This window comes from Cyanistes caeruleus, chromosome 9, assembly GCF_971803275.1.
Source record: "Cyanistes caeruleus chromosome 9, bCyaCae1.hap1.1, whole genome shotgun sequence".
Classification (NCBI taxonomy): Eukaryota; Metazoa; Chordata; class Aves; order Passeriformes; family Paridae; genus Cyanistes; species Cyanistes caeruleus.
This window is the reverse complement of record NC_141709.1, coordinates 9700084-9943876: the sequence shown is the minus strand read 5'-3', so window position 1 is coordinate 9943876 and position 243793 is coordinate 9700084. Positions and strand designations below refer to the sequence as shown.

General features: G+C 41.0%; 4 protein-coding genes, 3 long non-coding RNA genes and 2 pseudogenes across 12 annotated transcripts; 3 read left to right on the top strand and 6 right to left on the bottom strand.

The window, feature by feature from the left end:
* Positions 1-421: 421 nt before the first annotated feature.
* LOC147651548 (coiled-coil domain-containing protein 180-like) lies at positions 422-116985 on the bottom strand (annotated as a pseudogene). Its single transcript, XR_015273812.1, has 35 exons — positions 116798-116985; positions 115888-115970; positions 114526-114635; positions 114307-114435; positions 114030-114140; positions 112855-112950; positions 112447-112610; positions 112173-112292; positions 111399-111481; positions 110628-110722; positions 110082-110195; positions 109251-109424; positions 108618-108733; positions 107694-107820; positions 107154-107217; positions 106288-106517; positions 105518-105735; positions 104827-105002; positions 103544-103724; positions 102884-103031; positions 102470-102614; positions 102142-102258; positions 98230-98352; positions 97203-97322; positions 94501-94734; positions 93235-93559; positions 92053-92215; positions 91436-91491; positions 90583-90664; positions 89508-89579; positions 88555-88621; positions 88207-88358; positions 87693-87853; positions 86780-86917; positions 422-938 (listed from the first exon to the last, which is right to left on the bottom strand). The product of XR_015273812.1 is annotated as a coiled-coil domain-containing protein 180-like (transcript).
* Positions 9469-31590, bottom strand: LOC147651551 (coiled-coil domain-containing protein 180-like; annotated as a pseudogene). Its single transcript, XR_015274122.1, has 25 exons — positions 30187-31590; positions 29277-29359; positions 27918-28027; positions 27699-27827; positions 27422-27532; positions 25855-26018; positions 25581-25700; positions 24807-24889; positions 24038-24126; positions 22655-22828; positions 22022-22137; positions 21103-21247; positions 20620-20683; positions 19751-19983; positions 18909-19126; positions 18218-18393; positions 16934-17114; positions 16275-16421; positions 15861-16005; positions 15533-15649; positions 14960-15082; positions 12999-13270; positions 12383-12438; positions 11530-11626; positions 9469-10526 (listed from the first exon to the last, which is right to left on the bottom strand). The product of XR_015274122.1 is annotated as a coiled-coil domain-containing protein 180-like (transcript).
* On the bottom strand, positions 30832-32498 carry LOC147651550 (uncharacterized). The gene is made up of 3 exons (XM_086841927.1): positions 32394-32498; positions 31505-31786; positions 30832-31031 (listed from the first exon to the last, which is right to left on the bottom strand). Exons 1-3 carry the CDS (start codon positions 32496-32498, stop codon positions 30954-30956), a joined length of 465 nt encoding a protein of 154 aa, XP_086698053.1. The 3' UTR covers positions 30832-30953.
* LOC147651549 (uncharacterized) lies at positions 32612-37723 on the top strand. Its single transcript, XR_015274150.1, has 3 exons — positions 32612-33038; positions 34826-35788; positions 36394-37723. It is a non-coding gene; the product is annotated as an uncharacterized LOC147651549 (long non-coding RNA).
* LOC147651547 (uncharacterized) lies at positions 47258-128141 on the bottom strand. Its single transcript, XM_086842865.1, has 3 exons — positions 127605-128141; positions 47501-50513; positions 47258-47407 (listed from the first exon to the last, which is right to left on the bottom strand). Exon 2 carries the CDS (start codon positions 48713-48715, stop codon positions 47606-47608), a length of 1110 nt encoding a protein of 369 aa, XP_086698991.1. The 5' UTR covers positions 48716-50513; positions 127605-128141; the 3' UTR covers positions 47258-47407; positions 47501-47605.
* Positions 128142-131512: 3371 nt separating this feature from the next.
* LOC147651546 (uncharacterized) lies at positions 131513-136771 on the bottom strand. Its single transcript, XM_086842873.1, has 2 exons — positions 131690-136771; positions 131513-131632 (listed from the first exon to the last, which is right to left on the bottom strand). Exon 1 carries the CDS (start codon positions 135401-135403, stop codon positions 134321-134323), a length of 1083 nt encoding a protein of 360 aa, XP_086698999.1. The 5' UTR covers positions 135404-136771; the 3' UTR covers positions 131513-131632; positions 131690-134320.
* A 14768-nt stretch (positions 136772-151539) lies between these two features.
* Positions 151540-166973, top strand: LOC147651545 (uncharacterized). 2 transcript variants are annotated; one of them, XR_015274152.1, is made up of 2 exons: positions 151540-151923; positions 160651-163225. It is a non-coding gene; the product is annotated as an uncharacterized LOC147651545 (long non-coding RNA). The 2 variants fall into 2 exon arrangements; XR_015274153.1 differs by lacking the exon at positions 151540-151923 and adding an exon at positions 157541-157852 and having other exon boundaries at positions 160651-166973.
* Positions 166974-173658: 6685 nt separating this feature from the next.
* On the bottom strand, positions 173659-203863 carry LOC147651543 (uncharacterized). 3 transcript variants are annotated; one of them, XM_086842898.1, is made up of 6 exons: positions 203754-203863; positions 195632-195783; positions 194903-195061; positions 189281-189365; positions 175700-175759; positions 173659-175525 (listed from the first exon to the last, which is right to left on the bottom strand). In XM_086842898.1, the coding sequence occupies exons 2-6, from the start codon at positions 195658-195660 to the stop codon at positions 175520-175522; spliced, it is 339 nt and encodes a 112-aa protein (XP_086699024.1). In that variant the 5' UTR covers positions 195661-195783; positions 203754-203863; the 3' UTR covers positions 173659-175519. The 3 variants fall into 3 exon arrangements, 2 of the variants coding, with proteins under 2 accessions (XP_086699024.1, XP_086699023.1); XM_086842897.1 differs by having other exon boundaries at positions 174931-175049; XR_015274134.1 differs by having other exon boundaries at positions 175121-175525; positions 175700-175777.
* LOC147651544 (uncharacterized) lies at positions 199071-203069 on the top strand. The gene is made up of 3 exons (XR_015273855.1): positions 199071-199209; positions 202607-202727; positions 202839-203069. It is a non-coding gene; the product is annotated as an uncharacterized LOC147651544 (long non-coding RNA).
* Positions 203864-243793: the final 39930 nt, after the last annotated feature.

Genomic DNA, 243793 nt, shown 5'->3' with positions numbered 1-243793 from the left:
CCATGGTAGAGGGTGGATGAGTTTTAAGGTCCATTCCAACTCAAACCATTCTGTAAGTCTATGAATCTGGTACTGTATTGTGATGAATCTTGTGTGTTGAGTGTAAGAGGCAGATGTGGAACATGTTCCATGCAGATAATATACTATAGTAAGAGTCTCCCACTGTCTCTGAAGTGCCAGGTAGCCAGAATTACTTAGATGAAATAAATGTGCTACATTACTCTCTTCTCCTTCATTACTGCATTTTTTTTTTTTTTAGTATGGGTTAGTGACTCGATCTCCTCGAGTGTGGCCCGGCTAGCTCAGTGATGAGGTTTCTCTTCACTCGAGTTTCGAGCCAGCATATGTTTGTGGGGTTCACTGATTTTCTTCAAGAATCCAAGTCTACAGAGCGAGTAAAGGAATCAGGGGGGGAACTCTCTCTGGTTTGCATGCCACAGTTTATTTCTGTGAAGGGGAATCCAAAGGATGAGAGACAAAGGATTTGGGGTCTGGGAGGTCTCTTTTAACAGGGTTTCTCGGAGGGAGGGAACATCAGAGAAAGAACCAATTATTTTTCTCAGTTAGTACATCTTCCAAACTTTCTACAAATCAAGGTTACACACACCAAGAGAAGAAATAACAGACACCAACTTCTTCAAATGCCCACAAAGGTGTAGGAGTATTCTCCACAGAGGGGCAGAGGGGGGGAGAGGGGGCGGGCTTGGTTTCCTGGCAACACAGGGGGGAAAGAAAGGGAAGGCAAGGTAAGCATGGCCTCTCAGCTTCCATAGCTCAGAGGCATTCTGGGACAGGAACAACAAAGTTACAAACTTGCGTGTTGGAAAGAAGGGTCTCTCTTCTCCCAAGCCCGTGCTTTCCTGGGCTAAAGAAACTTCAAGCAGCTGGAAATGCCAGCAGGGTCTTCTCTTTTCTCTGTCCGGCCTCTCGCCGTGGGGCTGAGGAGAGAAACTTCAGTAACCGTGGTAACCTGACACCAGGTAAACAGGAGAAAGAGAAGTGGGGGGTGGGGTGGGGCGGGAGACGGACTAAAAGAAGGGAAAAGATATATTTCAAGTTATCAACTACAACATCTCCCCCTAATTTTTTCCAAAAGAAGGAAGGGAACTCGGTTTTACTTCTTAAAACCAAGGGGAAGGGGTTTGGGGTGTATTGGGATTTGGGAATTCCACAGCATTTATCTGAGGTGCAGGAGAAATTAACTTGGTGGTGGTGGTAACACACCAACGTTGCAAAACAGAAAACATAATCAAAACAACAACAATTGCAAAAAACCCTAAAACAGTTTGGAATACAGAAGACAGCCATCCCGAAAATCCCCATGCTGAGAAAATGTCCACAAAACTGTCATGCTCGGGATGGTTTCTTCCTAAAATACAGGTAAACAAGGAACAAAAACTATTAACTGAATTCATCAATAAACAGATTCAACAGAGGAAAGTCAGGGTAGAATGGAGAATCTGGATTTCCTTCTCCACCCAAATACCTGTTTGATCTTTGAACTTCTGCCACTGAAATATCGGGGGGTCTGGTGGGATGTTTTTCAGTGTACGGTTTTACCCACCTCTGTGGGACCCACCGTAAACCCAGGGGTGTTGATACACAAGCGTATCCTCTTCCCCGTGTCACTAATTTGTAAGGACCTTCAATTTTTCCACTCTCAGGGTCTCTCATCAACACTGGTGGATGTTCCTTGAGCTTGTGTTTGCCATGAGGGGAGAAATGCTTAACCACTGTGGGGTTTTGATCTTCCACAGAGCAGTTTAAAAAATTGAGAGTGAACAGGGCTTTGCATAATCTTTCTTGTGGTGTTAACTTTACTTTGTCTTTCCATTGATTTTTCAAAACTCGTTTGAGTGACTGGTGTGCTCTCTCTACTATTGCTTGACCTGTTGGAGAGTGAGGGATTCCTGTCTTGTGTCTCACTCCCCATTGTTGCAAAAATTCCTTAAACACTTTGGAAATACATGCTGGTCCATTTTCTGTTTTCATTTCTTTAGGGATTCCTAGCACAGAAAAAGCTTGCAACAGGTGCTTTGTGGCATGCACATCTTTTTCTCCTGCATGGGCTGAGGCAAAAATTGCTCCCGAGAAGGTATCAATGGATACATGTACATATTTTACCTGTCCAAATTCAGGGATGTGTGTTACATCAGTTTGCCATACTTGACAGCTTTCAAGTCCCCTTGGATTAACTCCAGCACTCAGGGATGGCAGAGCTGTGCACTGACAGTGGGGACACGTGGCCACAATGGCTTTGGCTTGATCTCGTTTCAGATTAAACTGTCGAATCAAACCTGGTACATTCTGATGCAACATTTCATGGCTTAATTTTGTCTGTTGAAACAGGTCAGGAAGTCTGGCCAGCCCAAGAGGGGCAGCAGCCAGGGAATCAGCTCTGTCATTCCCTTCTGCTATGAAACCACGTGTGAAAGCGTGTGTGACCGGGTATGCATAACAAAATAAGGATGTTCTCGATGGGAAACTGCATAAATCAATTTTGAAAGCAATTCAAACAAAGTTCTGTTTGAGATCTCATTGAGGACTGCATTCTCTGCTCTGGAAACCACTCCTGCTGTGTGGTGGTGCATATTTCTGGGAGTTACTTTGTTTCTCTGTGACGTGTCTTTCCCCTCCCCTTCCTGTCCCTGAAACGTTATCCCAGTGCTTGGTGTTATATGTCCCCCTGCCCCTCTCCCGAGGTTTGAAAAAGTCCGGGAAAGAGGCACCCAGGCTCTTCTCTCTTCTGGAAGCGAGCCAGAATAAACATCCTCCGATCCCCGGAGGGAGAAGCAGCACCTTTTTGGTCTTTTCTTGGTCTCCAAGAGCCTCCCTGACCCCTCCATTCGACAGAGCTAGCGTGGATTTCCTTCGGGGGGCAAAGGGAAGGTCTCTTCACAAGAATACACCTATGAAAGCAGAACTGACTAAAGAACATGACATTTCCTTCCCTCACCAAGGCAGAGCAAGGTGTTGTTACCCTTCCAGAGAATATTCGTAATAATCCCCTTCAAAGTACTGAAAACCAAAAAAAATTTAAAAATTTAAATTGATGATCAAACTGTTAAATAATCACACTGGCAATATTCACTGTTTTTCCAAATATTTTGTTCAGATTAATTTCCGTATGCTTTTCAGAGCATACACAAACCAATATTCAGAATGCCTAAGAACTTTTCCCCACATTAGCACAGATTCTCTTCAGATGCAGCCAGGACAAGGAGCTATTGTAATTGCTCACTGGAGAGCACTGCCATGCCACTGTCCAAAAAAAGTGATCTTAGCCAAATTCCTGTGCCCAAAGAACTAAGTATGCATTTTAGATAAAGAAAAAATATTTGAAGGTGGGTTGAGCTGTTTACTGGAATTATACTGAAAAAGAATATGGAATAAAATTCTCAAATGCTTAAATATCTTAAGCACTAATCTTAATAGTTTTGTATGGCATGTTGTCCTAGTTTAGGGTTTGCCCCTAGGAAGGAAAACTCCAAATGGGGATTTCTACAGGGAAATGCCCCTCTCCACTAACGGGTCCGGGAAAAGGGAAAAAAAAAAATTCCGTGGAGAGAAGTGGAAAAAGCTGTTTATTTAACAGAAATTGAGTAATATTAAATAATAAAACCTCTTGCTGTTTGATGGGATGGTAAGTCTAGGAAGAAAAGTCTTTTTTCATGTGGTGCAGCTCGGCTCGCTCAGGTTCTTATCAGTCCCTCCGGCGCTGGAAAAGTGCCGAGGCCCAGGCCCCGGTGGGCCACAGGCCTGAGCTCCCGGGGTTTGGCTGGGTGTTCAGGCCAGAGCAGGCTTGCACAGATCCAAGAAAATTGAAAAAAACAAAGGTCCAGGGAACTCTTCTGCCTCAGCTAGCTAAAACTAACTAAAAGTCAGAGAGAAGCTCTGTTCCGCTGTCTGTCCGTGCTGCAGACACCACAGTCCAGGAGCGGGGTGTGTGGGAGTGATGTTTTCCTTAACACACTGCGCGCTTCTTCTTCCCCCTCTCTTGCTCTCAAAGCCAGTCTTAAAGGTGCAGAACTTAATATATAACATAAACCAGACGATTGGGGATACCAGTATCATAAAGTCACCCCAGGACATTCCACCCCTTATCCCCATATCGTCAACTTATTATCAAAATTAATATATATATATATTTTAACCCTACAACACATACATTATATACAGACAAGGGCATTTATTCATAATCTTCACTTAACTATCAGATCTCTCTGAGGTACACATTGTGTTGTTCCATCTTTCTTCATTATCTACTATGTGCAACCCGGTCTTTGAGCAAAAACAACTCTATGAATGGGTTTGTCTGTACTCGAAGTAGAATTGATCTAAACTGTCTTTCCTAACAAACCTCTGAGATGTACTGCTGGGACCTTGTCTCCGTTTACTTTATGCAGGGGCTCGGATTGGGCTGGGCCTGCTCGATTGGTGGAACCTCGGGTGTTAACTATCCAGGTGGCTTTTGCTAGATGCTGCTCTCAATTTTTGAAAGATCCTCCACTCAACGCTTTTAAGGTAGTCTTTAACAGTCTATTGTACCTCTCTACTTTTCTCACAGCAGGTGCATGGTAAGGGATATGGTACACCCACTCAATGTCATGTTCTCTAGCCCAGCTGTTTATAAGGTTATTCTTGAAATGAGTCTCATTGTCTGACTCAATCTTCTCAGGGGTACCATGCCTCCAGAGGACTTGCTTTTCAAGTCTCAGGATGGTGTTACGGGCTGTAGCATGAGGCACAGGGGAGGTTTCTAACTATCCAGTGGTGGCTTCTACCATTGTGAGCACGTAGCGCTTGCCTTGGCGGGTTTGGGGCAGTGTGATGTAGTCAATCTGCCAGGCTTCCCCATATCTATATTTGGACCAATGCCCACCGTACCATAGCGGCTTCAACCGCTTGGCTTGCTTGATCGTGGCACACGTCTCATAGTCATGGATAACTTGGGAAATACTGTCCATGGTTAGGTCCACTTCTCGGTCTTGTGCCCACTTATAGGTGGCATCTCTACCTTGATGGCCTGAGGCGTCATGGGCTCATCGAGCTAGGAACAACTCTCCCTTGTGTTGCTAATCTAAGTTTATCTTTGACACCTCTATCTTTGTAGCTTGATTTACCTGCTCATTGTTTCAGTGCTCTTCATTAGCCCTGCTCTTGGGGACATGGGCATCTACATGACAGACCCTCACAGACAGTTTCTCTACTCTGGTGGCGATGTCTTTTTCCTCATCAGCAGCCCAGATTGGCTTTCTTCTGCGTTGCCAGTCGGCCTTTTTCCACCTTTCCAGCCATCCCCACAGAGCATTGGCTACCATTCATGAATTTGTGTAGAGGTAGAGCTTTGGCCACTTCTCTCTTTCAGCAATGTCCAGGGCCAGTTGAACAGCTTTGAGTTCAGCAAGTTGGCTTGATCTACTTTCTCTTTCAGTGGCCTCTGCGACCTGTCGTGTGGGGCTCCATACGGCTGTTTTCCACTTCTGGTTCATCCCTACGACGCGACAGGAACCATCAGTGAACAGAGCGTAGCGCGTTTCTTCTGCTGGCAGTTGGTTGTACGGTGGAGCTTCTTCAGCCCGTGTCACTTGTTCTTGCTCTTCTTCATCAGTGAGACTAAAGTTTTCACCTTCTGGCCAGTTTGTAATTATCTCTAAAATCCCAGGGCGATTTGGGTTTCTAATACGGGCGCGCTGCGTGATGAGGGCGATCCACTTGCTCCATGTAGCGTCGGTGGCGTGGTGGATAGCAGGAACCTTTCCTTTAAACATCCACCCCAGCACTGGCAGTCGGGGTGCCAGGAGGAGTTGTGCTTCTGTGCCAATCACTTCTGAGGCGGCTTGAACTCCTTCATAGGCAGCTAAAATTTCCTTCTCTGTGGGAGGGTAGTTGGCTTCGGACCCTCTGTAACTTTGGCTCCAGAATCTCAGTGGTCGGCCTCGAGTCTCCCCAGGCACTTTCTGCCAAAGGCTCCAGGACAGACTGTGGCTCCCGGCTGCAGAGTAGAGCACGTTCTTCACATCTGGTTCTGTTCTGACTGGGCCAAGGGCTACTGCATGAGCGATCTCCTGTTTGATCTGAGTAAAGGCTTGTTGTTGTTCAGGGCCTCACTGGAAAGTGTTCTTTTTGCGGGTGACCAGGTAAAGAGGGCTCACAATCTGGCTGTACTCAGGAATGTGCATCCTCCAAAAACCTATGGCACCTAGGAAAGCTTGCGTTTCCTTCTTGCTGGTGGGTGGAGACATTGCTGTGATCTTATTGACAACCTCAGTGGGAATCTGACGCCGTCTATCTTGCCACTTTACTCCCAGGAACTGAATTTCACGAGCTGGTCTCTTAACTTTGCTCTTCTTGATGGCAAAACCAGCTTTCAGGAGAACCTGGATGATTTTCTCTCTTTTCTCAAAGACCTCTTCAGCCGTCTTTCCCCAAACAATGATGTCATCAATGTACTGCAGATGTTCTGGAGCCTCACCCTTTTCTAGGGCAGCCTGGATCAGTCCATGGCAGATGGTGGGGCTGTGCTTCCACCCCTGGGGCAGTCGGTTCCAGGTGTACTGCACTCCCCTCCACATGAAGGCAAACTGAGGCCTGCATTCTGATGCCAGGGGAATGGAGAAAAATGCATTGGCAATGTCAATAGTGGCGTACCACTTCGCTGCTTTGGACTCCAGCTCGTACTGGAGCTCCAACATATCCGGCACGGCAGCGCTCAGAGGTGGAGTCACTTCATTCAATGCACGATAGTCCACAGTCAATCTCCATTCTCCTGCAGATTTACGCACAGGCCAGATGGGGCTGTTGAAGGGTGAGTGAGTTTTGCTGACCACCCCTTGGCTCTCCAGTTCTCGGATCATCTTGTGGATGGGGATCACAGCATCTCGATTTGTCCTATACTGCCGGCGGTGCACCGTCGAGGTGGTAATTGGTACTCGCTGTTCTTCTACTTTCAGGAGTCTTACTACAGATGGGTTCTCTGACAGTCCAGGCAAAGTGTTCAATTGCTTGATGCTCTCTGTCTCTATAGCTGCTATCTCAAATGCCTACTTAAGCCCCTTTGGGTCCTTAAAATACCCACTTCGGAGGTAGTTTATGCTTAAAATGCATGGGGCCTCTGGGCCAGTCACAATGGGGTGCTTCTTCCACTCATTTCCAGTCAGGCTCACATCAGCTTCCACTAAAGTAAAGTCCTGTGATCCCCCTGTCACACCAGCAATAGAAACAGATTCTGCCCTTACATATCTTGATGGGATTAGGGTACACTGTGCACCAGTGTCAACCAAGGCCTCATATTTTCGTGGTTCTGATGTGCCAGGCCAACGAATCCACACAGTCCAAAAGACACGGTTTTCCCTAGCCTCTACCTGGCTAGAGGCAGGGCCCCTCTAAACTTGGTTATCATCATACTTGTCAGTTTGACTACAGGCTACTGGAGTGGCTTTCTTTTTGGTGGAGTATTCTCCCTGAGTCTTGCTGTCTTTCAGTTCAAGCATCCGTTTTGCCAGAGCAGCAGTAGATTTTCTATGTCATTTTTTCATGTTTTCTCCACAGTCACGTAGGAAAAACCACAGCTCAGCTCTTAGCTTTTTCTCTCTATCTGGGGAACTTCTGCGTTGAGTACCAGGGCTCCTGGTCTGTACTGCTGAGACTGGAAGAAGGTCTTCTCTGAGTTTCTTGAAATTCTCCTTCATTTTGTTGTGGAAGTTTTGCATACGTGTTTCCATAGCTGCAATTTTTGTTTGTATGGGGCCATGCACGGTATCTGCATATGCTCGAAGCTTCTTCGCCATATCCAGCACAGTCTCTTCCCGGTCATCCTGCTTCATTGTTGCTAAAGCAGAAGCGTATTCTTGTGGCCCAAGTCGAACAAGTTTTCGCCACATCACAGATGTGCATGGCACCAAGTCTGGATTTCTAGTACTTAAGTCACTCACAAAGACAATCTCTACTATTGCCATTTCTCTCAAGCGCTGAATCCTTTGTTCTATGGTTTTCTAACGAGTTTGCTGTATATAGAGATCGTCTGCACACAGATATCTTTGTGCCACACTTCTTAGGACCCGTTCCCAGAGACTATAAGGGTCAGCCCCCCTCATCATCTCCTGGTCAATAACCGGATCGTGTGACAGGGACCCCAGATGCCTCGCTTCAGTGCCATCCAGAACTGTAGCCTCACCTGCAGCATCCCACAGATGGACTAACCAACTAATTATAGATTCATCAGGTCGTCGAGTGTAATCTTTTCTCAGGCCACGAAGGTCCTTCAGGGAGAAAGGTTCACCAGTGCCTTCTGATTTTGTGTCAGTTGCTGGTCTTGAGGGTCCTTCCCCCGCATCACCATTATCATCATCTACTGGCCGATCGGTTTTGGTTTTGAATTTCATGCCTCTCGTGGCAGGAGCAACAGACACTGGCTTAGGCTCACTGTCTGGTTTGGCTGCTGGCTTAGGCTCACTGTCTGGTTTAGCCTGAGTCACTGGGGTAGCTGCTGATTTATCTGCTTGCTCTACAGTATCTAGCACCGTGCGATAAGCATACGCTAGGGCCTAGCTTATTGCAATGAGATTTTTCTTTTTAGAATCATCACAGCAATTCTCTTCCAGATATTTCCTTACTTCATCTGGGTTCTGAATTTGTTCACGTGAAAATTCCCAGGCTGGGGGATCAGAAAATTCCTCCAGAGTTCGGCCAATTCTCTCCTATTCTCTACACCACTCAGGATTTCCCACACCTGAGTCTACTTCTGGGGCAGGGGTCTCGTTGGCTCTTCTGGATATCTCAGCCCTCATCTTAGAGAAGCTGCAGACTATATAGAGGAAGCTTAACAGCTGAGCCAGCTGTACTACCAGGAAAGTGGTATCCTTAACACTCAGGGGAAACTGGGTATTCTCAAAGAGGGACATAACAGATTCAAAGGAGAAGAAGGAAAGAAAAGGCTGAAACACCTCATCCCCTGGTCTTCCTCTAACAAACTGGGTGCAATTACCAATAAACTCCCAAAATGTGCTACTAGGACTGGGAGGCAGGGTCGGGCGAAGAAACCATGAGCCAAACATACCTGACAGAAACTTCAGTAGTTCTATAAACTTCCTATAAATCATTATCACTGAGCCCAGCACAATAACCATTCTAATCCGTGCCCCTCTACTGTGAAAGAGGGCAAAGACAGGTATTAAAACCTCAAAAACTTTTAGGGACCAGGTCCACATGAAGGCTTCTACCCCAAGAGACATTATGTATCTAAACAACATGACTACTGACTGCTTTATCCCAATACAGAGTAAATACAACCAACAATCAGTACAGGTTTTTCCACTTTCTCTCGCCCCACGTTCGGGCGCCAAGAACTGTATTTGTCCTAGTTTAGGGCAAATCAGGAAGGAAAACTCCAAATGGGGATCTCCACAGGGAAATGCCCCTCCCCACCAACGGGTCTGGGAAAAGGAAAAAAAAAAAATTCCGTGGAGAGAAGTGGAAAAAGCTGTTTATTTAACAGAAATTGAGTAATATTAAATAATAAAACCTCTTGCTGTTTGATGGGATGGTAAGTCTAGGAAGAAAAGTCTTTTTTCATGTGGTGCAGCTCGGCTCGCTCAGGTTCTTATCAGTCCCTCCGGCGCTGGAAAAGTGCCGAGGCCCAGGCCCCGGTGGGCCACAGGCCTGAGCTCCCGGGGTTTGGCTGGGTGTTCAGTCCAGGGCAGGCTTGCACAGATCCAAGAAAATTGAAAAAAACAAAGGTCCAGGGAACTCCTCTGCCTCAGCTAGCTAAAACTAACTAAAAGTCAGAGAGAAGCTCTGTTCCGCTGTCTGTCCGTGCTGCAGACACCACAGTCCAGGAGCGGGGTGTGTGGGAGTGATGTTTTCCTTAACACACTGCGCGCTTCTTCTTCCCCCTCTCTTGCTTTCAAAGCCAGTCTTAAAGGTGCAGAACTTAATATATAACATAAACCAGACGATTGGGGATACCAGTATCATAAAGTCACCCCAGGACACATGTACAAAATATCTCAGTTCTATGGAGTACAGCTGCACAGATCCAGAAACAATATGATAATTTTCTTAGAGAAAGGGAATGGAACCTGTTTGCTCATTGTTTATCCTGCTAATGGAACACTGAGCACAAGAATGAAGACATAAAATGTATTGGTCTTCTTAGGTGTGAAAAGAATTGAAGCAGAGGCTATTTTACATTCCCCACCCACTTCTTATAAATGTACAAAATGGGCTCCAGTAAGACCCCCCACTTCAGACATTAGACAGAATGAACTAGGTGGCTTAGATCTTCACTCTTACAATGCTGCAAAAAGGAAGTGCTCTGGAAGTACTTTGACCTATAAATATCAAGGCTAAATACCTTCAGTAGTGAATTCTATAGGTCACAATGATACATACATACATACATACCTCAAGGTTTTTTATAGATTAATTTCTTGTTCTGGAAATATTCGACTCACTCAGACTTTGGAGGTTTCTTTCCAAGTATCTGTGCTCTCTCGTCCCTGGTAAGAGATTTCCTGCCTTTTTCACTGGAAAGGAAAAACATTAATTTTAAACTATCCACAAGTGTTTTCCTCTCTGACTGATGATTTGAGCTAGTCAATCATACAACAGACATGAAACTAAAGAAAAATTAGAAAAAAAGGTAACTCCTAAACTAGTATTCTATGGTTCTGGCCAGGACAGGGTTAATTTCTACAGCAGCCAGGAGGGGATATGAGCAGGACCTGGAAGTTATTCCCTACCACCTCTCACCATTGTGGGGGTGGGTGGAAGGGTCCCTGCTGTTGGGGAATGTGGTGGCAGTCGGGTACTGTCACGGGTTTCCTTGTGGTGAGCATTCACATGTGAATCGCTTGCCTCTCTTGTACACTTTGCTATTAACATCACTGCTGTTACTGTTCTTCTTTTAATCTCATTGCTCTTTCTAGTAAATTGTTCTTATCTCAACCTTATCTTCACCTTTTGTTCCTCCAATTTTCCTCTCCAGCTGCTGTAGGGAAAGGGGAGTGAGAAAGTGGCCCACGGTTTGGAGTGTTTTGGTAGGAGTGCAAAATTGGGGAATACCATTCTCAAACCATGACAATCTAAATAGAGTATTTTGATGGAAAATGATTCTCAGAATTCTCCTCTAAACTCTCACTTGTTTAAAAATTTATTGTTGTTTTCACTATTACAGTAGCTCATTTCCTCAATCTGTGGACTAAGCTGAAGACAACCTATTTAGACACACCTGAAAATTCAGCCCCACTGATTTAAGGGTTAGTCTATATTTCAACAACTGCAAAATACAAAATTGCAGCAGATTGAAGGAGAAAAAGAAAAATGTTTTTCCAGTCAAAATGTGGGGAAAAAGCCCCACAAAGCTGATCATGTGGACATAAAGAGGTAAGAGATTCCAAGTGATAAGCAGTAGATGGAAAGAAGGGCAATACAAATAAGCAGTATGAATCTTTCAGTGTATAGACCAAGTCTAGGTAAATTCTTGCATAGGAATACTTTAAATGGAATTCCTCACTTTATGGGTCTCACCTTTTTTTTCGCTTTGTTTCACCCCGAGATGAACTCTTGCTAGAAGACTTCTGAGAATGTGCATCAGATACCCTCTTCCTTACTGGGGGAAGAATTGCTGATAGTTAACAAGGGAAGAAGAAGGATATTGCATAAATGCCAACCAACTGAAGTTTTTGATGTGTATATGTATACTGTATTCTTATTTCTATAATGTTTCCTTATAATATGTAGGGGACAACAACAGGAACAATCATTTCTGTCAGACAGGCCTGAAGTAACTCAGAAGTGGCAACAGCAATAAAGGTTATGAGCTGGGGCATGAGTCCCAGGAATGTCACAGAAAATACATGGTAAATGGAAGAGATGTAAAGCAAATTTGAGGCAGGTTAATAAGGAGAATGAATGGGCTACATTCATAGTATTAGTGGTCATGGGGACTTGTAAATGTGAAAGCTTTGGAAATGGCTGGAGGAGTCAAGGTCTGCAGAAGAGACATGAGGAAATGGGAACACTAGGCAGGGAGCATCTAGGGTTACCTCTGTGCTCACTTTGGAGTAGATGATAATACACTGTGAGAATACACTGATTCCCTATATATTTCATGATTTTTGCACCACTTCTTTTCTCAACCCTGCTTCCCTGTTGCTATCACAGGTACTCTTTATAACATTATTATCTCATTCTGCAGCTTTCATTGTTTTAGGAATTCAAAATCATCTTAATCTAAGTAAAAATGTCCAGGAAAAGAGTTGAGAAGCACAACTATCTCAGAGTTCCTAGCATAGAAGCCATTGGCCTGGACCGTGTGCAGTAAAATGCCAGGAACTGCAATTTAGATGAAAAGAAAATATTAAAAGAAATACAGGCACACCTGGATCATTTGTCCTCCCGTGGTTTAGGTTTGGGGATTTTTTTGATAGGTCAAATCTAAAAAAAAACCAAATTAAGTACTACTGAATAACAAATAGCAAACAAGGCATGCTCTCTATCCCTGTCACGTGCTGAGCTAAATTTCTGAGCTCATATGTAACAGATAGGATTACTTTCACAACTGACAGTGTACATAGAAGTAATTTCATGGGACTGATTTGTTTAACTGGTATTTTGGAATTTCTACAAGCAAAACTACATTAAAATACTATTTGCAAATCAAACATTTGTCATAGTCTTCATTTTACACTTTTTATATTCAGTCAACTATGCAGCAGATAATCACCTTTTAACTAAAATAAATCTCTAGAAGACAAAACTTAAATACCTGAAATTTATCATTGTATACTAGATGTCACTTATTACTCAAAAATATATTTGGCTATGAGAAATATTGGTTTTAAAAAGAAAGCAGTCTCAGCTAGACTAATTTTTAAAGTTAGATCAGAAAATACATAGTAGTATTACCTATGACCAGTCTATTCACTAGTTCTGGGCAAAGAAAATATAAATAAAGACAAGGAAAGAAAAATACCTTTAGGCAAACAAGTACTTACCCAGATAAATTTTTGATAACATTTATTGCCAAATCATTAAACATAGATGTATCCATTCTGCTTGGATTTAACAAAGGGAATTTATCAGGATCCAGTCCCATCACCATCCTTTTGCTCTCATCTCTGAGACTGTCTTCTCTGCAATGAGAGCTCTTTTTTGCTCTCATCTCTGGGACAGCAGGAGCAATGGAATCTTGTAACCTCCCATTCATGTCAAGAGTTGTTAAGTCCCCTTGCAATGTCCCATCTGTGTCAGGAGTGGTGAAGTCCTCCTGAAATGGGAAGAAAGATAAAGGAAGCCCTGTAGACTGTAGCAGGCAGTTAGTGAAAGCATTCCATGTAATGACCGGCTACTAAAGCAGATTTTCTAAATGGACAGTATCTTGCTTCACAGGCTAAAGTAAATTTTTTGTCAGCAATGTTGTTACAGCTATACAGCTCTAAAACACTTCTAAGCAGTTAAGAGTAGGTTCTCATAATCATCATAAACAGTATTTAAGGATATACTCTTAAAACAATGATCCACTGAGATTACAAAATAAAGACAGAATTTCCAGAAAAGGGAGGAAAGAAAACAAACCCCATTTGATAAAAACAAAATCCCTTCAGGACACATCTGGGATTTAAAAAAAAAAAAAAGAAACCTGTGAAATATGTACCTCTGAATAGTGTTACACCTTGAAAACAAACTCTTGTGAAGAACTGAGCAACTCACTGCAATGCCATGCATCTCTTTCAGCGTTCTGTAGACTTGGTGATTTACTCAGCCTCTTAAAAAGGCTGTCCTAATGTTACAGTGTCTCTGACATCTTGGCATAATGCAGATTCTTTTTTCATTTGAAAATTCAAAGCACAGATTCTGAAAAGCCATTAAAGTATGTACACAAGAAAATTCTCTTCATATTAAAGGAAATAGAGAATGTGAAAGTTATCTTAGAGTGGCATGTGGAATCTTTGCTTTTACTAAGAAGCAGTCAAGGTACTTGCTCCTCTTTTTCAGCTGTTCCAACACCTCTCTGGCAAAATCATACAACTTTTCAGAAGTTAAAGCCTGAAAAAGATGGTAAGACAGATGGTATTTACTAAACTAACTGTTCTAACCTTTTCAAACATGCTGACTCTTGCAAACAACATATTTGCCTCTGTTCTGCCACCAGTTTATGTACACATACATGGAAGAAATGAGATTGTATACGAGGCTGAGGTTTTGGTTTGGTAAACAGGAAAACAGGGTGTCCAAAAAGGACTATGGTGCTTTTAAACCCAGCTAGAAATTAAGCACTGCACAACTCAACCCTCCTTCTCTCCCTCCTTGCCCTGGTGAAATGAGGAGCAGAATCAAAGGCCAACATGTATATTGAGATAAGAACAGTTTAATAATTGAAAGTAAAGTGAAATACAGTGATAATGGTAAATAAATATATAGTAATAATAATAATAATAGTAACAACAGCAATAATAACAATAATAGTAAGTGAAAAACAAGTGATGCACAACACCATCACCACCTGCTGACCGATGCCAGAGCCCCTTCCTGAACCCAGACTGCCCCTCCCAGATAACTCTCCCAGTTTACAGACTGGATGTGACATCCCATGGGCTGCAGTATCCCTTTGGCCAGTTTGGGTCACCTGTCTCAGCTATGCTCCCTGCCAGTTTCCTTTGTGAACCCCCTGAGTGGCAGAGCAGGAGACAAGGAAAAAAAGTCCTTGACTTAGGATAAGTACAACTTAGCAAAAACTGATTTATCAACACCATTCTCATTCCGAACCCAAAACACAACACTGCAACAGCTACTGAGAAGAAATTAACTCCATCCCAGCTGAATCCAGGACAAGGATCTTTCTGAGCAAAAATTCTGTGTTCCTGCCCAGCCCCAAATATGAGGAAATGTAAGTCTTCCTCAAAAATACTACTTTTTACCAAATTAATAACAATTAATAACAAATCAAATTAAGTACCATTTTATGCTGATGAGAAGTTACTTCTTTATCTGCAGTAGAACAAACATAAGCATCTCTCTTCTGCTGGAGCTTTTCCAGGTAAGACTTGCATGTGGCTGACTGCAAATTGGAATTCGCTACCTAAAGCAGAAGCAAACACCAGAGAAGTAAAGTCCCCATCCACAGGAGTTTCAGAGGCTCCACTTTCATTACCATTAGACCATTAGAACCACTGATAAAAACTGGTTAAAAATCCCTGGTACTCAGAGGAGAAGCTGAAAACAGTAATTCACAAAAGCAATGCTTCACGTTGTTTGCTGCACCACACAAAAATGCTGGTGAATTCAGATGTATACACTCAATGTGCTGCAAGGCCATAGCGTGCCAGCACAGTGTCAGCACTATTAAAAATAAGCTTTTCAGCAGATAGTGACTGCTGAAAATAGCAGATAGATAGAAAACAGGTTTTAAATCAACATAAAAATAATGTAATATTTGTCCACTATGAATTCAGCCAAAATCTCCTCAAAGGTAGAAAAAAGAAAATTATTATAACGAATTTAAGCAAAGTTCTGATGTTTCTGTTTGTACCTCTGATTTGATTTGCTGTCGTAACCTCCTCAAAGATTGATGGACCTTCCTCATAAAGTCTCGACTCAGAGAGAGAGAAGCAAACCTTTTTTGAGACTGCTTGAACAGTTCTGTAGCCTTTAAGAGTGTCAGAAACAAAAGACAGAACAAGATAATTTTTCACTTTTTAAAACTGAAGTGATAGACCTTGCCATTTTTACTAATTTTTTCCATCATGTAATTGCCAAACAGAACAGATTTACAGTTCTAATCTGAAAGCAGGCTGACTGCAAATCCCATCAAATATGTCAACAGAAAACATAATTTGAAATAATGTAATTCTGCATACCTGCTCCAAGCAGCTCGATTTTATTTGCTCCACATCTGTTTTGATTGAACTTTCAAAGGAGTCAATTTCTTTACTTTCTTTCTGAAGACACTTGCTGAAAAACTATACCTCCTCAGAAGAAAAGTTACCGACCTCTGAAAATAATCTGAAAGCAAACATAAAAACAATTGGCTGTGAGTCATCTTTTTCCCCAAGACTGTTTCAGCTCAACAGCCCTGAAACATATATATCAACACAAATGTGATGAAAACAGCATAATAATTGTGGTTTAACAAGATGCATTTATTTTTTTAAATGGGAAACTAGATGAATAACAAAATAAAATTTACTTTGACTCTTCTGCCTATGCAACAAACGCTGATTCCCAGAACTCAGTCACCATTTATAAACAACACTTCTATGAAATCTATATACCTGCAACTTTTGAGAAAATCCACATTTGAATCCCTTAATTTTCCTAATGCTTCCTCCAAGTGCTGCTGGTAACTTCTCACAGTAACCCTGATGGACTCCAGGTGGTTCTGGAGCTCTGATTCCAGATTGTTGCTGGAAGAAGCTGACCTAACAGCAAATAATAAAAGATAAGGAAAGATGTCTGAAAAGGAACACAACACAATGATTCAACAACTGCTGGCTGTAAAGACATGAGCAAATCTGGGGACTCAGAAGTGATTTATGACTCTCAAAGCAGCTCCCCAAGTTGGGATGGTTTGGATGAACCCATGGAAGGTATCAGCAACAGCTGATACTATTGCATCTTTTTCTTCAAAAACAATTAGTCAGCTGCTCTTACAGTGCATGTTCAGTAAACTGGATAAAATCTAAACCAATGAAACATCTTTTCTACTTAAAGACTGTCAGATGAAAATTTCCAGGTGTTCAGTCCTGATTTTAATTTCTTCAGGGCAAGAGAATGAAATTCTTTACATGTTTTCAAGTTTTATCAAGTAGTCTTCATTGAAGAGCAATAACATATGAAAGAACAGGTTCAGAATGCAAACCATAAACACCTCAGACAGAAATCAGGAGTATTTAACTAGGGAGATTCACAGCAACAGCAGTGGCACACTTACTGCTCAGTCACAGGAGCGTGGAGCAACTCAAACTCCAAGTGACTGACTCGGGAATTGAAGTGTGTGTTGAGGTTATTTAGCTGGTCTGAGAATCTGAGGAATTCAGCTCTCTCCTTTTCCAGGCCTTCTGCCAGTACTGCACAGTGGCGCTCAAGATGCTCTTTGTGAAGTGACAGTTCCTCTGAGAAGAAAGGAAGTTTACAACAGGAACATTATTCCCTGTTTACTGTGAACTATCACTATGCCCAGTCAACCTGTGACCAGCAGCAGCAGCAGCAAAATAAAACAAAGCCATACCTCATAGTAGCTGAAATATACAAATTAAATACATTCCATTTGGTTTCTTTGACTTTTCTCCTGTGTAAGACACAGATCCTTAACAGCTCCTAATCCATTCAAACCACATGTGTCTCTTGTCTGCTCCAAGCATTCTTTTTCCTTTATTTTTGGTCATTGCTGACATCTCCATTTATCTCTCTGTTCTCAGTCTCGTAACAAAACCAATGGCCATATTTTTTAATGGAAAATCATCCACTTTTCCTAGTTTTGTGAGGGAAGGAAAAAAATCAGTTTTAGTCTCTCTTCCAGAATGATAGCTGGATAAATCAAGAGCCAGGCAACCACCTGAAGAAAGCTGCCAGAAGAAGCACCTGTCCTCTTTGCAGAAAAAGGGAAATTGAAAAATTATTTGCCTGCTCTCCAAAAGCAGAATTTTTTTGCTTATGTGTTAAAGACCAAGAAACCTGTCTAAAATCCCTTTTTCTCACCACAAAAACTTGACACTTCCTATGCAAAAAGAGTTTTAGTTAGACGATGCTCTGTAGCTGCTCAATGATATTTCACAGAGTTAAATCCTCCCTCTCATATTTTCAGAAGCTTGGCCCTGACATTTTGGCTCTCCCAACTTGCTAATTTCTTTTCCTGCAATACTTTTAAAATATTTTTTGTACAGCACAGACTCTTGTTAAATAATTTCAGGGTGGATGAGAATTCACAAACATTGACAATAGAATGTTCAGTATCTTCTGCAATCCAGTTGTTAATCAAGGCACTACTGTCTATTTTTCCAAAAATAACACAGCACAAACCAGGAAGAGCTATAGAAAAGAAATATCATTTTAAAAATATGTAAGTAACATAATATACTGGGAATTCTTGACAGCCAACTGCTTTCTATTGTCTTCTACTACTAAGTCAACTAGTGCTGAAACAGATTTTGGCCCACTTAGGACCATCATGTTAGGAACACATGTGATGCTCAGAATACAAAAAAAAAGTCAATACCAGCTCAAACATTGTAGATTTTTGTCTGTATATCCTCCTGCTTTCCTTGATGCAACTTAAGATGCAGCAGAAGTTTTGAATTCAGCTCCTCTTTCTTGGCAGCTACAAAGACATAGGAGTTTGACAAGGATTCTGCAAACCATTTCTCCAAGTGCTCAAAAAAGCAGAGGCGAATCCTATGGTTGAAAAAGAAATATTATGGTGAGGAACAGCAAATAATAAGTAAGAATTTATTAAATACATAATTTCTAAGAATTTAACTTCTGGCTATAGGAAGGTATGGTTTCAGTACCATTTGCATAATACTGGTAGAATTTTTGAGCTAGCTGCATGCTACTGAGTACCAGGCATTTTACCTTCAAGGCTTTGCAGGGAATTTGGGCAAATTACTTGTCTCACTAGATAATTTTCCTTAAATGATGAATATTCTGTAAAGGTAAATGTTTTTATGGTACTTTGACAGCCATGGATACAAAGCAATATAAACATTTTCTCGTATTTGTATGAATTTCAAAAGTGGAATAATGTAATAATTGTACAATCAATTTTATAATTAAATAGCTAACAATATAAATATCTAATTATACAACACTAATTAGATAACTTTTCCTCTGTAGTCTAATGTTTCTTCTAAGCAGCTGAAATTTGTGTGTTACATAAAGGGAAAGAACAGAATTTGTTTTCTACTTACCTTTCCTTCAGCTTGACAAACATGGCTTCTGTGAGAAGTACATATTTCAGATACATAGGAAGGGATTCTTCTTTTTCAAAACTCGTAAGGTAACTCTCTGTGATGTCAGTCTTTCCTGCCTCTTCAACTCCAAGAACAGTAAAAGTGTTTCCACTAGCAGTGGAGAAAATCTCCGTGGCAATTTCAGCACTTTCTGCCTCGCTGCTCTTGGATGCTGACTGGGAAACAGTGGGAAATTATCACGTTACTTTTAAAGGTATCAGCATAGAATTAACAGCGCACCAGCTAGTCTAGGAATCCTAAGGATATTTAGAATAATGTCCTCATTCTTAATTTGGACATTTACACAGTGCTTGCAATATTTATATATTTATATATTTATATATTTATATATTTATATAAAAATATATAAATATATTTATATATAAATAAAAATATATATTTATATATTTGTATATTTATATATTTATTTATATATATGCCAGCAAGACATAGGCAGAGTCAACAATGTTTGAAAACGTTTTCGTTATGGTATTAATTCATGGAAACTGAAAAACTAATACGTAGGTACAAATACTTAGCTTAAATCATTCACTACAGGCTGAGAACACTGTGATGAAAGACAGATTAGAAAAAAAATTATGAAAAATTATCAAAAAGAATGGTTGTGAACTGTTTTATACACTCCATTTTCCCATAAAAGGATCTAGAGCTCTGGGTGCTTTGTATACAAACTAACCAAAAAAGGACTTTCTATTCATTCTCAGCAAAAAGACTTCCTATTCCTCCTTATTTTGGTCAAGACTGCCTTCACTTTCAAATGTATTCTCTTGCTCACTTACCTGCATAATGCTTAGTCCCTGTTCTGCATGCTCATTTTCTTCACTTTTATGAGGAACATTCTCCTCATCTTCTTCTTCCTCTGTTTCTGCAATTTCCTGTGCCAAGATCACCTGTTTCTCCGTTAAGTTTGTTTCTCCAGCTGATTTTTGACAACTGTCCCTATCTTCTGGCACCAGTTGAGAGAGGCCATTGTCCTGCTCTGCTCTGGGCTGGGATGTCCTTGCTTCGAGCCCTGGGGGTAATTTTGGATGCCACAATGTTAGAAAGACCTAAAGCTGCTAGAGAAGTCCAAAGGAGGAACACAGAGATAGTGAAGGCTCTGGAGTGGAAACCATACAAGTGGCTGAGGGCATTTGGCTCAGCTGGAGAGAGGAGACTGAGGTCACACCTCACTGGGGGCTGCAGCTCCTCTCAAAGGCAATAGAGGGGCAACTTTAATTCCTGCTCTGTGTGACCAGGGACAGAACCCAAGGGAATGCCTGGAGCTGTGCCAGGGGAGGATTAGACTAGGTACTAGGAAAAGGTTCTTCCCTCAGTGGGTGGTAGGCACTGAACAGGCTGCCCAGGGAATGGGCACAGCCCCAAGGCTGCCAGAGCTCCAGAAACATTTGGACAATGCTCTCAGGGATGCACACGTTGGGATTGTTGGGATGTCTGTGCAAAGCCAAGAGCTGGACTTTCATGATCCCTGTAATTCCCTTCCAACTCAGGATACTCTGATTTTCCTCTCCTTGCACAATGCTCTCAGCTTGCTGCTCCACTGTTTGTTCAGCTTCTGAAGCCTCAGCTAGTTACTTACAATTAAAGCAGACTTCTACTGGTTACAGTCCAAAGAAATAGAAATTGAAAAACAAGTAAGCAGAAATACCTGTTTGGACTGTTGAGGTATTATTTTGATCTTGAACTGTGGAGTCTATCGTGCCTTGCAAGTTCTAAAACCAAAACAACAACAAAAAATACCTGCCACACTGTTTTAAAATATGGATTTGCTTCTAAGAAACCCATATTCCTTCTCAAAATGTTTCTATTTCAGTAAGATATGATAGTCTTGAATAGATCACTTACTATCTAAAGAACCTGTAACACTCAAATAGATTATTTTAAGTCTATTACCTTGTAGTTCTTTGTTCAAAAGGCAAATGGATTTGCTAAAATGCCGTTCGTAACAAGGACAGAGTTAAAAGCGGGACTGAGAAATGTTTTGTTTTCCCTCTGCTATCTCTACCAAAAGCACTTTATTCAATGGCTGAAACAATACTTTATATAATCTGGATTTTAAAGGTAAATTTTCTCTAAAGTGAAAAATGAATACACTAATAAGGTTCTAAACCAGTAGATATTTTCTTTTTACCTGTTTGGAGATTTCCTTCACACTAAAATGCTGGCTGATGGATATACTATAAGAAATCAATTCCCACAAAATAGCTTTTGGGTAAGCCATTACTTCATCCATTACAATTTGCTTGAGTGTCTGATTCCTGTCCAATTTAAGGTCACTGTTTGAGAGACTCAAGTATGTATAGAAATAAAATTCAGTATGATTACAGTGCCTCTAAATCTAAATCTGACCTTCTGATCAGTCTCATAAAACCTTTAGGCTAAATGTTGCGATTGTTTACACTGAATACAATCACATTCTGGCTTGTTAGAGATTAGTTCATTACAAATAAATAAATGCACAAAAGTTAAGAAATATTTATAGTAAAGCCTTTTACATCCTTCCTTTTGGATGGGGAACCATACAAACACTGCTTACATAAAAGATGTTAAAATATTGTCTTCCATGTTAGTTCTGCACTGTGCTCAGCTGCGACTGAGCCTTTCTGGTTCATCTTCCTTTTACTTGAAAATAAAGCTACATCTTGATTCAAGAAAAATCAATGTTCACACTTGTTTTCATTTACATTTACATTTGCTTTGTCTCCTAAGCAAAGATAATTATGGGGAATTTACGTATATGTTCAGATAGGTTACATTCCATTTCTGCAATCTGGACTTGTATTTTCACTTGGTCTGTTACCTCTGACTTTCTTTTAACTGCTCAAATGAGTGTGGTTTTTGAATGATAGCAGTCTCCCTTTGTCCCATTCCTAAACGGTGGGTATTATTTGCCTTAACCTTGTTCAATATGTACATTATTTTATATTCTTACATGAAGTAAAAAGCAGTCTTTTCCCATACCTTCACACAATAGCATAAACAAGACCTAAGTAGTACAACCAGCGTTAAAATATGCTTTACTTTTTAAGTTTACAATACAAAACTCATACCTAGTTCTAATTTGATCTAAAGAGGAAAGGGCTTTCTCCAAATATTGCTTCAGCTCTTCTTCACAGCTTGCCATCTTCATTTTTTCCAAACTTGTATCCACATTATCTTTCATCATCTAAGGCCACATGAAAAAGCTAGTAATAATGGTTTAGTAGATACTAAAATCTCCATTACTATTTAGGATTCAAGTAAGTTAATTATGTACATATATTCTACACCAATAAGGGAAGCTACCTTAGCAAAACTCATCACCCATGAAGATCTGCCTAGATAATGAACACCTCTGACATTGCTATCCCAAGCTGGCTGTTGTAACTATGAGAACTTTGCATCCAACCAGACTCTATACCTGCACAACATCCCATAATAGCAACTTGCAGCCACTTTATACAGAAAGCAGCAGTGATCCTTAACACTGTTGCCCTATCAAGAATAAGACAGGACTGTCCATTCAGTGTGAATCAAGGAGTTAGCAAAAATGCACTTGACTGAATGAAACTGAAAAGTAGAAATTCCAATACAAAAGTCAGATATTATGTTCTTAATTTTATAGCAGCTATTTTGAATTCCAGAGGGTTCTTTGCATTAAGAAGTCCTTTCTTTACAGCACACCCTTGTTTTTATGTTTATACCTGAATTATGTTATCCTCTTCCCATCTGCATTCATCTACTTTCTTCTGAAGTACATCTTCCTGCTGGGACAGTTGGAGCTGATGGACATCCCAGAGAGCCATGGCATCCTGAACATAGTTGTACAAGCCTTCACAATGCTGCTCATGCCATTTAGCCATCTCCTTAAAATCACTCTAAAGAAAAACATTCAAGTGAACAAGTTCTTTTTAAACTGCTGGAAGGTGAAATGAATGAGTAAGAGGATATGTAACATGATAAAAGGCTGCCTGAAATTACATGACTGGTATTCAACTTGGTGTCTTCTATTTGGAGAGTTAAAAAAAATGAAAAATCCAAGTAAACTGGGTAAGAATGTGGATTTTTGTAGTACAAGTTGAGAGTATCAAAACTTCTGTTTATTCTGGCATCATAAAGCACCAAATCACATTCTACAATTTATCACATTAGGAACAACTGCCCAGTCATTTTTATATATAGAATCACAAAAGATCAGATTGGAAGACATTTGGGAGATCATTTAAATATATTCCTCTGTCATAAGGCAGACTGGGTGGGCCATACGTCATTCATCTCTATCATATGCATTTCAGATATAAATTATAATAAAAACACAATATATTTATATTATAAATAATAAACACAATAATTATGAATTCTTCCACTGGAAGCTTTTCCACACCAAACTTTGCTTCTTTGTAGTGCTTAGTCACACTGTGGACCTCTTTCTAATGTGACATCAATAGCCTACAATGCAGAAGGCATTGCAGGTGGGAGCACAGGAAGAAAGGACTAATCCCAAGGAGTGATAAAAATAAATGTAATAGACGCACATTCATGTGCTCCAGTTGTTCTTCAAACCTATGTTTTAGTTTCTCAGTCATCTGGAGCATGTTGGAATGCACAATTTCAACATCTTCTACTGTGCAAATATCCAACAGGGTCATCTAAGTGAAAAGAATAGCAAATTATTCACATGCATATAAGAAATACTGCATGGCTTTCAGAGAAGATGGCTAAACTTAGTGTTTATTTGCTTGTAATGGACAGAGGGAAGATTCAACCTCCTAGAGCCCACGTTCCATTAGTAAACAAAACAATTCAGTTGGATATAAAGGGAGAAACTGAGGCAGAGAGGTGGAATTTCTTTGCCAAGATAAGATGGATTTAGCACAAAGGCTGAGGGTCCTTGCATCCTCCAGGTAAATGCAGGACAGCACCCCCTTCATTACTGGCATTTGTTACAGCTTTTACACATTTCAAGTACCTTTTGAACAGAGTAAGAGGTTAAAAACTTGTTATCTCAATGTTTGGTGGATCCTCAAACATATTTTACTGTAATGACATATCGTACCATCACTTCCACACCCAAAGCTGACACTCACCTTGCAGACCTGCACTTTTTCCTGACATTTGTCCTGGACCAGCTCATACTGGATGCGCATTTTCTCCATGCACTCCACATTAGGTGTGTCTGAATGATATGGAACAGACCACGGTCAACATTCCTGTACTTCACAGTGCAGTGTGAAAAGGAAACATGACAGCAGCCCTGTGCTGAATCTCAGCACAGGGACAGATCCCAGCAGTGTCTGCACACCACTGTGACACCACCAACCAATCAAAAGAGACACCTTAATACACAGCTGTTTATAATTATGCTTCAAAGTAGCAAGTTATTTACAATTGCTACCAACCTCCATGCTACCATACAGGCTACAAAGCTCACTGTGCTCTGCAGCAAGAGAAGGCAGACACAGAGGGAAGGCATACTACAGGACTTGGAGAAAGGAATTATCTGCAATATTTCCCCTCTTCTTCTCTGAGAGTTAAAAAGGAGGATTTTTTTAGGATTGAGAACTGATCCATGTCAAAATTAACCTTCTATTTCCCCCAGATTAATTCTAACAAGCCAGTTTCTGCTAGATCTCACCATGAGGAAGTGTTTGCACTGGCCAAAGGAAAGTGATGTCACAGGCAGCTTCTTTGGGTCTTACTAGTAGCCAGCTCAAAGCAACAGAGAACGTAAGTGGGAACATATAGAATAAAGAATTGAGCAAACATGCACTTTCACAGCAACTGTCTGCCTCGTTGCCTGGGGAAAAAGAAAGGATTGCTTGAATTCCAAACTGGTTTTATCATTTCTCAACTTACCAATACTCCTGTTTAAATTCTCCAGAGTTCTGTACCATTCATTTATTATGTCAGATTGTGTATGTTTTGGAGGCAACAAGGTGCTATCAAAGTAGGAAACAAGAGTCAGGTATCTTAAAATACAAATCAGTCCGTACTTAAAATATAAAATTATGAATCAGAGTATCCATACTACTGTGCATTATTTTATTTAAAGCCATTTTGGCAATGAAAATAAACCAAAGAGATTGTTGTTGTTTGAGGCCAACTATTTACTGCCTGACAAGGAACTAAGTGTAATTCCTGCATGTAGGAATGTAATTGTTCCTACATACACTGTAAAAAAACTCCCTGTAAATATCGCAATACATTACACCCAAAAATGCTTCTTGTGTTCAGGATGGATATTCAAACACAGCAGTGTTGGATTTCTATGCAGACTCCTCTCTTAATTTATTACACAAATAAAATCCCACAGAGAAAAAATGTCTTGACATACCAACTTCTAGTTCTCCACCCATTCCTACCCCATTTCAAATGTCAGTAAGATTTACTTTTGCATTCCTGCATTTTTAGCCCTTGATCACCCCCCATTTAGTGTAGCTGGTGCAGTGAAAATCAAGAGTGCATTTTTTTCCATTAAAAAGAGCTGTACAAAAATAGGTTTAGACCCTGCCTTATTGCTGAATTTAACAATCACACACTGACAGGAAGCAAAGTGCATTGTGTAGCCAAGTCCCTCATTAACTCCAGAAAGAATTGTTTCCCTTTATGCTATACCTTCTTCTGCCATACCCAATGTGCTGCAAAACTCTCAGTCTCTGTTCACTAAGTACAATCTGCTCCTTTATCATATTTTCCATTTCTGTTTTCACAGTTGGGGGATTCTGTATTTCTTCACTTGCCATAAATTCTCTGCAGGAAGGAAAAAAGATATGTATAATGGAAACATGATATATGTGATATCATATGTGATATGTATAAAGAAAAAATTATAAAGTATTACTTTTATAGAAACCAGTCACTTTGTGTTATTCATTGTCCAAAATAAGACTGCAAAATTTCTGACCTGAAACTCTGAACTATGCAGTTCTTTTGGATGAGCTTCCAGACCTTGACTCTCTCTTGCCATTTCAGTTGATGCAATTTGTCTTTCTCAAGCTCTGATTTCATTAGATTAAAGAGCAGCTTGGCAGTTGCCCTCTCATTACCCAGCAGTACTCTGTTTATATTCTGTGTATTAAAAAATAAAACCAGGAGTAGAAGCATTATACAACATGCAAAAACCAAAAAAATTGTGTCTTCTACAGAAAATGAGGGGAAAAAAAGGACACAAATGATAATGGATACCCTGCCAAGTAGAAATCTCTTCTATATTTCAGTGATTGATAGGCAGAAAAAATGCATTTCAGTTGGGGAAAAAAAAAGACATTCTAGGAATATTCAGACTGATATCTTTCCCCAGGTAAAACATTTACCATGGCCTTATTGTTAATGAGCTGGTGAACATCAGCTGCCAAGAAGAAAGAAATTTCTTCCAGTTTCAAGGTCTACTTGGTCAGTACATCTGCTATCTGTGCAATAAAATAATAAAGAAAATCAACAACAAAAAGTGTAACTCAAATATCAATTTTCAAAGTCAAAAAACTACAGGAATGAGACAATTTTTCCATTAAAATGAATTTAATTAATTAATCAATTAAATAAATTAAAATTAATTTAAGTTAATTGGATGACACAGACTGAGAAGTAAATTTAAAAATATTACTCTTAGCTATCTTAATGACTGATTCTTTCATTAATTCATAAAAATAGTAATGAAAACATTCCACTTTGCTACTACTCAGCTGATTTCTCTTTAATTGTGATAATTGAGTGCTCTGCAGACAGGCTGCAATATGAATTTAAAAATCAAACCAGCTTCCCTTCAACCAGCGTCTGTTTTAAGTGAACACAGAATTAAAGCAAATGTGTTCATCTCTGCCATTTGTTGTAACTAATCCAACAGAAAGGTTACTGGTGATACTCTCAGACTTATTCACCATACCTGAATTACAAAGAGAGGAGGAACAGGCACTGATGGAACAGTTTTTCTTTGCCTACAAGGACAGTGCAGCAAGCTCTTCCAGAGTCTATCAATTTTTTTTTATCCAAACGTTTCCTATGATGTCCAATGACTTTGACAGGTTAGGCTGGATACTACAAAACTGCAACACATTTGCTACTGACACCCAGCCAACACAAACTAAAATCAAGCTAGCTCATGTCTATGCTCCTTCCAGCTGCAGAATAGCTATGTTCCCCAAAAAAATAACAGACCAGATGAAAGTTTGACCTACACAAGTCTCCAGGAAAATAAAAGCAGCTCACATATTCCTTGCACCTGTAGTATCCGTAATCGTGAAAGAAAGAAACACCTTAAAACTAGGAAAAAAGTAGCTTTTCCTGATTATGTGGGTGTAAAATGAGTGAAAATAAATGAGTTTATTAGTGAAAAGAAAGCAATCACCACATAACAGAACTACTGGCAGGCCTCTGACTCCTGTGGAAACAAGCTACTCCTGCTCTCCATCCAGCATGGTATCAGCAAATAACAATCTTATGCTTAAGCAACAGTTATTGAGACTGCAGCTCACTTTAACAGCTCGACTCCTTTCAATCTCCTTCAGGGATTCGTCCACTGCCCTAATCCACTTTTTTCTGTTTGAGGATTCTTCATGGATCATATTCCACAGTTCTTCCAAACCCTGCAATAAAAATCTACTCTCAATCTCATTGAAAAGTGAATATATATAAGAAAAAAATATAAACGGAAAAAACCCAATAATTTAGGACTTCAGTGAACCATAAGAAGACATTACGTAGAGCAGGTACAAGTAACTGAAGTTGAGCCAATGCTCTGAGCTGCCTTACTTCAAATGAGAAACCTTCCAAAGCCATGTCAGATGCAATCTTTTCAAACAGAAGTTTACTCTTTTCATCTGATTTCATCACTTTAAGCTGAAGGAATTCCTGAATCTTCAAAACAGAGGCTTCCATCTCCTAAAACGGTAGGTCAGTGTAATCATTTCAATATTGGGCCTTGACCTTAGAAGAGCACTCAAGACTCTGCATTAAAAGATCCTGCTTTACCCTGCCAATGCCGTCCAGCTCCTGCTGCATTTCGGTCACTGCTCGATCGTGACGCTTTTGCCGCCGTTCTGCCAGGTACTTCCATGTACCACTGCCTGCTTCCTCAGGAACTGCAGAGAAAGAAATGAGCATTCTATAGCCTGGAACTGTTGCTGCAGAATATGGGATGCGTGAACAATAAATCCCTCAATCTACACTGTAACTGCTGTAGTCTGTGCAGTTCTCACAGTGTGCAACATCTTTCCTTGGGAAGTGCAGTCTTAGCAAATGGAGGTAAAAATACAAAATACTAGAGTGTATTTTAAAATTTCCTTTATTAACTTCTGTTTTTCAGAAGGATAATAACATGGAACTATTAGCTCAGCTATGATGTAAAAAAATTGCAACATTTCAGGAATGAGATTTGATTACATCAAAACTGGAATTTATACTGCTAAACATGACCTGTGATTGACAATTTCACAACTGCTTTTTTTTCCTATTAGAAGACTCTTCATCTTCAAAATCATCAAATCATCAAAACATTGAAACAAAAATTTGAAGATGAGGCCTCTTAAGCTTCAAATCATCAAAATTTTGTCAGGCCATTTCTGAGCCTGATTTTTGTTGCCTTGCAAGAGAAAAGAGTTCCAATGTGGATGTAACCAAACTGTATTTTACTCCCCTCTACCTCATTTTGTGATGAGCTGTTAATGATAGATCATTTTCAGTGCATACCTGACCCCCAGGATACAAGCTGGATGTTAAAATGAGAAGAGGCAGACCCTGCAGGGTGAGATAGTGTTTCTTTATCCTTCCTTCAGCTGGGGAAGCAGCAGCACCACCCATCCAGTGAGGGTCATGCCTGCCAATGGGCCATAATGAACTGAATATGTACTAGCAGAATGGGCAGCTGATCAAGGACTCCAAAAATATTCTAGATTCAAGGGATTCCATCATTCCATTGTGAACCTCCCTGCCCTGGGGGATGTACCACCTGAACCCCATGGATATAATCTGGCAGTTGGGCACTTGGGACACCACCACCACCACTGGACATCCAGAGGAGGACCCAAACTTTCACAAGACCACTGCTTCTGGCAGGACTGCAACCACTGCAACCCTGACCACAAGGGTGCCAGGCTCTACTCTGACTTTGTGTTTTAAATGTTTTTCTGTATCATTGCATTTACTGTAATCTTTCTATTCAATTGTAACTCCAAAATCTCTCACAAGGTATTTGTGTGGGGTTAATTTCTCCTGCTGATTTTCTTTCAAACCAGCACAATTTCATACCTTGTTCAGCTAAAACTGTTACATGTACCATGTCTCCTGTGAATGCAAATTAAAATAGATGACATTAAGAGAAACCAGTTTTACCAACTACATCAGGCAGGCCTCTGACTTTCTCAGCTGAACTTGCATCTACATTTCCCAATGCTTCTGAAAAAGGTGTAGGTTGTCTGAAACAGAAAGTGAATAAAGCTTCAATTTGTACCATTAATGCACCAGAAGAGGGACTAACATAATAGTATAATTCACTTTAATTGGCAAAATGTAACATTAAAGTGATCCTAAGTATCATCCCAACTTTAAAGAATATAATTTAAAGAATCAATGTTGCTTCTTCTGAGACAAATTGAAGCCTGGATGGTAGATCCCAGCTTAAAATCTATTAAGATGGCATTAAAGCAATACATGTTAGATTTAGAATGTGTAAACTACAGAGACATACAGAACAGTTCTAACAGGTAAAAAACTGTGAACTCTTTAGGAAATACCAGCAAGAAACGTGGAAATAGCCTTTATCTGCCCAAGTGCTTTTCCCAGCAGCTTGGGCACTGGGTTTTTCCTTGGGCTCAGTGAGAATCCCTGTATCATTAGTCAGCAGCTGGCTTAGGATAAAAAAGAATGGTTGTATTATCTGCATTCTTGTTCGTCTCATTATCTTACAGCATCATCATGTAAGCCATTTACTTGGAAATATAGCCTAAAAAATATGTTTCTGACTGGGTATATATCTAGATTGCTATGAGCAAAGACAACTTCTTTTTAAAAGGAAAGCCATACAATATGCCTTCTATTGCAAATATTGGTCTGTTAGCCTGCACTTCAATGGGCAGCAAGCAGTTCATTATACTAAATTTACACTTGGCAAGGAGACAGTCTATTACAAGTCGTTAGTTCTATGACCAAGAATTCAGTAGTTCCTAATTCCCACTGAAAATCTGTCCATTTCATCCCTCTAGTTATGAACATATCATTGGGGTTTTATGCTTCTGTTCTTTACCTGTCTGACTGTGGCTTTTTTTGTGAAGTCACTGATGGGTGTTTCACCAACACATTTCTGCTGATTACATGGTAATGGCATGGCATCAGCAGACATTTCTGAATGCCTATTTAAAGTGTACTTTTTACTCTTCTTAGAGAATCTTGTCTTTTTTCCTTCATCCAAAAGGTGGGCTAAGTGAGCCTTTAAAGAAACATAATCTCAACAATTAGAATTCCTTCAAACCTACTGAATGGAGAACAGCGACAAAATAATTAATAAAAACAGCAGGGGAAAGACAGCAGAAGAGAAAAGTAAAATAATGAACCCTACACACCACATGCATAACCACTTTCATCTAAGGCTATCTTCAAAATGAGAAAAAAAAAAGGATAATCTTTTGCTTAGAGAGGAAAAGTGGAGTAACTGGATTGTGCTGCCTTGCTTACAGTTACCAAAGTCAACAGCAGAGTTAAAAATGCCTGTATTTGGCTAATTATGCCTCTAAACGTTTTACTACTCTGTTATGATTCTGCCTTTAGTTAATATAACCTGATAGACAACAAAGAGATGGGAACACATGTAGATTCACTGGAGAGCATATGCTGGAGATAACACATCCATTTTTTCCTAAAACAAACCAAAACCAGAAATGTTGAAAATGACCTGGGATCATTTCAACAGCCAGCAAACTGAGTAACACAACAAACTCCTTTGGCTTTTACTCAATCCTCTGCTTTTTTTACCTGGGCCTTGAAGATCTGTTTACAGATCTCTCTGTGAACATGTCACACTCGTCCTATTGAGAACACATGGCTCATCGCAGCTGACTGGCCGCGCCTGCTTCCAGAACTGGCAACTACAAGCTGGGAGCCAAGAGGAGATACAACACTTCACTTGGAAAAGGGCCTTCCTTGAATCCCAGAATCCCAGAATGGTTTGGGCTGGAAAGGACCCTAAAGATAGATCATCTTACAACTGCCTGGCATGGGCAGGACACCTTGCACTATCCCCCGTTGCTCCAAGCCCTATCCAGCCTGGCCTTGGACACTCCCAGGGATGGGGCTGCCACAGCCTTTCTGAACAATCTGTGCCAGGGCCTCAGCACCCACACAGGGAAGAATTCCTTTCCAAGCTCCCATCTATCCCCACCCTTTGGCAGTTTGAAGCCATTCCCACTTGTCCTGCCACTCCGGGCCCGTTTCCAAAGACCCTCTCCAGCTCTCTTGGAGCCTCTGTAGGCACTGCAAGGGACTCTAAGGTCTCCCTGGAGCCTTCTCTTCTCCAGACTGAACACCCCCAGCTCTCTCAGCTTGTCCTAAAGCAAAGGAGCACCAGCCTTCACAGCAGCTTCGTAGCCTCCCGGAGACTCCGAACGGTGAAACTCCACGCCTACCGCTCCCCTGCCAGGCCCCACGGGTGTCGCTCCCGGGTGTCGCTCCGGGTGTCGCTCCGGGTGTCGCTCCCGGGGGTCGCTCCCGGGTGTCGCCCCCGGCTGTCGCTCCCGGGTGTCGCTCCCGGGTGTCGCTCCCGGGTGTCGCTCCCGGGTGTCGCTCCCGGCTGTCGCTCCCGGGTCTCTCTCCGCCCCCCAGGGGCCCTCAGGCGGTCCCGCTCGGACGCGCTCGCGCCGAGCCCGCGCGTGCCGTTGTCAGACCAACGGGGGCGGGGCCCGCCTCATCCACAGCGCCCCCCGGCGGCCGCTGCCGGCAGTACCCGGCCGGCCATCCCGGCCCGCTCACCCGGGACCTGAGCTCCGGAACCGGGGAACGCAGCCCCCGGTTTGTGTTCGTCTCTGCACAAGGCACACCAGACTTCCCACGACCGGACCTTTCAGCTCAGCACGGCAATGAGAACACACCTCCGCTTAGGGGAAGGAACTTCTAAGGTCTTCCCCATACATTTTCTCTGAATACCCAAGTCGTTGCCATTCCTGAGGCTAGACTAACGCCTTTTTTTGCCTTACGGCTAAGAAATACCATTGCTCTGATCTACAGGTAAAGGCGCAGAAACTGGAAAACATATTTTTGTCTGGATTTCAGCCCATTTCTTAAAATACTTGGAAGACAAGATAATGGCGCTCTGTGCTATGTCCCACCACGCCACGTCCCTGTTCCCCGTCTGCAGCTGAGCCAGTCTGCAGCGCCCCAGGGAGGCACCCAGGGTCCCGCGGTGCGAGCTCTGTGCTGCTCAGCAGCGGAGTGTGGCTCTGAGGAGAAACATCATCACACGCTGTGCTGTCCCGTCCTGTCCCGTCCTCGCATCAAGAGTTCTGGGGGCCCCTCCACCGACGTCCCCATGGAGGCAGCTGTGGCTGGCCAGAAGACCCCCAGCATGTCCACGGGACGGCTTTCCTCATGGATACCGCAGAGGCTGCTCCCCGTTCCAGGCGTTTGCGCCCGCCCACGTCCCAGGACACACGGCCAGGAGTCGGTCGCCCTCCGGCTTCCGAGCACGCCCCCAAACCAGCGGCAGCGTTGTGCACCCTGGAAGGGTGCGAGCACCCAGGGCTGCAACCCCAACGCCGGGCAGCACCACCCTGCTCGCCGGCCTCTGGCCATCACCTGTCCCGAGCACTGCCCGCGCCCTCCCGGACCCGCCCGGAGAGGCGGCGCCGCGACCGCCACACACCGCTCGGAGCAGCTCGGCGTCACTCGATTAGTCTCGGCGTCACTCGGCATCACTCGATTAGTCTCGGCGTCACTCGGCTGGACTCGGCGTCATTCGGCTGGACTCGGCGCCACTCGGACCGCCGCCCCGGCCCGGGGCTCTCCCACGGCCGGCACGGCCTCGGCCCCCCCCCATCCCCCCGCCGTGTGCGAGTTGTTTGCATCGGTGGAAAAGGATCCGTTTTAATGACAGCATCTTGAAGTTCTGTAAGTGTGAAGCTGGGAAGCTCTGGAGCCTTTGTGGTGGTTTAGCCGAAGTGGCGGCTCTGCCGCAGGGGTGTTCCTGTCCGTGGTACCGCTGGCGGGCGGGACAGGGGAAGGAGCGGCCTGAGGGGGCTGCGAGCAGGGCTGTGGGAGGGAGCAGTAGTGGGGAAGGCTCGGAGCCGGCAAGGTCGCCAAAGCACAGGGAGCAGTAGATTGTGCTCTGATGAGGACGATGTTTGACAAGTAAAGAGGGTGATCTAGAGGTGAAAAAAGGCTTTCCCGGATGGTGTTGCTGGAGCAATCAGCTCATCACGTCTGCTGCTCATACATAGAGGTCACAGGCAAGTGCTTTTGCGAGTGGGCAAAGTCCTGACCAGGTGACTCAAGGAACTCTGGAGCACTTCGTTTCAAGAGAGCTGTGGAGAAAGTGGGCTGCCTGTATTTCAGAGTAGTGTTTCAAGCCAGGTGCTTATAGACTGTGTCTTGCTAAAGGATTGTTCTGCAGAGCGCAAACTCGGTCTGAAAGTTTATGATTTATTGCTGTCTTAGCCTCTGACAAATAATCAATAATGATAGTGTTAATAGGCATTAATCAAGAGCCCCAAAGCAGTGGTTCAGCATAATCTGGCTCCCTGAGCTAAGTCAGGGGAGGTTTAGGCTAGATATCAGGAAAAGCTTTTTTCCCTGCAGGGTGGTTGAGCGCTGGAACAGACTTCCCCAGGGAATTGGTCACAGCACCAAGCCTATCTGAGTTCAAGAAATATTTGGACAATGCTGAGCCCATGTGATGGTATTATTGGGCTATCACGTACCAGGCCACGAGCTGGACTGGATGATCCTGGTGGGTTCCTTCCAACTCAGCCTATTCAGTAGTTCCATAATAAACCTCCACAGGTGCAACTTGAGGCAATTTCCTCTTGTCTGTTACTTGTTACCTGAGAGAAGAGTCCAGTCATCACCTGGCCACACCCTCCTGTTGTGCAGAGCCAGAAGTCCTCCCTGGGCTTCCTTTTCTCCAGACTGAGCATCTCCAGCTCCCTCAGCTGCTCCTTCTCCAGCTCCTTCCCTAGATCTGTTGCCTTTTGTGGACACACTCCAGTCCCTCAATGTCTTTTTTTGTCATCAGGATCCCACAAATAAGCGGAGGATTCGAGGTTTGGCCTAAGCAGTGCCCAGAACAGGGGGACAGTCGGTGCCCTGATCCTACTGGCCACACCATGTCTGGTAGAGGCCAGGCTGCCCTTGACCTTCTCGCATACCTGGGCACCGTGCTGGCTCATGTTCAGCTGCAGTAGTGATTTCTCTCTCCACTCCAAAGCAGCAGTTCAGTAATTCTTTTGTTACCAGCCAAGGTGTAGCAGAAGATGAACACAAAGCAAAGGGGAATCAGGTCTTTTCCAGGATGCAGAACAATCTTAAGTGGAGAATAAGGCTTAGAGGAAGCTGTCACAAAGAATGATTTCATTTCAATACCACAGCCCTTTCACTAGTCCAATATGCAAGAAAGAAGAGAAACCAGGGAGCCTGATAATCATTCCTAGTCTCTAGCTCTCTGCTGATTCCTCTGAGGCAGGACTCATCAGCAGACAGCGATTGCACCCTCTGGTGCCTCCTCTGCACTGTGTGAGCAGTGCACAGCAGCTCTGGGAGGGAAGCTTCACTGCAGAGAGCTTGTGCTTTTTGGCTTTTCACCTTTACGAAATGGTGCTTTGGGTCCTTGAACTGAAACACGCAGGACACTCCTCAGCTGAGGAAGAAGCAGCTGCTAAATCTCTTTTTGTGCCCAGCAGGTGAGGAATTACCACGGAATAATTGACGCCACAGATCTTTCAGCTGTAGCTTGCTGTTCCTCTGCAGACTTCTCCCGTGGTAAGATGACTACGGTGACGTTCTGGCAGGCGGTGATCGCTCAGGTGTGAATTCCCAGGCAAGTGATCCCTCAGGTGTGAATTCCCAGCGGGCGATGCCGGGGGGCCAATTCCAGCGGCGATCCCTCGGGCTCACGGTGAAGTCCCACGAGCAGCAGCAGCAGCAGCAGCAGCAGGGCCGGAGGCGCTCCAAGCGCTCTGCGGTACAAGGGGGACACCGGGCGGTCGCTGCCGGTACACACCGGGTCCTGCCCGCTCCTTGCATTTCCTGTCCTGTGATGAAAGGATGGGAAAAATCTCTGATCTTCCTCGGACAATGGAAGGCACCGCTCCTTTGGAGAAGGGAAAGTACTTAATGTAGAATTACTATTTAAGCCTTGTAGCACACTTGCTCGGAAGTTTTAGAAACAGTTCCATTTTACAGCCACATAAACAGAGCAGGTATTTAGAAGGTGTGTTCAAAGTCCTGCAAACAAAGAACCATCTCCTGATCACACTGCCTTTGCAGTCTACAAATGGGAATGCACAACATGAGAAGCAAGAAGGTCTGTGCTGAAATCCATGTGTAGGGAAGGACAGCAGCAGTGTGCCAGTGCTTGCTTTTTCAGGAGAGTGCAAAGGGTGCAATGGCAAAGGCAGTTTCCTGTGCCTTGGGACTCAGTATTGCTGCAGCACTGGGGAGTGAGTGCCAGCTGTGAATTCTGAGTGCTGGGCTTTCATCCTTGGCATGAGAACTGCTCTTTATTTTTTTTTTCCCTGTATGTATTCAAAATGGCTTCTGTAAACATTTGTCTATATATTGACTTTTATTTGCAGGGGCACTTGAGAGTGGCTGTGATGAGGACCCTAAATTTTAGGAGAGCAAACTTTCAGTTCTTTAAGGAAGTGTGATAAACGGGCCAGGAGACCAGCTCCTTTTAAAAAGGCCTTTATTAAGCTGCACAGCTCTGGGGTGGGGGCCCGAGGGGTCACGCACACCGCCACTGCTCCCACTGGACGCTGCAGAAGAGGAGGATCCATGCAGCTCTGTCACTAGGGCAGAGCTGGGCCTTCCTTCCTCACGGGAGTCCCCGGGAAGACTCGTTCTTTAGGGCTCGTAGGGCTGTCATCGCAGTCGAGTCTCCTCGAGGTTATGTCGGCCTCTGGAAAGAAGTCAGGGGACTCCTCTGGGTCTTCCTTGTTCGATGGTGCTGGTTTTATTCCTTTCCTTTTGCGTGGCTCGTTGTTTTGGGGTTTTTTCCAGTCTGGGTGCATCCCATAAGTCTCTGGTATCTCTCGTTTGCATAAAAGTCAGTATGTCATCTTCCTCCTCAGGATGGTACAGCAACTCGGGGCAGGGGTACAATGTTGCCATGTGGGTGTCTAGGAGCAGTGGGGGCAGTGCCTGGCTGAACACGGAACAAGAAATATGGGGTACAGCAATTTACAACAGGGGTACAAGGTAAGTAAGGAGTTTACAAACAGCAACTGTAACATATTATTCTTAACAGAAGTAGTGGATAGGATGCCTTGGAAACTGTCCTCAGGGATAATGGAGCTGAACAGAGCTGGCACCTATTTGAAGACATTCTTCTTAGAGAACAAGGGCTCACAATTGCCACTTATAAGAAGTCAAACAAGGAATGCAGGAGACCAGCTTGGCAGTGTAAGGATCTCCTTGTTTAAAATGCAAGAAAATAATATGCATACAACATATGTAATGCAAAGTGGTTTTTGAAAGAAAGTTAAAGCAAGAGGGTTATTGAAAGTTAATATATGTGATGCAAGAAGGTCATATGCAGGCAATATGTAGTGGCACACATCATGGGAAAGATAGAGAGATAACACATTGGTGTGTGAGGATGAGATCAGTATAGCTAAGGTTCAGTTGAAGCTGCATTTGGAAAAGCCTTTAAAAATAATAATAAGGGCACCTAGAGGTACTTCAGTGGGAAAAGGAAGATAAAAAGAAACCTATCACACCTCCCCTATTTCCCCCCTAGCCCCACAAGCCAGACAGGACTAGTGACAACAGACAAGGAGGAGGCTGAGGTACTCAACAATTGTTGGTCTCAATTTTTACTGCCAGTCACTATTCCCACATCTCTCAGGTTATTGGGCTGGCAGACTTAATTCCAGCCCCTTGTAGCAGAAGGTCAGGTTTAAGACCACCTGAGGAACCTGAGCATGCACAAGGCCATGGGACCCACCCAGATGCATGGCAGGTCCCTGAGAGAACTGGGAGCTGTAGCTGCTCAGATGTTCCCTCCATCATATTTGAGAAATCAAGGCAGCCAGCTGAAGTCTCCATGGATTGTGTTGTACTAACACAGAAGCCATTTGACTCCAATACTCTTGATCTTTTTTGTAAATCTTAAAGTTCTGAGTAAATTTCTACAAAGGATGTCCAATGCAAAGTTTCAAAATGGAATCTTTGTTATTTGTTTTCATATTGATCTTGGATATTTCCATTTTTTGCACTCCTATATTTTCTAAACATTTGTAGTGATTGAAAAGAAAACTGAAAGGAGTGACTATGTTCTTTCCAGTGGTATAAATGTGTGGCCAAGACTAATATTTTTTAAGACAAATATATTTTTGCTATGTCTATACACATGTGCTTACCTGTGTTTAGTTTATGTGTCCAGGTTTTGGCAATGGGGGAGCCACAGGGCTGGCCTGTGAGAATAGCCCAGGTTCTGTCCTGTCCCACCTGCTTCCAGCTGGCTCCACTTCAGGATGTCCTCCCAGCAGAGAGAAGAGGCTGGGAAAGCAGCCTTTAGAAATGTGACTTTTTGTTTGTTTTGATTTTTTTTAAGTTAATAAAAACCTTCAACCTGATTTTTTAGTTTTTTTTTAATTTCTGCCTGTTTGTTTGGGTTTTTTTCATTATTTGTTTGGGGTTTTTGTGTCTGTGTTTGTTTTGTTACAGTTTTGTAGAATTCTTTAAGCAAGATTGATTTGAAAGCTGAGCAGTCCTGTACTGTATTCTCCTGGATTCACCTGAGACTCTTCCTAGGCAGCTCCCTGATCCTGTTTGCACTGCGTCACACATCATTCTCCTGAAGAAACTGTCTGCTCATGGCTTGGATAGGTGCATTGTTTGCTGGTGATAAACTGGGTGATGGCAGGGCCCAGAGTGGTGGGAAGTGGAGTTCATCCAGCTGATCCCCAAGGCTCAGTCTTGGGCCCAGTCCTGTTTAGTATCTTTATCAGTGATCTGGACAAGGGGATTGAGTGCACCCTCAGTAATTCACAGATGATGCCAAGTTGGGTGGGAGTGTTTTTCTCTTCTGGAGGACAGCAGGCACAGAGGCTCTCTCTAACTACAGTTCTACACAGTCCCAGTAGGTGCCCCTGTGCTTACCCCTTCATCTGTCCATCCAGGTCAATCTGTAACCTCTACACCAGCAGCCTTTATTCATCATGATCAACAGGTCTGGACATGGAGACCAGTTTGTCACTATTAAATGTCAGTCTTGGCTGTGGGCACATGCTACTTCTGCTTTATAAGTGTGACAAATTTTTAATGCTCCAAAGAGTTTTGCTATGTACTGTGCATCATGCAGGTTTGGAAAGAAAAATTTTCCCAGGCCAGGAAATAGATATAAAATAAGAGGAGATGTAAACTATTTACTTTTGTGAGTTTTTACTCTTTGTCCTTCTTTCCCAGCTTTATAAATGTCCATTAAATACCTCATAAAATGTTATCATGACATAGCCACTTCTGTAAGGAATTAGATAATCCTGATGCTTTACAAGACACTTGATTTGGCCCAGGTAGAATGCTGTTCACAATCATTTGTCAGCTGTCACTACAAACACCTTTTGTACTGGTGGTTTGTGGGTGCTTGGGTTTTGTTTTTTTTGGAAAGGACTTTGCTAATTGCACAGAACAGACGTATTTCAATTTATTCTTTCTATGAGTTTACTGACTTTAATTAAATTTTCTCAGTAAAAGGCATTGATAGAATGCATTATAATAGAACTTTGTAAGCTTTCTTATTCATGAAAATTTCAGTTACTGAAGTTTTAAGCAAAGAAGTGTACATTATCTACTTTGTCATATTGCTAAACTCTATAAGAAAAACATAATATGTAATTGAAGTTGCACCTTCTTTTCTGGAATGAGTAATAAAAGTATTTAATTTGGTAATAATGTACCAAACCAATATACTTCTGAAACAAGTATCCATGGAAATAAAAGATATATTAAAAAAATTACCAGAGTTTTACTGTTTTCTAACGTGTTAGCAAATAGGACTTTTTTGCATTTTCTTTTCTTTTAGTTTGTGAACAAGTATGAAAAGGAAGACTGTGTCTCAGCAGTTTTCCAATAGCTTAAGGAAGAAGACTTCACAAACTCCCTGGGCAACCTGTGCCAGTGTGTGGTCATTCTCAAAATAAAAAAGTGTTTCCTGGAGATTAGAGGGGATCTCCTGTATTTCAGTTTGTGACCACTCACTCCGGTCATGTCACTGGGCCCACTGAGAAGAGCCTGGCTCCCTCTTCTTTGTGCCCTCCCTTCTGGTATTTATAGATATGGATAAGATCACCCTAAGCCTTCTCTTCTCCAGGCTCAATAGTTCCACCTTTCTCCATCTTTCCTCACGGCAGAGTTGCTCCAGTCCCTCCATCATCATCTTCACAGCCCTTCACTGCATTCTTCTGAGCTGAGGAGCCCCAAACTGGAGCCAGCACTAGAGGTGCTCCCCAGTGCTAAGCAGAGGAGAAGGATCCCCTCCCTTGGCCTGCTGGCTGCACTCTCAACACAACTCAGGATCCCTTTGCTCTTCTCTGCCAGAAGGGTGCATATTTTGGCTTGTGTTGATCTTGGTGCTCTCCAGGACGTGCCAAGCCTTTCCTGACCATCTGCTTTCCAGCCCAGCTAGGAGGCCTGCAGCATGCTCTGGTGCCTGCCTGGTAGTGTTCCTCTCCAGAAACAGGACTTGGGGGTTCCCCTTCTTGAACTTGGTGATGTTCCTGTCAGCCCATTTCTCAGGCTTTTCGAGGTTCCTCTGGATGGCCACATGACCTTCTGGCATGTCTTTGTAGATCCTTTCCCACTATTCAGTGCTGGTGAGGCCTCAGCTGGGCTCCCAAGCTGGATAATGAACAAGTGGGATATGAAGCTACTGGAAAGAGTTCAACAAAACATCACTAAGATGATGACATTTTAGTTCTCACTGTTTTTCATGCACTTCAATTATTTCAGAATATCTGTCTTTTATTTTAGCACCTAGTTTAATCTTCTTTTTGATTCTGTCTGCCATAGAATACTAGAAGTTTCACCTGTACCTAACATGAAATTGAAAAATAGTTTTATCATGAACAAAATGACTCAACTACTATGGTTTCAATGGAATCAGGATCAGAGTAATACAATTTTTTTTTAACAACTAAATTAACTGACAGTAAATGAAGAAGGAGTGGCTGAGGTCACTTGGTTTGTTCATCCTGGAGCAGAGGAGACTGAGAGCAGACCTTGTCGGCAGCTGCAGCTCCTTCCAAGGGGCAGCAGAGGGGCAGCTCTGGTCTCTGCTCCTTCTGACCAGGGACAGGAGACCCAAGGGCACTGCTGGAGCTGTGTCAGGGGAGGATTAGGCTGGGTGTCAGGGAAAGGATTTTTCCCCAGAGGGTGGTCAGGCACAGAACAAGCTCCCCAGGGAATGGGCACAGCCTTAAGGCTGCCAGAGCTTCAGGAGCATTTGAACAATGCTCCCAGGGATGCACAGGGTAGGATTGTTGGGGTGTCTGTGCAGGGTCACGAGTTGGACTGGATGAATCTGGTGGGGGCTCCTGCCATTTCAGGATATTCTGTGTTTCTGTGACTGTATCAGTTATAATTTCAGGATCAACATCAAAATGTTCTATCACCACGTAAGCTGGATGCTGGCACCTCCTGGCACCTCCTGGTGGTCCAGTGGCTCAGATGTTCTTTCTGTCCTGGGCAGGGATAGCGAAGTTGTTTGGGTGACATCTGTCAGTGTTGCACCAGGTACTGAATATTCTATTTTACCCACACCAAGAAGCTTGCTGTAAGCCAATCATGCCTTATAAAGTGCTATCAAGTATGACTCTCAACTTTTAAAATTAATGACCTGACTGAATGTTCCTGATGGAAATACGGCAATCATTCTGAAGAAATACAAGCTCAGTGGTGCAAGGCAAAGGAAAGGGTAGCTTCAAGTGCATTTATCAGCACCCAGTATGTTTGGAGCTAAAAAAACCCTAAAGCCCCCATTCAGCAAACCCTCAATTTTTACAGCCCCATTATGTAATGACATTTAAGCAAGTTATGTAACTGAATGAAACATTTATTAAGTTCCCTCTTAACTAACAGTGAAAATGCTATTAATTCTTTCCTGTATATCATGCATATAGGCATACATCATAATACATAAACTTCACATGTTCTCTCTTCCAAGTTTAGGAGTGATGTATCCCAACAAATAGGAAGTCAGGCAGAAATGCAAGGAGGCATGCATGGATGAAAAATGAACTCCCAGACAAAGCCAAACACAAACAGGAAGCCTGCAGAGGATGGAAGCAAGGACAGCCTGGGAGGAATACAGGGGGATTGTCCAAGCAGCCAGGGATTGTCTTGGGAAAGCTTAAGCCCTAATAGAACTAAACTTGGCCAGAGACATCAAGGTCAACACTGGGACTTGGACCAACCTGGTCTGCTGGAAGTGTCCCTGCCCATTGACTCGATCTCCTCGAGTGTGGCCCGGCTAGCTCAGTGATGAGGTTTCTCTTCACTCGAGTTTCGAGCCAGCATATGTTTGTGGGGTTCACTGATTTTCTTCAAGAATTCAAGTCTATAGAGCGAGCAAAGAAATCAGGGGGGGGGACTCTCTCTCTGGTTTGCATGCCACAGTTTATTTCTGTGAAGGGGAATCCAAAGGACGAGAGACAAAGGATTTGGGGTCTGGGGGGTCTCTTTTAACAGGGTTTCTTGGAGGGAGGGAACATCAGAGAAAGAACCAATTATTTTTCTCAGTTAGTACATCTTACAAACTTTCTACAAATCAAGGTCACACACACCAAGAGAAGAAATAACAGACACCAACTTCTTCAAATGCCCACAAAGGTGTAGGAGTATTCTCCACAGAGGGGCAGAGGGGGGGAGAGGGGGCGGGCTTGGTTTCCTGGCAACACAGGGGGGAAAGAAAGGGAAGGCAAGGTAAGCATGGCCTCTCAGCTTCCATAGCTCAGAGGCATTCTGGGACAGGAACAACAAAGTTACAAACTTGCGTGTTGGAAAGAAGCGTCTCTCTTCTCCCAAGCCCGTGCTTTCCTGGGCTAAAGAAACTTCAAGCAGCTGGAAATGCCAGCAGGGTCTTCTCTTTTCTCTATCCGGCCTCTCGCCGTGGGGCTGAGGAGAGAAACTTCAGTAACCGTGGTAACCTGACACCAGGTAAACAGGAGAAAGAGAAGCTGGGGGTGGGGGGGAGATCCCAACTAAAAGAGGGGAAAAGATATATTTCAAGTTATCAACTACAACAGGTTAGTATTTTCCCTTGTATAGAAACCTGCTGATAAGAATTCAATGTGACAACTGAAATAGATTTTCCGTTGTCTCATGATTATTTTTTCCCCTAATTTTATATAATATGAAACATTTATTTAGTTAAATAGCCTGAATTTCATATGTCATGAACAATTAAGCATATGAAAAATTTTAATTGCTAATGCAAACTGTGTCCCTTTACATAGGATGTAGTGAAATTATTCCTTCCATACACACGAGCTCTGTCCCACAAGAACTCTGCTGTTCTCACAGTACCACTATTGATCCAGAAAGATGGGGAAGCTTGCTGTAAAAGTAATGAAAGCAGGATCCTGACCCATGCTCTAATTGTCCTTTCTTCATGGATCCAGCCAGTGAACAGGAACAGTGTGAAAACCAGAAAACTTAATTCTGCTGACAAATTTTCAAGCTTGATGTCCAAAAGACATGGTATTTACCAAGTTGACCATTTTATGGGTGACTGCTCCACTGAAGAAAAAAATATACAACCTTTCAAATAGAAGCACAAAACTGTCTTGAAAAGCAACACTATAATTATATTACTATGTTTTTATAGTAACTATAATTATTATATATATATATATATAATATTATTATTATTATTTATAACTATAACACAAGTGCCAAGTTTTGCTCATGACAATCATCAGTAAACGCTTTTATGGTCTTTTGTCTTGACCCATGAGATTTTTCATTTTATTTTCTCTTCTCTCCCATTGAGGAGAGGGAGTGAGAGACCAGCTGGGCGAGGGCCAGATCAAGGTCAATCCACCACCCAACCTTCCTCAAACTTCACTTACTCACTGTAGGCTTCTAATACAAGATTCCCTAGGTCAGTGTATTTCAAATTTTGTATTGCAGCCATAACTGGTTGCAAAAGTCAGGAATTAACTGAGAAATAAGAATGCATTCATGTGATGCTGACGTATGAAATTGCTGATGCCAGCACATGACTTTAATTGCACTGACACAGAAGTTTAAAGCAGAGAAGCTATTTTTACTAGCTCCTTACACACATTCCTAATTGCAAAATTAATTTTTTTGTTTAGAAGAATTCACTTTATAAAAGTATTTCAGATGAAAGAGAAAAACCCTCTGAAAAGGCAACATATTTTCATAGAAAGTTTAATCAGGAGAGCTATTTTGGATCTTTTCCCCAAACATGATATATAGTGAATGATTTAACACATTTGTGAGCCAACCCACTATAAATGTTTATGAAAGACTGTAATTTTTAAGTATTTTAGAAAAAAAATAACTGGAATTCATTAACACAGCTACTTGCAATCATGGAGAACTTGGGAAAATTTGGGGTTCTGCAGTCTTACTGTCAGATGTATCAAGAATTTCATCATGGTTGAAAGAAAAAAGTGTTTATCCTTTCCCTCTTCATTTCTGAAACTTTCTTGTTACTGGCTGCGATCTTTCTTTCATTTCTGTGGAGACCTCCATCCGAAATGCTCCGGCTCCATTCCACTTCCTTCTTACCTACAAATATCTCCTCTGTTGTAACAGGACAGCTTTATAGCGCATACTGAAGCAGAGAAAGCAACTGCAGACTGTCAGATGGAAGAACCCAGCTGGTTTTAGTGTGATCGGTTCCAGGTAAGGGAATCTAAGAAGGAAAAAGAAATAAATAAAATAAATTAATAAAATAATCTTTTCTAGGGCAGTGGACATCTGAGGACACTAACAAGTAGATGAGGGCAAGGGAACACTGCAGAAGTTATTACATGCCACCAAACGTGGAACTAGATCCTTCTTGAATCCAAAGTCTAAATTGCTAATAGAATTCAGGGATTCGCTGCTTCTAGCTTAATAGACAAAGTGTGGATTAAAAATCTTGTTTCATATATGTCAACTAAGGAAAAGTTAATCTAACAGTTTACTTAAGGAGGAACAATATTAGGAAACACTATTAACCAGACTCCCAGAGCTCCAGTCCCTGCTTCAGAATGAAGGAATACAATGGACAGAATTTAATACTATGCAAATTGTGAGATTACAAACAAAATAAAATATCTATTAAATATTTATAAATATGTTTCTATGGTGCTTATCTAAGTCTGAGTTTCTAAAATTACGGTAAACCTCACTGACATCCTTGAAATTGATTACATTCTTGCTGTAGGGCTATAGTGGATATCTGAACTAGTTTACTTGTACTGCAACTTACTGGAAAGTATAAGAATATTAAAATTTTATATTTAATATTTCATTGGTTCTGATTATTATTATTTTATTGCATGTTCTGCCTCTTTACTTGGAGCAGCTATTCTTTATTGCTGTGTGGCTTCCTGTAGTGAGAAGACATCTAGAAACATGCTCGTGGGTTTCAGTTAGACATTATCATCTTCAACATCTAAGTATTTTTTATTTTAAACTATGCTTTCAGTCTCTGACTCTTTAATTTGTACACATATATTTGTGTTTCCTCATTACACCTGATTTTATAGATTAAAAACCCTTAGTAGATGAACCTATAAGCTATGAAGCTTATATATTGTGCTAGAAACTGCATATTAAAGTATTGACATGATACTTACTTAGAACAAAGTTTTCCACATACATTTTTGATGATTCTTACTATCTCCTAACAATGTTATGTCCTTTTGCAGGTAAATGATTTCTCATCTGAGAATTGCCACATCTTTCTTTGATGGTAATGACAATGCCCAAGTCCTCATCTCCCTTTGGCTGTGTGGGTTAGCTTACAGAACCAGATCATAATTCATCGGGGCAGAGGTAGAGTCACAGGTGCTTGAGGCAAAGCACAGTGGGAAAATTCCTGTTGCCATTCACTCCTTCCTCTAGGACACTGGTAGAACGTGGTTGTTTATGTTCTGAAATGGTTTTCCCAGGCTGGACTCCCTGGGCTTGGACTATAAGGAAAAATATGGATGCTCACAGCCCCTGGGTGTTTGGAAACAAAGCCAAGTGAAAGCAAGGCCTCCCTCCAGCTGCACTCTCTGCAGCCACCTCTGTTCCTGCCTCCTGCCCTGAGGGCCGCGGCGGCTGGACGGTGTCCTGTGGGCAGAGCCTGGATCCTGTGGGCAGGGCCTGGATCCTGTGGGCAGAGCCTGGATCCTGTGGGCAGTGCCTGGATCCTGTGGGCAGAGCCTGGATCCTGTGGGCACTGCCTGGATCCTGTGGGCAGAGCCTGGATCCTGTGGGCAGGGACTGGATCCTGTGGGCACTGCCTGGATCCTGTGGGCAGAGCCTGGATCCTGTGTGCAGGGCCTGGATCCTGTGGGCAGAGCCTGGATCCTGTGGGCACTGCCTGGATCCTGTGGGCACTGCCTGGATCCTGTGGGCAGAGCTGGGATCCTGTGGGCAGAGCCTGGATCCTGTGGGCACTGCCTGGATCCTGTGGGCACTGCCTGGATCCTGTGGGCAGAGCTGGGATCCTGTGGGCAGAGCCTGGATCCTGTGGGCAGAGCCTGGATCCTGTGTGCAGGGCCTGGATCCTGTGGGCAGAGCCTGGATCCTGTGGGCAGAGCCTGGATCCTGTGGGCAGAGCCAGGATCCTGTGGGAAGTGCCTGGATCCTGTGGGCAGCGCCTGAATTGCCCAGGCAGCGCTTCGATTCTCCAGGTAGCGCCTGGATCATCCAGGAAACCCCCATCTCCCTCCCAAACATACCCCACTTTGGGAACCTGGTGATTTCTAAAATCTATACAATTGGTGAGAAACCTCATCAAGGCATGTGATTGTGAAAAATTAAAATTCCTGCAGGAGGAGATGAATCACAAAAGCATCATCCAACTTCCATCAGCACAGGCCAGGGCTGGCAGGACCCACAGCACCGGGGCAGCTTGTGTCTGCTTCCTGGGGGAATTTTTTCCCTCCAGTTCCACAGATTTAAAATCAAAAGAAAGGGTGGAGAGAAATAGGACAGAAGGGATATGTTTGCCTCCCCTGGATGAGCTCACTGCTCCCTGCACATGGGCAAGATATCGCCAAGCACAGGACTTGTGTGTTTTTAAAAGCTCAGGCCTCAGAACATCCTTCTGGCCCTGCTCGAGATAAAACTGTTTCCAGGATCCACAAGTAATGCCACCAAACCCAAGAACATCCATCAGGGAGCACAGATAAAAATGCAAATCTGCCCTGTATTTGCCAGGTTTAATTGGCTGTGCTTGGTGCTGGAAAATCAAGATCTGGAGTTGCCTAAAGCACCTAAGGAAGGTGACGGATTTTTGCCTGCACTAATAATGTGCAATTCCAAGTGCCTTTCAAATCTTTTGTGCACAGGCATCGTCCAGAATCGTCAACATGAATGGGAACAAGGGTGGGATGCCCAGAGCACAGAAACTGGTGCTGTTTGGAATGTGTGTGGGAGAAAACCTGATGCTGTTTGGAGTGTAAATAGGAGAGAAAGTGACACAAACACGGATGGGGCTTGGGCAGTGGAACATGTGGTTGCACCAGGAGAGGGAGCGTGTAGCTGCCCCGAGAGAAGCTGTTCTGTGTGTGTCAAGTAGTGAAGATTTAATTCAGATACCCAGTTGTGTGGGTGGTCCCTGGTGGCTGAGAAGCTGCCATTTGCAATGCCAGGCAAGCACTCCTTCCCTCAGAGATCCCCCAGAATGATCTCTACAGCAGGCAGCTATCTTGGAGGAGAACTGGGATGGAAGAACGGGGTCCTGCATCAAACAAACTCCTTGTGCCACAAGTCACAAGGACTTGGTGTCCCCACATCCCTCCCGGCGCAGGCAGCGCCTTTCTCCTCTGCCCCACACAGCACACACTGCACCACCCCAGCAACCCAAAGGCTTTGGCATTCAGGATCTCCCCCCAGGACGATGACTATAGCGCAATGAAAAAAGCAACCACTCAGTATTTATTAATTCAGTCCTTTTATTTCAACAAAACCATCTTACCTAGACTGGTCAAACTAATCTCTAGGCCATCAGAACACTAATTTCACCTACAGAACTTTATTATTTACCTATGCTAGCTAAAGTTTTCTCCCCTCCCTCTCTACCCACCCTCTTAACTCCCTTGTGTTCCCTGTTACCCCTCCCTTGGTCCCCCCTATCTCCTAACCCTCCCTTGTTCTCCCTGCCCTCCCTCTCTACCCACCCTCTTAACTCCCTTGTGTTCCCTGTTACCCCTCCCTTGGTCCCCCCTATCTCTAACCCTCCCTTGTTCTCCCTGCCCTCCCTCTCCTGATCTCTATGGCCGGCTTCACTGCCTCCGGGCCCTGACGCCTGTGGCTCTGTGTTCCCGGCATCGCCGGATCACAGCCGCCACCCTGCTCCGGATGGCCCGGGAGCCGCGCCGCAGCGAGTGCAGCAGAGCCCGGCCGCGGGCCCTGAGGCTGTGCGGGGCCGCTGCCCGGCTCTCTGCTGCTGCTGCCTGCGCGCCAGGGGCTGCACAAGCGGCTGGCTTTGCCATCTCTTGTGGCTGGCCAGTGGCACGCACAGGGTGCTCCTTAACTTCTGGAGCTCTGGCCGGGGCAGCACCTGCTGGCTGGGTGAACCTGGGAGCTACCAGGCCATAAGATGTGCTTGGCAGCTCAGCATCTTCCCCATCTTCCAGCACCAAGTCGGGGTCCATCAGCAGCTGTGGGTAGCGGGGATTCACCCAGATGGTGTGGATAATGGTGACATTCCTCTTCTTCGGCAAGTTGTTCCTGTTGTTATCTTGCCCTTTCACAGCTGCTCGATCTTCGGTTTTTGTGCCGGTCCAAAGCTCCAGGAGTTTGGGGTCAGAGCTACATGTAGAGCTGGTGTCTGATGTTGACATCAGCAGCGGCAGCAATGCCGAGTAGCTCTCAACCCCACTGGTGCTGGACCGGACATCCTCTGAGATGTCCCCCTCCTCGTTCTGCAGTTCTGGCAGAACTACCCTCGGTGCTGCCCACTGCCCGTGAGCTTCCTGTGTTGCTGAGGGGCCGGGGACGCAGCTGGGGCCGTGCGGGGCAGCTGCCCCGCTCTCTGCCCCTGCTGCGGCGGCTGCTGCCGCCGTCCCCGAGCCCGTGCCCTGAGCCAGGCCCAGCTGCTGGCCGCATCTCCAGATCACAGCCAGCACCTTGCTCAGGATGGCAAGGAAGCCGCACCACAGCAAGTGCAGCAGAGCCCAGGCGCAGGCCCTGAGGCTATGAGGGGCCGCTGCCCGGCTCTCTGGTGCTGCCACCTGCGCGGCAGGCCCAGCCCAGGAGTCACGGTGCAGCAGTTCCCTCGCCCATGGCAAGCCCGGCCCAGGCCCCGAGGCAGCTGCGTGCTGCCCCATCGCCTTCTTCGGAGAGGTGTTCTCTGGCTTCGTGGATGAGCTCGTCTCCATGTCCATAGACATTTCCGACTTGCTCACACTCCGCCTTCTCCCGGGAGCCGCTGTCTCCTGCCGGAGCCGCTGTCTCCTGCCGGAGCTGCTCTCCTGGGAGTGGGCACCGCCGGGCTCTCCGTGCCCTTTTATACCCGCCTGGTCAGGGCGTGGCCCCAGGTGTCACAATGGGCTCTGGGCACACGCAGCCTCCTCGTCACAAAGGGGAACGGCGTGGCTGGGGTCCCAAGTGTCCCAAAGGGCTCTGCGAACAGATAAGAAGTCCATAATTTCCCCCTTTATAATGTAGAGTGAGACGCAGGAGAACTCGTATGGTTCAGGTGGCAAAGGAAAAATAATCTGATGATGAGCTATTGGAATACAATTTGGAAAAAGGGAGACCAAATACCCCTGAAGGGCTGGAGTACTTCAGTGTCTCCTTGGCTTCAGTTTAATTCAAAAGGTTTCATTTCTAAAGTGATTAGAAGTGAAACACTTAAAACCCTTTGAAGTGTGCTTTTTCCCTTGTTGTGTCTTTTGTCTAAGATTCAGTATTGGGTGATGATTAAGCAGGTATTTAACTGTAAAAATGAATGCCAGCCAAGGTGGAGGGGCACTGGCCTCGACCCCCTAAAAAGTGATGCTGACCTGTGGGACGTAACCACTAAAGAAGTTGCTTTTGAAAGCGAGAGGTATCCACCCAAGAGTGAGACCAGCTCTGCTGTCCTGGTCTGCCACTGAAAACTCAGCGTATTATTCTGCAAAGCAAGAGAGACATGGTAGAATTTGTTTATGTAGCAGGGTGGGTGGTCTATTAGGGTCGGAAGAGGAAAGCTGCATGATTTGGCATGGGGAGAAAAACAGCAGGAGAATGACTGCCAGTAAAGAGAGCTTGAATGTGACTAGCATGTGGTTTGAGCATTACCCCTGATTTTTCCAATCTTCCTTGTCCCATTATCCTTGTTGGTTGCAGTTTGGTAGTCTTTGACTCCACAAATGCTGCAGCTGAGTCTTAATGTCAGGCAAATCTGCTTTGAAAAATTGAGACGTATTTCACCTTGACATCTAAAGACATAGACAAAAATCATTCTTACACAAAGTGCTCTCAGGAATTAAGAACAAGCACAGACTAACAGGAAAGAGAAAACATTTGCTTGCACTCAAGTAATTCATCCAGTTCTACTGAGTTTCAGTAGTCTCAAAGAAACAAAAGAACAGTGATACAATTTTGGTATTCCTTTCTATGCCTTCAGTAATACCACCTTGAATTTGTCCATTTTATCCATTTTGCTAGCCAGAAGTATACAGGTTTGGGAAGACTTTCTGTGATGCAAGTGGAATAGAAGATAATAATGCTGCCAAAGCAAGTGCAGCCAAACCTGGTGACATCTACTCCTTCTTTCAAAGTCTGTTTGTTCATCTTCAAAGGAACCAAATATGTAAGAAATCTGATACTATTGGTACCAGAGAAGTTGTGAGTTCCCCATTCCAAAAGTGTTCAAGGCTAGGCTGGACATGGTTTGGAGCAACCTAGTCTACTGGAAGGTGGCCCTACCCATGGTAGAGGGTGGATGAGTTTTAAGGTCCATTCCAACTCAAACCATTCTGTAAGTCTATGAATCTGGTACTGTATTGTGATGAATCTGGTGTGTTGAGTGTAAGAGGCAGATGTGGAACATGTTCCATGCAGATAATATACTATAGTAAGAGTCTCCCACTGTCTCTGATGTGCCAGGTACCCAGAATTACTTAGATGAAATAAATGTGCTACATTACTCTCTTCTCCTTCATTACTGCATTTTTTTTTTTTTAGTATGGGTTAGTATTTTCCCTTCTATAGAAACCTGCTGATAAGAATTCAGTGTGACAATTGAAATAGATTTTCCATTGTCTCATGATTATTTTTCCCTTAATTTTTATAATATTAAACATTTATTTAGTTAAATAGCCTGAATTTCATATGTCATGAACAATTAAGCATATGAAAAATTTTAATTGCTAATGTAAACTGTTTCCCTTTACATAGGATGTAGTGAAATTATTCCTTTCATACACACGAGCTCTGTCCCACAAGAACTCTGCTGTTCTCACAGTACCACTATTGATCCAGAAAGATGGGGAAGCTTGCTGTAAAAGTAATGAAAGCAGGATCCTGACCCATGCTCTAATTGTTCTTTCTTCATGGATCCAGCCAGTGAACAGGAACAGTGTGAACACCGGAAAACTTAATTCTGCTGACAAATTTTCAAGCTTGATGTCCAAAAGACATGGTATTTACCAAGTTGACCATTTTATGGATGACTGCTCCACTGAAGAAAAAAAAAATACAAACTTTCAAATAAAAGCACAAAACTGTCTTAAAAAGCCACACTATAATTCATGCAAAAAATGCTCAGAAAGAAAACCCAGTAAATATATTCAATGATAAAGAGCTCTTTTAGATTGTGATCAGATTATTAAGTAGTCTGCATTATCCATGGTTTAAAGACTTAAGTCATGCTCCCATTTAAAATCAAGTGATCTCAAATTGTTTTCAGACTTGCATTCATGAAAGTCAATTTTGACATATAAGAATAAAGCATTTCCTTATCTTTATGATGAACTTTCAGATATTCTGTAGGGAGTTTGCATGCAAAAATAGTTCCTACTAGAAATATTCAAGCAAATGTCTCTCCCTAATGAATATTCTAGCAGGTCATTCAGTGAAGCATGCGGGGTTGACATGTTGTTTTCTAAATGATTCTTCTGCAGGGTGGGAATTCTTATTTCAGAACTCACTACATTTTAGCAGTGACAAAAAGATCCATTAATCCTTGTGGTGAGCTGGATTGTGAGCTGCCATTTTCCTTGGAAATGGCGCTGTTTATAAAAATATTTGAGTTAATTATTGTCAATTCCAGATGAACAAAATCATTATACAACATTATTGTTATGCTACATTAGGACAAACCTCACAGCTTTACAGTCATTCCTGTTGTTCAAAAAATGGAATATAATTACACAAGAGTTAATGTGAACCTGATCTCTGTTTCTGTGTCATCAGCAGATTATGAAACTGAACCTTCAGCAAAACAACTTTGACCTCTGTATCTCTGTCTTTACCCCTAACTGGAACATCAATAAATCACACTTACTTTATTTCATGATCCATTACTTGAACTCTCAAAACTTCTTGAATAATTCTTATATTAACTGTTTACCTTGGCACCCCAAGAAACTCTCTAACTTCAAATTCTTAGGGTAAATGACGTCTCAGGCCAAAAAATGCATAAAAAGTAAATCCCCATGTGATAAATACGTAAGAAGACTAAATTTAAGCAAATATGTAACCTGAAGATTAAACTCATCTTACCCGGATCAGGATAACATTTATTAAGCAGAACCTGACATATTTTCCCCATGTTTACATGTCACCTAGAAATACTCCTTCTGAGCAGTAAAATATAAAATCAGCTATCAGCAAGGCTTTGCCTAACACAAATTATCTGAAGCTGGGTTAAGTTTTCTTTATTTGTTCCATTTATCAGAAGGCAGGTGAATATTTTCACTCTGAAGGAGACCCGAAAACCACAGCAGTCACCAAGGCACAAATTGTCCAAAATGGTTAACATTTTCAGAATTAAGTGCATATGAGATGCACAAATGTGTATTTTCAGAGGTTATGGTCTCTAACTCTAAATTAGTGTCCTCTGTCCCCATGAATAAACCTAGGAATTGAAATCTGTAATAGTATGGTTGAATGGTCTTTTCCATTGAATGTTTTGGGAATGACGGGATTTAAAGTTGTCATCTGTGGAATTCCAATTACAGAATTCAATTCCCAATGGTGGTCTAATGAAACACAAACCAACACAACTCATCTACTATGAGAACAGGTAGTTAGCAGTTTTATAAGGGACTAACTTGATCCATCAGGGATTGATTAATATAATAGGATTTGCTTTTGAATAGGTCCCCAAATTCAATAGTATGTAAGTAACAATTCCAAAATAATATTGTTTTTCAAAAGAGAATCTTTGAAGAAAACACAGCAATATGTGAGGTTAAAGCACATGTTAACAACTTCATTTTGCAATCATTCATAGATAGACAAAATAAATTCTACACTTATGTGAGGGGAAAAAAATTATCTGTACCATGAATAAACAAATAAGCTTAGGCTGTACTTATAAATCAGTGCTCCTCATCACTGTAGAACTTAGAGGATCAGGAATGGTTTGGGTAGGAAGGGACCTTAAAGCTCACCTTTTCCAAGCCTCTGCCATTAGGTACAGTGTCACTGGGAATGTAGGACACAATACACTCACAGTATTTCTCACAGTCACCTAAGGAAGTCCATCATATTACATATTGTTTGACAGAATCTCAGAAAGTACACTAGCATTTTAGTCATGGGTCAAGAGTGAACCATTTTATGGTTGCCTACTATGGAAAGTGGTGCGGCATTTGTGTGACATATTTTAAGGAAAACAGTGCTTTCCTTTTCAGTACTTTGGAGCTCTTCATGCTGAGTTCAGTCATAGATATCTCAAGTGATTGCACCCTTACACTACACTTAGCAGGGAGCAAGAGTCATGAACTATTTCAGTGCAGAGCAAGACAATGAATGTGTGCTCAACCACCAAATATTTGTGCTCTTTTTCACTTTGTAAAATGTAAAATGCATTCCTTGCAACACAGAAGGACAATCTTGGAATTCATCTCACAAATTCTTAATCCTTCTGAAGTGAAAAATGTAATTTATGTGCACAGGGAGAAGACATCAAAAATGAAAAATTGATCATGATAGACCACTTTCAAATTTCCTAATGTAGTCTTTCTCCAGACTCTGCTACGTACTTCTCATCAGCCTAAGGCAAAAATAAAATACAGTCTTTATAAAGGTGATGAAAGACACTAGCAAGTGGGAATAGAAATGAAGCAAAGTAGTGCATAACATTCCAAATGTGTTTTGTTGAAGTCTTCTCCCATCTGAGAAGAAATAGCAAGACTAACAAAATTGAGCTATGAGGGTTTCTTGCCATTAAAACACTCTATAACCATTCGGTTTATAAAATGTGGGGGGTTAATCCTCCTGTTTTGTGTACGCTACACAGTTTACCATTAATCCATGGGGGAAAGTGCAGCTGAGAGGAACTATTGCTGATGGAAGGACCTACACCTGGGCAGAGGGCTGAAATCACCAAAGAGTGAAAATAGTGTAACACAAGATGCGTTCATCCTGTTCAAATTCCTTCCCCTCAGGAAGCACAAGGCATCAGGTTTCCACATTCATTCCTTTTGCTTAGGAGAAACAACTTCTTGTTCTTCTTTCTTCTGTACACAAAGCAGCATTATCAAGGGAAACTGCTCACTTGTGACAGTAATGAAACAGAAATGCTACGTGAGCTTTGTGTGTGGAAACTCTTACTACTGAATCTCTTCTAATTTCAGTTATTAGAGCCTTAAACAGGAATGGTCAGGTATATTCGGATTGTATGTTCGGATTTTGCTTTTGCCTTGAGGGAAAAAGATATAAAAAATATATTCTTTTGGCTTCGACGGGATAAAATAAAAAAATATTTTCTGGTTTCAGGAAGCCTATTACTCCCTCATTTGTTCATTTCCATTAGGAGACTAGTGATGCTAATTTAGGTAGGGATTGAACTTCTCTTTCATTTAATGTCAAAGCCCAGATTCTTGTTCAATGTTTATTCTCTGACTCTATCAGATGACTGAAGGTTGAAGACTTAACTGCAGGACCAAGTATCTAATGAACAGTTTCAATGCCTGACACTCAGAAATGAAGCCTTGATAGATTTTGGTTCTTATTTTTCTCAGGAAGAGGTTTTCTAGGAGAAGTGAAAAGCATCAAAATTGTGAGAAAAGTTGCACTTCTTGTAATGCAAGATCATCAATTTAGGCTTGGATGTACTCTTAAAATCTTAAAAAATGCAGAATAAAGGTCAGCAGTCCACTGTAAATTATTTGAATTATGGGGAATATTACTACAGCAAAATAGTAGAGAGAAGGTTCTTGCCCAGAAGTAGGACACAGGGATTGTGGGGATGATTATGATCAGACTTAGTGCTAATATTGTATCTAAATATTGCTAATGCAGTATCTAAGTAACAACTCTGTTGTCTATTATAGTGGATTAGCATACTACGTCATAGTCCCTCCTGTTGTGTCAGTGCTTTGGTAGGACCCTTTTGCTTTCTAAACTCAGAGGAGTCTTGGTGAGCCTGGTCCACGTAGTGTCAGACTGAGTTGTACATTCAGCACTTGTGGCTGGGAGTGTGCAGCTTTACAGTCTTTGTCCTGCCCAGCTCTCTGCCCTGTCCCTGAGCCCGTGCCCTGAGGCAGGTGCTGCTGTGTCCCCGGCTGCTGGCCGTGTGGCCGGGTCACAGCCGCCACCCTGCTCAGGATGGCCCGGGAGCCGCGCCGCAGTGAGTTCTGCGACCGGCTGGGACAGCAGCGTGTGGAGAGGGTGGTGACAGAACTGTCACACAGCTTCTCACAGTGACAAATCAATCACTGCAAATGAAAACAGTGCATGTGCACAGCTTTAAAAAAGTGTGTTTTCACATCATGAATAGCTGTAAAGTTGTGGACAGCATAGCTGCAGGCTAGATTTTTTTTGTAAATAACTACAGATTATAAAGAATTGTGAAAAGTGTTAAAAAAAAATAAATTCAAGAGCTTAATTTTATTGGTGTCTATTAAGTGTGATAATTGCACACGTACCAGAGCATTCCCTTCTAAATCAGGATACAGGGCCCACTGAAAATGCAGAGGCTCTTGCATATGGAACATGTGCAACCCTACGTTTAGTGTCAGGAGCTATGATGTAAAAGTATTGGGCTAAGTGGGAAAAAGCTTTTCCTTCCACCATAGCTATAATTCCATGATTTCCCCCTTTCTAATGCAGAGTAAAACAAAGGAGAACTCACAGAGTTCAGGAAGCAAAAGGAAAAAGTCCACAGTTGAGCTGTTGGGATTTCGAAAACAGTGGAAATGTTTGTGTAGCTCCAATTCACTGGGAAATGACCAGAGGAAAGAATGGTGAACATTCCAGTGGAGGAAAGTAGGATTATAAGGGCTATTGGGAAGTAATTGTTCCCTGGGAGGGGGAGGAGACTGTGGCACATATTGCCCAGAGAAGCTGTGGCTGTCCCTGGATCCCTGGAAGTGTCCAAGGCCAGGTTGGAGGGGCAATGAGAGCTTATAACATGTAAAGTGCTAAAGCACACTACAAGGTTTACATTTTAAACTCTTGATGAAATACAAAGGAAATACTAAACCTATCACAGTGTCATGGGATGACTTTACCGTTCAGATAGATTTGAGAGCTAAAGAAGTTAAAGCTGCTGGTGGCTGATGGGAGTTTTTTCTCCTGACCAATTATCGGTCATTTCTAAGAATTGACAGCAGTTTTGACCATTGAAAAGTGAGATCAACTTGTGAACACCACCTTAAAATGTAAAGCCAAAGTTCTCTTGTTCTCTTTGGTTTCTGGCTTCTGAGAAAGTAACAAGGCTTTGTCTCGGCCTCCTCCCTCTGCTCCAGGCCGGACAAGGCCGCAGAGTGAGGGGTGGGGCGGGGAGAGAAACGGAGCCGGCCTGGCCTGGCTTGGTTTGTAGTTTCTGCTGCTGGACTGAAACGTGACACCATGAACATCTACAGCTTTTCCAAGACTTTAATTCTTTTACTACCTGGATAAAATGTACAGATTACTCCTTTTTCCCAGAGAGACAGAAAGACAATCAACGTGAAGAAGACAGTGAAGAAAAGAGTTAAGTTTTAGATGGGGAAGAGACAATAAGGAGATGCTTTATAAGCTGAAATATTTTTCTGTTAGAGCTATAGAGACAGACAAGAGTGTTCTGAAAAAAACTCCTTTAATTCATGACAGAGTATATTAGGAAGAATGGAGTGTTCAAAGTGTGGATTTTGAGCAAAAAGTAGAGTAATTGTGATACAGTGAGGTGCTGGAACAGAGTGAAGCGAAGATTTGAGGCCTTGAGGGCAATGAGAAAACTGTTTCCAGAGAAGCTCACAGAGACAGATGAAGAAGACTTTTGCCTTTGAATAACTCATCCTTAAAAAATGACATCCCTAGACTCATGGCCCATACACATCTCAGAGTGATGTGAAATGGGAGGAGTAAACTGATGACAGAATTTCCAGGCAGCTGGCATCAGAGAAATAGAAAACTGTAACAGAAATAGTTTTCTTGTGAGAAACTCCATAGATTAGCGGAAGAAGACTTCTGTTTCTCTACAAAGATTGATGAAAAGACTCTAGCAGGAATTGGGACTGTTTTAAAAACCAAAGTTCCAAAGTTTTTTGTCTCTGTGTTGTCATGTGAGCAAAGGAATGGTGGGTAGTGGGGGATAAAAGAGTTTTCTGGAAGTTTATTCTGGTGTTCTTATTCTTGCAGTTTTGTTAATAAACTTTCTTTATTCCTTGTAAGTTTTAAGCCTGTTTTGCTCTTGTTCTAATCCATATCTCACAGCAAAAATAAATAAGTAATTTTTTGGTTACTGCTTTTAAAACCAAGACATTTATTTGGTGCGTTGGCCGAGAAAACAAAATTGACAAATCTAAACCACTACACACAGTTAAGGCATAGTTAACTTTAAAAGAAGTATTTAAAATAAACATTTTCTCTTTGGAAGTCAAACCAGAGGATGCTAATTGTCAGAAATGGCTAACTGCATCGTATGTCTGATGACCCTAGCAAGTGTTTATGAACTAGGCACCTTCAGGCTGGGGAAGAGAAGAAAAAACATTCTCAGTAGTGGAAAAGAAGGCAAATATATGACAAGCAAAACCAAAATGGTTAAATATCACAAGATGAAAACACTTCTACAGATTTGAAAGCTATAATTGTATCTCTCACTTTTCTAAGCTTTTAGAGAAAAACATTGTCATGCTTGGCTCTCCACCTTCTGCTGTACAGAAAGTATCTAATAAAATGCTTTGTGCTATGATCCTCATTCTACTTTATTCATGTCTTGTCCTGACTCCTTCAGCAAGTTGAAAGAGCCTTGGATACTTTCTTAGAGACCTCTTTCCTTGAGAAATATCTAATAGGTATTTCTTAATATGTTGGAATTGATAAGAAAGATAAACTGGAGGTCACAAAGGCACATCACTCATCTAAAACAGTTTTTAAGAATCTTTTGAATTACCTTGTCCTGACAAACTTGTGAAGCTTGCAACAGAACATTTCCATCCTTTCATTTCTTGGTGTTCCTTACTGTAGCAGGATAATAGTTTCCTTTTCATCATCCACTCTTGGCCTCAAATTCCATTAACAATAAACTGTCACACACATTTGGACCCTGCATACAGAGACACCGGCTTTGATTCATTCCTCTCCACTCATACAAAGTCAATTTAAAACATTGTTTGCACACAATTGTCCTCATTTATTGGTTCAGTCCTGGAAGAAGTGAAAGGGGAAGTAGGCTACATAATGTAAATCTGGCCCAACTTTTATCAAAGTACAATTTGTTCCCACTCCTACATAGATTTATTACACCTCTGTAACAGGACAGCTAGTGAGCAAACATGCAAAATTATGTTGGCTGAAGATATAAAAAATGCTCATCAGTACGGATTACAGGCAGAATTTCTATCTATATCACAAGAAACAGACTTTGGATGCATACTTACATGTCCCACTTCAATAAAAGCCTGTAAAATTCTGGAGCCTCACAGTTTGCATGACACCAATGAGTATTTTATGTCATGTGGAGGAAATACCTGCTTCTGATAGTGCTTTCTTACTTATACCTCAGTGTACCTGTATCTTGAACAGGTAGACATGCAACTTCATGAAACATACTTTGAGTTTACTAATTCTGTTAAAAAATAAACAGCATATAGAAATGAGAGAAATCTGTCAGTGAAGAAAAAGCAAATGACCATTCCTTAAAAGTTCAGTTTAATTTCCTACATAAGGAAGACTTAGGAGTTTTGAAGAAGAGGAAGAAGTAATATTAAAAAAGGGGAAAAATGCTTTAAAACTGAAGTTAATGACCAGCTAATGTAAAGAAATAATAAAAGTAAGTAAGAAAAACAAAAGCATAGGTTTTGAAACAGGAAATCAGAAATAGATACCATCAAATTGATTTGCAGACTATGGAGCAGTGAAATACAAAATCTAAAACCAATCTTGCATACAATCAGTGCTTCCTGCTCTTACTTTTACATGCTCATAATTTTCTTAAATTTTTAGTAGAAATCAGGGAAGTATCACCTTCTGCATTCAATGTCATGGGCAGTTTGAATCTCAGTGCAGTAGTTGTAGGGATATATAGTAGATATAGTATATATATATATATAGTAGTTATAGGGATAACTACTGCTATAGAATGCATTTGATGATGCATATTGAACTATTTTAACATGGAATATAATCAGTCACCCGTGTTCCACGTGGATTTATGCCCATGCAAATGATTTCCATGATATATCTCTATGCCTCCCATTTAATGGAACAGTTTATAAGAAATGAATGAATAATCATGGAAATACAATCTGTTCAAGATTTAATTTTTTTTAAAGTATATGGTTTTAATAGCAAGGCTCAATGAATATTTTACCAATTCAAATGTAAAAATAACATTCTCTTAAATTTTAGGACATATTTTTCCACATGGTTTAGGGTTTGGGGAAAAATTTGCATTGATTAAGACACTCTAAGATTCCTAAAGTGATGATGACACGTTGGTCATTCTCAGGAGTGTATTAATTCACTTTGAAGGGAGCCACATTGCAGGTTTTCCATGTGTCAATCTCTTGCCCATAACGAGTCTAGTAAACATATCAGCTAAATATTGTGATAGAGGAACCATATCAGTAAGAGTTAAGGAAAAAAATAAATTCTTTTTTGTCTGGTTTTGAAGACAAATAGCAGTTGTATGCACAGCCTAAGGCAATCTTTGGCAGAGACGTGAGAATTTTCTAAGAAGTATTGCAACTATAAAAGCCAAAATAAAAGGTGATAGATTCTCTTAATCCCAGCAAAGAAAGCACAGACATCCTGTCGAGAATCTATGTTCATTTCTCAAAAGCTCATAAAGGTTAATGATATCTAAATCTACAAAGATTATTTTCCTTTCTAGGTGTAGCTGGTGCTTATTTCTTTTGACAATGCTTCCAAGAAAAATTTAACTATGACTTTTAGAGTGGGTCAAAATTGGACTTATGTCGTTGGAAGATTAACTAACTGTTCTACTATTACCATGCTAGTAGTAATTCTAATTATATAGTGGAATACATGGCACTGGACTTGCAATTCCTTAATATCAAATGTCATTTCCTTTATTTTTTTAAAATACTGAATTATCAGGTAGTAAGGGCACACAAAATGGAAAGTAAATGTTACTACAAGAAAATCTGCTCAGTGAAGTTCAGCTAACAGTTCAGTTGCCCTTTTCTAGCTAATTGAGGAGATTGTTTGAAAAAGTAATTGTTGATGTTATGCCTAGAATAGAATAGGAATGGGTTTCAAGATGGAATAACATCTACAAAAATTATTTCTGAGCTTATTGTTCTTCACAGGTGAGCTTCAGGGATCAATCTGCAGATTTGCTCTGGAAATGCTACATTACATTTCAGAGAGGGGACTCTACTTTGCAAAACCTCAGCACCTTTCTGTACATATCAGGTGCTCAGGTTGCCTAGACATCTCCAAAGGATTTAGAATTATTTTTTTCCAAGATATTATATATTATATATATATATATATATAATCTATAGTAGAATTTCCAGCTCAACAAAAAGAGGATCCTTCATCAGAAGCAAAGATAGACTTCTTTTTTTCTAGTTTCAGACTCAAACATGAATCTTGCAGTTCCTCCTGTTCATAATCCATCCTTTTCACATGAAACCTGGTGGCCATAATTAAATCACATATCTGAATAACACAACTCATTCTTATAGGGGAGATGGAGGGGAGCTGAGGACACCCTGAGCAAACAGAACAAGTTTAAAACAAACTGGGTGAGCTTTACTACAAAAGAAGTTTTATTAGCTGTTACTCTTCACCCATGTTATAAGTTAGGTCCTTGTAACCACTTGACTACAAACCATCTTACACTGTGACCTTCCCCAAAGGCACACAAGGATATTAAAAAGATGTTGTTTGTGAAGGTCATGGCAATGAATGATGTCAGAGAGGCTGGAGATGCATTTGTTAAAGATACAAATATTACTGCTGGAAGAACTAAACCAGAGATACTACCCAAGCTAATGAGAGAAGAAATATGAGAGATCCTAAGGTGATGTCAAGATGATGAGCTGAAAGATATTTTGACATTTTTTTTCAGTTTTATTGTTTTTAACTTGTATGGACTTCAGAGCCTGAGATCAGTGAGTAATTAGGTTCCAAGTCACAATTTAAAAATCAAATGCACTAGTATACAAGAATCTTCTGAGTCTCAAGCTAGAACACCACAGAAACCATTTACCATCTAGGAAAGAGTTAAGAATTAAGACTAAAACTTTGATTTTTGTGGATAATTTACAAACGTATTCACACAGAGGCATAACTTGGTTCTTTATAAGAAGTCAGTTTCAATTTTGTTATGGTCTATTAGTTAAAACCTCATTTTATACGTACACTAGGAAAGCTGATGATCCCACAAAGACACTGAAAAATAGATTTTTAGCTAGGAAGATCAGCATATTCCCAATGACATCAGTGCAATTTTATATTAGCTGAGAGTTTTATTGAATTCTTTCCTTTCTCCAAACAAAACTATCAATTTAGTTACCTGCACCAATAACAAATCTAAAACAGGAAGCCAAGGTGACAACACTGACTAAGGTGTCTTCTCAGTTACTGTCAGAAAAGCTGGGAAAGAAATTACAATTCAGTGTTGGTATCTGCTCTTACCCAGGGGTAAGAGTGGCTCTCCATCCAGGGCCTGATGTCCACCCACTGGTTTTGTAGCACTGCCTTGGAGAGAGAGGAATGAGGGGCCAAAGGGATCAACACCAGGCAACTCGAAGGTACTGTGGGCTCATGGAGGGCACCTGCAGACAGCAACTCAAAAGCCAGAACAAATCATTCTTTGGGAATTCAGCAATGTGTGGGGAGTGGGGTAAACTCCATTTTCAGCAGGAGCTGCCAGAGGCAGCAGCATGCTGTTTAACAGTCAGAGGGGTCCTCTCCTCTGCCAGGGTGAGGATTCCTCAGCGTCTGAGAATATGCCAGCAGTGTGCCCTGTGTGATGTCTCAGATGATGGAGGTGATATCCTGCCTATATGAACATGCTTGGCCAATGAGCAGGGTAGATGTTTGTGGGTAAGCTGTAACTTTTAAAAAGTTAAAATAAGCTAAAATAATATCTAAAAGAACAGGACTGTTAGTTGTACTGGGCTACCAGCTCATCATCAGTTAACCTAGCTGCTAGAAACAGCACCTAAAGTTAGGAAAATTTTCCTATGAATGCAAAAACATTAATTGCTTGGGTTAGAACTAAAAGTTCAAGAAGTCATTTATAATATGGGTATTTTGGGTGTAAGTTTAGGTTCTCCAGCAGAAATTCGTAGGATTTTTAGCTAGTATTGTTTAGATACAAGTGTTTGCTATCACTGACCATCACAACAATGTCACTGTCATATTTACAGTTACTCAATTAACAATAGAGTGAAAGATGATCAGGGCTTACCTGCAGCTTAACAGTAGGTCATTAAAAAGATTGTAACCATCTGTTAGAGAATAAATGAAAGTTACAATCTGTGCTCATCTCTACAAAAATTTAGGCTATTGTTATAACTGCAGTCTAATTGAAAGGAGCCACCACAACTTTTATAGCATTAAATATGATATGTTCAGTCCCAACTACACAAATTAGAAGTCAACAAGTATGTAAGCATGTGGTATAAAAAGGGAAAAAAAACTATTCCTGAAAATGTTTTTCTAAACCAGCTAAACTGTTACTACTTGCTCATAATTTTCATTGTCAATATTGTTTAGAAAATCTAAAAAGCAAGATTTCTAATTTCTTACATAATAAATCCCCTCCACTTTATTTCTTTCACTTCCCTAAGAGAGATTTTATGAATTTCTATTTATTGTATTTGAAAAATTTGTTTGCCAAATGAGGGATAAGGAGGAAAAGTGATAAACCTATCAAATAAGATTAATGATGAAACTTAAAACTCTTCCATTTGCCTTTGAAGTCTGCCAGTCTTGTTTTGTGTCTACTGTGAGAATGAAGATAAACTCAGTTCTGGAAAGCAAAGAAAGGAATTGAGCTGTTTAATCTTCTTATACTGATAATTGCAAGGTGTGATAGTTCTTTATACTCTGTGCTTTCATTGCTTTCATATGACAAGACCCTTTATTTTATTTTAGTTTAAACACATTCTGCTATTTTTAGAGATGGCTTCTTAAAAATTTCCTTGTGTTTTACTGATCACCATATTTGGGGCAAAGAGAGAGCCATCTCAGACAGTTTCAGTTTTTCTTCCTTGGTCTATGAAACCAAATGGTGATTGAGTGCATATTTCACAAGCCAAATCTGCCAAGTCTTGGAAGACAATTTTGGTTTCCCCTCTGTACCCCCATTGTGGTGGGTGAAGATTTGGGTGAAGATTTTGCTTTGCACTCAGTGCTGGTGGCTGAGGAAAGGTTAAGGCATAGAGCAGAATATGGACCAAAGCACACTGCTTGTAATCTTGTGGATTTAACATACTTTATGTCCTGCATGTTATTTTATAGGAATATGCTCAGACCTGCTTTTCCCTTGTTTACCTGCCCCATAATGTATTTCTATGTAAAAGCAAGAACTCCACAGTAAGGCCTTGCAGGGTTTGCTTATTTAAAATCAGGCTGTATAAAGCAGAGGCTTTATACACTTGTAGCACTTATCACAGAATTCACAATTATCTTTTAAGGGGCCTCCAGCAGAAACACAGAGTTTACTGCAACCAGTGACTTCCTCAACATTTATTTGAATGCCAACCTTAGAAAGTTGACAATTACAAAATTGCAAATGGAAGACAATTCTTGAAAATATGAAATGTTTTCCCGAGCAGCAGTTCTAATCCTTTGTTTTAAATGCATAAACAATGAAATGGCCATCATCCAGGTTAAAAATAAACTCATATCTGCAGGGTTTTCCTGGCGTTTCATACATTTTGTGCAGTACTCCCCAGCCTCAGGAAACAAAAGAATTAAGAACATTGTCACTGAAAAAAGACTCTTCAGTTAGGGTTTTATTGTGTATTCAGAAATTGTACTATATTTCAGTATTTCTTCTCTTAAGTAGTAAGAAGAAAGGGGCAGTTATAACTCTGGAACAGGAATTATATGGGATGTAATGCACTAAATCTAGTTGAGCATCAACTAAACTCAACTAAAGATCAGTTTTGCAGAAGGTGCTCTTCAGGACTTTAAAGCTTTTAGTAAGGTTGGATGAAAGATTAATTAAAAGATGGGAGAGGAAAAGTAAAATCTTGTGGGGTCAAGGACTGTAACTATCCAAGGATTTGGAGACAGGGATTCAGCCTTGTTTCTTGTGCACCAGAGTGAACATGAATGGCAGAATTCTTTGAGTGTTTTCATCTTTATCTATTCCTTCTTATGTTTTATTGTCATGGGAGAAACTGGTAAAGGTTGAAATGATAGTACCTTGGTTTCTTTTGGACAAAACAAGCTTTTATGGTAGAAGTTCTTTACCTCTCAGCTGAATAACTGCTGTTACTCCAATTTATAAAGCCATTTAAAATGTCTCAATGAAATCAATCTTCAAAACCTTTCTACATTCTGAACTAAACCTTATTCTTGCAGTGTATACTTTCCATTTGAGTGGAAGATCAGAACACAACTGTTGGAAACTGAAAATCTGCTGCCTTAGAAAAATCCTGAATTGATGCAGTAGTGAAGGTACACAGACATTGGGTAGAGAAATTATAAACTTATGTCTCTATAGTTAGAAGTAAGAATATCTCTTAAGTAGGTAAGAATTTATATTAGGTAAAATAGTTTGAAGTTTAAACTGTAATAGTATGACTTATAGAGGAAGTTAGAGATCCAGAAATTATAACAGAGGTGTGTGTATCAGTGTGTGACCTGTCAGCTTAGTGGCTAAGAGACAGATGCAGTGCAGCAAAATTAAGCAAAGGTGACAGGTTAATAAGTGACAACAAGCTTTGTGTCAACTGCCTATTGGCTAAAATGTTATAAATTGCTGTGCAGAGAAGAAATGGGTGACTTCCCTGAGCTATGGCTGACTTGTTGCTTCTAAAACCTCATGCCTTGAGACTGATATCTTATTGGGTTACTTGAGCAATAAATCATCTCAAAGCATGGTGGTCCCATCCCTTGTATTTCATATCAACAACAACAAGTTTACCCAAATGCACTTCACAAGTATTTAAAGGTTGGGCTTGATGGATGATCTTGGGGGTCTTTTCCAACCTTAATGTTTCTATGATTCTATGATGTTCTGTTTGCAATCAAAAGGAAAAGTTAATATGGACAGTAAGTTTGAAAATGTTACCAGGACAGAAGGAGAAGTTTTCTGTGTCTTATTAATTTCCTTTTATATCAGTGTTTTTTAGACTAGAATCAGAGCTCTTTGTATTAAAAAAAAAAAAAAAAAAATTAGTATAAAGCTCAAGTTACTCTATATTCTGATTCTCATACAAAGGACTGAGAACAGTCAAATTTTGCATCACACAGAGTAAATTTATTTCCTTGCTTTGTTGCCTGGAGGATCCCATAGGATGGGGGAAATAAATTTACTCTCTGCATTCCAGCTATGGTCTTGTGGTTATTCCTATTCATGCCACCTGCCTGTGTCAACTCTCACAATCCTGAAAGATGGACTCAGGGTGAGGCTGACCACAGTGCACATGAGAGCAGGGGAAGGTAGGCCTTGCTCTTTTCCCCATAAAAAATGATGATGGTTTCAAGAATTTTTTGATGTGTAGTTTTTAAAAAAGAAAACACCAAGGTTGCACCACCAGGCTGAACAAACTCTTGTCTGAGGTAAAGATCCAGAGTGAATCCAGTTAAAAACTTTTTATTTTGGTAATTTTAGAGTAATTCTTATGAGATTGGCCTAGACCAGGAAGCTATGAGGGTTGTCAGAGCAGAGAGAAGCACTGAAGAAAGGCTGAGTGAGGGCAGATTACTTCCAAGTAACCTTGTCTTTTTTAACTAGAAGGTCTGAGGACTTTTCTCCTTTGCTAGAGCATCTTGTATCTGGTTTGTAATTTTCACATTTTCTATGAAACTAATCTCTTAAGCTTGGGATGTGATGTGTCTTTTGTTGTCCTTGGTTTGATGTAAAAATATAACCAGCTGAAATGTGCAACGAACACACTGAAATAAGATAAAAAGGCCTTAAAAAGTAAATTTCAAAAGGTATTAAAGGTATCACAGAACTGATGTAAGTGCCAAGAGCTGGTCATTCTAAAAGCATGTAGATTTGAGTCAACAAACAAACTATAAATTGGAATGAAGTAGGAAAATAAGGGAATGATATATTTTTATAATATGCATGTAATTTAATGTCTTTTCCTTCTGAGCCCCTGATTTTTACCTGCTAGATAGTTGTCTGGAACTGTGTTAGAGAGACCCCATAGCAAACTGCATTTATAGCACTCTAGATAAACATTGAACAGAATATGGAGCTCAGAAGCACCACCACTCACAAAAGATGGAGCTGAAAACTCCCCACTAACATGGATATAAACAGCAAACCGTCATCTCTACAGCACCTTCTGAGTGGGTAATTATGTTCCCTTGTTGATGCACTGCTGGGGTGTTGACAGCTCTACCTGCTGCCATGCATCCTTTTGGGATTGGTGCAAAGGGTGACACAGGCTGTGGTTGCCTGAAACCTGCAGTGCTTTTGTCACACTGTGAACTTCCCCAGGTGAATCCAAAATGTGGCCTCAAGTGGACGTGACAAATAACAGACAATGCTTTTGGCTGCACTCAGAGAGCCCAACGAAGGCAGGTGCAGACTCTGGGTTCTACACTGGGGACTGGGGGATCCAAGGAACCTCTTTGCCTGTGTCTTTAACACCAGTGAAGAACCCTGGGACCTTCAGAGCCCTCGTTTGGAGGATTGCAACTTGAAAAGTGGTAAGCTCCCGGTTGACTTTGAGCTTGTATTTGCTGCTGCAGCTGAATGCAAATAATGCAAGTAAGTCTTTGGGGTCTGATGGGTTTCATACCAGTGCACTGAAAAAGTTGGCCAGGGTTATTGTGAGACCCCTCTCCTTTACTGTTCAATAGTGTTGGGAATCTGAAGAGATCTCAGTTGACTGGAAGCTGGCAAGTACTATTCCAGTTCTCAAGAAGGGCAAGAAAGAAGACCATGGTAACTACAGGCTAGTCTATTTCAGTTCAGGACCTGGTGAAATCATGACCAAGGTATTCTGGGAGTTATTGAAAATCACTTGAAAAACCTTGCAGAAATTGATCAAACAAAAATGAGATCAAGAATGTAAAGCCAAGCTTTACTAACTTACTATCCTTTTATGACAAGGGTACCCACCCAGTGCACAAAGGGAAGGCAGTGGATGTGATTTTTATTCCAGCAAAACTTTTGATAAAACCTCTCACATTATCCTTCTGGATGAATTGCATTTATCCAAATTCAAAGATTTTGAATTAGAGTATTCAAATTCTCAAAGAATTAGATAAATGGGGAAATACCTCCTCATGGCCAGTCAGTACTGATGTTACCCAGAGTTCAATTTCAGGCCTGTTCTATTCAATGTTCTTACCAAGTTTGGGCACGGGAATTGAGTGAAACTTTGTTGTTGACTAAATTAAGAGAAACAATTGATTCCCTCAAGGGTACAGAGGCCTTACAGAGGATAGAAATTAGAATACTGGGCTATCACTGATGCTATGAAATTCAACAAGTACAAATGGCAGGTTTGGCACCTGGAGTGATGTAGTCCTGGGTGTACATCCAGACCAGCATGCTGGGCCACCTCTCTAGGAAGTCTGTTACTCTGTTTGACCATTCTTGCTGTAAAGAAATGCTTCCTAAAATTAAACTGGGACTGGGCCATCTGGAGATCATCCACTAAGGTGTGTGGACTTTTTAAAGACAGGGTGCAAAGAAGGTAGAGCCAGGCTCTTTTCAGTGCTGTCCAGTAAAAGGACAAGAGGCAATGGGAAGGCAATGGGAACACACAGAGATTATTCTGTCAAACATCAGGAACACAGAAATCTGTTTTTACTGTGAAGGTGAATGAGCATTGGCACAGTTCCCCCAGAGACATTGTGGAGCATTCCTCCTCAGAGATATTCAAAAGCCACCTGGATATTGTGCTGTGCAACTGTAGGTGTCCTGGGCAATTTTGATTCTGTGTTGTTCCTGCATGGGCTAATTTCACCAAATTCCTCTTTCTTTGATACCTTCCTGGAACCATACTAATGTTTCCAAACTTCTGCTCTAAATAAACTCTGTAAGTTGAAACAATGAATTCTCTGAAATTTCCCAGAGATTTCCTAGCTCCTGCAGTGCATCTGTCAAGCTCTTAAAGTGAACTGCAAAAGTTATGTCTTGTCTTCAGTTCATCTAAGGATTAGACATTTTAAATGATTGCATTGAAATTTAAGTTTTGTTATTGTAATTCTTGCACTACCTCCTAAACTCTTGAATTTCACTTCTTGGGGAGTGGAAAATAAAGATGGACAAGTTTTATGAGGAATCTCCTGTCTTGGGATGTAAATAATTGAATGAATAGCTTAGAAAATGAAATAGTTTTCATTATGTATGAATGATTGGTTCTCCAACAGACATTCTAATTTAATGCATGCATGTCTTAAATATGACTATATATTGAAAACTTAAATTCAAACATTTTCCCAAGAGGTTCACCCAGCTGGTATTTCTTAAAGGACAATAGATGAAGTAAGGAAAAAGCAACATATTAGATGATACACTGCATAAGAAATTTCCAGAAATTATCTGCATTTTGAGTGCTCTGCCTCCCAGCTGTTCTTCAAATATGAAGCACCAGTCAAAATTACACCAAATAAATAATCCAATGTTTCTAAAGGGCTTTTTCATTCCTTCCAGTTTCTTATAGGTTTCTATGCTAACACATCAGGCCATTATGCAAATTAAGTAGTATAGCATGGAAGAAAAGAGGTTCCACACAAATTTCATTTTGTCAGGTTTTTTTCTGTTTCTGAAGTGTCCTCACTTGTATATATTTATTTATAAAGGTGTTGTGCAGGATGTGCCACTTCTCCCAGATGTCATCTGCAGAGCTGCAACTCTCAAAACTTTCACTTCCAGAATAAACCACAACTTTTTGGGGAAGTTGTTTACTCAGGAAAATAATCTCGTTTTCACAGTTTATCACTGTGAAAACATATAAGCTAATACTTACTTGACTACTCTCTACAAAATGAGAGTTTGTTCCAGAAATGCTTCATGCAGGAAAGTCAAGTTAAAGTTCAGAAAATGCTTGCTATTTTACAGTAAGGTATATGTTACTTCTTCAAGAGATTTTGGGCAATGTTTTTTCCTGAAGCAAAGTCAAGACATTTCCCCAAGAGAATTTATTTTCTGGGGTGGAATTTCCAGTTGGAAGTAGAAAGACAAGCATGACCCTCTGTCAGCAGTGGTGCTATAAACAGGACTCACCTGACTCCCTATCCAGAGTTAGACTAAGAAAGGATTCTGTATGCTGGTGACATTGCAAGACTTCATGGTTGGCCTCAATGGCCTTAGAGGCCTTTTCCAACTTCAAATGTTTCTGAATGATGCTAAGATTTGATGAGGGTGTAGCCAGTGGCTCAGCATGCATGGATGAGTACATACATTCATCTTCCGATTTCTCTGGGGGTTTTTTAAAAATTTTGCTGCTTTAACAATCTTTGAGAAGTCTTGGATTTGTTTGGGTGCAAAATAAGATTAAGAACAGGCATGGATTTTTTAAAATACAGTTCCAGTCAAGAAGCAAATAGAGATTACAGATGTTCAGGTGTGTGGATTTAAAATAACTTAGTACAAACAAGAGTGAGTAGATGGCAGACAGGAACTTGTAGAAACTTGGAAGACATTTTACCATAAAGAACATGCATTATTTGCACAGAGAGGGCATTCACACCACCTCTGTCAGAAAACTTGAGCACTGTTAATACGAAGTTAGAGGTGTAAGTTCCCATTCAGTCAAAGAGATACTACCAGGTGTTAATCCAGAGCATTTAAAACTGGCATGTAGGGGAGAATTACACCCCCAGATCGACCAGCTGTATGAAAAATTATTGTCTTCTTCAACACAGAAATAGCCCACAACCAGCATTCTAAATGATAGAACAGTATCTGTGAAGGGCAACAGCAACCTGTGACACATGTTTGCTGATTTGACACTGATTTGACCCTACAGGTTTTCCCTCTTGCAAATAAATCACCACATGCATGGGAGAAAGAAAGAACCCACCAGCTTTTATTCTGTGTTAGTAATACCTTATGGAATTCAACCATCAATTCAATCATCATCTTTTCTCCTCTAAGGTATTTGTTAAGTGAAGAAGTATATTATCAGAAACCAAGAGGAATTAGTTTCCAGGAAAGTGAAGTACTAAGTAGGAGTTCTTAGAGTGCAACAGCAAAGCTGAATTCATTTTGAAACACTTAGGGTTACTAAGGCATGAGACCCCTTTGGTCACTCTTTATACCTTAACCAAAATAAAACAGAATTGAACACTATACAATCTTCTTCCACTGATAAAAAATCATGGAAAACAATGAAAAAAAAAATCCTACTCTAGTGGGGGAAAAAATCATTAAAAGGAAACAAAAGTAATTAGGTAAAGGACGTTGAACATTATGTGGAAATGGCAGACATTGCCAAATTGCCATGTTCCTGACTATTGATACAAATACTGGTGGGGAAGGATTATTCTCTTTTCCTCATGCCTAGCATTCAGAGGTGAATAGGGATGTGAAGTAACTAGCTGAATAATGAAAGGAGCGGGAAGAAACATGAGTCTGTGCAAAACACTGTTTTCATACTGATGCTAGAAAACATGTAGGCATAATTCATACAAAATACTCAAACACAGAATGTTGAAAGACCCCCGAGCTGTTCACCAGTCTTCACAGAAGTAATTGTGAATGCCGTTTATTTCTATTATTAACACACCTTTTATAGGGTTCTACAGGGTCTGCGGGCAGAGCAAGCTACTATTGGCTAACACACACAGGTTTACATTCTTATCCTTGTACACAAGGATTTTGTTTTGCTTTACTCTCTCTTCTGCAGGCAAGTTTCAAGGATTTTAGCCCTTAATATCACGACTTATTTCAAAGGCTGGTTTGTGCATACAGGCCTTTACTAATATATAAAATATAGCAACAATTCCCCCTTTCTCTTTTTGCACAAACCAGGCTTTGGATAAGATATCATACCACTTAGACTGTCATCCCAATTAACATTATAAGTAAAGTCCGTCCCCCTTCTAGCACAAGAGACCTCAACCATCCGGTGATGCCCCAGCTGGCGAACCAGCTTCCAGTGGGGTCACTATCTTCCTCCAGGGCATGTATCCCATCCTGTAGCTGTTGCAGTTTCTTATGGATGGAAGCTGAATGATCAGTAAGATCCAAGCAGCACATGCCTTCAAACTCCCCACAACCACGTCCCTGTGCCAAGAGCAAAAGGTCCATTGCAGCTCGATTTCATAATATTGCATGACATACACTACTCACATCGGCTGAAAGCTCACTTAACATTGTGGATGTTAAATTCAATCCTTCCTTAGTCCAACACGCGAGCCTTTTTAGGGTGGCTAAACTTCAATTCATTCAGGCTTCGCTTTGACTGTTTGATGTTCTTCATTTTGCTAGCTATATTCAACAATTGATGTAAGCTTGGGTGGAACAAAGTTAAGTTTCCCAAGATAACAGGCTCCTCTATGTGGACTAGCAGGAATCCTATTCCATGCCCTATCCCCACAGATTAGGAAGATGGAACTAGGTAATCGCTTTGGTAATTGTCCTGTGAGATTGCACCACAAACAAAGGTTTTACTTTCAGTGGTAGTAACGAGATCAGCTATAGGGTTGACTGCAGCTCAGGGCTACATTACTTTGTTAGAATGACTTTTTGTCGGGGGTTCAAACATTATCCATCCACCTGCGGTATTGGTGGAACTTAACAAATCTAATTCTTCTGAGGGTTGTAACATTGACAACTTTGGTAATTTTTTGCTTGCCAACAGGCTTCAGGTTGTCTTAATGTGAAGCCAACAGTGCAATTGCACTCTTGCAACATTGCCAATCGATTCAGTTGAGTCTCATTACTAATTAAATCTTTAAATGCTGGAGGATCCCATTCAGGGACTCCTACGAGACAGGTGCGAAAGGATCTCCAGGTGTGGCTAGGCTTAGACACATTGACTTTTGGCCAGTTCAATGTGCCCCACATGTTCTGCCTCTTTTGGATGTTAGTTAGCAGACAGTTGGTTGGGACTATACACAACACAATTACCATAAGCAGTTTGTTCCATGCAAATGACACCATATTTGCAAACTTACAGCTAAAACGCCAATCGTTAAATGAACTTTCAAAGATGCTTACACTAGCTCTTGAAGGGGGAATACTTATACTTTATACTAACATAACAATTACTACACAGGCTAAACTCTTTATCTTAACCTATTATATAACTACTTTTAACACACGTGCTTTGGTATATATGTAGTCTAAGCGTGAAAGCAATTTGCTAAAAGGGTAAACACACAACTACAATTTGCTTTATATACAGTTAAATGGAGTCTCTACACTTCTTAGATCTTCTACAGAATTTCTCTAACACGATTCAGTCCTGGAACGTTCACTGCTCCCGTGATGTCAGCTGGCAGCTGATGGGTGACTGAGGGTTCTGATGTTCAAGTTGTTCTTCAGATCCTTCTAAATCTTAAAACAAAGGATACCTGAAAAAATTGGTAGAGACATAACATCATAGTAACGACATAAAAGTTCTGTTGGCAACTGTCTGTGTAGTGTCCAGACACAACTGTGTCCCGACAGCTCCACTTCTGATCCATGTCTGGAGTACCAAGGCTGTGTGATGACATCTCTGTTCACTGGATCTCGTGTGTTCAGAGGCACACAGTCTGGTCAGATGGACAGGTGACCTTTTTGAACCTGCCAACAAAACACAGGCACTTCTCTCCTTGAAGTTAATGAATTACACTAACCAAATGTTTTTAGGGCATCCATTTCCCCCGTTTTCTTAAAAAAAAAATAAAATGAGATGTACTTCTGTTATAAACATCAACAGCAACACAAAACCATATACACAATTAATAAGAACTTATACCGGTTAAAAATCAATTAAATCATAAACATTATTAATAACACATGTAATATAAAACTACTATTAATTACTAAAACACTGCACCAGCATCCCATAGTTAGCAAGCAAACAGAAACAAAACAATCAGTGAAGGATTGGGTAATCACCTCCGGAAATGATTCTCCAAGCTCACTTCAAAACTGATCCAGCTGTCATATCAACAGGGTCAAATTGCTGAGTCAAAAAGTGACTCAAATAATGGTTTGGGACAGAAAACATCTGGATCTGATGGCAAACATTCCCTCCAGGTAAAGTCAAGGCTTGGCCAGGGCCTGGCTTTAAACTGGAAAGATGCCTCTTAACATATTTCTAGAACAAGGTTCTCAATAGTAGCAGCTATGAGATGCTTACAGCACAGCAAACTGTTAAAATACATTTGTACAAATCAAATGATCAGAAGCCTCAGGTACCAGACCAATTAAACCATGCAGCAGTTGGTTTAATCTGAAGCCTCTCCCATGGCAGCTGATCCTCAGCAATGATACATCTTCTTAAAATTCTGGAAACACTGAAAAATATGAAAGCTATAACAAACAAAAACTGCAGAGATTGCAACAACCAATAGAACTCCCGATGAAGTCAAGGGTGTCACAGACTGCATTCACTTCTATCCACAAGCAGGTTTCATCAGTGTTCTGTCACTGCTGTTTCAGTTGTGGCTGTCTTCATATCTCTAGGAAAATAACTATACTTTGCAGTTTAAACAAGTGTCTCCAATAAAACATAAAACAATTTAAATTAAACAATATTTAAACCTAACAATAATTATATATGATAAAAGGAAATAACAAACTTAACCTTAAAAGAATATCTAAGTTAGAAAACTTAACTTAAAAACATTCAAGCCTAAACATTATAAAACTTAACTATCCTTAATTCTATTAACACTTAATCTATATTAAATAAAATCATAACTTAATATTATTCTGTTAGTACAAAAAACAACTAAAAGTTTGATATATACTTTTTAAACACAATATAACAGTAACATGAATTCACTATAAAGATTATAAGAATGTAACAAATATATCACAATTCTATGTCATCTAGCTTTGAGAATAACTCACAATAACTGCAAATGTTACTAAAAGTACTTATTCATAACAGGAATTTGCCTAGTATATGCTTAAATTGGTTAGGATTTGAAAGTGCAGCTTTTCTAGAGAAAAACCACAACAACGCAGGATTTGGCGAGTTGCCATCCAGCTTTGTAGCACTTTTCAAAAGTACTACATTTACATTTTTTCAGAAACATCAAGTCCAATTCTTAAACTAAAACCCAAAATCCAAATTGGTGTATATGCAGTTATATGTGCTTTATATAACAAAAGGACTCACATTAAAATTACCTTATTAAAATTGTGGAAAAAACAAGCAAATAGATAATATATACTTTAACTTAACTTTGTCTTGTACAGTAAAGTTCTCTTAACTAATTATTTTTTAAACCACAAATCTCTTCTGTAGATATCATTAATTGGAAGGTTTTCCTAGAAGCTGTAAATCACACCATGTTTTAACCTTAGGTTCTAAAACCAATTATTGCAAGGCAACTTCTGTTAAACACTTTTTCTCTCTCTTTTTTTTTTTATTTTTTTATTTTTTTTTCTTCTTTTCTATTTTTTCTCCTTTTTTTTCTTTTTTTTTTTCTTTTTTTTTTTTTTAAACGTTCAAAGAATCACAATAACTTCTCTAGTAAAATCTTAAAAACTGCAATTGCATAAACTCATAATTACTTAAAACACAGAATTAACTCTACAATGGCATATAAAAACATTTTGAAAACCCAATAAATTATGACTTTTTAACAAACTGGGTATTATCTGGGTGCTTCTTCTTAGAGAGGGAGCAGGGGGGTGAGCTGCCCACCCTGCTGCTGCTGCAGCTCTGCTCTTATCTTCCTTCACATTCTCTACATACTCTTGCAGCGAGGAAAACGGAGAGAAAGGAAAAGAAAAACCTCACATAGTTAACTTTAACAAATGCATTTTTTTCTCTCAATCTCTCTTGTTGTTTGCCGATAGAGGAAAAAAGGGCACGATTTTACAAAAGCACGCAATGTTACACGAAAAGTCTCTCAGGCCAGGTGCTAACAATGGTGATCATTGCAGCTTATCAGCGTGGCCTTGGAACTTTTCTTGCTGCTGCTTCTACCCCCAGGGTGCCTTTGTTCTCTGCACACACCTCTGTGCTCCCCCATGTCCCCCTGGTTCGGGTGGAAACCAGACTAAATTTGGCTTCTTTTCTTCCAGGGTGGTAAAGATGGAACTTTAATAAGATTGTAATGCTAAAAGTGACTCCAAAAATGAAGCAAATATTTCTGGATGTATCACATCCTGCCATAACTGAACAGATTCTGTTCGTTGTTTCAGCATTCGCTGTGGAACTTTTTTTTTTTTTTTTTCTTTTTCTTTTTTTTTATTTTATTTTTTTTTATTTTCTTCTCTTTGACTCTCCCTCCCTCTCTCCATGGGCAGCATAGATAGGAGTGCTAGTCCAGCAGTGGGAGGTAGAGGCATCTGCCGCTGTGACGCAGGTAGAATTACGGGGCTCACAGCCTCAGCATATCTCACTTTTCTGTCTTTTAAGGTATTAATTGCAATCTGCCAAGTTCAACCGAGAGACACAGTGTCCTTGCTCTTTTCTGTAATTGCCATTTCCCATATCAGAGCCGACATACCAGTCCGTTCTTGCACCGCAAAAAGCAGTGTGAGCACTGCAAATGCCCATGACAATTAGCCCATATAATGAGCATATCCAGGTCCTTTTCCTGGGCTGCTTCGCCTCATTTAACGAGGATGCAGAGAAGCAGTTTTTTAGCCGCCGCAAACTCTGCCTCCATGCTGACGGCCACCCGCAAGGGGGAAGGTTGCGACCCTTCTACCACGCCCTTGCCTTCCTGGGCCCCCCCCAGCAGCCTGACTTTCCACGTCCTACCGCTCAGCGTTTCACCGCGCTCAGGCTGCCTATCCGGTGCCGATCCAAGCCCGCGACGTATAATGCCCAGATCCATTCCGCTGACTCCAAAGCCCCTCTGCCCGCAGGGGTGTCTCTGGTCGGAGCGCCAGATGTTGAAAGACCCCTGAGCTGTTCACCAGTCTTCACAGAAGTAATTGTGAATGCCGTTTATTTCTATTATTAACACACCTTTTATAGGGTTCTACAGGGTCTGCGGGCAGAGCAAGCTACTATTGACTAACACACACAGGTTTACATTCTTATCCTTGTACACAAGGATATTGTTTTGCTTTACTCTCTCTTCTGCAGGCAAGTTTCAAGGATTTTAGCCCTTAATATCACGACTTATTTCAAAGGCTGGTTTGTGCATACAGGCCTTTACTAATATATAAAATATAGCAACAACAGAACACCAAGGTCACAAAGTAACAACTCTGAAAGCAACTCTGTCTTCACATCTGAAGTTTTTAAGCTGGGAAAAACATAACTTACTGGTATTTAATTTGAATTCTCTCTCAATAAGTGGCAGGAACTATATGGCCTCTCTGAGGGCTGTTGCATTATTTACTTCTTATTGTTCTTGGGAGTGTGTTGTTAGGGAAGAGGCAATACAGATAACACCACAATATCCTAAGACTAAGCCTCAGCAAGATCATGTTTCTGGGGAATCGTGTTTCTGCCAAAAAGGAATTTAATGAGGTGACAGATTGCAAAGGATAATCTCCAGCCTTCCTGGCCAAGAATACAGAAATAATTCTCCAGGTGACCAAAGAATAGTTTCAACCAGGAACTAAAACAAGGTGTAGAATCACAACTTCTGTAGAACTTTCTGGAAGGGCATGAAATCTCACATGATTTGCATTGCCACTGCCATTTCAAAAGGCATGATTTCCCTGCATTTTGATACAGATCACCAGCCATTTACAGACATGTTGGACACTCTGCACCATCTCCAAGCAGGTTGCACATATAAATAGTGAAGTATGTAGTACAAGATTGACAATTTTTAAAATTTGAAAGTGGACTGTGGCTGACACTGTTTATGGTCACCCAGGAAATGGTGTATTTGAATATTGAATATTTGAATATTGAAAATACTATCATGAGACATATGAATTAGGTCACAGATAAAATTAGATTGCAAATCCAACAGTTACTGTACAGGTACTGTTGTTTTTCACCAATATTGTAATGGGACCTAAACTAAATTACTGTGGGGAATTTTCCCAGAACACTTTCTATAACTTCTTCTTCAAACATGACTGAAATTCTTTTTCACTTATGGAAACCAAGTCAAATCATTTGAATCTTACAGGAGAAACTCACAGGCATTAGGCAAGCAAGGACAAGAATGAGAAGGGCTTATAAACAGCTTTTTTTTCCTGTGAACTTAGTCCATACAAAACAGGGCTTTCCTTTGACAGTTTGTTTTTGGTTTTTTTTCCTGTTAAATCACTGTGTCTCTAAAATGAAGCAATCTCTGCATTGATTGATTGTCAAAAGGTTTCTTCTGTCCACCCTAAACCTTGCTGGTCCTCATTTCAACTTCATGTTTCTTCTTCGAAGCAAAAAGCTTTCAGCCCCTTGTCTTTAATTTTCATAAATTCACAAACATTTAAAGCCAATCCACCATTATAGTCGGAATTTCTTCCATGAATCTCCCCCTCCTCCCCACTATCCATTGAATTTCCATGTCAGTCACTGGCTTACAGAGTGGTTTTGCAGAAGTCCACAGTCAAATAAACTGTTTTAATACAACTTTGTCATAAGGAATGCTCATTCTACATCACTTCAGGGTAGTTGTCTGCAATTTTAGTGACTTCACTCACCTCATTCAAGCCACATATCGGATAGTTCTATGAAACTCCTATATATTATTGTTATATATTGTTTGCACTAAGGTATTTCAGACAGAAATAGGAAGCATCAATTTGATACACAGTAAATAAGGCATTTCAACCAGACAGAGAAACACAATGTATTATTGTATGAGCATCAGTGCTATTTGACGTATCCTAAGCTGTGAGCTACTAAAACTTATATAACTACAATATTCTGAAAAGGCAAAATAGTGATGACTTTCTCTGAGGCTGAGATTTGACCAACCACTTCAAGGGAAACCTATTCAGCTCAGGTACACTGTTTATATTGACCAAAGGGTTATTCAAAGAATTTTTTGTCATCTTTTTGTGTGTGTGTTTTCTGGCATCTAACACAGCTTTGAACAAGTGCACAGCTGTTGTAGTGCATCTAAAAATCTTGGTACCTCCCAAGGGTAAAACTCACCTCTGGTTTGTGTAATGTTAGTTCCTACCTGAAAACCTTCTTTCCCTCCCCCCCCTTCCCATTGGCTGTGACCTCCCTGCATCCCCTGATCACCCCTGCCCCCTGGTATAAGAGATAAGACCCAGAGCATTTCGCTCTCTCTCTTGCCCCGGATGGACGACAGACAATAAACCCGGGATTATTCCAGCAAGTTTGAGCCTCCTGTGTCTAGATACTTTGAGTCTGTGTTGTATCCACTCCAGGACCCCCTCCGCCGCCTGTGCCCAGAGACGAGCAGGCTCCACGGGGGGTGGGACAGAGGGGTCCCATCAGGGAGCTGGACAGCGACAGAGTGGCGCCCGACCGTAGGGGCTGAACAAGCCCACGTTAAAGGCTTATCGGAGCCAGGGTGAGCCGTTCTTTGGAGACTTTGGATGCAGTTAAAAAAATACAGCAAAAAAAGTTTCTGAAAAGGAGTCGAAAATCCTCCAGCACCAGAGGACTGATTCCAGGGCAACAAGTATCTTTCCACCGCCAGAAAACGACAGAAAAAGGTAAGATTGAACTCGGACACCGGGCTGGGAGGGGTGGAGAGTGAAACAGACCCCGGGGGACTGTGTTCCGTGTAACTCCTTCCCAGCGGCAGCAGCCCCGAGCGTGTGGGGTTCCCCCAGCCGTGGGCAGAGCCGGAGCGGGGGTGGGAGAGGGAATTCTCCCTGCTGCCTGTACAGTGTGAGTTTAATTGTAATCCTTTTGGTGCAACCTTGTTTTCTGTGGTAGGGAAAATAGACAGATTGTGTGCAGAGCTGCTATGTCCTCCAAAAATGGGATCCCGGCTATGCACACAAGAAAGGAGTCATACACAACAAATACAGAATTTTTTAAAAACCACAAATGTAAAAATTTCAAAACATAAGATAAAACAGTTTGTATCATATTTGACTCAGCAAAGTAAACAGATCGAATTGTTGAAATTAGATTCAGTAACTGCCTGGGATGAAATTGGAAATTTATTAACCTTAAAAATAGAAGGAGGAGACAAATCGGCCCTGAAATTCCTCCCAGTTTTTCTTTTAATTCGAAAAGAATTAGTTAACAGAGAAATAAAAACGGAAGACAAACAAGCACCACAGTATCCACCTAACTTTCCTAACTTTTCCCCAAAAACCTCTGTTCCCCCAATAGAAAAGATACCCGAGACAAACAATACAAGTTCTAATCTGGTGTGTCTCTCTCAGTCACCCAGTCCTGCCTCACAAGCCACCAAGGCTCCCTCCCTATACCCTGTCAGTGTTACAGAAAATGTATCTTGCTTTGCCCACATGGCTGAGAGCCAAGATGGCGCCGGCCACATGGTGAATCCCCCTGTGTATCCCCTTTCTCCTACCCATAATCCCCCCCAGCCCTGCCTGGCCCCACCCTATGACCCTGTCCCCCGAGGCTGTAACCCTATCCCCTGTTCCTCCGGCCCCTGTCCCATGGGGAGGAGGAGCGGGGAGGGAGAGAGTTACACCCCTTGCTCCTGCAGGGGGGCAGGGGGAGGGTGTCCCGGCTCTGCCCCCCGATGGGGGGCTGCGAGCCTCCCGGGCCCAGCATGGGGGGTTGCGGGCTCTCTCCTGGCTCCTGCAGGGGTGGGGCTGAGTCTCTCCACAGACCCGATGAGGGAATGAAACCCCTGGGACCCGGCATGGGGGTGTGCGGGACCCGGGGCCTGGCGTGGGGGTGTGCGGGACCCCGCCTGGCTCCTGCGGGGGTGGGGCTGGGGGCGGGGCCGAGTGGGGGGTGAGGGGCGGAGCCACGCCCAGTTCCCACGGTCTGGGGGCGGGGCTGGGGGCGGGGCCGAGTGGGGGGTGAGGGGCGGAGCCCCACCCAGTTCCCACGGTCCGGGGGGCGGGGCCGAGACCGAGCAGGGAGGTGAGGTTGCCTCACCACATTCCAAAGGCGGGTGTGGTTGTGCTGCTGCAAATTGCCCTGATGGCCCCGGGGGACGCCCCGGGGGATGGAGGGGTGGATCCCCTCAGCCTGCTCCCAGTGTGGAGCCACATGGTGCCCCTGGGGGATGGGGGAATGCGAGCTTCCCCGATGTCCGGGCAGGACAAGCCTCTCCCCCCTCCCAGTTCAATGCAACTCCCGAGAATGGAGAACAAAATGGTTGTGACACAGCCTTTTTCCCCACTGTTGCTCCAGTCACTTTTACTAGAACAAGACCACAAAACCGTACTTACAAACCATTTTCATACCAAGACAAAAAAGAAATTTGCAAAGTACAAAGAGAATTTGGCCGTAATAGTGAAATATTTAAAAGCATTGTTAAAACAACATTAACCTCAAATGATTTAGTTCCTACAGATATTAAAGATCTTTTTAGGTGTTTGCTTACACCATCTGAATTTGAATTATGGGAAAACACATGGAAGCGATTTCTAACAAACATACTGGTGGAATTATTAAAAACTAATCACCAATATGTAGATTTATTAAATAATCCTGTTACTTTAGAGGATTTATGTGGTGAAGAAGTATGGGAAAAACCTGAGGACCAAACTAGGGCATTGCCAAAAGCTGTGATAGATCAAATCACTACAGCTGCAGAAAAGGCTTTCACACAGCTACCTACAGCTGACATTAAGGGCAGTTATATTAATGTAAAACAAATGCCCTCAGAAGGATTCCTGCAATTCTTAGACCGATTAAGAGAACAAGTCTCCCGTCAGGTAGAAGGCCCTGTAGTACAGACAGAGTTAGTCAAGGAACTTGCTCAGAGAAATGCTAATGAATCTTGCCGTAGAATTATTTTAGGTTTGCCTGTGGATCCCCCTCCGACCCTTGCACAGATGTCAGCAGCCTGTGCAAGGAAAGCAGAGTTGTTTTCGCAGGAAAAGAGACCTCCCTGGACCACCACAACACCTGTTGCTGCAGTTTCATCTGAGACAAGGAATGAACAGATGACGTCTGACCAGCAACAGCGAATTTGTTTTTATTGCAGAAAGCCGTGACACTTTGCTAAAAACTGTCCTTTAAAACAACAGAAACACACGGATACCAGCTTGCCAAAAAACTTACATCACAGCGCTTATCCACTCAGCGTGCAGACATAAATGAAGTGGAAACGAATCTCTGTCCTTTAATAAAAAGGGGGAAGGGGGGTGAAAAAGTGCAAAAATATAATTGTGAAAAACGTTTGCCTAATAAGGTCTGGCAACCGCAAAAGCGATTCAGACTTGTAACTTCTAAAGCTTTTTGTTTCAGATCTGACCGCTGGACTGTCGTGGGAGTAGATTTGCAGGATAATTCACAAGACCTGGCTGGACTGGATAGTAGGTATTTTGTTATTGGAGACACAGCACACACACCTATAAAGATTGAGGTGGCTCCCATGACAATCACGGGAGACCTAACACACCTCACTCTCTTACCTAGGTGCCCCCAACCCCCTTTCTATATAGACAAAGGGCAGGTAATAGCCCAGGTAATTCCTGTTCCAACAGAAGTCCCAGTAGATGACAAAGCACCGGGAGTTTACTGGGCAGAAGTAGTGGGTGAAAACAAGCCAATTATAGGATGCAATTTAACACATAAATCAGAACATCTCCATGTAGAAGGGTTAATTGACACTGGGGCAGATGTGACCATCATACCAGAAAAGGTGTGGCCCTCACACTGGGAACTACAACCAGTGGCAGGAAAAATACAGGGTGTTGGAGGGATGAAACTGGCAAAAATTGCTAGAGATATCGTCCAGATCGAAGGTCCGGATGGTAGGATAGCTAGTGTCCGACCTTTTGTAATTGACTACAAGTGCCCCCTGTGGGGGAGAGATACCATGTTGCAGTGGGGGGTGAAACTCACTATTCCTGAGACACCTCAGGATTTTTGATAGAGGCCACTGTAGAGCATCCTTTCCAAAAATTATCTTGGCTAGATAATGATCCAATTTGGGTGAACCAGTGGCCTCTCAGCAAACAAAAACTTCGGGCGCTAGAAAAATTAGTGGAAGAAGAATTGGCTAAGGGACACATAGTAGAAACAACCAGCCCTTGGAATTCCCCGGTGTTTGTAATAAAAAAGCCAGGTAAAGATAAATGTCGTCTCCTTCAAGATTTAAGAGAAATAAACAAAAAAATACAAGATATGGGAACAACCAGCCCTTGGAATTCCCCGGTGTTTGTAATAAAAAAGCAGGAAAAGATAAATGGCGTCTCCTTCAAGATTTAAGAGAAATAAACAAAAAAATACAAGATATGGGATCTCTCCAACCAGGAATGCCCTCCCCAACCATGCTACCACAAGATTGGCTACTAGCAGTACTGGATATTAAAGATTGCTTTTTTCAAATTCCCCTGCATCCAGAGGATGCACCAAGGTTTGCCTTTTCCATTCCTACCATTAACAGGGAAGCTCCAATGAAACGGTACCACAGGACAGTTCTACCTCAGGGGATGAAAGCCAGCCCCTTCATCTGCCAGTGGTATGTGGGGTCATTGCTGTCCTCAGTGCGTGCTGAAAAGAGAGAGGCTATCATTTTGCATTATATGGACGATATTTTAATATGCTGTCCCAATAACAACATACTGAAAGATACCCTTGACCTAGTGGTTAAAGTTTTAACCTCTGCTGGATTCCAATTGCAGGAAGACAAAGTTCAAAGGATGCCACCTTGGAAATACCTGGGCCTGCAAATTACAGCACGGACTGTTGTTCCACAAAAATTGGAAATTATTGGTAATCCTAAAACTCTAGCAGATCTTCATTCTCTATGCAGGTCACTAAACTGGGTCAGACCCTGGCTAGGTCTCACCAATGAGGACCTGAGCCCCCTACTCAATTTATTAAAAGGGGAAAGAGAGTTACTGTCTCCTAGAAAGCTGACTCCAGAAGCAAAAACTGTAATTGAAAAGGCACAAAAGGCCTTGACAGAAAGACAGGCACACCGCTTCAAACCTGAGCTGCCTTTCAAATTTATTGTCCTGGGGAAATTGCCACACCTACATGGGTTAATATTCCAATGGGCCGAAGGGCAGAGAGACCCACTCTTAATAACAGAATGGGTTTTCCTCTCCCATCAAAGACCCAAGACTATCACCAAGCCACAAGAGCTGATGGCTCAGCTGATTCAAAAGGCCAGGGTAAGGCTGCGGGAACTGGCAGGTTGTGACTTTATGTGTATTCACCTCCCAGTCAGGCTCTCTGGAGAAGGGAAAAACTCCCCTGAGAGACTGACCAAAGAGATGTTTGAGCATCTGCTGCAGAGCAATGCTAACCTCCAGTTAGCTCTGGACAGCTATAGTGGGCAAATTTCAGTTCATGCACCATCACACAAATTGTTTCATGAGGAATTCCATCTCATTCCTCGTGAGATAAGGAGCCGGAGGCCATTCAAAGCTCTCACAATGTTCACTGATGCATCTGGGACATCACACAAGTCAGTGATGACTTGGAGAAATCCACAGACTCAGCTTTGGGAAGCTGATGTTGAGTTTGTAGAGGGGTCACCCCAGATAGCTGAACTAGCTGCGGTCGTGAGAGCCTTTGAAAAATTTTCAGAACCAATTAATTTAGTTACTGACTCAGCCTACGTAGCAGGAGTGGTGTCCAGAGCGGAACAGGCAGTTCTCAAAGACATTGAGAACAAACATCTCTTTAGATTGCTTTCAAAACTGATTTACTTGGTCTCGAATAGAGAACAACCTTTCTATGTGATGCATATAAGATCGCACACCCCATTGCCAGGTGAAATCACTGAGGGGAACCGGAAGGCTGATTCCCTTGCTGCCCCAGCCGAAAAGGTATGTCTCCCTGATGTGTTTCAGCAGGCAAAAAAATAAGTCACCAGCAATATCATCAAAATGTGCCAGGACTGATTGGTCAGTTCCAGCTGACACGGAATCAGGCCAAAGCCATCGTGGCTACCTGTCCCAATTGTCAGCTCCAGGCAGTGCCATCATTAGGCATCGGGGTTAATCCCAGAGGCCTTAAGAGCTGTGAGGTGTGGCAAACAGATATCACTCACATTCCCAGTTTTGGTCGCCTGAAGTATGTACACGTGAGTATTGATACATACTCAGGAGCGGTGTATGCCTCTGCTCATGCAGGAGAAAAGTCTGTGCATGCTAAACAACACTTAGTACAGGTCTTTTCCGTATTGGGAATCCCTAAAGAAATTAAAACAGATAATGGCCCAGCGTATAAATCCAAGGAGTTCCTGGAATTTGTCCAGCAGTGGGGAGTGGAACATGAAACTGGCATCCCCCACTCCCCCACAGGTCAGGCTGTAATTGAGCGTACACACCAGATGCTCAAACAAGTCCTAGCCAGGCAAGGTAGCGAGGCAGTGTGGATGTCTCCCCAACAGAAACTCTGTAAAGCTCTGTTTACCATTAACTTCCCAAACTGCTCATTTGAGAACATGAATCCTCCTATAACTCAGCATTTTAACAGTGGTGATCAGTTTAAATTGTCACAGCATCCACCGGTGTTAATCAGGGACCCTGAAACTTGGCAAACCAAGGGTCCCTATGAACTTGTCACCTGGGGGCGAGGTTACGCGTGTGTATCCACCCCTTCAGGCCCCCGATGGATTCCTCAGAAATGGGTAAAACCTTTTATTCCAAAGAATCCAGCACCAGCAAGAAGAGAAGAGAAGCAAGTGGCTGTTGCTTCCAAGAGAAGACGCCGCTGAAGAGAGCAAGAAGAAACCTCTCTAGCCCCTGACCTGCATACTTTGGCTGTGAATATGTTTTAAAAAATTTGTTTCCTTTTTTTTTTTTTTTAAATAACCTACCTCTTACTCAAATCCATGTTTCTCATTTTTGTATAACAGAAAAGGGTGAGGTGTTGTAGTGCATCTAGAAATCTTGGTACCTCCCAAGGGTAAAACTCACCTTTGGTTTGTGTAATGTTAGTTCCTACCTGAAAACCTTCTTTCCCTCCCCCCCCTTCCCATTGGCTGTGACCTCCCTGCATCCCCTAATCACCCCTGCCCCCTGGTATAAGAGATAAGACCCAGAGCATTTCGCTCTCTCTCTTGCCCCGGATGGACGACAGACAATAAACCCGGGATTATTCCAGCAAGTTTGAGCCTCCTGTGTCTAGATACTTTGAGTCCGTGTTGTATCCACTCCAGGACCCCCTCCGCCGCCTGTGCCCAGAGACGAGCAGGCTCCACGGGGGGTGGGACAGAGGGGTCCCATCAGGGAGAAGGATAGCAACAGTGTTCCTCTTAAACAGGGTTTTTGTGTTTCTGTGTCTATATGCAGAGCTAGGAATAGAAGGAGACACTACTTTGGAATTCAAAATACCAGTACTCTGCAGACAGTGTAGAATATGGAATAAGTGGCCTGAGAGAACTAAACAATGGGCTTTAATGCTGGGGAACCAACCTTTAATTAACCCAGGGGGCAAAGGGGAGAAAGTATTTTGATTGCTGAATCTCTCCTGTAAATTCAGCTTATTTCAGTTCTTCATCTTGTGTAGAAAAGTGACAATTATTTGCACTAATAAAATACACAGAGAAGAAACTCTTCCAGGTATCTGTTGTCTGGAAGTAAGAGAACAACCAGAGGATGTCACCACCACAGCCAATACTCCCACCCACCATTAAGCTCATAGTCAATAGGTTCTATGAATGATACAAAATACAGTTAAGTTCTACAATGTATCTCAGCACTTCTATGTATGCAGATGTATTTATGTCTATACTGATCTAATGCTGACAGTACATCACTTAAAAGTTTAGCCATAAATGTGCAGGATTGCCTAAACTTAAAAAAAATTCAAGTTTCCTTTGGATGGTGTCTTCAGTTGCAATAAAAGATTTAACAAAAAGTATGTATTCTATTACCATCTGTGAAAACCTGGTGCTGCAGTGTTCTTTACCTCTTTCATGACCCATCCCTCATAACTCATATCATAAGAGATATCTTCTCTTAATGGCCCAGCTGTTAAAACCTGCTGTGGCAGTGTTCTTTATCTCTTCCACAACCCATCCTCCATCCAGGGGGATATCTTCTGTTAACGAGCTATTAATTCTCACTGCAAGACTGATAAAATTACATCATCCCATTGTGAGATGCTCCACCCAGAGGGAGGAGCCAAGCATTCCTACCTGGATATAATCTGAGACTTGGAACACCACAAGCAGCCTTTCTCCATTGAACTCCCAGAGGAAGACTGGATCCACCTACACCACCAGACCTTCAGAGGAAAATTACACCCTTTCTCTGGAATCATTGCTTCAACAGAACCACATCTGTCACTCCAGGAGGACTGCAGCCACTATTTAATCAGACTGCTACCAACACCCTGACCAACAGGGTGTCAGGTTGTACACTGATTCTGTCAGTGGATTCTTTTTCTTTTGTTTTTGTATTTTTTTATTTTTATAAGGAAGGTTTCTGCCTTCCTTAGCAGACACCTGTCTTTTCAAACCAAGACAGATGGGGAGGAAAAATGTATCCAAAATACACCCTCCTTTCCAAATGCAACATTTAGGTTCATATAAAGCAAGGACTTTACAATTACCTGCAGCATCTTTGTGTTGAGGTGAATACCATCAGTTTGATCTTTTTGCCTTTTTATTTCCTCTTGGCACAAAGCCTCCAGCTGAAGGGAGTTATTTGGGTGTCCTAGGGAGTAATGTAATTTTCTCCGATGCACAGTCTTTAAGCAAATATGTAAAGAAAGAAATGCCTTCAGTAAAGAATGTACTGACAGCCATAAAAAGGAAGTAGACTACAAACATTTTCTATAAAGGTATTCAGAGAGACAAGGAAAATGGAGCTACTTCTTGGCTGTCTGGATATAAACTCTGCAGTACAATATGCACCAAAAATGCCTCTCTGCTGGCCTCTGCTCTTATTTTGGGATTTATTTTCAACAAAAAATCATCTACCACGTGGTAAGTAAGATATTTTTTATATCTCAATATTTGTAATATTTTTAATACTCAAGGTGTCATCTCAAGACACTGTAGCATTTTCTACATGATCTCCATTATGATTCTGTTCTCAGTTCTGATATTACTTGACAAAATATGCCACTTCTATGAATGATGGTAAATAACAGTATTTCATTATCCCTACATCATCATTCTTACAAAGGAGTGCACCCATACAGTAGGAGCTGTCTGGCCACACCACAAGGTCACAGCCCTCACTTTGGATTGAGAATCCAAGTGTAAAATGACAGGCAGAGCTGAGAAGATTAGAAAGAGGCAGCCCAGAGCTGAAAGGTGGGAGAGAAGGGACAGAGTTCCACGAAATACAAAGCTTCCAGGAGAACTAAGCAGACTGCAAACACAGAAATTACATCTGTGCTCAGCTCAGCAGAGAGTGATGAAGCAAACACTGGTAATGAGAAAAGTAAAATTTTATCAATCTGATGCCCTTGGCATTGGTTACACTAAAAAGTATTCCAATATATTCATGATACATACCTTCACATCCTCCCACTCTTTCAGCTGTCTGTTGAAGAGATGCTGAATATGACCAGTAAAAGAGCTGAGTTTCTGCTCATGTTCTTTTAAAAGACTTTCCACTACCAGTTGGGAAACAGAAGAGAGCTCCTCCTCAAACCACTTCAGCTGATCCCGAAATTCTTTTTGGAAAAGACAGGGTGTGTATATGACACAAACAGCCTGGAATTTTCTCTCACATAGATCACGTCCCTGACATTCTTCTTCTAGGTGCAATGCTTTCAGAAACATACACTTGCACAAAGATGTGACTTTGTACAGGTCTTTTAACTTAGTCAAGTGCCCTTCTGCTACACTTTTTGTAGCTGATAATACATAGAAAAGAATATTGGCTCCATTTCCAGTAAAGTCAACTGGAGTTTTTCACTGAGTGTGATTGATTACAACGACATAATTCTTGGTCACTGCAATTTTCAGCTTATATACTGAAAATTACATACACAAAGAAATGCAAATCTGAACTGAATGAATTTACCTGTAAGACAGAAATTATAGTAATCATCTGTCTGCCTTTGGTATGACAGCAGTTTCACTCTGAGCATTTCTGCCCAATGTTCAAATGTACATGAAGAGGTGTAGATCTTCAAGCATTCCCATCTGAGGATTCTTCTTTTCTCCATAGAACTGCTGCAGAAGGGAAAGATAAACCAGAAAAAAATGATGACAATACATTTAAACATGTCACATCTAGGTATATAAGAGTAGGAGAGGAAAGGAAAATTTTTGGACTGTCTGCCAAACATTGAAAGAATCAAATTATTTCTCTGACACAAGAATACACCTATGAAAGCAGAACTGACTAAAGAACATGACATTTCCTTACCTCACCAAGGCAGAGCAAGGTGTTGTTACCCTTCCAGAGAATATTCGTAATAATCCCCTTCAAAGTACTGAAAACCAAAAAAAATTTAAAAATTTAAATTGATGATCAAACTGTTAAATAATCACACTGGCAATATTCACTGTTTTTCCAAATATTTTGTTCAGATTAATTTCCGTATGCTTTTCAGAGCATACACAAACCAATATTCAGAATGCCTAAGAACTTTTCCCCACATTAGCACAGATTCTCTTCAGATGCAGCCAGGAAAAGGAGCTATTGTAATTGCTCACTGGAGAGCACTGCCATGCCACTGTCCAAAAAAAGTGATCTTAGCCAAATTCCTGTGCCCAAAGAACTAAGTATGCATTTTAGATAAAGAAAAAATATTTGAAGGTGGGTTGAGCTGTTTACTGGAATTATACTGAAAAAGAATATGGAATAAAATTCTCAAATGCTTAAATATCTTAAGCACTAATCTTAATAGTTTTGTATGGCATGTATAAAATATCTCAGTTCTATGGAGTACAGCTGCACAGATCCAGAAACAATATGATAATTTTCTTAGAGAAAGGGAATGGAACCTGTTTGCTCATTGTTTATCCTGCTAATGGAACACTGAGCACAAGAATGAAGACATAAAATGTACTGGTCTTCTTAGGTGTGAAAATAATTGAAGCAGAGGCTATTTTACATTCCCCACCCACTTATAAATGTACAAAATGGGCTCCAGTAAGACCCCCCACTTCAGACATTAGACAGAATGAACTAGGTGGCTTAGATCTTCACTCTTACAATGCTGCAAAAAGGAAGTGCTCTGGAAGTACTTTGACCTATAAATATCAAGGCTAAATACCTTCACTAGTGAATTCTATAGGTCACAATGATACATACATACATCCATCCATCAAGGTTTTTTATAGATTAATTTCTTGTTCTGGAAATATACGACTCACTCAGACTTTGGAGGTTTCTTTCCAAGGATCTGTGCTCTCTCGTCCCTGGTAAGAGATTTCCTGCCTTTTTCACTGGAAAGGAAAAACATTAATTTTAAACTATCCACAAGTGTTTTCCTCTCTGACTGATGATTTGAGCTAGTCAATCATACAACAGACATGAAACTAAAGAAAAATTAGAAAAAAAGGTAACTCCAAAACTAGTATTCTATGGTTCTGGCCAGGACAGGGTTAATTTCTACAGCAGCCAGGAGGGGATATGAACAGGACCTGGAAGTTATTCCCTACCACCTCTCACCATTGTGGGAGTGGGTGGAAGGGTCCCTGCTGTTGGGGAATGTGGTGGCAGTCGGGTACTGTCACGGGTTTCCTTGTGGTGAGCATTCACATGTGAATCGCTTGCCTCTCTTGTACACTTTGCTATTAACATCACTGCTGTTACTGTTCTTCTTTTAATCTCATTGCTCTTTCTAGTAAATTGTTCTTATCTCAACCTTATCTTCACCTTTTGTTCCTCCAATTTTCCTCTCCAGCTGCTGTAGGGAAGGGGGAGTGAGAAAGTGGCACACGGTTTGGAGTGTTTTGGTAGGAGTGCAAAATTGGGGAATACCATTCTCAAACCATGACAATATAAATAGAGTATTTTGATGGAAAATGATTCTCAGAATTCTCCTCTAAACTCTCACTTGTTCAAAAATTTATTGTTGTTTTCACTATTACAGTAGCTCATTTCCTCAATCTGTGGACTAAGCTGAAGACAAACTGTTTAGACACACCTGAAAATTCAGCCCCACTGATTGAAGGGTTAGTCTGTATTTCAACAACTGCAAAATACAAAATAGCAGCAGATTGAAGGCGAAAAAGAAAAATGTTTTTCCAGTCAAACTGTGGGGAAAAAGCCCCACAAAGCTGATCATGTGGACATAAAGAGGTAAGAGATTCCAAGTGATAAGCAGTAGATGGAAAGAAGGGCAATACAAATAAGCAGTATGAATCTTTCAGTGTATAGACCAAGTCTAGGTAAATTCTTGCATAGGAATACTTTAAATGGAATTCCTCACTTTATGGGTCTCACCTTTTTTTTCGCTTTGTTTCACCCCGAGATGAACTCTTGCTAGAAGACTTCTGAGAATGTGCATCAGATACCCTCTTCCTTACTGGGGGAAGAATTGCTTATAGTTAACAAGGGAAGAAGAAGGATATTGCATAAATGCCAACCAACTGAAGTTTTTTATGTGTATATGTATATGGTATTCTTATTTCTATAATGCTTCCTTATAATATGTAGGGGACAACAACAGGAGCAATCATTTCTGTCAGACAGGCCTGAAGTAACTCAGAAGTGGCAACAGCAATAAAGGTTATGAGCTGGGGCATGAGTCCCAGGAATGTCACAGAAAATACATGGTAAATGGAAGAGATGTAAAGCAAATTTGAGGCAGGTTAATAAGGAGAATGAATGGGCTACATTCATAGTATTAGTGGTCATGGGGACTTGTAAATGTGAAAGCTTTGGAAATGGCTGGAGGAGTCAAGGTCTGCAGAAGAGACATGAGGAAATGGGAACACTAGGCAGGGAGCATCTAGGGTTACCTCTGTGCTCACTTTGGAGTAGATGATAATACACTGTGAGAATACACTGATTCCCTATATATTTCATGATTTTTGCACCACTTCTTTTCTCAACCCTGCTTCCCTGTTGCTATCACAGGTACTCTTTATAACATTATTATCTCATTCTGCAGCTTTCATTGTTTTAGGAATTCAAAATCATCTTAATCTAAGTAAAAATGTCCAGGAAAAGAGGTGAGAAGCACAACTATCTCAGAGTTCCTAGCATAGAAGCCATTGGCCTGGACCGTGTGCAGTAAAATGCCAGGAACTGCAATTTAGATGAAAAGAAAATATTAAAAGAAATACAGGCACACCTGGATCATTTGTCCTCCCGTGGTTTAGGTTTGGGGATTTTTTTGATAGGTCAAATCTAAAAAAAAAACCAAATTAAGTACTACTGAATAACAAATAGCAAACAAGGCATGCTCTCTATCCCTGTCACGTGCTGAGCTAAATTTCTGAGCTCATATGTAACAGATAGGATTACTTTCACAACTGACAGTGTACATAGAAGTAATTTCATGGGACTGATTTGTTTAACTGGTATTTTGGAATTTCCACAAGCAAAACTACATTAAAATACTATTTGCAAATCAAACATTTGTCATAGTCTTCATTTTACACTTTTTATATTCAGTCAACTATGCAGCAGATAATCACCTTTTAACTAAAATAAATCTCTAGAAGACAAAACTTAAATACCTGAAATTTATCATTGTATACTAGATGTCACTTATTACTCAAAAATATATTTGGCTATGAGAAATATTGGTTTTAAAAAGAAAGCAGTCTCAGCTAGACTAATTTTTAAAGTTAGATCAGAAAATACACAGTAGTATTACCTATGACCAGTCTATTCACTAGTTCTGGGCAAAGGAAATATAAATAAAGACAAGGAAAGAAAAATACCTTTAGGCAAACAAGTACTTACCCGGATAAATTTTTGATAACATTTATTGCCAAATCATTAAACATAGATGTATCCATTCTGCTTGGATTTAACAAAGGGAATTTGTCAGGATCCAGTCCCATCACCATGCTTTTTGCTCTCATCTCTGAGACTATCTTCTCTGCAATGAGAGCTCTTTTTTGCTCTCATCTCTGGGACAGCAGGAGCAATGGAATCTTGTAACCTCCCATTCATGTCAAGAGTTGCTAAGTCCCCTTGCAATGTCCCATCTGTGTCAGGAGTGGTGAAGTCCTCCTGAAATGGGAAGAAAGATAAAGGAAGCCCTGTAGACTGTAGCAGGCAGTTAGTGAAAGCATTCCATGTAATGACCGGCCACTAAAGCAGATTTTCTAAATGGACAGTATCTTGCTTCACAGGCTAAAGTAAATTTTTTGTCAGCGATGTTGTTACAGCTACACAGCTCTAAAACACTTCTAAGCAGTTAAGAGTAGGTTCTCATAATCATCATAAACAGTATTTAAGGATATACTCTTAAAACAATGATCCACTGAGATTACAAAATAAAGACAGAATTTCCAGAAAAGGGAGGAAAGAAAACAAACCCTGTTGGGAAGGTAGAATTAGAAAGAAATTATAAATATGATTTTGTAGCCAGAAAGGCTAAGGAAGAAATACAAATGATAGCACGGTTTGAATAATTCAAAGAAACCAACCGGGCTGGTATGCCAGAACACATTCTTTCCTGCAATAAAACCAAGCTGAGACCCCTCATCCCAGCCTTATAAGGAAAGGTCTGAAGGACCCTGAGATAACTAAAAATATGCAAAAATAGCGATTTCTATAGGTTGTACACAAATGTTACTATATTAGTATACTTAGAAAGATTGGTTAGTTAAGGAATAGAATATTCAAAGGTATAGGTTATATAAGTAGTGGTATAGAAGAGCTCGCGCTCTTTTCTCTCTCTTTTCGCTCTCTCTTTTTTCTCTCTTGCTCTCTCTCTCTACCTCTCTACCCCATGCCCTGAAATAAACTTCTAACACTTAACTCGATTATAGAGGTCTTTGCCGTGTCTCTGACCGTCCCCAGAAAGCGTCTCCTACAGATTGGCGAGCCAGGCAGGAGCAGATCGTTTTCTTCAGCTGTAAGAGACCCTCATGGACGGTAACTAACACTTATCTGTCGTGCCTGCTTTCCCAGTACCGTGAGCAAGGACCACGCTGCTTAGCAGCGAGTTGGGCCGAAGCTCTTTAAAGTTGCAAGGGGAGTTCCTGAGTCCAGAGACGCTGAGGATCGGTGCCTTTTGGAGCTCTGGGAGACTCAGCCCCGGGATTGGAGCACAGCGAGGTGCCTGGCACCGCTTGGTGCTGTGCTGGAAAGGGGTTCTGAGCTCGCTGCAGTGTTGCAAAGCAACAGCTAGAAGCGGAGCTTGGTGAAGGAACCCGAAAAGCAGCGTCTGGAGCCGCAGCAGGGGAGCCTGGCCAGCCCCCACGAGAAGCTGGGATTGGATACGCTGTTTTCTCCGGTACTGAGGTTAGTGCGCACAAGTTTTAATCATGGGACAATCTTACTCTATTCACGACAGAGACCTCTATAAGCGACTAAAACATTTATTACGCTCTGAGTCCAATAATTTACCGAAACAAGAGCTAAAAGATCTTTTAGAATGGACTCTACTTAACTTCCCCAACGCTGACCGTTCAGCTGTATTTACTAGAGATTTTTGGGACACGGTCGGTATTAAACTCTTTAATAATATCTCACACCGCGATATGACTGCCGCGCAGCTGGTCCCAGCGTGCAGAACCCTCGTAGAACTCTTTCATAATAAGCAACAACCATCAGTGGCTGTCGCGTCGGATCCGGTCCCTACTACGCGTTTGTCCCTGGCCACGGAGACCCGAAACGTGGCCAGGCCCGTTCCGGCCCCCCGAAACTCAGCGACTCCGGCCTCCGCAGTTCCGCGCGTCCCTTCCCCACCCCCCCCAGCCCCCGTGATTTCGCAATCTGTTCCGGTGACCCCATCCCCCTCGGCGGACCCTGCGGCCCCCGCCCCTGCTCCCCCTCCCCCTCCCGATACTGTTCCCGCCCCCAGTGTGGCAAGCGGCGAGCTCCCCGCTCCCTCAAGAAACCCCGTCTCCGCTGTCACAACCCCCGCGCTGCCCACCCCCGGCTCTGCCCTCGCGCTGCACCCCGCCCCTCCCGCTCCCGTCACCGGTGCGACCCCGCCCCTTGACTCCGCCCCTGCGCCTCCGCCCAGCGATGTCATCGTGGCTCCTCCCCCCGTCGGTGCTGTCGCCTCAACTCCACCACCCCTCCTCCCCACCGGAGAATCTCCCGCTCCTCCCCCGCTGCACCCTGCGGCCGTCATCGCGGCTACCGCCTATATTCTATCTGCGCTACAAAATCACACTTCAGCCTCTTCCCTAACTCTCCCACTACCTCCTGTCACCGCGGAGTCAGCCCCGCCGGCAGCAGCGGGTCACACCCCGGCCCCTGAGCCGACACAGACCACTGCTGCCTCGATCTCGTTGTTTCATTTTTCTCCGCCTCCCGTTTTGCCGCGACCCGTAGACGTTCCAGCCTCCGCTGCCCGGTCCACCCCGGGCCCCTCAGCTCCTTCTGCTGTTTCTCTCTGGCCACGTGGTCCCGAGCCGCAGCAGGTCCCGGTTCTGTCTGCCACGAGAGCCGCCACCACCGACCCTGGACCGGAACTTACACAAACGCAGTGTCAGCCACAGGTTTCCACACGGTCACAAAACACCGTGCTACTCCCGCCAGCGTCTGGTCCTGTGTATCCCCCCGATCCTCTACCAGACCCGGCTGTAATATCACCAAGAACTGCCGCTTCGCTGTCAGATGCCCCCGCGTATTATAACTGCGAACAACCGAAACCTGCTTCCCTGCCCCCGGCCGTGCCGCAGCTCCCAGAGGCTTATCCGCAAGTCCAGCACCCCGTTCTGCCCCCTGACCGTCCCCTATCGCAGCTGCTGTCAGCCGACACTACAACTACAAGGCCGCCGCTACACCTGGCTACACAAAAGGTACAAAAGGAAGGGGGAATTTCTAACACAGTATCTGCATTAATAAATACAGGAGAGACAGTGAACTATTCTATGCATGCAACAGCTAATCCCCTGACTTTACCACTTCAAAGTGAGATTGTAAAATCCGAAGCTCCACTACACATAAATTCCCAAGAATGTTATGATGATAGCCAACTTACAAACTGGCTGGAAGTCAAAAGACAAATTTGCAAAGAAGAAAACATAAACCCCCTAGCAATGCCGGTGTTATTTAGTCAGCAGGCGGGCGGTCCAAGAACATGGACAGCTATTCCACCCCAGGAGATAAAAGAACTGCGAAAAGCGATAAAGGACAGTGGCATTTGCTCTCCATATTTTAAACAACTGCTGAAAAGTACACTAGAAGAGCATACTCTCACACCCAATGACTGCAAAAATCTTGCTAGCATTACCCTTACAGATTCGCAATTTATGCTATGGGAATTGAAATGGAAGAGACTACTCAGAAATGTATTGGACAATTATAGACGTAGTAATGATCCAGATTTGCGTGCTCTCACCCTGTCAAAGCTCACAGGTGAACCTCCAGATGACCGAAATGAAAAAGCTTATAACCTTATTAGCCAAGAAGCCTCTGAGCCATTAACAACATTTGTGGATCGTGTAATTCAAGCTGCTGAACGCCAGTGTGGTGATGATATAGCCCGTCCAATTATGATACGGGACATTATCGAAAATAATGCTAATGCCGAATGTAAGAAGGTGATCAAAGCCCTGGGAAAAGAAAAGCCAACAGTGCCAGAAATGATAGACGCTTGTAACAAAATAGGAAGTCCACAACATGTAGCAGCAATTCAAGCAACTGAATTGGGGAGAACCTTAGGGGAGAAGCTAGAAAAAACTCTTTTAGCACAAACATCACAAGCTGCAGTAATCGCGGCTCAAGCAGAGGCACGAGATCAAAAGCTCACTGAAACCCTACTGCACATCGAAGTCTGCTGAAACCTCCACACCAGCCAGTGAACCTGCAAAAAAGAGCCAAGAAGCAGACGCTCAAGCCTGATCTACGCAGAATCTTCAAGAAGAAAGTGATCTACCAGAAGCAGCTCAAAAAAAAAAATGGAGTTCTGTCGTTTACCCAAGTGCATGTTGTTTTTATCTTTTTGTTTTAATCAGTATAGTGATAATTGTAGTTTTAATAGCTATACCTTGTATACTCCAATGCATGCAGAAACTAATGAGTAGAACCGTATCTAATATCTTAGTTATTCATAGACAAAACGGGGGAGATGTTGGGAAGGTAGAATTAGAAAGAAATTATAAATATGATTTTGTAGCCAGAAAGGCTAAGGAAGAAATACAAATGATAGCACGGTTTGAATAATTCAAAGAAACCAACCGGGCTGGTATGCCAGAACACATTCTTTCCTGCAATAAAACCAAGCTGAGACCCCTCATCCCAGCCTTATAAGGAAAGGTCTGAAGGACCCTGAGATAACTAAAAATATGCAAAAATAGCGATTTCTATAGGTTGTACACAAATGTTACTATATTAGTATACTTAGAAAGATTGGTTAGTTAAGGAATAGAATATTCAAAGGTATAGGTTATATAAGTAGTGGTATAGAAGAGCTCGCGCTCTTTTCTCTCTCTTTTCGCTCTCTCTTTTTTCTCTCTTGCTCTCTCTCTCTACCTCTCTACCCCATGCCCTGAAATAAACTTCTAACACTTAACTCGATTATAGAGGTCTTTGCCGTGTCTCTGACCGTCCCCAGAAAGCGTCTCCTACAAAACCCCATTTGATAAAAACAAAATCCCTTCAGGACACATCTGGGATTTAAAAAAAAAAAAAAGAAACCTGTGAAATATGTACCTCTGAATAGTGTTACACCTTGAAAACAAACTCTTGTGAAGAACTGAGCAACTCACTGCAATGCCATGCATCTCTTTCAGCGTTCTGTAGACTTGGTGATTTACTCAGCCTCTTAAAAAGGCTGTCCTAATGTTACAGTGTCTCTGACATCTTGGCATAATGCAGATTCTTTTTTCATTTGAAAATTCAAAGCACAGATTCTGAAAAGCCATTAAAGTATGTACACAGGAAAATTCTCTTAATATTAAAGGAAATAGAGAAGGTGAATGTTATCTTAGAGTGGCATGTGGAATCTTTGCTTTTACTAAGAAGCAGTCAAGATACTTGCTCCTCTTTTTCAGCTGTTCCAACACCTCTCTGGCAAAATCATACAACTTTTCAGAAGTTAAAGCCTGAAAAAGATGGTGAGACAGATGGTATTTACTAAACTAACTGTTCTAACCTTTTCAAACATGCTGACTCTTGCAAACAACATATTTGCCTCTGTTCTGCCACCAGTTTATGTACACATACATGGAAGAAATGAGATTGTATACGAGGCTGAGGTTTTGGTTTGGTAAACAGGAAAACAGGGTGTCCAAAAAGGACTATGGTGCTTTTAAACCCAGCTAGAAATTAAGCACTGCACAACTCAACCCTCCTTCTCTCCCTCCTTGCCCTGGTGAAATGAGGAGCAGAATCAAAGGCCAACATGTATATTGAGATAAGAACAGTTTAATAATTGAAAGTAAAGTGAAATACAGTGATAATGGTAAATAAATATATAGTAATAATAATAATAGTAACAACAGCAATAATAACAATAATAGTAAGTGAAAAACAAGTGATGCACAACACCATCACCACCTGCTGACCGATGCCAGAGCCCCTTCCTGAACCCAGACTGCCCCTCCCAGATAACTCTCCCAGTTTACAGACTGGATGTGACATCCCATGGGCTGCAATATCCCTTTGGCCAGTTTGGGTCACCTGTCTCAGCTATGCTCCCTCCCAGTTTCCTTTGTGAACCCCCTCAGTGGCAGAGCAGGAGACAAGGAAAAAAAGTCCTTGACTTAGGATAAGTACAACTTAGCAAAAACTGATTTATCAACACCATTCTCATTCTGAACCCAAAACACAACACTGCAACAGCTACTGAGAAGAAATTAACTCCATCCCAGCTGAATCCAGGACAAGGATCTTTCTGAGCAAAAATTCTGTGTTCCTGCCCAGCCCCAAATATGAGGAAACGTAAGTCTTCCTCAAAAATACTACTTTTTACCAAATTAATAACGATTAATAACAAATCAAATTAAGTACCATTTTATGCTGATTAAAAGTTACTTCTTTATCTGCAGTAGAACGAACATAAGCATCTCTCTTCTGCTGGAGCTTTTCCAGGTAAGACTTTCATGTGGCTGACTGCAAATTGGAATTCGCTACCTAAAGCAGAAGCAAACACCAGAGAAGTAAAGTCCCCATCCACAGGAGTTTCAGAGGCTCCACTTTCATTACCATTAGACCATTAGAACCACTGATAAAAACTGGTTAAAAATCCCTGGTACTCAGAGGAGAAGCTGAAAACAGTAATTCACAAAAGCAATGCTTCACGTTGTTTTCTGCACCACACAAAAATGCTGGTGAATTCAGATGTATATGTGGAGACTTTTGTGGCAGAATGGTTAGGCGAGAAAGGCCATGACTGTACAAACTTGCTAGAGATAAAACACCACTAGTGCAGAGGCAGTCTCAAGGACGGATTGCCCTTGAGATATGGGGAGGAGAACAAGAATGTGGCAAACAGAACGAGAAAGAAGAACCAGGGACGGTCTGGTAACCGCAAGAATGCAGAAGCACATAGCTATGTACCGTAGTGACATAGATAGCAGAATAACCAATGATGAGCTATACTTTTGCAATATGTATGAGCTAATTAAATCATGTATTTAAACACGAGTGTAATGATCAATAAACGAGATTTGCTTGACGACCACCTGGTGTCTGCGTCTCCCTTCTCCGACAAATGGTGACCCCGACGACGACCCCCTGCTGAGAAGAAAGCGGGGGAGAGAACACGCCACGGTCGGTGAAGTAGTGTTGGGACCTGAGGCACCCGGGTCGGTGCTAAACGACGAAGGGAAAGCACCCTCAAGGACTACATCGGTGGTCTTGAGCCATACGTGCTGCCGGAGCCGGAGAGGTGCAACAGCGCTGACAACAAAAATGGACAGGCAAGCAGCATATGATTTATTTTTGGGGTTATTAGATAAGCTGGGGGTTAGAGACATAAATCCTAGAAAAGACGTACCGGGATTGCTAGCATGGGGTCACGCGAAGGGTTGTTTTTCCAACCCGCACACGGTACATGAATTGAGTGAGTGGCGTAAGTTAGGAGATGTGTTGTGTGAAGCAGTCTTAGAAGAAGATAAAACAGCAATAAAGTTAAGAAAAATTTGGCGAGTTGTGCATAATACTCTATTGAAACATCAGGCAGAAAAAAGAGCGGCTCAGCAAGCAGTAGAAGCCTATAAAAGGAATGCACGGTATGGAGATCATGAACCTTTAGCACCAAGTGTCTCCCAAGTAATTATACCTGCTTCTAGCAGTTTGGGCACAGATGATTGTGCTTGGCCCTCAGCACCCCCTCTCAATGAGTCCACAGAGGACGTTGAAGTGCCTGTCGTAGCCACCTCTGATATTAAGGACCCTTCAGCCCAATCTGTTAAGCCTGGAATGCGTAGTTCACAATCTCCGCCAGAGCCAGATCCTGTCCCTGTGGCAGAGAGTGACCTGTGGGAGGAAATGGCTAGACAGAGGGGAGAAGCATGGAACGCATTGGCTAAGCATGGGCTAGAGAGTGGGGATGAAGTCACCGTGGAGGCGGCGAGGACGTGGGCTCTGCCTGTAGTTTACACCCCGGGGGTAAACCAACAAGGACAAGCTGTTCAGTTAGGGACCTATACACCTCTTGATTAGAAGTTGTTAGCTCAGCTGCGACAGACAGTGAGTCAATTTGGATTTAAGAGTGAACCAGCTAAACAAATGATAGACTACATATTTGATACGCATTTGCTAACTGTCAATGACTGTAGAAGCATTGTGAAACTGATGTTTACTCAACATCAGCAGCTGCTGTTTAACGCACATTGGCAAGCTTTAGTTCAAGAGTCGGTTGGAGTTCAAAGAGGACCCGGTGATCCGTTACAGGGAATTACAGTGGAAGAGATGATGGGATTAGGAAATTATAGAAGAACCGAGGCTCAGATGATTTCCGGACCAGACAAAGTTAGGGAAGCTATGCGTCTGGTTAGAGTTGCTATCAGTCAGGTGAAAGATAGTTCAGGAGTTCCCATGTATATGGGAATCAAACAAGGGAGAGAGGAGTCTTTTGGAGACTTTGTTGATAGGGCTGCTACCGCTATAGAACGAGCAGGGGTCCCTGAGTATATGCGAGGGGCTTTGCTTAAACAGTGTGCCTTGCAGAATAGTAACGAGACTACTAAAAGAGTTCTGTTGACCCTGGGGGCTAATTGGACGATTGAGGAAGCCTTAGAAAAAATGGCATTACAACCAACAGGGCAACAAGCATTCCTAGTGAATGCCATTAAAGCATTAGGAGAGGGGTTACAGAAACAGGCAGAAAGTACACAGACACAAGTGTTAGCTGCTCTTGCTCCGCTCCGCGCTCCAGCAGCGGCAACCGCGGCTGCGACCCAGAAGCCCCCTTCCATGAAATGCTACCGCTGTGGAGGAGGAGGGCACATGAGGCGACAATGCCGCGCGACTGGGGTCTGGTGCCAAAATTGTTCAGCGCCACCTCGTGTCTACAACCAGCCACTGCCGGGAGCTTGGGACTTGACTTGGCAGCAGCAGTGAAAACAACGCTGATGACAACGCACCCTGTTCGAATTCCTACGGGAGTTTACAGCCCAATAAAGATTAGGGGACAAGTATATGGAGGACTTTTATTGGGGCGCTCCTCGATTTCTGTGATGGGCCTATTTGTTTTACCTGGAGTCATAGATGCGGACTATACCGGAGAGATACAAATTATGGCATAAACACACTACCCTTCAATTACTGTTGAAGCTGGTCAACGCATTGCCCAATTTATACCACTGCCACAAACAACCAAAGGCATTCAAACATTGATGCAAGGCCCTCGGAATAATCAAGGATTTGGATCATCAGGGATAGCCATGCTCACAATGGACTTAAACAGCAGACCAAAAAAGAAAAAATACAACAGACCGCACCTTGGAAGTACCTGGGATGGACTATTACCAATCAAATTGTGCGTCCACAAAAACTGCAGCTCTCAACAAAAATTGTCACTTTAAATGACGTGCAACGCCTACTTGGTGATCTTCAATGGTTGAAACCCATAGTTGGCATCCCAAACACCTTACTAAACTGCCTTCGCCCACTGTTGAAGGGAACAGATCCCAGTTCGCCTGTCACGATTTCCCCTCAACAGAACAAAGCAATCAAAGATATTCTCCAGTGTATAGAAGTAGGTTTTGTTTCCCGTCGCGATATTGACTTGCCCATTGACCTTACCATATGGAATACCTCAGAACATCTTCTCGGCGCTCTTACACAATCCAAAAAGAAAACGGGGGAAGTGTGGAGACTTTTGTGGCAGAATGGTTAAGCGAGAAAGGCCATGACTGTACAAACTTGCTAGAGATAAAACACCACTAGTGCAGAGGCAGTCTCAAGGACGGATTGCCCTTGAGATATGGGGAGGAGAACAAGAATGTGGCAAACAGAACGAGAAAGAAGAACCAGGGACGGTCTGGTAACCGCAAGAATGCAGAAGCACATAGCTATGTACCGTAGTGACATAGATAGCAGAATAACCAATGATGAGCTATACTTTTGCAATATGTATGAGCGAATTAAATCATGTATTTAAACACGAGTGTAATGATCAATAAACGAGATTTGCTTGACGACCATCTGGTGTCTGCGTCTCCCTTCTCCGACATGTATACACTCAATGTGCTGCAAGGCCATAGCGTGCCAGCACAGTGTCAGCACTATTAAAAATAAGCTTTTCAGCAGATAGTGACTGCTGAAAATAGCAGATAGATAGAAAACAGGTTTGAAATCAACATAAAAATAATGTAATATTTGTCCACTATGAATTCAGCCAAAATCTCCTCAAAGGTATAAAAAAGAAAATTATTATAACGAATTTAAGCAAAGTTCTGATGTTTCTGTATGTACCTCTGATTTGATTTGCTGTCGTAACCTCCTCAAAGATTGAGGGACCTTCCTCATAAAGGCTCGACTCAGAGAGAGAGAAGCAAACCTTTTTTGAGACTGCTTGAAAAGTTCTGTAGCCTTTAAGAATGTCAGAAACAAAAGACAGAACAAGATAATTTTTCACTTTTTAAAACTTAAGTGATAGACCTTGCCATTTTTACTAATTTTTTCCATCATGTAATTGCCAAACAGAACAGATTTACAGTTCTAATCTGAAAGCAGGCTGACTGCAAATCCCATCAAATATGTCAACAGAAAACATAATTTGAAATAATGTAATTCTGCATACCTGCTCCAAGCAGCTCGATTTTATTTGCTCCACATCTGTTTTGACTGAACTTTCAAAGGAGTCAATTTCTTTACTTTCTTTCTGAAGACACTTGCTGAAAAACTTTACCTCCTCAGAAGAAAAGTTACCGACCTCTGAAAATAATCTGAAAGCAAACATAAAAACAATTGGCTGTGAGTCATCTTTTTCCCCAAGACTGTTTCAGCTCAACAGCCCTGAAACATATATATCAACACAAATGTGATGAAAACAGCATAATAATTGTGGTTTAACAAGATGCATTTATTTTTTTAAATGGGAACCTAGATGAATAACAAAATAAAATTTACTTTTACTCTTCTGCCTATTCAACAAACGCTGATTCCCAGAACTCGGTCACCATTTATAAACAACACTTCTATGAAATCTATATACCTGCAACTTTTGAGAAAAATCCACATTTGAATCCCTTAATTTTCCTAATGCTTCCTCCAAGTGCTGCTGGTAACTTCTCACAGTAACCCTGATGGACTCCAGGTGGTTCTGGAGCTCTGATTCCAGATTGTTGCTGGAAGAAGCTGACCTAACAGCAAATAATAAAAGATAAGGAAAGATGTCTGAAAAGGAACACAACACAATGATTCAACAACTGCTGGCTGTAAAGACATGAGCAAATCTGAGGACTCAGAAGTGATTTATGACTCTCAAAGCAGCTCCCCAAGTTGGGATGGTTTGGATGAACCCATGGAAGGTATCAGCAACAGCTGATACTATTGCATCTTTTTCTTCAAAAACAATTAGTCAGCTGCTCTTACAGTGCATGTTCAGTAAACTGGATAAAATCTAAACCAATGAAACATCTTTTCTACTTAAAGACTGTCAGATGAAAATTTCCAGGTGTTCAGTCCTGATTTTAATTTCTTCAGGGCAAGAGAATGAAATTCTTTACATGTTTTCAAGTTTTATCAAGTAGTCTTCATTGAAGAGCAATAACATATGAAAGAACAGGTTCAGAATGCAAACCATAAACACCTCAGACAGAAATCAGGAGTATTTAACTAGGGAGATTCACAGCAACAGCAGTGGCACACTTACTGCTCAGTCACAGGAGCGTGGAGCAACTCAAACTCCAAGTGACTGACTCGGGAATTGAAGTGTGTGTTGAGGTTATTCAGCTGGTCTGAAAATCTGAGGAATTCAGCTCTCTCCTTTTCCAGGCCTTCTGCCAGTACTGCACAGTGGCGCTCAAGATGCTCTTTGTGAAGTGACAGTTCCTCTGAGAAGAAAGGAACTTTACAACAGGAACATTATTCCCTGTTTACTGTGAACTATCACTATGCCCAGTCAACCTGTGACCAGCAGCAGCAGCAGCAAAATAAAACAAAGCCATACCTCATAGTAGCTGAAATATACAAATTAAATACATTCCATTTGGTTTCTTTGACTTTTCTTCTGTGTAAGACACAGATCCTTAACAGCTCCTAATCCATTCAAACCACATGTGTCTCTTGTCTGCTCCAAGCATTCTTTTTCCTTTAGTTTTGGTCATTGCTGACATCTCCATTTATCTCTCTGTTCTCAGTCTCGTAACAAAACCAATGGCCATATTTTTTAATGGAAAATCATCCACTTTTCCTAGTTTTGTGAGGGAAGGAAAAAAGTCAGTTTTGGTCTCTCTTCCAGAATGATAGCTGGATAAATCAAGAGCCAGGCAACCACCTGAAGAAAGCTGCCAGAAGAAGCACCTGTCCTCTTTGCAGAAAAAGGGAAATTGAAAAATTATTTGCCTGCTCTCCAAAAGCAGAATTTTTTGCTTATGTGTTAAAGACCAAGAAACCTGTCTAAAATCCCTTTTTCTCACCATAAAAACTTGACACTTCCTATGCAAAAAGAGTTTTAATTAGACGATGCTCTGTAGCTGCTCAATGATATTTCACAGAGTTAAATCCTCCCTCTCATGTTTTCAGAAGCTTGGCCCTGACATTTTGGCTCTCCCAACTTGCTAATTTCTTTTCCTGCAATACTTTTAAAATATTTTTTGTACAGCACAGACTCTTGTTAAATAATTTCAAGGTGGATGAGAATTCACAAACATTGACAATAGAATGTTCAGTATCTTCTGCAATCCAGTTGTTAATCAAGGCACTACTGTCTATTTTTCCAAAAATAACACAGCACAAACCAGGAAGAGCTCTAGAAAAGAAATATCATTTTAAAAATATGTAAGTAACATAATATACTGGGAATTCTTGACAGCCAACTGCTTTCTATTGTCTTCTACTACTAAGTCAACTAGTGCTGAAACAGATTTTGGCCCACTTAGGACCATCATGTTAGGAACACATGTGATGCTCAGAATACAAAAAAAAAGTCAATACCAGCTCGAACATTGTAGATTTTTGTCTGTATATCCTCCTGCTTTCCTTGATGCAACTTAAGATGCAGCAGAAGTTTTGAATTCAGCTCCTCTTTCCTGGTAGCTACAAAGACATAGGAGTTTGACAAGGATTCTGCAAACCATTTCTCCAAGTGCTCAAAAAAGCAGAGGCGAATCCTATGGTTGAAGAAGAAATATTATGGTGAGGAACAGCAAATAATAAGTAAGAATTTATTAAATACATAATTTCTAAGAATTTAACTTCTGGCTATAGGAAGGTATGGTTTCAGTACCATTTGCATAATACTGGTAGAATTTTTGAGCTAGCTGCATATTACTGAGTACCAGGCATTTTACCTTCAAGGCTTTGCAGGGAATTTGGGCAAATTACTTGTCTCACTAAATAATTTTCCTTAAATGATGAATATTCTGTAAAGGTAAATGTTTTCATGGTACTTTGACAGCCATGGATACAAAGCAATATAAACTTTTTATCATATTTGTATGAATTTCAAAAGTGGAATAATGTAATAATTGTACAATCAATTTTATAATTAAATAGCTAACAATATAAATATCTAATTATACAACACTAATTAGATAACTTTTCCTCTGTAGTCTAATGTTTCTTCTAAGCAGCTGCAATTTGTGTGTTACATAAAGGGAAAGAACAGAATTTGTTTTCTACTTACCTTTCCTTCAGCTTGACAAACATGGCTTCTGTGAGAAGTACATATTTCAGATACATAGGAAGGGATTCTTCTTTTTCAAAACTTGTAAGGTAACTCTCTGTGATGTCAGTCTTTCCTGCCTCTTCAACTCCAAGAACAGTAAAAGTGTTTCCACTAGCAGTGGAGAAAATCTCCGTGGCAATTTCAGCACTTTCTGCCTCGCTGCTCTTGGATGCTGACTGGGAAACAGTGGGAAATTATCACGTTACTTTTAAAGGTATCAGCATAGAATTAACAGCGCACCAGCTAGTCTAGGAATCCTCAGGATATTTAGAATAATGTTCTCATTCTTAATTTGGACATTTACACAGTGCTGGCAATATTTATATATTTGTATATTTATATATTTATATATTTATTTATATATATGCCAGCAAGACATAGGCAGAGTCAACAATGTTTGAAAACATTTTCGTTATGGTATTAATTCATGGAAACGGAAAAACTAATACATAGGTACAAATACTTAGCTTAAATCATTCACTACAGGCTGAGAACACTGTGATGAAAGACAGATTAGAAAAAAACTTATGAAAAATTATCAAAAAGAATGGTTGTGAACTGTTTTATACTCTCCATTTTCCCATAAAAGGATCTAGAGCCCTGGGTGCTTTGTATACAAACTAAGCAAAAAAGGACTTTCCATTCATTCTCAGCAAAAAGACTTCCTATTCCTCCTTATTTTGGTCAAGACTGCCTTCACTTTCAAATGTATTCTCTTGCTCACTTACCTGCATAATGCTTAGTCCCTGTTCTGCATGCTCATTTTCTTCACTTTTATGAGGAACACTCTCCTCATCTTCTTCCTCTGTTTCTGTAATTTCCTGTGCCAAGATCACCTGTTTCTCCGTTAAGTTTGTTTCTCCAGCTGATTTTTGACAACTGTCCCTATCTTCTGGCACCACTTGAGAGAGGCCATTGTCCTGCTCTGCTCTGGGCTGGGATGTCCTTGCTTTGAGCCCTGGGGGTAATTTTGGATGCCACAATGTTAGAAAGACCTAAAGCTGCTAGAGAAGTCCAAAGGAGGAACACAGAGATAGTGAAGGCTCTGGAGTGGAAACCATACAAGTGGCTGAGGGCATTTGGCTCAGCTGGAGAGAGGAGACTGAGGTCACACCTCACTGGGGGCTGCAGCTCCTCTCGAAGGCAATAGAGGGGCAACTTTAATTTCTGCTCTGTGTGACCAGGGACAGGACCCAAGGGAATGCCTGGAGCTGTGCCAGGGGAGGATTAGACTAGGTACTAGGAAAAGGTTCTTCCCTCAGTGGGTGGTAGGCACTGAACAGGCTGCCCAGGGAATGGGCACAGCCCCAAGGCTGCCAGAGCTCCAGAAACATTTGGACAATGCTCTCAGGGATGCACAGGTTGGGATTGTTGGGATGTCAGTGCAAAGCCAAGAGCTGGACTTTCATGATCCCTGTAATTCCCTTCCAACTCAGGATAATCTGATTTTCCTCTCCTTGCACAATGCTCTCTGCTTGCTGCTCCTCTGTTTGTTCAGCTTCTGAAGCCTCAACTAGTTACTTACAATTAAAGCAGACTTCTACTGGTTACAGTCCAAAGAAATAGAAATTGAAAAACAAGTAAGCAGAAATACCTGTTTGGATTGTTGAGGTATTATTTTGATCTTGAACTGTGGAGTCTATCGTGCCTTGCAAGTCCTAAAACCAAAACAACAACAAAAAATACCTGCCACACTGTTTTAAAATATGGATTTGCTTCTAAGAAACCCATATTCCTTCTCAAAATGTTTCTATTTCAGTAAGATATGATAGTCTTGAATAGATCACTTACTATCTAAAGAACCTGTAACACTCAAATAGATTATTTTAAGTCTATTACCTTGTAGTTCTTTGTTCAAAAGGCAAATGAAATTTGCTAAAATGCCGTTTGTAACAAGGACAGAGTTAAAAGCAGGACTGAGAAATGTTTTGTTTTCCCTCTGCTATCTCTACCAAAAGCACTTTATTCAATGGCTGAAACAATATATAAAATATATTTAATAATATATTTATATAATCTGGATAATTATTATATATAATAATTTATATAATCTGGATTTTAAAGGTAAATTTTCTCTAAAGTGATAAATGAATACACTAATAAGGTTCTAAACCAGTAGATATTTTCTTTTTACCTGTTTGGAGATTTCCTTCACACTAAAATGCTGGCTGATGGATATACTATAAGAAATCAATTCCCACAAAATAGCTTTTGGGTAAGCCATTACTTCATCCATTACAATTTGCTTGAGTGTCTCATTCCTGTCCAATTTAAGGTCACTGTTGAAGAGACTCAAGTATGTATAGAAATAAAATTCAGTATGATTACAGTGCCTTTAAATCTAAATCTGACCTTCTGATCAGTCTCATAAAACCTTTAGGCTAAATGTTGCGATTGACCTGTTTACACTGAATACAATCACATTCTGGCTTGTTAGAGATTAGTTCATTACAAATAAATAAATGCACAAAAGTTAAGAAATATTTATAGTAAAGCCTTTTACATCCTTCCTTTTGGATGGAGAACCATACAAACACTGCTTACATAAAAGATGTTAAAATATTGTCTTCCATGTTAGTTCTGCACTGTGCTCAGCTGCGACTGAGCCTTTCTGGTCCATCTTCCTTTTACTTGAAAATAAAGCTACATCTTGATTCAAGAAAAATCAATGTTCACACTTGTTTTCATTTACATTTGCATTTGCTTTGTCTCCTAAACAAAGATAATTATGGGGAATTTATGTATATGTTCAGATAGGTTACATTCCATTTCTGCCATCTGGACTTGTATTTTCACTTGGTCTGTTACCTCTGACTTTCTTTTAACTGCTCAAATGAGTGTGGTTTTTGAATGATAGCAGTCTCCCTTTGTCCCATTCCTAAACGGTGGGTATTATTTGCCTTAACCTTGTTCAATATGTACATTATTTTATATTCTTACATGAAGTAAAAAGCAGTCTTTTCCCATACCTTCACACAATAGCATAAACAAGACCTAAGTAGTACAACCAGCGTTAAAATATGCTTTACTTTTTAAGTTTACAATACAAAACTCATACCTAGTTCTAATTTGATCTAAAGAGGAAAGGGCTTTCTCCAAATATTGCTTCAGCTCTTCTTCACAGCTTGCCATCTTCATTTTTTCCAAACTTGTATCCAGATTATCTTTCATCATCTAAGGTCACATGAAAAAGCTAGTAATAATGGTTTAGTAGATACTAAAATCTCCATTACTATTTAGGATTCAAGTAAGTTAATTATGTACATATATTCTACACCAATAAGGGAAGCTACCTTAGCAAAACTCATCACCCATGAAGATCTGCCTAGATAATAAACACCTCTGACATTGCTATCCCAAGCTGGCTGTTGTAACTATGAGAACTTTGCATCCAACCAGACTCTATACCTGCACAACATCCCATAATAGCAACTTGCAGCCACTTTATACAGAAAGCAGCAGTGATCCTTAACACTGTTGCCCTATCAAGAATAAGACAGGACTGTCCATTCAGTGTGAATCAAGGAGTTAGCAAAAATGCACTTGACTGAATGAAACTGAAAAGTAGAAATTCCAATACAAAAGTCAGATATTATGTTCTTAATTTTATAGCAGCTATTTTGAATTCCAGAGGGTTCTTTGCATTAAGAAGTCCTTTCTTTACAGCACACCCTTGTTTTTATGTTTATACCTGAATTATGTTATCCTGTTCCTATCTGCATTCATCTACTTTCTTCTCAAGTACATCTTCCTGCTGGGACAGTTGGAGCTGATGGACATCCCAGAGAGCCATGGCATCCTGAACATAGTTGTACAAGCCTTCACAATGCTGCTCATGCCATTTAGCCATCTCCTTAAAATCACTCTAAAGAAAAACATTCAAGTGAACAAGTTCTTTTTAAACTGCTGGAAGGTGAAATGAATGAGTAAGAGGATATGTAACGTGATAAAAGGCTGCCTGGAATTACATGACTGGTATTCAACATGGTGTCTTCTACTTGGAGAGTTAAAAAAAATGAAAAATCCAAGTAAACTGGGTAAGAATGTGGATTTTTGTAGTACAAGCTGAGAGTATCAAAACTTCTGTTTATTCTGGCATCATAAAGCACCAAATCACATTCTACAATTTATCACATCAGGAACAACTGCCCAGTCATTTTTATATATAGAATCACAAAAGATCAGATTGGAAGACATTTGGGAGATCATTTAAATATATTCCTCTGTCATAAGGCAGACTGGGTGGGCCATACGTCATTCATCTCTATCATATGCATTTCAGATATAAATTATAATAAAAATACAATATATTTATACTACAAATAATAAACACAATAATTATGAATTCTTCCACTGGAAGCTTTTCCACACCAAACTTTGCTTCTTTGTAGTGCTTAGTCACACTGTGGACCTCTTTCTAATGTGACATCAATAGCCTACAATGCAGAAGGCATTGCAGGTGGGAGCACAGGAAGAAAGGACTAATCCCAAGGAGTGATAAAAATAAATGTAATAGACGCACATTCATGTGCTCCAGCTGTTCTTCAAACCTATGTTTTAGTTTCTCAGTCATCTGGAGCATGTTGGAATGCACAATTTCAACATCTTCTACTGTGCAAATATCCAACAGGGTCATCTAAGTGAAAAGAATAGCAAATTATTCACATGCATATAAGAAATACTGCATGGCTTTCAGAGAAGATGGCTAAACTTAGTGTTTATTTGCTTGTAATGGACAGAGGGAAGATTCAACCTCCTAGAGCCCACATTCCGTTAGTAAACAAAACAATTCAGTTGGATACAAAGGGAGAAACTGAGGCAGAGAGGTGGAATTTCTTTGCCAAGATAAGATGGATTTAGCACAAAGGCTGAGGGTCCTTGCATCCTCCAGGTAAATGCAGGACAGCACCCCCTTCATTACTGCCATTTGTTACAGCTTTTACACATTTCAAGTACCTTTTGAACAGAGTAAGAGGTTAAAAACTTGTTATCTCAATGTTTGGCGGATCCTCAAACATATTTTACTGTAATGACATATCGTACCATCACTTCCACACCCAAAGCTGACACTCACCTTGCAGACCTGCACTTTTTCCTGACATTTGTCCTGGACCAGCTCATACTGGATGCGCATTTTCTCCATGCACTCCACATTAGGTGTGTCTGAATGATATGGAACAGACCACGGTCAACATTCCTGTACTTCACAGTGCAGTGTGAAAAGGAAACATGACAGCAGCCCTGTGCTGAATCTCAGCACAGGGACAGATGCCAGCAGTGTCTGCACACCACTGTGACACCACCAACCAATCAAAAGAGACACCTTAATACACAGCTGTTTATAATTATGCTTCAAAGTAGCAAGTTATTTACAATTGCTACCAACCTCCATGCTACCATACAAAGCTCACTGTGCTCTGCAGCAAGAGAAAGCAGACACAGAGGGAAGGCATACTACAGGACTTGGAGAAAGGAATTATCTGCAATATTTCCCCTCTTCTTCTCTGAGAGTTAAAAAGGAGGATTTTTTTAGGATTGAGAACTGATCCATGTCAAAATTAACCTTCTATTTCCCCCAGATTAATTCTAACAAGCCAGTTTCTGCTAGATCTCACCATGACTAAGTGTTTGCACTGGCCAAAGGAAAGTGATGTCACAGGCAGCTTCTTTGGGTCTTACTAGTAGCCAGCTCAAAGCAACAGAGAACCTAAGTGGGAACATATAGAATAAAGAATTGAGCAAACATGCACTTTCAGAGCAACTGTCTGCCTCATTGTTGCCTGGGGAAAAAGAAAGGATTGCTTGAATTCCAAACTGGTTTTATCATTTCTCAACTTACCAATACTCCTGTTTAAATTCTCCAGAGTTCTGTACCATTCATTTATTATGTCAGATTGTGTATGTTTTGGAGGCAACAAGGTGCTATCAAAGTAGGAAACAAGAGTCAGGTATCTTAAAATACAAATCAGTCCGTACTTAAAATATAAAATTATGAATCAGAGTATCCATACTACTGTGCATTATTTTATTTAAAGCCATTTTGGCAATGAAAGTAAACCAAAGAGACTGTTGTTGTTTGAGGCCAACTATTTACTGCCTGACAAGGAACTAAGTGTAATTCCTGCATGTAGGAATGTAATTGTTCCTACATACACTGTAAAAAAACTCCCTGTAAATATTGCAATACATTACACCCAAAAATGCTTCTTGTGTTCAGGATGGATATTCAAACACAGCAGTGTTGGATTTCTATGCAGACTCCTCTCTTAATTTATTACACAAATAAAATCCCACAGAGAAAAAATGTCTTGACATACCAACTTCTAGTTCTCCACCCATTCCTACCCCATTTCAAATGTCAGTAAGATTTACTTTTGCATTCCTGCATTTTTAGCCCTTGATCACCCCCTATTTAGTGTAGCTGGTGCAGTGAAAATCAAGAGTGCATTTTTTTCCATTAAAAAGAGCTGTACAAAAATAGGTTTAGACCCTGCCTTATTGCTGAATTTAACAATCACACACTGACAGGAAGCAAAGTGCATTGTGTAGCCAAGTCCCTCCTTAACTCCAGAAAGAATTGTTTCCCTTTATGCTATACCCTCTTCTGCCATACCCAATGTGCTGCAAAACTCTCAGTCTCTGTTCACTAAGTACAATCTGCTCCTTTATCATATTTTCCATTTCTGTTTTCACAGTTGGGGGATTCTGTATTTCTTCACTTGCCGTAAATTCTCTGCAGGATGGAAAGAAGATCTGTATAATGGAAACATGATATATGTGATATCATATGTGATATGTATAAAGAAAAAATGATAAAGTATTACTTTTATAGAAACTAGTCACTTTGCGTTATTCATTGTCCAAAATAAGACTGCAAAATTTCTGACCTGAAACTCTGAACTATGCAGTTCTTTTGGATGAGCTTCCAGACCTTGACTCTCTCTTGCCATTTCAGTTGATGCAATTTGTCTTTCTCAAGCTCTGATTTCATTACATTAAAGAGCAGCTTGGCAGTTGCCCTCTCATTACCCAGCAGTACTCTGTTTATATTCTGTGTATTAAAAAATAAAACCAGGAGTAGAAGCATTATACAACATGCAAAAACCAAAAAAATTGTATCTTCTACAGAAAATGAGGGGAAAAAAAGGACACAAATGATAATGGATACCCTGCCAAGTCGAAATCTCTTCTATATTTCAGTGATTGATAGGCAGAAAAAATGAATTTCAGTTGGGGAAAAAAAAGACATTCTAGGAATATTCAGACTGATATCTTGCCCCAGGTAAAACATTTACCATGGCCTTATTGTTAATGAGCTTGTGAACATCAGCTGCCAAGAAGAAAGAAATTTCTTCCAGTTTCAAGGTCTACTTGGACAGTACATCTGCTATCTGTGCAATAAAATAATAAAGAAAATCAACAACAAAAAGTGTAACTCAAATATCAATTTTCAAAGTCAAAAAACTACAGGAATGAGACAATTTTTCCATTAAAATGAATTTAATTAATTAATCAATTAAATAAATTAAAATGAATTTAAGTTAATTGGATGACACAGACTGAGAAGTAAATTTAAAAATATTACTCTTAGCTATCTTAATGACTGATTTTTTCATTAATTCATAAAAATAGTAATGAAAACATTCCACTTTGCTACTACTCAGCTGATTTCTATTTAATTGTGATAATTGAGTGCTCTGCAGACAGGCTGCAATATGAATTTAAAAATCAAACCAGCTTCCCTTCAAATATCTGAAGGGAATCCACCAGTGCCTGTTTTAAGTGAACACAGAATTAAAGCAAAAGTGTTCATCTCTGCCATTTGTTGCAACTAATCCAACAGAAAGGTTACTGGTGATACTCTCAGACTTATTCACCATACCTGAATTACAAAGAGAGGAGGAACAGGCACTGATGGAACAGTTTTTCTTTGCCTACAAGGACAGTGCAGCAAGCTCTTCCAGAGTCTATCCATTTTTTTATCCAAACGTTTCCCATGATGTCCAATGACTTTGACAGGTTAGGCTGGATACTACAAAACTGCAACACATTTGCTACTGACACCCAGCCAACACAAACTAAAATCAAGCTAGCTCACGTCTATGCTCCTTCTCAGCTGCAGAATAGCTATGTTCCCCAAAAAAAGAACAGACCAGATGAAAGTTTGACCTACACAAGTCTCCAGGAAAATAAAAGCAGCTCACATATTCCTTGCACCTGTAGTATCCGTAATCATGAAAGAAAGAAACACCTTAAAACTAGGAAAAAAGTAGCTTTTCCTGATTATGTGGGTGTAAAATGAGTGAAAATAAATGAGTTTATTAGTGAAAAGAAAGCAATCACCACATAACAGAACTACTGGCAGGCCTCTGACTCCTGTGGAAACAAGCTACTCCTGCTCTGCATCCAGCATGGTATCAGCAAATAACAATCTTATGCTTAAGCAACAGTTATTGAGACTGCAGCTCACTTTAACAGCTCGACTCCTTTCAATCTCCTTCAGGGATTCGTCCACTGCCCTAATCCACTTTTTTCTGTTTGAGGATTCTTCATGGATCATATTCCACAGTTCTTCCAAACCCTGCAATAAAAATCTACTCTCAATCTCATTGAAAAGTGAATATATATAAGAAAAAAATAAAAAAGGAAAAAACCCAATAATTTAGGACTTCAGTGAACCATAAGAAGACATTACATAGAGCAGGTACAAGTAACTGAAGTTGAGCCAGTGCTCTGAGCTGCCTTACTTCAAATGAGAAACCTTCCAAAGCCATGTCAGATGCAATCTTTTCAAACAGAAGTTTACTCTTTTCATCTGATTTCATCACTTTAAGCTGAAGGAATTCCTGAATCTTCCAAACAGAGGCTTCCATCTCCTAGAACGGTAGGTCAGTGTAATCATTTCAATATTGGGCCTTGACCTTAGAAGAGCACTCAAGACTCTGCATTAAAAGATCCTGCTTTACCCTGCCAATGCCGCCCAGCTCCTGCTGCATTTCGGTCACTGCTCGATCGTGACGCTTTTGCCGCCGTTCTGCCAGATACTTCCATGTACCACTGCCTGCTTCCTCAGGAACTGCAGAGAAAGAAATGAGCATTCTATAGCCTGGAACTGTTGCTGCAGAATATGGGATGCATGAACAATAAATCCCTCAATCTACACTGTAACTGCTGTAGTCTGTGTAGTTCTCACAGTGTGCAACATCTTTCCTTGGGAAGTGCAGTCTTAGCAAATGGAGGTAAAAATACAAAATACTAGAGTGTATTTTAAAATTTCCTTTATTAACTTCTGTTTTTCAGAAGGATAATAACATGGAACTATTAGCTCAGCTATGATATAAAAAAATTGCAACATTTCAGGAATGAGATTTGATTACATCAAAACTGGAATTTATAATGCTAAACATGACCTGTGATTGACAATTTCACAACTGCTTTTTTTTCCTATTAGAAGACTCTTCATCTTCAAAATCATCAAACCATCAAAACTTTGAAACAAAAATTTGAAGATGAGGCCTCTTAAGCTTCAAATCATCAAAATTTGTCAGGCCATTTCTGAGCCTGATTTTTGTTGTCTTGCAGGAGAAAAAAGTGCCAATGTGGCTGTAACCAAATTGTGTATTCTACTCCCCTCTACCTCATTTTGTGATGAGTTGTTAATGATAGATCATTTTCAGTGCATACCTGACCCCCCAGGATACAAGCTGGATGTTAAAATGAGAAGAGGCAGACCCTGCAGGGTGAGATAGTGTTTCTTTATCCTTCCTTCAGCTGGGGAAGCAGCAGCACCACCCATCCAGTGAGGGTCATGTCTGCCAATGGGCCATAATGAACTGAATATGTACTAGCAGAATGGGCAGCTGATCAAGGACTCCAAAAATATTCTAGATTCAAGGGATTCTATCATTCCATTGTGAACCTCCCTGCCCTGGGGGATGTACCACCTGAACCCCATGGATATAATCTGGGCACTTGGGCACTTGGGACACCACCACCACCACTGGACATCCAGAGGAGGACCCAAACTTTCACAAGACCACTGCTTCTGGCAGGACTGCAACCACTGCAACCCTGACCACAAGGGTGCCAGGCTGTACTCTGCCTTTGTGTTTTAAATGTTTTTCTGTATCATTGCATTTACTGTAATCTTTCTATTCAATTGTAACTCCAAAATCTCTCACAAGGTATTTGTGTGGGGTTAATTTCTCCTGCTGATTTTCTTTCAAACCAGCACAATTTCATACCTTGTTCAGCTAAAACTGTTACATGTACCATGTCTCCTGTGAATGCAAATTAAAATAGATGACATTAAGAGAAACCAGTTTTACCAACTACATCAGGCAGGCCTCTGACTTTCTCAGCTGCACTTGCATCTACATTTCCCAATGCTTCTGAAAAAGGTGTAGGTTGTCTGAAACAGAAAGTGAATAAAGCTTCAATTTGTACTATTAATGCACCAGAAGAGGGACTAACATAATAGTATAATTCACTTTAATTGGCAAAATGTAACATTAAAGTGATCCTAAGTATCATCCCAACTTTAAAGAATATAATTTAAAGAATCAATGTTGCTTCTTCTGAGACAAATTGAAGCCTGGATGGTAGATCCCAGCTTAAAATCTATTAAGATGGCATTAAAGCAATACATGTTAGATTTAGAATGTGTAAACTACAGAGACATACAGAACAGTTCTAACAGGTAAAAAACTGTGAACTCTTTACGAGACACCAGCAAGAAACGTGGAAATAGCCTTTATCTGCCCAAGTGCTTTTCCCAACAGCTTGGGCACTGGGTTTCTCCTTGGGGTCAATGAGAATCCCTGTATCATTATTCAGCAGCTGGCTTAGGATAAAAAAGAATGGTTGTATTATCTTCATTCTTGTTCGTCACATTATCTTACAGCATCATCATGTAAGCCATTTACTTGGAAATATAGCCTAAAAAATATGTTTCAGACTGGGTATATATCTAGATTGCTATGAGCAAAGACAACTTCTTTTTAAAAGGAAAGCCATACAATATGCCTTCTATTGCAAATATTGGTCTGTTAGCCTGGACTTCAATGGGCAGCAAGCAGTTCATTATACTAAATTTACACTTGGCAAGGAGACAGTCTATTACAAGTCGTTAGTTCTATGACCAAGAATTCAGTAGTTCCTAATTCCCACTGAAAATCTGTCAATTTCATCCCTCTAGTTATGAACATATCATTGGGGTTTTATGCTTCTGTTCTTTACCTGTCTGACTGTGGCTTTTTTGTGAAGTCACTGATGGGTGTTTCACCAACACATTTCTGCTGATTACATGGTAATGGCATGGCATCAGCAGACATTTCTGAATGCCTATTTAAAGTGTACTTTTTACTCTTCTTAGAGAATCTTGTCTTTTTTCCTTCATCCAAAAGGTGGGCTAAGTGAGCCTTTAAAGAAACATAATCTCAACAATTAGAATTCCTTCAAACCTACTGAATGGAGAACAGCGACAAAATAATTAATAAAAACAGCAGGGCAAAGACAGCAGAAGAGAAAAGTAAAATAATGAACCCTACACACCACATGCATAACCACTTTCATCTAAGGCTATCTTCAAAATGAGAAAAAAAAAAAGGATAATCTTTTGCTTAGAGAGGAAAAGTGGAGTAACTGGATTGTGCTGCCTTGCTTACAGTTACCAAAGTTAACAGCAGAGTTAAAAATGCCTGTATTTGGCTAATTATGCCTCTAAACGTTTTACTACTCTGTTATGATTCTGCCTTTAGTTAATATAACCTGATAGACAACAAAGAGATGGGAACACATGTAGATTCACTGGAGAGCATATGCTGGAGATAACACATCCATTTTTTCCTAAAACAAACCAAAACCAAAAATGTTGAAAATGACCTGGGATCATTTCAACAGCCAGCAAACTGAGTAACACAACAAACTCCTTTGGCTTTTACTCAATCCTCTGCTTTTTTTGACCTGGGCCTTGAAGATCTGTTTACAGATCCCTCTGTGAACATGTCACACTCGTCCTATTGAGAACACATGTCTCATCGCAGCTGACTGGCCGCGCCTGCTTCCAGAACTGGCAACTACAAGCTGGGAGCCAAGAGGAGATACAACACTTCACTTGGAAAAGGGCCTTCCTTGAATCCCAGAATCCCAGAATGGTTTGGGCTGGAAAGGACCCTAAAGATAGATCATCTTACAACTGCCTGGCATGGGCAGGACACCTTGCACTATGCCCCGTTGCTCCAAGCCCTATCCAGCCTGGCCTTGGACACTCCCAGGGATGGGGCAGCCACAGCCTTTCTGAACAATCTGTGCCAGGGCCTCAGCACCCACACAGGGAAGAATTCCTTTCCAAGCTCCCATCTATCCCCACCCTTTGGCAGTTTGAAGCCATTCCCACTTGTCCTGCCACTCCGGGCCCGTTTCCAAAGACCCTCTCCAGCTCTCTTGGAGTCTCTGTAGGCACTGCAAGGGACTCTAAGGTCTCCCTGGAGCCTTCTCTTCTCCACACTGAACACCCCCAGCTCTCTCAGCTTCTCCTAAAGCAAAGGAGCACCAGCCTTCACAGCAGCTTCGTAGCCTCCCGGAGACTCCTAACGGTGAAACTCCACGCCTACCGCTCCCCTGCCAGGCCCCACGGGTGTCGCTCCCGGCTGTCGCTCCGGGTGTCGCTCCCGGGTGTCGCTCCCGGGGGTCGCTCCCGGGGGTCGCTCCCGGGGGTCGCTCCCGGGGGTCGCTCCCGGGTGTCGCTCCCGGGTGTCGCTCCCGGGTCTCTCTCCGCCCCCCAGGGGCCCTCAGGCGGTCCCGCTCGGACGCGCTCGCGCCGAGCCCGCGCGTGCCGTTGTCAGACCAACGGGGGCGGGGCCCGCCTCATCCACAGCGCCCCCCGGCGGCCGCTGCCGGCAGTACCCGGCCGGCCATCCCGGCCCGCTCACCCGGGACCTGAGCTCCGGAACCGGGGAACGCAGCCCCCGGTTTGTGTTCGTCTCTGCACAAGGCGGACCAGACTTCCCACGACCGGACCTTTCAGCTCAGCACGGCAATGAGAACACACCTCCGCTTAGGGGAAGGAACTTCTAAGGTCTTCCCCATACATTTTCTCTGAATACCCAAGTCGTTGCCATTCCTGAGGCTAGACTAACGCCTTTTTTTGCCTTACGGCTAAGAAATACCATTGTTCTGATCTACAGGTAAAGGCGCAGAAACTGGAAAAGATATTTTTGTCTGCATTTCAGCCCATTTCTTAAAATACTTGGAAGACAAGATAATGGCGCTCTGTGCTATGTCCCACCACGCCACGTCCCTGTTCCCCGTCTGCAGCTGAGCCAGTCTGCAGCGCCCCAGGGAGGCACCCAGGGTCCCGCGGTGCGAGCTCTGTGCTGCTCAGCAGCGGAGTGTGGCTCTGAGGAGAAACATCATCACACGCTGTGCTGTCCCGTCCTGTCCCGTCCTCGCATCAAGAGTTCTGGCGGCCCCTCCACCGACGTCCCCATGGAGGCAGCTGTGGCTGGCCAGAAGACCCCCGGCATGTCCACGGGACGGCTTTCCTCATGGATACCGCAGAGGCTGCTCCCCGTTCCAGGCGTTTGCGCCCGCCCACGTCCCAGGACACACGGCCAAGAGCCGGTCGCCCTCCGGCTTCCGAGCACCTCAAGGCACGAGCACGCCCGCTGGGTGGTTTCCCCCAAACCAGCGGCAGCGTTGTGCACCCTGGAAGGGTGCGAGCACCCAGGGCTGCAACCCCAACGCCGGGCAGCACCACCCTGCTCGCCGGCCTCTGGCCATCACCTGTCCCGAGCACTGCCCGCGCCCTCCCGGACCCGCCCGGAGAGGCGGCGCCGCGACCGCCACACACCGCTCGGAGCAGCTCGGCGTCACTCGATTAGTCTCGGCGTCACTCGGCATCACTCGATTACTCTCGGTGTCACTCGGCTGGACTCGGCGTCATTCGGCTGGACTCGGCGCCACTCGGACCGCCGCCCCGGCCCGGGGCTCTCCCACGGCCGGCACGGCCTCGGCCCCCCCCCATCCCCCCGCCGTGTGCGAGTTGTTTGCATCGGTGGAAAAGGGTCCGTTTTAATGACAGCATCTTGAAGTTCTGTAAGTGTGAAGCTGGGAAGCTCTGGAGCCTTTGTGGTGGTTTAGCCGAAGTGGCGGCTCTGCCGCAGGGGTGTTCCTGTCCGTGGTACCGCTGGCGGGCGGGACAGGGGAAGGAGCGGCCTGAGGGGGCTGCGAGCAGGGCTGTGGGAGGGAGCAGTAGTGGGGAAGGCTCGGAGCCGGCAAGGTCGCCAAAGCACAGGGAGCAGTAGATTGTGCTCTGATGAGGACGATGTTTGACAAGTAAAGAGGGTGATCTAGAGGTGAAAAAAGGCTTTCCCGGATGGTGTTGCTGGAGCAATCAGCTCATCACGTCTGCTGCTCATACATAGAGGTCACAGGCAAGTGCTTTTGCGAGTGGGCAAAATCCTGACCAGGTGACTCAAGGAACTCTGGAGCACTTCGTTTCAAGGGACTGAGAGCTGTGGAGAAAGTGGGCTGCCTGTATTTCAGAGTAGTGTTTCAAACCAGGTGCTTATAGACTGTGTCCTGCTAAAGGATTGTTCTGCAGAGCGCAAACTCGGTCTGAAAGTTTATGATTTATTGCTGTCTTAGCCTCTGACAAATAATCAATAATGATAGTGTTAATAGGCATTAATCAAGAGCCCCAAAGCAGTGGTTCAGCATAATCTGGCTCCCTGAGCTAAGTCAGGGGAGGTTTAGGCTAGATATCAGGAAAAGCTTTTTTCCCTGCAGGGTGGTTGAGCGCTGGAACAGACTTCCCCAGGGAATTGGTCACAGCACCAAGCCTATCTGAGTTCAAGAAATATTTGGACAATGCTGAGCCCATGTGATGGTATTATTGGGCTGTCACGTGCCAGGCCAGGAACTGGACTGGATGATCCTGGTGGGTTCCTTCCAACTCAGCCTATTCAGTAGTTCCATAATAAACCTCCACAGGTGCAACTTGAGGCAATTTCCTCTTGTCTGTTACTTGTTACCTGAGAGAAGAGTCCAGTCATCACCTGGCCACACCCTCCTGTTGTGCAGAGCCAGAAGTCCTCCCTGGGCTTCCTTTTCTCCAGACTGAGCACCTCCAGCTCCCTCAGCTGCTCCTTCTCCAGATCCTTCCCTAGATCTGTTGCCTTTTGTGGACACACTCCAGTCCCTCAATGTCTTTTTTTGTGATCAGGATCCCACAAGTAACCGGAGGATTCGAGGTTTGGCCTAAGCAGTGCCCAGAACAGGGGGACAGTCGGTGCCCTGATCCTACTGGCCACACTATGTCTGGTAGAGGCCAGGCTGCCCTTGACCTTCTCGCATACCTGGGCACCGTGCTGGCCCATGTTCAGCTGCAGTAGTGATTTCTCTCTCCACTCCAAAGCAGCAGTTCAGTAATTCTTTTGTTACCAGCCAAGGTGTAGCAGAAGATGAACACAAAGCAAAGGGGAATCAGGTCTTTTCCAGGATGCAGAAAACAATCTTAAGTGGAGAATAAAGCTTAGAGGAAGCTGTCACAAAGAATGATTTCATTTCAATACCACAGCCCTTTCACTAGTCCAATATGCAAGAAAGAAGAGAAACCAGGGAGCCTGATAATCATTCCTAGTCTCTAGCTCTCTGCTGATTCCTCTGAGGCAGGACTCATCAGCAGACAGCGATTGCACCCTCTGGTGCCTCCTCTGCACTGTGTGAGCAGTGCACAGCAGCTCTGGGAGGGAAGCTTCACTGCAGAGAGCTTGTGCTTTTTGGCTTTTCACCTTTACAAAACGGTGCTTTGGGTCCTTAAACAGAAACACGCAGGACACTCCTCAGCTGAGGAAGAAGCAGCTGCTAAATCTCTTTTTGTGCCCAGCAGGTGAGGAATTACCACGGAATAATTGACGGCACAGATCTTTCAGCTGTAGCTTGCTGTTCCTCTGCAGACTTCTCCCGTGGTAAGATGACTACGGTGACGTTCTGGCAGGCGGTGATCGCTCAGGTGTGAATTCCCAGGCAAGTGATCCGTCAGGTGTGAATTCCCAGCGGGCGATCCCGGGGGGCCAATTCCAGCGGCGATCCCTCGGGCTCACGGTGAAGTCCCACGAGCAGCAGCAGCAGCAGCAGGGCCGGAGGCGCTCCAAGCGCTCTGCGGTACAAGGGGGACACCGGGCGGTCGCTGCCGGCACACACCGGGTCCTGCCCGCTCCTTGCATTTCCTGTCCCGTGATGAAAGGATGGGAAAAATCTCTGATCTTCCACGGACAATGGAAGGCACCGCTCCTTTGGAGAAGGAAAAGTACTTAATGCGGAATTACTATTTAAGCCTTGTAGTAACTTGCTCGGAATTTTTAGAAACAATTCCATTTTACAGCCACATAAACAGAGCAGGTATTTAGAAGGTGTGTTCAAAGTCCTGCAAACAAAGAACCATCTCCTGATCACACTGCCTTTGCAGTCTACAAATGGGAATGCACAACATGAGAAGCAAGAAGGTCTGTGCTGAAATCCATGTGTAGGGAAGGACAGCAGCAGTGTGCCAGTGCTTGCTTTTTCAGGAGAGTGCAAAGGGTGCAATGGCAAAGGCAGTTTCCTGTGCCTTGGGACTCAGTATTGCTGCAGCACTGGGGAGTGAGTGCCAGCTGTGAATTCTGAGTGCTGGGCTTTCATCCTTGGCATGAGAACTGCTCTTTATTTTTTTTTCCCTGTATTCATTCAAAATGGCTTCTGTCAACATTTGTCTATATATTGACTTTTATTTGCAGGGGCACTTGAGAGTCTGGCTGTGTTGAGGACCCTAAATTTTAGGAGAGCAAACTTTCAGTTCTTTAAGGAAGTAGTGGATAGGATGCCTTGGAAACTGTCCTCAGGGATAATGGAGCTGAACAGAGCTGGCACCTATTTGAAGACATTCTTCTTAGAGAACAAGGGCTCACAATTGCCACTTGTAAGAAGTCAAAGAAGGAATGCAGGAGACCAGCTTGGCAGTGTAAGGATCTCCTTGTTTAAAATGCAAGAAAATAATATGCATACAACATATGTAATGCAAAGTGGTTTTTGAAAGAAAGTTAAAGCAAGAGGGTTATTGAAAGTTAATATATGTGATGCAAGAAGGTCATATGCAGGCAATATGTAGTGGCACACATCATGGGAAAGATAGAGAGATAACACATTGGTGTGTGAGGATGAGATCAGTATAGTTAAGGTTCAGTTGAAGCTGCATTTGGCAAAGCCTTTAAAAATAATAATAAGGGCACCTAGAGGTACTTCAGTGGGAAAAGGAAGATAAAAAGAAACCTATCACACCTCCCCTATTTCCCCCCTATCCCCACAAGCCAGACAGGACTAGTGACAACAGACAAGGAGGAGGCTGAGGTACTCAACAATTGTTGGTCTCAATTTTTACTGCCAGTCACTATTCCCACATCTCTCAGGTTATTGGGCTGGCAGACTTAATTCCAGCCCCTTGTAGCAGAAGGTCAGGTTTAAAACCACCTGAGGAACCTGAGCATGCACAAGGCCATGGGACCCACCCAGATGCATGGCAGGTCCCTGAGAGAACTGGGAGCTGTAGCTGCTCAGATGTTCCCTCCATCATATTTGAGAAATCAAGGCAGCCAGCTGAAGTCTCCATGGATTGTGTTGTACTAACACAGAAGCCATTTGACTCCAATACTCTTGGTCTTTTTTGTAAATCTTAAAGTTCTGAGTAAATTTCTACAAAGGATGTCCAATGCAAAGTTTCAAAATGGAATCTTTGTTATTTGTTTTCATATTGATCTTGGATATTTCCATTTTTTGCACTCCTATATTTTCTAAACATTTGTAGTGACTGAAAAGAAAACTGAAAGGAGTGACTCTGTTCTTTCCAGTGGTATAAATGTGTGGCCAAGACTAATATTTTTTAAGACAAATATATTTTTGCTATGTCTATACACATGTGCTTACCTGTGTTTAGTTTATGTGTCCAGGTTTTGGCAATGGGGGAGCCACAGGGCTGGCCTGTGAGAATAGCCCAGGTTCTGTCCTGTCCCACCTGCTTCCAGCTGGCTCCACTTCAGGATGTCCTCCCAGCAGAGAGAAGAGGCTGGGAAAGCAGCCTTTAGAAATGTGACTTTTTGTTTGTTTTGATTTTTTTTAAGTTAATAAAAACCTTCAACCTGATTTTTTAGGTTTTTTTAATTTCTGCCTGTTTGTTTGGGTTTTTTTCATTATTTGTTTGGGGTTTTTGTGTCTGTGTTTGTTTTGTTACAGTTTTGTAGAATTCTTTAAGCAAGATTGATTTGAAAGCTGAGCAGTCCTGTACTGTATTCTCCTGGATTCACCTGAGACTCTTCCTAGGCAGCTCCCTGATCCTGTTTGCACTGCGTCACACATCGTTCTCCTGAAGAAACTGTCTGCTCATGGCTTGGATAGGTGCATTGTTTGCTGGTGATAAACTGGGTGATGGCAGGGCCCAGAGTGGTGGGAAGTGGAGTTCATCCAGCTGATCCCCAAGGCTCAGTCTTGGGCCCAGTCCTGTTTAGTATCTTTATCAGTGATCTGGACAAGGGGATTGAGTGCACCCTCAGTAATTCACAGATGATGCCAAGTTGGGTGGGAGTGTTTTTCTCTTCTGGAGGACAGCAGGCGCAGAGGCTCTCTCTAACTACAATTCTACACAGTCCCAGTAGGTGCCCCTGTGCTTACCCCTTCATCTGTCCATCCAGGTCAATCTGTAACCTCTACATCAGCAGCCTTTATTCATCATGATCAACAGGTCTGTACATGGAGACCAGTTTGTCACTATTCAATGTCAGTCTTGGCTGTGGGCACATGCTACTTCTGCTTTATAAGTGTGACAAATTTTTAATGCTCCAAAGAGTTTTGCTATGTACTGTGCATCATGCAGGTTTGGAAAGAAAAATTTTCCCAGGCCAGAAAATAGATATAAAATAAGAGGAGATGTAAGCTATTTACTTTTGTGAGTTTTTACTCTTTGTCCTTCTTTCCCAGCTTTATAAATGTCCATTAAATACCTCATAAAATGTTATCATGACATAGCCACTTCTGTAAGGAATTAGATAATCCTGATGCTTTACAAGACACTTGATTTGGCCCAGGTAGAATGCTGTTCACAATCATTTGTCAGCTGTCACTACAAACACCTTTTGTACTGGTGGTTTGTGGGTGCTTGGGTTTTGTTTTTTTTGGAAAGGACTTTGCTAATTGCACAGAACAGACAGATTTCAATTTATTCTTTCTATGAGTTTACTGACTTTAATTAAATTTTCTCAGTAAAAGGCATTGATAGAATGTATTATAATAGAACTTTGTAAGCTTTCTTATTCATGAAAATTTCAGTTACTGAAGTTTTAAGCAAAGAAGTGTACATTATCTACTTTGTCATATTGCTAAACTCTATAAGAAAAACATAATATGTAATTGAAGTTGCACCTTCTTTTCTGGAATGAGTAATAAAAGTATTTAATTTGGTAATAATGTACCAAACCAACATACTTCTGAAACAAGTATCCATGGAAATAAAAGATATATTAAAAAAATTACCACAGTTTTACTGTTTTCTAACGTGTTAGCAAATAGGACTTTTTTGCATTTTCTTTTCTTTTAGTTTGTGAACAAATATGAAAAGGAAGGCTGTGTCTCAGCAGTTTTTCAACAGCTTAAGGAAGAAGACTTCACAAACTCCCTGGGCAACCTGTGCCAGTGTGTGGTCACTCTCAAAATAAAAAAGTGTTTCCTGGAGATTAGAGGGGATCTCCTGTATTTCAGTTTGTGACCGCTCACTCCGGTCATGTCACTGGGCCCACTGAGAAGAGCCTGGCTCCCTCTTCTTTGTGCCCTCCCTTCTGGTATTTATAGACATGGATAAGATCACCCTAAGCCTTCTCTTCTCCAGGCTCAATAGTTCCATCTTTCTCCATCTTTCCTCACGGCAGAGTTGCTCCAGTCCCTCCATCATCATCTTCACAGCCCTTCACTGCATTCTTCTGAGCTGAGGAGCCCCAAACTGGAGCCAGCACTAGAGGTGCTCCCCAGTGCTAAGCAGAGGAGAAGGATCCCCTCCCGTGGCCTGCTGGCTGCACTCTCAACACAACTCAGGATCCCTTTGCTCTTCTCTGCCAGAAGGGTGCATATTTTGGCTTGTGTTGATCTTGGTGCTCTCCAGGACGTGCCAAGCCTTTCCTGACCATCTGCTTTCCAGCCCAGCTAGGAGGCCTGCAGCATGCTCTGGTGCCTGCCTGGTAGTGTTCCTCTCCAGAAACAGGACTTGGGGGTTCCCCTTCTTGAACTTGGTGATGTTCCTGTCAGCCCATTTCTCAGGCTTTTCGAGGTTCCTCTGGATGGCCACATGACCTTCTGGCATGTCTTTGTAGATCCTTTCCCTCTATTCAGTGCTGGTGAGGCCTCAGCTGGGCTCCCAAGCTGGATAATGAACAAGTGGGATATGAAGCTACTGGAAAGAGTTCAACAAAACATCACTAAGATGATGACATTTTAGTTCTCACTGTTTTTCATGCACTTCAATTATTTGAGAATATCTGTCTTTTATTTTAGCACCTAGTTTAATCTTCTTTTTGATTCTGTCTGCCATAGAATACTAGAAGTTTCTCCTGTACCTAACATGAAATTGAAAAATAGTTTTATCATGAACAAAATGACTCAACTACTATGGTTTCAATGGAATCAGGATCAGAGTAATATAATTTTTTTTTAACAACTAAATTAACTGACAGTAAATGAAGAAGGAGTGGCTGAGGTCACTTGGTTTGTTCATCCTGGAGCAGAGGAGACTGAGAGCAGACCTTGTCGGCAGCTGCAGCTCCTTCCAAGGGGCAGCAGAGGGGCAGCTCTGGTCTCTGCTCCTTCTGACCAGGGACAGGAGACCCAAGGGCACTGCTGGAGCTGTGTCAGGGGAGGATTAGGCTGGGTATCAGGGAAAGGATTTTTCCCCAGAGGGTGGTCAGGCACAGAACAAGCTCCCCAGGGAATGGGCGCAGCCTTAAGGCTGCCAGAGCTTCAGGAGCATTTGAACAATGCTCCCAGGGATGCACAGGGTAGGATTGTTGGGGTGTCTGTGCAGGGTCACGAGTTGGACTGGATGAATCTGGTGGGGGCTCCTTCCATTTCAGGATATTCTGTGTTTCTGTGACTGTATCAATTATAATTTCAGGATCAACATCAAAATGTTCTATCACCACGTAAGCTGGATGCTGGCACCTCCTGGCACCTCCTGGTGGTCCAGTGGCTCAGATGTTCTTTCTGTCCTGGGCAGGGATAGCGAAGTTGTTTGGGTGACATCTGTCAGTGTTGCACCAGGTACTGAATATTCTATTTTACCCACACCAAGAAGCTTGCTGTAAGCCAATCATGCCTTATAAAGCGCTATCAAGTATGAATCTCAACTTTTAAAATTAATGACCTGACTGAATGTTCCTGATGGAAATACGGCAATCATTCTGAAGAAATACAAGCTCAGTGGTGCAAGGCAAAGGAAAGGGTAGCTTCAAGTGCATTTATCAGCACCCAGTATGTTTGGAGCTAAAAAAACCCTAAAGCCCCCATTCAGCAAACCCTCAATTTTTACAGCCCCATTATGTAATGACATTTAAGCAAGTTATGTAACTGAATGAAACATTTATTAAGTTCCCTCTTAACTAACAGTGGAAATGCTATTAATTCTTTCCTGTATATCATGCATATAGGCATACATCATAATACATAAACTTCACATGTTCTCTCTTCCAAGTTTAGGAGTGATGTATCCCAACAAATAGGAAGTCAGGCAGAAATGCAAGGAGGCATGCATGGATGAAAAATGAACTCCCAGACAAAGCCAAACACAAACAGGAAGCCTGCAGAGGATGGAAGCAAGGACAGCCTGGGAGGAATACAGGGGGATTGTCCAAGCAGCCAGGGATTGTCTTGGGAAAGCTTAAGCCCTTATAGAACTAAACTTGGCCAGAGACATCAAGGTCAACATTGGCACTTGGACCAACCTGCTCTGCTGGAAGTGTCCCTGCCCATTGACTCGATCTCCTCGAGTGTGGCCCGGCTAGCTCAGTGATGAGGTTTCTCTTCACTCGAGTTTCGAGCCAGCATATGTTTGTGGGGTTCACTGATTTTCTTCAAGAATTCAAGTCTACAGAGCGAGTAAAGGAATCAGGGGGGGACTCTCTCTCTGTTTGCATGCCACAGTTTATTTCTGTGAAGGGGAATCCAAAGGACGAGAGACAAAGGATTTGGGGTCTGGGGGGGTCTCTTTTAACAGGGTTTCTCGGAGGGAGGGAACATCAGAGAAAGAACCAATTATTTTTCTCAGTTAGTACATCTTACAAACTTTCTACAAATCAAGGTTACACACACCAAGAGAAGAAATAACAGACACCAACTTCTTCAAATGCCCACAAAGGTGCAGGAGTATTCTCCACAGAGGGGCAGAGGGGGGGAGAGGGGGCGGGCTTGGTTTCCTGGCAACACAGGGGGGAAAGAAAGGGCAGGCAAGGTAAGCATGGCCTCTCAGCTTCCATAGCTCAGAGGCATTCTGGGACAGGAACAACAAAGTTACAAACTTGCGTGTTGGAAAGAAGGGTCTCTCTTCTCCCAAGCCCGTGCTTTCCTGGGCTAAAGAAACTTCAAGCAGCTGGAAATGCCAGCAGGGTCTTCTCTTTTCTCTATCCGGCCTCTCGCCGTGGGGCTGAGGAGAGAAACTTCAGTAACCGTGGTAACCTGACACCAGGTAAACAGGAGAAAGAGAAGCTGGGGAGGGGGGGGAGATCCCAACTAAAAGAGGGGAAAAGATATATTTCAAGCTATCAACTACAACAGGTTAGTATTTTCCCTTCTATAGAAACCTGCTGATAAGAATTCAATGTGACAACTGAAATAGATTTTCCGTTGTCTCATGATTATTTTTTCCCCTAATTTTATATAATGTGAAACATTTATTTAGTTAAATAGCCTGAATTTCATATGTCATGAACAATTAAGCATATGAAAAAATTTAATTGCTAATGCAAACTGTGTCCCTTTACATAGGATGTAGTGAAATTATTCCTTCCATACACACGAGCTCTGTCCCACAAGAACTCTGCTGTTCTCACAGTACCACTATTGATCCAGAAAGATGGGGAAGCTTGCTGTAAAAGTAATGAAAGCAGGATCCTGACCCATGCTCTAATTGTCCTTTCTTCATGGATCCAGCCAGTGAACAGGAACAGTGTGAACACCGGAAAACTTAATTCTGCTGACAAATTTTCAAGCTTGATGTCCAAAAGACATGGTATTTACCAAGTTGACCATTTTATGGATGACTGCTCCACTGAAGAAAAAAAATATACAACCTTTCAAATAGAAGCACAAAACTGTCTTGAAAAGCAACACTATAATTATATTACTATGTTTTTATAGGAACTATAATTATTATATATATATATAATATAATATAATTATTATTATTATTTATAACTATAACACAAGTGCCAAGTTTTGCTCATGACAATCATCAGTAAACGATTTTATGGTCTTTTGTCTTGACCCATGAGATTTTTCATTTTATTTTCTCTTCTCTCCCATTGAGGAGAGGGAGTGAGAGACCAGCTGGGTGAGGGCCAGATCAAGGTCAATCCACCACCCAACCTTCTTCAAACTTCACTTACTCACTGTAGGCTTGTAATACAAGATTCCCTAGGTCAGTGTATTTCAAATTTTGTATTGCAGCCATAACTGGTTGCAAAAGTCAAGAGTTAACTGAGAAATAAGAATGCATTCATGTGATGCTGACGTATGAAATTGCTGATGCCAGCACATGACTTTAATTGCACTGACACAGAAGTTTAAAGCAGAGAAGCTATTTTTACTAGCTCCTTACACACATTCCTAATTGCAAAATTAATTTTTTTGTTTAGAAGAATTCACTTTATAAAAGTATTTCAGCTGAAAGAGAAAAACCCTCTGAAAAGGCAACATATTTTCATAGAAAGTTTAATCAGGAGAGCTATTTTGGATCTTTTCCCCAAACATGATATATAGTGAATGATTTAACACATTTGTGAGCCAACCCACTATAAATGTTTATGAAAGACTGTAATTTTTAAGTATTTTAGAAAAAAAATAACTGGAATTCATTAACACAGCTACTTGCAATCATGGAGAACTTGGGAAAATTTGGGGTTCTGCAGTCTTACTGTCAGATGTGTCAAGAATTTCATCATGGTTGAAATAAAAAAGTGTTTATCCTTTCCCTCTTCATTTCTGAAACTTTCTTGTTATTGGCTGCGATCTTTCTTTCATTTCTGTGGAGACCTCCATCCGAAATGCTCCGGCTCCATTCCACTTCCTTCTTACCTACAAATATCTCCTCTGTTGTAACAGGACAGCTTTATAGCGCATACTGAAGCAGAGAAAGCAACTGCAGACTGTCAGATGGAAGAACCCAGCTGGTTTTAGTGTGATCGGTTCCAGGTAAGGGAATCTAAGAAGGAAAAAGAAATAAATAAAATAAATTAATAAAATAATCTTTTCTAGGGCAGTGGACATCTGAGGACACTAACAAGTAGATGAGGGCAAGGGAACACTGCAGAAGTTATTACATGCCACCAAACGTGGAACTAGATTCTTCTTGAATCCAAAGTCTAAATTGCTAATAGAATTCAGGGATTGGCTGCTTCTAGCTTAATAGACAAAGTGTGGATTAAAAATCTTGTTTCATATATGTCAACTAAGGAAAAGTTAATCTAACAGTTTACTTAAGGAGTAACAATATTAGGAAACACTATTAACCAGACTCCCAGAGCTCCAGTCCCTGCTTCAGAATGAAGGAATACAATGGGCAGAATTTAATACTATGCAAATTGTGAGATTACAAACAAAATAAAATATCTATTAAATATTTATAAATATGTTTCTATGGTGCTTATCTAAGTCTGAGTTTCTAAAATTATGGTAAACCTCACTGACATCCTTGAAATTGATTACATTCTTGCTGTAGGGCTATAGTGGATATCTGAACTAGTTTACTTGTACTGCAACTTACTGGAAAGTATAAGAATATTAAAATTTTATATTTAATATTTCATTGGTTCTGATTATTATTATTTTATTGCATGTTCTGCCTCTTTACTTGGAGCAGCTATTCTTTATTGCTGTGTGGCTTTCTATAGTGAGAAGACATCTAGAAACATGCTCGTGGGTTTCAGTTAGACATTATCATCTTCAACATCTAAGTATTTTTTATTTTAAACTATGCTTTCAGTCTCTGACTCTTTAATTTGTACACATATATTTGTGTTTCCTCATTACACCTGATTTTATAGATTAAAAATCCTTAGTAGATGAACCTATAAGCTATGAAGCTTATATATTGTGCAAGAAACTGCATATTAAAATATTGACATGATACTTACTTAGAACAAAGTTTTCCACATACATTTTTGATGATTCTTACTATCTCCTAACAATGTTATTTACCTTTTGCAGGTAAATGATTTCTCATCTGAGAATTGCCACATCTTTCTTTGATGGTAATGACAATGCCCAAGTCCTCATCTCCCTTTGGCTGTGTGGGTTAGCTTACAGAATCAGGTCATAATTCATTGGGGCAGAGGTAGAGTCACAGGTGCTTGAGGCAAAGCACAGTGGGAAAATTCCTGTTGCCATTCACTCCTTCCTCTAGGACACTGGTAGAATGTGGTTGTTTATGTTCTGAAATGGTTTTCCCAGGCTGGACTCCCTGGGCTTGGACTATAAGGAAAAATATGGATGCTCACAGCCCCTGGGTGTTTGGAAACAAAGCCAAGTGAAAGCAAGGCCTCCCTCCAGCTGCACTCTCTGCAGCCCCCTCTGTTCCTGCCTCCTGCCCTGAGGGCCGCGGCGGCTGGACGGTGTCCTGTGGGCAGAGCCTGGATCCTGTGGGCACTGCCTGGATCCTGTGGGCAGGGCCTGGATCCTGTGGGCAGAGCCTGGATCCTGTGGGCACTGCCTGGATCCTGTGGGCAGGGCCTGGATCCTGTGGGCAGAGCCTGGATCCTGTGGGCAGAGCCTGGATCCTGTGGGCAGAGCCTGGATCCTGTGGGCAGGGCCTGGATCCTGTGGGCAGAGCCTGGATCCTGTGGGCACTGCCTGGATCCTGTGGGCAGAGCTGGGATCCTGTGGGCACTGCCTGGATCCTGTGGGCAGTGCCTGAATTGCCCAGGCAGCGCTTCGATTCTCCAGGTAGCGCCTGGATCATCCAGGAAACCCCCGTCTCCCTCCCAAACATACCCCGCTTTGGAAACCTGGTGATTTCTAAAATCTATACAATTGGTGAGAAACCTCATCAAGGCATGTGATTGTGAAAAATTAAAATTCCTGCAGGAGGAGATGAATCACAAAAGCATCATCCAACTTCCATCAGCACAGGCCAGGGCTGGCAGGACCCACAGCACTGGGGCAGCTTGTGTCTGCTTCCTGGGGGAATTTTTTCCCTCCAGTTCCACAGATTTAAAATCAAAAGAAAGGGTGGAGAGAAATAGGACATAAGGGATATGTTTGCCTCACCTGGATGAGCTCACTGCTCCCTGCACATGGGCAAGATATCGCCAAGCACAGGACTTGTGTGTTTTTAAAAGCTCAGGCCTCAGAACATCCTTCTGGATCCCTGCTCCAGGATCCACAAGTAATGCCACCAAACCCAAGAACATCCATCAGGGAGCACAGATACAAATGCAAATCCGCCCTGTATTTGCCAGGTTTAATTGGCTGTCCTTGGTGCTGGAAAAATCAAGATCTGGAGTTGCCTAAAGCTCATCAGGAAGGTGACGGATTTTTGCCTGCACTAATGATGTGCAGCTGCTCTTCTCAGATGTTATTGAAGGACTGTGACTTTAAAATCAAAGGTAGAAATATCTTCCTTGTTTTGTGGCTTGGGCTGCCTTCCATTCCTTGGAAAGATTAATGTAGATTCCCTCAGAGAACAAGGTGGTTTTTTCTTAGCAACAATACCTAGGGTTTTTTTTACAAAAATGGAAGAGTCTCAGAGCCTCCTCTGGAATCCCTTTGGTGATATAAAATTCAAGTTGTTCATCTCTTTTGGCCCAATGAAAGGACTGTCATGAAATTTAATCTGTGACATGCAAACCCACTGCTACCACCAAGCAAGTCCTAGATAACTCATCATTAGGGGACCATGTGCTCATTGGAGATACTTCAGAACATGAAGACATGATTCCAAAGCTCTTTGTTATCCAGTCCTGAAATTAAGGTGTTAGAAAAGAGAAAAATGTTCATTTTATGATTGTGTCAGGGCCTGAAGTTGTGTCTAAGGTTGTGCCATCTTTGGTTCATTGTTGTGAACCTCAACAAGATAATGAAGAAAAGTTGATGAAGAAAACCCTCTTGTCTAACTGGTGGGAATTTGACTCTTAAGAGAAACAATGGATGGGTCAATGGATGGGAACTTCAGCTGTGAAAGAGGAACAATACTCACTGGAGCTGAGCTCAGCATGGAGTGGCTCTCATGAGCCATTGTGGCCTCATCGCACACTCTGACCAAGCGTGCAATGCCATTGTAACTGGGAAAATTCCAGTGCAGTGGAGGAGATCGAAGGTGTGGTTCTGTGGAGGAAACAGAGAGAAGGAAAAGATGCACTCCATTTCCATCCAGGGGACAGTCTGAAGGTGCCTGGCCTGCCCCTCCCACCTGAGCACCGTGCTCCTCCTCCTGCTCAGCAGCTTTTCATGAATCTAGGGGTTGGTGTGTGTTATTTGATACATTAACTAATAAAACCAATTTGCTTTGCAATCCCAAGTGCCTTTCAAATCTTTTGTGCACAGGCATCGTCCAGAATCGTCAACATGAATGGGAACAAGGGTGGGATGCCCAGAGCACAGAAACTGGTGCTGTTTTGAATGTGTGTGAGAGAAAACCTGATGCTGTTTGGAGTGTAAATAGGAGAGAAAGTGACACAAACACGGATGGGGCTTGGGCAGTGGAACATGTGGTTGCACCAGGAGAGGGAGCGTGTAGCTGCCCTGAGAGAAGCTGTTCTGTGTGTGTCAAGTAGTGAAGATTTAATTCAGATACCCAGTTGTGTGGGTGGTCCCTGCTGGCTGAGAAGCTGCCATTTGCAATGCCAGGCAAGCACTCCTTCCCTCAGAGATCCCCCAGAATGATCTCTACAGCAGGCAGCTATCTTGGAGGAGAACTGGGATGGAAGAACAGGGTCCTGCATCAAACAAACTCCTTGTGCCACAAGTCACAAGGACTTGGTGTCCCCACATCCCTCCCGGCGCAGGCAGCGCCTTTCTCCTCTGCCCCACACAGCACACACTGCACCGCCCCAGCAACCCAAAGGCTTTGGCATTCAGGATCTCCCCCCAGAACGATGACTATAGCGCAATGAAAAAAGCAACCACTCAGTATTTATTAATTCAGTCCTTTTATTTCAACAAAACCATCTTACCTAGACTGGTCAAACTAATCTCTAGGCCATCAGAACACTAATTTCACCTACAGAACTTTATTATTTACCTATGCTAGCTAAAGTTTTCTCCCCTCCCTCTCTACCCACCCTCTTAACTCCCTTGTGTTCCCTGTTACCCCTCCCTTGGTCCCCCCTATCTCCTAACCCTCCCTTGTTCTCCCTGCCCTCCCTCTCTACCCACCCTCTTAACTCCCTTGTGTTCCCTGTTACCCCTCCCTTGGTCCCCCCTATCTCTAACCCTCCCTTGTTCTCCCTGCCCTCCCTCTCCTTATTCCTATGGCCGGCTTCACTGCCTCCGGGCCCTGACGCCTGTGGCTCTGTGTTCCCGGCATCGCCGGATCACAGCCGCCACCCTGCTCCGGATGGCCCGGGAGCCGCGCCGCAGCGAGTGCAGCAGAGCCCGGCCGCGGGCCCTGAGGCTGTGCGGGGCCGCTGCCCGGCTCTCTGCTGCTGCTGCCTGCGCGCCAGGGGCTGCACAAGCGGCTGGCTTTGCCATCTCTTGTGGCTGGCCAGTGGCACGCACAGGGTGCTCCTTAACTTCTGGAGCTCTGGCCGGGGCAGCACCTGCTGGCTGGGTGAATCTGGGAGCTACCAGGCCATAAGATGTGCTTGGCAGCTCAGCATCTTCCCCATCTTCCAGCACCAAGTCGGGGTCCATCAGCAGCTGTGGGTAGCGGGGATTCACCCAGATGGTGTGGATAATGATGACATTCTTATCTTCCCTTTTCACAGCTGCTTGATCTTCGGTTTTTGTGCCGGTCCAAAGCTCCAGGAGTTTTGGGTCAGAGCTACATGTAGAGCTGGTGTCTGATGTTGACATCAGCAGCGGCAGCAATGCCGAGTAGCTCTCGACCCCACTGATGCTGGACCGGACATCCTCTGAGATGTCCCCCTCCTCGTTCTGCAGTTCTGGCAGAACTACCCTCGGTGCTGCCCACTGCCCGTGAGCTTCCTGTGTTGCTGAGGGGCCGGGGACGCAGCTGGGGCCGTGCGGGGCAGCTGCCCCGCTCTCTGCCCCTGCTGCGGCGGCTGCTGCCGCCGTCCCCGAGCCCGTGCCCTGAGCCAGGCCCAGCTGCTGGCCGCATCTCCAGATCACAGCCAGCACCTTGCTCAGGATGGCAAGGAAGCCGCACCACAGCAAGTGCAGCAGAGCCCAGGCGCAGGCCCTGAGGCTATGAGGGGCCGCTGCCCGGCTCTCTGGTGCTGCCACCTGCGCGGCAGGCCCAGCCCAGGAGTCACGGTGCAGCAGTTCCCTCGCCCATGGCAAGCCCGGCCCAGGCCCCGAGGCAGCTGCGTGCTGCCCCATCGCCTTCTTCGGAGAGGTGTTCTCTGGCTTTGTGGATGAGCTCGTCTCCATGTCCATAGACATTTCCGACTTGCTCACACTCCGCCTTCTCCCGGGAGCCGCTGTCTCCTGCCGGAGCCGCTGTCTCCTGCCGGAGCTGCTCTCCTGGGAGTGGGCACCGCCGGGCTCTCCGTGCCCTTTTATACCCGCCTGGTCAGGGCGTGCCCCCAGGTGTCACAATGGGCTCTGGGCACACGCAGCCTCCTCGTCACAAAGGGGAACGGTGTGGGTGGGGTCCCAAGTGTCCCAAAGCGCTCTGCGAACAGATAAGAAGTCCATAATTTCCCCCTTTATAATGTAGAGTGAGACGCAGGAGAACTCTTATGGTTCAGGTGGCAAAGGAAAAAAATCTGATGATGAGCTATTGGAATACAATTTGGAAAAAGGGAGACCAAATACCCCTGAAGGGCTGGAGTACTTCAGTGTCTCCTTGGCTTCAGTTTAATTCAAAAGGCTTCATTTCTAAAGTGATTAGAAGTGAAACACTTAAAACCCTTTGAAGTGTGCTTTTTCCTTCTTTTTTGTGAAGTGTGCTTTTTTTTATTCTTTTGGTCTGCTGGTATTGTCCCTGCCCATGGCAGCAGGAGTGGAACAGGATGGGCCTCAAGGACCCTTCCCCTTCTGTGATTTTATGAAATTCCAGTCACCGTCGGCTTATGGCAGAGATATTGCAATGGCAATATTGTCTCTTTTGTCTCTGATGTTGAATTGTTTGGAATAAGAGAACCACATAGGACTGTAGGATAACAATTTTTGTGGCAGTAACTGCTGTGTGCAAGAGTTTCCATTTGTCTTTCTCAATAAATATATCATGAAGTTGTGATACTCTGCTGGCCAAAGAAGATACTACTTTCAAGGCCCAAGCTGCCCAGAGTGGATGTGTGGTGAAGGGCCTGGGCCACCCCTAAAGCTGGCTCAGGAGTCTGGAAGTGAGTAGGGGAGATCAGCACTGAGGGTCAGGCTGATTGCCCAGCATTGGATGGGGATGTGGGACCACAGGAGCCTGGCTCCACTTTATTCAGGGCTCAAGATGGACAAGTTGCTTGTCAGTGAGAGCGAGCTGGCTGCTCTGATGGGACAGGGTCCTGGACATGGGGATGCCTTGCCAGACAGGACTCTGCCCTGCTGAGTCCAGGGATGGTCAAGGGGGTGATTAGGCAAGACAGTGGGCATGGACTGCCATGCTGGAGGCACAAGGACTGACCCAGTACTTAGCTGAAATGGATCCCCTTGTTCATGGGCAGAAGGTAAAAGCCCAAGATGTACAATACTATTTTGGTCAGAGGGTGGTTCGAAGAGCTGTAACACCTATTGAGAAAAACCATTCATTATGAAAAGGCAAGATATTTCATTTAATTTCTTGAATTTCCATCTTCTTTAAAGAAAAAAAAAGTTCAAAGATAAACAAGTATGAATCTCATAGGACTGATTAGTATCTATGTTTCCTAATTCAATTTTTAAACTTGTGTGTTAAGCAACTAAATTAAAACATGTTGGTAATTGTGGGTTGAGGCATGTATTATCTCCATTAATAGTCTTTATTATTTATGAGATATAGGCAATATTCAAATCTTTGCATAAAACTTCTTGGCTAATGCAATCTAAATACCTAAATATAATTAGTGGAACAGTTTGTTCGCATAATCATTGCCATGGGCTGTAATTAACATAAATTTTAATTTCATGACCTTGTAGAAGAGATTATAATTGCACAAACCATCATTGTGCTGAGAATGTTTTCCTCTTGAATGTTGTTTCTTGAAGATGATCACAGTAATGCTTTGAAATTATTATTATTGTAGTACTCGTCTGCATTCAGAGAATCAGAGAATGGTTTGGGTTAGAAGGGGACCTTGTAAATCATCTGGTTCCAATCCCCCTGCCATAGGCAGTGGCACGTTCCTCTAGACCAGTTTTTTCCAAACCCTGTCTAATCTGGCTTTGAACACTTCCAGGGATGGGGCAGCCATCTCCAGGAAAGCCATCTCCAGGACAGCTTCTCCAGGAAACCTATGCCAGGGCCTCACCACCCTCACAGGGAAGAATTTCTTCCCATCTAACCCTGCCCTCTGCCAGTGGGAAGACATTCCCAGACCCTTGGAAATAGTCATTCTCCATCTTTCCCATGTGGTCCCTTCAGAAACTGCAAGGCCACCATTAGGCCACTCCAAATATACCCTGGCTACTGTTCTTTGGGACAATTTACCAGAGCCTTGCTGGCTGGGATTCTAATTTGTTAATCCATACATCTTAGATGCTAGTGAATGTTCAAAGGGAACAAATTCTTTGATCTGTACTCCACATCTGGTAGCTGGGTATCAAGAGGTTTGCTTAGTGGGAATGATGGAATTGGTGGAATTGTGGGATGGAATTGTCACGCACCTAAAACTTTTGTCAGGTTTGGGCACATCTCTCAAGTACCAGCTATCCACTGCCATCTTGGTAAAGCGAACTCTGCCTCCAAAGAGATTTTTTCAGGCTGTGATCCATTCTGTGATTAACTGCAAACCATGCAGTGGGGTCCATCCTGCACCATGTTAGCCTGCCATGCCAGTACTGACAACTGGGCTGAGCAGCACCACTCGCTGCCGTAAGCTCGGCACAACAGTTGCCCCTAATCAGTCCTGACTGTGTCGGAGTTGTGCCAAGGAAAACATTCTGTGGAGTTGCCAGGACACCTGGCAAACTCAGGTGAATCATGCCTGGCATGCACGTTGAAGTGAAACTCTTCACAATTTCCACACTTACCCAGACACCCTGCAAGAGCAATGTGATTAACCCTTTGGCTGAAGAAAGCTCCTCATTCCTTGGCTATGGCTCTTTTAGCTGGAGAAAGGGACACCAATCTTTCAGCTACTCAGGAAAATAGAGCAAATGGAAATACCACTGCCATGCAAGCATTTCACAATAAGTGGCTCAGATATCAGAAGTGCCCAGCCTGAGACTAGTTGCTGGTCTAACATACAGAAGATGTTTTCATGTTAGTAAATACTTCCTGCTGTTGTCTATGTAAACCAAGATCAATGCATTAAGACAAATCATAAATTCTGGAGAAGGCTAAAGCACTCTTGTGACAAGATAGCCAAAAATAATTAGTGTAAAATACCTATATTGTGGTCATGGCTTAGCTTTTGTTTCCCAAGTCTAAGGGCAGCTATCAACAGGTTTTGGCTGTACTTATTCTCTAAGAAGAATGTCTTCAAATAGGTGCCAGCTCTGTTCAGCTCCATTATCCCTGAGGACAGTTTCCAGGGCATCCTATCCACTACTTCCTTAAAGAACTGAAAGTTTGCTCTCCTAAAATTTAGGGTCCTCATCACAGCCAGACTCTCAAGTGCTCCTGCAAATAAAAGTCAATATATAGACAAATGTTGACAGAAGCCATTTTGAATGAATACAGGGTAAAAAAAAATAAGGAGCAGTTCTCATGCCAAGGATGAAAGCCCAGCACTCAGAATTCACAGCTGGCACTCACTCCCCAGTGCTGCAGCAATACTGAGTCCCAAGGCACAGGAAACTGCCTTTGCCATTGCACCCTTTGCACTCTCCTGAAAAAGCAAGCACTGGCACACTGCTGCTGTCCTTCCCTACCCATGGATTTCAGCACAGACCTTCTTGCTTCTCATGTTGTGCATTCCCATTTGTAGACTGCAAAGGCAGTGTGATCAGGAGATGGTTCTTTGCTACACTGCATCACCAGCAGTGGAGACTATTCCATCCCTGACAATTCAACAGGGTATAACTTAGAGGAGGAGTAAGTCAACTGTAGCTGAAATTAGGTTCTGTTCCTAATAATTTCACAGAAACTTTGCAGGACTTTGAACACACCTCCAATACCTGCTCTGTTTATGTGGCTGTAAAATGGAATTGTTTCTAAAACTTCCGAGCAAGTGTGCTACAAGGCTTAAATAGTAATTCCGCATTAAGTACTTTTCCTTCTCCAAAGGAGCGGTGCCTTCCATTGTCCGTGGAAGATCAGAGATTTTTCCCATCCTTTCATCACGGGACAGGAAATGCAAGGAGCGGGCAGGACCCGGTGTGTGCCGGCAGCGACCGCCCGGTGTCCCCCTTGTACCGCAGAGCGCTTGGAGCGCCTCCGGCCCTGCTGCTGCTGCTGCTGCTCGTGGGACTTCACCGTGAGCCCGAGGGATCGCCGCTGGAATTGGCCCCCGGCATCGCCCGCTGGGAATTCACACCTGAGGGATCACTTGCCTGGGAATTCACACCTGAGCGATCACCGCCTGCCAGAATGTCACCGTAGTCATCTTACCACGGGAGAAGTCTGCAGAGGAACAGCAAGCTACAGCTGAAAGATCTGTGGCGTCAATTATTCCGTGGTAATTCCTCACCTGCTGGGCACAAAAAGAGATTTAGCAGCTGCTTCTTCCTCAGCTGAGGAGTGTCCTGCGTGTTTCAGTTCAAGGACCCAAAGCACCATTTCGTAAAGGTGAAAAGCCAAAAAGCACAAGCTCTCTGCAGTGAAGCTTCCCTCCCAGAGCTGCTGTGCACTGCTCACACAGTGCAGAGGAGGCACCAGAGGGTGCAATCGCTGTCTGCTGATGAGTCCTGCCTCAGAGGAATCAGCAGAGAGCTAGAGACTAGGAATGATTATCAGGCTCCCTGGTTTCTCTTCTTTCTTGCATATTGGACTAGTGAAAGGGCTGTGGTATTGAAATGAAATCATTCTTTGTGACAGCTTCCTCTAAGCTTTGTTCTCCACTTAAGATTGTTTTCTGCATCCTGGAAAAGACCTGATTCCCCTTTGCTTTGTGTTCGTCTTCTGCTACACCTTGGCTGGTAACAAAAGAATTACTGAACTGCTGCTTTGGAGTGGAGAGAGAAATCACCACAGTCAATGTTTTTAATATTCTGAAAGGAAACTTTGTCATCTAATGAAAAGGTTTACAAAACTCAAAAAAGCTTTCTAAAGAGAATTATTCTGGAAGAATATTTACTAAGTACAAGATTTTTTTCTAGAGAGACTAGAATATGTTCACCTTTATTTACCCATTTGCTACAGAAGGAATTATGACATGGTTTTGGATTCAATATACCCTTTTAAATTCTTTCATGTGAGATTTAATATATCACTTTAATGGTAGTAGACCCAAATGGAGAGGAAAAAATAGATTATTTTTCTCAAAATAGCACAAATCAATAAACTAAGAAATAAAATTTTGTAAACTAGAAATTATGCCAAGTCCCTTTATTTCTTAAATAGATATATGACCAACTTAAAAGGTGGCAATATCTCCTCTCTTATAAACCCATTTCCCTGGCATTAAAGCTAGGAATTCAGGCACCTTCTTACTGAAACCTTGCATCTTGCATTATGTGATAAATTCCCTTGAGGTCATGTTACATATTTAGAATGAATACCTTCATTAAATTTCCATGCTTTGTCTTCCCAGACCTACACTGTTTGGACCTGATTTGCTCCTTCCAGGAGTGGTATTTGCCATTCAAAAGAGCCAGTCCTTTGTAGGTTAGGGATACTGTAGGATGTGACTATTGAGAAAAGCACCAAAGAGGAGAAGGAAAGTCCTTCAGACTTACTTTAAGTGTTTGTGATACGCCTTTTGGTAATAGAGTCTCTGGTAATTATCCATTCCCTGTGGACATGTGGAAGGCAAATAAATTGATAGAAAAAGATAGCTAATTAGCTAATTTTATTTTTTTATTTTTTTTTGTGAAACGAATTACAGGTGTTTGTTCCCAAGTACATCTTTTTTATTTCCCTAAAGTCTATTGACTAGAAGTAGTCATAAAGGTATATTTGCAGGCAGAATTTGTTGACATTTACAGGATAACACAAATAAATCCATGATATTAATGTTTTCTTCTTCACATCCAGACAATTGTAGTCAACTTGCAAGCAAAAATAACCTCTGCTTATTCACACAGAACTGTTGTGGAGGATTATTCTCACTATGCTCAGAGAGTATGAAGATGATTCAGAGTGGAAGTTCACATTTGTACAGATATTTGGGAACTCAACTAGTTAGAAAGAGGATAACATGAAGCAAGATTTTATCTTATATATTTTAAGAATCTAACATTAAACAAGTGTCTAGAATGGCAAAATATTTTTCAGCATATCTTTATAAAAGAATTTGAAAAGATACATTGGAAGCTAGGAGAAAGTAGCGTCTGAATGTTTATCTGAACTATTTGTGATGGTTTGAGACTCAAAATGTTGGATAAAATTCTCATAAGATTTGTAGTTTCTTCTGGGATTTCCAGTTCTTATTTATTCTGATCCTAATCTTATACAAAGAAAGAAAGGAAGAAAAAAATCCCATGTGGGTGTCCAATTTACAGTCTTAACAAGACTGGTGGGAAAATAGCTTTAAAATCAGCGTCCTCAGTTTCTGAAATTCCTGCAGTGGATCAGCTATGCTTTAGGAACACTATTTCCATAAAGCATTACACTCAAAAGGAAACTACAGCCTATAATTCCAAAATATCTGTGAATTTTAAGTTTCTACAGTCATTATTTAAGACCTGGCACTTAACAACCTACCTACACATTAAGAACCTCAGCAAATACATTCCCTGTCAAAATTTGAGGGCATGAATTTCTGATTCAATATTCAAAATGGATCACATCCTTGGGAACTTCACATTTCTTTTATGTTCTTGTTCACACATCTGCATATGCATCTGGAAACATTTCTTTGGGTCAGTAGGTAAAACTGAGTGGAATTTGGATCCCTGGAAAATTCCTCATTAAACGAAGAGCAACACAAATTTTACTGGTTATGTGGCCAGGTGATTTATGAAGCTCTGACATGGCTGTGTGTGTATATATGTGGCCACATATGCTCTAAGGAATCATCAGTTCAGATGTTTGGCACTGTTTGGCCTCAGATCTATTGGAGATGGATGTCCATAGGTCTAGATGGAGACAGGTCTAGCTCTTTCTCAAAAAAGATATACAGCATTGTGAAGTAGATGCCTTCTGTTGGAACTAGTTCAGACTGAATATTTTTTCCATTGCCTTTATCTGATCATGTTAAGCAGACACTGTAAAAACAATATTAATAAGTTTTAAAAGAAATAGACAACAGAGTATTGTCCTTTGCTGTATTTCTGTTGTGCTCCCCAGTTCAGTGAGTCCCCCAGTGAGACTCTCCCAAAACAGATGCTGCTTTGCTTGCTCCCCACCTTCCTCTCCCCGTTTCTGGGGATGGAGTTGAGAACTGGAGACACAAAAGGTGAAAATCACCAGTTGAGAACAATTTACTGGAAAGAGCAATGAGAGAAGAAAATAAGTGGTAAAAGCAACAAAATTAACAACAGAGGTGTCCAAAGAGAGGGTGAATTACATGCAAAATGCTCACCAGGCCTGGGACAAATGAAAAACAACTGTGGACAGCTTCCCTCCAGCCACCACACTTCAACACCCTTCTCCTTTTCCCCTTTTCCCCTGCCCTGGCAACTACCTAAGGAGGAATAGAATAAAATAATATCCTGGGCATGCCCCCTTCCACTGGTCTGGGCTGGAAGCAGGACAATTTACTATCATGAATCCAGAAAAAAAATTAGTATTTCTTGCTTAAGTGTAAAACAGTAACAGAGCATGCCAGCTATGCCCCTGTAGAAGTAGTGTAAGCTAAGTTATCATTGAAGAATTTCATACTGCCTGTCAAATAGAAGAAATAAAATATAATCCAGAGATATCCTCTGAATAATTTTTGTCTGAGTGTTAAGGTGCTGAAATTATTCCAGGGGACTCCATTCACATTCGACCAAAATGACTTGACATTTAGGCATATTTCTGCAACATCTTGCAGGTTAAAAGGTAAAACCAGGATAATTTGTTTCTGGTTGTCAAGCACAATAAATCACTGCTGCTATAGCTCACATAGGGAAAAATCTGTTCCTGAGTAATTTAATACTTAGAAGTAATAAAACATCCTTTAGTAAAAAAATGAAGTAAATAAAACTAAATAAAACCAGGATTACTGAGGTAAATAGCAGACTGCTGTCATGGACAGATGCAAAAACATGATCATTTGCACTCTAGTGAGGCTGGAATTAGACTGGAAATGTATCATATCAATAATGATGTAATTGTGATGACTTGATCTTTATGAAATGCCTCAGGATGTGCTAGAGACATTACCAGTGAGTAAGAATAGGTGAGCCTTAGCCTGAATAATACACTTTAAGAGAAGGAAAGGAAATAGAAGAGAGGAAGTAGGAAAGGGGAAACAAAGAAAAACTGGACTAAATGAATGTCAGGGGTTTCTCACATATGAGTTGACATCTATTGCTAGATCAGTTGTGCCTGGAGGTAGAAGATACCATGAGTTGAAACTATTTATTTGTTGAGCAAACAAATCTGGCAAGGATAGAAGTTGTCCTGAGTTTGTCCCTTACACTCAGGTGCTCCAAGCTACATCAGTGCAGATTGATGACTCCTCAGAGTCTTTGAACAGTATCTTTCAGAAACCTCAATATCCAACAGACATTTTTGCTTCTTGCTTCAAACCACAAATCAGCTTGTGTTGTACATCTGAACTCTGTGCACCAGGCAAATGCAGGATGAGGACACTTCTGCTCCTCAACATTCTACTTGTTGGTTTGTTTTTTAATAATCAGAGCTTGCATTGCTTAGAAAATTAGGAAACCATGAATCCTGCTGAAATCAATGCTTCATCTGAGTGCATGGTTTATCCAGAGCTGCTGAATCCCTAATCCTTACATGGAGCTCTTTCCAAACAACCAGACAATCAGATACACTTTGGTTCAGAAAATATTCTTTACCTTCCCTGTATGTTACAGAAAACTGAGACAGCGTGTGCTTTGGTATTGAAGAGGACTCCTGCAATTATATAGACATAACATGAGACAATTTCCCCCATAGGAAGATTATATTGCCATGGTAACCAAGAAAGGAAGTTGATTTAGCATTGGAGTTCACATTTTCTTCAATTTCTATATTAGTATTTGCTCATGGCAGTTACATCATTTAGAACCAAAGAACTTTAATCAAAGTTATAAAATTTCTGGAAGCAGAGGGAGTTTGCTTACATTATGGGAAAGTAGTATTTCTCCATTCTAATGAGTAGACTTTAATATAATTGGAGAATGGTTTGGCTTAATCCTTAAAGATCCTCTGGACCAAGCCTCCTGCCATGAGCAGGCATAACTTCCACAATGGAAGACAGCAGAGTGGAGCAGTGACTTTTTTTTTTGTGAACAATGCAGGAAATAGTTTTCTGTTGAACCTGCAGCCTGTGGAAGTGAGCTGTCTTGGGGGAAGAAGAATCTGTTAATAATGATTGTCAATGAGGGTTATCCAGCCTACATTGCTCATCTGATTTCCTGATGCCACCATTACAATTTGGGATTATATCAAGCAGATCAGAAGTGAGCAAAAGTTCTTGGCGTGGGACAAGAAGAATTCCCACATGGCTTTAGTCAATACCTTTTCAAAGCATGAGATTAAAGTAAAGGCTAACACATTCTAGAAAGAAGGTCTTGTCTTTGGTGATAATGTTACCATAGTGGGTTTTATTCTCTTGGTCACAAAGGATGATCCAGAAGGGACCTGTTCTCTCTCAATAAAAAGGGAAGAGTAGCTTTGCATTGACTCAGCTGTTCAAGTGTGGCCGTGTTCTGCTAAAAATATTTAAGAATGAACATTTTTTCAATGCTGAGCACTAACAGAAACAACTGAGAAAAATTATTGTTTGAAGTACTTTTTCCATTTTTCCCCCTTCCTTCTAGGTTTACTTTTCTGTTTTAAACTCAATCTATATTGCACTCAAAGCCTTATATATAGGAAGTAAAGCCTCCTAGTATCTACAGCTGAGCTTGGTGTTATGTTCAGTGCCTAAGATCAAATTTCATTCTTTCTCAAGCAGAGTAAGATAGAGGAAATTGTGTTGAATCATCAGAATCCTCAGCCTTTACTGAGAGCAGTATGAAGTTCTGGTGGTCTCTTAATCTTGAGTACACTTCAGTGAATTTTTTCACCTTTCTATGACACAATTTTCCTCATTCTCATTAGTTCCTATTTAAAACTTGTAAGTGGCACAATAGCCTCTGCTAGATTTGACTGATGTAAGAAGCTTTGCTCGTTAGCAAAAACTCCCTGGGTCTGTCAGGTCTTTATCACTTATGATACTCACAGAGTTTATGCTAAAAGAAGTTTCAAGGCAGTAGATATTTGAACACCAGGTGATTGATACAGCAAGCATGAGCTGTCTCAAACCCAGACAAGTCCCGAGACTCTTTGTGGCCTGCGGAAGAAAATTTTTGCTAGTGATGGTAAAAATCATCATTAGTAGAAAAATTTATCAGAAAAAATTATCTAAAGAATAATACTCTGTGATATAAAACTAGAGAGAATCAGCAGGTAATAGTCAAGGTAACCAAAAGCATTTATAGTAAAATAAGGCTAACTAAGCACATCTATCCAATTCCTTCAAAACTTTGTTCTTTATGAAAGGTGCATTCTCCAGGCAAGAAAAGAGCAACTTGTGTCTTCCTTTAAAATGAACTCAGTAGTTTCTGATATTCAGTTCTAGACCATGGTGCTCAGATTCCATGCAAACTTCACAATGAGGCAGAGAAATTAGGAGATCCTGTCTCAAAACCATCACCAGCTTTTGGACCTTCCTCCTGAGTTTGCTCTTACCAGAAAAGAAACCTTTTATAAATTCATTCTTATTCACACCCAGTCTTTTATGACCAAGAGTAGCTGTCCAGTCCTCCTGAATACCTCAAGGTTTTGATATGATTTCCTTAATTAATATCCAAATTTTTTTCTTGAAACCTAATGTTTTTCGTATTATCTTCTCATGAATAAATACCGTTACATATCTTCCCATGAAGATAAAATGGGTATAGTCCTGCTTTTGAAAATGAAAATTCTCAGAAGTAAGCTAAATATGATTTCAAAATCCATAACCTCTTCTAGCCACATTTCACATTTAATTGTAGTGACAGTCATGAGATAATTGCAATATAAAAAATCAACGTGAAAACAACTGACCTAAACATTAAGAGTTGTTGAAGTGTCCAAAAATTTCATCAAAACCTCAGACGAAGCATACCTAACATGTTAAATCAGGTGAGAAAGTCTCTTGAGAGATAAGGTATCTTAGATTAAATTACAAGCCCAGACATCTTAAGCATTTTATTTTTTGGTGCCTGTCACCAAGTGAGAACATAATGTAAACACAATGTGGACATAGCTTGGTAGAACCTATGGATAATATCTATGATCAACCACAACATTATAAATAAATATGCTGAAATACCCAAGCACCCACAGAGTTCTAAACAGATTTAGGCTGCTTTCTGAATGTAATTAATGTTTATAAAAGAGACTATGATTTTCCCTCTCCTGGGAAACAAAATGTATTTCTAGGTTAACTAGACTGTCAGATTAACAAAAGCTGATTCTATAGATATGTATTAACAAAGAGATGCTTAAAATATAATTATTAAAAACCCCTCAAGATCTCAGACCATTTGTCGTGGTTTTAAACCACTAACTAAGAAAATTACTTACTTCTTGCTGTGAGATATGGATTAGAATAAGAGCAAAACAGGCATACAACTTAAAAGGGGAAAAAAAAAGAAAGTTTATTGACAAACTACAATAATAAGAACACCAGAATAAACTTCCAGAAAAACCTTTCCATCCCCTATCTACCCACTATTCTCTTGTTCACATGACAACAGAGACAAAAACTCTGGAACTCTGATGGTTAAAACAGTCCCAATTCTTGCTAGTCTTTTTACCAATCTTTATAGAGAAACAGAAGTTTCTTCCTGTTAATTTATGGAGTTTCTCACAAGAAAACTATTTTTGTTATAGTTTTCTATTGCCCTAATGTTAGCTGTCCAGAGATGCTATTATTAGAGCCCACTCCTCCCATTCTCACATCACTCTGAGGTGTGTATGGGCCATGCGTCTAGAGATAGCATTTTTAAGGATAAGTTATTCAAAGGCAAAAAAAGAAAAAAAAAGTCTTCTTCATCTGTTTCTGTGAGCTTCACCAGAAAACAGTTTTCTCATGGCCTCTCAGGGCTTCAAATCTCTCAACAGTTTTCTCATGGCCTCTCAAGGCTTTTAATCTCCCAGTACTTCACTATACTATAATTACTCTTTACTCAAATTTACACTTTGAACACTATTCCTCTCTAGATCCTATATCATGAATTAAAGGAGTTCTTTTCAGGACTTCATTGTCCATCTCCATAGTTTTAACAGGGAGATATTTCAGCTTAATTAAAGCATCTTCTTAATTCTCTACCTTTCCTGAAGCTTCTTTTCTTTCCTGTCACTGGTAGTTTATAAAGTCTCTTTTCATGTTGATCTCTCTCTCTCTCTGGATAAAAAGATTAATCCGCAAGTCTCATCTGGGTAATGAAAGAGTTAAAATCTTGCCCAGGCTTTTGTAGATGGTTCGGAGATCTCTGCCGAACAGGAGCTGGAGCCGTCTGCGATGGAAAGTTCCTCATGGCTGCTCTGGAGCGTGTGGTCGCTGCTCCAACCCGCTGCAAGTCCAGGGCCTCTCTCTCTCTTCACTCGGCAGTTTCCAGTGAATTCAGCTACAGCAAAACCTGCAGCCGAGCCAGAGATCGGCCCGGCCCGGGCCCGAGGAAAACCTTCCCCAGGCCCCGCCATCTCCCGGCCGGGAGACGGGGCAGGCCCGGCCCCATCCCCGCCCGGCCGCATGGCCTGGGCAGGGACGGGAGGCCTGGAGCTCTGCCACCCTCCACAGCCAGGAAACAAAGAGAACCCAGAGAGCTCTGCTTTTACACTTTAAGGTAGGGTTCACAAGCTGATCCCACTTTTCAATGGCCTAAACTGCTGTCAATTCCCAGCAATGACCGATAATTGGTCAGGAGAAAAGACTCCAAGCACTTCCCAGCAACTCCAACTCCCTTAAAGGTAAAGTAACTCCATGACACCATTTACAGTGGATATCTCACTCCGTCCAATATTCCTATATAATAAAAAATTCCTAATATAACATAAAATATTAATATTTAACATATTCATATATTATTAATAAATTAGAATAAACAAACACAATATTATTAATTGTAATTATAACTAATAATTTTATGACTTAATAAATTAATATAACATTAATATATATCATAGTAATTCCTAATAGTTTGGGTCATACAATAGTATCATGTAAATAAATCCAAAATACCTATTTTAGAATTTGTTTTTACCTCTGGGATAATGCTAGTAAATTAAAATTTGTTTATTTCTTTGGCTGTGAAGGTATGAAGATACAGCTAGGATTCCCTCTTCATAGCACTCCAAATATTTTTCTTAGAAGTTCAAAAGAGTTTTTTTAGGTTTGTTGACTTTTTAAAAAAATATTTATGTATCCATTTTTCAGTATTTCAGGAAATAAGTTTGTTACCTGGTCTTAGGTTCTCATTTTTATGGTTTTCATCATGTAATTGGTTTCTGAAGTTACCTGCACAGAGATAATATAGTGAGTATTGCTTGCATTTGTTGCCAGTATTTGCTTGAGATTGAATCCTGGCACATATAAAAATATGGTAGTTTGATAAGCTTTATGAAAGCATCTTTAACCATGTCAAACCTGGGAAAGAAACAGGAAGTTACAGCTGTGTCTGGAAATTCATTATATGGAATGTCTACTGTGTCTGCATCTGTCTTAAATGTTCTTTATCCAGGCCTTATTTTGATGTTTCTCTGAAAATAAGAGAGCTCTTCTACTATTTCACTTGAAAGTGCAAATTCAAATGTGACTTTCTAACTCTGCTGAAGCAAAAAGCTGTATATTTGGAGGAATCATCTATTTGAAGTCAAACTCTTAGCATCATGGAAAGACTGAAAAAGGGCCCATTTCTGCTACATCTCAGTTTCTATCCCAGTATGGATCCCCGAGGGACACCACTCATTGCTGATTTCCATTTGGATGTTGGCTGTTGACTGCTACTTTTTGGAAGTGACCACCCAGATATTTGATTCCTTATCCATCAAACAAAGTCCATCCTGCACATCTGTGTCTCCCCAATTTAGTGAGAAGGGTGGTGTATGGAACCATGGAAAAGAAAAAATGAGCAGATAAACGTGTCTGTAGCTCTTCCCTTTTCCACTGATGCATCATAGAAAGACACTGTTCTAGACAGGCAATGCCAATAAATTAGACATGATTCAGTCTGGTCAGTATTGATCAGAATTGATCAGTCTGATCCAGTGTTGCCTGGTTAGCATTCATTTGTATCTTCATGCTTAAAGACTAATATCACAATATAGATAAGTTAAAATCACGTTGGGAAAGAAAAAGGCAGCTTCTCTTCCTGGAAAATATGCTTAGAGATGCTACTAAATGATTAGAAAATCTGATTAGATCTAATAAAGTAGTATTTTTACTTGCCACAAATATTAATCCTAATAAAGCTTGAATCAGTCCACTGAATGCTAAATTATATTATAGGATTTTATTATAAAACTACAGGAGAAGCTTGAATTGAAAGTTCCAAGAGCCTACATAATGGAAAAATTCTAAACACATTAAATATTACTCTACATCTACTTTTTGCATAGGGTTTCCTATCAAGGTAACACCAAGGGAATTCATCATCAGGCACCCCTTTCAGTTTTTTTAGATTCCAAATGTGCTGCTGGGAGAGCCCAGACACATGTGAAACCATTGAGGGCAAATAGGTGATGCTGGTTTTGCTGTCCTTAGTTCTTAATAATATTAATGGAAATTGTGAGCTACTTTCAGCTCATGTTCAGACTGATCTTCAGCTGAAAAGGGTGAGAGAAAAGAAATACCTTATTGCACTTTTTATCTTAAATTCTTCTACCGGATTCTTCTACCAAAATCCTACCAAAATCACAAGACCAAATACCAGCATCAGGTTCAGGATGAAATAACAGAAGGCAAAGAGGGAATACAGAAAGCCAATGAAGACAACTATTCTTATTCAAAACTAATCTCTAAGCCTGCAAAATCTGCTTGTGTGTTTCAGCCACTCCAGCCTTTCATCCTGAGTCTTGTCCCAATATTAACTTTTCATGCATGTGTGTTCTTGAAGCAAATTTCTTTAGTGTCACAAGACTGCCTGAGGCTTGACTTCAGAGCAGGGATATTGACAGCTACATTAAATGTGAAGAAAAGGAAAGCATTTTTTAAAAAGCCCAAGAATAAAACCAGAAAGTTACAGGAAAGCATTGTGACTAGGAAAACCCCACTGTTTCTGAAGTTCCTGCTGTAACACTGGAAATACCTCTGACTGATCCCAGCATGAAAATGATGTGGGAATTGAGACCATAGCCCCAATTGTATTCAGAGCAGCATCATAACCTAGGAAGCACTGCTTTACCAAATATAACGGGGTTTTGAGTTCATTATTCATTTAGAGATAAAAGATGCCTTTGTAAAATTTTGTTCCCAGTAGAAGTAGTGTGTGAATCTGATACTATGAACCATGTTCTGTCTTTTACAGACTCATATCTGAGTTCATGAGTTAACCTTACATAAATACACTTTAAGAGATCTCCCTCATATGGTTGTCAGGGAAAAGTGTCATAGCTGTGCTGAATTCAATCTACACTTTACAGAACTCTGAGCACCTAATCTGTTCTGGAGCATTCTCCTCTATGTAGAGCCATATTTTATTTTTAAAACAAAAAAATGAATTTTAATAAAAGAGACTTTTTAATAAAAGAAAAGCTTTATTCTTAGAAGTAGGAATACCTTTTGGAACTCCAAATTAAGTTTAATACTTTGGTATATGAGTTCCATGGGAAAACTGTTTACTAGAGAATATTGTAACTGCTCCTGAGAAGAAATGAGTGGCAGAAACACTGTTTCTTTCCTGGTTCCATGTTGCTCCAGAAAACAATTTAAGGGCGTCTCTGAGGCATGGATTCTTTTTTTTTTTACTTACTCATGGCCCACAAGTATTGGAGATTAGTGACAAGAAAAGGGTGAGGAATGCAACTAACCCTTCACTCATTCTCAGTTGCAAGAAAGGGAAAATATCGGTAAGGCCAATTCTCTTGTTTGAATTGAACTAGAAAATAGGATAACCTGCACAGATGATTGTCCTGGGGTGACTTTATGATACTGGTATTCCCAATCGTCTGGTTTATGTTATATATTAAGTTCTGCACCTTTAAGACTGGCTTTGAGAGCAAGAGAGGGGGAAGAAGAAGCGCGCAGTGTGTTAAGGAAAACATCACTCCCACACACCCCGCTCCTGGACTGTGGTGTCTGCAGCACGGACAGACAGCGGGACAGAGCTTCTCTCTGGCTTTTAGTTAGTTTTAGCTAGCTGAGGCAGAGGAGTTCCCTGGACCTTTGTTTTTTTCCAATTTTCTTGGATCTGTGCAAGCCTGCTCTGGCCTGAACACCCAGCCAAACCCCGGGAGCTCAGGCCTGTGGCCCACCGGGGCCTGGGCCTCGGCACTTTTCCAGCGCCGGAGGGACTGATAAGAACCTGAGCGAGCCGAGCTGCACCACATGAAAAAAGACTTTTCTTCCTAGACTTACCATCCCATCAAACAGCAAGAGGTTTTATTATTTAATATTATTCAATTTCTGTTAAATAAACAGCTTTTTCCACTTCTCTCCACGGAATTTTTTTTTTTTCCCTTTTCCCAGACCCGTTGGTGGGGAGGGGCATTTCCCTGTGGAGATCCCCATTTGGAGTTTTCCTTCCTGATTTACCCTAAACTAGGACAAATAGAGTTCTTGGCGCCCGAACGTGGGGCGAGAGAAAGTGGAAAAACCTGTACTGATTGTTGGTTGTATTTATTCTGTATTGGGATAAAGCAGTCAGTAATCATGTTGTTTAGATACATAATGTCTCTTGGGGTAGAAGCCTTCATGTGGACCTGGTCCCTAAAAGTTTTTGAGGTTTTAATACCTGTCTTTGCCCTCTTTCACAGTAGAGGGGCACGGATTAGAATGGTTATTGTGCTGGGCTCGGTGATAATGATTTATAGGAAGTTTATAGAACTACTGAAGTTTCTGTCAGGTATGTTTAGCTTATGGTTTCTTCGCCCGACCCTGCCTCCCAGACCTAGTAGCACATTTTAGGAGTTTATTGGTAATTGCACCCAGTTTGTTAGAAGACGACCAGGGGATGAGGCTTTTCAGCCTTTTCTTTCCTTCTTCTCCTTTGAATCTGTTATGTCCCTCTTTGAGAATATCCAGTTTCCCCTGAGTGTTAAAGATACCACTTTCCTGGTAGTACAGCTGGTTCAGCTGTTAAGCTTCCTCTATATAGTCTACAGCTTCTCTAAGATGAGGGCTGAGATATCCAGAAGAGCCAACGAGACCCCTGCCCCAGAAGTAGACTCAGGTGTGGGAAATCCTGAGTGGTGTAGAGAATAGGAGAGAATTGGCCAAACTCTGAAAGAATTTTCTGATCCCCTGGAGAATTTTCACGTGAACAAATTCAGAACCCAGATGAAGTAAGGAAATATCTGAAAGAGAATTGATGTGATGATTCTAAAAAGAAAAATCTCATTGCAATAAGCTAGGCCCTAGCGTATGCTTATCGCATGGTGCTAGATACTGTAGGGCAAGCAGATAAATCAGCAGCTACCCCAGTGACTCAGGCTAAACCAGACAGTGAGCCTAAGCCAGCAGCCAAACCAGACAGTGAGCCTAAGCCAGCAGCCAAACCAGACAGTGAGCCTAAGCCAGTGTCTGTTGCTCCTGCCACGAAAGGCATGAAATTCAAAACCAAAACCCATCGGCCAGTAGATGATGATAATGGTGATGCGGGGGAAGCACCCTCAAGACCAGCAACTGACACAAAATCAGAAGGCACTGGTGAACCTTTCTCCCTGAACGATCTTCGTGGCCTGAGAAAGGATTACACTCGATGACCTGATGAATCTATAATTAGTTAGTTAGTCCGTCTGTGGGATGCTGCAGGAGAGGCTACAGTTCTGGATGGCACTGAAGCGAGGCATCTGGGATCCCTGTCACACGATCCGGTTATTGACCAGGAGATGATGAGGGGGGCTGACCCTTATAGTCTCTGGGAACGGGTCCTAAGAAGTGTGGCACAAAGATATCTGTGTGCAGACGATCTCTATATACAGCAAACTCGTTAGAAAACCATAGAACAAAGGATTCAGCGCTTGAGAGAAATGGCAATAGTAGAGATTGTCTTTGTGAGTGACTTAAGTACTAGAAATCCAGACTTGGTGCCATGCACATCTGTGATGTGGCGAAAACTTGTTCGACTTGGGCCACAAGAATACGCTTCTGCTTTAGCAACAATGAAGCAGGATGACCGGGAAGAGACTGTGCTGGATATGGCGAAGAAGCTTCGAGCATATGCAGATACCGTGCATGGCCCCATACAGACAAAAATTGCAGCTATGGAAACACGTATGCAAAACTTCCACAACAAAATGAAGGAGAATTTCAAGAAACTCAAGGAAGACCTTCTTCCAGTCTCAGCAGTACAGACCAGGAGCCCTGGTACTCAACGCAGAAGTTCCCCAGATAGAGAGAAAAAGCTACGAGCTGAGCTGTGGTTTTTCCTACGTGACTGTGGAGAAAACATGAAAAGATGAGATGGAAAATCTACTGCTGCTCTGGCAAAACGGGTGCATGAACTGAAAGACAGCAAGACTCAGGGAGAATACTCCACCAAAAAGAAAGCCACTCCAGTAGCCTGTAGTCAAACTGACAAGTATGATGATAACCAAGCTTAGAGGGGCCCTGCCTCTAGCCAGGTAGAGGCTAGGGAAAACCGTGTCTTTTGAACTGTGTGGATTCGTTGGCCTGGCACATCAGAACCACGAAAATATGAGGCCTTGGTTGACACTGGTGCACAGTGTACCCTAATCCCATCAAGATATGTAGGGGCAGAATCTGTTTCTATTGCTGGTGTGACAGGGGGATCACAGGACTTTACTTTAGTGGAAGCTGATGTGAGCCTGACTAGAAATGAGTGGAAGAAGCACCCCATTGTGACTGGCCCAGAGGCCCCATGCATTTTAAGCATAAACTACCTCCGAAGCGGGTATTTTAAGGACCCAAAGGGGCTTAAGTAGGCATTTGAGATAGCAGCTATAGAGACAGAGAGCATCAAGCAATTGAACACTTTGCCTGGACTGTCAGAGAACCCATCTGTAGTAAGACTCCTGAAAGTAGAAGAACAGCGAGTACCAATTACCACCTCGACGGTGCACCGCCGGCAGTATAGGACAAATCGAGATGCTGTGATCCCCATCCACAAGATGATCCGAGAACTGGAGAGCCAAGGGGTGGTCAGCAAAACTCACTCACCCTTCAACAGCCCCATCTGGCCTGTGCGTAAATCTGCAGGAGAATGGAGACTGACTGTGGACTATCGTGCATTGAATGAAGTGACTCCACCTCTGAGCGCTGCCGTGCCGGATATGTTGGAGCTCCAGTACGAGCTGGAATCCAAGGCAGCAAAGTGGTACGCCACTATTGACATTGCCAATGCATTTTTCTCCATTCCCCTGGCAGCAGAATGCAGGCCTCAGTTTGCCTTCATGTGGAGGGGAGTGCAGTACACCTGGAACCGACTGCCCCAGGGGTGGAAGCACAGCCCCACCATCTGCCATGGACTGATCCAGGCTGCCCTAGAAAAGGGTGAGGCTCCAGAACATCTGCAGTACATTGATGACATCATTGTTTGGGGAAAGACAGCTGAAGAGGTCTTTGAGAAAAGAGAGAAAATCATCCAGGTTCTCCTGAAAGCCGGTTTTGCCATCAAGAAGAGCAAAGTTAAGAGACCAGCTCGTGAAATTCAGTTCCTGGGAGTAAAGTGGCAAGATGGACGGCGTCAGATTCCCACTGAAGTCATCAATAAGATCACAGCAATGTCTCCACCCACCAGCAAGAAGGAAACGCAAGCTTTCCTAGGTGCCATAGGTTTTTGGAAGATGCACATTCCTGAGTACAGCCAGATTGTGAGCCCTCTTTACCTGGTCACCCACAAAAAGAACACTTTCCAGTGAGGCCCTGAACAACAACAAGCCTTTACTCAGATCAAACAGGAGATCACTCATGCAGTAGCCCTTGGCCCAGTCAGAACAGAACCAGATGTGAAGAACGTGCTCTACTCTGCAGCCGGGAGCCACGGTCTGTCCTGGAGCCTTTGGCAGAAAGTGCCTGGGGAGACTCGAGGCCGACCACTGGGATTCTGGAGCCGAAGTTACAGAGGGTCCGAAGCCAACTACACTCCCACAGAGAAGGAAATTTTAGCCACCTATGAAAGAGTTCAAGCCGCCTCAGAAGTGATTGGCACAGAAGCACAACTCCTCCTGGCACCCCGATTGCCAGTGCTGGGGTGGATGTTTAAAGGAAAGGTTCCTGCTATCCACCACGCCACCGACGCTACATGGAGCAAGTGGATCGCCCTCATCACGCAGCGCACCCGTATTAGAAACCCAAATCACCCTGGAATTTTGGAGATAATTACAAACTAGCCAGAAGGTGAAAACTTTGGTCTCACTGATAAAGAGGAGCAGGAACAAGTGACTCGGGCTGAAGAAGCTCCACCGTACAACCAACTGCCAGCAGAAGAAACGCGCTACGCTCTGTTCACTGATGGTTCCTGTCGCGTCGTAGGGATGAACCAGAAGTGGAAAACAGCCGTATGGAGCCCCACACGACAGGTCGCAGAGGCCACTGAAAGAGAAAGTAGATCAAGCCAACTTGCTGAACTCAAAGCTGTTCAACTGGCCCTGGACATTGCTGAAAGAGAGAAGTGGCCAAAGCTCTACCTCTACACAGATTCATGGATAGTAGCCAATGCTCTGTGGGGATGGCTGGAAAGGTGGAAAAAGGCCGACTGGCAATGCAGAGGAAAGCCAATCTGGGCTGCTGATGAGTGGAAAGACATCGCCACCAGAGTAGAGAAACTGTCTGTGAGGGTCCGTCATGTAGATGCCCATGTCCCCAAGAGTAGGGCTAATGAAGAGCACCGAAACAATGAGCAGGTAAATCAAGCTACAAAGATAGAGGTGTCAAAGATAAACTTAGATTAGCAACACAAGGGAGAGTTGTTCCTAGCTCGATGAGCCCATGACGCCTCAGGCCATCAAGGTAGAGATGCCACCTATAAGTGGGCACAAGACCGAGAAGTGGACCTAACCATGGACAGTATTTCCCAAGTTATCCATGACTGTGAGACGTGTGCCACGATCAAGCAAGCCAAGCGGTTGAAGCCGCTATGGTACGGTGGGCGTTGGTCCAAATATAAATATAGGGAAGCCTGGCAGATTGACTACATCACACTGCCCCAAACCCGCCAAGGCAAGCTCTGCGTGCTCACAATAGTAAAAGCCACCACTAGATAGTTAGAAACCTACCCTGTGCCTCATGCTACAGCCCGTAACACCATCCTGAGACTTGAAAAGCAAGTCCTCTGGAGGCATGGTACCCCTGAGAAGATTGAGTCAGACAATGAGACTCATTTCAAGAATAACCTTATAAACAGCTGGGCTAGAGAACATGGCATTGAGTGGGTGTACCATATCCCTTACCATGCACCTGCTGCGGGAAAAGTAGAGAGGTACAATAGACTGTTAAAGACTACCTTGAAAGCGTTGAGTGAAGGATCTTTCAAAAATTGGGAGCAGCATCTAGCAAAGGCCACCTGGATAGTTAACACCCGAGGTTCCACCAATCGAGCAGGCCCAGCCCAATCCGAGCCCCTGCATAAAGTAAACGGAGACAAGGTCCCAGCAGTACATCTCAGAGGTTTGTTAGGAAAGACAGTTTAGATCAATTCTACTTCGAGTACAGACAAACCCATTTGTAAAGTTGTTTTTGCTCAAAGACCGGGTTGCACATGGTAGATAATGCGGAAAGATGGAACAACACAATGTGTACCTCAGAGAGATCTGATAGTTAAGTGAAGATTATGAATAAATGCCCTTGTCTGTATATAATGTATGTATTGTAGGGTTAAAATATATATATATATTAATTTTAATAATAAGTTGACGATATGGGGATAAGGGGTGGAATGTCCTGGGGTGACTTTATGATACTGGTATTCCCAATCGTCTGGTTTATGTTATATATTAAGTTCTGCACCTTTAAGACTGGCTTTGAGAGCAAGAGAGGGGGAAGAAGAAGCGCGCAGTGTGTTAAGGAAAACATCACTCCCACACACCCCGCTCCTGGACTGTGTTGTCTGCAGCACGGACAGACAGCGGGACAGAGCTTCTCTCTGGCTTTTAGTTAGTTTTAGCTAGCTGAGGCAGAAGACTTCCCTGGACCTTTGTTTTTTTCCAATTTTCTTGGATCTGTGCAAGCCTGCTCTGGCCTGAACACCCAGCCAAACCCCGGGAGCTCACGCCTGTGGCCCACCGGGGCCTGGGCCTCGGCACTTTTCCAGCGTTGGAGGGACTGATAAGAACCTGAGCGAGCCGAGCTACACCACATGAAAAAAGACTTTTCTTCCTAGACTTACCATCCCATCAAACAGCAAGAGGTTTTATTATTTAATATTACTCAATTTCTGTTAAATAAACAGCTTTTTCCACTTCTCTCCACGGAATTTTTTTTTTTTCCTTTTCCCAGACCCGTTGGTGGGGAGGGGCATTTCCTGTGGAGATCCCCATTTGGAGTTTTCCTTCCTGATTTGCCCTAAACTAGGACAATGATTAAAGATTAGGGATACATATAGGAATTCTCTGCCCATTTGTACTGAGAGAATTGCCCTGTATTTAATTTCATGGTGATTTTTTTCCTCTCCTTGCTCCAAATCTTTGATATATTTATTCTTAGTAATTATGTTTTATGGTTTAATAAAATCATAATCTTGGCGATTGGATTGGCAAGCCTCAAGAGAATTTATGGGGTTTTTATGGGCACAGTGGTGCAGAAACAACATTCCTATCACTACATGTCTTCTTACAGAAAACTTACAACACAAAACTGGCTCATCAATGGATTGACATAAAATAATGAAATATCATCCCAAACTATCCTGCATGGATTAAAACACCAGGATTCAAACCTTGGTAGTGACATGATGGAGACCTTGTTAAAAAAAATTATAGTTTAAAATGTACTGTTGTTTTTTTTTTTTTGATCTTGAACATCTTGAAATTTGGCATTGAATAAAGTAGAGGTAGAATGAGCCTTCTTCCTCATCAACAAATGCAATTTATTATTTTTTGTGTTTTTAAGACTTATCTTACAGACTTTCAAATGAAATAAAGAGAAAGGATCATATAAGACAAGTTATGAGAAGTTCAAAACACTGGGAAAGCAAAAGCTTTTTTATTTGCAAGCCCAATGTAGTGTTAGTAGGATGTTCTGTTTGTTCAACTGCTCCACCAGCTCAGAGGATAATTTAAATAAGCTTTCACAATTCCAGACTACAAGTTCTTTTTGGTAATTTTTTACTAGCATTTACAAAATTGGACCCCAATACTTTAGCAGGCCTCAACCTACTAAATTGCTGGGCAAAAAGTAACAAATATCCAGTAGTCTTGAAATATAGATGTTTCTATACAAGACTGTGTGTTTTCTTAAGATTTTATTTTTTTTCTTTCATTTCTTTTCTAATGCCATCTTTCAAACTACATTACATTTTCCAATAACAGTAGTTCTCTGCTTACTTCCTCTTTTGCTTTCAAATAAAGTACTGTATCCCCTTTGCATTTCTGGTTTTTTCTCTATTGTATGTGGGTTTTTTTCTTGCCCTTGGACTAAAAAGTAAATGGCTCCAAACCCACAGTATCCCCTTTTTTTTTTAAAAGGTGGAAAAAAAATCAGTGGTGGCTTTTTTTTTTTTTCTTTCTGAATTAACAAGAGGAAAATAAAAACTGAAGTGATAGAAGTTTTGAAATTTTTATATCAGTCTCAGGCCTGACTTGATGCTTCATTGTGCTCATAGCACTATTTAATAAAAATAAATAGTGTTGGCACTATGGGAATTGAATTTCTAAACAGTACCTTACAGTAAACCTTACAGTAAAACCTTACAGTAAAAAGTGTTAGTTCAAACTGACCTTCTCCCATGGTTTGATGGTTGTAAGTGTTCACTTCTCTGTGGGTGCAAGTCTGAAACAAGAACAAGAGTGCATTGCAATGTTTGAAGAATCTATCTACCTCCCTACTTTCTTTTTTAAGTATCAAGAATATCCAGATGGGGAGAGAGAAAACATGATAGGAACAAATGGTCAGTTTTCAGAGCAGAGTTTTAACTGTGTTCTCGGGATTTGTTTTCCTACATCTTCATAAATCATTAATCTATAGACAAATACACAATGCCTACACCATCTCTCCCTCAAATCCTCTCTTTTCATAAATGAAGTTCTAGGGCTTAGACAACAGGCCTGAGCCAGAGCTGACTCATATGAATCTTGTATTGTCTGTGTTAGTCATTTAACCATAGAACCTTGTATATGCTAACTGGTTTAACATCAAACCAGCTGCTTTAAAAACTTCCACATGACCTTGTGTAATTATCTGCAAGCTATCTTATTAAATGTATCATTTTTAGAAAATTTCCCAACTGACAGCAACAGATGCTTGTTAGTAAGAACCCCCAGGTCCCCAGCAATGGCCTGGGCTCTGGCCAAGCCCAAGTCCTGGTTGGTTGGTGTTGGAGTCAGAAGCACAGGATTTGTGCCCTTATCTGTGGTACCTGGCTCTGACACCCAAGAAAGCACTGAATTTCACATAACACCATGGAGACAGCTGTTAAGGTTAAAAAGAGAAATTTGAAATGTGAGTGTGTAAGTTAGAGTTCTTTCTTAAGTCACTGGGTGAGAAAGTCAGAGTTTAAGGTTTAAGCTATTTTAAAAAATAAGAGACAACATGGAGAATTTACAATGTTGTCCCTTTCTCCTTCTTCCTCCTTCATCTTCTTCTTCTAGGGATTTTTGGGTAATAACAAGTGATTGGATAGAAGATGCCACAGTGCAGCACACAGGTGTCGGGTGATTGGGTCACTAAGAAAAATTATTTACTGAGCATTTGTTAATTGGACAAATAGACATATCAAAGACCTTGAAGCAGTTCTTGGTTAGCCATTTTGCACCTCTCTATCTTAGTGTATATAGCTCCTTGTACTCTGTATATATGTAATACAGATAAGAGAAGAATAAACAGCCAAGTCTGAATATGAGAAGATAACCTCTGTCTCATCACTCTCAGTCCTGGGGAAAAGAGTCCTGTTATTGATGTCACATCCTGACAGGGGGGTTCATGTGAACTCTTCCTTTCTTGTACCCTGTCATTAGTATTGTTCTAAAATTGTTTGTTTTCTCATCCCAGTGACAAAGCCAGCTCACTTAATGAAGAGGAAGCAGAGCCCTCAGAACAGGAGGAAGAGGCAGAGACAACCAATCCCTAACCCAAGGTGAGCTGTGAGCCATGGGAAAATATTTCAGGTGCCAGTTGGGTGAGCCCCTGGTGACCCAGCTGGGATATCACAGCCCATTACATGAAAATAGATGGCAGTCTATTTTCTATGAACCCTGTCCCAGGATGTGAGCATTGACAAGGTGATTGGGAAAAGGACAAAAACTCTCAGCCTCTGAAGGTAACTCCTGTCAAGCATGAGGACAAGGGATTCTTTCAAGGATGATCTAATACTGCACCCATGCAGCTGGAAGGCCATGGGGAAATGGATCCAGCTCCTGAGAGAATCATCTGTCCTGGAGGGAGTCTGTAGGGATTCAAACAATGAGCAGTCCCCTGTGGATCCAGCTGAGGGAGGTCTCATGTACACCATCCATGAGGTGGAAGTTTGCACAGAGCTCCATCATTGTACACCATCTCATTGGCAGTGATGTCATGGAAAGAATGGGAGCAAACAGTGCTTCAGGTGACTGCCTGTGACCCCAGCAGAACAAAGATCATCTTTTTTCCTCCCCAGTGACTCCACTTTACTTCTCAGCTGTGGACTGTCCAAGACTGCAGGCAGATTTGAAAGACTTAATCATCTCTAAATTTTATATCACCTGCAAACGATAGCATGCTCACCAGGAATTGTGATTTTGTGAATAAACCAAATAATTTTTTATTTTGCCAGTTGAGGGGGGCATTAGAAAGGCTACAGACACCAATGGAAAGAATGGTCTTATTTTACTATTGATATTTAGGCATCACAAAAATAAAAGGATACATTTAATAAAACATTTACTATGTGTATGGCAACAAGAAAAATAATGTGCCTAATCATTACAAGAGGGAGAATAGTGATTGAGAAAGACACATCACCAAATACTTCACCATCATCCAGATCTGCTGGGGAGGCCCTGTTGCACCAAGGGCTTGAAGAACTTTCCCAGTAACTGGGAGGTCTCACACAGTGCATCCACTCACAGGTGAGGTTCCCAAAGCTGCTGTAAGGGGGGTCCAGCTTTTATACCACACTTCCCAATCTTTCAGGATGTGACATCAATAACAGGGCTCTTTTCCCCAGGACTGAGAGTGATGAGACAGAGGTTATCTTCTCATATTCAGACTTGGCTGTTTATTCTTCTCTTATCTGTATTACATATATACAGAGTACAAGGAGCTATATACACTAAGATAGAGAGGTGCAAAATGGCTAACCAAGAACTGCTTCAAGGTCTTTTATATGTCTATTTGACAAGTTAACAAATGCCAAGTAAATTATTTTTCTTAATGACCCAATGACCCGATACCTGTGTGCTGCACTGTGATATCTTCTATCCAATCACTTGTTATTACCCAAAAATCCCTAGAAGAAGAAGACGAAGGAGGAAGAAGAAGGAGAAAGGAACAACACCCTAAATTCTCCATGTTGTCTCTTATTTTTTAAAATAGCTTAAACTCTAACTTTCTCACCCAGTGACTTAAGAAAGCTCTCTAACTTACACACTCACATTTCAAATTTCTCTATTTAACCTTAACAGGTGTCTCCATGGTGTTATGTGAAATTCAGTGCTTTCTTGGGTGTCAGAGCCAGGTACCACAGATAAGGGCACAAATCTTGTGCTTCTGATCCCAACACCCCCCCAACAACAGACAACACCTGATGGCTCCTCTGCCACGCTTACTGACTAGACTGGGACCCCTTCTCCCTCAAAGACACTCCCTTCTCCCTGTGCCCAGCCATGATGTGAGATGGTATAGAATAACTAAGATTCTCCCTATGTCACTTCATCATACTTAGATTCTGGGAAAAAAAATAAAAAATCTTGAAGTTATATAATTTTAGATAATTTGAATTTGAATTTGTACACTAAAAAGTCTAGCCAGAAACTCATGACCATGCATGACAATATTAATAGCCCATTTTTTTATGTCCTAGATTATATACACTTTTTTCAACAGAATGTGATACCTCACATGACTTTTCCTGAATTTAAATGAACAGCAGGAGCACTCTACAAGATCCTCACTGGCATCTGGATTTCCTGTAGTTTGGCTGGTCTATATAAACCAACCAGTTTTTTAGCAGAGTGAATATTAATATTATGGTCTGTGAGATGTAACACAGTAATTTATGGCTTTCTGCATAGGGATGGAGCTGTAAATAAAGCTCCACACAGATGCTCTGGTGCCCTAACACAAAAGGTCAGGCAGGACACAATGCTCAGACAAAGAAACTATGGGATTTCAAGTAGCAAAGCCCCAAAGCAAACAAGTGAAAAGCTGTCCTTGAAAAAAAACATCCAGGTGGGGAGCAAAAGGATACTTAATGGCAGTTTACTGAAAGAGGAAATATAGTGAAAAAAAAGTCAAAGAGTGAAGGAATAACAAGGAAAATGAAACTAAGGAAGGAAATCAATCTCGGCTAATCATTTCAGCAGCTAACAAGGTGTAATTGCAATGATGTATAAAGTGACAAATAATAAATATGTCTGTGCTGAAATGTGAACTTTATTGCACATAATACTCTGTTTTTCATAGAATCATACAACAGTCTGTGATTAAAGATCATCTAGTCCAACTTCCTTGCCAGGTGGATCTTAGAGCAAATCAAATTGCTCAACACTGGCCAAGCTGATATCGAGCACTTTCATTGATGGGGCATCCACAACTTCTCTGTAACACCTGTTTGAGTGTCTCACCAGCCTCATTGTAGAAAAAATTTTCCTTTTAGCCAGTCTAAACCTACTGTCAGTTTGAAAGCATTGCCCCTTGTCCTGTCTCTGCAGACCTTCATAAAAAGTCTCTCTCCACGTGCCTTATATACCCTCTTTACGTATTCAAAGGCCACAATACTGCCTCTCCAGAAGCCTCTTTTCTCCAGGCTAGAAGATCCTGCATTTCACAAGAACTAGGTAATAAATTAAGATGGAAGACATCTCGAGATCAGATCATCCAACAGCTCAGAGTAAGAATAACTCTGAAGTTAGATCAACTGGCTTAGGGCCTGTGTCTGTATTTTGAAAATTATGAGGAATTGAAACACTTAAAAAAAGATAACTCTGGGTGGCTCCAACAGCCTGAGAAACTCGAGGCTACTGCTGCTTTCTGTCCCTCAGCCCATGCAGTCATGAAGTGCTCCCAGCAGGCACACACACACAAAGCACACGTATACACTACACACAGATTACAAGCATCGCCAGCAGCCACATCCATCTCCCTTCTGTGGCTGGGAAGAGTGAGGCTGGATGTTCACATGTGGGCAAACTGGATCCCTCCAGCAGCTCAGACACTCAGCCTGCCCAGTGACCCCACATTCCAGTATTGCCAAGGCCACAGCACTACTCCAGTTTCTGGTACAGACCATCACACACCCCCTAAATCAGTCAGGACTCCCCTGGTAGCACAGCCAGCACCCCACTCACTCACCCCCAGGCCATTCCATTGCTCACCAACTCCTCCAGTTTGATCTTTGCTGGTGTTCACAATACTGGCACACCCACACGTGCTGCAGTTGCTGTCCCTGGGTGGAAAGGACTCGTAAAGCCAGGTTTCCTAACAGGACCTACACAATCTTTCAGACAAACTTTTTCCTGGGTAGGAACAATCTCACTGTTAACATTTTTTTTTTCCATATGTGAAATCAAATTTTTCTTATTTCTTTTGTTATTATGCCCAAAACAAGGCACAAATTCCATTGTGCTTTCTGTTTCACATGCTGACTGTTTGCATAGAGTGCCAGGAGAATATCTGTTTTGGTCAAAGCTAATCTCTGTCCCTTTAGTACTATTTCTTCATTTATTTTTGCTTTGCTGTTTATTTGATGTCCCATTGAATCACTGGATCATAAACAGAATATCCATCTATATAGTTGTACTGCAGTGATGATAAATACAAGAGAAGGAGAAGATTGATTGTTTGCTAGACTCTTCCTAGAAACTGAGAAATCAATTAATTAATGCTGACCACAGTAGGTGAAGGAAACATGCTATATGATGTCAATGCAATGAAGTATTACAGTTTTATGATTACAGCCAAGGCACTGCTTTTGAAGCCATAAGTGGAGTACAGGGAATCTTAAAAGACTGCACTGTAGCTGCTGTCCATGCTCACTGAGGAAAGAAAGCTTTTACAGCAGAGCAGGTCTCACTGCAGGTAAATCATGTCTTCAACTGCCTCAAAACACCCCATCAAAACCCAAATGAAAGTATCTGGGAAAAAACCAAACCCAAAAGAGTCTCTGCATGTGACATCAACTTTCTTTTTTTTTTCTAAATTCTGAATTCCATTTACTTCCTAGCCAATTTCCCCTCCCCCCCAACCTGAGATGTAATTTATGGTTTTCCCATATCTAATTAGCTTAGAATTTGATTGCCTCTATTTAAAAGGACAGAAACAAGCTGTTAATTTCAGACTGAAACCCACAGTGTTGGGAACATCAATACTTTGACCTAACTTTCTTTAATAAAACCAAAATGTTAAAGCCTTTTCCATGTATTTTGGAAGTGGAAGAATTTTACATTTATTAACACCCAACAACATATTCACTGTCTGCTATGATATTATTAAAATGAACTGAGTGTCTAGATCACAGAAAAGTCTTCCTTAAACTCAATTTGTCTGTCAGTCCTTCAGGACTATTACTAAAGAAATGAGAAATAAATTAATAATAATCTCTTGTGTCAGTAGGACATTTAAACTATTAAAATTTAGTGCAAATGCCTGAATTTTTACTGCTAAAGAAACGTTTAATATTTTAAAACTGAGAAGGCAGCAAGGAAATTTATATCAATGCACATTAGCTTAAAAATGTTTGTGCCACTGGTGTACTACCCCATCATCCTCCCCACGAATGCCTTTGTGAATTTTCATTTTCACTTCTCTGTGCTGAATTACTCATGGGAAAAAACCAAACCCAAACAAATACACTATCATTCTCATCCCATAACTAGTAGCTCTGGATTTTAATTAACTGATAAAAACTATTTGGCTAAAAGTAATATCATGTGACTAACATGACCAACAGCAACACAGTGCAGCCTGAGATGGACCATGGATTATGCTGTTTTAAGTAGTAAATTTGCTTTTGTATGCCACCCATTTCTCACCTCTGTAAACATCACACATGTTGAGACTCTAAATGGAAGACTTACAGATTAGCAGATAATTTATTTTTTTTAATTTAAAGAGTAATTTCTACTATATCTGTGGTAGTGGATTGCATGGTGTGTAAAACCAGTCAAATTATTTATCAATGCAACAGAAATGAAAGGAAGGATTTTCTGACAGGTTTGAGGCAAGTTTGCAGCACTGCTGGGATGTGGAAGCCTCATCCATGCCTGTTCAGCCCCCAGCTGCAGTACCCATGTCTGTGCACTCTGTTTTCTGCTGTACACTTGAATCCATTTGTTCTTTGGAGCAGCATCCTGCAGGGCCTAAGAGGAAAGTTTTTTATGGCTTAAACTCTAGTAAAAACCTCCTGCTCTTGAATACTTCACCTTTGCCCCTTGTATTGCATTCCATCACTTATTTGAAAGTTCATGACTTAGTGGTGAACTGAAGGAACTGTTTTTGATGCTGATGCTGGAGAGATTTCTGACTGGGGTCATTGATGCTGCAGAATGTGATTTATATGCTGTCATGGGGTAGCTTTACCTTTAAGACAGCTTGGAGGGAGAGGAAGTTGAATAACATCAAGATAATAACATCACTATGAAGTGATCATAGTAGATGATGTGTAACTGCTGAACAGGACACTTCAGCATGATGCAGTCACTACCATGCTCTCAGCTGGTTTGAATTCAGGTTATATATGGGATACTCCACAGCTGCTTTTAGTGTCTCGCCATGGAACCACTGTCCAAAACCCTGCCTCTTCCTGTTGGGGTGTAATACTGGTAAAATAAAGATTTTTTTTTTTTTACCAAGAAATAGGATTGCAGAGTTAAAACACAAAGCTTAGCCAAGTTATTTGGTGACCAACTGATTTTGCTCAGATGGTAAAGTAGCAGATCAGTTGCAGAAGACAGCCTTCTTTAGACTGCCTTCTTCTGCTGACCTTCACATGATGTGACAGCATAAAATTAAAGAATCTTCTCATGACTACAAGCCTTAGTGTATCTCCTCTTTAATTCATATTTTTCCAAGGAATAGTCTGCATCTGAAGAATTTAAAAAAATATGTAATTGGAGCAGAGGGCTGTACTTTGTGAAAGATATGTTATGACTGAATAAATGTCTCTATGCCATTCAAAAGTGAATGTTCTTATGCGTCCAGACAAAATACTGGCCATCTATGACGTGTAAGCAACTACCTTGGACAAGTCACAAACAGATATAAAAGAAATGCAAGAATCACTGAGAAATTATGAACTAGAAGTGGCAGTGACACACTGCAAGTCAGTTCTTGGAGCAGGGTGTAATTCATATTTCTACAGGGATTGTCCATTAATGCCAGAACACAGTAGAATAGAGCCTCGCTGCAGATTCCCCCCAGACAGTGCTGGAACTTTATTGTTGAGCTGCAGTGACACACTCCCAACTTCCAAACTGTCTCCAGGTGGAGCAATTGAAAACTCAGTACAGGCTGCCCCTTCTCAGCAGGACCTTCTCTTCCAGTCACATCTTTCCTGTCACAACAGTCCCAATGATAAGGAATGTTGGGGATTTTCACAAATGGAACAGGACCGATGGGTGATGCGTCACGAGCTTTTATTTCGAACACCTGTCTCTGTTACAGACTCAGGAGATGGTACAAGCTCACATCTCCATGAGCAGCTGGAGATCTCCTTGTTACAGAACATTTTATAAGTTTTTCAGCCAACAGCATATTGCTCAAGCTTACAGACAATTGTTATAGTCAATCACTAAAAACACATGTGCACCTTCTTTAAACAATGTTTACTCTCTATTAACGATGCACAATACTCTGTTATTGAGCTTAAAACCTTTTGCTGTCTTGGTAAACACATTTTTCTGCAGTCTTAAGGTCTGTCCTTAGCCAAACTTAAAAACTCTACTATTGTTTCATGTCCTTGCATATTGTTTTATTGTATCTTCCTTACTTTGAGGCCTTGCAGCTGCAGCTAGCTCTAACTTCTCTGCTTTTTCTTTTCTGAGGCCCATTTTCACAGCTTCTGAAAGTCTTCTTACCTTTACTCTTTCCCACAGGGAAGGTGTGTGCTAACATCTTTAAAAGACTTTCATAGGTGAAGGTATGGGTGTTGACATCTTTGAAACGAGTCTTAATGTCTGTACTAACTTCAACCTGCAGTTTGTTACAGAGCCTGGACAGCTCAGCTCCTGGAGCAGACAATGAGTCTGCACAAGCCTGGATTTCTGAAGCTTGGGATAAAATGCCAGGTTCAAGGGGGAATATGTGGTAGGTGGTTCAGGAAGGCTGATGGGGAAAGGAATGTGTGGCCAGGAGCTGAGCAGGAAAGGAGGCTGCACCTTCCAAAACCTCGAGAGATAAAACCCCACAGGCGTGTGCCCAGTGGACTCTCTCACTTTATTCAAATAAAGTTCAAGGACTCCTCTGTCTCCTTTTTGGACATAAAACTCTGGTGTTGGGAACAGTTTTCTGTACACAATGTCTGAGATACAAACATGCCTGGTCCTCCACCAGAGTCCCAGCTGTATCCTACCAGACACGTTAAGGGTCATATTAATACAAAAGAAATAAAAAATTATTAAACTACCCATCAGATCAGGCTAAATTATCAAATACCCAGGGAAATAGGTCAGCTGTCAGGGCTAAGTATCAGGGGATCAGAAACACAAATATTTCTCATAACTCCGGGAATTTTTCTGTGAATTCCCTGAAAGGTGAAAGAGTAGAAAATTTTCAAATCAAATAATGCTCATGGATCAGGGCTGGAAGTTTAGAGACAGTTTGGGCATTAAACACTTCTAGAACCCCGGAAAAATGGACTGAGTATGTAGCATTTGAGTACTTGATGTACTGGCTTTCTTAGAGTCTGAAGATACCGTGAATACTGAAAAGAGTTTTAGAGAAAATGTCACGGTGGGAAAAATGTCCAGAAGAGAGTTATATAAATACTTTGCTGGATTTTATTAGGCAGGGACACATAAATTAAGTAAGGAGAGAAGGAAGCCAGAAAGACACAACTTTAATGCTGCTGTGAGCAGAAACCTGTCTCTCAGAAATGTGTTGCAGGATATACACCAGTTCAGTAGCACTGGGTTTGATTAACTGAACACAACCAAATTACAATTAGGGGAGAAAACAAGTGTTTCATATAGAGATTAAATAAGAATTACTGCTGAAGCTGCTCCAATTTTCAAATAATCTAATAAATAAAAAGAGGGTTAATGGTAGCATTTAATTTTAACAAGTGGACAGTTTGTAGGAAAACTGCTCATTTACTGTAAGAATAGGTAAAATAAGTTGCAGAGTTGTTCCTTTGGATTGTTTTTTTTTAAATTTTAGATAATATTTTTCATTTCAGAAAGTCAGCCTTTGAGAGTTTCAGGGAATGAGTTGATAAAGGAAACTAAGGAGCTTAAAGTTATATAGGATTTTTCATTTCCAGATACATATTGCTTCTTTAATCTCATATCGTGTACAACAGGGAAAACAATACAAGAAAGGACTCTGAATCTGAGGAGATGAGTACTCCTCCAATAATCTTTTTGGGGTAAACACCATACAGTGATAAAATGAAGGAAGATGTGCCTTAAAGGCTGAAGGAAGATGTGCCTTAAAATCAAGAAGAAGAAGAGAATTTGTGCATTGCTTCAATCAAGATAAACTAGTCTTTGAAAAAAGATGCTATAACAGATAGGAAATGATTTTGTGGTCATAGAAATTAAAACAAATAAGGAAGAAGGGGAGATGATCTGCTATACAGTGGCATTTGACAATGAAGTTACCTTTTAAAAGAGGAGGCTCCAAAATCAATACCATGCTTTAATTTTCAGTAAAGAAGTGGTAGTGGGGATGTGATACCGTCCCTAATTGGAATAACAAAGGTCTCAGTGCAAACAAAATGACCTCCATCCTCAAATTCTGAAAGAATTGGTATCTGAAAACAGATTCTCCTAACAAGGATTTTAAATAGGAAGCATTTCAAGACAGCTGATAAGCCATTATACTGTTCAAGAATGTGTGTACTTGTTTTTGTAAAAACTCCTTGGTAAGCTTATAACATGAATCATCATTGTTTTCCAGACTAATTATATAAGAGAAATATGTAGGGGTATTAAGGAGAAGATTTTCCTAAAAAAGTGATCTAATTGGAAAGGTAGATTTTCATAGGAACATAGCAGTGGTGTTAGTGGTGCTGATCTCTTTTAAAATATTTTCCTTTTCCTCTTGGTCCTAAAAGATACAATCAGAGGTGGTAGTGATCAATACACTGTCCCCAAAGATATGTTGTTACTAACAGTGTAAAGATTCCTCAAAAGTTCTGCAGAAATAGTCCTGCACTAAATGACCATGGAGACCAAGATTAAAAAAAGCATAAAATCAAATTATTTACCCAGACAGATATCACAATCAGAAAACCACAAAACATTCCTTTTGGCTTGTTTCTTTGAGTTATTTTATTATTAGACCATGCCATTTTATCAGTGTACAGTTTATAGACTTATGTCACCAATTTCTTCTTTGAAAACATTTAATCTTAATTCCCACAAAACACAATGCTTCTCTTAAATGAAGCTATCCAGTCTCGAATTCCCCTGCAATTATGGAAATCCCCCATGTGTGCCTCACCAAGAATGAATCACTAGTGAAAATGAGCACAATTTCCACCAGTTTCAACCACTGTATTCCTTTCTCTAATAGAAAAATACCTCTGGATCATTTACCACTTTATGGCTTTGATTATAAATGCCTACATTTTGACACCATAAGACCTTATCAAGGGCTGTGAAAATTCTATATGAAATCAGTCAGACTCTTAAATTATCATGAAAATCAAACACAACCCCATGAAACCAGAGGGAAAAAAAGAAGTCATCCACTGAAAAAGAACGGCTCAAACCCAAACCAGCATGTTGACTGGTTGGAAACACCAGTTTCAGAATATACTGCTGTAAGAGTCCCAGGGGTCTTTTTCTCTTCTGCAGGGTTTAAAATTGAATAAATAATTAGAATTGGTAAAATTAAAGGCAATAATTTTACCAAAAAATGAACTGTTTGGTAATATAATTTTTACAGTTACCTTATAGCATTTTCACACACCTATAGTGATATTTTCCTGTTTCTCAAAACTTCCTTTTAGAAATGCTGCAAGATCCTTCGCAGAAGGTTTTTAAGTAATATATGTGTTAGGCTTCAAATTATAGCACTCACCAATTTTTGAACATTAAATTTATCATGCATTGAGATTTGCTGCAAGATTTATATATTTGTGAAGAATAAACCTGCAGGTTTCTTGCTGTCAACGTAAGTTGTGTTCAGATCAGTAGATCATCCTCATGCAGAGTGTTTGTTGCCAAAATTGTTTTTCAGGATCAAAATATGTAGTCTTTGTAATACATTTTACCTCTTCCCAGGAAGCCAAATTTTATTCTCTTGAGAAGTATGCTAAATAATTTACTTTATTTGTTTGTCCTCATATGGTTGAGGTTACCAAGTTTATATGAATAAATAGCTACTAATTATTTTTACTCTTGACAGCCCATCTATACAAATGTGTAACCTATACCACATCCACGGGATCAGAGAGTTATTGGTAAATCTCAGCTGGGCTAAAAGGATGCTCACAACCCAATCATTTGTCTTTGCCTAGGCTTAAGCCACTGTGTTTTTGGACAACTTGTTTTTCAGAGATGTTCTTTACCTGTCACTACTGGGATATTAAATAAGAGATATAAACCCGTCTACTGATTCAAGAATTACAGAAGACTGAAATACCTTCATAAATTATTAGGCTTTAAAGGGTTTCAATTTTATATTTATCTATAGCTGACCTAGTAAATAAATAAATATTACAAGTCCCCCTTGAAATACTAAGAGAAGAATTTGTGAGAAGGCGCCTTTCCAAAAACACTCCATAACCAAGCTCATACTCTCATGCCTCAAATAGAAATTTTTAGGCCCTGTAAGTTAAGCATCTGTGATAATCAGACTGAACAAACACTGTAATTACATATTTTAAATCTAGAAGTGATAAATATTTTAATTATCTGCCTTTGTCAAGCACAAGTACTTGTCTGAAAGAGTGATAAAAGTTTAACTTCTCAAGGAAGTGATTATAGTATGATCAAAATCAATCAGTCACGGCTGATGGCTAACACAGGCCATTTGATTCTTCCCCAAGAGCTGGTTTGCAACCACAAACAGAATGAAGAGCTGCTGATGCAACAACATTCTCTCTAGGCAAGCACAAATGATATATCATTCCCATTTGAAGCAGCATATTCAAATAAAAGTGTCCTACAGTTCACCACATCCATATCAGAGCAGCAAGAATGTTTTTTCAAAACTTGCTGAAATATTTCATGGGTTATTTTTGAAGTGTCAATACAAGCACTTTACTGAGTTATAAGTGACGCATGAGCCATGATTTTTTAAGAAATGGAAACATTTCTGTCCGTCAACCTACACCTCAGTTCACCATGTTCTATTTTTAAGGTGCAGGAAAAAAGTGCCTCAGCTCACTGAGAGTTCAGATTGCTGCATAGCAGTGTGCATTTCACAGTGCAGGTTTTGTTTCCTGAGTTGTTAAATACTCAGTAACGTATGCACCTAACCTCAGCAGAATCTGAGCAAGTGACACTCCCGGTCCTGTATTTTCTAAGGCAATAAATTCCATTACATATTTATTCAGCTGATCCACAATTACCTATCTATGGTGCCAGTTTAAAGTTTGTATTAGTATTCAGCTGGTTTTTCTAGTTTTCTGTCAGATACTTCTTTTGTTTCAATAATAGCTGCAGTGCTGCAGGATGAGGTTTTATGCCCTACACTTCGATGCAGCCTTCACAATGTTATTCTGTTCTGGAAATAAGAGTTTTCAAGGGGAGAGATTGACTTTTCCTCATGTCTATGAGAGGGACTGGATTTCTTCTGTGATGTGAAGCTTGATTGGAGTCTGAATTAGAATGTCTCAATATTTAATACAGACAATGATCATACTTCAAAAATATTACAGGTTCTTCCTGCTACCTTCAGCAGATAAATCCCTTCTGAGAAAAGCAGTGCCCAAAGCCATGTTCCTACCACAGTTTTTGTATGCAGGTGAAATTTCTCAAAGTCTGGCTAGGATCAAGCTAATCCTGTGTGGTGCTGTGTTTTAGATTTGTGACCAAAATTGTGCTGATAACACAGTTCTGTTTGAGTTATTCAGTGTTTGCACAAACTCTGTTCCTCACTCTGCCTCCTGGTGAGTGGGTTGGGGGATGTGAGAGAGCTTGGCAGGGCACAGAGCCAGGCATGTGACCTGAGTTAGCTGATATTCTTCATGTGATGCTATGCTCATCAATAAAGAGGGAAAAGAGGAGGTTTAGGGAGGTTTAGCCATCATTTTGTTGGGAACTGTCAAGGCACTGGTCTACTCATGAAAGATTGTGAGTGACAGCCTTTGCATCACTTGTTTATTTTATTTCTCTCTTCTTCCACTTCTCCTTCTCACCAAACAGTTTGTATCTTGATCCATCAGTTCTGTCGATTTCAAATGGAATTGCAGAAGTCATGCAGGGTACAAGAACTGTTAAAATTCAGTGTATATAGCTATTGATGACACTCTAATACACAAAGTGTGTATGTAAAACTGGAGTATATTGAAACGCAATGTCAAAACTTGCCACTGGTATTGAAAACTGAAAAAGATGTAGTTCCTTAAGGTTCCCTTCTAACTGTACTATTCCAACTCTCTTCATGGAATTATTCCACATTGGAAGGATGTGGCCAATGCAATGCAATGCAACCCAAGTCACAAGGTAAAAAATTCATTTCATCTGCCAAGAGTCAGGAAATACAGTTTTATTATTCCATTGTTGCATTTGCAGATAGACAGGCTATCTGCACTTCTAGCACATAATTCAGCATATTACAAGCTTCTCATCATTGTTTTTCTTTGATTTTATTATCTATCATAAATACCAGTTGCTGAGTCATTTTATACAGTCTGTTGATGAACAGCTTCAATACAGAGACAAATTCAATCGAACATTTTCGTGTATCTTTGGAATTCATACCCCAGCGCTGTGTTACTGAGGGAACATCATCATCACACTCAAACATTGGCTGCAGGACACTGTCACCAGAGTGAGGTGTAACTGAGTGGGGAGAGGAGTTAAAGGCGTATTTTCAAAGCTTTATTGCTCAGAGGTGCTACCAACCCCTGCCTGTCCCTCAAGGAGATGAGCTTTCTGTCAGAGAAATTTCTGACAGGTGAATTTCTCCCTGCACAAATTCATAGGGTCCATGGAATTCTCTGCTCACTTCGCTGTTCACTCAGTGCCTTATAATTTCAAGTCCTAGTGACATAAAATGTCTTTTTGACATCATTTGGCCCTAAAGTTATCACAAATCTACTGTTACTGTTTTATCTGTTGCAGATAAGGAAGTAGACAGTTAAGGAGTTTTCTATAAACAGGGATTGAATAACTTCATGTAGTTTAACATCAGAAAACACTAGAAAATAAAGTTGCCTTTTTAAGACTTGATTGCTGCAGCTATAATTTGATACAAACTATTAACTATAACATCAATTTCTAGTTTAACCATATGTTACCAATGGACTGCCTCATTATGGGGAGGTTAAGTAGCTGGCAAAGCAAATTTTATGGAGAAGAAGCTGCCACTAGTAGAAGTTTTAGGCACTTTTGTGTTTCTACTTGACACAGGAATTCTGAGGTCTGAGATAATATTAGATAAACCAGTGTTCAGTGTTTTTTTCTTTCCTTTTTTATGTGTGAGTAGAAAGATATTTTGTTGTAATCATGTGTTATAAATTAATGTAAATGAATAAAATATAAAGATAAATAAAAATCCATTACATGAACTTGGTATGAGTCTACTTCATAAATATTGATTTGCACATTTATTTTTTAATCTGTCAGATTAAATCATTAATGAAGTTGAAGCCTCAACATGAACTCTATTAAGGGTGATCTAACTATAAAAGTACTTTGTAGGGAAATACTTTTATTTTTCAGAGATATGTAGAAATGCTGGTTATTCTGCCAGTACAGTCTTGGTTTTCTCTGGCAAAGTAGAAGGGAATTATATGCAGAAGTACAGCCAAATCCTGTTGTTACAACTGAAGGGCAATATTCCCTTTAGTTTTGGTAGCATATCTCCAATAATGAAGGTGTTGACTTGGTGTTTTTAGTGCAGTGTTCCTTATGATGCATCTGAAAAGAGAAATAAAAAAAAGCTACTTGTGGAAATTAACTAGTGAATAATCAGGCTGCACTAAGCCGTATTTTGTCCTCATTATTCTGTATTTAGCCTATCGGAAGAACTTTGCAATAGTTTGTTTCACAGGATCTTTTGAGAGATATTTAATTAAAAACTATTCATATCTATCAGGGACAAGCCTTCCCAACTTTTAATTGAAATGTCATGCCAAGCCAGCTTTGGTTGAGTCAGGTTCAAGACCAGATAATAGAAGTTTTCAGTTGGCATTAAAAATTCTTGTTTCTGGCTTCTTCTGTTACTTTCTCATTCTTCAGCCCACAGCTCTATGCCTTGGTTTGTGCCAGTTAATGCTGCTGAATTTCTGGCCTGTTTTCTAGCCTGTGCAGAAGGGATGGCTCTGTGGGTACCACTCCATCCTCTGTGGTCTGGTGGCTGCTCTACCACCGTGTAGACTGAGCCACAGTCACAGCTGGAAAGCAAAATTTTCTGTATCATCATCAGATAGATGTTCTATAAAAGCCAATGTAATAAACTGTAAAGCCCATTGTAGTTTTTAAAAGCAAAACAACTTATCAATTTTATTTTTCTTTTAGCTGAGGTAAACCATAAATATTAGAGGTAACTGGCTTTTACTTTAAATTACCTTTCTGAGGGGGTACAAGAGATTGAATATGGATCCAGGGACTCTGGAAGACGCTGTTACCTGGAATCAGAAGAAAAACTTTTCCAAACAATATTAAATGTCAATGATTTTTGTTAAGACAATAAGCAGTTTTTAAATTGAAGATTTCAGGTGCACAAATACATGCATGCCACGGGAATCCTACAATTTTTGTGAGGTTAATTAGGATATCCAGCAGGTATGTCCAAAAAGAGAGGAGTTGCCCCATCAACCCATTGTTGGATCTGCCCCTTGGAATTGCTCCATGGGCTTCTCTGCTCTATTTCTTGTCATGTCTGGTGCAAATCAGAAGTGACCTTGTTAGAAATTCTTTTATGGAAAATAAAACTGAACAGAGTTTCAAGAGTGTTACACAGTGTGTTAGAAAGGGTTATTGCTCTATTGTTCTATTTTTCTAAGACATAAGAAAGGGCAAGGACAGCAGTAGAAGCTATACAACTATATAGTAACAACCTATAAAGCTACAAAGATATGAAAAAAGTAAAAATCTTTAGGCATAAACACCAGTACTTTCCTCACAAGGTAAGGTAGTTTCAGAGCTATTTCTCCATAAGCAGAACATTAGTCACTATGAGTAGGACAACAGTCCAAGTTCCAGAGCACCATCATGACCTTAGACGAGATTTTTTTTCCTCCAATACTCAGATTTTTGACTGTTTCAATCATTCTTGAAACAAAAAAACCCCAGAACAACTCTTCAAAAAAAACCCCTCACATCCCTAATGGATCAGAAAAGTTTTCAACTCAGGAGAGTGAATAATTTGGCTTTGGTTTTCCTTGACTTAGAATCACAGAATCATTAAATTTGGAAAAGACCTTTAAGATCATATTCAAGTCCAACCATGAGCCCAGCACCACCATCATGTTCACCAATAAACCATGTCCTCAAGTGCCACAAACACATTTTTTTAACTCTTTCAAGGACAGTGACTGGAATATTTCCAGTCACATGATGATCACACCAATATCATATTAGTAAGATATGATAGTTTTAAGGTTTAAAGTCTCCATTAAACAACAGATCAACAAAAAAATGGATTTGTTTAGACAGATTTCATAGGAGGTTTTAAAGTGGAATTCTGAATAAAGTTGTTTCAATTAAAAAACAGTCCTCAGCAAAGTCCTCAGTCCTTAAAGCAAAGACAAAACAAAGTAATTTAATCTATTTTCTCATTTTGATTTATGACACTCATACATAACCAATTCCCCCTTTTTCTGTTAATAAATATATTAACCTTAAATCTGGGGATGTATTCTTTTATACTGCCTTCAACAAAGACAATTGGTTTACAGAAACAAGGTAGTTTATCCTCTTGAAGGAATTAATGGAGTATGTTTGCCTAAAGTACATTAAAAAATTATCTAATTAGCTGAATTAATTAAACATAAACACTTAAAAGGGTTAAACTGAGATCAGGACATAGCTGTATTATAAATTACACAGATATGAATACCAGACAATCCCTGAAAAAAAGGGCTAATGTAAAAAAGAACACTAAGAAAGAAAACCAAGGTATAGGAAGGTGAATCCCCACTGTTAAAAACATGTTAGCAATAATTGGATCTAAGAAATTGATTTTCCACATAAGTGCACTGTCAGGTCAAGTTCCTGTTCCTTTTAATTTTTAGACTTAGAGAGTATTTGGGGTTTGGTTTGGTCTGAAGCAGTGCTAAGTAAAACTTCTCCAAAGGAAAAATTATAAAGTAGAAGAAAGGTTGACACTAAAGTCTAGTTAGAAGAGTTACTTTTAAAAGGCAATTTCAAGATCTCAGCACCAAGAGTGAATAAAGTGGAGAAGAATTCCCCACAAGTGGTGCAGGAGGAGTGGAATGGCTGGGGATACTCACGGACACAGAGTGAAAGATAATGAGTTTGAGTATTTCTGGCTCTCATCCATCAGGTCCATAAACATAATAGCTAAAGCTTTAAAGCAGATTGACTACTTGTCAAATAATCTAGGAAAGAATTGGTAACAATGCATACATCTGAATTCTGGATGAATTCAGCTTTTACAGTGCTGCTGTCTCTAATATCTATAAGACCAAAAGCAGTGCAAGTGAGGTGCTCTTCACTCTATAAGGATGTTCTGTGTCTCACTTCTGTAAGGGAATTTTCTTGAACAAAGCATAATTTGTGCATGAATTCAAGCTCTGAGATTCCACTTTCTCCCTTCCAAACATGTCAAACTTCACTGGACTTAACAATGAATCAGACTTTGAGATCTGAGATTTTCCTATTATTGCCTTTCAATCTCACTATAATCTCTCTCATTTGAAGTATTGAATAGGATGAATTCTACCACATCAGGTAGCTAATTTTTTAGTCAGAGGTGGTTATCTTTTCATTTCTATTCTAGCTGAGGACCAGAGCTATATAATACTGTCATTTTTTACATTGACTCAAATGGATTTAAGTGCAAACACTTGAGATACAACTGGAGATAGAACTGCCTGTCTGTCTCACTCCATGATGGAAGCAAACTTTTCTATCTCCTCAACAGTGCTGTTTTCAGCCTGACAGGATAAACTGTGAGTTTTCAAACCTCATTTCTAAAATAAATCAAAGGTCTTTCTAATCTGAGAAGCCTGTGTTATGGTCCCTGACAATACATCCAATTATTGAACATTTTTCTTGTCTGCAATATAATGTCTGGGAAAAAAAATTAAAGTATTTTCCTTATTTTGATTATGTTTTCCTTCATATTTTAAATACAGCTTTTTGTGCTTTTTTAAAGTTATCTAAAATTAATATTATAACCACAGCAATTGAAATTGCAACAGAGCACAAATCCCACACATGCCTGCTGATTCTACTTTGCAATTAAGATGTTTCCTGGCTGGTTTTGCTCATCCCCTCTTAGCAGACAGACTAACAAGTCAGGTGAGAAGTGTTTTATAAAACTCACATGTATCTGTAAACTAGACCTAGCTATTCTACAACTACAGTTTGTGTCTCCTGAAGAAATGTAACCTGTGTGTAAAATAATATTTTCTGTAGTACTCCTTACCTTAGGATTTCAAAGTGCTTTTGTGGTGGTCTGACCTCTGGCTGGAGTCCAGGTGCCCAAAAAAGCTGCTCCATCACTCCCCTCCACAGCTGGACCAGATAGAGACAAAGAAAAAGAAAAAGAAAAAGAAAAAGAAAAAGAAAAAGAAAAAGAAAAAGAAAAAGAAAAAGAAAAAGAAAAAGAAAAAGAAAAAGAAAAAGAAAAAGAAAAAGAAAAAGAAAAAGAAAAAGAAAAAGAAAAAAAAGAAAAAGAAAAAAAGAAAAAAAAAAAAAAGGGAAAAAGTAAGGCTGCCTTTACATAACTGGAAGAAGCCAGGTATTGGCAGCTCTGGTTTTCAGGGGGCTGGAAGTCCCTAAGGACTTAAACTTCAAAGATGCCTGCTCTGGTGGGGAGCCACAAGAAATGCAGGACATTTGTGGAGTGCATTGATGCAATTTCCTGACACCAGTGATGAAGGAGACAATGAATGGAAGTTCTTTGGTGGATCTCATAAGTAAGGAGCAGCGGTTTGGGATGTGAAGCTCAGTGATAGTTTTGCCTGGACTGGCCATGAGATTGTGACAGTCAGGATACTGAGAGTAGGAAAGTGGGGAAAAGTGAAATTATAGCCCTGCATGTCATTTGGCCTGCTGAGTGACTTTCTAAGAAGATGGACAAAATAAGTGTGTAAATATTTTCCAAGCATAAGATACACAGGAAGATGGCTGGAAGTAGCCAGCATGGATTTATGGAAATCATGTCTGGCCAAAATGTTTCCTTTCAGCAATATTTTTTTCTTCTACTTGGGAAGACAAGGAATTCAAGAAATAGCTTAACTTGAACATGAACAGCCAGTGTCAGTAAGATTTGCATCCAGATTTTTTCCCAGACTGGGAAAAACAAAAAATGGAAAAAAAGTTTGGAAGATTTTAAGCTGGAAAGACTAAGTCTGTTATCACTACAAATGTAGAACTTACATTTTAAGTAGAGAATAAATGATAAAGGTATTTTCCAATTCTGCCAGTTTCACTGTCCATGCCTTAATATGTAGAGTGGCTTTATCCAGTAAATCCTAAATATGCTTTATACATCTTAGTAGACCTTTTAGTTGCAAGACATGTCCATTCACATGACAACAAAAGTACACAAGATGGCAGTAGGCACCTGCAGAGCTACAGAACTATAATGACTATCAAATTCCCAGGAACTGAAATACAATTCCTAAAAAAACTCAGCAAAATAAAAACCAGACCCCAAAAGGAACAATCCAAAAAGGAAAAAAAAATGTTGGAGCCATTCTGGCTTTTACCACAATGCAGGGCATTCTAATTTGCTAATATTGTCTGGATTTTTTTTCATTGACAAATTTGAAGGTTTATCTGTATCAAATTGTTTTGTTGGCTACAGAGCTCTTATCCAAAGGCTCAAGTGTATTAGGAAACTGGTTAGTTTTCAGTTTTATCTTGGACACACTAAGGTTTTTAAACTTCTTAAAAACCATACCTATGACAACTTTCTACTGGAATTCTCAACATGCATCCTTGCACTTCAGAAAAGTGTATGAGATATTCTCCTGCACTTTCAGAAGCATAAATACCTCTTCAGGCCTTTAATTTATTTTTTTATTGTTATTTAGATGAAATTGTGAAAAAAAAATTAAAATACCATGTGTGCTTTTATTACTGGGGGTATGCTGGGGGTTTTTCTTTGTTTCTTAAGTCATTGGTAAAGACATGTTGGAAATGCTAGCAAGAATGTATTAAGAAAATAAGAAATTAAGACATTCTAATACCTGTTTGGCAGATTTAAGTGGTATTAAATTTAGATATGTCAATATTATTTCTTTTACTGACATATGTATATTCCAGCAGACATTCCAAATGCAGTCTAGGAGTTGTTAAATTACTGCCACTTGATTAATAAAAATGCTCTTTGTGCCTCTGAATCTTTAGTGATGTAATGATGAATATATGTCTTCTGCTGTGTAAAATGATTTTTAAAAAACTCAGTAATAATTGAAAGACTTTCTTTTTTAGAAATAGTTGCTTTAGGCAGTAAGAGTAGTGTATAATTTCCCTTTTTAGAGGTTGTTAATGCAGCTTAGGACCTGACACTGTGCTGACTTGAATTCTAGCACTCACTGGAGAGTAGAGAAGAAAGAGGAACACTGCTTTGTGTTTTAAAGATTTTACCTCAACATCTCTGCAATTAGAAAGTGCTATTCCCACAGTATCTGGGGGTCTAACTTCCTCAGGGGAGCCTAAACACTTGGAGAATGATCTGCTTTGTAAATGGATTTCCATTTCCATTTCCATTTCCATTTCCATTTCCATTTCCATTTCCATTTCCATTTCCATTTCCATTTTCCATCTAATCATTCAATTTGGGATTGAACAGTTGCACGTGAGTGTATGCACAAAGAAATTCAATCCAATACCAAATTGATCAGGAAATTAAAAATATTGTAATATGCTTTACGTTTTGCTCAGCCCTTAAGTGTCAGGATTAGGTGATTATTTTAGTTCCTTTCCAGCTGAACTAATCTATTCTATTCTTCCCTGTTACAAACTGGATTAAACACAGAAGACCAAAGGAAAGTAAACCTCTGTGAATAAAATGGATAGAACCCACAATGGTACGAAATATACCCAAAAAACATGATTGAAACCAAATAAGGTTAGATGTTGGTGTGAAAAAACTTGATATATTTTATTTAACACTAAAAGGGGCAAAGAGGAAGGAAGTGTGGAGGAAGTGCGGAAGTGCGGAAGTGCGGAAGGAAAGAAAGAAAGAAAGAAAGAAAGAAAGAAAGAAAGAAAGAAAGAAAGAAAGAAAGAAAGAAAGAAAGAAAGAAAGAAAGAAAGAAAGAAAGAAAGAAAGAAAGAAAGAAAGAAAGAAAGAAAGAAAGAAAGAAAGAAAGAAAGAAAGAAAGAAAGAAAGAAAGAAAGAAAGAAAGAAAGAAAGAAAGAAAGAAAGAAAGAAAGAAAGAAAGAAAGAAAGAAAGAAAGAAAGAAAGAAAGAAAGAAAGAAAGAAAGAAAGAAAGAAAGAAAGAAAGAAAGAAAGAAAGAAAGAAAGAAAGAAAGAAAGAAAGAAAGAAAGAAAGAAAGAAAGAAAGAAAGAAAGAAAGAAAGAAAGAAAGAAAGAAAGAAAGAAAGAAAGAAAGAAAGAAAGAAAGAAAGAAAGAAAGAAAGAAAGAAAGAAAGAAAGAAAGAAAGAAAGAAAGAAAGAAAGAAAGAAAGAAAGAAAGAAAGAAAGAAAGAAAGAAAGAAAGAAAAGAAGGAAGGTGTTTCCTCCTTACTGTGAGTCTTCCAAGGCCAGAGGTACAAGGGTCAGATTAAACAATATATGGGGATATCGACTAATCTCTGAGACTTTGGTGGATGCTAAATAAACATTCCTGATGTTGAGAGAAATGTTTTCACCTCAATATCAGAATGATACATCTACAACTGACAAAATTGGATCAAGTGGTTCACAATTAAGGAGTTCTACAGGTATTAATTTAGTAATTTTTTTAACAAAATATTTTTTCAGAAAGCATAAAAATATTGTAAACTTCAAAAAAACATTAAAACACAATAAGAGATTCATGTTTGATGTTTAGATCTTGATACAGTCCATGTGAAATGCTGACCTCAGGTGGGAACCACAGCCAGAGCTCAGAGGGATTTCTCTGTTCCCCATGGTGTTTGTGTAACTGGAAGGGAGGGGCTGACCTGGACTGGGTGAATGTGAAGTGTGTGAGTTTCTGAGGATGTAAAACTTAGGATGTCAATTACTATCCATTGCTGTTCCTACCCTGTTTTGTTAACACAGTTCAGATACATCACTGAAGAATATTTTTCTCAAGCAGCTACCCCACCACAGATTCCTTTGCAATACTTTGTATTTTTTTTTCAAAAAAACAACCCCAAACCATTAGAAGATGGATTTAAATTCTGTAGGAAACAAATATAAATTGATATATGAAAGTCTTATATTTAGATACTGACGAAGAAATTGTTCCTGCTTCAATGACTTGACTCCCATATATAAACAAAATATAGAAAAATGGAAATATGTTCTGTTGTGTGTGTGTTAAGCATTCATCCATTTATTCATTCTTCATCCTTAACAATGTTCTTTCTTTCTAGGCTAAATAATAACAATGCAAGAGTGGTTAAGCAATGGAAATTAATAATGCTACTGCTATATCCCCCAAAATAGAATTTCAGAGACAAGACAAGTCACCTATCACATTCATCATCTACTTGTAAAATCTGTTTATTCTGTAAAGGTATGTCTATTATTATTAATAATATTTATATTATTATATATATGATTTACATATAAGAGATGTATACAATCATATTTGATTATATATATATGCATATATGCATAATAATGTGTATACATATATATACACATAATAATACATATATGCATAATAATGTGTATAAGTATTATAATAATATAATGTATTAATAATATATGTACAAATAAATATATGTATATGTATATGATGTACATATACATATATGTGTATGTTTTATATGTGTATGTTTTATACACATATATGTATATATAAGTTATTATACATATAAAATATGTATATTTTTATATCATTATAAAGCTTCATCAGTTAAAGTGCAATCCTGAGCAACAATAATGTGTTACATTGTATATATACATGTTGTATATACATGTTGTATATATATATATAAAAAGAGAGGCAGTACTTGCTAGAGCAGATTCCGTATTTTGGAGAAATGACTCTCTCTGAGGGTCACGAGGCCTTACAACAGGTTTCCCAGGGAAGTGTTCAAGGCCAGGCTGGATGGAGCTCTGAACAACCCAGTGTGGTGGAAGGTGTCCCTGCTGGCCTGGTTCCAGCTAGGACAGAGTTAATTTTTTGCAGGGAATATGGCCAGGATCCAAAGGTTATTCAATACCACCTCATGTCATTGTGGGACACAGGGGAAGGGACACTTCTCTGGGAGCAAGGACTTCTGTCCAGTTTGGAGTGGCATGGCTGCAGTTGGGTCATGAGCTCTGTGGTGAGCGTTTTGGCATTGAATAACTCTCTCTTCTCTGCACTTTTATTATTAATATTGTTCCTGTTACTGTGTTCTTATTTCATTGGTGTTTCCAGTACATTGTTCATATCTCAACATGTGAGATCTGGCCTGAGGGAGAATAGTCTTGAATGGCATGGGATGTGGGAGAAAATGTGCCAGTTTTTAGAGAAGTTCTCTGATGGTTTGAAATTTTACCACTGGACAACTACAGCACCCTGGTAAAGTGACAGAATATTTGCAAGAAAAATGCTGTGGCAGCACCAGAGAGGATAAACTTATTGCCATGTTGGGTTCTGGCTACTATTTATTGGACACTGCTGGTCACTCGACAGCACCCTTAGTGAAGGAGGAGAAAAACATAACAGCAACTGTGGTCACTCAAACTGCAGCTGAGCAAGAGGAACAACCTGTGCCAGTCACAGCAGCCCCTGTACTGCAGAAGAAATCCAAGACAAAATCAATTTGCTTAGTGATGGATGAGGAGGAAACAGGGCCCTCAGCACAGGAGGAAGAGGCAGGGCCAGAGATAATGCCCGGTCCCTGTCCCCAGGAGATCTGAGAGATACGAGAAAAGGTTTCAGCTGCTGGCTGGGTGAGCCCCTGGTGGCCTGGCTGCTCCAATGCTGGGATATTGCAGCCCATGATAATGAAACTTATTCCTTATTCTCCCAGATACTGTGTACTTCTTGATAACAGTAGAAAAATCACCTTAGTGCTTCAAATTGTTCTTGGCAGTTGGATGTACCAAGTGGACGATGTTTGACATCTGATTCAATAGAATAGTGGTTTATCCTGTTTAATTTTATTTCTAGATTTTACCTCATGTATAATGTTTCCATTGCCATTATTGCCAATAGGTAAGCTGCCCAAGAGAAATACAGAAAGATGATTTCCATGCTCCAGCAGCAACCCTTAAGTTTAGGTGTTCTGTTTTGATGTGTGGGAATAAAAAAGAAAAGGAGGTCCAGATGAGGTCAGAAAAGGCAATAACAAATATAATCTCTCTGTATTACAGATCTAGAAGGGTGTGGAAAATGCCATCACTTCCCAAACAGTATAATGAAGTATAAATCAAGATACTTTTGCTTTGCAAAGTAACTGAGGATTGGGGCAGACTTTGGTTTAGTCCTAAATAGATTATTTTCCAATTTATTGTTGAATGAAGAAAGTATGGTCAATACACTTTGAAAGTCTTTAGAGATGTCTAATGCTAATGTGGAGATATTTGCTGCCAGCTGGTAACACCTCTGAATTAGAGGATTGCTAGTTCTCTGGCTTCCTGCAGAATTTGCCTTATATTGTGAAAAACGTTCTTAGCCATTGAAATCATTCCAGTTCCATCATCATCTTTTGTTAGCATTTTAATTCAGGCTGGTACCATGCCTAGTTTTATGGTTTCACAGTGATAATCCTCATAAAACTAGCTGTCATAGATCCCCTCAAATTACATCTCTAATTCCCCTTTCTCTGTGCTTTCATAGAAACCACTTGCCTTGTGAAAACTCTGAAGGCAGCATACCACCAGGGTAACCTGGCAGCACTGGAAAGAACAGGAGCAGGGAAATTAGCTCTTTGTTTTTTTTTCATTATTTGTCTGTTCTTTCTTTTTGTTCCTAGTATTTTCTTAGGAGATACTTCTGCATTTCCTTCTATTGATGCAGGTTATTTACTCAGGGAAGTAGAGCAGAGTTACAAAGGCTTCCCAAGCTAAGGAGTACAGATTACTTTGACAAGCTGTTCTGGAGTTTTATATTTTATTTTGTGCCCCTGTCATGCTGAGGAGTGAGAGAGCAGCCTGGTGGGCAGCCAGTGGCCAATGAAGGCCAACCCACCACAATAGGTTAGGAAGATCTTAAATAACAATCCTTCAGCACCAGATGACAGTAATCCTGTGGGGAAATATGGATATATAGCATCATCTGATTTGTCAAGCAACTCTGAAATATCAGGTCTGAGCCTGATAAATGACCAAATCTGTCCTCATTCTGGAAGGAGTCTGACAAATTTCACAGCTAAAGTTTTCTTCACCTTAAGAACTTCTGCTCATTGACATTCATCCTTGAGAGATAAGATTAGAACTGGTATCTCAATCTCCTCAGAAAAGATCTCAGCCAAAAAGATCAAAACATGCAAAGCTCCAGGTGAGTCAGAGCTGAGAACTGTGAGGAGGCATTGTGCCATGTCACAGAATCACAGAATATTCTGAGGTGGAAGGAAATAATGAGGATCATAGAGTCCAACTCTGAAGGGAATGGCCTGTATTGGGATTGGCCCCATGGCCTTGGCGTTATTAGCACCATGCTCTGACCGACTGAACAAATCTCAGATATGTTATTTCCTGAACTTTGCATCAACGAGAAACCTGCCACTAATAATCTCATTTCCTATCAATGCAATATTGTTTAGCCTTCTTACCTTCACTGATGAAAGGATGCGCAAATAACATTATTTTAATTGTATAATAAGCAAACAGCTACAGGGAAAGTCACCTTAAAATGCAAAGAAATGTAAATAAACTGAAAGGCACAATGTGCATTGATTTTTCTCCATAATAGGATGGATTGGTCATTTGAAAGGCACTTTTCTATGAATCTACAAGTAACTTTTATTGCATGGCTGCTGGAATAACTAATCTGTCACACCATTTGCTATTCTCCTGGGAATTGTGGTTGGTTGTGCCAGCTGCAGTCAGAGTTCACAGAAATCCTCTGCAACTGCCTTCTCCCACACTATGAATCATAGCTGCTGCTGTAGATGTATTTTAAAATGTCTTAATTTTAATGAGGTTTTTAATGCTAAATTAATTTTGCATCTTCTTACTCACCAAGATTCAATGTAAACATTATTAAACTATTTTTTTTTCTATTGGCAATGTGATTCATTAGCAATGGGATTTTTTTAACCCTACCATTTTGTCAACGTTCTTTGCTTGTTTGAAATGATACAAATTAAGGTGAACATTGTTACTATGTTAAAGAAAATGACCATGCATGTGAAATAGGCAATTCTGGGAGCACCAGCAACGCACATTTATCTAGAAAGAAGGTTTGGGCAGAGTATAGACTATTCACAGTTCTTACTGCCCTACCTATGGATTTCAGCTGTTTTCCAGGGACCAAAGCTAAGGAGGAATAACAAAAAGAAACAATCCAAAGTAAATAACTAAAATTAATCAGCAGTCAAAATAGAGATTTCATTGAGTTTAAAGAATAAAGAAACACAGGGGAGTTGTGCAGATACAAAAACAATATTAAAATATTGGGGCAGTCACAGCTTCTCTGGGTACCCTGTGCCAGGGCTTCCCCATCCTCACAGGGAGGAATTCCTTCCCAATATCCCATCTATCCCTGCCCTGTGGCAGTGGGAAGCCATTTCCCCTTGTCCTATTGCTCCCCCCCTTGCAAAGTCTCTCCATGGCTCTTGTTGGCTCCTTCAGGCACTTAAGGGCCACAGTGAGGTCACCCCAAAGCTTCTCTATCTGAACAATGCCACCTCTCCCATCCTTTCCTCCCATCAGAGCTGCTCCATCCCTCTGCTCATCCTGGAGCCTCCTCTGGACTCTCTCCAGCAGCTCCAGGTCCTTCCTGAGCTGGGCCCAGGCTGGGGCAGCTCTGCAGGTGGGGTCTCACCTGAACAGGGCAGAGGGGTGGAACAGTGAAATAGACATGAAAAGGAAAACAGCAACTTAACGGGTTAGTTTCACTGGTAGTGAAGAGATTAAAAATGTGACCTGCAAAAGAGCAAAGAATGTGCCCTGTGTAAATGAGAGAAGGAGAAAGAAACCAAAGTAAAAGTTTAAATCCCAGGGTTTGAACCCCATCTCAAGGCTGCAGGGAACTGAAGCTCTGAGTGTGTTACATCAACAATTGTGCTTTTGATGAAAGATGCTATTAAAGATGACACAATTTCTAAAGAATTCCAAACACTTAAATATTTCTTTGAAGTTTTTGTCTCTCTGTACTTATGCAGGGTGTGGTTTTTAGGCATTTACAATAACTATTATGAACTTGCTCATGCACTCATTGTGGACAATTCTAATTTTTTTCAGACCCTTTATGAGAGCACTTGTAAGTTCTTATTTTTGGTACTTACTGAATTTTGAATATAGTTGCAATTAATCAGTTAGAAGATTTTATGGAATCTGCTAGATTTTTTGTTTTTCAGGGACATATTTTATTATACTAAAATGAAGTTAACACAAAGATTAAAGGCACCAGGCTGGAAGTAAAAATCTCTGAATTTGTATCCTGCTCTGTAATAAATTATTTGGTCACACATAAATACTATTTCTCTTTACTTGTATAGAAAAACTTTTTTTTTCTTTTTCTCCATTCTATTGTTTTGAGATAAATGGGCAGGCAGAATTATAAATATATAAATATTTTATAAACATCAAAAATTAAAAAACTATATATTCTATGTTGGAATTATATTTTAACAATACTGGGATACAATAGTGTGTTAGTGAATTGGAGGAAGGCATCACTTTGTACTGTGTATTTTATTCAGTAGAGTTCCTACTACTAAATTTTTAACTGAAAACAAATTGGGTCATTTACCCTTGTAGCTGTAACTCCTGGTCTTGCTTCATGTTGTCTTTTTGTCAAATTTTAAACTGATCTTATATTCCTAATTCAAACTCTAAGACATTGAAAGGCTGCTACTTAAATCAAACATCTCTGCAACTAAATTGAGATATGTGTGTGTTATAAGATTGCCTTAAATAGCAATAGTGAGCTTAATACCACATTTATAAGTAAAACTGAGTTGGGTATTGCAGGACCTTGGCTCATAATTTAAAAATCCAGTGGACTACTTTGAGAACACTCTTACAATTAAACACAGGAAAGAAAAATTTTCCTCTCTAGCTAAAATTTAGAGAAGGAATCAGAACTGAAAGAGCAGATAAGATGATGATTTAAAAAAAAAAATATTAGAAAGATCACTAGTTAATTAAAAAAAAAGAAAAATAGCTTTAAATATATCAGTGAATCAATTTCTAGTGAAAGCAAATCTTCTGCAGCAGGAATGGGGTGAGGAATGTTGTATTAAATCAAGACTAAAAGTCTGGGATAATTTTCTCTCACCTTCCAGTCACTCAGGAGAAATCTGACAATACCAATATTGTCCTTAAAACTAAAATCTTCCAAGTGTAGTATGTTTTTTTAAAGTGAAGACAAAGCCAATTACTCAAAATTCAGTTAATTAGTTCAAGTGTGAACACCTCCCATTTTTAGACTACCCAAAAATGAAAATACATGGAAGAAGAGAATCACTCAGGCTGAGGAAATATGAAAACACATAGCAAGATTAATGAAGTTTGAAATTCTTTAACAGCATAAATATTTAAATATATTGAGTAATATAATGGTTTTACATTGTTATCACACATAAGTGCAGGTACACAGTTGAATGCCTGCCTGGAACATACAATGCTAAATTTGGAAAAAGCAAGCTGATCATTAAAAGCAGGTTCAGAAATTGCTAGAACACCCACCTTAGCTGGGGACAAGGGGACTGGAAACCACTGAGTTACAGCTTTTTGGCAGACTGAAGTTATACCTCTGTATGCTGCAGGTTGGCTAAAAAGAGAATTATGGAAGAGAGGCTTAGGAAATGTCAGGAAAGGCAGAGATCCTAATCTACAAATTGAAGAAGATGTGAAGAAGAGTTTAATGCACTATTACTTGATGAAAATAAATAAATCAGTATATTAATTCATAAGCAGTAGATTCTTTAGTATTCTGCAGTTGTCTTTCCCCCTGTGCTGTATTACAGCAAAGGTATAAATATTATACTAAGTTATTATATCAGGTTTCAGAAATTAGTTTAATAAAGATTAATTTAGTTATATTAGTTTCCCTGAATAAAGCACAATTTATAAAACCTTACCTAACTGATAATTTAGAAATAGATGACTTCACTACATAATTAACTACTTGAGCCCTTATGCCTGAGCTTATGTACCTTGCAAAAACAGTGTGTGGGAGGTGATACATTAAAGTTAATATAATAAATATTAAGGATGACAACAGATGGGCTAGCTGTAGAAATAAAAACAAAAGTATATTTTTGGCAAAATGACTTAAAAAAGGTAAGAAGACAAGCAACTTTTATAAAGGTTAAAAAATGCTAAACATAAATTGTCCTTGACTTATAGAAAGTGTACTCTCATTACTCCAATGAATCAAGTAATTTGGCTAAAACCAGTGTGAATTTCTTGTCCTAAAACCAAATCTTCATTAGGCCCAAACAAGCTGTTTGATTGCTATTGAGTTACAGACTTTACCATTACTTCGTATTACTTTGAATCATGACTATTTATGAAGCCTGTGTCATTCTTGCAAGGCTGTGATGCCACAGCAAGGCACATCACAAGGACACTGACACTCTTGGGCTGATGTGGTGCCTGAGATGTCACTGAATATGCTTTGCCTCCCAGAATACACCTGAGAACACCAAGTGCAGTTTGGCTATGTAAACTCCACGGGTGTGCATATCAGAACAAACACTATTTGATACACAGCAAGCTGCCAAAGGCTGTTGTTGGCTGTTATTCCCTGGAAACTCCAGAAATACTATCAATAGCTCCTGTAAAAATTCTGTCTCATGAGGGATCCTTAAAAACACCAACAGTTTCCTCTAAGTGTTCCAACTGACTCCAACATCTATCCATCCTTCCCACCAGAATGCTTTCTGTAAAGTCCAAATGCCCTAGTTTCTTGATCTAGTTTAAGAGCTCTGATTCTGGCACTATCCAACGTGGAGATGAGTATTTTGCCTCCTTTCTAACAGATATTTGATCAGTATTTTACCTACTTCACATGATCTTTGTAAGATTATTCAGGTCTAAATCTTCCAGTCAGCCTTCTAAAAACACATTTCTTTTGGCTATAATTATTCTTGTTGTGCTCCTCAGAACTCTCTTCAAAGTACTGCATTGCTGTTCAACCTATTTTTTTATTGTCTCAGATAAATCCACCAGTCCCATATAATTTAAAAACAGCTAAAACCAAGATACACTAATATTTCTTTGCCTGCTGCAAACATGCTTTCTATCCTAATAAAAAATCTCTTATAACTGCCTTTTAAATACTTATCAGGAGTCCTCTAGGTTTAGATGATATGGACTGAGGCAGAGAAGGGTTAGAAAATCTCCCAAGGTCCTTTCCAGGTTGTTTCATCAAGATACCAACATTCTTCTGATTCATGTAATTGCTAACACATATTTTATTCTTTCTGACTCAAAAGGAATTTCTATGTAAAAAGACAAATTAGGGTTTTTCTTTGCATATCTACAGGAAAAATTCATTGCACCCTTTATTCTCCTCGGTAGCCTGCACTCTGGATGGGACAGGTGGGACAGGAGGGAAGGTGTAAAGTGGAAGCAGATTCTCCAGGTTTTAATTAACACCCTCAACCTCTTGTTCCACTGTTTAGAGCCACAATAATGTTTTAAGGCTCAAATTCTTTTCTTGTTATACCTTACAGACTATAACAGAATATGTTGAACTCTTGTTCTTTTTACTTGGTACCTCACAGCCTTTGCATCTTCCAATAATTTTAAGCTTTTTAATTTTTTTAAAAAAAAATTTATTATTCTACTTTGCTAACAGTACTGTTAGAAAGACATTAGTTGCCTAGAATGTGAAAAGAACATAAAGCCTGTTTTGCTAACAGTTATAAATAGTAATTTAAATATATTGGTCTTTAAGCATCTAAATATTGACATTGATGCAAGCAGATCACTAAACTCTGAAGTCATGTGTATAATACAAGATTGAATTAAAAAAATGAACCAATCCCCCAGTTAAACAAATAGACATTAGACATAATCTAGCATGGTATGTCTTTGATTGCTTTAGTTTTGCAATTTGACAGATGATGCTTTACATGGAAACCTCATTAAAAATTGCCAGTGGTTCTGTTTGGAAAGACTAATTTGTACAGATCATTTTGCCTTAATGAGGTTCCATGTGAAGATGAACTAAGATCTATTGAGCTGGTGCACTTTAATTAGTACTCTAGAGTTGGTGTTCCTCTTTGTCACTGTCATAATTTTTGACTTCCAATATAGATGATCAAATGAGAAAGCCTCATTGGGGATGATGAACCCTATCACCAGTTTCTCCACTGCAAAATACATTTAAACCTGTGTAGTTTCTTTTTCTGTGCTAGATTCTAGGATTAAAATGTAAAATATGACTTATTTCATCTATCCTGATGATATGATTAGAGTTTCCTTATCCAAGGCATGTATTGCATGTAAAAGCATTTATAAAACAGGTATAATGTAAATTATATCTTTCTAGCTTTTTGGGTAGTGAGAGAGACTTCAGGAGCCTACTACTATCATTGTCCCATAAATAACTTTGCAAAGCAACAGAACTAAATGTTTGTGATTATATTGTTTTACTGTCACTAATCAGGAACAAAAGATTTGAGTAGATCAAGATATTATGTGAATTCATTGTGATTTCATTGAAGTTTGTGTTTAAAAGCCTGTGAAAATCTTTCTGATGTCACAAAAATTAGGTAAAACCAATTTACTAATTCAGGCCAATTCAGTTGTATATATACACATACATACATACATACATACATACATACATATATATATATATATATATAACTAAAATATATTTTTTGGCCTATTCAAAAAGATTTCCTAAAATTGACTTTAGAATGAAAGTAAAATATCATTAATGCAAATATAAACAGAAAAAAAGAAAATGGTAAATAGGGAGAATCCATGTGGTGAAATTTATTAAGAATTAAATTGCCATAAACATTTAAAAATAATTTTCTAATGCAGATTCTTTTTTAGCTTTTCTTTAGTTCAAGGACTTCCTGAAAGTCATCAATTTTAGTTAAGCAATTTGCTAGATAATTCCAAATTATTCTCTAGGAGAGGGATACTTCTCTATTAGATCCTGTAACATATATCAAGAACCTATGATAAAACTGAGGTCTATTTTATCTCAAAAGGGGTTTCCAAGGAGTATTTTCTGCACAAATATAAAAGCTTGAAATGGTAGTAAATAAAGCAAAGTCCACAGTTTCAACATGTTTAGGAAAAAAGCCCTGACAGTCACTCCAGTATTTTGCAAGAGCCTTTTGTTTCACTCACAGAAAAAAGGAAAACAAGCAAAAGAATTTCTGATTGTTTAATTGCATTATGATCCCTTTGACAGCATTACAAAACCCAATTTTCAAATAAAGTGTTTTCTCCAATTCTCAATTACAGTTTTCCTAAGCACTGCTATTTAAACAGGGCTTCAGGAATGTAGAACTGAGGATGAAAATCCAGTAAATGAAGGCACTGCAAAGCATAACAGGAAGAACAGATTAAAACTTTCAGCTTGAAAAAGCAGCTGATGCAGTAATAGGAACTCATATATTTCACATGTTCACCTCTGATTAATTTTTTTCATCCTATTATAAAAAGAAAAATTTGTATCCTGTTATACATCCTGATAACTCCTATAGCTAAAATCTCCACACACACACAAATTCACTGCTGCCCTCAGTTCTACTTCAGAAATTCACTTTTCACCAAGTTTCTTTGAGTAGTTGTCACCAAAAAGCTACAGGAGCATGAAAGTTTTCATGCAAGGATTTGCCATTTCTGCCTTGTTAAGGTCACTGTTTGCCTTAGGTTCTATACATTCTTATTATTTTTTTTACCTTTCAAGAGTGACTAATCCTCTTTGCTCTCTGCTGATGCTCCTCAGGCACATTTTTTTTTCTTGACATGATAAGGCTTGATTTTGACAATGTTTTTCAAGAACAAACAAAATTACGAGTGAAATGCTTAGATCAACATTTTGGGAATTGTTTTAAAACCTTTTAAAGAGTTTAATTTATAGATACTTAGTTTACTAATGCTCACTTCAAAATTATGTTGTTCATAGGTCCTCAGTTGCCCAGTGTAATAGATGTGGATGATAGAGTGAAAATGTAATTAATATTATGTTAATGTTATGTTATGTTATGTTAATGCTATGTTATATATATTATATTATATTATATTATATTATATTATATTATATTATATTATATTATATTATATTATATTATATTATATTATATTATATTATATTATATTATATTATATTATATTATATTATATTATATTATATTATATTATATTATATTATATTATATTATATTATATTATATTATATTATATTATACTATATTATACTATATTATATTATATTATGTCATTATATGTCATTTTATGTCATTAAATTATATGTAATTTTATTTTATTATATTTAATTTTATTTTATTACATTTATTATATTATACATAGTTTAAGATATATTAATATACTTAGTTTATCCACCTGTGGAAAGTCTTATTGGCAAATTCTTTGAGAAGAAAATATTGAGCAGCAGTGAATGAAATTGCCAGGCCCAATGCACGAGTATATTTTACAGTGCCCCCAGGATGGAGATGCAGAGCTGTGGCAGGAATTTGGGTTATTATGGGTAATTGTGTTCACAGTGAGTTAAATTTACTGTAGCATTGTAGAACAGTCAACAGCAATATAGCAAACAGATTTCCATCCAGTCTCTAAACATATTATGCTGAGCATGGAACAAATAAACAGAGACAGCCTCTACAAGGAGATTTACCCATCAAGTGAGATGCCAGAATCACAGAATCAATCAGGTTGGGAAAGATCTTTGATATCATTCAGCCCAACCTATGACCTAACACCATCTCGTCAACTAGACCATGGCAATGATTCTACATCCAGAGATGGTGTCTCCACCAACTCCCTGGGCAGCTCATTCCAACACCCAGCCACTCTTCCTGTGAAGAACTTCTCCCTAATGTCCAGCCTAAACCTCCCCTGCTGCAGCTTAAGGCTGTGTCCTCTTGTCCTGTCACTGGAAGGGCCCACAGTGGCTCATGTGGTGCCACCTCCCCGCTCCAGCAGGGCCATCCCAGAGCCCAGGGCCCAGAAGTGTGTCCAGACAGGTCTGGAATATCCCCAGGGAGGAGACTCCACATCCTCTCTAGTAAATCTGTGTCAGTGCTCAGTCACTGCACAGGAAAAATGTTTTTCCTCATATTAAGGTGGAACTTCCTGGACATCAGTTGCTACCTCTGGCCTCTTGTCCTGTTGCTGGGCACACACGATGTGGCAGCCATCCAAGGTAGAACAGTGTCTGTGTCCTTGTGGAGTTCCCACATCCAGCTCTTTCTGGAGGACTCCTGAGTCCCAGGAGTGCATGTCTCAAGGTCTGCAGCCCAGAGATGTGTGCTGAAGGAAACAAGTAAGAAGTTACAATTAGTGTAGGAAAATGAGGTGAACAAAGTATGGCAGTAGAGAAACATTACAAGCTGATTCCAGCCTTCTGCATCACTTTTTACCTCACCAAAGAAACAAGGAAATTCAGCAAAACCACAGAAAACTGAGGCTGGAAAGGGGGCAGGAAGGACTCCTCTCTCTGAAGTCTGCACTAGGGAAAGCAAAGATGTTTCTCTAAATGCCTCAGTAACTATTTACTGCATTTTTCCCCCCTCAATGTTATTTGTTTTTGTTCTTCTGTTATAATCTACTTTTTCCTCAATTCTCTTTTTGTCACTGCCTGTGCTGCATGAGCCCTTTCCTAATATTTCTGCAGTTTTCTAATGGTGCTCAGCTTTGCCCAGTGGTTGCTCTGTTGTGCACCTGAAACTGTCTGAAATAAGCTGGAACTGTCTGTGATCAGCACAGGGCAGCCCCTGATCTCCTCTAACCGAGACACCAAGACCTGGACACCAAAATCCAATACAATGACACTCATGGGATGCAAAAAGCTTATTGATATCTGTTCTTGGAATGCCAGACCTGCTGCTTGCTGTAGAGAGGAAATCCATAACTTTTCACAGACTGGTGTCATTCTTGTCACCAGGGCTAACAAGGCTGCTTTAAACATTCCAGGTTTAGGATTCAATGTACTTGAATGCTTTTCTTCTTAGAGTGCCTTAAAGGCCTTGGTCCTGCAAATTAAAATGAGTTCATTGCATCAATGTGCCAGTGCAATAAAAATGTAAAGTTCAAACAAGAGGAACATTAATTGTGACAATATCAATAAATTGATGCTTTTTGAATTAATTTTGTCATTGTAACTGTCTAGCTGGCGAGACAGATAAACCAAGCTGCCAATAGTTACCTTTACTATTTCTGGAGAAAACCACATGAATTTTCCTCCATGTTCCAAATCAGCATTTGAAAATTGGAATTAAATAATAATAACCATTTGAAAATTGAAAAATAAACAATGTAAGGAAAAGATGGCTTTGGTTACTATAATTTTCACTATAAAAATATAAAGCAATAAATGATTTATAGAGATGTATAGACTAAAGAAGCTAAAATAAATGGAAATCAAAAGAGAGAGTGGAGAATATGCAACTGACTTTTTTCTTGCCTATGTCGCACAAGTTCAGCTTTTCAAAGCACTTTGCTTTTTTTTAAATAGTGATCCAGTATAATTTTTCTGTCCCACAGGTCAGAGTGTGCTTGTACTGTAAATACTCAAGAAAAAAAATCTTTCTCTCTTGAAGAGATGGTGAGACATTCTAAATTTAAAAAAAATTTACATAAAATTGGACCTCATTATTACAAATTATTTTATAGGACGGTTCTAAACAGCACCTGAACTGTACTTCTACCTGTTACTGAAATACCTCAAAATCCCCATTTTTCAGATTTCAAACTTCATCTTCCTTTCCAATGCATTTAAGCTGAAGGAGGGTAGATTTAGGTTAGATACTGGGAGGAAATCATTCCCTGTGAGGGTGGGGAGGCCCTGGCACAGGTTACCCAGAGAGGCTGTGGCTGCCCCTGGATCCCTGGAAGTGTCCAAGGCCAGGCTGGACAGGGCTTGGAGCAACCTGGAGTGGTGGAAGGTGTTCCTGCCCATGGCAGGGGGTGTCTCTGGATGGGCTTTAAGGGCCTTTCCACCCCAAACCACTCTGAGGTTCTCTGATTCTCTATTTCTGTGGTTCTATGATCTCACCACAGTGTGATTTCAGCATAGTGACACCTTGCTTCTGAAAATTTGCTTGATAATTCACGTTCAGCCCTATGAGTTCTTTTCTTCACTTGTACCAGGATGTCTGCTTTTTATTTATCTCCTCCTCACTTTAAAATGGCTGGCGTACATTTGGCACTAACTTCTCAGGGGTTCAGCAGTGATGGGGCTTGTGAGATTATTTCTGTATGCAAGATGCACTAGCAAGGGGCACAAAAGAAGCAAAAGAAGCTTCTCAGGTTCCAGTGGGTGATTCAAATGCTAGATCAAATGCCATCAGAATGACATATTGGTTTAGAAACTTAATGTTCTGGGACAAACTGTGAAAGTGAGCAACAATCCAAACTGGATGGCAATAACAATACTGAGAGATCTTCTGCTCTCCTAATACAGCTGTAGTGAAGAGCTTTTGGAAGCTTTTCTTTTCCCCTTCCCCTTCCCCTTCCCCTTCCCCTTCCCCTTCCCCTTCCCCTTCCCCTTCCCCTTCCCCTTCCCCTTCCCCTTCCCCTTCCCCTTCCCCTTCCCCTTCCCCTTCCCTTCCCTCTTTTCCCCTTCTTTTCCTTTCTTTTGTTTGGAATACATGTATTAACACTATTATATCTTCTACATATCACTTTTTAAATGCCTCTAGCACTACTTGAAACACATTGGAAGTCTGTTTAATGTGATTCTTACTCATTTCTATACCCAAGCTGACCCTGCTCAACCATAAAACAGTGATGATCTGCCTGTAGAGTGTTTCTGTCTGCCAGGATTTCATCAATTCACAAACAACCACTGGAAAGGAACAAAAAAAAGACTGAGATAGGCAAAAGGAACTGCCAGACTATATTTAGGATTGTCTTATAAATATCACCAGTATAGGTACAAGATTTTAAAATATCATAAACAATTTAATCAGAAAAACAAATCTTCAGAAATAATCTTAAATGTATAATTGTAACTGAAAAAGAACGAAAAAGTTGTTTGGTATGCCAGAAGATTCTGAGTCAGTGTTCAAAACATCTCGACAGCATTTCTACAAGTAGATGAGAGTATGTGAGACAAACCCTTCTTGAAAAACAGCCTAAAGGGGAATAACCTACTCTGCAGTTCCCTATCTGAATGTGCATAATTTGGCCTTGGATATAGATGACCTGGACATGAGGGCTGGGGCAACAATGTAGTGTTTAGTACACCTAGACACAAGGGGAAACATCATTACTTTTGGACAGCTTTGTTCTTTTTCTTGTCTAGAGAACAACACTCGGTGGTCCCAACCCTGCTGTAGCTCCTGTAATAAGCACCAGCAATATAAATGGCAAAGAGGTGTGTATGGAGGAAGCCAGAGCTATCAGGGAACTCACATTATAAAAACCAGACATTGGTCAGTAACAGGAGTTTTAACTTCTTTGTTACAAATGGTACCTGTACCCAGAAAAATAGATAGCACAGGGTGAGCTAAACACTGTCTCAGTGGGATTTAATATTGTTCATAAACAGCAGCAGGATGCCTCAAAGAGAACATGAGAGCTGAAAAAATCTATCATTAAGATCACAATAGTAGCTAATGAATCCAGCAAAATGAATCACTTCAGAAACTTTTGAGAGAAATTAGGTCCCATTATGTTTCCAGATCCATAAATCCAGAGCACATTTTCTAATTCTGTGCCAGTTCCTCAGTTCAAATAATTCGACACTGGTCTTTGACTAACCAAAACTAAAACAGATAAGAATCTGACCTATACCATTCCTCAGATCAGTAGTAAGTGGTAAGTAGTTCTTTTAGTTACTGGTTTAAAACCAGTTTAAACCAGTTAAACCAGTTACTGGTTTAAAACCACGACATACCCTTAAGTAGTATCCTTTTTATAGGATGTTAGCCCAATTCCTGTTTCTGATTGAAAAAGTTTATTGAAATGCAGGGAACAGTGAACTATCCTACTAAATCACAATTATACTGATTATACTGTCGGTATTAAAATAACTGTGACCCTTTGTTGGAGTCACATTATATTGAACACTCAGAAATGTAAGCCTAGAACAACATGAATGATGATAGTATGGCTAATAATGATACCTTGACTATTAATCAGCTAGGTGAATTCAAAAATTAGGAAGACTGATAGGGAAGAACCTAAATTAATTCTGCTGTATACTGTTGTGTTGGTTTTGCTTTCCCTGGTTTTTGGTAGTGGGGGAGCCACAGAGGTGGCTTCTGTGAGAAGCTTCTGGAAGCTTCCACTGTGGCTGGCAGAGCCAATCCCTGATGGCTCTGAAGATGGACATGCTGCTGGCCAAGGCTGGGCAATTAGAGAGGTTGGTAACGCCTCTGTGATAACAGATCTAAGAAGAAAATCAAAACAAAGGTGGGGACAGTTGTAATTTTCCAGCTAAAGAAGAGGAGGAGGTAAGAATGTGTGAGGGAAACAACACGGAGACACCAAGGTCAGTGGAGAAGGAGAGGGAGGAGGTGCTGCAGGTGCCAGAGCTGAGATTCCTCTGCAGGCTGTGGTGAGACCATGGTGAAGCAGCTGTGCCCCTGCAGCCTGTGGGGATCCACAGGGATGCAGAGATCCCCTCACAGCCTGTGGGGATCCACAGGGATGCAGAGATCCCCTCACAACCTGTGGGGATCCATGGGGGATGCAGAGATCCCCTCACAGCCTGTGGGGATCCACAGGGATGCAGAGATCCCCTCACAGCCTGTGGGGATCCATGGGGGATGCAGAGATCCCCTCACAGCCTGTGGGGATCCATGGGGGATGCAGAGATCCCCTCACAGCCTGTGGGGATCTGTGGGGGATGCAGAGATCCCCTCACAGCCTGTGGGGATCCATGGGGGATGCAGAGATCCCCTCACAGCCTGTGGGGATCCATGGGGGATGCAGAGATCCACCTGCAGCCCAGGGGGGAGGTGTCCATACCAGAGCAGGAGAATGCCTGGAGGAGGCTGTGATCCAGTGGAGAGTGGGCCCTGCTTCCAGGCTGGAGCAGCCTGTCCATGGAGCACTGCAACCCCTGGAAGAGTGACCCACACCACAGCAGTTTGCACTGAGAACTCTTGCTCGTGGGATGGAAGAGAACTGTTAGCAGCTTGTTTCCAGATCTGTTTTCAAATGCTGCTTATCTTCCTCATTTGAGTGCTACTTTTTTTTGTTGTTTGTTTTTTGGTAAATAAAAAAACTTGTAAACAGTAAATTGTGCTACACTTAAGAGTGTCTTCTGCCACTGTGGAGTTAAGATGTGAGCAGAGGGGCATTCAGGAGACCTGTGGCACTTGCTGCCTATAAGCCCTGTTTGTGGAGCAGACCTGCTTGATGTGCCTGCTCAGTACTTTCAGTTTATCTTTCTGCTGAAATAATTTCACTTTCCTTACTATTCTTGCAAACTTCATAGCGTTATTTTTTGTGCTGCTCAAATGTCATTCAATCTCTTGATTTCCTTTTGTTGGAGTCTTCTGGGAATCTTGTATTCGGGTGGCAGCAATTAACCAAATCTTCACATAGTATTGAAATGAGATTCTTCCCCAAAAGACACCTTCAGCAGAAGGGTTTATTCATTCCATCATGTTCTTGATAGCCATTTTTCTTAATAATCTTTTAGCTACTGTATTAAGCATCAGTCATGTTGACAAGATTTAATGAGTAAGAGGCCCTATTACAGTAATAAACAACTTCAGAGAAAATGAAAGATGGTCAGCTCATTATAGGTGCATCAAATTAGCAACACTGCTTGGCTAGGACTCTGTAAAATTTACTAGCTGATAAACACCATGAATCATGTTTGGATATTTGGTCTGATGACGAGCATGTACTGGACCACTTACATTGGCATGCTGGTAGTTGTATAAGTAATACAACATCAATATTTTTGGTAACTGCTGCTCACAGTTTGGAATGAATGGCTAATAATTAGTCTTTAATAAACTAGGACAGATTTCTAAACTGTGAGGATGTCTCCATTTCAGCTGCAGTGCCACAGGGACCTGGCATGTTTAAAAGCAGGTATGGATGTGTTACCTGAGCAAACAAGATGTCCAACAGGCTTAAAAGAGATTTTCCTGGATACCTTAACATGCTCTTTCCAATGCTGCCATGCTGGAGCTGGATGGAAGGTCTGGCTACATGCATGGAGGACATGATTCAATATTTAGAAGTGGGCTTCATTTGGCTCTGACATATATTCTGTTCTGGAGATATTCCTATATTTTGTATGTATTCTTTCACTGTATTTATTATAGGCTTGCATCAACACAACCATGATCAGAATCCTTGTCCACCAGTCACAGCTCCATCCTAACTAAATCACTGAAAAGGCTGGGAAAATTGTTAAATCTCAACTTCTTAAAATTGTTCCTTTTGTGTAAGATTTTAGCAACTATTTTGAGGAATTAAAGGCATTTGAAAAGAGCAAACAAAACTTGTTTGCAGGACTTGTTTATGGAGAATGTATTACATTTCAGACAGTTCAGTTCAGAATATATTGCATTTCAGACAGTTCAGCAGATACCTTGGCTAATGATTTTGTAACATATCCGTTACTAGCAATTCACTAGGAACTGAGCTGTAGTTAAATGGTTGTTTCTTAAACAACTATCAGTTGTCAACAGTCTGTGGAACAATAACCCTGAGTATGAACATGTGATGACTACAACACTTAGTACTTCAAGTGAATGAAAGTGTAGTTATTGTAATCCTTATATCAGGTGGAGATTTAAGACCAAGCTATTGCAGAAAAAGTAATTTGAAGAGCCTTAACCATGATATAAATATGCTGGGCTGTCAAATCTGTATCTCCAATGAGTTATAACTGCTCTTGGTTTTGAAACATAACAGGCAAATCAAAGCTTGCTACAAACTGGCTGAGCTGAAGGTGAAAAAGCAGTACAACATAATTTCTTTTTTTTTTCCCCTAAATGTTTATTGCTAACAGCTTAAAATACCCCATTGTATTCATATGTATCTTACAATTACTGCAGATGTACACAAAGTACATTTTATATACATTTTTATATGTATACATGTATATTTATATACATGTGTATTATTTTGGTCTTATGTGGGTAGTAATATTACCACCTTTGTAAATATGACACAGAAATTTACAATTATTTAGTAATGTCACAGATTTTTCTCATTTAATCAGGCTCAGGGGTGTGTTTTTCACAATGTTATTACTGGACAGACTGTGTCTCCCACCTCAATAATCAATATATGGTAAATACCTCGTCTTCTCACTGTGCATTGCCTGGTGTCTTGTCTATACAGTGGCTTCTCTTTTTATCAGTACATCAGGCTGCAGTTATCAAGGTGATTTTATACCCAATGATGTCAGGAGGATAGAAAACACAAGTGATGATTACAGGGCTTCTCCCACCTGTACAAATACTCCATATGGCTTTTTAAACTTTTCATAAAGGTGAAAATAGTATTTGTTAGACAAAAAAGTAAAAGGAGAGCTGATCAAAAGCAAAAAAGGATAAATCATAGAATTATAGAATTGTGGAATCAGGCTATCACATAGTCAGAAAATCACAGAACGGGTTGGAAAGGACCTTTAAAATGCATCTTGTTCTACCCCCTGCCATGGGCAGTGTCAGAGACTGAAATGTCATGGTTCATGGCCTATAGACATCTTTACGAAGGATTTTTTGCCCACTATAGCAAAGCTGAATAATGAAGCTGCACCACCATGTCCCACTCCACCCTGAATGTGCCTCCTTACTGGAACCTTGGAGTATGAGCTAAACTGCCTAAGGGGATTTGAGTTGAGATAAAGGTGACACTGTTGTTCAATTATCTCAGGTCTAGGAAAGAACAAAGCCCAGGGAGAAGAATGCATCCACAAGAAAGCCAAACCCAGCAGCTGTCCTGAAAATCATCCCTGGCTGGATTTGGGATGGGGAAGCCATAGCCCACAGCTGAGGTCAGGTTTGCACAGTCTCTCCCCCAGCCTAAGGGGAAGGAGGAGAGTTTTGGGGGGTGTGGTGTGACCTCTGGTCAGAGGCACTGAACACCCATCCTCCCTCACACAGAGGCTCAGTGCAAAACCCCCCAGCCTTGGAGGGCCACATCCATGGGACACTGATGTGTGAGGCAGCTGAGGGGGTGTCAGAATCCATCAAAGACCCCCTGAAGTGCTCCCCAGACTCATTCCTGAGGCTTTGCAACCGGTGTGAGGTGAAGTGATGCAACTTCAGAGTCTTGCAAAAAACTGTGTCAAACTTGCTCCCCACAGGGGAGGTACCTGAGTATTCTCACCTGGCTAAAAGGCATATTAATCCATTGGATTCTATGTTTTTTTGGAGACACTCACCACCAAGAAGACCAGCTGGTGAAGATCAATGGGATGTCATTGGGATCCACAGAGTAGGGATATTTTCTAATTAATATTTTTCTGTCATTTTATCTCTTTCTCTTTCTCTCTCTCTCTCTCTCTCTCTCTCTGACTCTCTCATATACTGTTAAATAAAATCCATACTATTGACTTTTCCATATAGTCTCATTTGTATCTTAGTTTGAGCAGAGGCATCTCTCTAAAATTTTAATAACCAGATCATAACAGGTAGGGACACCTTCCACCAGACCAGGTTGCTCTGAGCCCCATCCAGCCTGGCCTTGGACATTTCCAGAGATGGTGCTGTGCAACCTGTGCAAGCTTCTCTGGGCAACCTGTGCCAGTGGTTCACAGGGAAGGTTTTCTTAATACCAAATCTAAGTCTATCCTCTCAGTTTGAAAATCTTACCCCTCCTCTTATCATTACACTTCATGATAAAGAATCCATGATCTCCATATTTCCTTGGGCCCCTGTCATGGAGTTACTTTACCTTTAAGGGAGTTGGAGTTGCTGGGAACTGCCTGGAGTCTTTTCTCCTGACCAATTATCGGTCATTGCTGAGAATTGACAGCAGTTTAGGCCATTGAAAAGTGGGATCAGCTTGTGAACCCTACCTTAAAATGTAAAAGCAGAGCTCTCTGGGTTCTCTTTGTTTCCTGGCTGTGGAGGGTGGCGGAGCTCCAGGCCTCCCGTCCCTGCCCAGGCCATGCGGCCGGGCGGGGATGGGGCCGGGCCTGCCCCGTCTCCCGGCCGGGAGATGGCGGGGCCTGGGGAAGGTTTTCCTCGGGCCCGGGCCGAGCCGATCTCTGGCTCGGCTGCAGGTTTTGCTGTAGCTGAATTCACTGGAAACTGCCCAGTGAAGAAAGAGAGAGGCCCTGGACTTGCAGCGGGCTGGAGCAGTGACCACACGCTCCAGAGCAGCCATGAGGAACTTTCCATCGCAGACGGCTCCAGCTCCTGTTCGGCAGAGATCTCCGAACCATCTACAAAAGCCTGGGCAAGATTTTAACTCTTTCATTACCCAGATGAAACTTGTGGATTAATCTTTTTTATCCAGAGAGAGAGAGAGAGAGTGATCAACATGAAAAGAGACTTTATAAACCACCAGTGACAGGAGAGAAAAGAAGCTTCAGAAGAGGTAGAGAATTAAGAAGATGCTTTAATTAAGCTGAAATATCTTTCTGTTAAAACTATGGAGATGGACAATGAAGTCCTGAAAAGAACTCCTTTAATTCATGATACAGTATCTAGAGAGGAATAAAGTGTTCAAAGTGTAAATTTGAGTAAAAAATAGAGTAATTATGATATAGTGAAGTGCTGGGAGATTTGAAGCCTTGAGAGGCAATGAGAAAACTGTTTTCTAGTGAAGCTCACAGAAACAGATGAAGAAGACTTTTTTGCCTTTGAATAACTTATCCTTAAAAATGCTATCCCTAGACTCATGGCCCATACATACTTCAGAGTGATGTGAAAATGGGAGGAGTGGGCTCTAATAATAGCAGCTCTGGGCAGCTAACATTAGGGCAATGGGAAACTATAACAAAAATAGTTTTCTTGTGAGAAACTCCATAAATTAACAGGAAGAAACTTCTGTTTCTCTACAAAAACTGGTGAAAAGACTGTAGCAAGAATTGGGACTGTTTTAACCATCAAAGTTCCAAGGTTTTTGTCTCTGTTGTCATGTGAACAAGGGAATAGTGGGTAGATAGGGGATGAAAAGGTTTTTCTGGAAGTTTATTCTGGTGTTCTTATTATTGTAGTTTGTCAATAAACTTTTTTTTTTTTTCCCTTTTAAGTTGTATGCCTGTTTTGCTCTTGTTCTAATCCATATCTCACAGCAAGAAATAAGTAATTTTCTTAGTTATTGGTTTAAAACCACGACAGCCCCCTTCCAGGAGCTTTCTCTTCTCTAAGCTAAGCAGCCCTAGCTCTCAGCATCTACACATAAGAGGTTTTCTAGCTCATGAGCATCTTTGTGGCCCTTGTCTGGACCCGGTTGAGCAGTCATCTTTCCTATGCTGGTGGCCCAGAGCTGCATGCAGGTGTCATCTCAGAGAGCAAAGTAGTGGAACCTCCTCTCTCAGTCCTCTGGATGCATTTCTGATACATCCCAAGACATGAATGTCTTTCTGGGCTTTCTGAGTACACACTGTAGGCTCATACTCAGTTTTTCATCAACTACCAGCCCCAAGTCCTTCTCTGCAGGGATACTCAATCTACTCATGGCACAGCCTGTACCCATGTTTGGGAATCCTCTGATCCAGGTGTAGGGCCTTGCACTTTGCTCTGTTGAACTTCCTGAAGTTCTCACAGGCCCACCTCTCATCCCAGGGCTCTTGGGATGGCATCCCACCCCTCCAGCCTGCCCACACAGCTCAGTGTCATCTGCAAACCTGCTGAGTGCCCTCAGTCCCACTGGCCATGTCACTGACAGGGACATTAAATAACGCCGGTCCCTGTATGGACCCTTGAAAGACACCACTCCTCACTCCTCCCCACCTGGACATCGAGCCATTGGCCACAGCTCTTTGGGTATAACCACCCAGCCTTATTCACTGAGCGGTCCACAGATCAAATCCATCTGTTTCCTTCCAGTTCAGAGATATAAATGTCTCATGGGACAGAATCAAAAGCTTTCCATAAGCCCAGCTGGGTCTGTCAGTCACCCATCACTCATTCACCAGTGTTGTAACCCCACAGTAGAATTCTTGCTCCTGAACTGATTAAATACTGAACAATTTTGCTAAATGAAATAACAAGAACAGTATTTTTATTCTCCCCAGCCCCTCCCCTCCTTTATTTCTTACTACACAAAATGAGGGAGAAAATTTCAAGTATTCTCCCTAGCTCAGTAAAAACCAAATGGCTATTTCAAAGCAACGTTATTAAACTTTAGCAGGTTACTCTGGCTGTATGCAACAGACATCTTTATTATATGCTAGGACACGTCAAGAAAATTTGCACTGTGTGAATTTGTGATAAAGGTGGGCTGATACACAATCCCAGTCCACATTCCACTCCTGAATGACACCACATACTAATAAAGAGAAACAAAGTGTATTTATCTAATAAGAAGGATGTGAGCATGAGATCTTGGAAAATATGTGCCCTCGCCTCATAAATCCACATTTTTCTTAAAAACTAGGTTTAGTAACTACAATGAAAACTGAGAGACATACAGAGAAAATATTCTGCAGCATTTGTGAGAGAAATTGAAATACGCTATGGTATTTCAAGGTATGGGATGCAAATGGACATATTTTGATAGTTTCAAATATATTTAAGAATTTACAATTTCACTGAATTAAATTTTAAAAAAGCATCTAGACACTATTTCTTTTTGTCATTAATTTTATTTATAAAACAAGCAATCTTGATATATTTATATTGTCATATAAAATGACAGATTTTATTTAAAAGTTAAAACCTGATAAAATTATTGAGACAGAAAACCCCAAAGATTAACTCAAAAGTGACATTCATTGGTTTTCAAGAGTTATCAAAATTCTCCCTGATCACCAAGCATGCTGGTGAAGCACAGAAATTACTAGAACCACGATCTCCAGTTTGCAAGAGAATTCTGACTGATGATCTGTTCCCATCAGGAACAAAACTTGCTCTGACACAAGTTTTATTTGCTCACACCCCCTAAGATTCTGAAACTCAAATCTGCCTCCTTGTACTATTTTGTAATTAACTTATTTTCAGTGCCTGCAAATTGGATTGAAACATGTATCTATTTTATCTACAAAATAAAATCCAAATTGTCTCCAGCTTTCTTATAATGCTAAAAGTTATAGTTAATTAGTGCTCAGGCTTTGTCATAAACCAAAGGAATCAAGAAAACTCAGCATGGATATTAGTCTTTAATAGATGGCATGTACAAATGCATGAGGTTGAAAAATTACCAAAGTATTAAATAGTTAATTTTAATATTCATAGAACTTTCATTGAAAAATCTCAAGGTGTTTAGGACCTGCAGTCTTTGTAAGACTTAAGGTTTTAAGTTGATTAAGACTTTAAGACTTCAGTGAACAGTAATCAAGCTGAATGTTTACATGTATCTGCTGCCTCAAAATTTTACTATTGCATTCTTAGGAATTGAATTTTTTAACCTGTAAACTAAAATGTTAACAATCAAGTTATGTTTTATTTCAGTTTAATAAACTCATTTGTTTCTGTAATTAATATTCTTCCTCTTCATTCAACACAGAATATGCTACCTTTAAACCAGCTATATAAAATAATTAACACGCTTTGAGCTTTATGGATATCATAATAACACACTATTGTGTTTTCTTAAAAATTAAATTATTTAATTATTTTAAAAATATATCATTTAAAAATCCAATTTATATCTACACTTTGATGGAAAAACCATAATATATATATTATTAATGTTAATTACATTTCAGTTCTTGAAATATTACCCAACCTTTGCTGCTTTTAGAATGGCTGTGTAAGAACACTGGAAACCGTACAAGCTGTGCAAGTGATCAGCTGTGGATAAAGGGTTCTGGGCAAAGAATTCCTAAATCAGTTGTTTTCAAACCCTAATTTTTGCTGCAGGACTTTGAATTTAGGGAATGAATGAGCTGAGGTTGCCCTGTCAGGTGTCACTGTGAAAAGGCAGCAAACTATGACAGTCACATCTTACATGTCCTTCCAATTTTTTCCTTTTTAAAATAGGTCTTTAATGCAAAAAGAATAAATTCCTGCATAAAAAAATCTGGCCAAATATTGTAAGATGATCTTTCCTGCAGATTTTTCCAGAGAAGTTAGTAAGAGCTAATGAAGGAAGGAATGATTCCTGTCCTTTTAATCAGTAAAATAAAGCATAAATACAGAATACTGCTGTTAAATATTTCCTAAAGGGTACATATATCTATTTCCAAATATTAGTAACTAGAAAGCCTTTCCTCTTCTGGGAAAAAGATCCAAAGTAAGATGTTAAAATCTAGAGAATTCAAGAATCTCTTTGGAGTTCAGCTATGACTATTAATTAGTTCTGTGTGCCCACTAAGGCAACACTAAGGAAACTTAGCTCGAATGTAAGGCAAAAGTGGCAAATAATTGCAGCCTCATGAACATTTGGATAGTTTTTTAGATAGTAAGAACTGTATGCAAATAAAGAAGCTGCTTTCTGTGAGTGATAACAATAAAACAATAAATTGCACTTGCTAATCTCTGGAATAAAGCATTTTATTTTCGATTTTTCTGCTATTCTGGCTGCTGAAACTATCCTAAATTTGTTCTGGAGGGAAAATTTCACCTATGCTTTTGTTACAATCAGGAAAAAGATCAATTGGAAGATTATTCTCCCTGGTATTGATCAAGAACAAATTAACTCTGTCACATTGGTCATTTTAATTTACAAATAGGATAAAATCAAGTCTTCACTTGTGCTTTCTTGGCACACATAAATAACTGAAGAAACTCTAATTTAATTAATTAATAACAGTGGTATTTCTGCTTCTACTTCTCGAGAGGTGATTTCCCTTCAATTTCAATGTGTTCAGTTTAAATGTAAAGGTTTATGAACTTCACAGGTACCACCAAGAAAAAAAAAGGCAAAGAAAACCTCAAACCAGCAAGTTCCAAAATAAAGTTATTAAACTGACATTTGAAATGAGAATAGCTCTTATGTTTAATTAATTAAATTTGATTTAATAGCTTTAATTTCATTTAGTCTTTTCACTCTGCCCTCCAAAGGCACAGAGCTGTTGCCTATTTCACACTTGCTTGTGCTTTTTCTTACTCATTCTACAAATTTCTAGGGATGGAATACCAAATTTATTTTTTATTTTATTTTATGAAAGCATCCTACAAGCTTATGCACTTAATCCCATATTTTGGAAGATGTCTCTAATACCAATATTACATATTAATTTTACCTCCTTATTTTTAGATGCTAGTAGAAAATTGCAAAATAATTAATTTAAATGTTTTAAAGTAAAAGTGAAATTTGCAAGTAAAAATACCTTACATATTTTCCAAATTAGACATTTCAAGGTTGTGTATCAAACACTTTTATTGGGTAGTTTTTTTATACAGTGGACATGAAAGAGGAAAACAATGTCTTTGATATTACTGAATGCACTTGCAAATATACTTATGTGGCCTTGATTTCCATGTTCATACTTCAGTGTAAAAAGACATTGCTATGTATTTCATTTAAGTCCTGTAATAGCAGTGTTCAGACAAACTATTTTATACATGGACATATCTGCCAGGCTTCCTCAAAATCATATAGGCCTTCAAGGGAAAAAATTATCTAGATTAGTCTTAGTTGCTGGAAAAAACCCCTCTGAGAATTAAAGATATGTTATAATAGCATAGCATTTAACATATTCTTCATATAATACAGTCCTTGAACATTACTTTTACAATCATAAACATCAGTAGGGCACTTAAATTTTAAACCCTTATATGCTCCACCCCATACCTAACATTTATAAATCTACATATCAGATCAAATGCAGATGATACAGATGCTATGTAATTTAACACATGGTCTTAGCAGTAATCATAAACTATCCCTTGAACTGCAATACAGTTTTATTCAGTGAGTGGCTAGAAGGCATTCTTAAGGAAAAAAAATTACTGAGACAGAAAGTTATGTTAATTCCAGCACATTTAACAAGCTTCAAACTTTGCAATTTACTTGGGAAAGCTGGAGTTTAAGCACTGGCAGGTTGTCCAGAGCCTGGGATTATTATCATTATTTTATAAGACATTTCAAAGCAGCACCTGAACTGTGCTTTCACGTGTTACTGAAATTCCTCTAAATCCCTGTTTTTCAGATTTCAAGCTTTATCTTCCTTTCCAGTATCTTTAAGGTGAAGGAGATTTAGATTAGACATCAGGAAGAAATCCTTCCCTGTGGGGACAGGTTCATCACAGCCTTTGCTTCATCCCACACAGGTAAAACCAGCAATCCCTGTCATTGTAAACTGAAGGATAATCCTTTATGCAAGAAAATATGAAGGAAACAAGACTGTTTTCTATTTTATTTCTTGTCTGGAGCATTTGTATTACTGGTATTTTTGCTCAGAGTTCTGTAACAGCTTGCTTGCCAATACCAACCTCAGTAGAAAATGCAGTTTCATGGGGAGTCTTAGTCAGTAATTTGACAAAAATATAGGGAAGTAACACCTATGCAAATTTGAATGGAATACAAGGAAATTATTCCTTATGATGGACACATGGACAAATCAAAACTTTAGCTAATGCAACTAGGATTTGTTGAAAAAAAAATGAACTGCAAGCAACTACTAAAATGAGCCTAGGAAAAAGATTGGTTTTAGGTTTATTGTTGCTCTATAAAAACAGAGTGTGTGGTTATTTGAATTTAAACAACACTTGTGTGCATGTTTCAAATGTAACTGCTAAATTGGATAATTGGATAGAGAGATTAAAAGGTATTGCCATATCTAGAGAACTAAGAGCAGGATTAGAAAATGGATGGTTAAATAAAACACTGAAAGAACTTGGATATTCTCTGACTGGTTGAGTTTTTGCAAAGTATGATTATAACTGTACTAATAACTGTGATTGTGATGCTTTAAGCTGTATAAAAATCATGATTGCTAATGCAAGGTGAGGAACTTAGGTGAGGTTAGCAAAGAAGTGAGGCTCGAAGGGAAAACAAGCTTCCCAAGGGGGAAAATGTTGCCAGATAAATCTGGCCAAATAAAGAATGCCTGCTTCTTAATGCTAAATTGGAGTTAAAGAATTTGTATTTTCACTGGTTTCTGGCAACAAGAGTATGTTGTCAGATTTTGGCAAAAGACAGAAGAGAGTGGCAAAGAAAATTACGTACCTGCCTACAACCATTTTGCATTTTGCCGTCACAAACAGCCCTTGGGATTTAGTGTGTTTGAAGGACTGATATCCAGTTCAGATGGTGTGTGTAAAACTAAGGATGAAACTGCAAGGAACAGAAGGATTGTCACCAACAGGTGGGTTTTCATCTGCAGAGGAAATATGGAGGTTCACCCTACAGTCATTTTTATACAGTAGAAAAAGGAAAAGCATAATATGTATGTTTATAAGCCACTGTATAGGCTAAATACTCTGAAGAACAACCATATTTTTCTTTCCCTCTGAGGAACTCTTTAAGTCAGAAGAAGACTAAAATGTGCTTTAATTTCACCACTCATAACTTGTGTCATCATCTCTGAGTGTTCTCAGATAATTTAAAGGCCATTTTGGAAAACTGAAAAAGAAAAGAAGATTAAAAAAAATAGTCTTAAAGTTCAAGAAGATAGAGAAAAGTTATCCTGGATGAATCACTGAGCCTGTTATGTACTTGATGCATTGCCATTAGATTCATGTGAATAGAATAAATCTCATTTGCACCTTCTCTTTCCCCTATGGCTACAGCTAATTTATCCTCCCTTCCTAAACACTGGTCTGACAAAAGATAAAATTCTACAGCTGTGCACACCAGAGTTTCATGTAATGTGTGAGGGTTGCTGCTGAGCTTTGCAAATTCCATAGCTTGTTCTGGTTTCATTATTTAGAGCAGGTGAAGAGGGTGATCCATTAGAGGAAGAGAAACCACTAGCATTACCTTGACATCAATTGCTTTCATCACACAGTGATATTAAAACCATTTGCTCAGTAAAAGGCCATGGCATCAGCTGCACAAATGTGCCTTGTTTTGTACAGTGCTTGAACCATCAACTAACTGGATTTGTGCAAAGCCCTTGGCACTGTTTCACATGACATACTTGTCTCTAAACTTGAGACATGTGGATTTGACAGATGGATCACTTACTGGATATTGCATTGGCTGGATGGTCAAACTCTGACTGCTGCGGTCTAAATACATCGTGTTTCACCCCTTTCTGCAATTGATACTGCATACCTGATGATCTTTTTCTGTTTTCATCCAATTAGCATGCAGTAAAAGCAGATACCATTGGGAATACTTCCCCCCCTTCAAATTATGCCAGTCCAAACCAATTCCACGCCATACAAATTTACAGTGTTTTTCTAGGTTGTGGGAGGACTTTTAAAAATGTATGTGGTCTGCGTTTCTGTTCTTCAGTTGTGTTATTTACAATCCCACAGACAAAGAATTTCTAAACTGGTGGCCCAAAGCCAAGGTTTTAAATACATAATTAGGTGCCTATAGAAATAAAAGAAATGGTAATGATAAATGATGTTCTGTTCTTGTTGGCCTCAAACACACAATGTAATGTGAAGATACATAATAATTGCTATCAGAGGATTGTAAAACTTTGCAAACTGTGTATTTTCCAACAACCCAGAACCAAATAGTGGATCTTTATATACCCCTGTAAAATTTGAAATCCAGTATGTATTTTCCCTTTTTTTATTCCCAGTGGAGATTGTAATAAAGATGAAGCCTGTCCCAGATGTTACCACAAATGCTGAAGTAACTAACATAATTTTCATTACTATTTAGACATTAACTGTGACCCTTTTTACCTTTTAGTTCTAGAAGATTTAGAAACTTTAAAGAAACCTCACACAAAATCTACATGGGGACAGAATTAGTAGAACATAAACAGTGTGGGAATTTTCCTGGACTTTAGAGTTTAAAGGATGGTGATGAGTAACAAAGTGACCAAGTAGGGGTCAGATGCCAATAATGTCATTCTGGGATTGATGCTGGGGTCAGTAGCAGAGAACAATTTGATGAATGGCTTATAACAGTAGGATGGTGTGTACTTTTAGTTTGCTTGCAATACCCAAGAACTCTCTGTGAAGGAGACTTGAGGGCAGGGATGCTTTTAGAGGCTGGAGGAATGGCTTGATGGGAATAGTTGAATGAAAAAAACCACAAGGTTGTGCCTCTCAGGTGGCACGAGAGGGAGCCAGGGGCAGCTGGGCCAAAAAAGTAGCTTTGCTGAAAAGGGCCTGGAGATTCTGGTGGACAAGTCAAACAGGAGCCAACAGGTGGCTCCCAGTGTCTCAGATGCTCACAGTGAAAGGATGAGAGACCGTGGACATCAACTGGAACGTAAGAAATTCCATCTCAAAAAAAAGGAAAATGTATTTTGATGATGGTGGTCAAACACTGGAACAGACAGTCTGGGATGAGGAATCTTTGTCCCTGGAGATATTAAAAATTCATCTGGACAAGAACATGATGTGGCTGAACCTGTTTTGAGCAGGACTAGAGACCTCTTAGGTACTTTCTAACCCATCCTGTTGATTTGCTGTTTGTCTTATGCTGGAGTTGCTTATGTGGAAGTTTTCAATAATATTCTACCTGATATGTGAAAAAACAACTACATTTTCAACAACTAAACCTTGCAATGAATTAAGCTTATGTCCAGGCTTTGGCTTTTGTTCTCTATTACTTTTAAGGAAAAAAGACTAATCTAAGATTGAATTTTTTATTTTGGTGAGTATATTCCCTTCCCCATAGACCCTTAAAATCTTTTGTATTGAATAAGTCTCTGTGGCTGTGGTACTTGATGACTGAGATAAGGATTGGATGTACTTTTCAGCTTGAAATGAAAAAGAGAAAAAATTAACATAACCTCAACAGCTGTCTCATTATATTGCCTCCAAATCATTTCCATTTTCCATTGTCCCAAAGTTCTAGAAATGTGATGCAGAGTTGTCATTCACAATAAAACATTTTCAAGTAGTCTAAGATGCTGGATATGAGATGTTCTGCAGGGAGCAAGGTTTGTATTTTTCAGTTACACTGATCTCATGTTGCAGGAAAAGATCCATAGCAGAAGTGGCATTTTAAGATTTCCTGACTGTTACTTTGAAATGTTTTGTAATCACTATAAAGACATAATCTCTATGAAAAACTGGATTTCAGCAAAAGACCAAGTTCAAAGGTTGTTTTTTTTTTCCCCTAAACTGATATAATTCAAGGCCTTGGGAATCCAGTAATTCAAACTGACCCTGTAAAGTTACAGCTCATATATACTCATATATACTTTTTCATAAATACTTTCCTTCAAAGTATTTTGCAACAATGGATCATTGTCATGTCCTTTCAAAAACAAGAAAAGAAGTCACATTGCTAAACTTTAAGTCAGCATGTTGTGACCAAAATATTTCTAAGTCAAGTACCTGATTTTAAGATTTTTATTAAAGAATCCTAGAATGGACAGAAGTTTAAAAAGATAAATCATTGACTTGGCCCTTCTTTTTGTAGAATTCCACATCTTTTCCAATGTTCCAAATAAGGCTGTGTTGGGGTAAAGATTTCTCTTTAATTAAAGATATCTCTTTAATTTATAACAAATATTGATTGCATTATGAACCTGAAACATGATTTCAGCTCTAAAATAGTGCCCTAAAGCTGTGGTGCAATTTCTCCTTACTGTAATATCACTGTACTGTCAAAACCTAGACTTCAAAACACGTATTTACCAGGCAACTGCTACAAAGCATTATTACAAGTCAGTTTCTGGCAAGAAAAAAACAAATCTACAGAAGCAATTCTCAATTATAAGAATTTTCAAAGCAGTTTGCTTCCCCAGGTGGCTCCAGGTCTCACAAAAAAGTGAGCATGGCCCTACAGACCCCTTAACAATTGCATATATAAATTAATATAATTGTTATTTTAACTTTATATTACATAAAATTCATGACAGCTGAGAGTTTGTCACCAAGTTCTTGCTGGAGGTTATTTGGGTTACAAAATTAAAAAAAAGACTTTCAATTGCAAATACTGACATGCATTGAACACCAGTGTTTCTATAGAAACTTGTTTTAGTTACAGAATAGAATACATTTCCATAACAACCCAGCTCCATTGTCCTTATATTGGGGCACGTATTGGCACACTTAAATTTTCTAGACATTAAAATTAACTAATTGACACAAATTTCCATGAATACTTGAATAAAAAAACCCTAAGATTTCTTTAAAATTTATAGATTAAATAATGGGATAAAATAAAGAGCTTAAAATATGGATTTTCATAAATCCAGCACGCTTATGTAAGTCTGTAAGTTGTTCCTTGAAGAAAAGCGTAATTTTTTTGACAAGTGGGTGAACAATCTTTCATATTCCAAGCAGAGATCTTAATTATGCAGACACTTAATAAATGCATGTTGCTTCTGGTTTCATTGTTTGTTAGTTTCAGAATACTCTTCATTAATCACTCACAGAAGGAAAAGTAAATATCTCTGGCTGTACATGCACACAATCCAATTGTTAACCTATGGGTAAATACCAGACTAAAATGTTTTCTTTCAAATATAAATTCATATTCAGTTCTGGTCTACGCATGTACCATTCAATTAAATTGTGCATTCAGCTCAGCCTACAGCCTGGGGGAAACTTAAGATTCACACTGTTCAGAATAAAGGTGTTTGTTGAACACATTACCTATTGCTGAGCACTGCAGGTACACCTCGAGGCCTAAACAGACTGGAAGTGTCACCTCGTAATACAGAAAAATTATGAATTTGCCATTACGGTTGTTGAGTAGGTGCATTGTTTAAAACAATAGCTCTTTTTTGATTGTCACAATTTTATATTACTCTGTGCTCAAAAGTTGATTACAGGGAAAATGTGGGAAAATCAGTTATTAAAAAAAAAAAAAAAGACAAAAACTCAAACAATGTTTTAATAGTTTAAATTCCAGATTATGTACTTCATACTGAGTAGTTTCCTTGGAATAGGGAAGTGATCACAGCAACAAGCCTGACAGAGTTCTAGAGCTCATGAACTGTTAACCAGAAGATCCCTAGTGCCAACTCCTATCTTCTGTTGTTCTGCTCATTTTTCTGCAGTCTAGGAATGACAAAAAACCTGCAAAACCTGCAAAAAAAGCCTTATTAGGCTGCAGTTAATACAGTGTACAAATCATTAAGGAAATTTAGGAATGGTAAGTCATTCAAGTCCATTAAAAAGTCAAAATTTCATCCATCTTTCCCACAATACTACTTGACTTCATGTTCAGGTCGGATCCCTAACAATTCTCTCCCGTCTTTTCTTTTACTTCTGTTACTGTCCTGTCTGTTGAAGTAAACATTAGCTTTTGTCATTCTTATGTTTATCCTTGCCTCATGTCCATGGAATTTCTTGATTTCCTCTGTCTTTATCATATCATATACACAGTTTGTATATTCATCTCTTGACTTTCTTTTTTGTCCTTCCTTCCTATGGAAATAAATGAACAGCAAATAGAGGTGACAAGAGCTGTTCAGTGGTACAAGGCACCACAGAGGACTGAGTAAACAAAGCTTCTACATTGGATCTTCTCTGGTTTGCCTGAATTAAATGGATTTGAGCTTCCTGTACTCTGTTTTCCAAAGGGTCTTACAAATGAGGGTTTTCAGAATGCCAATTCAGAACTAAAAAAGAAAAGCACCGTGTAATTTAAATGACTATGTTATTAGCAATAAATATTAATTTTATTTTTCAGTTGGTCTTATTTTTATTATGACTGATAAGTTATTTTTGATTTATAGAACTTTTTATAGGCTTTTCTTTATGCTTATTAAATTTTTGATGCTGTAGAAAAATGTTGTGTTGGCAATGACATGGATCAGACAGAAACTTATCTGATAAGCTATTTAACTGAGATCCTTTGTGTACAAATCCACAGCAATAAAAGCTTGGTTTAAATAAGCTCTGTCTCCACAAGTATCCTTTACAAAATACAATCATCATTAAAGAAAACTGCTGCATGAACTTCGAGTATTTTACATAATCTGAATAAATATCTTATAGACATAGAACATCAATGTGCTCACACAGGCATCCTGAACACCAGCATGTGAAAATTGTGTCACAATCACACAAACGCTGGTGTTGCATGTAGTAAGATCAGCGTGGGTGAATACTATTGCATGTACTTCAATGAGGAAAGTGCAGCCTTGAATTACAAGTGTATGTTTGTGAGCAAGCCACAACAATTTTTGCAATCATTATGTCTTGTAAAGATAGAAATATTGGAAAAGTTTTAAATTTTTTATTTCCTTGTACTCGAAAGTGCTTACCTAATCATTATCTATATTTGCCTCCTCAGTTGTTTTTTTTCATTTGTTTGTTTGTTTGGGTGGTTGTTGCTGTTTATTTTTGTTTGGTTGGTTTTGTTGTTTGTTTTAATTTTTTTTTTTTGTGGATACTTGAATTCCCCAGTATTTTTTCAAAGCTGGAATAAGGAGTCTTAAACTGTTTCCTTGCAATTTTAAGAAAAGACAGATATATATATATATATCAAGTTGTAATAGGGAAAAATTTCCAAAGAAATACCTGCTGGGCATGAATGAAGCAAACACATGGAATTAATGACGTTAAAGTTGATATTTTCTTAATGCTTATATTTTGATTTTTGACCTTAACGTTTATAATCTGCATGTATCTTATTAAAAAATGTCTTTTCTAATCATCAACAGAACGTCTTTAGACTGCTCATAAGTCATTTCAGTTTGGGTAGTCTTCAGTTTCACTGAGGTCAATGCAATTGCTTCCATTACCATCTAAGAATGTAAGGTATTAAATCCACATGAAATATTATCAAATATTAGTTTCAAATAATGTCTGGAGTAAAAATAATAAAATTGCAACATTTGCAATTATGTTGTGAGGTTTTCATTGAACTGTTAAGTATCTTCTTGAGCAAAAGTCAATTTTCTAACAGATAACAGTTAATACTTCCTGCAGTATGTGGTTAGTCCACGGACCTCCCTGCTGAGACATCAAGTTTCCATCATGTCAAAGGAAGAGCAGAAAAGCACATGAAAGACATGAAAAGAAATAAATAAAACTGTGCTTTGGTATGCTAAGGCAAATACCAGCTACAAGAAATGTACAATCTTCTCAAGGAAAGTATGTGTATTTAGTGCAAAAATTGGTGTGATTGTTATTAGTTAGTCAGGCTAAAATGAATTTAAGCAGTTACCTCGCAGTAGAGAATACAATGCTAGTTCATTGCCAGTATTCTAAGTATGATTATTCTGGTAATAATAACATCATAAAAGTTTAGGAGGCAAGAGGTTGGACTGTATTTTTCTAGTTACATGGAGTTCCAGCACCTTCAGTAACAAAACCAATGGCACTTGCACTCTCTCAGTCAGAAGCGAGGTGAGGCTCAAATAGGGAAGTTACTGCACACACAAAAAACTGTTTGGAAGGCGAAAAAATGTAACTGATGTAAACTTAACAATACTGAGTACATGTTTAAAGAATATGAGCAACAGCAGAGACATAGTGGGAGTCACTATTCCACTAACTTCTGTATGTGTTATATTTTGTTCAGTCACATTGTTAGCTCTAATTCCACCTAACAGTTCACTAAATAGTCTCTATTTTTTCTCAACACAGTAGTTGTTCACAACTAATTTCCAGAGTTGAGTAGTTTTAATACAGACACAATGAATAGGGAATACAGAAGGAAAAAAAGAAAAACGGGTAGGAAATGGTACAAAGTAGTAGAAGATCCTTCAGAGAACCCTTGAAGAACCTACAGGAAAACAACAACAATAATGACCAACCACCAATAATTTAAAAGCTGACAACAGAGACTTTGAACCAAGTGATTTTTTGTCACTAGTACATGTCATGGTTTGTGTGAGTACAGTACCACACTCACCCTGCTAAATTTGCAGAGCACAATGTAATGAAGCTCCCAAATGTAACTTTTCTCTAAAAAATACTTTTTCTCTGATTCTGCTGCTTTTTCTCTGTATTTTTCTTTTTTCTCCTGTCTCTCAGCCTCCTTTGGACTGAATTCTTTTGGGATCCTCCCCTGTGGGGAGTCCCACTTATCTCAGTTCTTATGATTTGAAGGAAACTCCTGGGCTTATTAGAATCTGGTTTCTCGTGTTTATTGGAAGGTCTTTACAAAACCTGGCAGGTCTATCCAGACTGACTGCACAAGCTTAAATCACTACAACCTGGCTCATTTTGCTCTGATGATACAAAATGGTCCCGAACCACGTGGTCTCTTCACCTTTATATAATTTTTTTCTGAATTATAGACACATGTATTGTTATTATATCTTAACAAATAAGTTTTCTATATCTACTTACGTAATTAAAGCCACAACTAACTCTAAACCAATCATTCTTCGTGCTCCCAAAAACTGCAGAAGCATGGAGAAGGAAGAAGAACTAAAAACTACACCCTTTTTCCTCCATCTTTACTTCATGTCTGAAACCCCTCTAAAATCTATATTTTCACCTCAGTGATATATTAAACATTTTTCTACTTTCTACTTAATCTCTTACAAATCTTGGTTTGCTCAGGGATATTTGGAAGCCCTTCTGTCAATAACATATAGGATTGATGCTTTTTTTGAGAATAGAATAGACAGAGAAATGTCTCTACATTTCTGGACTCCTACACCAAAGATGCATCCAAAGCTTCATTTCCTTTTCATTTCCCTTCTCAAGATGTCAGCTCCTTCTCTCTGCTCTACTGGACAACTTCTCTTTGCACACAGGCAGAATCCTTCAATGCTCTTTGAAGGATGCCTCCACAGCTGTTGTAAGACTGTTCCCAGGTGAAAGTCACCTCTCAGAAAACATCATCAGCAAAAAGTCAAAAAGTTCTTTCCACACTCCCAAGCACATATCTACAACACCAAAATGCCTGTCAGATTTAGAGAATGCCTCCCCAGGCAAAACAGGGAAGAAAAATCTTCTGTGATGCTTAAAGTGTCAGTCATGAATGAAGATTTTTAAACAAAGTATTTTTCACTTCAACTCCCACTTTCTCTGCAGACCTATGAGGCCCTCTGAGCATTTAAGTAGTGGAGTCTATTTTTATTCTGTCCCTACAGATTTTCATTTTTGGTTTGCCTTCACTCTCTTAAGGAAGAGAACTTCTCCTTTCTTGAGAAAGACATTCTTCCTGTGTCAACACATTTATACAGCTGCACCTATCGTGAAAATTGATTTCACAGATTGTATTTTACTTTTAAGCTGCTAACTATTTTTAACAGGCCAGATGTTGGTGTTACATTCAGGTCATCAAAAGCCAATATGCTCTCTCCTGACTGAAATGAGAGACTGACTCAAAATGGTTTAAAAAAGCAAGAAAAAAGATGGCCATATAGAATTTTATGGAATTCTGACTTAACATTTAGGATTCTTAACTATTGTAATATTAATACATTAGATAATTAGTTAATTTATTAGGTGATGTATACAGGTAAATTAGTATTGAAAATGAATGTACAGTTTTTAAAGGTTTTCTTATATAGTTTACAGAAGGTTTTGTGCAAAGAGAACTAACAGCTGCAAGGGTTGATAGTCATACAAATGAAATCCAAAGACTTAGGACAAAAGAGTACAATGTTTTGACACTACAAATAGCTAAAACTTTAATTATTTAAAAGAAGGATGCAGAAACTGCTGATGCTTGAAAGGCTAAAGAAAATTCCAAAGGAGCAGCTGGCATTCATATTCCAGAAAAGATGAGAGAAAAATCTTGACATTTGCATCTTCCATCTTGCACATAATGTTTACATCTTTTAAGCAAACACACAAACCTTGCAAAGATGGAGAACTAGGAGAAGAACAGTTTTAAGAATACTTTATAAACTCTTAAATAGGACAAGTAATAGTTTATAGTTTGTGACAAACTATCACACACTGATCAAAATGTGTGGATTCTGAATACTGACTCTGCAAGACAGACACACTCAGCAGCTCCCAAGGATATTCAAAATGTCATTTAAACCAGGTATTGTCCTGACTCTGATACTTGTGTCTTTGTACTAGTTTGAAATCAAACCAGTGAGAGATCGCAAGTCAGAATTATAATTTAATAGGAAAATGATAAAAAGAATAAATGCAATAATATCAAAAACACTGACAGAGTCAGAATACAGCCTGGAACCCTGTTAGGGTGATGGTAGTCGTCCAGATGAGGTGGTCTTGTTGAAGCGTGATCCTCTGGAAGAAAGGGGGTCTGGTCTTCAGCTGAAAGTCCAGCAGTAGCTCCTGTCCTCTGGAAGTCCCGTAGGTAAGGGCTGCTGTGGTGTTCGAATTCTCAGCTTATATCCAGTATGGAATGCTTGGCTCCTCCCTCGGGGAGGAGCATCTCACAATGGGATGGTGAGTCATGAGATAAGGCCTTGATGAGCCATTAACAGAAAACAGTCCAGGAGGAAGTTATCTCTGAGTCATGCAGCAAGGCAGTGGTGGGCCCATTAACAGGGGACAATACAGGGGGAAGTTATCTATGAGTCATGGGGCAGGGCATTGATGGGCCCATTAACAGAAGGTAGCCCGGGGGGGGGGGGGGGGGGGAGGCAGGGAGCACTGCCTCACCTGGTTTCAACAGTACATGAGGATGGTGATAGAATATACTGCAACCCAGGACATAATCCACCCCTTATTCTATTACCATCTACATAATTCCAAATCAGTACCTTCCTTAAACTCCACACACACACACACACATATATATATATATACAATGGAACCTTACACACAGTTCTCACTTAAAATGAGGTCTCCTTGTGGCACACATCGGGTTTCCCCATCTTTCCGCATTACCCACCAAGTGCAACCAGGTCCTTGAGCGAAGACAATCCCACGGATAGGTTTGCTCTTGCCTGAGGTGGGATTAATCCAAACAGTCTTTCCTAACATACCTCTCATGTGTACCACAGGGACTTTATCTCCATCCACCGTGTGCAAGGGTTCAGACTGGGCAGGACCAGCTCGATTGATGGATCCTCTGGTGTTAACCATCCAGGTGGCCTTTGCTAAGTTCACTTCCCAATTTTTGAAGGTTCCTCCACCAAGTGCTTTTAGGGTAGTCTTGAGTAGTCCATTGCACCGTTCAACTTTCCCAGCAGCTGGTGCATGATAAGGGATATGATAGATCCATTCAATTCCATGTTCTCTGGCCCAAGTACTTACGAGGCTGTTCTTGAAATGCGTCCCGTTGTCTGACTCGATTCTCTCAGGGGTGCCATGTCTCCAAAGGACTTGCTTTTCCAGGCCCAAGATGGTGTTCCGGGCAGTAGCATGAGGCACAGGGTATGTCTCCAGCCATCCAGTGGTTGCTTCCACCATGGTCAACACGTAGCGCTTGCCTTGGCGGGTTTGGGGAAGGGTGATGTAGTCAATTTGCCAGGCTTCCCATACCTGTACTTGGACCATCTTCCACCGTACCACAGAGGCTTCACCCGCTTGGCCTGTTTGATTGCAGCGCAGGTCTCGCAGTTGTGGATAACCTGTGAGATGCTGTCCATAGTAAGGTCCACCCCTCGCTCACGAGCCCATCGGTACGTTGCATCTCGTCCCTGATGACCAGAGGCATCATGGGCCCAACGAGCTAAAAATAATTCTCCCTTGTGCTGCCAGTCCAGATCCACCTGTGATATTTTCACCTTGGCAGCTCGATCCACCTGCTCATTGTTACGGTGCTCTTCATTAGCCCGACTTTTGGGTACATGAGCATCTACGTGTCGAACCTTCACGATCAGCTTCTCCACCCGAGCGGCGATGTCCTGCCAAATCTCAGCGGCCCAGATGGGTTTCCCTCTGCGCTGCCAGTTGGCTTTTCTCCAGCGATCCAGCCATCCCCACAGAGCATTAGCTACCATCCAGGAGTCAGTGTAGAGATAGAGCCTCGGCCACTTCTCTCTTTCAGCAATATCTAAAGCCAGCTGGACAGCTTTAAGTTCTGCGACCTGACTCAATCCACCCTCTCCCTCGGTAGCTTGTGCAACTCGTCGTGTGGGGCTCTATACAGCAGCTTTCCATTTCCGGTTAGTGCTTACAATTCGGCAGGAACCATCGGTGAAGAGGGCATATCGTCTTTCACTCTCCGGTAGCTCATTATATGGTGGGGCTTCCTCAGCACGTGTCACTTGCTCCTCTTCTTCAGAAGATAATCCAAAAGTCTCACCTTCAGGCCAGTTTGTTATAATTTCCAGAATCCCAGGGCGGTTCAGGTTTCCAATACGGGCACGCTGTGTAATGAGGGCAATCCATTTGCTCCAAGTAGCATCGGTGGTATGATGCGTGGAAGGAATCTTTCCCTTGAACATCCACCCCAGCACCGGCAGTCGGGGTGCCAGAAGCAGCTGCGCTTCAGTACCAATGACCTCTGAGGCAGCTTGGACTCCTTCATAGGCGGCCAAAATTTCCTTCTCTGTTGGGGTGTAGTTGGCCTCGGATCCTCTGTAGCTTCGGCTCCAGAATCCCAGTGGTCGACCCCGAGTCTCACCAGGCACCTTCTGCCAAAGGCTCCAGGACAGACCATTGTTCCCGGCTGCAGAGTAGAGCACGTTTTTCACTTCTGGCCCCGTTCTGACTGGACCAAGGGCTACCGCATGAGCGATTTCCTGCTTGATCTGGGCGAAAGCTTGTTGCTGTTCAGGGCCCCAATGGAAATTGTTCTTCTTGCGGGTAACCAGGTAGAGAGGGCTCACAATCTGGCTATATTCAGGAATGTGCATTCTCCACAAGCCTATGGCACCTAGGAAAGCTTGTGTTTCCTTCTTGTTGGTCGGTGGAGACATCGCAGTGATCTTATTGATGACTTCAGTGGGAATCTGACGCCGTCCATCTTGCCACTTTACCCCCAGGAACTGGATCTCCCGGGCAGGTCCCTTGACTTTGCTCCTCTTGATGGCAAAACCAGCCTTCAGGAGAATCTGGATGATCTTCTGTCCCTTCTCAAATACTTCTGCTGCCGTGTTCCCCCACACAATGATGTCATCAATGTACTGCAGGTGTTCTGGAGCCTCACCCTTTTCTAGCACAGTCTGGATCAGTCCATGGCAGATAGTAGGACTGTGCTTCCACCCCTGGGGCAATCGGTTCCAGGTATACTGCACACCCCTCCAGGTGAAGGCAAACTGAGGCCTGCACTCTGCTGCCAGAGGAATGGAGAAAAACGCATTTGCAATATCAATGGTCGCGTACCACTTTGCTGCCTTGGATTCCAGCTCATACTGAAGCTCCAGCATGTCTGGTACGGCTGCACTCAGTGGTGGCGTGACTTCATTCAGTCCACGGTAATCCACCGTCAGTCTCCATTCTCCACTGGACTTACGCACTGGCCATATGGGGCTGTTAAAGGGTGAACGAGCCTTGCTGACCACCCCTTGGCTCTCCAGCTCACGAATCATCGTATGGATGGGGGCCACAGAGTCTCTGTCGGTGCGGTATTGCCGACGGTGCACTGTTGCTCTGGCAATTGGTACCTGTTGTTCTTCAACTCTCAGTAGTCCCACAGCAGAAGGGTTGTCTGAGAGACCAGGCAAGGTACTCAGTTGTCTGATGCCTTCTGTCTCTAGAGCAGCTATCCCAAAAGCCCAGCGATAACCTTTTGGGTCTTTGAAGTACCCGTTCCTGAGGTAATCTATGCCGAGGATGCATGGGGCCTCTGGACCAGTCACGATGGGGTGTTTCTGCCACTCATTCCCAGTTAAACTCACTTCAGCTTCCAGTACCGTGAGCTCCTGGGATCCCCCTGTCACCCCAGAAATAGAAATGGGTTCCGCTCCCACATACCTTGATGGCATTAGAGTGCATTGAGCGCCGGTATCAACCAAAGCCGTATATCTTTGTGGGTCAGATGTGCCAGGCCATCGGATCCACACTGTCCAATAGATCCGGTTGTCCCTCTCCTCTACCTGGCTAGAGGCAGGGACCCTCTAATCCTGGTCATGGTGCACGTTGCTCTCCTCCGGTGAATATGCTCTTGATGTCCCTTCAAGAGGATCACTCATATCATCATTTCTATACCTTCTGATGTTCTGGCCACGAGAGACCGGAGCGGCGCTGGCTCTAGATGAGCTCCTTGTGGTAGTTGTCCCTCTTTTTAGTTCACGTACCCGGGCTGCTAAGGAGGAGGTGGGTTTTCCATCCCACTTCCTCATGTCTTCTCCATGCTCCTGGAGAAAAAACCAGAGGTTACCTCGTGGGGTGTATCCTTTCTCCCTGGCTGGGGAATGCCTACTCCTAATAGCAGAGACTCTTGTTGGTTCTGGGGAGACGTGGTAAATTTCTTCCTTAAGTTCCTTTTTTAGTTTCTGATGGCCCTCTTCAATCAAGCTCCGGACTTGCTCAGCCAGCCTTGTTTCCACAGATGAGACATGGGTGCGAAACGGGGCAGTGACAGTGTCCTCGTAGATTCTTAGTTTATTGGCCAGGACACCCACCCTGTCCTCACCTTCCCTCCATTGCAGTGTTGCCAGATAACGGGAGTACATCTCTGGTCCAAGCCGTGCAAATCTCAGCCACATCTGTGACGTGCACTGGACACCATCTGGGCTCTTAGGAAATCTCTCATCTTCTGCAAAAATGATCTCCAGCACAGCCAACTCCCTCAGGCATCGGATACCCTGTTCCATTGTGCTCCATTTTCCCTGGTGCACCTGGAGGTCTTCTTTGCAGAGGTATCTGTCCCTTACACTTGTCAGCAGTCGCCTCCAGAGGCTGAGAGTTTCTTGGGTTCTCCCAATCCCCTGGTCAATGACCACATCCCGGGACAGCGATCCCAGTTGCCTGGCCTCACTTCCATCCAGGATGGTGTCGTTTGCTGCAGCGTCCCAGATGCGGAGCAGCCAGGTTAGGATGGACTCGTTCGTCTGGCGGGTGAATTCCCTCCGCAGGTCACGCAGCTCACCTAGGGATAGAGAGCGAGTGATAATCTCTGGTTCTGTCTCCTCCGCTGCGTGTGAAGGTCCTGCCTCACCCTCATCAGTCACTATGCGGACTGATTTGCTTTTTGATTTCTTTTTCTGAATGGGGGCAACTTCTACTGGTTTAGGCTGCTCTGGTTCGGTGACTGTTTGTGTGGAGGTGCTCATGGCCCTTTTGGTTCCTTTCTCCTCTGTGGTAGTCTGCGTAGACATGGACGCTGTTGTTTTGCTCTTGGTTCCTTTCTCCTCTGTGGCAGTCTGAGTGGACACGGATGCTGTTGCTTTGCTCTTGGTTTCTTTCTCCTCTGTGGCAGTCTGCGTAGACACGGACGCTGTGGCTTTGCTCTTGGTTCCTTTCTCCTCTGTGGCAGTCTATGTGGTCATGGATGCTGTTGCTCTGCTCTTGGTTCTTTTCTCTTCCTCCTCAAGAAGACGCTGTACCACACCAAACAGTGCTTTGTTTCTAAGCATGGTGTACATGGTGCAGGCCATGCAGAGAAAACAAAACAGCAAGACTAGGCTGTCCTTGGCATCCAGAGAGAACTCAATATTTTTAAAAACTGCTGTGCCTGACCTGAAAGGCTGGAAGAAACCACTCTCCACTCTTCCCACCAAGGGCAGGGTGCGATTGTTGAGAAGGTCCCAGATGTAGCAGCCCAGACTAGGACAAGCAAACAAAATTGAGTATATATTCCGAATGGTATTCATTGCCTCACAGGTTATCATGCCATAAGCATAATAAACCAATAAAGCAATTCTCATACCATTCCCTGGTCTCAACAGGAGCAATACAACAGGCAAGTAGTTCCCCATGTGAGGGAAAATATAGAGAGCAAGATACAGTACCCATATAGACAAGCCAACCACCATGGTGGATAGGTTTCTGTTAATATGAAATTGCAATTCTGACTTTCTCTCAGGTTAATGCCCCACGTTGGGCGCCAAAATATGTACTAGTTTGAAATCAAACCAGTGAGAGATCGCAAGTCAGAATTATAATTTAATAGGAAAATGATAAAAAGAATAAATGCAATAATATCAAAAACACTGACAGAGTCAGAATACAGCCTGGAACCCTGTTAGGGTGATGGTAGTCGTCCAGATGAGGTGGTCTTGTTGAAGCGTGATCCTCTGGAAGAAAGGGGGTCTGGTCTTCAGCTGAAAGTCCAGCAGTAGCTCCTGTCCTCTGGAAGTCCCGTAGGTAAGGGCTGCTGTGGTGTTCGAATTCTCAGCTTATATCCAGTATGGAATGCTTGGCTCCTCCCTCGGGGAGGAGCATCTCACAATGGGATGGTGAGTCATGAGATAAGGCCTTGATGAGCCATTAACAGAAAACAGTCCAGGAGGAAGTTATCTCTGAGTCATGCAGCAAGGCAGTGGTGGGCCCATTAACAGGGGACAATACAGGGGGAAGTTATCTATGAGTCATGGGGCAGGGCATTGATGGGCCCATTAACAGAAGGTAGCCCGGGGGGGGGGGGGGGGGGGGGAGGCAGGGAGCACTGCCTCACCTGGTTTCAACAGTACATGAGGATGGTGATAGAATATACTGCAACCCAGGACAGTCTTCCTAAGACAAATTCTCATGTTTCAGAGAAGATAAATTTCAAACCCTTGTTTTATTTCAAGGGGGAAAAATATTAAATATGGGTGATAAATTAAACATCTATAAGCATGGGCTGGATTATATGTAAGTATGATGTAATAAATTAGAAATTATTTTCATATGCAATTAGAGATAAAATCACATCTCATAATCAAACTCTGCTTTCTCTTTTGGGGAAGTCTTGATGCAGTCTTTTTGTACCCTTTGAAACTTCTGATTTTAGTCCTCATTCATTCTGAAAGAATATTTATATTACAAATAAGTCTTTGGGAAAGGATGGCTTCTTTGACTGTTCTCTTTTGCTTCCTGGGTTTCAATGAAGGTGTTTCAATGCCCAGCAGAACTGTGTAATTAACTGTATTTATCAAAAGCAGTATGAGCAAATGTTCTGAACATCTTTGCTCTTCTAAAGCTGAATGTAATTTGGGTGAGTCACTCTCTTCAAAGAGATTTAGAGAACACCATTTGGGCTTTTTGTACTTGCAGTCAATGTGCTTGCATTTAAAATAATTGGATTACACCCCAAACTGAAAAGGCTTGAGAAAGCAGAGGAAACCAAATGGCCTCATTCTTTGCTGGGTTCCTTAACTGGTGTAGCTACACCTCATTCTCCAGCATTGAAGTGGTAAGAAAATATCCCAGTGGAATACTGAACAGCGCTTAAATTGGTTATCATTTCGTGATCAGTTGCAAGTAGTGTTACTAAGAGTTCTGAGGAGATGATACACAAGAGCCATGATCCAGGCTTTATCATAGCGTTTTAGAGCTTTTGGTAGATTTTGTCATGGAGCAATTCCCATGACCTGGTGAAGTCAGCCGCAAGAAAATGAATCAGAGACTGTGTTGTGAGAATAAGAGCCATGAAATGACAAGTTGGTGTTCTCTGCTTGGTGTTGGCCACAAATGAGAACCTTTAGGGATATTTCTAAAATATTGATAACATCATCTTGTTAAAAGATTTCCACATCCAGAGACAGAATCCAGTGGATTTGACAATTACACTTGTTTGCTAGAGCATAGCAAATATATCTCTATCTAGATGTGGCAGATGAATAATTTTTCCATGCAATAGAAACATTTAGATTTGACACAGAACGTTACTGCTGAATTTAGTTTACTATTATTTTTAAAAACAAATGTTAATTGAAATTTGATTATAGAAATTCTATGTATTGATTTAAAAGATGAAAAAATTTAAAAAACAGATTTCAAATCTTCTTGTTTTGCTCAATTTACCTGCAGAGCTGTACAAATTTGCAAGGATATGTTTCTTCCTCCCCTTAGAGCAAAAATGGTCCACCTGCAGGTTATCTGCTCTCTTCAGTATGTTAACTTGTCAAGTTTTAAATTTTCTAAATACCTGTCCTATTTTGTTTACTAATGATGGAATAAATAAATATTCAACATCCAACCTAACAGAGCAACTAAATGTAAAGGGGGAAATACGAGGAGGAGATGGAAACTAATAACTTATATGGATTAGCATGAGAACATACAACAGAGGAAAAGAAAGTGGGTGGCCATATTTCATCTCTTGATGAGTCCGTTACCTAGGAAACAGAAGACTGAGTTATTGCATAAATGACCCTATGCCTGTGGATTTGATTTGATGAAATTATATAGGACTACAAGTTATGCCAAACAAGGAAAAAGATTGTCAGGGGCATTGTTTATTAGGTGAAATAAAAAGCCTAGAAACCTATTTTCATTTCAATGAGGTTTTAAATCATTTATTACCTAAGTCTTCTGCTTTTAGTATCTAAGTTTCTGACCTAACAAAACTATGCAATAAAAACCAACCAATCACCTTATGCAGCTGATTAATCACCCTCTTTAAAGGTTCCTGTAGAGCACACTAATCATTCACTGAACTCCAGCTCTCACCAACAGGACTCAAATTCATTCCAGCAGACGTCCAGTTGGTATTGTTAGGACAGCATTTTGACTACTAACAAGAAGTTCATTAGTCTGCAGGTCTGCTTGGCTTCCACCAAAGGCAATCCAGTTAAAGAAGCCACAGTGTGTTGTTGCAGTGTATTAGGATAGGTGAGAAGCACGACACTGACTCTCCTAGCTGCACTGTCCAAGAGAGCAAGTTTTATTATTCCAGTTCTTTTACAGACATGTTCGGGAAGGTCCAAGAGGTAAAACTCTCATTCGTCATTAAAGCAACACATCACTATCATTGGTCAAGTGGAACATCACCCCTTGACTGTATCTTGCAAGTAAACAAGGATCTTAAACAACACCTGCAAGGATTGTTGTCTTTCACCAAGGACTGTTTGGGTTTTTCCTTATGCTTTCTCAGGCCAGAGTGAGAAGCTTGTGTGAGTCAGTTTCACACAGGCTCTGTGTTCCTGCTTGCTTTTTGCATTTAGCTTCTACAATGTATCTTCACATGTAACAGTGAACAGTTACCACTCAATTTCATAGTAGAAAAATCTGGTAATGAATCATCTGCTATTCCTAATAAAATCTTTGTCAAAATATGAAGTAACCACAAAAAAAATTATAGTGTTTTGCACTTATTGACACAAAAATACCTCTGAGGAACTCAGAGGAACAGCAGCAAGAATTCAAAAGGCATGTTTTTCCAATATAGTGCCATTAGCTTCTTTAGATATGCTTTCATCACCAGCTTCTGAAAACTTTAGGAAGTTTTGACTATTTTCAATGATCTTCCAATGATCTTCTAATATTTTCTTCATTTTCTGTACAAATAAAAATCTTAGAGTATGCTTAAGAGATCAATATATAAAGATTATTATGTTTGAAAAGGCACAGAAAATATATATAATGATACTCAGAATGGTCAAACTGAGTGAACTCCAACAATTTCTTCACATGATGTCCAAAAGGTAATGTTGGGGAATAAATATAAGGATGGAATAAACATAAAGTGAACAGAACTTGGATAAAAAAATTGTTTTACATTTGCCTTGTACATAAACTTGAGCAGTTGGCAGTATTAAAATCAGCACACTCGGTTTTAGAATGGGGTTTCAAGGATATCTGTATTAACATTTTTATTCAGAAAAAGATGTGATATCCCACAGCAACAAATTTTTGTTACATTGAACTGGAAAAATGCACTTCTGGTTTACAGATGAATTTTCACCATTTGCAGTAGAATCTCTTCCCAGAGATGTTCTGAAAGGAACAGTATGTTCTGACACTGACAATTAGCTGTTTGTAGGTGATATTTTATTACTGTGGAATATACAAAATGACAAATAAATGATATCATAATCATCTGTTAAAAACCAAGCTAAATTATTGAGAGGCTGAAAAACAATATGTGGGCGAAGAGAAATATTTCCTGGAGGAGCTGTGACCCACGGGGAGCCCACACAGGAGCACATTTATCTTGGAGGACTGCAGTCCATGGAAGATTCCTTGCTGGAAAGGACTACATGAAATGATCTGGTCTGGAGCAGGTGATGGGTGTGAGAAGAAAGGAGGAGCAGAGAGAAACTTATGGTAGGGGGAGCTTTAATTTTTGTCTTTTGTTCTCATCTCAGTCTCTTTCAAATGGGAAAAATTGAATGAATTTTCCCAAGTGCCAAGTTTTGCTCATGATAATCATCTATCACTATCTCCTAACAATGTTATGTCCTTTTGCAGGTAAATGATTTCTCATCTGAGAATTGCCACATCTTTCTTTGATGGTAATGACAATGCCCAAGTCCTCATCTCCCTTTGGCTGTGTGGGTTAGCTTACAGAATCAGATCATAATTCTTCAGGGCAGAGGTAGAGTCACAGGTGCTTGAGGCAAAGCACAGTGGGAAAATTCCTGTTGCCATTCACTCCTTCCTCTAGGACACTGGTAGAACGTGGTTGTTTATGTTCTGAAATGGTTTTCCTGGGCTGGACTCCCTGGGCTTGGACTATAAGGAAAAATATGGATGCTCACAGCCCCTGGGTGTTTGGAAACAAAGCCAAGTGAAAGCAAGGCCTCCCTCCAGCTGCACTCTCTGCAGCCACCTCTGTTCCTGCCTCCTGCCCTGAGGGCCGCGGCGGCTGGACGGTGTCCTGTGGGCAGAGCCTGGATCCTGTGGGCACTGCCTGGATCCTGTGGGCAGAGCCTGGATCCTGTGGGCACTGCCTGGATCCTGTGGGCAGGGCCTGGATCCTGTGGGCAGAGCCTGGATCCTGTGGGCACTGCCTGGATCCTGTGGGCAGTGCCTGGATCCTGTGGGCACTGCCTGGATCCTGTGGGCAGAGCCTGGATCCTGTGGGCAGAGCCTGGATCCTGTGGGCAGGGCCTGGATCCTGTGGGCCAAGCCTGGATCCTGTGGGCAGAGCCTGGATCCTGTGGACAGAGCCGGGATCCTGTGGGCAGAGCCTGGATCCAGTGGGAAGTGCCTGGATCCTGTGGGCACTGCCTGGATCCTGTGGACAGAGCCTGGATCCTGTGGGCAGAGCCTGGATCCTGTGGGCAGAGCTGGGATCCTGTGGGCAGAGCCTGGATCCTGTGGCCAGGGCCTGGATCCTGTGGGCAGCGCCTGAATTGCCCAGGCAGCGCTTCGATTCCCCAGATAGCGCCTGGATCATCCAGGAAACCCCCGTCTCCCTCCCAAACATACCCCACTTTGGGAACCTGGTGATTTCTAAAATCTATACAATTGGTAAGAAACCTCATCAAGGCATGTGATTGTGAAAAATTAAAATTCCTGCAGGAGGAGATGAATCACAAAAGCATCATCCACCTTCCATCAGCACAGGCCAGGGCTGGCAGGACCCACAGCACCGGGGCAGCTTGTGTCTGCTTCCTGGGGGAATTTTTTCCCTCCAGTTCCTCAGATTTATAATCAAAAGAAAGGGTGGAGAGAAATAGGACATAAGGGATATGTTTGCCTCACCTGGATGAGCTCACTGCTCCCTGCACATGGGCAAGATATCGCCAAGCACAGGACTTGTGTGGTTTTAAAAGCTCAGTCCTCAGAACATCCTTCTGGTCCTGCTTGAGATAAAACTGTTTCCAGGATCCACAAGTAATGCCACCAAACCCAAGAACATCCATCAGGGAGCACAGATACAAATGCAAATCCACCCTGTATTTGCCAGGTTTAATTGGCTGTGCTTGGTGCTGGAAAAATCAAGATCTGGAGTAGCCTAAAGCACCTAAGGAAGGTGACGGATTTTTGCCTGCACTAATAATGTGCAATCCCAAGTGCCTTTCAAATCTTTTGTGCACAGGCATCGTCCAGAATCGTCAACATGAATGGGAACAAGGGTGGGATGCCCAGAGCACAGAAACTGGTGCTGTTTGGAATGTGTGTGAGAGAAAACCTGATGCTGTTTGGAGTGTAAATAGGAGAGAAAGTGACACAAACACGGATGGGGCTTGGGCAGTGGAACATGTGGTTGCACCAGGAGAGGGGGCGTGTAGCTGCCCCGAGAGAAGCTGTTCTGTGTGTGTCAAGTAGTGAAGATTTAATTCAGATACCCAGTTGTGTGGGTGGTCCCTGCTGGCTGAGAAGCTGCCATTTGCAATGCCAGGCAAGCACTCCTTCCCTCAGAGATCCCCCAGAATGATCTCTACAGCAGGCAGCTATCTTGGAGGAGAACTGGGATGGAAGAACGGGGTCCTGCATCAAACAAACTCCTTGTGCCACAAGTCACAAGGACTTGGTGTCCCCACATCCCTCCCGGCGCAGGCAGCGCCTTTCTCCTCTGCCCCACACAGCACACACTGCACCGCCCCAGCAACCCAAAGGCTTTGGCATTCAGGATCTCCCCCCAGGACGATGACTATAGCGCAATGAAAAAAGCAACCACTCAGTATTTATTAATTCAGTCCTTTTATTTCAACAAAGCCATCTTACCTAGACTGGTCAAACTAATCTCTAGGCCATCAGAACACTAATTTCACCTACAGAACTTTATTATTTACCTATGCTAGCTAAAGTTTTCTCCCCTCCCTCTCTACCCACTCTCTTAACTCCCTTGTGTTCCCTGTTACCCCTCCCTTGGTCCCCCCTATCTCCTAACCCTCCCTTGTTCTCCCTGCCCTCCCTCTCTACCCACCCTCTTAACTCCCTTGTGTTCCCTGTTACCCCTCCCTTGGTCCCCCCTATCTCTAACCCTCCCTTGTTCTCCCTGCCCTCCCTCTCCTTATTCCTATGGCCGGCTTCACTGCCTCCGGGCCCTGACGCCTGTGGCTCTGTGTTCCCGGCATCGCCGGATCACAGCCGCCACCCTGCTCCGGATGGCCCGGGAGCCGCGCCGCAGCGAGTGCAGCAGAGCCCGGCCGCGGGCCCTGAGGCTGTGCGGGGCCGCTGCCCGGCTCTCTGCTGCTGCCGCCTGCGCGCCAGGGGCTGCACAAGCGGCTGGCTTTGCCATCTCTTGTGGCTGGCCAGTGGCACGCACAGGGTGCTCCTTAACTTGTGGAGCTCTGGCCGGGGCAGCACCTGCTGGCTGGGTGAATCTGGGAGCTGCCAGGCCATAAAATGTGCTTGGCAGCTCAGCATCTTCCCCATCTTCCAGCACCAAGTCGGGGTCCATCAGCAGCTGTGGGTAGCGGGGATTCACCCAGATGGTGTGGATAATGGTGACATCCCTCTTTTCTATGTTCTTATCTTGCCTTTTCACAGCTGCTCGATCTTCGGTTTTTGTGCCGGTCCAAAGCTCCAGGAGTTTGGGGTCAGAGCTACATGTAGAGCTGGTGTCTGATGTTGACATCAGCAGCGGCAGCAATGCCGAGTAGCTCTCAACCCCACTGGTGCTGGACCGGACATCCTCTGAGATGTCCCCCTCCTCGTTCTGCAGTTCTGGCAGAACTACCCTCGGTGCTGCCCACTGCCCGTGAGCTTCCTGTGTTGCTGAGGGGCCGGGGACGCAGCTGGGGCCGTGCGGGGCAGCTGCCCCGCTCTCTGCCCCTGCTGCGGCGGCTGCTGCCGCCGTCCCCGAGCCCGTGCCCTGAGCCAGGCCCAGCTGCTGGCCGCATCTCCAGATCACAGCCAGCACCTTGCTCAGGATGGCAAGGAAGCCGCACCACAGCAAGTGCAGCAGAGCCCAGGCGCAGGCCCTGAGGCTATGAGGGGCCGCTGCCCGGCTCTCTGGTGCTGCCACCTGCGCGGCAGGCCCAGCCCAGGAGTCACGGTGCAGCAGTTCCCTCGCCCAAGGCAAGCCCGGCCCAGGCCCCGAGGCAGCTGCGTGCTGCCCCATCTCCTTCTTCCTAGAGGTGTTCTTGGGCTTCGTGAATGAGCTCGTCTCCATGTCCATAGACATTTCCGACTTGCTCACACTCCGCCTTCTCCCGGGAGCCGCTGTCTCCTGCCGGAGCCGCTGTCTCCTGCCGGAGCTGCTCTCCTGGGAGTGGGCACCGCCGGGCTCTCCGTGCCCTTTTATACCCGCCTGGTCAGGGCGTGGCCCCAGGTGTCACAATGGGCTCTGGGCACACGCAGCCTCCTCGTCACAAAGGGGAACGGTGTGGGTGGGGTCCCAAGTGTCCCAAAGGGCTCTGCGAACAGATAAGAAGTCCATAATTTCCCCCTTTATAATGTAGAGTGAGACGCAGGAGAACTCGTATGGTTCAGGTGGCAAAGGAAAAAAATCTGATGATGAGCTATTGGAATACAATTTGGAAAAAGGGAGACCAAATACCCCTGAAGGGCTGGAGTACTTCAGTGTCTCCTTGGCTTCAGTTTAATTCAAAAGGTTTCATTTCTAAAGTGATTAGAAGTGAAACACTTAAAACCCTTTGAAGTGTGCTTTTTCCTTGTTGTGTCTTTTGTCTAAGATTCAGTATTGGGTGATGATTAAGCAGGTGTTTAACTGTAAAAATGAATGCCAGCCAAGGTGGAGGGGCACTGGCCTTGACCCCCTAAAAAGTGATGCTGACCTGTGGGACGTAACCACTAAAGAAGTTGCTTTTGAAAGCGAGAGGTATCCATCCAAGAGTGAGACCAGCTCTGCTGTCCTGGTCTGCCACTGAAAACTCAGCGTATTATTCTGCAAAGCAAGAGAGACATGGTAGAATTTGTTTATGTAGCAGGGTGGGTGGTCTATTAGGGTTGGAAGAGGAAAGCTGCGTGATTTGGCATGGGGAGAAAAACAGCAGGAGAATGACTGCCAGTAAAGAGAGCTTGAATGTGACTAGCATGTGGTTTGACCATTACCCCTGATTTTTCCAATCTTCCTTGTCCCATTATCCTTGTTGGTTGCAGTTTGGTAGTCTTTGACTCCACAAATGCTGCAGCTGAGTCTTAATGTCAGGCAAATCTGCTTTGAAAAATTGAGACGTATTTCACCTTGACATCTAAAGACATAGACAAAAATCATTCTTACACAAAGTGCTCTCAGGAATTAAGAACAAGCACAGACTAACAGGAAAGAGAAAACATTTGCTTGCACTCAAGTAATTCATCCAGTTCTACTGAGTTTCAGTAGACTCAAAGAAACAAAAGAACAGTGATACAATTTTGGTATTCCTTTCTATGCCTTCAGTAATGCCACCTTGAATTTGTCCATTTTATCCATTTTGCTAGCCAGAAGTATACAGGTTTGGGAAGACTTTCTGTGATGCAAGTGGAATAGAAGATAATAATGCTGCCAAAGCAAGTGCAGCCAAACCTGGTGACATCTACTCCTTCTTTCAAAGTCTGTTTGTTCATCTTCAAAGGAACCAAATATGTAAGAAATCTGATACTATTGGTACCAGAGAAGTTGTGAGTTGCCCATTCCAAAAGTGTTCAAGGCTAGGCTGGACATGGTTTGGAGCAACCTAGTCTACTGGAAGGTGACCCTACCCATGGTAGAGGGTGGATGAGTTTTAAGGTCCATTCCAACTCAAACCATTCTGTAAGTCTATGAATCTGGTACTGTATTGTGATGAATCTGGTGTGTTGAGTGTAAGAGGCAGATGTGGAACATGTTCCATGCAGATAATATACTATAGTAAGAGTCTCCCACTGTCTCTGATGTGCCAGGTAGCCAGAATTACTTAGATGAAATAAATGTGCTACATTACTCTCTTCTCCTTCATTACTGCATTTTTTTTTTTTTAGTATGGGTTAGTATTTTCCCTTCTATAGAAACCTGCTGATAAGAATTCAGTGTGACAATTGAAATAGATTTTCCATTGTCTCATGATTATTTTTCCCTTAATTTTTATAATATTAAACATTTATTTACTTAAATAGCCTGAATTTCATATGTCGTGAACAATTAAGCATATGAAAAATTTTAATTGCTAATGTAAACTGTTTCCCTTTACATAGGATGTAGTGAAATTATTCCTTTCATACACATGAGCTCTGTCCCACAAGAACTCTGCTGTTCTCACAGTACCACTATTGATCCAGAGAGATGGGGAAGCTTGCTGTAAAAGTAATGAAAGCAGGATCCTGACCCATGCTCTAATTGTCCTTTCTTCATGGATCCAGCCAGTGAACAGGAACACTGTGAAAACCAGAAAACTTAATTCTGCTGACAAATTTTCAAGCTTGATGTCCAAAAGACATGGTATTTACCAAGTTGACCATTTTATGGATGACTGCTCCACTGAGGAAAAAAAAAATACAAACTTTCAAATAAAAGCACAAAACTGTCTTAAAAAGCAACACTATAATTCATGCAAAAAATGCTCAGAAAGAAAACCCAGTAAATGTATTCAATGAGAAAGAGCTCTTTTAGATTGTGATCAGATTATTAAGTAGTCTGCATTATCCATGGTTTAAAGACTTAAGTCATGCTCCCATTTAAAATCAAGTGATCTCAAATTGTTTTCAGACTTGCATTCATGAAAGTCAATTTTGACATATAAGAATAAAGCATTTCCTTATCTTTATGATGAACTTTCAGATATTCTGTAGGGAGTTTGCATGCAAAAATAGTTCCTACTAGAAATATTCAAGCAAATGTCTCTCCCTAATGAATATTCTAGCAGGTCATTCAGTGAAGCATGCGGGGTTGACATGTTGTTTTCTAAATGATTCTTCTGCAGGGTGGGAATTCTTATTTCAGAACTCACTACATTTTAGCAGTGACAAAAAGATCCATTAATCCTTGTGGTGAGCTGGATTGTGAGCTGCCATTTTCCTTGGAAATGGCGCTGTTTATAAAAATATTTGAGTTAATTATTGTCAATTCCAGATGAACAAAATCATTATACAACATTATTGTTATGCTACATTAGGACAAACCTCACAGCTTTACAGTCATTCCTGTTGTTCAAAAAATGGAATATAATTACACAAGAGTTAATGTGAACCTGATCTCTGTTTCTGTGTCATCAGCAGATTATGAAACTGAACCTTCAGCAAAACAACTTTGACCTCTGTATCTCTGTCTTTACCCCTAACTGGAACATCAATAAATCACACTTACTTTATTTCATGATCCATTACTTGAACTCTCAAAACTTCTTGAATAATTCTTATATTAACTGTTTACCTTGGCACCCCAAGAAACTCTCTAACTTCAAATTCTTAGGGTAAATGACGTCTCAGGCCAAAAAATGCATAAAAAGTAAATCCCCATGTGATAAATACGTAAGAAGACTAAATTTAAGCAAATATGTAACCTGAAGATTAAACTCATCTTACCCGGATCAGGATAACATTTATTAAGCAGAACCTGACATATTTTCCCCATGTTTACATGTCACCTAGAAATACTCCTTCTGAGCAGTAAAATATAAAATCAGCTATCAGCAAGGCTTTGCCTAACACAAATTATCTGAAGCTGGGTTAAGTTTTCTTTATTTGTTCCATTTATCAGAAGGCAGGTGAATATTTTCACTCTGAAGGAGACCCGAAAACCACAGCAGTCACCAAGGCACAAATTGTCCAAAATGGTTAACATTTTCAGAATTAAGTGCATATGAGATGCACAAATGTGTATTTTCAGAGGTTATGGTCTCTAACACTAAATTAGTGTCCTCTGTCCCCATGAATAAACCTAGGAATTGAAATCTGTAATAGTATGGTTGAATGGTCTTTTCCATTGAATGTTTTGGGAATGACGGGATTTAAAGTTGTCATCTGTGGAATTCCAATTACAGAATTCAATTCCCAATGGTGGTCTAATGAAACACAAACCAACACAACTCATCTACTATGAGAACAGGTAGTTAGCAGTTTTATAAGGGACTAACTTGATCCATCAGGGATTGATTAATATAATAGGATTTGCTTTTGAATAGGTCCCCAAATTCAATAGTATGTAAGTAACAATTCCAAAATAATATTGTTTTTCAAAAGAGAATCTTTGAAGAAAACACAGCAATATGTGAGGTTAAAGCACATGTTAACAACTCCATTTTGCAATCATTCATAGATAGACAAAATAAATTCTACACTTATGTGAGGGGAAAAAAATTATCTGTACCATGAATAAACAAATAAGCTTAGGCTGTACTTATAAATCAGTGCTCCTCATCACTGTAGAACTTAGAGGATCAGGAATGGTTTGGGTAGGAAGGGACCTTAAAGCTCATCTTTTTCTAAGCCTCTGCCATTAGGTACAGTGTCACTGGGAATGTAGGACACAATACACTCACAGTATTTCTCACAGTCACCTAAGGAAGTCCATCATATTACATATTGTTTGACAGAATCTCAGAAAGTACACTAGCATTTTAGTCATGGGTCAAGAGTGAACCATTTTATGGTTGCCTACTATGGAAAGTGGTGCGGCATTTGTGTGACATATTTTAAGGAAAACAGTGCTTTCCTTTTCAGTACTTTGGAGCTCTTCATGCTGAGTTCAGTCATAGATATCTCAAGTGATTGCACCCTTACACTACACTTAGCAGGGAGCAAGAGTCATGAACTATTTCAGTGCAGAGCAAGACAATGAATGTGTGCTCAACCACCAAATATTTGTGCTCTTTTTCACTTTGTAAAATGTAAAATGCATTCCTTGCAACACAGAAGGACAATCTTGGAATTCATCTCACAAATTCTTAATCCTTCTGAAGTGAAAAATGTAATTTATGTGCACAGGGAGAAGACATCAAAAATGAAAAATTGATCATGATAGACCACTTTCAAATTTCCTAATGTAGTCTTTCTCCAGACTCTGCTACGTACTTCTCATCAGCCTAAGGCAAAAATAAAATACAGTCTTTATAAAGGTGATGAAAGACACTAGCAAGTGGGAATAGAAATGAAGCAAAGTAGTGCATAACATTCCAAATGTGTTTTGTTGAAGTCTTCTCCCATCTGAGAAGAAATAGCAAGACTAACAAAATTGAGCTATGAGGGTTTCTTGCCATTAAAACACTCTATAACCATTCGGTTTATAAAATGTGGGGGGTTAATCCTCCTGTTTTGTGTACGCTACACAGTTTACCATTAATCCATGGGGGAAAGTGCAGCTGAGAGGAACTATTGCTGATGGAAGGATCTACACCTGGGCAGAGGGCTGAAATCACCAAAGAGTGAAAATAGTGTAACACAAGATGCGTTCATCGTGTTCAAATTCCTTCCCCTCAGGAAGCACAAGGCATCAGGTTTCCACATTCATTCCTTTTGCTTAGGAGAAACAACTTCTTGTTCTTCTTTCTTCTGTACACAAAGCAGCATTATCAAGGGAAACTGCTCACTTGTGACAGTAATGAAACAGAAATGCTACGTGAGCTTTGTGTGTGGAAACTCTTACTACTGAATCTCTTCTAATTTCAGTTATTAGAGCCTTAATCAGGAATGGTCAGGTATATTCGGATTGTATGTTCGGATTTTGCTTTTGCCTTGAGGGAAAAAGATATAAAAAATATATTCTTTTGGCTTTGACAGGATAAAATAAAAAAATATTTTCTGGTTTCAGGAAGCCTATTACTCCCTCATTTGTTCATTTCCATTAGGAGACTAGTGATGCTAATTTAGGTAGGGATTGAACTTCTCTTTCATTTAATGTCAAAGCCCAGATTCTTGTTCAATGTTTATTCTCTCATTCTATCAGATGACTGAAGGTTGAAGACTTAACTGCAGGACCAAGTATCTAATGAACAGTTTCAATGCCTGACACTCAGAAATGAAGCCTTGATAGATTTTGGTTCTTATTTTTCTCAGGAAGAGGTTTTCTAGGAGAAGTGAAAAGCATCAAAATTGTGAGAAAAGTTGCACTTCTTGTAATACAAGATCATCAATTTAGGCTTGGATGTACTCTTAAAATCTTAAAAAATGCAGAATAAAGGTCAGCAGTCCACTGTAAATTATTTGAATTATGGGGAATATTACTACAGCAAAATAGTAGAGAGAAGGTTCTTGCCCAGAAGTAGGACACAGGGGTTGTGGGGATGATTATGATCAGACTTAGTGCTAATATTGTATCTAAATATTGCTAATGCAGTATCTAAGTAACAACTCTGTTGTCTATTATAGTGGATTAGCATACTACGTCATAGTCCCTCCTGTTGTGTCAGTGCTTTGGTAGGACCCTTTTACTTTCTAAACTCAGAGGAGTCTTGGTGAGCCTGGTCCACGTAGTGTCAGACTGAGTTGTACATTCAGCACTTGTGGCTGGGAGTGTGCAGCTTTACAGTCTTTGTCCTGCCCAGCTCTCTGCCCTGTCCCTGAGCCCGTGCCCTGAGGCAGGTGCTGCTGTGTCCCCGGCTGCTGGCCGTGTGGCCGGGTCACAGCCGCCACCCTGCTCAGGATGGCCCGGGAGCCGCGCCGCAGTGAGTTCTGCGACTGGCTGGGACAGCAGCGTGTGGAGAGGGTGGTGACAGAACTGTCACACAGCTTCTCACAGTGACAAATCAGTCACTGCAAATGAAAACAGTGCATGTGCCACAGCTTTAAAAAAGTGTGTTTTCACATCATGAATAGCTGTAAAGTTGTGGACAGCATAGCTGCAGGCTAGATTTTTTTTGTAAATAACTACAGATTATAAAGAATTGTGAAAAGTGTTAAAAAAAAATAAATTCAAGAGCATAATTTTATTGGTGTCTATTAAGTGTGATAATTGCACACGTACCAGAGAATTCCCTTCTAAATCAGGATACAGGGCCCACTGAAAATGCAGAGGCTCTTGCATATGGAACATGTGCAACCCTACGTTTAGTGTCAGGAACTATGATGTAAAAGTATTGGGCTAAGTGGGAAAAAGCTTTTCCTTCCACCATAGCTATAATTCCATGATTTCCCCCTTTCTAATGCAGAGTAAAACAAAGGAGAACTCACAGAGTTCAGGAAGCAAAAGGAAGAAGTCCACAGTTGAGCTGTTGGGATTTCCAAAACAGTGGAAATGTTTGTGTAGCTCCAATTCACTGGGAAATGACCAGAGGAAAGAATGGTGAACATTCCAGTGGAGGAAAGTAGGATTATAAGGGCTATTGGGAAGTAATTGTTCCCTGGGAGGGGGAGGAGGCTGTTGCACATATTGCCCAGAGAAGCTGTGGCTGTCCCTGGATCCCTGGAAGTGTCCAAGGCCAGGTTGGAGGGGCATTGAGAGCTTATAACATGTAAAGTGCTAAAGCACACTACAAGATTTACATTTTAAACTCTTGATGAAATACAAAGGAAATACTAAACCTATCACAGTGTAATGGGATGACTTTACCGTTAAGATAGATTTGAGAGCTAAAGAAGTTAAAGCTGCTGGTGGCTGATGGGAGTTTTTTCTCCTGACCAATTATCGGTCATTTCTAAGAATTGACAGCAGTTTTGACCATTGAAAAGTGAGATCAACTTGTGAACACCACCTTAAAATGTAAAGCCAAAGTTCACTTGTTCTCTTTGGTTTCTGGCTTCTGAAAAAGTAACAAGGCTTTGTCTCGGCCTCCTCCCTCTGCTCCAGGCCGGACAAGGCCGCAGAGTGAGGGGTGGGGCGGGGAGAGAAACGGAGCCGGCCTGGCCTGGCTTGGTTTGTAGTTTCTGCTGCTGGACTGAAACGTGACACCATGAACATCTGCAGCTTTTCCAAGACTTTAATTCTTTTACTACCTGGATAAAATGTACAGATTACTCCTTTTTCCCAGAGAGACAGAGAGAGAGAGACAATCAACATGAAGAAGACAGTGAAGAAAATAGTTAAGTTTTAGATGGGGAAGAGAGAATAAGGAGATGCTTTATAAGCTGAAATATTTTTCTGTTAGAGCTATAGAGATAGACAAGAGTGTTCTAAAAAAAACTCCTTTAATTCATGACAGAGTATATTAGGAAGAATGGAGTGTTCAAAGTGTGGATTTTGAGCAAAAAGTAGAGTAATTGTGATACAGTGAGGTGCTGGAACAGAGTGAAGCGAAGATTTGAGGCCTTGAGGGCAATGAGAAAACTGTTTCCAGAGAAGCTCACAGAGACAGATGAAGAAGACTTTTGCCTTTGAATAACTCATCCTTAAAAAATGACATCTCTAGACTCATGACCCATACACACCTCAGAGTGATGTGAAATGGGAGGAGTAAAATGATGACAGAATTTCCAGGCAGCTGGCATCAGAGAAATATAAAACTGTAACAGAAATAGTTTTCTTGTGAGAAACTCCATAGATTAGCGGAAGAAGACTTCTGTTTCTCTACAAAGACTGATGAAAAGACTCTAGCAGGAATTGGGACTGTTTTAAAAACCAAAGTTCCAAAGTTTTTTGTCTCTATGTTGTCATGTGAGCAAAGGAATGGTGGGTAGTAGGGGATAAAAGAGTTTTCTGGAAGTTTATTCTGGTGTTCTTATTCTTGCAGTTTTGTTAATAAACTTTCTTTATTCCTTGTAAGTTTTAAGCCTGTTTTGCTCTTGTTCTAATCCATATCTCACAGCAAAAATAAATAAGTAATTTTTTGGTTACTGCTTTTAAAACCAAGACATTTATTTGGTGCGTTGGCCGAGAAAACAAAATTGACAAATCTAAACCACTACACACAGTTAAGGCATAGTTAACTTTAAAAGAAGTATTTAAAATAAACATTTTCTCTTTGGAAGTCAAACCAGAGGATGCTAATTGTCAGAAATGGCTAACTGCATCGTATGTCTGATGACCCTAGCAAGTGTTTATGAACTAGGCACCTTCAGGCTGGGGAAGAGAAGAAAAAACATTCTCACTAGTGGAAAAGAAGGCAAATATATGACAAGCAAAACCAAAATGGTTAAATATCACAAGATGAAAACACTTCTACAGATTTGAAAGCTATAATTTTATCTCTCACTTTTCAAAGCTTTTATAGAAAAACATTGTCATGCTTGGCTCTCCACCTTCTTCTGTACAGAAAGTATCTATTAAAATGCTTTGTGCTATGATCCTCATTCTACTTTATTCCTGTCTTGTCCTGACTCCTTCAGCAAGTTGAAAGAGCCTTGGATACTTTCTTAGAGACCTCTTTCCTTGAGAAATATCTAATAGGTATTTCTTAATATGTTGGAATTGATAAGAAAGATAAACTGGAGGTCACAAAGGCACATCACTCATCTAAAACAGTTTTTAAGAATCTTTTGAATTACCTTGTCCTGACAAACTTGTGAGGCTTGCAACAGAACATTTCCATCCTTTCATTTCTTGGTGTTCCTTACTGTAGCAGGATAATAGTTTCCT

Excerpts from the sequence above, each read along its gene's own strand:
- LOC147651547 (XM_086842865.1), bottom strand. The coding sequence starts at position 48,715 with ATGTCTATGGACATGGAGACGAGCTCATCCACGAAGCCAGAGAACACC.
- LOC147651543 (XM_086842897.1), bottom strand. The coding sequence starts at position 195,660 with ATGGATTTCCTCTCTACAGCAAGCAGCAG. Across the intron at positions 195,062-195,631 it reads CTCTCTACAGCAAGCAGCAG|CACACATCTCTGGGCTGCAG; the intron begins GTCTGGCATTCC and ends TGTTTCCTTCAG. Across the intron at positions 189,366-194,902 it reads AACAGGACAAGAGGCCAGAG|CCAACCTGCAGCATACAGAG; the intron begins GTAGCAACTGAT and ends TTCTCTTTTTAG.
- LOC147651546 (XM_086842873.1), bottom strand. The coding sequence starts at position 135,403 with ATGTCTATGGACATGGAGACGAGCTCATCCACAAAGCCAGAGAACACC.
- LOC147651550 (XM_086841927.1), bottom strand. The coding sequence starts at position 32,498 with ATGCTGGGGGTCTTCTGGCCAGCCACAGCTGCCTCCATGGGGACGTCG. Across the intron at positions 31,787-32,393 it reads ACAGGACGGGACAGCACAGC|CGCGTCCGAGCGGGACCGCC; the intron begins GTGTGATGATGT and ends GCTCGGCGCGAG. Across the intron at positions 31,032-31,504 it reads GCTACGAAGCTGCTGTGAAG|CTTGTAGTTGCCAGTTCTGG; the intron begins GCTGGTGCTCCT and ends CTTGGCTCCCAG.